General features: G+C 40.6%; 5 protein-coding genes, 1 long non-coding RNA gene and 1 other non-coding gene across 35 annotated transcripts; 4 read left to right on the top strand and 3 right to left on the bottom strand.

Moving 5' to 3' along the window:
- The first annotated feature begins 33010 nt into the window (after positions 1-33010).
- On the top strand, positions 33011-35075 carry UTP3 (UTP3 small subunit processome component). The gene has a single exon (XM_059669210.1). It carries the CDS (start codon positions 33229-33231, stop codon positions 34660-34662), a length of 1434 nt encoding a protein of 477 aa, XP_059525193.1. The 5' UTR covers positions 33011-33228; the 3' UTR covers positions 34663-35075.
- Positions 35076-43228: 8153 nt separating this feature from the next.
- Positions 43229-124182, top strand: RUFY3 (RUN and FYVE domain containing 3). 25 transcript variants are annotated; one of them, XR_009449135.1, is made up of 19 exons: positions 43229-43815; positions 79970-80023; positions 91534-91707; positions 92514-92631; positions 93705-93806; positions 95029-95152; positions 96472-96533; positions 97742-97807; positions 99558-99627; positions 102650-102742; positions 104276-104359; positions 108652-108819; positions 109300-109397; positions 113405-113581; positions 114535-114634; positions 117405-117469; positions 119814-119929; positions 120597-120665; positions 122797-122825. XR_009449135.1 is itself a non-coding variant. In XM_059669231.1 (19 exons), the coding sequence occupies exons 1-19, from the start codon at positions 43464-43466 to the stop codon at positions 122938-122940; spliced, it is 2139 nt and encodes a 712-aa protein (XP_059525214.1). In that variant the 5' UTR covers positions 43232-43463; the 3' UTR covers positions 122941-124182. The 25 variants fall into 25 exon arrangements, 16 of the variants coding, with proteins under 16 accessions (XP_059525241.1, XP_059525302.1, XP_059525214.1 ...); XM_059669231.1 differs by having other exon boundaries at positions 43232-43815; positions 113405-113572; positions 119814-119841; positions 122797-124182; XM_059669223.1 differs by having other exon boundaries at positions 43232-43815; positions 119814-119841; positions 122797-124182.
- Positions 124183-127086: 2904 nt separating this feature from the next.
- Positions 127087-145062, bottom strand: GRSF1 (G-rich RNA sequence binding factor 1). Of its 3 annotated transcripts, none has more exons than XM_059669412.1 (10): positions 144615-145062; positions 142066-142222; positions 140631-140786; positions 140102-140245; positions 139418-139553; positions 137217-137398; positions 135776-135897; positions 134490-134625; positions 134053-134118; positions 127087-132141 (listed from the first exon to the last, which is right to left on the bottom strand). In XM_059669412.1, the coding sequence occupies exons 1-9, from the start codon at positions 144966-144968 to the stop codon at positions 134069-134071; spliced, it is 1437 nt and encodes a 478-aa protein (XP_059525395.1). In that variant the 5' UTR covers positions 144969-145062; the 3' UTR covers positions 127087-132141; positions 134053-134068. The 3 variants fall into 3 exon arrangements, with proteins under 3 accessions (XP_059525395.1, XP_059525411.1, XP_059525401.1); XM_059669428.1 differs by lacking the exon at positions 144615-145062 and adding an exon at positions 144326-144465; XM_059669418.1 differs by lacking the exon at positions 134053-134118.
- Positions 145063-157075: 12013 nt separating this feature from the next.
- Positions 157076-179353, bottom strand: LOC132218252 (uncharacterized). Its single transcript, XR_009449123.1, has 3 exons — positions 178356-179353; positions 165470-165616; positions 157076-157672 (listed from the first exon to the last, which is right to left on the bottom strand). It is a non-coding gene; the product is annotated as an uncharacterized LOC132218252 (long non-coding RNA).
- Positions 179354-179494: 141 nt separating this feature from the next.
- On the top strand, positions 179495-235441 carry MOB1B (MOB kinase activator 1B). 2 transcript variants are annotated; one of them, XM_059669182.1, is made up of 6 exons: positions 179495-179774; positions 212994-213160; positions 216614-216707; positions 221050-221183; positions 225554-225717; positions 229640-235441. In XM_059669182.1, the coding sequence occupies exons 1-6, from the start codon at positions 179761-179763 to the stop codon at positions 229715-229717; spliced, it is 651 nt and encodes a 216-aa protein (XP_059525165.1). In that variant the 5' UTR covers positions 179495-179760; the 3' UTR covers positions 229718-235441. The 2 variants fall into 2 exon arrangements, with proteins under 2 accessions (XP_059525165.1, XP_059525175.1); XM_059669192.1 differs by lacking the exon at positions 229640-235441 and adding an exon at positions 226298-226333.
- A 6725-nt stretch (positions 235442-242166) lies between these two features.
- DCK (deoxycytidine kinase) lies at positions 242167-271650 on the top strand. 2 transcript variants are annotated; one of them, XM_059669171.1, is made up of 8 exons: positions 242167-242545; positions 245533-245710; positions 255400-255515; positions 261501-261694; positions 262852-262999; positions 264615-264730; positions 265410-265500; positions 269267-271650. In XM_059669171.1, exons 2-8 carry the CDS (start codon positions 245692-245694, stop codon positions 269291-269293), a joined length of 711 nt encoding a protein of 236 aa, XP_059525154.1. In that variant the 5' UTR covers positions 242167-242545; positions 245533-245691; the 3' UTR covers positions 269294-271650. The 2 variants fall into 2 exon arrangements, with proteins under 2 accessions (XP_059525154.1, XP_059525146.1); XM_059669163.1 differs by lacking the exon at positions 245533-245710.
- A 6473-nt stretch (positions 271651-278123) lies between these two features.
- LOC132224155 (U6 spliceosomal RNA) lies at positions 278124-278228 on the bottom strand. Its single transcript, XR_009450608.1, has one exon. It is a non-coding gene; the product is annotated as a U6 spliceosomal RNA (small nuclear RNA).
- Between the last annotated feature and the right edge of the window lie 915 nt (positions 278229-279143).

Below are 279143 nucleotides of genomic sequence, written 5' to 3'. Positions count from 1 at the left end.
ATTGCTATACTGTCAAACTTTACTTTCATTTCAATTTCCACTATCATAGCATTTAGAAACTATTTGGGGTTAAGAAAATATACTAGATTCACATGAACAATTATATCTAGTAGAAAAAGAAACATCTGAAAACACATTTTAGTAATGTGGTCAGGGTGTCAAAACAAATATTAACCACTTAAGAGCTCCTCATCTCTAACTGTAGTTTCTAAATAACTGATTTAGTCCATCACTCCAAAAAAGAGTAATTAGAAGTTAGCTTGATGTTTTTTACAAATTATTATTTCCTTAAAAATAAACTCAAAACTAGACTAGCTCCCCAAAACAATTGGATAAATTCGTGGGGATAAATTAAAGCTTCACAAAAGCTTTTTTTTTTTAAAGCAAAGATTACTTGATTCATAAATATACTATATTTTGTGTTTATATTCTTTCAGTTTTATAGTTTTACTAATGGCCCGGTGCAGGAAATCCATGCACAGAGGGAGGAGGGTTCCCTCAGCCCAGCCTGCACCCTCTCCAATCGGGTACCCCTTGAGGGATGTCTGACAGTTGACATCCCTCTTGCAATCTGGGACCACTGGCTCCTAACCACTCACCTCCCTGCCTGCCTGATCACCCCTAACTGCCTATGCCTGCCTGCCTGATTGCCCCTAATCCCTCTGCCTGACTGCCTGATTGCCCCTGCCTCTGCCTGCATGCCTGATTGCCCCTAACTGCTCTCCCCTGCCAGCCTGATTGCCCCTAAATGCCTCTGCCTGCCTGATCACTCCTAACTGCCCTGCCCTGCTGGCCTGATCTTGCCCCCCAACTGTCCTCACCTGCCAGCCTGATCACGCCCCCAACTGCCCTCCCCTGCAGGCCTGATCTCACCCCCAACTGCCCTCCCCTGCCAGCCTGATTGCCCCTGACTGCTTCTGCCTCAGCCCCTACTACCATGGCTTGGTCCGGAAGGAAGTCGGATGTCCAAAAGATGGCCAATCAACCCAGTTTAATTAGCATATTACCCTTTTATTAGTATAGATAGATTATATAGGATAGGATTGCTTAAATGGAGGGGGGTGCTTTTTCAGCAGGAGGAGATGCTCTTGGCAGACAAAAATACATAATCCCTACATCTGGATGATATCCAGCCATATGCACTATACTGCCAAACCAATTATTAAAAAATTGAACCGCTTTCTTACACCTTACACCAAACAGTTGTTGCCCTTAAAACCCCTCCTCAGCCCCCACCTTAGGTTCTGCCCTCACAGTTCACCCAGATTAGGTTCTGATTGGTCAGTTTCTATGCCAGTCAGCATCAAAAGCTCTGCTTCCTAGGCAGTCATTGGCTCCTCACAGTTCACCCAGATTTGGTTCTGACTGGTCGGTTTCTATCTTGTGAGGGTGTGAGGATCAACTTGCATCTTACCTCTTTATTACATAGGATCTTTCTACTATGTAAACTATGCATCTAAAAAGTCGTTTTACCCTTTGTAATACTTTAAGCAATAAAACAATTAAAAAATAAAATAAAAATAAAACGTTGTTTTAATAAAAATAAGGTGTGAGATCCAAGTGGCAAAAGTGCCACCAGAAGAGTTACCTAGACTTGCAATATAGTATCAGGACCAGTGTTTTGCCAAATGTGTTCCAGAGATCATTGTCCCTAGCATCACTTGTACTACTGGTAAAAATATGGATTTCCTAGCTACACCCAATCAGAATTTCTGGAGATGTAACCTTGAAGTATGTATCATTAGAAAGCCTTCCAGTTGATTCTTACTTTATGTACACTAATATTTGAAAATTGGTAGACTAAAAGCCTGGGAAAGGGAGAATAACGGGCATCATTAGCTATAGAAGAGCAAGAAGCTAATAAAGGCAATTCGTTAAACAAATTTATTTTTACAATTCTGTGATACAGGCAAATTGTTTCATCTTTTTAGCACTAACCAAATATACCTATATAATGGCTATTGTATAGTTACTAGAGGCCCAGTCCCTCAGCCCAGCCTCTGCCCTCTCACAGTCCAGGAGCCCTCAGGGAATGTCCTACTGATGGCTTAGACCCACTTCCCTAGGAGCGGGCCTAAGCCAAAGTCTGGCCTCCCTCTGTGGGAGGCAACCAGGCAGGCCGATCATGTGATGGCACCGCCCCCATCACTCTGCTGCTGCTGCCACTGGCCTCACTCTGTGGGAGGCAACCAGGCTGATCAGGGGAAGGCGCTGCCCCCATCACCCTGCCTCTACCTCCGCTGCCAGCCTCCCTCTGTAGGAGGCAACCAGGCGGCCAATCAGGGGACGGCATCGGCCGGCTGGCATGGCTCCGCACCCCCATCACGCTGCCGCTGGTTGCTGCCACCTCCCCCCCATCGCCAGCCCCTCCCTCTGCCCACTGACACATGCTTTGGCTGGCCTGGTGCCGCTTGCTCTGCAGCCCGTCCCCCCATCCCCACCAACTAGTCATTCTGCCATTTGGTTGATTTGCATATTGTAGTTTTATTATATAGGATATAAGTATATTATAACCAAATATATCTATATATTGGCTATATATGTATTGGAGATATATATTAGACCCCAGTCTAATTTTTAAACAAGTTCATCTCCAGATTTTGTTCTTCCCATAAAAAATGTAAAATCTGAATAGTAGAACCCTTTCTAAGCAAGGGAGCTAAGTAATTGGAAACTTGGCTACATGTTCTAAATGTTTCACCAAAATGGTTTATTTTTCTTTTTTCTTAAATATTTTTATTGATTTCAGAGAGGAAGGGAGAGGGAGAGAGAGAAACAGCAATGGTGAGAGAATCATTGATCGGCTGTCTCCTGCATGCCCCACACTGGGGATTGAGTCCACAACCCAGGCATGTGCCCTGACTGGGATTCGAACCGTGACCTCTGAGCCATGCTGCTGGGCATGGTTTATTTTTACATTCATACAAAAGATTCTTACAGTAAGACGTTCAGTGATAGACTTATCTGGAACAGATCTTAAGGTAATTTAGTCTCACCTTCTTTACTTCCACTCAAGTTTTATTTCAATTTCCTATGCAGCAGACAGTCTGAGTTCAGCACTTGTTTAAGAACTGCCTGAAATAGGTCAATGCTTCACTTCCTCAGACACAGCTTATTATATTTGGGATACTGAAATCATGACAGAGACTTTATTCCCTTGGGAAATAGAGAATACACTGTCCTTGTTTTCCTCCTCTTGTTGGTGATCCTCAGTCTCTTGCTGAATTTTCCTCCATCCTCAGCCTTCTCTTTTCTGTCAGCCTCTCCCTAATTAATTTTAGCTGACCCCATGGCTATGAATATAGGACATGCTGTGACTTTCAAATGGATAACTCTAGACTTCACCTTGCCTGTTGAGCTCCAAACTCCTATATCCAATTTTCCGTTTCATATCTCCACTTGGCTGCCTAATATGTAACCAGGCAGAACAGTACTCTTGATGACCAAGCCTCCCTCACACTACCTACCATTCCAATCTCTTTTTTTTTCAATCTTCCTCAGTCAGTGGCACCTATATCCACCTGGTTGCTCAAGCCAAAACCTATTCTTTGATACCCTTTTTTCCTCTCCCCCACATTCAATTTGCTATCATGTCCTGTTGATTTTATTTCCAAAATCTATCCCAAACATATCTGATTCTCCCCATTTTCACTGCCACCCTAGTCCATGTCCCATCCTCTTTTTCAAACTACTACAATAGCCTCAGCAATAAAAAGTGATCTCTCCTTTGCCCCAGCATTGGCAACTAGGACTCATAGCTGACTAACAATAAGGGCTAAATACCTCAAATTCTAGCTCAGTTTCCTCCAAGGCTTAACAAAAGGCAACAGAACTCAACTTAGTGCCACCGACCACCAAACCTCCTCTCCCTTCTCCAGTCTTTAGAGCAGGAGTGGGGACCCTTTTTTCTACTAAGGGCCATTTGGATATTTATGACATCATTCATGGGCCATACAGAATTAACTTAAACATTAGCCTGCTATATCTGGTCAAACATTTAATTAACTCACCCCTAATGCCTGGGCAGGGCCAGACCAAAGGATTTCATGGGCCTTATATGGCTCTTAGACCAGATGTTCCCCACCCCTGGTTTAGACAATTTAGGAGAAAAAAGGAGAATGCCATCATAGGAGCTATTGAATTTGTGGAAATTGTAGTGCTTGTGGTAAGAGAAGTCCACCTCTTTACTCTTGGGAGAGGGAAGGACAGGGTGCCCTTCTCTCCTCAAAGTCAAGTGAGGCAGAGATTCAGGAAAATAACTCAAAGAGATCAGGGACCCTGCAAAAATGGGAAATTGAAAAGCCATCCTATATAATAAAAGTCTAATATGCTAAGTGTCTGGTTGTCCATTCAACCAATCAAAGCGTAATATGCTAATGATATGCTAAGGTCACTCAACCTCTTGCTATGATGTGCATTGACCACCCGGGGGCAGACAGTCGACCGGTCAACCAGTCGCTATGATGTGCACTGACCACCTGGGGGCAGATACTTTGACCGGTAGGTTAGCTTGCTGTTGGAGTCTGTCTGATCAGGACTGAGCAAAACAGGCAAGACACTCCTTGGAGCCTTCCCACAGTCCCTCCCCAGCTGGCCAACCTCCTGCGTCCCAATCCCAATAGTGCACTGTGCGGTCCCTCGGCCTGGCCTGCACCCTCTTGCAATCCGGGACCCCTTGGGGAATGTCAGGGAGATGGTTTCGGCTCAATCCCACTCAATGCAGGAGCTGCCTCCTGGTGGTCAGTGCACTCCCACAGGGGGAACGTCGCTCAGCCAGAAGCCAGGCTCACGGCTGGCAAGTGCAGTGGCGGTGGCGGGAGCCTCTCCTACCTCAACAGCAGTCAGACATCCCCTGAGGGCTCCTGGACTGCCAGAGGGCATAAGGCCGAGCTGAGGGACCCCACCCCCCAGGCAAGTGCGCAAATTTCGTGCACTGGGCCTCTAGTATAGCATAATAGTTAAGGGAAGGGATTCTGAGTTTGATTTCTTGGGTTTATCTCCCAATCCACCACTTACTAGCTGTGTGACATTGAGCAAGCCTTGGACAAACTAACCTCCATGTTTCAATTCCCATATCTGTAAAATGGGGACAATAACAATACATATTTTATAGGATTGGTGTGAGACTTAACATGTATTACTGCATATAAAGAAGTTAGAGCAGATCTTGGCATATGGTAAATGCTATATAAGTACTAGTGATTATTAACCATTATAACTATCATTATCATCATCATTATGTTGGCCACTCCTTGTTGAGTTGCAGAAAATGCAAACACAACCTGAGTATATCAATTATAATGGAGTTTGAGGAAAGCATTCCTGGGAGAGCTTGACATTTTCCCTTGGGTTGCAGACATATAGGAACATAGAACTGATATGTGCTCATGCTATAGGACCCTTATAAGGTATATATGACAATATTCAACGAAGCTAGAGTAGTAAAAGCAGCATATTACTGGCATAAAAACAGACACATAGACCAATGGAGAGCCCAAAAATAAATCTATGCATATATGGTCAACTAGTATTTGATGAGGGCGAGAATACTCAATGGGGAAAAAATAGTCTGTTCAATAAAGAATGTTGAGAAAACTGGATATTCACATGCAAAAGAATAAAACTGGACCTCTATCCTACACCACTCACAAAAATTAATTTAAAATGGATTAAAGAGTTAAATGTACGATCTGAAACCATAAAACTCCTACGGAGGAGAGCACAGGGAAAAGCTCCTTGACAGGGATGATGGCAATGATTTGGCAAGCAACCCAAGTGTCCATCAAAGTGCTGCAATAAACATAAGGGTGCATATATTCTTTTGCATTAGTGTTTTGGGTTTCTTCATACACACTGAGTGGCCAGATTATTGTGACCACCTGACGTTTGTAGGCAAATTAGCAGTACACTGCATCGCATGGGATATGGAAGCCGAAGGCCTGTTCCAACACCTTTGCTGTCTGCAGTTACCAAGATAAAACGTCTCCAATTCACACAGGAACACAGGCTCGGACAGTCGAACATTGGAAAAAAGTCATGTGGTCCGATGAATCACGTTTCCAGTTGCATCATGCAGATGGCAGAATGAGAATTTGGCGGAAACAGCATGAAAGCATGCACCCCACATGCATGAGTACAACCCTTTAAGCTGGTGGGGGCAGTGTTATGGTTTGGGGCATGTTTTCCTTGCATGATTTGGGCCCTTTAATTCGTGTGGAACAACGTCTGAATAGCACAACATTCCTAAGTATCATTGCTGATCAAGTTCATCCTATCATGTTGATGGCGTATCCCAATGGAGATGGCTTCTTCCAACAAGACAATGCGCCATGCCACGGTGCTCGTATTGTGCAGGAGTGGTTTCAAGAACATGAGGGAGACTTTACCTTGCTTAGGTGCCCCCCACAATCACCAGATCTCAATCCAATTGAGCATTTGTGGGACAAAGTTAAAAGAGCCATTGTCATAAGTGTTTCCCTCCACGTCCTATGTGGTTCAGGGTTCGGGTCTGGAAGAGGAGCCGCACAACAAACGAAAAAGAAAAGACACAAGATAATTTGGGAATATTGGGGGACCAGGCGGGCGAGTCCAACACAAGAGGAAGGACTTCCACTGTGCTCAGGCCTCACCAAGCTTTTTATAGTGAGAGGTAAACAAGGTAGTGGTTTCCAAAGTTACACTGTTCTTGTGAGTTTCACTTGTTTACACCATGGTTATACTTCCTGCACTTCTTCAGCCCATTAGCTTCCCAGATAAGATCTAGGGAGTGTTATAAGGTCAAGCCTAATTATGCTAAGAGGACTGTGCCCTCTAAGCTAGGACTTGTTTGTGACTTTGCCAGCAGGTCAGTCCGAGGCTTAACCCTGTATCAGTTTCCCACAAGCCATCAGGCAGCTGGTTCCACAACCATCAAATCTCACAGAACTGGACAGTGCTATTCATCAGGCATGGTGTCAGATTCCTCGCATCACCTTTCAACATCTCGTGGAGTCAATGCCAAGAAGAATCACCGCAGTACTGAAGGCAAAAGGTGGCCCAATGAAGTACTGATGAGGTGGTCATAATAATCTGGCCATTCAGTGTATATACCCAGAAGTGGAAAAGCATAAGTAACAAAAGCAAAAATCAATAGCTGGGACTAAATTAAACTAAAAAGCTTCTGCATAGCAAAAAAAAAAAAAAAATCAGAAAATGAAAATGCTACTACCGAATGGGAGAAAAAGTTGCAAACCATATATCTGATAAAATCTATAATAATAAAAGCATAATATACAAATCAACCGAATGGCCAAACAGTGGAACGACCGTCTGGACAACCTTCCGGATGAAACTGGGGCTGCGAAGGCCTATCTTGCATGAATTTCGGCATCAGGACTCTAGTGATACACATAAAATATGAAGAAAATCATGCACCTAAGTAGAAAAAAGAAATCTGATTTAAAAACCCACAGAGGACTTGAATAGGCATTTCTCCAAAGAAGGCATATAAATGACCAACAAGTAAATGAAAAGGTTCTCAACACCACTAATCATCTGGGAAATGTAAATCAAAACCCAAATGAGAAATCATCTCACACCTGTTAGACTGGCTATTATAAAAAAGATGAGATAACAAAGGCTGATAAGAACATAGAGAAAGGGTAACCCACACATTGTTGGTGGAAATATAAATTAGTACAGCCATAATGGAAAACAGTATAAAAGTTCTTCAAAAAATTAAAAATAGACCTACCATTTGATCCAACAATCCCACTTCTGGGTATATACTTAAAGGGAATTAAATCAATATCTCAAAAAGATATCTGTACTCCCACATTCACTGCAGCATTGTTCACATTAGCCAAGACATGGAAACAACCAAAATGTCATGGACAGATGAATGGATAAAAAAAATGTATTTGTGTGTGTGTGTGTGTGTGTGAGAGGGGGGGGGGGAGCGGGGAGGACACACACATGGAATATTTTTCGTCCATAAAAGGGAAGGGAAGATTTCATTCTTTTTTATGGCCGAGTAATAGTCCATTGTATATATGTACCAACACTTTTTTATCCACTTGCCTAGTGATAGGCACTTGGGTTGCCTGCATATTTTGGCTATTGTAAATAGTGCTGCAATATACATAAGGCTGCATATATTCTTTTGAATTAGTGTTTTGGGTTTCTTCATATATATATATATATATATATATATATATATATATATATATATATACCCAGAAGTGCAATCTCTGGGTCATAAGGCAGATCCATTTTTAATTTTTTGAGGATCCTCCCACACTGTTTTCCATCATGGCTGCACTAATCTGCATTCCTAGAGGGTATTATGCCAAGTGAAGTAAGTCAGACAGAAAAACAAATACTGCATGATCTCACTTATATGTGAAATCTAAAGAAAAAATAAACAAACAAACAAAATTGAAACAGCCACACAGACACAGAGATCAGACTGCTGGTTGCCAAAGGGGAAGGGGATTGGAGAACTAGGTGAAAAGGTGATGGGATTAAGAAGTACAAATTGATAGTTACAAAATAGTCACAGGGACGTACAGTACAGCATAGGGAATATAGTCAATAACGTTATAATAAACGAGGGGCCCAGTGCACAAATTCATGCACCTTGAAAGGAACTGTGGGCCGCGAGGCTGCTGTGGGCACAGGAGCGGGTTCAGTCCATCCTCCGCACCCCCGCCTGGCCCCTCCCACTGCGGTCCCCCGTCCCATGTCTGCCAGCAGCCCCGCTCCCACCCGCTGAAGGCACAGAGCAATTGGGGCGGGTGCCAGTAGCAGGTGCAGCAGCTGCTACTCCAATCACCCCTCAGGATCAGGGGGAGGTGGAGCAGCCCTCAGGGGCAATCAGAGCTGGCAGCCGCCGCTCACACCCACTGATGGCACCAAGTGATCGGACCGGTGCCAGGCACTGGCAGCAGGTGCGAGTGGTGGCTCTGGCGCCGGCTGCGGGTGCAAGTGGGGCCAGCACTGGCAGTGGGTGCCAGCAGAGGCTCCAGCACCGGCAGCAGGTGCGAGAGGCGGCTGCCGGCCCCAATCTAGGGGGAAGTGGAGAAGCCCTGAGGGGTGATCAGGGCCAGCAGCCACCACTCGCACCCGCTGACAGTGCCAAGTGATCAGGACCAGCACCAGGCACCAGCAGTGTGTGCAAGCACCAGGTGGCACATGGGAGGAAAGAATTTTCAGTAACCACCAGAGGCTCACTCTGATGATAGTGACTGGCACACCGCCTTGGTCTGGTGTCCCCACTCACCTGCTCCACCATCCCACTGCAGCCCACGCCTGCCATGTTCCGCACATGCCCCTGGCAGTCAGCACCCGTCATAGCAACTGGTTATTCGGTTGTTCCGCCGTTCAGTCTATTTGCATACTAGCTTTTTATTATATAGGATATGTATAGTACCAGATGAGTACTGGAAATATCAGGGGGAACACTTTATAAAGTATATTATTATCTAACCACTATGCAATACACCTTAAACTAATATAAAATAATATTGAATATAAACAGTAATTTAAAATTAAACCAAATAAATGGATACAAAATAAATTTTAGAAAAATAAAGGAATCTTGTCATCTGTGACAATATGGATGAAGCTTGAAGTTGATTTTGCTAAGTGATATAATTCAGACAGAGAAAGACAAATACTGTATAATCTCACTTATATGTGGAATCTAAAAATTTGCACTCATCGACACAAAAAGTGGAATGGTGATTGCTGGTGGGGGTGGGAATAATGGGGAGATGTTGGTCAAAGATTACAAACTTCCAGTTATAAGATGAATAAGTCCCAGAGTTCTAAGGTACAGCATGGTGATTATGGTAAAAACTGTATTATATATAGCCGTTCCCCTTTATCAGCAGTTTCACTTTCTGTGGTTTCAGCTACTCATGGTCAGTGGTGGTCTGAAAATATTAAATGGAAAATTCTAGAAATAAACAATTCATAAGTTTTAAATTTTGCACTGTTCTGAGTAGCATGATGAAATCTCTCGCAGTCCTGCTCTATCCCACCTGGAATGTGAATCATGCCTTTATCCAGCATGTCCATGCTGTATACACTACTCCTCTGCTAGTCACAGTAGCAGTCTCGTTTATCAGATCTACTGTTATGGTATCACAGTGCTTGTGTTCAAGTCACCCTTATTTTACTTAATAATGGCCATAGAGTGAAAGAGTAGTGAGGCTGGCAATTCAAATATTCTAAAGGGAAACCAAAGAGCTTCCTTTAAGTTAAAAGCTATGTTTGTATAGGGAAAAAACATATTATAGCCCTACCCTGTTTGACTCAATGGATAGAACATTGGCCTGTGGGCTGAAGGGTCCCGGATTTGATGCTGATCAAGGGTGCATCAAGGGTGGCAGGCTCGATTCCCAGTAGGGGGCGTGCAGGAAGCAGCAGCCAACCAATGGTTCTCTCTCATCATTGATGTTTCTATCTTTCTTTCCCTCTCTCTTCCTTTCTGAAATCAATAAAAGTATATTTTAAAAATATATATATACATATATACACTATATACAAGGTTCAGTGCTAGTCAAGGTTCCAGGCATTCATGAGGGGTCTTGGAACACATCCCTATAGGTAAGGGAGGACTACTAATCTTGAAAGTTGCTATGAGAGTAGAGCTTTCATGTTCTCACTGAAACGGGGAAATTAACACATTAAGCGCCATGTCAGTCACCAGTGACTGACATTATACTTTCTGTTTGGACCTCCTCAGTCTCTGGCCGCCAGCATATCGGTGAACTTGGATATCGCGGACTATACAGAAAAAAAGACAGAACAGGCTTGGCACTTAATGTGTTCAACTGGAACACATGGTGTTTCCCTGGGCAGGATGCAAAGGTGGTTTCCAGGTTCTTGTCCAAGTAGATTCAAAGAACGAAGCCACAGACAAAAGGTGGTATGGAAATTTATTGGGAAACAAGCACAGACTCCCACGTGGGGAGTGGGAGAGAGACCCACCAAGTCCCTTTTTTCTAAGGTTTATAAAGGCTGCAGTTCTTTGTGTCCTGATATCCCCTCTGATTGGTCACTATGGTGGCTTCAGAGCTGAAACCCCAGGTAAGGTTCCCCTCTTCTTCTCCTTTCTGTTTTTCTATTCCCTCTGGCCTTTCTCTTCCCTCTCTGAATGAGTGGCTTCCTTTCCTTTATTCTGTAAATGTATACCTTCTGACAGCCCTCTTATTCTGTGAATGTATACCTTCTGCAGCTCCCAGCATTGCAGCCCTGTGGTTCTCCCCCATGTACCCTCTAATTCCTAAAACTTCTTAAACCTGCCTATTTTACCCCTAAAAACTCCTTTCATCACCATAACAACAAAATGGTAATTATGTAAGGTGAAGGATATGGTAATTAACCTTATTGTAGTAACCATTTCACAATATAAGTATATGTGTATCAAATTATCACATTGAACAACTTAAACAATATTATATGTCAATTAATTTTCAATAAAGCTGGAGAAAAATAAAGAAAAAGAACATATCCAGAGTTTTTCTGACTTGGAGGAGAATCAGAGGACATTCATAAGAAGTGTTAGCTTTACTTGTAACCAGAGGCCCAGTACATGAAATGTGTGTACAGGGCGGGGGTGGTGGGGGGGGGCCTTCAGCCCAGCCTGCACCCTCTCACAGTCTGGGACTCCTTGGCAGACATCCCTCTCACAATCTGAGACCCCCTCATTCCTTTCTGCCTGCCTGCTTGCTGCTCCTTACTGCTCTGCTCACTGCTCCTTAGCGCTGCTGCAGAGGTGGGAGAGGCTCCCGCCACCGCCACTGTGCTCACTAGAAGCCCAGTGCACAAAAATTTGTGCACTCGGGGGGGGGAGGGGGGGTCCCTCAGCCCAGCCTGTGCCCTCTAGCAGTCTAGGACCCCTCGGGAGATAACGACCTGCTGGCTTAGGCCTGCTCCCGGGTGGCAGAGGGCAGGCCCAATCCCTAGGTGCAGCCCCTGGTCGGCCTCAGAGCAGGGCCAATTGGGGAATTGGGGCGCCGCCCCCTGTCATGCACAGAGCAGGGCGGATTGGGAGGTTGCGATGCCACCCTCAGTCACGCTCTGGGTAGGGCTGATTGGGGGGTTGGGGCACTGTCCTCTGTCACACTCAAGGCAGGGTCCATGGGGAGGTTGCGGCGCCACCCCCTGTCACGCACAGAGCAGGGCCAATCAGGGGGTTGGGGCACTGCCCCCTGTCACGCACACAGCAGGGCCCATCAGGGGTTTGGGGAGCTCCCCCCTGTCACACACAGAGCAGGGCCTATCAGGGGGTTGAGAAGCTCCCCCCTGTCACTCACAGAGTAGGGCCGATAGGGGAGTTGGGGCACTGTCTCCTGTCACACACAGAGCAGGGCGGATCAGCGGGTTGGGGCGCTGCCCTCTATCACCCACAGAGCAGGGCCAATCAGAGGGTTGGGACGCCGCCACTGTCACACTCAGGGCAGGGCTGATGGGGTGGTTATGCCTCTACCCCGTCACACACAGAGCAGGGCCCGTGGGGGGGGCAGGGGGGGTTGGGGCACCGCCCTCTATCACCCACAGAGCAGGGCCGATTGGGGTTGGGGCGCTGCCACTCTCACACTCAGGGCAGGGCCGATGGGGAGGTTATGGCTCTACCCTGTCACACACAGAGCAGGGCCCGTGGGGGAGGGGGGGGTTTGGGGTGCCGCGCCCTGTCACACACAGAGCTGCAGGGCGATCAGGGGGTTTGGGCGCTGCCCCCTGTCATGCTGATCCCGGTGCCGGGAGGCATATTACCCTTTTACTATATAGGGTAGAGGCCTGGTGCACGGGTGGGGGCCGGCTGGTTTGCCCTGAAGGGTGTCCTGGATCAGGGTGGGGGTCCCCACTGGGGTGCCTGGCCAGTCTGGGTAAGGGGATGATGGCTCTTTGCAGCTGGTAACACACCCTTCAGGGTGGGGGTCCCCAGTGGGGTGCCTGGCCAGTCTGGGTGAGGGGCTGAGGGCTGTTTTCAGGCTGGGGGTGACTGAAGCTCCCAACCGCTCCTTTTTTCCTTTTTTTTTTTTATTCTGGGTCAGCTTTAGCTTGAGGCTTGGCTCCAGCTCTTAGGCCTCTGGCTGAAAGTAGGTTACTGGCCTTTGCTTACAATGTTGCGATCCCGCTGGCTGAAGTGCGGCGGTATTTGTTACAATGTTTGAAACTGCAGGCTCAGAGGCCTGCAGCGCAGGCGGGGAACGTTGGTTTCCTCCGTCACTGAGGCAAGCAAGCCCCATGTTAGTTTCAAGCTGCCTGGCTGCCGGCCGCCATCTTGGCTGACAGTTAATTTGCATATCTCGCTGATTAGCCAATGGGAAGGGTAGCGGTCGTACGCCAATTACCATGTTTCTCTTTTATTAGTGTAGACTAGTTGCCTGGTGCATGAAATTTGTGCATGGGGGGGGTGTCCCTCAGCCCGGCCTGCACCCTCTCTAATCTGGGACTGCTGGCTCCTAACTTCTCACCTGCCTGCCTGCCCGATCGCCCCTAACCACTCTGCCTGCCGGACTGCTCACCCCAACTGCCCCCCGGCCTGCCTTCTCGCCAACCCCCCCCTCCCCCCGCCAGCCTGATCACCCCCAACTGCCCTCCCCTGCCACCCTCATGGCCGCCAACTGCCCTCCCTGCTGGCCTCATGGCCCCCAACTGTCCTCCCCTGCCGGCTTCTATAGTGACAGAAACAGATCAGTCATGACAAGAAAGGTAGGGAGAGGGAGAGGAGGAGGGGAGGGAATGATTACAAGGGTATATGAGGAAATTTTGCGTGAGGATGGATATGTTTATTACCTGGATGGTGCTTATAAATTCACAATTGAGCATATAAGTCAAAATTTATCATATTGTTTGGCTCTAATTGTCTAGTTTATTGCATATCAGTTACATATCAATTAAGCTATTAAAAATTTCACATATTTAGACTTTAATAGTTGAGTATTATGTTGGCTTTTCCTTTAATGTCCTTTATCAACTTGAAGGACTTCTGTTCCTAGTTTGCTGAGAGTATTTTTTAATCAAAAATGGATATTGCATTTTTTTCAATTGCTTTTTCTCTATAAAATGACCATATGATCTTACATATAATAATATTACATGCAATGAACATTAATATTTCAAGAATAAAAGGATTTTAAGTATAATAATATTACCAAAACTGTTCTAACATAGTATGATCACAAAAGTTGTAGGAAATGCTGGCTTGGTGGTGATTTAGTTGGCTATATGGTGAATTACATTAATTTTAAATGTTAAACTAACCTTGCATTCCTGGAATAAACCCCACTTAATCATGATGTAATATCCTTTTTATAAATTGATGGATTCAATTTACTAAAATTTTTACTTAGAATATCTCCTTTTCAGTTAATAAAGGATACTGGTCTGCAATGTTCTTTCCTTGTAATATTTTTGCCTGGTTTTGTTATCAGGATAACGCTGGCCCAATAGAATGAGTTAAGAAGTATTTCCTCTGCTCCAATTTTCTGGAGGATTTTGTGTAAATTAGTATTTTTCTGTAAATGTTTGGCACATTTCACCAGTGAAGTCATACTAGTAGCCTGGAAACTCTCTCAAGGCAGCAAGCTGGGGCAATTGTAGAGGTCTTCTCATTTGTTTTCTGTCCCTCAGAGATCACTAGCCTTCACTGCCTAATGTCCAGTGTCTTAGAAATCTTTGTTTTATACATTTTGTCAGTTTTCTTTTTAGATGTTTCAAGGAAGGGGGGTAAATGTTGTCTGTTAATCCATCTAATTTTAATTTCAGTTCACCGCTGCAAACTCTTCCCTACATTCAGTCTTACCCCCATAAGCCACTGTCCATTCAACAGACAGCAATCTTTTTAAACAGAAAGTCAGATCATATTTGACTTAAAATCTGGCTTCTCATTGCACTTGGAATAAAATCAAATTCATTATCTTGCCTGACTTCCCACAACTCTCTCTTTCACTCTCCAGCTACCTCTGCTCCAGGCCTCTGTACTTTCTAGTCCCTCTGCATGAACACTTCCCATATCCCTGCATGGCTAGCCCCTCACCATCATTCAAGTCTCAAGTCAAATGTCACTGCCTCAGAGAGAATCATTCTCCCCAGTTGCTAATCATTCTAAGCAAACGCCAGTCACTGCAATATTGCCCTATTTTATTTTCTTCATAGTATTTATCATTGTTGGAAATTCTCATTTACTATTTGTCTCTTTGAGAATGGCATTGTCTTGTTGCTCACTTCTTTTTCCAAGAACCAAGCACAGAAATGCCTAAAATATATTGGTTGAATAAAAGATGGAGGACATTTTCACAAGGAGTTGAAAACTTCTCTAATTTTAAGTCCTCTAACAATATTAGTTTCTTTTTTTGGACAGGCTTCCTATTGTCTATGTGATTGTTTTAAAATATAGTATCCAGATGTATATAATAATCCAAGCCTTATCTGTCCAAGTACAAAACACAGCAGAACTGTAACGTTTTTTCAATAAATGCGGCTTAAAATGATATCTCTTTTGGGCTATATTACACTATTGGCTTTTATTAAGTCAACTAAAATCCCCTTTTGAAAAAATGTGTTTCTATAATGTAATAACTTCTCCACATTTATTATTTAAATAGTTGAGACTTAGATTTGAGATTTAGCATTGGTCTCTAAGTTTTATCTTGCTAAACTCAAATCAACATTACAACCAATTAGATTCTTTTTAACTCCCGATTCTGAAACCTAGCAATTAGTTATTTCTCCCAATTTCACAGCATCTGCAAACTTGATATCATGCCATTAGAATCCTCATTTCAGTCATTAAGAAAAATGTTTAATGTGGAAGTGCTGAAGGGAGACTTCTCAGGCATACATCTAAAGCCCCACCTCTAAGCTAACACCAATCCATTAACAAGCACATTTTGGGTATAGCAGTTCATTTCAGGTTAATTCATATACTATCATACTATCACACAGACTGTAATTCTCCATTTTGTCCATAACGATAGCATGAATAATTATAAGGAATCAATCTCTCCTTAGCCTCTATCTTTACCATCATACGATTTCCTCCATTAAAAGTCTTACATAATATAAAAGGCTCCTTGATATCCTGGCATCTTGCTACTAAACACTTAAAAGAGATGATATTTTTAAAGAACTTCTTAGCTTTAAATCAAGCTGAACTCTTGATTTTTCTTTTAATTGATTAAATTTTGCATTTAGTATAACAATTCACTGTCCCCACTTGTCCTTAAACTTTATATGAAAACTTTATATGAAAAACAGGATCATCAGGAACACAGCCTTTACATCTTCTCCATATACAACATATCTCTATCTTCTGTACCCTTGAGGCACTAAACAACTGAAAAATAACTTTTGAATTGAACTTTAAAAATAAACTGAGAGAAGGTACTGTTAGCACTGGAGGAAAGATCTCTGCCAAGAAAAGCTAACAGCAAAAATGACCTCCAAGAGAAGTGAAGCAAGATTAAGCATTCAAAAGTGGAAAATACTTTATGTGTATATATACACAATGTAATGAATATGTAATTTTATCAGTTTAATTTTAAATATTCTAAAAGTCCCAAAACATCCTGTAGTCACTCAAAGTTCCACAAATTCATTGTGCATAAAGTTACTCACAAAGATTAAAGAAGGAGTTTTCTGTGACAAAAGTGAACTAAAGGTTGATCTGACTGGCAGTTTATTCCTCCCCACAGAGATCCTGGCTATGTTGTTCTGTACTTCCTCAGACTCTGAAAGAGCACTCTCTCTCCTACTCCAGAAAAGCATACTTATCAAGAATCATTACCAACAAAAATGTAATAATGTTAAGAAGGATACAAATGCTTACAACTGTATTTGCCATGCTTTATTTCTTAAACCAAGGTGTAGTATATGGGTGTTTGTTATATTATCCTTTACAACTTGTATATTCATAATAAATTTTTAAAAATTGAGTTATTATCCAAAAAAGACCAATTATCACTCCAAACAATGAATGTCTATCTCTTCCCTTTCAGAATCTTAACTCTGGATCTATTTATTTGTTAAGAATTAAATAATGATCCACATTTTGAATATTATTATAGATTAAATGCTTAGTAGTAAATGTAGAATTAAGAATACTAAACTTTAGCCCTAACCGGTTTGGCTCAGTGGATAGAGCGTCAGCCTGCGGACTCAAGAGTCCCAGGTTCGATTCCGGTCAAGTGCATGTACCTTGGTTGTGGGCACATCCCCAGTGGGGAGTATACAGGAGGCAGCTAATTGATGTTTCTCTCTCATCGATGTTTCTAACTCTCTATCCCTCTCCCTTCCTCTCTGTAAAAAAAAAAATCAATAAAATATATTTTAAAAATATGTAAAAAAAAGAATACTAAACTTTATTTCCAAAATTAACTTCTAATCTTTAAAAGCATATGTAAATACACTTTACATAATAGTACTTTTTCTGCAAACTATTTTGTGTTCCTTTTTGTCATATACATTTTACACACCAATTTCCAAAAACTGATATAGAAGCACTGTTAACCTTTGAAGTAGTTACATAATATTCCATTACACTGATATATCATAGTCACCATAAAGTCTCTATTACTCCATTTGGGGTTACCCCATTTACTATTAAATCAAAAACTATCTTTCAATAAATGTATGTTGTACTACTATGCATCTGATATGCTGAACTCTTGGTGCTAAGATATAAATGACCATGACTAACCAGGCTCTGCTCTTCCAGAGATTATACTCTGGCAGGAAAGACAGATAGGAAAAACAAATAAAATAATGAGTTTGTGATAAGTATAATGAAGGAAACAGACAAAGTACTGTGAGAGAGCATCAGGGTTAGGGTTAACATAGTCTATTTTAGAAGACATACTCAGGAAAAGCCTTTCAGAAAAGGTAATATCTAGGTAGAAACAGGAGCAAATGAAAAGGAGCCTGTACTAGCATAGGGAATATAGTCAATAGTATTAGAATGACTATGTGTGGTGCCAGGTGGCATTGGAAATACCAGGGGAACACTTTACAAAGTATACTAGAGGCCCAGTGCACGAATTCATGCACAGGTGGGGTCCCTCATGGTGGCCTGTGGAGATCGGGCCCCAGCTTGCACCCCCAGACTCCCAGCCCCACAGCCGCACCTCGCACCCCGTCGTGGCCTGGTGCCACTCCCTCACCTGCTCCACCATCCCACCTGTGGGGCTATCGATCAGGGCCAGGCCCCCTGCCCGGCTCCCTCAGTGCCTGGGAGCCAGGCAGCGGCCCCACCCCCCGCCTCCACCACTGGTCGCCATCTGTGGGGTGATCGGGCCCCTGCTCGCACCCACCTTGTCCTGGCGCCACCCGCTCACCTGATCCACCATTCTGCCACGGTGCCACTTTCACTGGGGCCCATTGGGGCCAGCAGCACCTGCACTGCCGCCTGCTGCCAGCGCCATATTGCCAATGCCCGCCATGTTCCACACCACCCCCTGGTGGTCAGCGCACATCATAGTGGGCGGTTGAGCCACCACCCGAGGGGACAATTTGCACATTAGGCTTTTATTATATAGGATGATTATCTAACCACTATGCTGTACACCTGAAACTAATACAAAATAATATTGAATGTAATATCCTATCTAATAAAGAGAAACATGGTAATTGGCGTACGACCGCTACCCTTCCCATTGGCTAATCAGCGAGATATGCAAATTAACTGCCAGCCAAGATGGCGGCCGGCAACCAGGCAGCTTGAAACTAACATGAGGCTTGCTTGCTTCAGTGATGGAGGACTCCAAGCTTCCCCGCCTGCCACTGCAGGCCTCTGAGCTGGCAGTTTGAAACATAGTTACAAAAATAGAAGCTAACAAAACCCCAGAAACCAGCTTTCAACAAGCCGGGATCTCAGACCTGGAGTTGATACAGAGTTTCGATTGTAGAACCTAAACAAACCAGATACCTGCTTTCAGGAGCGGAGGCCTAAGAGCTGGAGCCTCAGAGCTAAAGCTGGCTCAGAATAAAAAAAAAGAAAAAGAAAAAGAAAAAGAAGAAAAAGAAAAAAAAGAAAAAAAGGAGCAGTTGGGAGCTTCAGTCCCAGCCTGAAAACAGCCCTCAGCCCCTCACCCAGACTGGCCAGGCACCCCAGTGGGGACCCCCACCCTGAAGGGTGTGTGACCAGCTGCAAACAGCCATCATCCTCTCATCCAGGCTGGCCAGGCACCCCAGTGGGGACCCCCACCCTGATCCGGGACACCCTTCAGGGAAAACCAGCCAGCCCCCACCCATGCACCAGGCCTCTATTCTATATAGTAAAAGGGTAATATGCCTCCCAGCACCGGGATCAGCGGAGCTGCGAGGTCTCCCGGCACCGGGATCAGCATGACAGGGGGCAACGCCCAAACCCCCTGATCGCCCTGTGGCTCTGTGTGTGACAGGGGGCAGGGCCACAACCTCCCTATCTGCCCTGCTCTGTTCCTGACAGGGGAAGGCTCCCCAACCCCCTGATCGGCCCTGCTCTGTGCCTGATAGGGGGGAGCTCCCCAACCTCCTGATCGCCCTGCGGCTCTGTGTGTGACAGGGTGCAGCGCCCCAACCCCCCCACCCTACGGGCCCTGCTCTGTGTGTGACAGGGTAGAGCCATAACCTCCCCATCGGCCCTGCCCTGAGTGTGAGAGTGGTGGCTCCCCAACCCCCTGATTGGCCCTGCTCTGTGGGTGATAGAGGGTGGCGCCCCAACCCCCCCCCCCACGGGCCCTGCTCTGTGTGTGAAGGGTTGGGCCATAACCTCCCCATCGGCCCTGCCCTGAGGGTGACAGTGGCGGTGCCCCAACCCCCTGATTGGCCCTGATCTGTGGGTGATAGAGGGCGGCACCCTAACCCCCTGATCTGCCCTGCTCTGTGAGTGACAGGGGGGAGCTCCCCAACCCCCTGATTGACCCTGCTCTGTGCGTGACAGGGGGGAGCTCCCCAACCCCCTGATTGGCCCTGCTCTGTGCATGACAGGGTGGAGCTCCCCAACCCTCTGATCGGCCCTGCTCTGTGCGTGACGGGGGGGGAGCTCCCCAACCCCCTGATTGACCCTGCTCTGTGCGTGACAGGGGGTGGCACCGCAACCTCCCCATCGACCCTGCCTTGAGTGTGACAGGGGGCGGTGCCCCAACCCCCCAATCGGCCCTACCCTGAGCGTGACTGAGGGTGGCATCGCAACCTCCCAATCCGCCCTGCTCTGTGCATGACAGGGGGCAGCGCCCCAATTCCCCAATTGGCCCTGCTCTGAGGCCGACTAGGGGCTGCACCTAGGGATTAGGCCTGCCCTCTGCCACCCGGGAGCAGACCTAAGCCAGCAGGTCATTATCTCCCGAGGGGTCCCAGACTGAGCGAGGGCACAGGACGGGTTGAGGGACACCCCCCCCTTCCCCCCTGAGTGCACAAATTTTTGTGCACCGGGCCTCTAGTATATATATATATATATATATATATATATATATATATATAGAGAGAGAGAGAGAGAGAGAGAGAGAGAGAGAGAGAGAGATTAAATAGAGGGAAAAGGAAAGGAGCCTGCACTAGTTACTATGCTCCCCTTAGAAATTACAGACTGAGTGACTTAAAACAACACAAATGTATTATTGCACAATTCTGTAAGTTAGAAACCTGGGTAGGATAAGCTAATTCCTCTTCTCCAACCACAATGTGGAAAACAAGGTGCCAACCAGCTTAGCTCTTATCCTGAGGCTCTGGGAGACAATCTACTTCCAAGCTCATTCAGGTTGTTGGCAGAATTCAGTCCATTGTGATTTTAGGGCCAAGATCCCCATTCCCTTGCCCACTACCAGATGGAAGTCATCCTGGGCTTCTAGATGCTGACAGCATTCCCTGACTCATAGCCCCCTTGATCTTCAACGCTAGAGCAGTAGACCAAGTCCGTCTCATGCTTCACACCTCTCTGACCTCTGCTTTTGCCTCATCTCTCCTGCTTCCAGCTAGAGAAAGTTCTCTGTGTGTAGGGGTTCATGTGGTTACATTGGGCCCCTTCAGATAACCAAGGATAATCTTCCCATTTTAAGGCCCATACCCTTGATCACAACTCCAAAGTCTCTTTTGCTATGTAACAGGTAATATATTGACAAGTTCCAGGAATGAGGGCCTGCACATATTTTGGAGGGATATTATTCTGCCTACTACAGAGTCAAACTTGTTTTCCAAGAAGAAAGGAGGCAGCAAGTAAAAGGCCCAAGATGGGAGAGAGCTTGGTCTGCACAGGACAGGTAGCAGGGAGGAAGGCCCTAGCTGCAGCAGAGTGAGGGGAGAGCTGTAGTAGATGATGCCATGCCCTTCTTTATAAAGTGTGAATTATACAAGATGAGCGTCTATTTCGAACTTTGGAATCAATCTTAGTCATTCTAAAGCTAAAGGTGGAGCACAGGCCTCCTAACTTCCAGTCATTTCACCTCCCACAACATCAAAAGCCCATTATCATGTCTTTCACTTCTATATGGAGACATTTCTTCTAACTGGCATTTTTAACCCTAAACTTTTGGTTCCTGAATGCAGAATTTCTTCAAATATGTGTCTGTATCCAATCAGTGCATGTAAAGTTTACATTAAGACATCAGGAGGCAACAGCTAAATTCACAAAAAAACTTACAACATGAGGAAGACACTGCATCCCCAGTTCTTTGAAAAATTAAAAAATTAAGACAAAAAACTGAATTCTCTTTTTTTCCAACAGCTTTCCACATAGGCTTTTAGGGTAGTGTTTTGTGGTTAATTGTTTATAAGGAGAACGGCACCTGTGTTGTGGTCTGTTTTTAAATAAACTTGCACCTGCAGGGACTTTTCATAGAACAGCTGTTTGGGATATTACATGTCAGCCATTTGAGCATTTTGCAGAGCCCTTTCCACTTACCACACTGCCTTCTGGGCAGGTCTTAATTTGCAGATGGGCTATTTCCAAACATTCATTTGAAAAACAACAGTTTAGATTTCATGATAATTTCTCTAGAGACACAATAGTAAACAAGGTTCCCGGGGAAACCTCTCAAACAGTATCTCTTCTGATTCACTAACCCCAGTGGTGTGGTCCCTCGCTGCTCTAAGGAAATTCTCGTCTATCTTCAGGGGAGGACGCTACTCTAGTCAAATATATCGGCTTTCCTTTTCCTGTATGTGATTAGCTAATTCCTGTTTCAGAAGCTTTTTTTACTTGTCATTATCCTCACCACAAATATTTTTTCCTTCCTGCCAATCCTTATCAAAAATCGTTAAAACTAATTCTATTAAGGTTTTCCTGCTTACTATAAAACTCTGTTCCCCACATTACTCTCTGTTTCATCGATGCTAATAAATTAATCAGATACATTTTTATATAATTTTACACCAGTTGGCATATTACTTTGTTTTTATTTCTTTTCCTCATATGTGAATAAAATTTTCTCTTATTCTAATGTTTCCTAGAGGCAAAGAGGGGTTCATAAAAAGCATTAGCAATTGGCACCAAAAAATAAAGGACATGGGGAAACACCAAAGGAGAACTATAAAGACTCAGGAAAATGGGAGATGAAATATAATTTTTCTTATTCTAACTCTTCTATTCCGATTTTTACATCATATGAAGTCTCATACTATCTGTTTTCCCTAATAACAAGGAAAAAGCATAAATCCATAGTGGGGAATACCCAGTCAAATATTTTTTAAATGTTTGATGCCTTCTTTCAAGAGAATCATAATAAGTATTTTGTATCTTCCTCAAATTCCAAATAGCTTGCTTTAGCCCAAAATATGTGCAATAATTATGTCCCAGCTAATTTTGCAACATTATAAACATATTGTATATTCTAATAATTAACAGTACCTAAAACATAGTACTTAACATATAAACACTGTAAAGATATGTCTTAAGAGATGCATCTACTCCATCTACCATCCTGAACAAAGGGCAAAAGCCCTGAAATCAGACTATCTGGGTTCAAATGGAACCTTAGTAAGCTCTTTAACCTCTCTTTCCCTAAATTTCATCTATAAAATGAGCATAGAACACACTTCATAGGATTGATGAGAATAAATGCAAAGCACTTAAAGCATAGCTATAACATATAATAAAAGGCTAATATGCAAATCGACTGAATGGCGGAACGACCGGTCGCTATGACGCACACTGACCGCCAGGGGGCAGATGCTCAATGCAGGAGCTGACCCCTTGTGGTAAGTGCACTCCCACAGGGGGAGTGAGGCTCAGCCAGAAGCCTGGCTCATGGCTGGCAAGCACAGCGGCAGTGGTGGGAGCCTTTCCCACCTCCGCAGCAGCACTAATGCTGTCCAACAGTCAGACATCCCCCAAGGGCTCCTGGGCTACGAGAGGGCACAGGCCGGGCTGAGGGACCATCCCCCAAGTGCACCAATTTCGTGCACCAGGCCTCTAGTAATATAAACACCCGATTATTTTATCTTTTTTTTTTTTTTTTTTGCGTTGAGAAAAAATGGCACCTTCTTTCAGACTAATGTAAATGCTAAGCTATTATGGTAGGCAGGAAAGTGGCCCATCAAAGATGTCCTTGTCTAATTCTCAGAAAGGGTGAACATGTTACTTTACATGGAAAGAAGAATGTAGATGGAATTAGGTTGCTAATGAGCTGACCTTCAAATGGGGAGATTATCCTGAATTATCCAGGTGGGTCCAATGTAATCCTAAGGGTCCTTATAAGAGAAAGAGGGAGCAAAAGAGTCAGTGAAAGAGTGAGAGAGAGCTTTGAAGATTCTGCACTCTGGCTTTGAAGTTGAAGGAAAAAGCCATAGCCATGGAATGCAAGCAGCATCGAGAAGCTAGAAAAGTCAAGGAAACAGAATCTCCCCACAGCCTCCAGAAAGAACACAGCCATGCTGACACTTTGATGGCCCATGTCATCAAAAAAAGTGCAAAAAAAGAAGGAAGTGTTAGCCCATGTCAGACTTCTTACCTACAGAACTGTCAGAATAATACCTTTGTTTTGTTATAAGCCACTACTAAGTTGGTGGTAATTTATTATTGCACCAATAGGAAATTAATGTAGCTATCTTTTGGCTCATAATTTCCTTGTATAAGTGGGGCAAGGAAATATTTTTATTTAAAAGAATTTGCGGGGGGAGGGAACCTGTGGGTGGACAGGGTGCCAGAGGAATGGGGCCTGGAACTCCAGGAGGATATGGAAGAGGGAGAGAAGTGTATAAAGGACCAAACAAAAAAACCCTGATTTTTAGATATCTTGGCTTTCATTCCAGTTTGTTTTAGTCTTTTCTTGTTTAGATATCAATCTTTTAAATTCTTGCATTTTAGTAAGAAGGCTACATTTTTATGGATGTCAGCAGTTTATTGACCTAATATTTGTAAATGGTCTGTTTGGGAAGGTAAAATTATATAATGCAGTGTTTTGAAATGCGAATATTTTTCCTTTTTAGTTCCCTTTTTAAAAAACTGTATCATGTCCCTCAAGTTATGGCAGTGCTCCTTGTGCCAGTGAATTTCCAAAGTGTACCATTATTTTTACTGTGAGCCATATAAATAGATAAAAAAGGAATTTTTCTTTAAGACACTGAAATAAAGTTTCCATCACAGCAAATATGGTTTTGTGGCCTGTAAGGCTGCTGGTCCCTTAATTCAAATGGCCATTCATTCATTTATTCTTTCTTTCAACAATTATCTATTGGCCTCTACTCTATGTCACAGGGATACAGGTGAATGAATAGGTATGACCTTTGATCAGATGGGTTTACAGTCTATTGGGAAATGCTAACATATATTTACATGATAACAAATGTGCCATAGGAGCACAGTCGTTGAGGGTAGGGGTATAGGCAGGGTCAAGGAAAACTTCCCAGAGGAACTAATGTCTATGATAAGACTGAAAGATGAGTAGAAGTCAGGCAAAAAAAGTGATAAATATGGTGTAGAAGAGAATATAACATTGACAACTTAGAATTGAGAGGAAACATGACTATTCAAGGAAATGAATGTTCAATATCACAATATGAGTCCAGAGACCATATATTTTATATGTTTTAACATATCTACTCTTAATTAAGCACCTACTATGGTCCTGTGTGCTGTGCAAAATTAAAATATTTTACATGAATGTAAATTTGCCATTATTATATGATATGGTTGTAGAGTAGTGATTTTATATGGACAACTATAAAATTATACTTATTTCAGTAAAAATTCTATATTTTACTTCCAAATCACTTCTAGGATTTTTGTGTCTTTAAATAAAAACAGACCTTAGTTGCAAAAATAATCTACAACTTACTGGTTTCAGAGTAAGTGGTTTCTAACAGAAATGTGAGCAGATGGCAACAATACTTCATCTCTTCCATTTTCTTTCTTACACCTAAAAATAATCCTTCTTTCTTTTTTTGCACCCAGAAATAGTTCAAGGAATTTCTGTGATTATATTAAATTATCTAATAAGTTAATAAATATTACCACCAAGAATACATTTTCCAGTGATTACTACTTCTCTGAGCATAAAAAAAAAAAAAGCTAGTTCTTCAATAACTTCAGTCATCAAAACCTAGTCTGTGACACTAGGATAAAAAGTAAATACATGAGTAACTATTAGCTTAAGTTCACAAAAGTCATATTAAATATTTCATCTTTTAAATTAAAAAATACTGTGCTGATGACTGGAGAAACACAAAAGACACTGCAGTTCATTGTTAAAGGCTACTATTTTGATATGCTGACACTGATCTAGATTCTAGGATTTTTAAAAATGACTCCTTGGGTCCAGACTAATGGGGTTCATACACTTAGTGGAAGGAAAGCAGTAAGTATAAATAAAGATAAGTATGAAGCACGGAATTGCAAAAGAGGAAGTTCTTCACTCTGAGGAGGTCAGGAAAGGCTTTAAGGTGATATTTAAAATTAGTCTTAACAGATGAATAAGAATTCTCTAAAAAGTATAAAGGAAACATGTGCAAAGGTAAAGAGGCAAGAAAGAGCACAGTCTGCATAAGATTCATGAGGAATCTTACAGGTATAATTATTTATATATTAACTATTGATTCAATGATAATTATAGCTTTGCTAGTGAAGGTCTTCTGAAACACAGTTCACATAAAACTTTTTTCTTTAGTCAGCCCTCATTCTCTAGAATAAAGGCTTTAGCTCTTAGTCTAATGTATTATATATATACAGAGTGGGACAAAAGTAGGTTTACAGTTGTTCCTATGGAAAATAATAAAAATAACTAGTAATGATTCAAGAATAAACTCTGTGCTTCATGCACTCACACCTATAAACCTACTTTTGCCCCACCTTGTAAATATAACATATGCATATGAAAAACCATATGCAATGCTATGCCCCACATGGTGGCAGTGAGAATGCAGTAAGATGTAACATTAATGATGTATGCAGGAGTCAGGTCATAAGGAATGTGAACTTGATCCTATAGATGTTGGAAAGCTTTTAAAGAACGTTAAGTTAGGGAGGTATATGGTCATTTTTTGTGTGCTTATTTATTTTAGTTGAACAGTTATTCTCAGTTCCTGATACTTTCTCATTATTGGTCCATAGAAAGTTTGTTTCCTATTCCTTCTAACCTCCAAGCCTCATTCCAGTCTTTGCCCCTCCATAAGCAACTGTCCTTTCTTATTTGAATATTTTTAATTTATTTTAGAGAGAGAGGGAGAGGGAGAAACAGAAGCATCAATTGGCTACCTCCTGTACTCCCCCAACTGGGGATTGAGCCCACAACCTGGGTATGTGCCCTGACCTAGAGAAGTCTTGGTACATGGGGCTACGCTCAACCAACTGAGCAACATGGGCCAGGGATGTCTTTTCATATTTAATGTACATTATTTTGTATATATATATATATAAGTATATATATATATATATGTATATATATATATATATATATATATATATATCTTAAAAATTGTGTAGTGTTGTACTGTGCAAGCATTTCTAATGTATGTGAATGGTATTATATTACAATCCAGTATCTAATTTTTTACTCTTTTCCTTAAGCATATTGTTTTTAAGAACCATTCATGTTGCTATATGGATATGTAATCTACTATTTCCAATTACTGTGTAGTTAAAATGGCCATATAATTTACCATCAAAATCATGCGAGTAAAGGGAGGTGCTATTAATAATTACACTGGAATAACAGGTTAAATAGGGCTGTACTAGGCAAACCAAGATACATAGTCACTCTATGCTCCTAAATTCCATGCTATTCATCCATGACGTTTTACTGATCTGCCCTTCCAAGGATGGGCACCCAGGTTATCTCCAACTCCCTGCTGCTAATAAGAGCTTTTCAAATAGCCTCATACGAGCCCCATATGGACCCGTGTGAGAATTTGTTTCTTAGCCAAAAATATTCTGTAATCTTTATAAACTTCTTATAAGTAATATTGAGAAGATGAGCACAGAAACAGAAAAGGAAATTGCAAAGTAATGTTTGAGGAATAAAAAGTGGTAGAGCACTTCAGTTAGAATAAAGGGGATAGTTGGGGAGTAATAAAAGACATGGCTGGCTTCCCTCATTTCTGGAGTTGGGGCTGAGACTCTGCCACATCTCTTATGCTCTGCATCCATGCCTCTTTTGGACATTAAAGGTTGATTGATGCAAAAAAAAAAAAAAAAAAAAAGACATGGCTGGCTTGAAAGTTTGCTTTGAGGCAAAACTGTGGGAGGGCCATGCATGTTATGAACTTTATCTTGATAGTAACTGGGAGTCATTGAAAGATTTGGAACAAGGGTGTTGGATGATGGAAATGGTATTCTAGAAAGATATATCTGATGATACTGAATCAAATGTAAAACAGAGACTAGAAATAAGAAGACATTGAGTAAATATTTGAAAGTCAGTATAATACAATAGTTAGCTAAGTACAGTACGGATTCTGAAGCCGGCTATCTGGATTCAAATTGAATTCTACCAGTTCCTAGAATTATGACCTCATTTAAGTTCCATATTCAGTTTCCTAGGTTAGAGATCATTATAGTACCTTCGCATAAAGTTGAATATGAAGAGCTTATAACAGTACTTAGCACATAATAACTGCTCTCATTATTAGCAATTATTATTATTGCTGCATTATTCCAGAAAGAAAATGAGACTTAGCTAATCTGGTGGTAGAATACTTTCAACAACCAAAACTCATGGGTGGAAGAAAGTATGTTAATATCACCTAGTGTGTTATTGTGTGAAAGGCAAAAGCATTTTCATTAAAAACCTGTCGGACTCTCATTATGTATAGCTTGCTAACTCCTGAGCCAGGCATCTACACTAATAAAAGAGAAAAATGGTAATTGGATTACGACGATACCCTTTTCATTGGCTAATCAGGGCTATATGCAAATTAACTGCCAACTAAGATTGGCAGTTAACTGCCAACAAGATGGCGGTTAATTTGCATATGTAGGCAGAATGCAGGGAGGCGAAAGGGAAAGCAGGAAGAAGCCCCCTGCCACTGACAGTGATCGGAAACCCAGGGGGGAGCTAAGAGCTGGGGAGCAGGGCAAAGGCGGCCCTGGGGCTGCCTTTGCCCTGCCCCCCAGCCATGATCAGAGAATCAGGTGCCTTTTCCGCCCTGGCCAGTGATAGCAGGAAGTAGGGGTGGAGCCAGCGATGGGAGCTGAGCACGGTCGAAGCTGGCAGTCCCAGGAGCTAGGGGTCCCTTGCCTGGGCCTAAAGCGGAGCCCATGATCGCGGGGCCGCTGCAGCTGTGGGTCCCCGCTGCCCGGGCCGGACGCCTCAGCCAGAGGCATCCTGCAGGGGCAGGGGCAGAGCCCGCGCGATCGCGGCGCCCCCCGCTGCCACTGCAGGTCCCTGCTGCCCGGGCCAGACGCCTAGGCCAGAGGCATCAGGCCTGGGCAAGGGGCCGATCCTGCGATTGGAGGGTGATGGGGGTCAACGCCTGAGGGCTCCCAGTATGTGAGAGGGGGCAGGCTGGGCTGAGGGAGACTCCCCCCCCACACACACACACCCAGTGCACGAATTTCGTGCACCGGGCCCCTAGTCATAATATAATAAAGATTTAGGTTGATGATAAATTATAGTTGCCACAAATATTAATGTCAAATGTTATTTAATAACTGTTCTTTTTCTTAGGGGGCCCAGTGGTTTTCTTTTTAATTGGCATAAGTATATGATAAAATAAAGCTATTAATATCTTTTCAGCAATAAAAATTTTTAAGAAAAAAAATTCCTCACCAAAGTGGAATCTATATATAAAAAAGCCTAAGCGACTGTTCGACAGCTTGACCGCTCAACCAGTTGACCAGTAGCTATGATGCACACTGACCACCAGGGGGCAGATGCTCAACACAGGAGCACTCCTACCCCCACCCCCAGTGGTCAGTGCGCTTCCATAGTGGGAGCACCACTCAGCTGACCAATGGGGCCAGACTGTTGCAACCTGAGCCTCTCCCACGGACACTCCCCCTGTTCGCCCCTCCCCCATCGGGACCAGAACTGGATGGGCACAAGCCCTACGGCTGCTTCTCAATCATGGGCACGCTGGTATCGCCTTGGATAGGTGCGCCCAGAGACCACAGTAGTGCGACAGCCAGCCTACTGAGCAGTGGCGGCAGCAGGCGCAGCCAGCCGGGATAAGTGGGAGGGGCCCGGCACCCAGCCTGGGCTCCAGCTCCTTCCCAGCCACCTGCCGCTTCTCACACTACTACATCCCTCGGGAGATACAGGACTGCCGGTTTGCGCTGGTTTCGGCTGATCCCCACAGGCCAGGCCAAGGGACCCCACCAGTGCACAAATCTGTGCACCAGGCCTCTAGTATAATTATAAGATTAAGCTATGAAAGACCACTGTGTGGGAGCCACTGGAATTAAAGAATTTACTTTAACTGTTCTTCATAAAAAAGATTTGAGAATGTTATACAAAACACACTCTGAATACCCATTGGTTTTTGCAACTCTATTCTAAAAAGGAAGTGGAATATGTAGTATAAACTAAATAATATTAGGGCAATGTGATCATTCCCATTAAAAATATCCAAAATAGCCCCGGCCAGATGGGTCAATTGGTTGGAGTGGTATCCTGTGCACCAAAAGGTTGTGGATTTGATTCCTGGTCAGGGCACATATGCAGGATTTGGGGCACATATGGGAGGCAACCAAACAATGTTTTTCACATCAATGTTTCTCTCTCTCCCACTTCCTCTCTCTCTCAAATCAATTTTTAAAAAAGATTAGATATAGATATAGATATACCCAAAATATTTTTCTAACTTCTTTATAATAATATATGCGCATTGGTCCAGAATTTTCAAATAATCTGCAAAAAAATAAACAGAAAAATTGGGATTTGTTTTATCTGCCTGGATAAAACTTATTGTTTAGGTATAATGAATATTCAGTACTGCATTTAAACCAAGGACATAATTACAGTTCCAGTTTAGATGAAACATTTTGTAAGGAATATTTCTAGAATGACAATCCAAAAGTTATCTCTCACAGCACAGTGTTTACAACACACACTGCCTTGCATTTTAGTAATCTGAATGCATTTCTTCTTTTCTACCTGATTATAAGCTACTTGAGGGAGGAGACTGTAACTAATTCAGCTTTGAATCTAGAGCATGTAGCATTCTGCTAGTTAGTAAACAGTTAATATCTGTTGAATGACAAAAATCTATTCTGCTCTTGCCATCAAAGCATAAGATTTTTAATTCACATCTTTTTTTCATAAAATTGTATTTTCTAAAATCTTGTAAAGGTTTTCAAATGCATGTTACTTCAAAATATCACTTTTCTAAAAATGTGTATTACTTTTAACCTAATAACATACTTTCTGCAAAAAAACTGTCACTACTAATTTTAGCAACATATCAAAAATTCAGCTTCCAACGATTTCCTTTGAAAGTATCAAAATACTAACTTTGAACCTAGCATATGTAATGTCTGAAAACTTAAAACCTGAATTATTCTAAGATTATTGGGTTGCCCTTTCAGACTTCTAGCCCTAGTAATACTTCTAAAGACAAGGTTGACTAATTCTGCCCTTATTACCACCCTTTTCCTCATATACTTTAATCTGTGCTCTTAGTTTTTTTCATCCGCCCAGCAAAATATACCCGCTGGGGAGGTCTGAAACTCATGCACAGTGAAGAGGCAAAGGACTGGCAACAGCTGAGCGTGGAAGCCTGGTGGGGAGCCCTGTCCCTGGCTTCTGTGCCAGGTTTGCTATTGTAATCTCCCTAAGTCTCTGTGCCGCGTGTATAAAATAAAAGTACACATTTGGAATTAATGATTCCTAAAATCCATTCCAGCTCAGGTTATCTCCCATTGGGATGTTTGCAGCCTTATGCTTTATTCATTCACTCCGTTTGATGTAGCACCTGAGACAGACAGCTAATCCAATACTGTAATTGCGCACTAGTTGATTTGGCCCAGTGGAGAGAGCATCGGTGGGCACACTGGAGGGTCCTGGGTTTGATTCCCGATTGCAGGCTGGACCCCTATGCCGGTTGGGGTGCACTCGGGAGGCAACCAATCGATGTGACATTGATGTTTCTGTGTGTCCCTCCCTCTCCCTTCCACTCTCTCTAAAAAGTCAATGAGAAAATATCCTCGGTTGAGGGTTAATAACAACAAAATACTGTAATTTCAATTTATTCATTAAACAAACCTTGATTGGACACTACTCTGTGCCAGACACTGCACGGGGCGCCTGCAATACAGTGTTTGTAGAGATCTACTGGGTGATGTAGCAGAACCGCGGAAAATGAAACTGAGGGAGTGAGCTCCAAGAGGTGATGCTTAAGCGGTCTCCTCAGCACAGCAGACATTTCCCAAGGTTGAGGGGTACTGAACCCTGTTTAAGGAGGGAGGGTGCATCTATAAAAAGAGCGACATAAAAGGCACGGTGGCCGAAACCGGTTTGGCTCAGTGGATAGAGCATTGGCCTGCGGACTGAAAGGTCCCAGGTTCGATTCCGGTCAAGGGCATGTACCTGGGTTGCGGGCACATCCCCAGTAGGAGGTATGCAGGAGGCAGCTGGTCGATGTTTCTCTCCCATCGATGTTTCTAACTCTCTATCCCTCTCCCTTCCTCTCTGTAAAAAATCAATAAAATATATTAAAAAAAAAAAAAGGCACGGTGAGTGCTCCCAGCAGCGGAAGGCTGGGGGACAGGACGAGTGCTCGCGGCACTCACTCCAGCTGTGATTTGGCATCTCTAGCCTGATTGATGTACGCCTCGGTGTACAGTCTGTCCCCCACGAGACCACAGGTCCCACGAGTGTGGGGACAGCGTGACTTTGCCCACCATTGTCCTCCCAGGGCCTAAGTGCTGAAGAAATAATAAATAAAGGGGACGCCACTGAGTCAAAATATCTCGTTTCCAAAGTACTGTATCCTGAAGAGGGGAAATCAGTGCCTTCTGCGGCCAACTCGAATTTCCCGCAAAGAGCCAAACCCTAGGGCGGGGCCCTGCCCTCCCGTCGTCGCCGCTCCGGGGCACAAATCCCCGCGGAGTCACCGAGCGGTGGAGGCGGCTAAAGTCCGCCGGAAGCCCGGCCTGCGCCCTCGCCGGGAACCCACGCCACGACCATCCAGTCCAGCGGCGCCGGCGGACCTCGGGCTACGGTGCCCGGAAATGTATTTGCACATTTCGGAGAGAAAAACAACCTGATTAACTCCAGACTAACACGCGAAGAAGATAAACAATTTCGGTAAGCCAGGGAACCCTGTACACCCGCACTCGGCTCCCGGTGGGAGACACCGGTACCTACAGGGCAGTACAGTTCACTATTCCCGGCGTGGAAGCCGAGCGCCCTCTACTGGTCCGGGCGCCCTCGCCTCGCGGTCCCGTCACTAAACCCGCCCCTCCGCCCCGCCCCGCTCCGCCCGGCCCCGCCCCGCCCCGCCCGGCCCCGCCCGGCCCCGCCCAAGCTCGCGAGAGTAAGAACAGAAGTCTCCTTAAGGAGCTTTACGGAACTAAAGTTCCTTACACATATTGTTCCTACACGGAAAGATTTTAACACCCGCATCTATTGGCATGAAAGAGCAGAACGGAAAGGGAGGTGCTCTTAAAGGTGACGGGACCGAGCGGAAGTCCTGGTTCACACGCCACAGGAGAGCATCCTGGGAACCGGAAGTCGGAAGGAGCTCCTACAGGCGACCTGGGCGCCGGCAAACTCGCGTGGTAGGAAAGCGCGTGGCAGTTTCCAGAGGAGTGTTGCCGGAGCGCCTGACTCGTGCGCGGAGGTCAGAGGTGGCGGTAGTTCGACCTTGGTGTACAACCTGAGACCGCGAGCTATGGTGGGGAGATCCCGGCGGCGCGGAGCGGCCAAGTGGGCAGCGGTGAGAGCCATGGCAGGTCGCGGCGCGGAGGACGAAAAGGAAGACGATTTAGAATTGCCACCCTCGCCAGGGGACTCCAGCTACTACCAAGATAAGGTAGATGATTTTCATGAGGCCCGGTCTCGAGCCGCCTTGGCTAAGGGTTGGAGCGAACTAGAGAGTGGGGACGAGGAGGAGGATGGCGAGGAGGAGGAGGAGGTACTAGCCCTCGATATTGCCGATGAGGACGATGAAGAGGGAGACAGCGCGGAGGATGAGGAGGATGACGATGATGATGGTGGGAGCTCAGTGCAGAGTGAAGCTGAGGCCTCTGCGGATCCCAGTTTGTCGTGGGGTCAGAGGAAAAAACTTTACTACGATACGGACTATGGTTCCAAGTCCCGACGCCGGCGGAGTCAGCAAGAAGTAGAGGAGGAGGAAAGAGAGGAGGAGGAGGAGGCACAGCTCATCCAGAGGCGCCTAGCCCAAGCCTTGCAAGAGGATGATTTTGGGGTGACCTGGGTGGAGGCCTTTGCAAAACCTCAGGTCCCTCAGGTAGATGAGTCTGAGACACGGGTCGTGAAGGATTTGGCCAAAGTTTCAGTGAAAGAGAAGCTGAAGATGCTGAAGAAGGAATCACCAGAGCTCTTGGAGCTGATAGAGGACCTGAAAGTTAAGTTGACGGAGGTGAAAGATGAGCTGGAGCCGTTGTTGCAGTTGGTGGAGCAAGGGATCATTCCACGTGGAAAAGGAAGCCAATACCTGAGGACCAAGTACAACCTCTATTTGAACTACTGCTCCAACATCAGTTTTTATTTGATCCTGAAAGCCAGGCGAGTCCCTGCACACGGACATCCTGTTATAGAAAGGCTTGTGACCTACCGGACTTTAATCAACAAGCTGTCAGTTGTGGATCAGAAGCTGTCCTCAGAGATTCGTCATCTGCTCACACTTAAGGATGGTGCTGGAAAGAAAGAACTAACTCCAAAAGCAAAGCCCGCCAAGGCCAAACCAAAATCTGTTTCAGAGACTGCTGCTGCCGCCGCCACCGCTGTTACAGATCTTTCTGATGATTCCAATTTTGATGAAGCTGCCCTGAAATACTATAAAGAAATGGAAGACAGGCAGAAGTTGAAGAGAAAGAAAGAAGAAAATAGTACCGAAGAACAGGATCTTGAAGATAAAAATGCAAAGAGAGCCATTACCTATCAGATTGCTAAAAACAGGGGACTTACACCAAGGAGAAAGAAGATTGATCGCAATCCCAGAGTGAAACACAGAGAGAAGTTCAGGAGAGCCAAAATTCGCAGAAGAGGCCAGGTTCGTGAAGTTCGCAGGGAAGAGCAACGTTATAGTGGCGAACTATCTGGAATTCGTGCAGGAGTTAAAAAGAGCATTAAGCTTAAGTAAAGTTTTGTTTTTGCAAGTTTTACATAAATAAATTTAATTTTAACTAGCAAAGTGATTGTTTTAATATGTAATTTCTAACCTTAACTTTAAAAAATTCTTGTCAACAGGGAAATTCATTTGGGTTATTGCTCAATTTATTTGTCCTTTAATTTATGTTAAGGTCATACAAGAACTGTGGGAGCTATATGCAGATGCTTGGGGAAAGAGATGGTTTTGAAAAAAAGTTCTTCAGTATCCTGTCAAGAATTATCTAGGAAAATTTCACAGCTAGTTATGGAGCAACAGTCAAACTATAATTTTTCACAATAAATTGAAGAGAATGCACCTTGGCAATCATTTGTAAAATAACCTATGAAATAGTTCTGACATTGTTTCATTTACCTAAATATAATTCTTGAGCAGGATACTTGTTAATAGGTTTATAATGTGAACGGTTTTGTACATTTTGTGTGGTAAAAACAGGAGTGAAGAGGAACTTTGGTTAAAAGTAGAAAGAGATATTCCTTAATTACATTCATTGTGATATTTTCTAATAGTCCTTAATGTGGTAAATAAGGTAAAAATTCCATTTCCCCTTCTGTGCTGCTGACTTGTAGTGGTTGCTGTTCGTATATCCATTTACTGAAAATCTGGTCTGATTACCACTAGGTAAGTGCCAACTTCAACTGGTAACAAAGTTACAGTTTTCTTTAGTTACTCTGGTGTTTACAGTAAGAGAGAGATTGAGATTGTGAACTTTTAGGATGATGCCAGGGAAGAAAAGGAGAGACTAGTAAAGAAAAGCACAAAAGATGCCTTAACTGTCGCTGTTTTCATTAAACACTGGGCTGCTAAAGATGCATAGTAGTTAATATTTACTAAATACTTGCCATGTACCAGATGTGTATCACCTCATTTAATCTTTGCAATAACTTTGTGAGGTAATACTGTTATATCAGAGATGAGGATCCTGAAATTCGTAAAGGTTAAGCTTCTAAAGGGCACAAGCTTGGGATTTGGGCCCAAGCCAGCTTATTTTGAGCCTTCATTCTCTTAACCTCTGGCTTACATCTGCTTCCTTAGAGTAGCACAGATATCAAATTAGCTTATCTTTTGTTTTATAAATAAAAGAGGTAGGTTGAAAGTAAAACTAACACTTACTGGGTGCTAAGGTGCACTTTGTACTTACTTCCCTTTTCCTCACAACTACTCTTGTGTGGCAAATTCTATTACCCATATTATAAAAGTGAGGAAACTGTGTCGAAGTAACTTTATCAAGGTCATATAGCTATTAAGTGGCAGAGCCCTATCCTGTTCTGACACCATATAAAAACTGCAGGGCTCTGGCTGGTTTGGCTTAGTGGATGGAGCATTGGCCTGTGGACTGAAGGGTTCTGGGTTCAATTCCTGCAGGGGTGCATGCCTGGGTTGCGGGCTCAATCCCCAGTGCGGGGTGTGCAGGAGGTGTCCAATTGATGGTTCTCTTTCATCATTGATGTTTCTATCTCTCCCTCTCCCTTCTCTGAAAACAAAACAAAAAAAAACCCTGCAGGTTTTGGAGTTAACTTACTAGGGTGGTTTTGAGTTAATTACTTGATCTCTGACTTATTTTCTTTATCTGTATAGTACAATTATTATATCTAACTTGATAAAGAGGTATAATAGTATTTAAGAGCTGTAAGATCATAGAAAATATATATTGGTTTCTGCCCCCGGATTTACCCTTGTAAATTCCTAAGTGATAAGAACATTCAAAAGCATCTTTTATTCTAATGAGGTGACTCTGGAGGGCTCCTGGGTGGTAGGGGACTGGTCACCAGAAACATCTAGCCATGATTAGAAGCTTGGAATTTTGATCCCCACTCTCCATTCTCCATAAAGGGGAGAGGAGCTGGAAATTGAGTTAATTTTTTATTATACCTATGTGAAAAAGTCTTAAAAGCCCTCACTGGGAGGGTGATGCACCCCAGTTCCACCTTGGACAGAAGCTCCTATGCTCAGGACCCTCCAGACCTCATCCTGTCTATCTCTTTATCTCACTGTTCATCTGTATCTCATATCCTTTTAATAAGTTGGTAGATGTAAATAAGTGATTCCATAAGTTCTGTGAGCAAACTAATTGAACCCTAGGAGGGAGTCCTGGAGACCTCTGATTTATAGCTGACTTGCCAGAAGCACAGGTGACAACCTGGCTGTCTTCAGGTAGGTAGATAGCTTCAGAATTAAGTTGTAAGACACCCAGCTACTGTCACAGAGAATTGTTTAGTGGGGGGAAACCTCAATACACCTGGTGTCAGAAAGTGTGAGTCTAGCAGAAGGGTGAGAGTAAAGGAGACACACACAGGTGAAAAACAGTTTTCCAATTTTAGGGCGGACTGTAGACTACCCAGGTTCCTAATCCAGCTCCATCACTTATTTCTTATAACTTGCTCAAGTTACCTGCTCTCTCTGTTCTTCAGTTTTGTTTTTTTTTCATCAAATTAGGGATGTTAGTAGTAGTACCTATTTTGTAGAGCTATTATGAGGATTAAGTCAATATATATAAAGCACTTAGAACAATGTCTGTTATATGGTAATCACCTACTAAGCATTGGCTCTTACTACAGGGCTGTGAAAATTCTAGCACAGAGGTGCTCAATGAATTATAGCTAATAGTATAATGGTTCCTATTCATTATAGGAATGTAGAGAATAAAATGTAGTCATATATAGAAATGCTTGAGAAATTAATATAAGTTTGGAAGAAAAGGGGAGTTTTGGGTGAACACATGAAGGGATATAGGAAACTCTTGAACAGGGCAAAAAAACAAGGAAATGAAGTAAAAGGTTGAAAGTATTTGATGTTCTATGTCAAATCCCTGACATGTATAAGTTGCAATGAGAGAAAAAAGTTTTAAAAGAAGAAAAACCTTCCATTTAGGAAAGTGGAAAAATTAAGCTTCGTTATATATTGCTCTGAATATATCAAGTATTCCTTTAGAGACCTCTCAACACTAATTTACTAATTAACATTAATAAATATTAACACATTCTGGAATAGCTAGGATGTTGATGGTGCTATCCTATTTTATAAACAAAAAAAAAGTGGCCTTGTCTGATGTGAATTAATAGCAAAAGATGTAACAAATTGCTGGATTTAATATTTACATCATCCAAATTTTGAATTTACTTAGACATTTAAAGAGCAGTGAGGGGGGTGGGTGGAGGTGGAAGCGGGCATAGAGGGGATAAATGGGTGATGGAAAATAAAATAAATTTAAAAAATAATAAAGAGCACTGATGGGTACTGTCCTAGCACATGAAAAATAAATTATTAACTACTCAATGTTACAATTTTTCATAGACACTCACTGAATTCTGGAGAGTCTCATGGATAAGAGTTCCAATAAAGTAGATTACTAGTATCAGGCATCAATACAAAGTAACAACCTATTTTATGTCAGCATATTAGGCTATGGATAGCTATTGAAAATATAAAATATTCAAAATTTAAGTAGAAGAAAATTCCAGATTTCTTAGCTTTAGGCTGGTCAGTTTCTCTAGGCCACACTTTCTTGCCTCTCTTCTTAACTGTAAGGAGTTAAGTGAGCATCTCTTTAATTTTTGTGTAGAAATAAATTTAATTGCTTATCAGACCCATATAACTTCCTTAATGGTCAAAGCTTTTGGTAAACTAGAATTTTTTGTGTGTGATCTTAAAGATAAAAGCTAGCTTAGATAACTTGATCATGTAGGATTCAACTACAGTTCCAAATCATTCAAACTGAATATTGCTTCAGGTAATAAAGTTTTTAAATGCTTTTAGTTATTGATTCTTTTATAAAATTTGTATTTTGAGATAGAAAAAATTTAAACACAGAAACTGTAGAAAATTTAACATCACATGTGCTTTAAATTTCACCTAGTGCAGTGGTCGGCAAACCGGCTCGCGAGCCACATGCGGCTCTTTGGCCCCTTGAGTGTGGCTCTTCCACAAAATACCACGTGCAGGCACGCACATACAGTGCAATTGAAACTTCATGGCCCATGCGCATGAGTCGGTATTTTGTGGACGAGCCACACTCAAGGGGCCAAAGAGCCACATGTGGCTCGCGAGCCGCAGTTTGCCGGCCACTGACCTAGTGTATTTTCTCATTTGAAACTTCTTTTTAATCTATTGATTTGAGAGAGAGCTAGACATTAATTTGTTGTTTCACTTATATATACATTCACTGGTTGATTCTTGTATGTGCCCTAGCTAAGGATCAAACCCGAAACCTTGGTGTATCCAGACAACGCTATAACCCAACTGAGGTACCCATCCAGGGCTTGGACATATATTTCTAATATCACATCACGCTTGAACATACACAAAAACAGAAGTATGCCCTGGCTGGTGTGCCTAAGCGGTCAGAGTGTCCCTTCATACACCAAAGGGTTGTGGGTTTGATTCCCAGTCAGAGGCTCATACCTGGGTTGCAGGTTGAATCCCTGGCCTGGTCTCTCTCACATTGATGTTTCTCTCCCCCTCCCCCTCTCCCTCCCCCTCCCTTCCCTTATCCCCTCCCCTTCCCTCTCCCTTCCTCTTGAAACCCTCCTGCATACCAGCTAGGAAAAAACACAGGCAAGAAAAGATGAAGATTTCAATTAGAGCAAAGAGAACAAATTGAGAGGCAGATTTGAGAGAAATGTAGAAAATTTGAAAAAGAGCACATGAAAATTGGAACAAACTGTAGATAAACTTATAGAAAGTCAGCAAAAGCAATCAACCAGTTTCAGCAACACTATTAAGATATTAAAACTAGCCCGGGCAGTGTGGCGCAGGAGGTCACAGTTCAATTCCTGGTCAGGGCTTGATCCCCAGTGTGGAGAGTGCAGGAGGCAGCTGATCAATGATTCTCATCATTGATGTTTCTATTTCTCCCTCTCCCTTCCTCTTGGAACTCAACAAAAAAATACATATTTAAAAAATGAAAAGGAATTAAAACTCTAAATAGACACCAAGTATGATAAGTTCCTATAGGGTAGGAATTCTACTCCACAGTATACACAAGGAACACAAACTTTGCTATTAGCAGATCATAAAAAAAATAATTATCAAACTGTTAATCAAAATAGTCTCTCAAGATGTTTTATTATTTTCTATAAAGTTAACACTTTCATTATAGACTTGCAAATAGAGTAGAAAAATGGAAAACTACATCCATATTTCTACCACCCAGAGAAAACTGCCAGTGTTTGACCTAGACTAAACACATTGCTTAGGATAAAGGTATTTATTGAGAGTGCATTGTTGTATTAAGAATAGTGTATTTCTTAAGAGTATTATAGATACAATAAACATGAAAAGAAGGTATATATTGACTATTTTTGAAATTAATACTGGAAATAACCAAATAGTAATCAAAATAGCAATAACGGTAATCAAAACCTAGTAATTCAAAAGCAAAGAAGGATGGACTCTTAAGAGAGTTTTTCACAGAGGCTTTATATTAACTAAATAGAAGCCCAATGCACAAGAAATTTGAGCAAGAGTAGGCCTTCCTTCGGCCGCCTGCAGGCACCCGAACCTGGGCTTCCCTCAGCCCCAGCTTTGTCCGGAAGGAGAGCCAGTCTAATTAGCATATTGTGCTTTTATTCTTATAGATTAGTACAAATAAATTCCTGCATTTATTAAAATGAGAAGTTTAATATCAAGTCTTAAATTGCCTTGTTTTCAAATAAGATTTTCCCTAAGTACCACACAATGAAAAATAAATGGCTCAAGAAAACCATTATTTTAGAATCATAATACATCTATGTACTAAACTGAAGAATATCAACTCTGCTCAAGTGTTATACTTTCTCTGATCACAGCTCTAAGAAGCTTATGCTAAATATACATCCATTACATTGATCTCTAAAATGTTTTGGAATATATTCTAAGTGTCCATCCTTAAGATCACCACAGGGTTTCAAAAAACCAAATGTGGACAAATAAAAATAAAATGCAGATAAGTTGAAAAACATCCCTTGCTTTATATGACAAGAAAATAGAGCTTGATTTTTACCATGGCTTGGATTTTGTCACTTTAAAACTACAGGAAGATGCTCTGTGCATTTTCAAGAGGGAGCAACATGTTCAGGCTTATTTTTATAATCTTGGCTTCCCTAAATGTGTGTGTAGCAGCTGAATCATCCCTTTATGTCACCAGAGGTTATGCAGGGCTGTGATTACATCATTGATCCAAAAGCTAAAAGCATAAGAAACTAGGAACTTGGAGTATCATCCACCTTTAAAGAAAGTGCTCATAAATAGCGTTCCCTATAAAATTTAGAGGACTCATATTTCAGCATTTTCTATATTCATTACACTGCCAATTAATGACAAGGTATAAATAGAACTGTTTTTAATAACTGCAAGATTTCACAGCATGTCAAAGTTCCTAATACCTATAGGTATCTTAGCTAACTAGAAAGGAGAAAGTTAGCAATTTAGACTAGATAGCATTTCGTTCTTTAAACTGATGACTCCCTTGGCTGCTTATTGGCCTTTCTCAAGAGTGGTTTGTGGGGCTCTGTTCTCTTTCCTTCCACCTACAATGGCATAACTGTATATTCTTGTCAAATTCTTTACTGAAACAACGCAGAACATATCTGAAGGAACCTGACAAGATTATAATGGTACTTCAAAATTTCTGCATGAAAAAAAACAAGGGAAAATATCCACTTAAAGATGGGTGTTAAAACCATATAATACAGGGCTAGGGGGCTGAGTGAAAAAAGTGAAGGAATTAAGAAGTATAAATTAGTAGTTGCAAAATAGGGGATGTAAAGTACAGCATAGAGAATATAGTTGGCACTATTGTAATAACTGTGTGGTGTCAGGTGGGCTCTAGACTTATGGGGAATCACCTTGCGAGTTATATAAACATCTAACCACTATGCTGTACACCTGAAACTAATACAATGAATATCAACTATAATTGGAAAAAAAATTTTTTTAAGTTTTTTTAAAGAGAAAATTGGTGCAGACAACACACTTTTAGAACAAATTGTGGATTTTGTGTCAGGTTGTAATAACTGAAACCTGCCTTTACCTGGGATCTTTTCATTTTTCTCTTCAGGTATTATACAATTTGCACTTCTTAAAAGGCAAATGTGGTTGGGTTTTTTTGTCTTTTTTTTAAAATATATTTTATTGATTTTTTACAGAGAGGAAGGGAGAGAGAGAGAGAGTTAGAAACATCGATCAGCTGCCTCCTGCACATCTCCCACTGGGGATATGCCCGCAACTCAGGTACATGCCCTTGACCGGAATCGAACCTGGGACCTTTCAGTCCGCAGGCCGACGCTCTATCCACTGAGCCAAACCGGTTTCGGCTTGTTTTGTTTTTTATCAATACTCTCACCATCACCACAACTAAAATGAAAAGGTCCAACAAACTTCCAAAATCTTAAAGATATAATGAAAAGGCTTTTCTCAATCGAGTTTTTCTTATTTATATGTTGTTTTGCCAAAATAAAACGTAGCTAATGTTTATTATTTTACCCTATGCCAGACCCTGTCTAAAAGCTTGTATTTCTTATTTAACCCCCACAATATACCTATAAGTAATCTGATCATTTTTACAGAAGAGGAATGTAGGCTCAGATGGCAGCTTACTCAGGAAGGCGGTAGCGCTAGGTCCTTCAGGTCAGGGACATGCCAGAAAGTGAAAAGTTATTAAGAAAATTTCTGACTGCTTGAAGTTTTAGCGTCTTGTAAACATTTCCATTTAAATAGTTCTTGCTTAAAAGATTTGGTGAAAGCCACATGGCAATCTCTTGTGGTGATTTCAAGAGTGGTTTTCAGAGAATAACAATAAAAAAGATGTGCTTTTCCTTTTAGAGAAGTGATTTCCTCTTCGGAGGTAAAAACAGACCCGAGTGAAAAGCAGGTGGGCACATGTTACACAACAGTGCCTTTAATTAAGAGTCAACATGGGTCCCACGGCAGCACTTCACAGCCCGAACACAAAGCCCTCCGCTGGGAACCCCCGGGGGACGCACGGGGAACCCAGCGTGAGAACCGGATCGGCGCCGGAAACTGTCTCCGGAGAAGGCTCACTCGCGGGGATGACCGGGTCGGTAATCACCGGTGCAGATGCTCAAAGGAAACGGCAGGGGAGTGACAACTGCCGACCTGGCGCGGCTCCTGTCCGACAAATGCTCAGCGGTTCGGCCTGAAATGCACTCGGCCCGGGAAAGCCGGGAGCCAGGGAGTTAACGCCACACCCAACCCCAGGTCTCCACGCCGCGCACCTGCCAGGGAACAAAAGGCTGGAGAAAGGCGGTCACCCCCTCCGCTTGCTCACCCGAAAAGCTCCCGATTCAACCCCGCGAGCCAACGTTTCAAGTTCTAGTGTGTGGAAGGCAATGACACAGTCTAACACCGGGGCCGGGGGGAGGGGGGTCCTTTAAAATTCGCTTAAATTGGCTTTCGCTTCTTCAGCCCACACCTCGGTCCCTCCGCGCCCGGAGGACGCGGGGCGGTGGCACCCAGCGCCTCTCGGTGCCTCGCCCCCTCCCGGGCCCCGGGCCGCGCCGGCCGGAGGCGGCGGACACCGCCCCCTGGGGGAGCCGGGAGGAGGCGGCGGCCGGGACGCAGGCCGCGCCGTCGGGCGGGGCGGTCCCTCCAGCTGGCTCGGGCCGGCGGGGCGGGCTTAGACCGAGCGGCGGAGCCCAGACGCCGGCCCGCGGCCCAGAGGGAAGGCGGCGGCGGCGGCGCGACGGGACGCGACGGGACGGGGCAGCGGCTCTCCCGTGACCCCGCCCCCTGCCCAGGCCGGGCGCGATCGGAGGCGGCGGCGCGGGAGAGCAGGCATGGCCGAGCCCTCACCGCCGCCCTCCGCCGGCGCGGAAAGTTCCAGCGCGGAGCCGGCAAGGGGCGAGGAGCCGGCGAGGGGCGGGGAGCGACCGGGCCGCGCTCCCACCGCGGGCGCGGACCCAGAGGGCGAGGCGGGGCCGCCGCCGGCCTCCCCCGGGGGGCAGTCGGAGCCCGGCTCGCCGGTGGCCGCCCCTTTCTTCCTGCTCTACCCGGGCGATGGGGGCACCGGCTTCGCAGCGCGCCCGCCGCCTCAGCAGCCGCGCGCCTGGAGGACCCCGCCGTCGCCGGGCTCCCCGCTGCCCTTCCTGCTGCTGAGCTACCCGAGCGGCGGCGGCGGCGGCAAGCACCGTGAGTGGCGGCGGGGGCCGGGGGAGGGGGGCGGGCGGCCGGGGGCGGGGGCTCTGGGGAAGCACCTGTCCCGGGGCGAGAGGCCGCCGTGCTCCGGGCGCCGACTGTTTACCTCCAAGTCTCCCCGGCCGCGGGCCCGGCCCGGCGCGGCCTCCCCCCTCTCCCGAGCCGGGCGCTCCTCCTCGCCCACGCTCACGTGCTCGCCGGTCCCAGACCCCGTCCCGGGCCGGAGCCTTCCCGGAGGAGGGGAGGAGGGGGCGGCGCCGGGGCGCCTCCTGCGGGGACCGCACTCCCCGCGCCGCCGCAGCCGAGTAGGTGTGGCTGCCGCGCCGCCGCCGCCCGGGGGCCTCCGCGGTGCCCGTACAGGTTTCACGAGCTTTCGCTCCGCACCGGTGAACGCCGCAGACGCGGCCCCCGTGTGGGAGTGGGAAAAGCAGCCCGGACGGCGCGCGAGGCGACGGGGAGGGGCTGGCGGCTTCGGGGGGCACCTCCCAGGTCTGCCTTTCGGCTGCCGGAGGCCTCCGCCCCGAAGAGCCGGGTCGCGGGAGCCCCTGGACCAGCCAGCCCCACGCGGTGCTCTTTGAGTGAACACATGTGTACCGCTGCTTGGGATGGGCGGGCCTGGGGTAGGGTATTGTGTGTGCAGGACTCTTGGAGGAGGGTTACATCTAATTTAAAAGAGATCTTACACGTGGAAATGTAGATACTGAAGACACGAGGCATGACATGTATATAAATGCGAAGTACTTTGCTGTATGAGCTCTGAAAGGAGAAAGAAACTTGCCTAGGGTAATGAGGGTCTCTCTCAGCTAGAAATTTTATTTTATTTTATTTTATTTTATTTTATTTTATTTTATTTTATTTTATTTTATTTTATTTTATTTTAGCACCAAGGCAAACCTTTTAATTGCTCTGCACTGCCAACAAATCCTGACTGCCTTCTCTGCCGCCTGAGCCATCAGCTGGGGAAAGGTCAACATTAGTTGACTATTTCCTGTGTGTATGCATTGATTATCTGATTATCGTAGTTAATTCTCACATCTCTGTGAGCCAAGTACCATGCCACTTTTTCAGAGGTGGAAGCTGAGGATCGGTATGAAGTGATTTGTCCTAAGAAACAGTAAGAGAAGGAATGAAGTTGACCCAGATTCCTTGCCTACCAGTCTCATGCTCTTTAAGCAAATACCACACATCCAAAACTGTGGTGGGAGATCCCTCTTAGGTTATGGCCCATTAGAAGTAGTCCATTGTCACCTTTATTATTTTCTTTATGACTTACTCCTTATTTCTTTATTTCTTACCTACAAAATCTTCAGATGGGAATATCTAATCAAGGAAGAAATGAGTCCTCTTATAAGCAGAGTTCGATAAGAGTATTCTCAACACCACTTTTCAGTTACTAAGGACTCTGCTTTCTACTTTGTTCTTTCAGCACAGCCTCTATTTTTCTCCTTAAATTTTTTTTATTTCTTGCCCTAACCAGTTTGGCTCAGTGGATAGAGCGTCGGCCTGCAGACTGAAGGGTCCCAGGTTCAATTCCGGTCAAGGGCATGTACCTTGTTTGCGGGCACATCCCCAGTAGGGGGTGTGCAGGAGGCAGCTGATTGATGTTTCTCTCTCATCGATGTTTCTAACTCTCTATCCCTCTCCCTTCCTCTCTTTAAAAAGTCAATAAAAATATATTTAAAAATAAATAAATAAAAAATAAAAAAAATTTATTTCTGTACTAGAGGCCCAGTGCATGAATTTGTGCACATTGAAAGGAAATTAATTAGAAGGTGGCTGGTGAGGCCAACACGCCCTGGAGCCAACCTCCTGTGGTCCCTCCCTGGCCAGGTGTGGCTCAGCACCAGGGCTCCAAGGGCCTTTGTGCAATGAGCGGGGTCCCTCCAGCAGGTGGGGTCCCTCTGCCTGGCCTGCAGGGATCAGGCAGAAACCAGCAGTCTGACATCCCCCGATGGGTCTCAGAGTGTGAGAGGGCACTCTGCAAAGTTGCTGTCTCTTGGCAACTCCTGTGTTGAGCGTCTGCCCCCTGGTGGTCGTTGCGCATCATAGCTACTGGTCGGCTAGTCGGTTAGGCTTTTATATATTTACTAGAGGCCCGGTGCACAAAAATTTGTGCACTCGGGGGGGGGGAGGGGGGTCCCTCAGCCTGGCCTGTGCCCTCTCGCAGTCTAGAACCCCTCGGGAGATAACAACCTGCTGGCTTAGGCCTGCTCCCGGGTGGCAGAGGGCAGGCCCAATCCCTAGGTGCAGCCCCTGGTCGGGCTCAGAACAGGGCTGATTGGGGAGTTGGGGCGCCGCCCCCTGTCACACTCAAGGCAGGGTCGATGGGGAGGTTGTGGAGCAACCCCCTGTCACACACAGAGCAGGGCCCATCAGGGGGGTTGGGGCTCTGTACCCTGTCACGCACAGAGCAGGGCCCATCAGGGGGTTGGGGTGCTGCCCTCTATCACCCACAGAGCAGGGCCGATCAGGGGGTTGGGGCGCCGCCACTCTCACACTCAGGGCAGGGCTGATGGGGAGGTTATGGCTCTACCCCGTCACACACAGAGCAGGGCCCGTGGGGGGGGGGGGGGAGCTCCCCCCTATCAGGCACAGAGCAGGGTGGATAGGGAGGTTGTGGCCCCGCCCCCTGTCACACACAGAGCCGCAGGGCGATCAGGGGGTTTGGGTGCTGCCCCCTGTCATGCTGATTCCAGTGCCGGGAGGCCTCACGGCTCCGCTGATCCCGGTGCTGGGAGGCATATTACCCTTTTACTATATAGGATTGAGGCCTGGTGCATGGGTGGGGCCGGCTGGTTTGCCCTAAAGGGTGTCCTGGATCAGGGTGGGGGTCCCCACTGGGGTGCCTGGCCAGCCTGGGTGAGGGGATGATGGCTGTTTGCAGCTGGTCACACATCCTTCAGGGTGGGGGTCCCCACTGGGGTGCCTGGCCAGTCTGGGTGAGGGGCTGAGGGCTGTTTTCAGGCTGGGGGTGACTGAACTCCCAAACGCTCCTTTTTTCCTTTTTTTCCTTTTTTTTTTTTTTAATTCTGGGCCAGCTTTAGCTTGAGGCTTGGCTCCAGCTCTTAGGCCTCTGGCTGAAAGTAGGTTTCTGGCCTTTGCTTACAATGTTGCCAATCTGCTGGCTGAAGTTGGGCGTATTTGTTACAGAGTTTCTTAAACTGCCCGCTCAGAGGCCTGCAGCCGCAGGCGGGGAATGTTGGGTTCCTCCGTCACTGAGGCAACCAAGCCTCATGTTAGTTTCAAGCTGCCTGGCTGCCGGCCGCCATCTTGGCTGACAGTTAATTTGCATATCTCGCTGATTAGCCAATGAAAAGGGTATCGGTCGTACGCCAATTACCATGTTTCTCTTTTATTAGATAGGATAGAATATATTTATAGATAGATAATTGTTTATTTTTAAAATATGTTTTTATTGATTTCAGAGAGGAAGGGAGAGAGATGTAGAAACATCAGTGATGAAAGAGAATCATTGGTCAGCTGCCTCGTATATGCCCCCCCGCTACAAGGAATCAAGCTCACAACCCTGGGCATGTGCCTGACCAGGAATCAAACCCTGATCTCCTGGTTCATGGGTCGAGGCTCAACCATTGAGCCACACCAGCTGGGCCTATCAGTTCTTTATAACTCTGTATAACGGTTGTGGTACAGCGTTTGAAGTGGAAGAATTTTTCAGCTGTTGGCCAGTATAACTAATGGATATTAATTTCAACTTCAGTTGATTTTATTTGATTCCTCCCTACAATAACAGTAAGTGTATGGCACAGTTTGTTAGCGTTAAAATTCTAATAGCTGTTCATGATCATTACTTCTGAAATAATTTATTGGTGTGTGTGTAAGTGCTCAGAAAAATTACTGGGAAAATGCCAGAGTCCCACTTACACTGTGTTTATTTATTTATTCTTTTTAATCCTCACCCGAAGATATGCTTTTTCATTGATTTTAGAGAGAGGAAGGGAGAGAGAAAGAAACATGAATTGGTTGCCTCCCTCGTGCGCCCTGACCTCGGGATCAAACCTGCATTCTGGGTATGTGACCTGATCAGAATCGAACCCACCACCTTTCAATGTACGGGACAACACTCCAACCAACTGAGCCACACCAGCCAGGGCCCACTTCCACTGTGTTTAAAGACCAGTCACTCACTAAGGACATTTCAAATTAGTAAAAGATAACTGTTGGGTATTTTATTCAAATATAAACTTGACTTAAAGTAGTTCTTGTTTTACACTGAGTCTTTATTTTTACCTTTTATTTTTATGTGTACTTTAGAACTCACGCATACTTGGAAAAAGGGATACTCTGTTTATTAATAAAAACACTTTCCTGTCGCTGCCCTGCAGAGTCAGTGCAATGTTGCTTTCTGTGATGTACCTGTATACCAGAAGACTAGCTCTCTTGACTGTCAATTTGAGCAACTAAGACCAAACAGTTTTTAAAAGACTTCTCATTTCCATTACCAGGACAATACCTTCACTCAACCTAAACATCCAATGAATATTTGCCTACTCAACACTCAGTTTTTAACTCTGGCTAATCTATTTGTCAAAGGTGTATAATATATAATAACTTTGAGAGACTATACAGGGTGGAGCAAAAGTAGGTTTACAGTTGTTCATATGGAAAACAATACAGTAATTAATAAATAATAATACAAGAATAAACTGTTTTGTGTACTCACAACTATAAACCTACTTTGCCCCACCCTATATTAAGGCATTCTCTTTATTTTAGAAATCCTGACTATACTCAGATATTTTAAAGTTAACCTTTACTTTTGAGTTCAAAAGCTTTGTGTTTTGCTTGTTTGTTTTTTAAGATTTTTCATTGATTATTAGAGAAGAAGGAAGAGGGAGAGAGAAACATTGACATAAGAGTGCAGCATGTGAGAGAACCCAACATGTATGGGATGCCTCCTGCACACCCCTTACTGGGAATTGAGCTGCAACCCAGGCATGAGCCCTGACCGGGAATGGAACCCGCAAACTTTTGGTGCGTGTGACAACACCTAACGAACTGAGTCACACCCAACTTTGTCTTAAAAGACACTAATGAAGATAGCAAAAGTGCGTGCAAAAGAGTAGCCTAAAGTTTTCAGGGTTTGGGATATGTACTGTGTCTGTAAAATCTTACAGTATATCCTATATAATAAAAGCCTAATATGCTAAGTGTCCAATCATCTGGTAGGCCGTTCACCAATCAAAGTGTAATATGCTAATGATATGCTAAGGCCACTCAACTGCTCGCTATGACATGCACTGACCACCAGGGGGCAGACGCTCAACACAGGAGCTGAGCCCTGGTGGTCAGTGCGTTCCCACAGGAAGAGCGCCACCCAGCCAGAAGCCCGGCTCACGCGCACAGTGGCAGTGGCAGGAGCCTCCCCCACCTCCCCGGCAGCACTACGGATGTGCGACTGACGGCTTAGGCCAGCCGTGGGCAAACTATGGCCCGCGGGCCGGATCCGGCCCGTTCGGCTGTGCTATCCGGCCCGCGGAGCCAAAAGAGCAGAGGGTTCTCTTGCTCTCCCCTCCTCTCCTTCACCAGCAGCAGTGTTAACATGTATTAGTTCACACAAACACTCCATCCATGCTTTTGTTCCTGCCCTCCGGTCCAGTTTAAGAACCCATTGTGGCCCTCGAGTCAAAAAGTTTGCCCACCCCTGGCTTAGGCCCAGACTGCGAGAGGGCCATGCTGAGGGACCACCCCCCGAGTGCACGAATTTTGTTCCCCGGGCCTCTAAAAATGTTCATAAAGTATTCAGCATGCTTATAAGCAGTATGAAAGAAGGCTTCTGATGTGCCTTGTTGGGTTATGTCCCTTTCTGAGTTCTTGAGGGCTGGTAATCTCAATTTTTGAACTTCTAGCTTAAAAGTCTCATCAAAGTTTCCACCATGCCATTTTTTGTTGATTTATAAAAATTGCAAGTAACAAACACATGGATCTATTCTCATTCTTAGATGTTTTATAATATACTAGAGGCCCAGAGTGCGATTGAAATCACGCGAGGAGGCACCCCGCTGGGAGGCCAGGACCCATGGGTGGGGGTGTGCTCCAAGCCGCGCAGCGACTGTTCGAGCACTCCCCGGCCGCCGTGTTATGTGCACTGGGGTGGGGGCAGGTGCTCCTGTGTGTTGTGTCTCCTCTCTGGACCGCCCCCAGCCCCAGCCTCCCCGCAGCCACTGGGGTGGAGGCGGCATGCATTCCCCTCCCGCCCATCTGCGCCCGGAGCTCCTCCTGAGTGGTCGTGACGCTCGGCTAATAGCATATTCCCTGTTTATATAGATAGACTAGAGGCCCAGTGCACAAAATTTTGTGCACTCGGGGAGGGGGCGTCCCTCAGCCTGGCCTGTGCCCTCTCCCAGTCTGGGACCCCTCGGGAGATAACGACCTGCTGGCTTAGGCCTGCTCCCGGGTGGCAGAGGGCAGGCCCAATCCCTAGGTGCAGCCCCTGGTCAGGCTCAGAGCAGGGCCGATTGGGGAGTTGGGGCGCCGCCCCATGTCACACTCAAGGCAGGGTCAGTAGGGAGGTTGCGGCGCCACCCCCTGTCACCCACAGAGCAGGGCCAATCGGGGTTGGGGCGCTGCCCCCTGTCACTCACAGAGCAGGGCCCATCAGGGGGTTGGGGCGCTGCCCCCTGTCATGCACAGAGAAGGGCCGATCAGGGGGTTGGGGCACCACCCCCTGTCACACACAGAGCAGGGCCGATCAGGGGGTTGGAGCGCTGCCCCCTGTCACGCACAGAGCAGGGCTCATCAGGGGTTGCAGCACCACCCCCTGTCACGCACAGAGCAGGGCCGATCAGGGGGTTGGGGCGCTGCCCCCTGTCACGCACAGAGCAAGGCCCCTCAGGGGGGTTGGGGCTCCGTACCCTATCACGCACAGAGCAGGGCCCATCAGGGGGTTGAGGAGCTCCCCCCTGTTACTCACAGAGTAGGGCCGATAGGGGAGTTGGGGCACCGCCCCCTGTCACCCACAGAGCAGGGCCGATCAGGGGGTTGGGGCACCGCCACTCTCACACTCAGGGCAGGGCCGATGGGGAGGTTATGGCTCTACCCTGTCACACACAGAGCAGGGCCCGTGGGGGGAGCGGGGGAGGTAGGGGCGCCGCACCCTGTCACACACAGAGCAGGGCCGATCAGGGGGTTGGGGCACCGCACCCTGTCACACACAGAGCCACAGGGCGATCAGGGGGTTGGGGAGCTCCCCCGTATCAGGCACAGAGCAGGGCTGACCAGGAGGTTGGGGCACCTTCCCCTGTCACGAACAGAGCAGGGCGGATAGGGAGGTTGTGGCCCCGCCCCCTGTCATACACAGAGCCGCAGGGCGATCAGGGGGTTTGGGCACTGCCCCCTGTCACACTGATCCCGGTGCCGGGAGGCCTCTCGGCTCCGCTGATCCCGGTGCTGGGAGGCATATTACCCTATTACTATATACGATAGAGGCCTGGTGCATGGGTGGGGCTGGCTGGTTTGCCCTGAAGGGTGTCCTGGATCAGGTGGGGGTCCCCACTGGGGTGCCTGGCCAGCCTGGGTGAGGGGATGATGGCTGTTTGCAGCTGGTCACACACCCTTCAGGGTGGGGGTCCCCACTGGGGTGCCTGGCCAGTCTGGGTGAGGGGCTGAGGGCTGAAGCTCCCAACTGCTCCTTTTTTTTTTTTTTTTTATTCTGGGCCATCTTTAGCTCTGAGGCTCCAGCTCTGAGGCCTCTGCTGCTGAAAGCAGGTATCTGGTTTGTTTGGGTTCTATAATCGAAACAATGTATAACTCCAGCTCTGAGATCCCGGCACCTGAAAGCAGTTTTCTGGGGGTTTGTTTAGCTTCTATATATTGTTACAATGTTTCAAACTGCAGGCTCAGAGGCCGGCAAGGCAGGCGGGGAACTTTGGTTTCCTCCGTCACTGAAGCAAGCAAGACTCATGTTAGTTTCAATCTGCCTGGCTGCTAGCCGCCATCTTGGCTGGCAGTTAATTTGCATATTACTCTGATTAGCCAATGGGAAGGGTACGGTCGTATGCTAATTACCATGTTTCTCTTTTATTAGAAAAGAGGATGAGTACATTGAGTGCAAAGTGAACTTCTTTTCTGTGGTCCCCAGTCCCCCTTCTCCACCACCTTTAAGTTTGGTGTTTTTCAGAACTTCTGCATACATTCACAAACATGTAGATGTTCATATTTAATTGGTGTTTTTCTCCTTATATATGACCTCCCACACTAATTTCTCATCAACTATATAAGAAGGAGCTATTTGCATGCCATGGTCCAATATTTTTAGTGCCTTTCTTTTTCATTCTAACTTTAGAAGTCATCTTGGGGATGGATGGGATGGGCAAGATTTAGCTTCTCCTTGGTGTTGGAGGGAAGAGGACTCCTACCATCTGCACCATTACCAGCCTGTATTGACAGTTACTCTTCTTCCAACTCTGAGAGTTGCAGCAAACATTTATGTTTAAGGCAATGCCATGCAAATTGCCCACGTCTCTGCCCTTGTGTTTTATCTCCCAATTACAGCAGTTTACAAAAAAATTGTCCCACTCAGAAAACAGCCTTCTTTGTATTTATGCTGTTTTGAGACGGGAAGAGGGCTTAGAGAAGAATAGAAAGAAGGGAAGAAAACCCTGGAAAGGACCGGCATTGTTACTGTAACTACCCACTTCAACATCCGTATACCTAATAGTGAGTGTCTTGCTTGAGCCCTGGAAAGTGCAGAGAGTGAGGCTCCTAGAAGCATTGGACTGTTTTTCACAGATGCTCTTTTAGAAGCTCTGATTTGGGGAAGGACCTTTCTTATATATAAACCCAGGATGAATATTTAAGGTGAGAAAATTACTTTTATGTTCACAGTTTCATACACAAACACATAAAATATAAAGATATGTACCTATTATGTATGTATGCGTATATATATATATATATATATATACATATATATATTCATATATATATGTTCATTGATTTGGGGTTATCCTCCATAGACATTTCTATTAGTGTGTGTGAATCTGTCTGTCTTTTTTTGTTTAGTAGCATTCTAGAAAACATTACACCTGGTCAAGAGTTGAATACACATTAATCAGTTCATCTGTTATATGCTTTTTAAATTTTGATAAGACAGGCATAGTTTATTCTTTTTGTAAATATCGAGGCAGCTTTCCAAAACTGGGAGATATGGGGGGGAAGGGTTGAAACATCAGAACACAAAAGTTTTGAACATTCACCTTCATGATAGTAGCTTTTATAACAGCTTCATTTGTGACTTTTTTTAAGACAACATTTTGATATAATTAATGTAGAGAAGTGCTGCATTTCCAATACTGTGTTTCACAAATCTGTTAGCCTTAATCTCTTTTCCAACTATGTTAAGAATGCAAAGAGTCAATTTGTGATCCATTAGCTGCTGTTTTGTCAAATGGCAGATATTATCAAGCACCCATTAAAAAAAGCCCCTGGCCAGTGTGGGTCAGTTGGTTGGACATCGTCCTGTGAACCAAAGGGTGACAAGTTTGATTCGAAGTCAAGGCACATACCCAGGTTGCAGGTTCAATCCCCAGTCAGGGCAAGTTCAGGAGGTGGCTGATTGATCTCTCTCTGTCTCTCATATCAATAAAAACATATCTTCCAGTGAGGATTAAAAATAAAAACATCCTTCAGAAATGTAACGTCTTCAGATAGTGTGTAATTGTTAATTAGTGACTATCAGAGAACTGGAAGTGAGCCTTTCAGAATATTGACATGCAGGTGGGTCACTTTCTACACACAGCTGAAGTGTAACAAGTGTCATCCTGAGCTGAGGTACAGGGAGCTGGGTTATGCCCACATTTCCTGCCTCATGACTAAACAGCCTGTCTGCTGCTAGCCTTCCTGACTTGGCTTTTATCACCACTGGTGCCTAAACTATCAAAATTTGTCTTCCAGCCAATTTCTCCCTCCTGCCTCCTTACTTTTGTTTTATCTACCCTTCAAGCTTGGCGTTATCAAAAAGTCCTATCACACTTCTGATTGACAAAGCAACAGTTTCAAAATGTCAGGTGTAATCTCTGAGTCTTTGACTTTGTTTTGGCTGCTACCCTCTTAGTAACTATACATTCATTTTTTTAAAATATATTTTTACTGATTTCAGAGAGGAAGGGAGAGGATTGGAGAGAGAAACATCAATGATGAGAGAGAACCATCAATCAGCCACCCATATGTTCATTATTTATAGACAAGAGTTTTCTTATTTCTGATCTTCACTTCATTCTGGATACTAAAGGATCCTAAAAGGCTCTTCATTAGATAACAAAAGTGTTACTATAGTTAGGCAACCCAAACAATTACGAATAAAGAATGTGACAAGTAAGATAATAATAGTACTTAATGGCTACCATTTATAGAATATTTTTATGCACTGGGCAGGGAGTTAAAAACTTTACATGTAACAATTTTTTTGTTATATTTATAAGAGGTAGTTCTTTAAATTCCCAATAAATAAAAGAGCCAATACATAAAAATACTTAGTTAACAATGAAAGCTGAGAAGAAAAAATGGGGAGGAGTCCATATAGACTTCATATAAGTAGATGGATGTAACATGTTTTTCATAAGAATATTTGATTCAGTGTCTCTAGAGGGACTTGTCTAAATTATTACAGAAATTCTGACAGAGTAACCTTGAATTTAAAAGATTATGTTCTGGAGATTCAGATTCTGTGGTTTTAAAGAAGGTCTTATCTCAAATTTTAGTGTACATCAGAGTCACCTGGAGGTCTTATGAACACAGATTTGTGGCCCTATCCCCAGAGGTGTGGTTTTTGTTTTGTATGGCAAATTTCTGACTCCAAAACTCATATTCTTAGTCACTGTGTGCTCCCTCACCAAGGCCTTAACTAAATGAATGCGGGTAGAGGGCAGTCAGCGTTGCTGGATAGGAGAGCAGAGGAAAGATGGCAAAAAAGGCAACTTTTTAGACTAAAAAACTAGTATTGGCCTCAAAACATACTCAACCGACTGTATTCTTTCTGTCTTGCATCTTTTCCCTTTTTGTTTGACTTTTAACAGAAAACTGTGTTAAAGAGGTCCAGTTTTATCTAGAAGGTAAGAGAACATATTTTTCTAGTGTAGGTTATAGGTAGTAAAGAGTCTAGGTCAGTGATGGCGAACCCATGACACGCATGTAAGAGGTGACACGCGAACTCATTTTTTTGGTTGATTTTTCTTTGTTAAATGGCACTTAAATATATAAAATAAATATCAAAAATATAAATCTTTGTTTTACTATGGTTGCAAATATCAAAAAAATTCTGTATGTGACACGGCACCAGAGTTAAGTGAGGGTTTTTCAAAATGCTGACACGCCGAGCTCAAAAGGTTCGCCATCACTGGTCTAGGTAGATGATGATGAGAATATAGCAGAATGAACTGGATAATTTTGCAGGACATCTTCACTGTTATATTTCTACCCAAACCTTATTAACATAGAAACTTCTTTCTGTAGTGCAAAGTGGCTCGTGTGAACTTTAAAATCCACTTTGGGAAGTCAGTAGTGCACCATAAGCATCAAAGAATCAGCTTGAAATTATGTAAAAAGAAATGCTTTTAGAGTTGCAAAGCAGTAGGTATTTGAGAGGGTCAGTATCCATATAGCTAGGCCCTGTACTATAACCTTGTTTGAATAATTATGAAAAGTTCATAGTCTTCCCAAAATGTATCAAGAGTTGAGGACTGCTGGGCAATGAGGTATTCTTCTTCACAGAGCCCATCTTAGTGATTATCTGGTTCTATATTTGTTTCATATCAATGAACATGACACACAGCATGTGTCAGAGAGAGTGGCGTGAAGGGTGGCTCAGAGGCGGAAAAGTTTGAAACCTCATAATCATAGGAAAGGAGAGATTGGCAGGCTGTGACAGCAAGAGGCATGCAGAAAGCAGGAGAAATTATTTCAGCATGCTGGCTTTCAGATATGGTTCTTCCTCTAGAATTTGTTTAGGGACTTCCCACAGACTTTCCTCTCCTTCCCTTGCCTTTTTATGAACTTAAGAAATCTGGTCACCTGATGTGAATGCTGGTAAAATTCTGACCCATCTCCTCTTCCTTCCTCAAAGCCCAGAGGAGGCCCCAGTGTACCCTTTGCTCAGATCTCCTTTTTACTTTCCTCTGTCCCAGTCCCATGAACATTCATCCTTACTGATTTTTATTTCATGTGATATTAGGGGTTTTGCACCCCCCCCCCAACTCTTGAAAATAGAAGCATTAATAATGATGATAATGCTGACATTTACTGACTACTTACTTTGTGCCAAGCACCAGGCTAAGCATTTTACTTACATTGCTTTGTTTAACTCTGAAGTTGTTAAGTTATTATCCCTATTTCATCAGTGAAGAAACAGGCCCAGAAACAAGTAAGTTGCCAAGGTTACTCAGCTTCTCAGTGGTGGATCTAGGACTCACTGTGGGCATTCTGACTCCAGAGTCCACAAGCTCTCTCAGCCTGCCTCCCCATAACTGGAATCGTGTCCTAAATTAGAGGCTCCTTTTCAGGCAGCAGCAACCCTCCAGTTCAGTGGTTCTCAACCTTGGCTGCACATTAGAATCACCTGGCAATCTTTTTAAAATCCTGATTTCTGGGCCTCATCCTCCGGAAATTCTGTTTCTTTGTTACTAATGTTGTGGCCTCACCCCATAACAAAGAAACAGAATTTCTGGAGGATGAGGCCTAGAAATCAGGATTTTAAAAAGATTTCCAGGTGATTCTAATGTGCAGCCAGGGTTGAGAACCACTGCTCTAGTTCCTTGTTCTGTTGAGTAAAGCCCTATTTGCTAAAAATGAATGAATGAATGAATGTGAAATTCACAAGTCACCAGTTTGATAGAGAAAATAATTACATATGTAAACAACACTGAATAGCCATCTGTGTGATAAGGACTTAGGAATTCCTAAAACACCTGTAATTGCCTTTTTCTACCCAAAAAGTCACCTTGTTCTTTTTTCATATTCCTAGTGGCTAGTATATAGTAGGTGCCCTATTCATGTTACATGAATGATTCTGTCAGGTACAAACGAATAAAGCCTGTGTTAGAATGACCTGGCATAAATATAGCTTACTTTTATAAAACTTGGTTTTCATGGTTGAAGTGAAACAGGAGGGTGGAAATACACCACTTCAAGAATATGAAGTACTTTAGAGTTACATACCAGTATCTATACCAACCAGTATCTATTGAGACTCTGGTATTTGGTAGGACTATTTTAAGCTAATGTGTAATGGTGTGCAAAACGGACAAAGTTCTCGTGGAGCCTAGGGTCTTTGTGCAGTTAGTTATTTAGTTTCATTTTATAGCTGAGTAAATTGAGACAAGAGGATAACTTTTCCAAGATTATCTACTAAGTTGTTGGTAGCTCGACATCTCTAAATCATTCCCTGCTGCCATTTAGCCATGAAATCAGGTTTAGTTATTAAGGTAGGAGTTATTTCTGGTGTTATTCTGGTTAAATGTTTTTAATTAAAGGTTTTTTAATGATTATTTAGAGAGATAGGTAGAGAGAGAGAAACATTGATGTGAGAACAACACATTGATCAGCTGCTTCTTACACACCCCCCACTGAGGATTGAGTCTGTAACCCAGGCATGTGTCCTGACTGGGAATTGAATCAGTAACCTTTTGGTGCACAGGATGAAGCCCACCCAACTGAGACACACCAGCCAGGGCTTATTCTGGTTAATTTTAACTAGTAACAAAATTATACGTTATAACACTTCTGGTGGTGTTTGTTTCTAACAAAATAGTTACTCAGCTTCTCATTTGTAATTATTTTAAAGTACTTATTACCATCCTTGGTTACTGAGCCCGCCAAATGTATAAACCTAAAATTGTAGAAATATTAGCAACATCAGAGGTAAGCATAATAGATTTTTGTCTGAAAGAGGGAGGGAGGGAGGATTAGAGCATGTGAATAAATCATGATCATTCCATTGAATAATCTTATAATTTAGCAAAACATATGGGCTTTCTACCAATGTCATTATCACAATAATTTATCAAGGAAACCCTTTTGTGCTAATAGCAACTAGTAAAGGCAGGGGGGAGGTAGGGAAGATGAGGTTTTTCTTCTTAAGTTTTAAAATCATGATCCAAGAAGCCTTGGGCAGCATAACTTGTGATATTTACAGATTGATTTAGTTCCAAAGGGCAACAAATTTTAAGAAGCACCATTATGTACAGAATAGGAACTAGGTAATAGGAGATAACTAACCATAAAAGAAACCCTCAAACCTGTTTGGAAGAATTGGCATACCTGCAAGAAATCTATTTCTGAAAACTATCTACATAATATTTAAAATGAAAAAAATCATAAATAACCCAAATGCTCACCAGCTTGGAAATGAATCAGAAAATTGTTTATACATACAATGGAATATTACCTTATAATACAGTAGCCAAAAGGATAAACTACAGCCACCACACTACAGCATGGATAAATCTTGGAAAACACAATGTTGAGTGAAAGGCTTAGAAGGTTGTAAAGAACGTGAAACCCTTTCTTAAAGTTAAAAAAAGACAACTGAAGCTAAATCTATTGTTGAGTCATCTATCTACACTAATAAAAGACAAAGATGCTAATTGACCGTACCTTCACTACACCCATCAACCAATCAGAAGAGTATGCAAATCAACCCAACAAAGATGGCCGTTAAATTTGCATACTGCAGGCGGGGCGGGACAGCGCAATCTGCCGCCCGCCCTGCCGCCATCCGGGCCTGCCATCTGTGACCCGGGGAGGCAGGGCAGGCACCGCGGAATCAGGCCTGCCATCTGCCACCCGGGGAGCGGGCCTAAGCCAGCAGGTGGTTATCTCCTGAGGGGTCCCAGACTGTGAGAGGGCACAGGTCGGGCTGAGGAACACCCCCCTCACCCTCGCAAGAACACAAAGTTTTGTGCATCGGGCCTCTAGTAAATTATATTTGTAGTAATATTTTAAAAATAAGATGATCTACACCATATTTAGAAATGATTGCACACAGCAGGAAAAGCCCATGCTGAGTTCTCAGGTTTTCAGAAAATGCCACTTATTAAAAACCTGAGCTAAATGTATAAGGGTGACTAAATGGAATATATGGTTTGTGAAGCATTAAGGTGTAAAGTGTGAAAGCTGATAGAAATGTCCTCTTTTTCAAATCTTAAATTTGTTGAAATTCATGTCTAGGAAATTTCATGAGGACCTTGCCTATGGTTTGTTTTTTGTTTTATTTTGTTTTTTGTTTGTTTGGTTGGTTTTTGCTTTGTTTCTTCTTATTTTTCCTATGTGAAAATGTAATCTTTGGGATGGAGTGCTGAAGTTGCAAAGCATAGAAGGTCACATGGACTTTGAGGCATCAACACAGAAACAGTTTGATATCCCAGATCTGCCCCTCACTAATTTTGTGATCTTGGGCCAGTCACTGGCTTACCTTGGGTTTCCTTGTATGTAAAAAGGGCTTATCAATATCTACTTTGCAGGATTCTTGTGAGGATTTTTTTACGGTATCTATAAAACCTCTTTCAGAAAGTAAAAATTCAGTAAATGATGGTTACCTTAAGCAATAATTTTTCCACATTGTATAACAGGGACATTGGGCATAACAAATCAGTCTTTATAATAGTAACTGAGTAAATATACTTTAAAAGGAATGTAACTTCCAAGTTTGAAATGTGAATCTTGTTTGCTTTGAATCAGTCATAATGTGGAAAAGATGAGCTATGTGAACAGTTAGAACATAGTATTAGTCAGATCATCATCTTGGGTTTGAACTTCACATAGGCCTATTAATTCTGTTTAGGGCCACAGGCTACCCCAGCCCTCCTCACAACTAGTTTACAAATATGTGCCTTTATTCACAAGTGGGATTAAATGAGAAAATAGTTCACTACATCTTGTAATTAGTATGTTTATGAGGAAAAATTAGAATTGAGAAAAAGATCAAGGTTTATATGTCTTACTGATGACTTAATATTACCTTTATATTCAAAGCTAATATGTGTACTTGTAAAGACTCACATGTAAAAACTGACCAATATTTAGAATTATTTTATTAGTCTCCTACAAATAGTGCTTGTTTTGTAGTAAATTCATTGCTTACGGACAATGAGTATCTGTTCGTGCTGAACAGGTATAGCTAGATAGTGGAAGTATAGGTTTTCCTGCCCATCCATAGTTCTTCTGAAACGGCTGCTAATACCTCCTCAGACTCATCAGTCTGGGAAACTCAAGGAAAACCAGTGTGGACAGGTTTTTCTCTTCTTGGCAAAATTTTAGTTGCTTTGGACTTCCCTCCGTGTGTCCTCTAGCTGACTCTCGAGAAGGACCTTTGGAAGGAAAGTTAACCAATTTTCTCTGATTATTAACCTGGATGTTCTATTCCTGGTATGTTGTAATCAACCTGAATCTCCTATTCAGGGGTTAGTAGATTGGTTGGTCGGTAAAAGGATTGTTTGTCGTGGTTTGTGATAGGCTAAATTGGGGTATGGGTGGAACACAGGGAACCCCAAAGCATTCAGATTTACTTATGTATTCACTGTTCTATATTTTAAGACTGTATCAGTGACCTAGAATCTTGATGTCATGTATACAAATAGCCAGACTTGTTTGGCATTGTGGTTCCAGGAACTATTCAGTATAAGACTTTACATGAGTGTTTACTATGTTTTGAAGTATTGCATGGCTTAAAGTGAAACTATATCTATACCCTTTCAGCTTTAATATGTAAATGTATATAGCTAGAAAGAAATCAAACTGTAACTAAATGTGAATGTGTTAAATGAAGGCTTGTGTTCAGTATTTGGATATGCAAATTCTGTCCCCTCGAAAAGTGGTCTTGTCTTATTACTGCATGCCCAGTGTCTGGATTGCTGCCTGGCAACCAAGAGTACTCTCAGTGAATATTGAATGAATGAATGAGTGAATGAATGAATGGATGCATAGCCCTGAGTCCAGATGTAGGATAATGTTGAAAGAGATTTAAATAGAAATGAATAAACCTGGAATATTTTATTTTCCTTAATAACTTAAGGATTTTCTTCCTAATTTTAAATATATATATACTTATATACATTTTTTACATTATACCAGTTTGCCTTCCTCTAACAATATAATGTTTGTTTACCTACAGAATCTGGTTCTTAGCATTTTTTCATCGAGCTTAATTTTATTCATAAAGCATTTATGAAATTTTAATAATGGTCTAGAAGAACTTTTTTTTTAGTTTTTAAAAATTATTAAATCAAGATATCCTTCTGATAAATCTCTAAAATGGAATAAATCATCTTGGGATATATTTCTTGAAGTTGTATGTTCCTCTTTACAATCAGATCCTTAAATAGAAAGAAGAAGAAAAAAAAACAAAACTTGTTTTCAATCATCCAGAACACTGTCAAAGAAAATCTTTATCATTCCTTATCTCCTTGTTATTTAAATAGCCCAGAAAGCAACGTATAAACGTCTCCTTGGTTAATACAGATATGCATGTGGGTCGGTGGGTGAGTTGGTTGGCTCGTTTAAGAGAATATGAAAATGTATCCTTAGGGTGTTTCCAGGATGGGAGAATTTTAAAAATATAATGTAGTTTTATCTTCTGATTAGAAACACAGTACATGCTTAGTACAGAAACTTGGTAAATACAGCAATATTAATAGGAGGTGAAATTGGCATTAATCAGGAAGGATTTTACTTTTTAAATTCAAGGGTTTTTTTTCTTGCATTTCTGTCAAATCTAAAATGTCAGGTTTTTGTGCTTTGGCGAAGGGAATTACAAATGCCTGAGAGTATAATATTTAAATTGAAAATCTGCTTTAGCTTTTCTTAAAACAGCACCTTTAGCAGAGTAAAGAATTTTAATATCTAGCCCTAACTGGTTTGACTCAGTGGATAGAGCATCAGCCTGCAGACTCAAGGATCCCGGGTTTGATTCTGGTCAAGGGCACGTGCCCGGGTTGCGGGCTCGATCTCCAGTGGGGAGCATGCAGGAGGCAGCCAATCAATAATTCTCTCTCATTATTGATGTTTCTATCTCTCTCTCTCCCTCTTCTTTCCTCTCTGAAATTAATAAAAATATATTAAAAATAAATAAAAACAGATTATAAAAAAAGGATTTTAATATCTAGGTATATAAGGATAAAAGAGACGTGGACTATGTGCTTGTTAAATTAATCTAACTGCCTCTTATGTTAATTATCCTCCTGTTATGCAGCCTTTATCCCAAAGTAAGGGGAATTGATGAGAATCTGTGCATTGTGTTATGTCTGATCACAGTTTGACTAGCACAGTCTGGAAGTGGGTTGTGCAGGATGAGAGCAAGCAGCCTAATTGCTCTCCCCGCATCAGCAGCATCTATAAAGCATCCTGGGAATTGCTCGCCCTGCGCTCAGAGCAGCTGGTCACATGAGCCTGGATTTTCAGTTCAGTTCATTAGTCAGCCATTTTGGTCAACACCCTGCTTACTGCGCACAACCAATCCTGTCAGAACTCAGCATCCCGGCTCATCTAAGCAGATCCTGGAAGTGATTCTGCAGTTCAGGATTTTGTTAAAGCTAAATTGAAAATTTTGTTCATTTTTTTTCCTTTTGTATTTTTTTTTTCTGCACAAAGGAGGAGGATTTTTCACTTACACATGCAGAGGCCAGTTTTTTAAAACCAGCTAAGGCGGCATCAGCTGTGCAGGATTTAAAGCCTATAGCCCAGCTGAAGAAGAAGGGGTAGGGGAGAGAAGATAAAAGGAGTGAAGCTGAGAGAAGACAGCATCATTTTATTTTGTTATGTGGTAGAAACTGTCTATGGGAAAAGATAGTGTAGAATTGTTTATCTTGAACAGTTGGTTCTTAAACCATAAGATATTTTTTCTTGTGTGTGTTCTTTTTTAACCTCCTGCACCCCTTGAGAGCTTTGTTCCAGAGCTTTGGATTTGGGGGGTTTGGGGCGAGGAGGTTTTATTTTTGTCGGGTGTGTGTGTGTGTGTGTGTGTGTGCGCGCGTGTGTGTGTGTTTGTGAGTGTGTTGTGGTCCCAGCTGAGTCATCATGTCTGCTTTGACGCCTCCAACTGATATGCCAACCCCCACCACTGACAAGATCACACAGGCTGCCATGGAGACCATCTACCTTTGCAAATTCCGAGTGTCTATGGATGGAGAATGGCTCTGCCTGCGAGAGCTGGATGACATCTCACTTACGCCTGACCCAGAGCCTACCCATGAAGGTATGGTCAGACCCTGTCCATAATATCTCACCAGCACCCTCATTGTTACAGCAGGCTGGGCGGGCCAGGGGCAGGTAGGAAGAAACCATACTCTGTTAACCACCTTCTCTACTTTACTGGGAAATAAATATTTTCCCTGCCCCCTCAGGTATCCTTTCAAAAGATGCTGGTGCTTGTTTAGAGTTCTTTGTCTTTAAGCCTCTAAAGAGAACATTTGAGGTCATTTGTCACATCTGACCCTAATCGATAATGAAAAATCTATTAACTTTGATTATATACTGAACTATTACAGAAATCGCAGTGACTCTTAATAGAATAAGTTAGGACAGCCTGATTATAATTGTACATGATACAGTTGAAACACTCAAAGAATATCATATCATCAGATATAATGTTAAACAGGCTATGATATCTAGAACAATATTTGGTCAAACATTATCGTTTTTTAAATAATATGGATTATTAGGTTAGATGAGAAAGCAGTTTTACATTCAGTGCTTATTTAATGAATATGGACTCTTAAAAAAAGCATAATGCCTGAAAAGGTTAACATGATTGATAAGGTAATTCCTACCTATGGAGTCCTTTGGCCATTGCTTTTTGCAGGTTATTTGTGGTCACTATGATGACCCATTTAAAATTTCCATTGTCACTACCTTTGAGACTTTTTTGTGTAGTCTTGACTTGTCACTTTCTATATTATGAGAGGTTTTTAGCTTCTACCCCTTAATTCTCTTAATACCATAAGGAAGAGAATTAATTTGAGTCATAGCTCCAAGTTATTTTGTTTGTTTTTAAGCAGTAATGGCCTCCTAGCTAGTGTTTATTCTGTGCCCTTAAAATAATAAAGAGAAACATGCTCACAAATGATAGAAATTCTTCATAAACCTTTTCCTGATGTTTAGGCATATCATCTTCAAGACAGAGGGTAGAGGGGAAGTGCACATAGCAGATTGCATTAGGGAAAAGTGATTCCCTGCCCTTGACCTGGCCTTGCAATCTTTCCATGACTCAGATTTCACCCATTGTGTCTGCTAAGAATTTTATTTTCTCAGTTAGACTTAGCCTTGAGCAAGTATTAGAGAGGGTTAACCTCACAGAACACAAAGCAGTCATTTGGGGTGTGTCTTTAAGGTCAGTATTTGAGTCATTTTTAAGACCCTCTGCATCTTGGAACAATTGGTTTGTCAGTTGGCTGCTTCCTTTAGCTCTAAGTTACAGAATGCACAAGGTAGAAGACATCAGCTGGAATTCCACACAATGACAGTACTATTTAAAACAGCCTTTGGGGATGAAAAATACATTTTTAGCAGGCTACCAAGAAATCTTTTACCAAATATCTCAATTGGCATATTTTGTTTTAAAAAATATTCCCATGCATTTTGAAGTTGTGCAATGTGAAATATTCCCTTAATTGTAAAATCCAGTGTATCACTGTCTCAGAAATAGTTCTGAACAATTTTAGTACTTTAAGTATGTATTTGTTTTTTGAGCAAGATTCCTATGACTGAGCAAAAGTGAGCTATTTGGTTTATGTTAGCATTTGTAAAGAAGAAATCTGTTACAGAAGAGAGCTGTAACCTAAACTATAAGTGGCACATCCTTTGATTAAGGAAACAGACAAATGAGAAGTTCCCAACCCCTTAGAATCAACAATAGAGGATGTGAAGGAAATAGAAAATGCTGACAATGAACTTTGGAATTTTGCCTTAAATTTGGCAAGAAAAGCAAGAATTTCAAATGGTTGAAAATAGAAATAATAAAAGAAAGCCCAGGTACAGGAAAGCATCTGTAGGCGTGGTGATCTAGGCTAGGGAACCAGGTGGTACTTTTATTTCCTTGTTCCACTGGCTAATTCTGGATGTATAAACAGTCATTTAGTCCCAAGAAATGTCTGCTTTAACATTAATACGAGTGACAATTGTTAGGTTCAATTCAGCTATCAGCATTTAAGTGGTGGTCACCAGGCCAGTGATAATGTCAATCTCACCTTGTTGACAAAATGGAGCACCTGGCGCCTGGACACACAGGAGTATTCATAGAATGCTTCAGTGATCCACAGAGGGAAAGACATCTGACCACGCAGGTCCTACAGTGGGGCCCCCTGACTCCCACAAGAGAAAGTGGGCAAAAAGCATAATGTACCCTCTTAAAATGATAATATAAGCGGTGTAGCCTCAGCAATAGAAGCTTTGTGGTTTCCAACTTCTATTCTCTGAAAACAGTTCCTGCTCTTCACTGCAGCCCACAGTGTAGGCCGGAACCTAGTTTCTGCCTAGCTTAACCCTTAAAAACATGGAATAAAAATATTCACTCCATTATTTTCATGCTATTAGTGGTCAAGGAGGATATCTCTGTCTATTTTTAAATACAGTTTTTTAAAAACCAGGAGCAAGTCTACAAATCTTTATTACGAGTACATTTTCCCTAAAGACAAAAGCCTAGGATTGTTTCCACAGGGGAGGAGAGGGTTCAGGAAAGGCTTCATCCAGGAAATGAGACTTGGGCTGGACCTTGAGTGATAACTAGGTGATCACCAACCAGTGCATTTCAAATAGTGCCCAGTGAGCTAGCTCAGCTAGGGAATAGCAAGTAGTTGGGAGTGGTTCCTCCCTGATAATAAATTAAGAGGATTAAATGAGAGAGTTAATGTTTTTACAATGTCAATCCTATATACATTAGTTTTTTGTGTAATAGTTGTTCATTGACCAGAGGTTTGAATTGCAGCATTTGAAGCCAGATTGCTAAATATATTGCCATTTTAATGTTTTTGTTTTTATATCTTAACATTCTGGAACAGTATTAAGGTGAACATCAGTAGTTTAAATTCATGTTTTAGCATTGTCCTTTCTCTGAGCTCTATAAACAAGAAAATAATTGGTTAAAAATAAAACTCAGTAAGAAATACTTGTTTTCCTATTAACCTTCTTTTAAAGATGGGAAATCTGATATTGATGTGATGCAGGATGATCAGTTTAATAAAGTAAAGCATACCATTTGGTTACAAAGACAACTATAAGCTTTGAAATTACTTTTTTGACTTAGAAAAGTTCCTTCTCAAATACAGATAATGAGAGAAGGACTATGAAGAAGTGATCTATTGGACAGACACATTGAGAACCTTAACTCATGACTTTGGCTTTAGGTTTACTATAGAGCACTGTACATGATGGCAGACTTCATATATGTTGTTATTTCATAACTCTGCAGTTTCTCCTTGGTAGTTGTATTTTGTTTTAATGTTCATTTAAGATAGCTGGCATTTATACTGTAATGTATAAAGAAAGAACTTATATGAAACATCTGTGAGTATAGTAATAAGACTGCACTACACACAAGGAATGTGTTTTGGTCTGTGAGTTGGTCAGAAATATGTGTTGGGCAACCCTTGATGAGTCCAGGTCTAGGGACTAAGAAAGACAGCCCTTGCCCTCTGAGTTCACCCTCAAAGTAAAGAGATGAAACAAAGATGTCAGAAGCTGCTATAAAAGAAGTATGAACTACCTAGTTGCCAAAGGACAACCCTGTTTCTTAGGAACCAGGATGTGGAATTCAAAGCTATACAGCACTTAGTGATCACATTTCCCAAAGGAGTATGTGTGCAAGTTTGGCATCAGGCTTTTTCCATTCAATAGGGAATACTCAACCAATAGGACATACTAGTAAGCAAGGAGAAATACCCTGAAGGTGAAATGGAAAGCGTTTGTTAACCACTGGCAAGTGTCTGGTGCTGAGGTAACTCCAATGACATTTACTAAGGTACTTTCACTCCTTGATGTCACTGCATGCTAGTATAACCCCTTCTGGCCTGGGAACTGCATGTGTTTCAATGAAAAAAAGTGCACATCCCAATAGGCATTTTGGTAGGTGAAGCCAGATGGCTGTTTACCAAGAAACTTCATAGTGTAACATGGGGTTCCATGAGCAGACTCTCCTTGTGGGTTCTTGTCTCAAGAAGTTTGAAGAATAAAATTCGAGGACTAAAAGGACTTGTTAGTAAAAGTGTGGGAATCAGTTGGAAGCAAATACAAATTCCCACATAGGGAGGGGTTCCCCAGGGATTAACCAACCAAGCCCCTTTGTCTAAAACAGTGGTTCTCAACCTTCTTAATGCCGCGACCCTTTAATACAATTCCTCATGTTGTGGTGACCCCCAATTTCATTGTTACAAATTGAACATAATTAAAGCATAGTGATTAATCACAAAAACAATATGTAATTATATGTGTGTTTTCCAATGGTCTTAGGCGACCCCTGTGAAAGGGTCGTTCGACCACCAAAGGGGTCGCGACCCACAGGTTGAGAACCGCTAGTCTAAGGTTTTTAAAGGCTGGGAGTTCTTTGTCAATGTAGCTTCCTTCTAATTGGACCCCTTCCCCATTTTATGACCCCGTGCTTTCCTAATTGGTGACTCTTTTGCAGGGTATCAGTTTCGAAGTCAAAGCCCATCCTGTGTTCCCCTTTTCCTCTTTCCCTTGTAACATTTCTCTATCCCCTGTGAAAGTATGTTTCCCTCTTCCCTTATCTTGTGACATTTCCCTATCCCCTGTGAATGTATGCCTTCCCCTTCCCCTTATCTTGTCACATTTCTCTATCCTCTGTATAAGTAAGATAAACATTTTGTCAGCACCAAGCCCTCACCTATGCATTCCTCTCCCATGGACCCCTCTTATTCCCTAACTGCCTGTCCTGTCTTTAAAATTCCTTTCAATAGCATGAATTCACCACAGTCTGGTGCAGGGTTTTTAATCCTGGAATCCATGATCCTAAAATTATATGTAAAATCTTACATTTGTGCATTTTGTTTCTGGGAGAAAAATCCTTAGTGTTTATTAGAACCCCCAAAGAAAAAAGTAATGCTTGAAAAACGTGCAATTTTTATCATAAGATTAGCCCTTCATTCCACATATTCATAATTTGTGCCCCACACTGTGCTAGGTCCTAAGGTACAGCATAGTGAGCAAGCTAGGTCCTCTGTGTGTGCCACTTATCGTTTATGTTGCAGCCCTCATATATTTTCTGTCCCCTATTTCTCCAGGAACTCAAACAGCACCATTACAGATGCTTACATGAACCAAACACCTCACTCTTGCTCCAAAAACAAATATATACTCAAAGTACTAAAATTGTTCAGAATTATTTTTGAGACAGTGATACACTGGATTTTATAATTAAGGGAATATTGCATGACTTTAGGATGTGAATACTTTTTAAAGTATGCAAATGGAGATATTTGCTAAGAGACTTCTTGGTAGGCTTCTAAAAATGTATTTTTTATCCCTTAAGGCTGTTTTAAACAGTACTGTCATTGTATAGAATTGATGTCTTCCAACTGATGTCTTCCAACACTTGTACACATTCTGAAACTTAGAGTCAAAGGAAGAGTCCAACTGACAAACCAGTTGTTCAAAGATGCAGAGGGTCTTAACTTATGAGTGAGGGGTGGGGTACTTCAAACAAGTACAGTTGTGATCCTTGCAGGGCAGTGCTATCAAACCAAAAATCTTAGGGAGTTCCCAGGGAGATTTCCAGTTGAAGTAATATTTGAGTTCTGATCTAAAAGATATGCAGGAGTTATCTGGGCACTAACTGGAGGAAGTGGAGTGGGGAAGTGGGGATACAGCACTTGCAGAGACACCTCAGTGTTACAACTGAAAGATTTTCAGTATATATTTTCTGCCTCTTTCCAGATTTCCTTTCCACTAAATTTTCACCTTTTTAACAGAAATATTAATAAAGCCACATTCTCTACTAGGCTCAAAATGTTAGGGGTAGTAGATTTTTTTTTTCTTCTGGGTATACACAATGTTAATTTTTTAACATTAAAATCTGAAGTGTTTTAACAATGAAGTAGAAAAATGAAACAACTAATACCCTTAATGAATATCAGTAACATACAATTTTGTGATTTGATTTCCTATTTTCACTTCAAAGAAAACAATAAGCATGTAATGGTCAAATTGACATTCGAGGGTATATAGTAAGTGGTAGAGCCAGGATTCAAACACAGGTAGCTTTGGATCAACCTGTGAGACAGCACTCCTGTGCCAGAATCCAGTGACCATAAGTCCCCAGTAGACTTGATGTACTGTATCTTGTTTAGAAAATAGCAGTTTAGTATAATATAATTTGTTGTTTACAATATGGGGGTTCTGCTAGTAGAGTGTATGTGTGTGTGTATGTGTGTGCATATATATATATATATCAGTAAAGCCTTTTTGGAAATAACTTCATCAGTGTGAATCAAGAACCTTAAAAAATTAATTCTCAGTGATTATACCAGACATTGATCCTAAGGAAGTAATCAGAGAGATAGGGGGAAAGTTTATGTATGTATATTTATCATAGCATTATGATGTATTGTAGCAAAATCTTAAAAGCAACTTAAATAGCCTAACAGGGAAATTGTTTAATAAGTTGTAGAACATCTATACAGTAATTACTAAATATGGTATTGAGAAAGAATATTTAATGGCACAGGATGTTGGTTAGAATATAATAAGTTTTAAAAGCTGTCTCCCAAGCCACATGTACACTGGGATCATAATTTGTTGTAAATGTAGTACATACACACAAGTGAAGGGAAATGTACCAAAAATGTAAAAAGTGATTATTTCTGGACAGGAACTACAGGTGATTTTTATTATATGTTTATACTTTTTATGTCTTACAAAGAGCATATATTAATATAATCAAGAAAATGTAACTTTTAAAAGAAAAAAGCTTATGGAAACGAGGTGTGCAATCATCCCTCCATCTGACTCACTAAGCACCTTCTGTGACAGAGTTTCACGCACCTGTGAACAGGAGCAGTCATTTAAAAGTGGAGCTACTGCTTTGGATTTGATTTCCAACATAATTTTTATATACTTTTAGCGGACAGTGGGTTTTTCTAGGTCCCGGGCCCGTGTTTACTTACTGCCATGCTTTGTTTTCAAAACTGTCCGAATGCTACATGCAGTGTCTACATTTAGATGCAGCTGGCGCAGCCTTTTATTTATTCCTTTCCTGAGAGTTCACAATCATTAGAAATTTTTTATTTTATTCTTTGCTTTAAATAATGACACATCTCCTTTTGTCCTCTGCCCTTGGGGAAATAACTGGAACATTTGTTGCCACCGGCCCAGTTAGCCTCAGATTTACATTGTCAGGTTCTCCGAGTTAAGATTACCAGTACACAAGGCAGCCTTTGTGAATTTCCCAAAGCAAGAAGGTTGTAGCTTTTAATCCCATCTAAGATGCCTACGGGGCAAAGTTCTTTGGACAAGGTTCATCCCTTCTTTTCACTGTGCTCTGGGAATAGCCTAGCGAGATACCCTTTCAAGGTAAGTTTTTACCCACCTGCCTCCAAGATTTTATAAAATCCTAAAATTGGGCATTTGATCTGTAGTTAATCTTTAAACCACAGGAGAGCTGCATGATGCCTCTGAACTGACCTCTGATAATGTGCTGTCCCTCATAGCAACTTTCTCCTTCCCATTTCAGGTCTGCTTTCTGTTTCTCTCCCACTCTATATACTTCTGCATTGGCGTCGCTTTAGTGCACTGTCATTCATCACAGTGACTTACTCTCTATTGGCGAGCCTTTTCTGGGCCTTCTTAGAATGGAGCTTTTACTTTAATCTTTAATTTGTGGCTTTTTTTTATGGAGTTCACTTTAACTCTTCTTGGGTTATCAGCTTGCAACACTAGAAGGTCATTTGTCCTAAGCTAACTACGGACATATTTATCATTTTCCAGAGGTAAATGCTAACCCAGTTTAGATAACTGCTACTCAGTGATGGAGCTCAGATTGGGATGGAAGTTGTCGGATTCCCAGGCAAGGGTGCCTGAGAGATCTAGCAGGAGAGAGCAAATGCTGTCATTTGAGGGCACCCACAGTATTCTCTGCTCTTCAGTTGTGGTTCTGAATAGTTTTGGGTTTATTGGTAGTGGCTCTTGTTTTAGGGAGAGTTGGAGAGTGTAATGGGCACAGATTTCCGTTGTGGTTCTTCCAACCCCTACCTATGCACTGTGACTGCTAGGAAGTTGCATTTGAGTGCAGGGGAGTAAATACTAAAATCTGTCCTCTTGGAATTTTTGGTGTTTGAACTTTTCCAGGGAACACATAGAGGATTTGATAAGCTAGAAGCAACAGTAAGGAGAAACAGTGAAGCAAACTTATTGCCAAATTGCCCCTAGTAATCATTTATTTTTCATCATAATTAAATATTCCCAAAATAAAATGTATATGTCAGTGTGTTGACAATAATTGGGTTCTTTTAGAAAATATGTTTAGTATTGTTATGTGTGTATTTTAATTGAAAACAACTTTATTTTTCTAGCTATAGGAAAAATTGTGTTACAGAATACAGAAAGTACAAAATAGTATATATAACTCATCTAAATTCTATCACCTATCTATAACCACAGTAAGATTTACTAACCAGATTCTGACTTTTTAATATATACACATGGAGTTCCCTTACAAGCTCATATAATTTTATGCATGTTAAGTCATACCATACCTGTATTGTGTGACCTGCCTTTTTTCCTCTGCAGTATCTTTTCACATCAGTAAAAGGAAATCTGTGTCATCTTGCTTAATTTCAGTTATTTGGATGTGACATGATGTCTTTGGCTCCTTATTACAGACATTTAGTGGTTTCTAAATTTGGCTACCATCGGCAGTTTGGGTTCATCCTTATATTTATAGTTTGAACACTTTACCAGTTTTCATTTTCAGAAGTAGAATTTCTGAGTCAAATAATAATGTATTTTAATGTTTTAAACAATTTCCAAGCTGCCATAAACATTTTTAAAAAATTTAATAGCATGGTATGAACTTTCACATAGGTGGCTACTTTGCAACTCATTTTTGTCTTTTACTGCTGTACTTGGTTGTGGTTTCTCACACCATGAAAATCCGAACTTTCCAAAGGAAACAGTTGTGGTTTCTAGGACAGTTGATTCAGCAACTGTAAACTGCATGATACTGTTACATCTGGGGTGTGTGGTTTTTTTCCTTTAAGCTAGTGACAATGTCAAAAGCAGAAGAGAATGAATTTTACTGTTAATATACAATGAGAAATTTCACACTTTTCTAAGATTGCTATAAATTGCTTCCTGGGATGAAAAGACTGCTGAAATTTCATTTTCCTTTCTCCTAGAGCAGTGGTCGGCAAACTGCGGCTCGCGAGCCACATGCGGCTCTTTGGCCCCTTGAGTGTGGCCACGAGGTTTCAATCGCACTGTATGTGCGCACCCGGACGTGGTATTTTGTGAAAGCCACACTCAAGGGGCCGCAGTTTGCCGACCACTGTCCTAGAGCATTAAAACCTAGGGTGTATATTTGAAACACTGCATTTCATCTGAGAATCCCGTAAGGCCTAGTCCTCTGGGCAGCAGCTTCCCCGTCGAGGTGTATCAGAGATGTTACCTCTGCCGCTGCAGCCATGCAGGCAAGAGGGCAAGGGTCTGCCGTTGGGAGGAGCCCCTCTCCTCACCCCCCCCCCCCCCCGTACTCCCCATCAGGCCCTGTCCTCCCAGGCCTCCCAGTGTCACCGCCTTGCTCGCCTGACTTAGGAATCTATTTTATCTTCTCTCCTCTCTGTAATATTACTCCTGTCTGACCCTGTGTAATAGTTACTTAGTTCTCCTAAGAACAGTGTCTGTGGACATTTCATCTTGGTAACTTCTGCACAAACTAACTACTAACTGCGCTACTAAAGTCCTTTGCTCACCATACGTACTCAGTAAATATGAAATGGCTCAAGTGTTGATAACTGCATTGAAAAGATCTACAGTTCTCTTGTGTCTTTCTCCTTTACTTTCACACAGAACACTTCATTTCTGACTCTAGTCACCAAATGTGTGTGTGTGGCAGGGGAAACAATTCTACAGCACCAGCTGGGTATCCTACAATTTAACTCAATTCTGACTCTACCCAGAGATAGCATCAGATCTCTCTGGTTAAGGGTTCAGTCCCATGAAACTGCCTCCCCATTTCAAATGCCAATCAAAAGTAGTAGGTCCCCAGGGTATTCACAACTTTTGTCCTACTTGGTTACAAGTCAGAGCTTCCCATGACATCTTCCCCCTTGAATTTGATTGTTTGCTAGAACAGCTCACAGGACTGAGGGAAACGTTAACATTTGCCAGTTTATTAAACGATAGGCTAAAGAATGCAGATGAACAGCCGGGTGAAGAGACACACAGGGTGAGGTCTAGGAAGATCTCAAGTGCCTGCTTCTGCCCCTGTGGAATTGGGATAGGTTTGGAACTCTGCACTGTTGAGATTTTATGGGAGCTTCCTCATGCAAGCATGATCAATTATACATTCATTTCCAGCTTCCCTTTCTAGCGAAGTGAGGGGCAGGGGTGAAAATTATAACCTAAATACAGCCCCATCCCAGGAAACATTTAGGAGCTCACCCAGATTTGAGTCATTCTAGCAAAAGGTGCTCCTTGTGCTCTTATCACGTAGAATTTACAAGCGTTTCAGGAGCCCTTTTGTCGGGGACTGGGGACGAAAACCAAATACATATTTCTTACTATAAGTCGTAAGTTCAGAATAACTTGCTGTTACTTTTTCCAGAACCATTTGTATTTCCTTGCTGATATTTTTGTTTTTACTGTGCTATGGGGAGAAGATAGACCTTGGACTATGTTACTGATTTATTAGAACAGGACCTCTAGGCATTTTTAAAAATTAGCTTGACAGTTCCTTTGTTAATCTTTATCATGTTACCAAGAGAATTACATTATTGTTAGTTTAACAGCACCTCAGCTGTTACATTTGTCATTTGGTCTACTTACATTGATTTATTTTTTCCCTGTGTTCAATACTTAGTTTAGTGTGTGTGTTTTTAATCCTATTCCCTCTGTTTTTTAAAAGTTATGGCAAATAAAGGAATCCAGTTTGTAGCCAAATCCGAATATCGGGCACACGTTGGTGTCTTGTAAACGGTAAACTTGACATTGAGTATCTGTGATGTGCTAAGTACTTTAAATTTGTTAGCTTTTATTTTCCCAAAGTCCTTGAAAGAGTTTTGTCATCTGTAGTTGGGACTTCCGGAAGACTCCCTCAAGAAACTGTAATAAACTTTTAAAAAGTAGCACTCTAAATAAAAGACACCTAGCTTCAAAGCAAGAATGTAACTTGGTTACATTTGTCTCTAAACTTAACTGTAACTGTCTTCTATAGTAATATTACTGTGGAAAGAATTTATCAAGAAAAGAGCGGTCTCACAACCATGTGTACATGAACGATGGAGAGGCGCCTGGAGCCCATTCAAGTGCTACCTCTCAAGAGGGAAGGTGCTTCAGCCAGTTCCCTCATCCACAGGAAAGAAGTGACGAGGCAGGGCCGGAGGCCTTGTTAGAGCAGTGGCCCCACCAACCAGGTTTGTCTCGGTGTAAAAGCCAGGGCCCCTTCTACCAGACCACACTGCCGTCATTGCGTCACCATGTACTTACTGTAAGAACAATATTTGGCAGTATAACCCAATTAAATATTTCCAGAGCTACATGAATTAGTCTGCTGATTTATTCACTCTTAGATCTGAAACAATGATAGTCAAGAAAATAGTAGAGTGAACCTCAAATAAGCTATGCTTCCTAATTCAGGGTCCTTATATAGATCCAGTATTGTCTCATATCTTTTTTTAATTTATCTTTATTGATGAAAGTATTAAAAATGTCCCCTTTTTTCCTTTATAACCCCCTCCATCCCATTTCTCCCCCACCCCCCAGAACTTCACTGCAATAAAAAATCTCTTTGTTCTTATGCATCTTAAAAATAAGATTATAGTCTGTTAGGTACAGCGTTTTTGACCATTTAATCCAGGTGTGTGGAGAGGAGTGGTGGTGCTAATGTTTCGTTGCCAGTCTCATGGCACACACACAGTGACTCCTTTTCTTGTGAGTAGGTGTGTTCAATGAGCACTGATGCACATTGGGCACAATTCTGATCAGTACAATTCTGAATTATGCATTATCTATAGCAAAATTTTAATCCAGTCCTTCTGTATCAGCTAGCAAACCTTTAGATTACTCCTCTCTGCAATTTGTGAATATGTATTGTAATGATACTAATTAAACTTAATATAGTTTTTTTAGACTAGGCAAAACATGTTCAAGGCAATAAAGTATCATCCCTAGAAAACTGGAATGTTCTGTGAAAGAGACGAGTTGTTGATGCTACCCATTCACCTTTTTGATTCATGATACTGTTGTTGTTATTGTTTTAATAATTTGAAGATACTCCAGAGGACAAATTTTTTTAAAAATTTTTTATAAATCCTTCAGCATGGTGTCCATTCTTTTTATTTTAATATATTTTATTGATTTTCTACAGAGAGAAAGGGAGAGGGATAGAGAGTCAGAAACATCGATGAGAGAGAAACATCGATTAGCTGCCTCCTGCACACCCCCCATTGGGGATGTGCCCAAACCAAGGTACATGCCCCTGACCGGAATCGAACCTGGGACCCTTCAGTCCCCAGGCTGACGCTCTATCCACTGAGCCAAACCGATCAAGGCAATGGTGTCCATTCTTTATTACAATGAAATCCTAAGCATGACAAGGTAAAGTGGAGAACAACGTCAAAAGGAGAAAACATACCTTTTACTAGTACCTTTTAGAGGAGGAGGGCTCTTTTAAATTGATTCCATTGCTCTGACACTTACAACTTTACATTTTGTTTTCAAAACGAAAACATCCAGTTGGAGCAGAAAAGTACTGTAGATGGGACATGCCAAGGGGAGAGTGGGGGAGACCCCTTGTACATACCACCCAGTCCTGTGCAGAAATTCACTTGCCTGATCTCTGCACAGATCTTGGAGGATTTTTTGTATTTTGCTTTAATAACATAGACTTTTATTTCTTTACTAGTGGCCTGGTGCACGGATTCGTGCACATTAAAAGGAAATCAGGAGTTCGTGCCCGTGTGCCCAGGGAGTTTCCACATCCCCGTGAGCCACTGGGAATTCACATGGGGAGTCTGTCCTCCTCCCCGCAGCTTCCTGAAAAAATATTTCCAAATATCCCTTCTGCAGCCAAGGTCCCGCCTTGCCAAGCTGGAGGTCCCTAGTGGATGCCTTGGGCCGTGCTGGACACTTTCCACTGCTCAGAGCCAGATAAGAGACACTCCAAGGTGAACAATACAAAATTGGGGATCTTGGTGGACGGGGGTGCTCTGTTGCCCACGCTCCCACCCTTCAGATCCATCTCTCCTTGACTTTTACCCCAGTTGTCAGTCACCACCTTTGTGGACACTGTTATATTGCTGCCCTCCTCTGTAGCTCCGGGGAAATTGTTAAAGGATGAGATTTGGTCTCAATGCCTAAGGCAGAGTTCCAGGAGCTGGTGGTGATATCAGGCTCGTCCTGGTTACTCTGAGTGTCCACGCTTCAACTGTTCTCTGGAGATTGTAACTGCAGACTTATGAGGTACAAGGGATGTAACAGTGTGCTAAGTGGCAGGCGGCTGGGGAGGAGCGGGCCGGGGCCAGGTGCCGCACTGCTCCCACTCATCCCGGCCCCGCTATGCCTGCCACTGCTTCCACTGCTTGGTAGCCTGCTGCGGAGGCGAGAGAGGCTCCCAAAGCCACAGCTGCACTTGCCAGCCTGCGCTCGCTCACCAGGCGTGAGCCCGGTTTCTGGCTGAGCGGTGCTTCTGCTGTGGAAGTACACTAATCACCAGAGGGTAGCTCCTGCCTTGAGCATCTGTCCCCTGGTGGTCAAGTGTGCATCATAGCAACTGGTCAACCAGTCGTTCCAGTTGTTCAGTTGTAAGAGTTGCTTAGGCTTTTATATAGATAGATTTGACAAATACAGTTTCTAGTTCAAGAAAATAAAGAATAAGATAAGAATATTCACCTTACTGACTTTCACAAGGTCACCTAACAAGTCTGTAAAGTAAACTGATGTGATAGTTGATAGAGTACATTCTTGTGAATTTATAACCTTACATATAAACTTAAATCTGTAGCATATTGTCCAAAGAATATACCTGAAAATCACAGATACAAATATATCTATATATATAATGTATTTTAACATTAACTTACTATAAATAATAGTAGCTAGCCGAAACCGGTTTCGCTCAGTGGATAGAGCGTCAGCCTGTAGACTGAAAGGTCCCAGGCTCGATTCCAGTCAAGGGCATGTACCTTGGTTGCGGGCACATCCCCAGTAGGGAGTGTGCAGGAGGCAGCTGATCGATGTTTCTCTCTCATCAATGTTTCTAACTCTCTATCTCTCTCCCTTCCTCTCTGTAGAAAATCAATAAAATATATTTTAAAAATAAATAAATAAAAATAATAGTAGCTAACATATTGTGCTTTCTCTGAATGAGACACTTTCTAAGTGCTTTACACATACCGAATCCACATTGCAGAATCCAAAAAAGTTCTGAAAACCAAAAGTGGTTTTCATAGATTTGCCGTAACTCATTTAGTACTAAAACATGACATGAATTTACTTGAAGCTATTTAGAATTTTTTATTTTTTATTTATTTATTAGTCCCACCCAAGGATATGTTTCTATTGATTATTGATTTTTACAGAAAGAAGAAGGGGGGGGGGAGAGAGAGAGAGAGAGAGACAGAGAGAGAGAGAGAGAGAGAGAAAGAGAGAAAGAGAGAGAGAGAAACAGCAATGTGAGAAACCTCAGTTGCTTCTGGTATGTGCCTGACCGGGGATCGAACTTGCAACCTAGGTATGTGCCATGACCCAGAATCAAGCTCACACTTTTTTTTTTATTATTATTATTTTTTATTTTATTGCTTGCAGTCTTACAAAGGGTATTACATATGTGTCCCTTTTTTCCCCCCGCCCTTGACAATCCCCTGGCCTCCCCTATCCCCCAGTGTCTTATGTCCATTGGTTATGCTTATATGTATGCATACAAGTCCTTTGGTTGATCTCTTACCCCCCTCCCTCCTGCCCCCTACCCCTCCCCGGCCTTCCCGCTGCAGTTTGACAATCTGTTTGAGGCTGCTCTGCCTCTGTATCTATTATTGTTCAAAAGTTTATAATGGTCTCTATTATCCATGAATGAAGCTCACACTTTTTTGGTGTATGGGGCAATGCTCCAGCCAACTGAGCCACCCAGCCAGGGTGAGGCTATTTATAGTTTTTATTGACTCTTTAATTTGAATATTCATTTATTACCTGCAGAAATATTAATGTGCTTGATTGTGAAGTGCTGCCCCAGACCTACTAGTTCTACATGTTTGTGGGTCTCAGGTATATCATTTTACCTTTTTAAATAGATTTCAAAATAGATTTAGGCAGAAAATATTCAGATAAAGGATTTGGACCCTATGTTTACTCTTATACTCCTCACACCAGTGTTGTAAGATAGGTATGGTCTTTTCTCTGTTATATAAGTGAGGAAACTGGCTGAGAAAAAAGAGAAGAAGTACCTGGGCCAAGGTCATACAGCCAGTAAGGGGTGGAGCTGGGATGTGAGCCCAGGCGGCTGGCTCCTACGTCTGTTCTCTGAACCGTCATGCTCTCCTACCTCTGTTTATAAAATGACTTAACTTGGGATGTTGATGAAAGTTTAGGAATCTAACCCTGGTCCTCTGTGCTGTACTCCTATGCTTGGTTTTCTAAGGCATTAATTTCTAGACTTTTGAATTGGAAGACAAAACAAGTATAGTAGGGTATAGACACTTGCATTCCTTTTATATTACTGCCCTCAGTGTCTGCCCTAACCAGTAGTTTATATATATCCAGTTTCCGAAAAGTCCTACTCTAATCACATCTCACATCACTTGATCCTCATCTGTTTCCCTGTTTTCTGAATTTAAATTTAAATTTTAACTTTTTATATATTGGTATCTTTTTTTGTACATCTTTGCAGAGTAATTGATTATATATTTGACACTGTACCCTTACAGCCCCCTTATTTAATAAACTAGTGAGAGAGTAGGACAAATGATATTCTTTTCCTAGGTGATGATTCCAAATTACTGCTTCAAACCAAATGCTGGCTTCTTACATTTTCAAGAAGGAAGGCTTATCATAGACAGTGTATTCTTTGCCCATTTTCTCATTTTTATTATGCTTCATCCTCTAAGAATTTCTCTTTACTTTCTGTGTATTTACACATGAAATTCACATGATTTAGTGAGTTTAAATATGAATATTGCAGTTGTGGTAATAATAGTTTCAGAGTTATTGAAGGATGAAGCTAAATCTATTTTTAAATTTTTCTATAGGTTCTCAAATTTTATTTCAGCATAGATAGTGATCTTATATTTGTAATCTTTATATTCTTTCCTGTCCTTTTGCCTCACATGGAATATTCCATGTATAAGAACATTGAATTTGTATAAGGGGAGAGAGTACTATACTTTTAAGCAAATAAACATCTGCCTTTATTGAATTATAAATGAGTTATTTAGTCTCAGTCTTAAAGCAGTATCCTTTTGTTTTGAGAAACGAGAACTGTGGGGGTGAAGGGCGTTGGGGAAGGCATTTAGATTTTTGTTGTTGTTTTTTTAAGAAGAGTCACTAGTTTGCAACATCATATTTGTCCTGCATGTAAAAAAATATTCCATATGTGTTTCAGCTTCATTGAAGTGATCAAAATAAATGTTGAATGAGTTCAACATTGTATATAATTAGAATGCAAAAAGCTTCATCTTAATTTTCCATGGGCAAAGAAAAATCTGCATTACTTTTTTATGGGCTATGAATCTGTTTCCTTTTATTAGGAATTTTGAAATTATTAATCTTAGCTTGGAAACATATTTAATAGAATTGATACCTGTGCTTAGTCCTCCAGGGGTGTATTCCCAGCCCTTTTCACTGTTAATCGCTGGTTTAAGTGGAAAGAGTTCTAGAAATCTGCCTTTCAGTTATCCTTTTTGAAACCTTGTTTTTGATACACTTTTCTTTCTTGGCTTGCATGACACTTTATCTTTCTTTTCCTTTCTTTTTGCCGTTTGCAAAGACTCTTGGGAGGATTTGACAGATTTGGTGGAGCAAATGCGTGATGATACAGAAGGTGCGTGCCACACCAACATCTTTCAGCTTTTTTTTCTTTCTTTTAAAAAAAATTTCTAACTACGGTTTGATTGTTTTTCATAAGAGGGGATATCATCTGTAGGTTTTATTTCCCATGGCAGTAACTGGAGCAGTAAGCATGTTTGCCAGATTTTTCATATCGATACTTCATACGGGATTAGAGTTTTCAGAGTCTTGCATTTAAAATCTTTATCCTTGTGGTTTCAACTAAAGTGGTATTAATCTATGTTTATACTGTTCCCTTTGAATATTTGTTGAATGACATGTTCAAAAGGGACTTTATTTCAAGATTACATCAAGTTTTTCTATGGTGTGTGTTTTTTTTCATTTATGTGTTGGGAAAATGTGAAACATTTTATCATTCATGAAAATACATATACATATTTATATGATGTATATATTTCTGTGAATCCCATAGTAGTCAAAACAAACATATCCCAGTAATCTCAGGTATTTGGCCTGGACGGCTGCTTTGATTTGTAGATTTCCGTGACATTGAGTACTTTCAGCTTGGTCATCATTCCTTGCTGGTGGAGTTACTTTGAAAAGTTGCACATATGTTGCAATGCATGAAGGTTCCCCAAACCAATCATTCTTCTGTAATTGGCACCTCATTTTAGGGAGCTCAGGTGATTTACACATTTTTCAATAGAAATGGAAAAATTGAAGTTTGGCTCCACTTCACTACGTCATTTTACATTCTCCCTTTGCCTGGGCAATTAAAGGTCGCCAGCTTCAGGGCACACACCCTCTGATCTGCCCAGACTGGCCTTTTCACTGAGTGAGCTGCCCTCAGCCTCCTCTCCTAACTTGCTCCTGTGACATCCTGCCCAGAGCATTCACTCCCGTTCTCCCTTCCCCCAGCCACCTGCACCACCCTTCAGTCCAGGTGAGAGCTCCAGGAGGGTCCCTGGCCGCTTTCGCCCACATTCATTTCTCCATTCACTCAGGTCCTACAGAACTTGGAGCTTAAGGCTCTTTCCTTATAATCTTGTATTTATCATCCTAAAGGATAAAATCCCTGAGAGCAGAGATTGTCTTAAACTTCTTGGTGTTCAAATCAGACCTGGGGTGGTACACCAGACAAAACTAAGAGTTTTCATTCTCCAGAGCTGCCCAGTAGTTTCTTCAGCACTTTACTTTGAATGAGTAAATTATCCTGAGTTTTATCTCATTTCCTATATTATCTTTTTATTATATTCTTGATTCTGCTTTTTAGTATAATTAGTTATATATAGTTCAGTGAAAAAGAAAAGAAATCAGTATTACTTGTTGACAATTCACAGACAAGAACAAAAAGAGGAGAGTATAGATTGATTCAGTGAGTAATTTTTACTATTATGTTAGCTGCTATTAATTATTATTTTCCAGGTACCACATGGGTTTAAGGTTTTTATTTCTTTAGTAGACTAGGTACTAAGCAAAATGCTATATAAAAGCCAACAAGTCTATGCCTTCTTAAGGAATCCTTCCCCTGGTAAAATCCTTCCCCTGGTAAAATTCTATTTACTCAACCCTGGTAAAATTCTATTTTTCTTAATACAAAGTACTACACTACTGCAAATATCAAGCCTACTATGAGAGTCAGCCTCCTTTTCCATTTTGTGTTGGCTGGAATTTTTGTAAATGATTATCATAGGTAAAATTTAGAAGGGAATTAAGATTAGCTGTAACATTAGAGCCCATAAAAAGTCCATAAGATGTGAACTGTGTCAATACTTTGATGATCTTAGTAGATTATCAGTCAAGTGGAATATGGTAATGTTGGCCAAGAACTGTTTATAGAAAAATCTTTCTGGAATGTAGTTTTGAAAAAAATGTTTTTTTCAGAATGGGTGGAGGGAAATGGCTTTACTTGTTAACTTTTGAGTCATGTCATCCTTGTCTTCTTTTATATCATTTTACATTTTTGTCTCATGTCAGTTATGTGAAATGCCAGAAATTTTACTGTCTTATATAACTTTGAGCTTTTTAAATGAGTACTTATAGCAAAAATAAGTATGTTATAACACGCATAGCAGCTCAGGGTCTGGGGAGAATCCTGGTTTCAAACCCTGGGAAAGTATGTGGGCCCAGATCTTTTCCAGAGACCTTCACTGCTGAGCTGTTTCACTTCTGTTTCTTACCTGTTCTATGGATGTGTCGTAACGATTGGCTTTTTAATAGATTAAATGTTAACACTGACTTCCAGACTCCTGAAAAAATGCTTTTAAAAATAACAAACTCTAGGAAGTTGCCGATTTGAACTTTGTTTTTCAATTTTGGCAAGATCAAAGGTTTTTCTGGGGAACTGATTTCTCACAGTGATGGTTGGTTTTACATTCAGTGTGTCTGTAGCTCATGTCTAGTAGAACATGAAGTGTCTTCTCAAGGTGATCAGTTATCTCACATCTCATCTCATTATTTGTAAATTCGTGTCTACATGTTTTGAAACTCACTAGAAAATTATGATTAAATGAATGAAAAATCGCATAATTTACATTTTTAGTTTTGCTATAAATATTGAATTCCTTTTTATACTTATTACAAGCCTTGTAAACAGATTCTGTGAATTTTCAGTTTCCCAGATTACTCTCCATCTCTCTGAGCATTGAAATGTTTGGGACATTACTTGAATTAGGGAAATAATACAGCCATGTGAAATGTCATCTGGTCAAGATTATATTCTGGTTCCTTGGACTACTTCCTTTTGGGTTAAGATTTGATGTCCATCATCTTGAAAAATGGAAGGAACATATCTAAGAGATTTTCTCAGCATCTAGCACTGTGTCATATAGTTATTCAATAAAGGCTTATTTTAAATTAACTAAAATTATCATATTTATGGAGGACCATAATACTTTTAACAGCTAACAATTTTTGTGCTTAGTGTGTCCCAAGCATTTCTAAATAGTTAACATATGTGAGCTTGTTTAATCTTCAAAAGCCTATTATCATTTTATAGATGAGAACAGTGAGGCCTACAGAGTAAGAAACTTTCCCTGTGGAATACTACTCAGTTATAAGAAAGAATGCTATTGGCATGCAACAACCTGAATGAATCTCTAAAGAACTATGCTGAGTGAGAAAAAAAAGCCAATTTAAAAAATCTACATACTATATGATTCCGTTTGTATAACATTCTTGAAATAAAACTTTAGAAATGGAGCCCTAACCGGTTTGGCTCAGTGGATTGAGCGTCAGCCTGCAGACTCAAGGGTCCCAGGTTCGATTCTGGCCAAGGGCATGTACCTTGGTTGCGGGCATATCCCCAGTAGGGAGAGTGCAGGAGGCAGCTGATCGATGTTTCTGTCTCATTGATGTTTCTAACTCTATCCCTCTCCCTTCCTCTCTGTAAATAAATAAATAAATAAATAAATAAATAAATAAATAAATAAATAATAATAAATAAATAAAAAACTTTAGAAATGGAGACTAGTGGTTGCCAAGGGTTAGGAGAAGGTGGGGGCTGGAGAGAAGTGGGTTTAGCTATGAAAGGATGATATGAGAGATCCTTATATTGATGGAACATTCTGTATCTTGACTGAAATTTAATGTCAGAATCCTAGTTATGATAATGTACTGTAGTTTTGCAAAGTGTTGCCTTTGGGGGAACTAGACTAAGGGTTTGTGGTATCTATGTATTACTTCTTTTTTAAAAAATATGTTTTTATTTATTTTTTTAAATATATTTTTATTGATTTCAGAGAGGAAGGAAGAGGGAGAGAGAAATCGAAACATCAATGATGAGAGGGAATCATTGATCGGCTGCCTCCTGCACGCCCCCTACTGGGTATCAAGCCCGCAACCCAGGCATGTGCCCTTAGCCGGGATCGAACCCAGGACCTTCAGTCCACAGGCCGATGCTCTATTCACTGAGCAAAACTGTCTAGAGCAGGGGTGGGCAAACTTTTTGACTCGAGGGCCACAATAGGTCTTAAACTGGACCGGAGGGCCGGAACAAAAGCATGCATGGAGTGTTTGTGTGAACTAATATAAATTCAAAGTAAACATCATTGCATAAAAGGGTACGGTCTTTTTTTTTTTAGTTTTATTCATTTCAAACGGGCCGTAGTTTGCCCACGGCTGGTCTAGAGCTATGTATTATTTCTTATAACTGTGTGTGAGTTTTCAATTATCTCAAAATAAAAAGCGTTAAAAAAAAAAAAAAGAGGAGAAAAGAAACGTTCACAGAATCACATAGCTTGGGAGGAGTTCAAGTTGTGTTCAGACTCCAGAGCTTAATGCTTTTAACCACTGCACCAAAGTTTTTAAAAAAGTTTTTGATTAAAGATCCACTATAAAAGTATATTTTCATCAAAAGTCAGTACACACATAATTTATTTGTATATCTCTAGAGCAAAAGGTCCATGAAACGGTATGTAACCTTACTATGTGGAACATGCTAAATCGATTTTATACTGCACTGAAGGGTGTGACCTTTAGTTCAAGACATTCCAGAATCCTTTCTGCCTCTCTGGTATGTATCCATTTCATCCCTAGCTACTAAGTTATATGTCATTCCTGAAATGCCTGGGTTCTGTTCCCAGCCTATAATTGCTGGCATCTTTTAAAGGCTGGGCCACTAACCTTGTGTCCATCTATTTCCCTTTAAACCATCTCCTGGTGAGAGCATCTTTTCTAATAATTAATGCTTTTATTCTTATGCTAGTGATTATCCAACCCTGAATTTTAATTTGTATTTATAATGATCTGGTGAAAATTATGCTGAGAATGCTTTCACATAAATATCCTTTCCTATATTCAAAACCAAGCTGATTTTACCCCTTATCTCCAAAACAGTTACTCAGTCTTTTCATTTCTACTTCCAGCCTCACAGGGCAAAAACCTTGGGTTATTAGGAGAGGCAGAAGTTTCTCTTGAGCCTGCAGCTAAAATTGCTTTAGCTCAAAACAATCAGCATAGCACAGAGGCACATCTTGGGCAACTCATTGTGGACCCTCACATATCAATACTATATTCTTTGTTATTGCTAAATAATATTCCATTGTACATATCATTTTATGTATCATTTTATGTATCCAATTGTTACCAGCAAGACTATGAGACCTCGGTTCTTACCTTCTTTAAGGAAAAAATTCAGTCAAGAGACAAAGTGCAGCAAAGCAAGCAAGAATTTATTGGCAGCAGCAAAAGCACATTCAGGACAGTAAAACAAGGAAGAGCATAGCATAAGAGAAGCAACTTAAGAGCATAGATGGGGCTGCTTTAGCTCATTGGGAAGCAGAGAAAAGGGGGCCTTGGAGACATGTTCAGGGGGTTAGCACCAGAGGAGCTGCCGCTGCCCATTGTTCCTCTGGTTGCAAGTCTCAGGGAGTCCATTAGAGTTTATATGATGGTGCCTGTTGGGCAAACCATGGAGATAGGCATGGCATGCTCCCCAGAGGGAGAGCCTGTGCTGGGACCTCCGTTCTATGAACTTTTAAGGGTGGAGATTTCAGGGGTAGTCCCTGGAGAAGATCTTAATAGAATATTCATCAGCTTTCCAGGTAGGTCTTTTCAGGGTCGTGGTCTCCACTGATTGGTCGGAGCCAGGGCAGGGGGTCATTAGCCACTGCAGCTGGTCCTCGAATCACCTGCCTGGTTTTGCTGCTTTTCTGGGCCTGGAGCTGAAATGCAACTGAGGTCTAGATTACCTCCTCGTTTAGGGAGGTAAGGTTGAGGGGTCCAAACTCTATGACTAGCGATATGCGAGGGGAGGAAAGGTTATCCTTTGGGCAAACTCCTTGTTTTCTCAGTGTTGTCCATTGGTGGGCACCTGGGGCTTTCCGCCCTGGTGATCTTCTGTACCTGGCCTATCGTCCTTGCTCTGCTCATGTGTAACTGCCTACCACACATTCATCAGTTGAGGGGCATTTGGGTTGTTTTCACTTTTTGGCTATTACGAATAGAGTTGCTATGAACATTCATGTATGAGTTTTTTATAAATGTACATTTTCATTTCTCTTGGGTATATACCCAAAAGTGAAACTGTTAGATCATATGATACCTATGGTTTAACCTTTTAAAATAGTCTGGCAGTTTTCCAAAACAGTTGCATCATTTTATATTCCTACCAACAGGGTTTCAATTTCTCCACATTCTCATCAACACTTGTTATTTTCTGCTTTGATTTTTTTAAAATCCATTGTGAAGTGGTATCTCATTGTGGTTTTGATTTACTTTTCCCTAATGAGCATCTTCACATGTACTTATCAACTGTTTGTATATCTTCTCTGGAGAAATGTCTGTTCAAATCCTTTGCCATTCTCTTCTGGTTTGCAGAACAGTGTGACTCACTGTCACTCTTAGCTATGACTTTGGGTTCACTTCTGTAATCACTATTAACTAAATGAGCCACATGACTATAAGAGTTATGACAATTTTTTCATGTGGAAATTAGCAGTTTTGAAGAGATATAATGAAGACCCACATATTCTTGAACTTGGATTTAAAAACCAAGTAATATAGTTCATTTTGTAGCTACAGTCATTTCTACAAGTTTTTTTTAGGTCCACCGCCCTGCTGTGTTCCTCACCCAAGTAATTCCCACCACCGTTCATCTAATCACCAGATCTAGAAATGTGAAAGTTACTCTCCATTCTTTCTCCTTCCCTCATATCCAAGGGGTCATCCTGTTGTAAAATCCTGACATTCTACCCCTGAGTCTTCACTCTTCTCCACACGGCACCTACTGCTCTGCCTGCTTCCATTTCTCATTGCTTCTCCCCAACTATTGCAGTAGACCCTCACTTGCTCCTCAGCTTTCAGTTCTTGTACCCTTCTAATTCATCTCCCACAGGACTACTAGAATGGCTTCTCTAAACTTCAAATCTATGGCATCACACCTCACATTAAAATCTTACTGACTTTAAGGTAAAATCAACATTCCTTAGACTAGGTTCTTAGCAGTCTCTCCCTTACCTTTTTCCCTTATCTCTCAACACTTACATGCATCATAAACCTTTGACATTTTTTGTTCATTTTTCTTAGTATGCCATGTTCTTTCATACTTCTATGCCTTTACCCAAGCTGTTCCTTCCATCCTACTCCCTTCACAACTCTACTCCTTTCCTTGCCTTGCCTGATTAATTTCTTTCTGTCCTTTAAGATTGAACTCAAAAGTCTCATCTTCTGTTAGCAAAATATATGGCACTTAGTGATTTCTATATATTAATTTTGTACTCTGCTACCACTGTGAATTATTATATTTTTGTAGAGATTTTAGTTTATTTTTGTCTGATTTTGTGGGTGTAAAATCAGATTGTGCAAGAAGAGTAATATTTGATCCATTCATAAAGTTTATATGTCTCCAATTTCCTTATCTTTAATTTCATTGATCTTCCACCCTCAGTACAATGTTAATAGCCATGTTAATGGATATTTCTTAATTTCCTTAAAATTCTATAGAGTGAATAAACATAAGTTTTTAAAAAAAATCCTCATCCTCTGATGATTTATATATATATATACCTCTCACTTAAATTTGAATGAAAAAATAGGGAACCAGGTCAGGTAGCTTTTTTCTATGCATATTCCTATAATGTCCTATTCATATTTTTGTTAGTGTTCTTATTGCTATATTTGCAGTGCTTCTCAAACTTTTCCACAGAAGTACATCAATGATAGAGGAAATTGTATTGGACCTACAGCCTGCCTGAAATGCTACCTTAATATCATGTCTACTGTCTTAGCCTTAAAAATATGTATAAAATTTACATTTGATTCCATACAATGGGTATTATATTTGGTTTAATATAAAAACATTTTAATTTACTTGTCCTGGAATAAAATTGATTTTGTCCAAGGTGATAATGTTTATCCCAAAATTTCAAGTGTTTTCTATAAGCTTTCCTGTTTTGTTCTCCAGTTTCTGTATTATCCAACATTAAATATAATTAATAATACCCAGTTTATATTCACTATTAATTGAAGAAAATGAATGAATGAATGAATAAAAGTTCAGTTTTGAGATTAATAGTCTTAAATGATAGTATTGTGAAAAATTAAAATTTTAATGACTATTTCATAGAAAAAGTATGACTAATGACATTGTGAAAGTCATACATTTTTTAAAAATCATTTTCTGGCCTATGGGATATAATGAAACTTTATTTAACTTCCTGTAGTTCTAAGCATAAAATATACATAAAAGATCACATAAGTATTCAGTTCATTGAATTTTCACACACTCAACAATTTCACATAGTTAACATCCATGTCAAAAAACAACTTTACCAGCTTCTCAGAATCCCCTTCATGCTCTCATCTTTTTAACAGCATATATTAGTTCCACAAAATCATGTTATACTTTGGTCAAGACAACAAATTAACTGAATCAAGAATTTCTTATTCTGTGACAAATCAAATTAATGATTTAGTATTCATAATTAGTAGCCAATATTATAAAATAAAAAATAATTGATTTTTAAGTACTAATTATTTTCAGTAGTTTAATTTAGTACTAACCAGAAAACATAATTAAAATTATTTGTAATGACCATTACTCTTATGTACTACGCAGCACAAAAATGTAGATAATACACATTAAATAATAATCAGTTTAATTTATGCTTTAAGCAATAATGAGCAGTGCATTCTTTTGAGTTCTTACGTATAATTGTCAAATTACCCTGATTTTTGTTTGACTTTTAAAATTTTTTTAGAGCAGTAGTTCTCAATTGGGAGGGAACTAACTTTGTCTCCCAGGCGACATTCTGCAATATCTGGAGATCTAAAGACACTCTTGGTTGTCATTGGAAGGTGCTACTGACATCCAGAGGGTACATGCCGGGTTGCTGCTAAACTTGATTCACACAACAACATTCCCACCCCCACCCTCACCCCCACAAAAAATATGTGGCCTAAAATTATTGCTGAGGTTAAGAGTAATATTTTCTAAAGAATGAGATTGTTTTTGTTTGATTCAGTTTAATTCAGGTAGGGTCTAGCACCATACTAATGGAGCCCAAGGTATTAGGAATTTAATTTCTCTAGGCACTAGTTCCATCTTTCTGCAGTTTATGTGCCCCAGACCCCAACCAGATGTCTTGAACATTTCTGCTATGATTACAAGAAGAATGAGATGAGGCAATGTAAAGGAGCTGATAGAAATCTATCACTCTTTCTGGGAAAAAAAGTCTTAAAGCAGTGTTTTGTACATACTCCCAATCCAGCTCTTCCCATGTTGACTGGTTCTCACTATGTTGGAATCAGAGTATATGCTTTGACTGGCAGCATTGTTTAACTTTGTTATTAGCTCCCTGACTGAATGGTCTACAGCTTGAGGCAAAGGAAATGGTTCCCTATGGCCAACTTCAACCCCATTTTCTTGCTGTCTGTTGGGAGGTATTAAATGGAGAATCCGGTAGCTGTCCACAACCATTCATGCATACCCACTCACCCCTGCTCTGTTTCTTTCACAACTAATTATGGGTCAGAAATGCTATCCTAAGTGCTGTAACAATGTTGAAAATTAACATCTAAAGAATTTGTTCTTCACAGCTGTTTTTCAGGGGATAGTGTTTTTTTAATACTTTTGTTTCCCCTGTGAGCTTACTCTATTCTTGACAATTTGACCTACCCTAACAAAGAGAGTCACATTTGAGGCATGGCAATATATACAAATTCTGACTTTCATAATAAAGTATTCTCTAAAAGTATTACTGCCCAGCCAGCATGACTCAGTGGTCAAGCGTCAACCTGTGAACCAGGCGGTCACGGTTAGATTCTGGTGAGGGCATATGCCTGGGTTGCAGGCTTGATCCCCAATAAGAGACATGCAGGAGGCAGCCAATCAATGATTGTCTCTCATCATTGATGTTTCTATCTCTTTCTCCCTCCCCCTGCCTCTCTGAAATCAATTAAAAAATGAAAGTATTACCATAGAAAACACTACAGTAAACCACAGTTTGTATAGTTGGAATTGTAAACCTACAGTAAGTCCTTAAACTTAATGGAGATTAGCTTAGAATTTGGCTATTTGATTCTGCTCATTTAACTGGAAAGCAGATATAATTGAAAACATTGTGTGAAGAAAAAAAATTGTGTAAAGAAAATTGCTTGGGACAGTTTAAATAATGTCTGTTTTGTGTTGTGGCTTGTTTGTATAGATTTATCAGGATTTATCAGTACTTTTTGTCTTCCTAAGAAGAGTTAAAATATTTTATAGGTCTTTAAGCCTTTTATAGAAATTTGGTATATTTGCTATTTGGGGATATGTATAGTGGAAAGAGTATTAACTTTCATATCAGATTCAGGTCCAAATTCTGCCACCTATGAACTTTGGCCTTGGACCACTTAACTGTTAAGGACCTGCTTTACCACCTGAAAAGAAGGGATACTACTTAAATGACAGTCATAAGAATTAAATAAGATAATCATGTAAAAGAATGGTCAGCAGGAGAGAAGGATAAATCTTGTTTGGAGTCATTGATTCATGGGCAAGTGGATAATAGTGGTCATGAGCACAGGGTTGGAGTTGGGGAAACGGGATCTACACTCTGGTTCTGTCACCTATTACTAACTGTCCACAGGTCAGCCCCTGTACTCCCTAGGCCTCATTTTCCTTCTTGAAAATTGGTGCTGTTGGTAACTGCTCTTGCCCTGTCCCTCTTATTCTCTACACAATTTGTGAAGTGCTTTAAAAAATAAAACCAATGAGAAAAAAGTAAAGTACTTAAAGTTTGTTCCAAATATACTATTTGCATTATTGTAAGCATGTTGTAAGGAAGAATTGAGACCAAAATTGTAAGAAGCAGCCCACAGTACCTGACACAGAATACACACCAGTGAATAAAGTCTGGATTGTTCTGGATTCTGTTGATAAAATATGGTACTTAGTCCCTTTCCTCACATAGTTTATCTGTCTGGTTGATGAGAGCCACACACTCTATTCTGAGTCTTTAAAAATTTGCAGATTGATTAAGTTCTAATACTGCATTGCACTAATAATGTTAATTATTTTTAGTTTATTTAATAATGGTTAGTTTAAATAATGATAATTAGTATTAATACTAATAATGCAAATAGTATATTTGGAACAAACTTTAAATACTTTACTTTTTTCTGATTGGTTTTTTTTTTTTAAGGACTTCACAAATTGTGTAGAAAATAAGGGGGACAGGGCAAGAGCGGAAGCAGACCATGAAAGTTGTGGAATAGCGTGCTGCGATGGGCGCCCAGGTGAGGGTGGTGGCAAAGGCAGTAGGGAAAATATGAAAAGACTGTATTCAAAGTTCAAAATTTGATAAAATAATTTTTACTCTTTCATCAAGGATATTCCTAAGGGAAACTGACTTTTTTTTAACAACAAGTATATGACAGAGAAGACTACAACAACTAATAGTATAATTTGTTGCCACTGCCTTAATTCTTGCCAAGACAATAACAGTTTTATCCACCATTTCTTTTGCACCATCAATGCAAAAATCAACACCGTGGAATTAAAGTGAATTTTAAAATGCACTATTTCCAGTAACCAGACATCATTTTCATCTCCTTTGCCTGCAGATCCGAATTATCTCATGGCTAATGAACGCATGAACCTGATGAACATGGCCAAGCTGAGTATTAAGGGTTTGATTGAATCAGCTCTGAACCTGGGAAGAACACTGGACTCTGACTACGCACCTCTCCAGCAGTTCTTCGTGGTGATGGAGCACTGCCTGAAACACGGCTTAAAAGGTAGGCATGGCCTCAGTGTGCCATGCAGTCAGCTGTTTCCTAACAATACACATTCAAGAAGAAAAGCATTCTTTGTGGAGTCAAAGAATAAGAGGCTTGAATTAATATTAATCCACTGGAATGCATTTTATATGGATGCAGGCATATGGTTGACTTCAAGGACTTACAGGGCTTAGAAAACACAGATCATTAAATGCTAGAGCTGGAAGGGCCCTTACAAGTATCTAGTCCAGCCTGGCAGTTGTGTTTGACAGGTTGCAGAAGGGCCTGGAATGGGATGTGACCTTCCCATAGTCCCACAGTGAGTGGGGCAGAGCATGTGCTAGAACTAGGTCTTCTGACTCTGCTTCCATGCTTCTCCCACTTAACCACAAGCTTTTTAACACAGGACCTGGTCCTGTTCACCTTGGCTTCTCATACCTCCCCAATATTTGATACCTGTTTCTGGAGTATATATTCTTCCCTATTGTACTGTTTTCTTCATCATATCGCACAGCTTTAAGTACTATTAAAGTATTAAATATAGTAATAATACTTTAAGTATTAAAATGTCTTGTTATATTATAGAGCTAGTCCACAAATTCTTCCTGAAAGAGGAGGGACTAAGTCTTGGAAAGTAGGGGATTTTGATTTTCATAAAATGTTACAGATTCTGAAAGCATGAATAATTTCAGAAATATCTGGTGATCTAGGATTTGTTCCCAAAAAAGAACATTGAATAGATGGGAAGTGTGTGTTTGTGTGTTGAGGGCATGTTTATGTTGTAAAGAATATTAAAATACTGCTATGATTTTATATCCTTATAGCTAAGAAAACTTTCCTTGGACAAAATAAATCCTTCTGGGGGCCTCTAGAACTGGTAGAAAAGCTTGTTCCGGAAGCTGCAGAGATAACAGCAAGTGTTAAAGATCTTCCTGGACTTAAGTAAGTGTAAGGTTGAATTCTGTTTGTCAGGGGAAACATTCTTACTAAATATCCCCTTGAAGAGTGGAACTAAGATAATGATGATCATGACAATTTATTTCATAACTATCTAAAATGCATACTGTTGCTATAAATAGGCACTGTTTTGAGAGAACTGGAAATGTAAAATATTAAGAGAAGTATGTCTGAGGGGTAATTGTTATTATTAATCTGAGAGAGATTGTCTCCATGTTCAAATACCAAACATGTTCTTATTTATTTATTTATTTATTTATTTATTTATTTATTTATTTATTTATTTAAAATATATTTTATTGATTTTTCGCAGAAAGGAAGGGAGAGGGATAGAGAGCCAGAAACATCAATGAGAGAGAAACATCGATCAGCTGCCTCCTGCACGCCCCCTACTGGGGATGTGCCCGCAACCAAGGTACATGCCCTTGACCGGAATCGAACCTGGGACTCTTCAGTCTGCAGGCCGATGCCCTATCCACTGAGCCAAACCGGTCAGGGCTATTTTTAATGCACTTGTTGAAATTAGTGAATTTCAAGAAATTAGATCAAGGGAGGTGGCATACTGGACTTGACTTTAGAAAAAGAATGTGTTTGATGGACTTTGAAAACCAAGATTAAAACAGTTGTCAAGTGAACTTCAGGAACTGACATCTGGAACCTACCTTAGAACTTGAAAAAGAGTATTAGATTGGTTTAATTATAATCAGATGGAGGTCTAAGTGGCCTGTGTCCACATTATTATTTGGGTACCGATATGATCCATACTAAATTTATGAGGCTCTACTGGTACTACTCTGATGGAACATTTTCAGTGGAGCCTCCCAGAGGTCTTGCCTTCAGATGGTGGTCTCACTCAGTAATTAATTCTTCACCAGAGCATTTGTCCCAAACACACCCTCTGGGTCCCTCTAACCCTCACATAGGATCTCATAGGAGAAGTTGTGAGAAGCACCTCAGTGTGCATGTTCTGCTGGGGGACCACTAGCAAGAGTAAGTGAATCTGTCCCACTGTGATCCCTATTTCTGCTACTTTTAGTTGTTTGGTTTCTGTATTATAGGACACCAGTAGGCAGAGGAAGAGCCTGGCTTCGATTGGCATTAATGCAAAAGAAACTTTCAGAATATATGAAAGCTTTGATCAATAAAAAGGAACTTCTCAGGTATGAACATCTTGTTGGATTTTGCTACATTCTTCATCATATAAGGTCAAATTATATAAAATTTATCATTTTTGTACATCAGAAACAAATGGTTCATAACAATTCCACATAGTTCAACTGATACCTTCTCCCACACCTCACACACACATACTCAGGAATAAGTGTTTTTACATACATGTATTGTCTGTCACTGTGGCATATATATGGCTTTGCAGGGCAGTCTAAAACTTAACACCTCCAGAAAACAGGAAGCGGTTTTGTTTTTTTAAAATATATTTTTATTGATTTCAGAGAGGAAGCGAGGGAGAGAGAGATAGAAACATCAATGATGAGAGAGAATTGTTTTTTTTAATATATATTTTATTGATATTTTTACAGAGAGGAAGGGAGAGGGATAGAGAGTTAGAAACATAGATGAAAGAGAAACATCGATCAGCTGCCTCCCTCACACCCACAACTGGGGATGTGCCTGCAATCAAGGTACATGCCCTTGACTGGAATCGTACCTGGGACCTTTAAGTCCGCAGGCCAACGCTCTATCCACTGAGCCACACCGGTTAGGGCGAGAGAGAATTATTGATCAGCTGCCTCCTATACATCCCCCACTGGGGATCAAGCCCACAACCCAGCCATATGCTCTTGACTGGAATCGAACCCAGGACCCTTCAGTCCGCAGGCCAACGCACACTCTATCCACTGAGCCAAACCAGCTAGGGCCAGGAAGGGCTTTTGACACCTTGGCATGCACCTAGGGTCAATAAGACAGGAAATTGACATGTAATATTAAATCCAAATACAACACACACAAAAACGTTTCTCTAGATGGATCATAGATAAAATGAGAAAAAGAACAATAAAATTTTTGGAAGAAGACATAAGAAGATAAAAAGTTCTACATATAAAGGGGGAAAAATGGATAAACCGGTCTACATTAAAATGAATTTCTGTTCACAAGTACAAATATCTGGGAAAAGCATGAATACTCATTTCAATGAAAATACCATTCTGATCACTTTTCTTTCAGCTGGACTATTTATTATCTAGAGTCTCCTCATGCATCTATCTTCTAAATAAAGTATCCAATCCATTTTTCACTCTTTTGCTATTACCATAAATGACTACATTCAACCATGAGGCAAGTGTTTCCCTCCTTGTCTCATGATTACATCATTGGTTCTTGAGGTTTTATTACAATAGAACATTCCATGAATCTCTCTTACAGCGAATTCTATGAACCAAATGCGCTCATGATGGAAGAAGAAGGAGCCATAATTGCTGGTCTTTTGGTGGGTCTGAATGTCATTGATGCCAATTTCTGTATGAAAGGAGAAGATTTGGACTCTCAGGTATGAAAAAGTACTCAGTTACCAAGTGTGTGTCACTCTGAGTTCCCTTATCTCAGAATTTGGACTGATCAGATTATACCAACCAAATTAAGGGAAATTCTTTAAGTCATATATATATATATATATATGATTTCCTTTCATTTTGATGTGCATCTAAAAAATTAGTTTTTTAGGTGTGTGTGTGTGTGTGTGAGAGAGAGAGAGAGAGAGAGAGAGAGAGAGAGAGAGAGAATGAAATTAGTTTTTTACCTTCCAACTTGGCTCATTTATGCATTCTAAATGTTTTTCAAATTCTTATTTTGACTGTGATCCCTGTTAAAAATATTTTGCGCAGGCTAAAATATACATATACAGGCTAAAGTATATACACAGGCTAAATACACAGGCTAAATACACAGGCTAAATACTAAAAGTAAGTTTAGCATGGTAGTTAAGAGTGAAGGCTCTGAACCCAAACTGTTTATGTTGGGATTCCAGCTTCATTTTCTAGCTGAATATATTTTGTAGTTACAAAGTTTCTTGGTGCTTCAGATTCCTTATCTGTGATATGGGGATAAGAAATGCAGTCTCTGTTTCATAGTGATATTGTGAGGAATAAAGGAGTGAGTACATGTAATGTACTTACAGGGCCTGGCACAAATTCATTACCCAACAAGTAAACCTGCTGCTTTCACTATGACTATCTCTCTCACCCCTTCTGTATGAAATACTACAATGAATTTCTGTTACATTTTACACTGAGAAAATAGAGAACAGGAAGTATGATATTTTGATGTGGATTTTAAAAAAGAAATAAGCTGAATGATAAAATAGCGATCTTGAAAAATGTAGACATACACCAATGAAAATGTGGAAGAATAGATACCAGAATGTCACAGTGATCATCTTCAGTTGGTTGGGACTGTGGGTGTCTTGTATTATTCCTTTTGCTTATCTGTATTTTCTAAAACTTCTAAAGGGGATACACATTATTATTGTAACTATAATTTTAAAAGTTATTTCTAAAAGTGAACATAATGGTTCTGTAGCAGAATACTTGACATAAACAAAAGAGAAACTTTAAACCTCAAATTCATATTAAGTATTCTGTTGACTTTCTTAGTCTTATCTGGGCTTCTAGTCCTATTGAATTAACCTGAGTCTTTACTTAGAGCCCTTATCAATTCTTGATTATAATAAAAGTAAACATTAAAATGTCATTTAAAATTTTTAGTAATTGTCATGATTATATAACTGTTTTGAGTATCTAGAATGAGATGTGTTATGCCTTGGAGAAAAAAATCTAATTTTATATTAAATTCTGAAAATTCTCTCTGTAGGTTGGAGTTATAGACTTTTCAATGTACCTCAAGGATGGGAACAGCAGTAAAGGTAGTGAAGGGTATGTACAAAGAAAATTAGGTTTCTTTCTTATTTAATGTTCTTTGATAATATTTAAAGTTTACAACAATACTACTTTTTATCAGACTTGCCGAAGAATTTCTAGTGGTTTAGCTTTAATAGCATCTTGCCAAAACTGTCTGTTGTGTCTGCTAAACCCTAAAAGGGGTTGTAATTAAAGTGATTTTCCTGCTATGTAGTTCAGGGGAAAACAGAATGAAAAATTTTATAAGATGAGCCCAATGCTCCATCTCTTCAGATAGTGTTTGAAAATATGGTCTTTCTTGATTAGAAGGATTACATTCTCGGTTTGCTTAAAATTTACAATATTAAATATGCATCGTGGGGTTATGTAAAATGTTAATATTAAGGGGGAGTATATGGGAACTGTGCTACTTTTACAACTCTTGTAAATCTATAATTATTTCACAATAAAAAGTTTTTTAAAAGATTTATATACTACTTAGAAATTGGAGATCAAAAGCACACCTTATGCCTTTTATAAATTTAGCAGTTGAAAGCATAATTATTTTGAAGTTTTCAACCTTGGACATTGAGCTAAGATTATATGGCTTGTTAAGTAGTTGTAGAGGTCTGTGGCCTTGATTTTACCTTCAGTTGAAAAGTCTAGCTGTTTAATTTTGCCTGTTATAGATTAGTTGGTTTGAAAAGTAAACCTCCCTTTTTCACACTTTATTTTTTCATGTGATAATAAACCCTTGATCTTTATGAAAACCTTTTTATACCATTCATTTTGAAATTCAAATGACATTTAAAGGCAAATATATATCCTTTGAGAACAACTATTACACCAGAGGAAGCTTAATTCAATTCCTACAACAAACGGAAAATTGTTATAAAACTAGTGAAGCTAAAAAAATCTGTCAGCTGGGAGAAGAAAATGTTTATTCTTTAAATACCTCTGACAGATTGTAATGTTATATCTATTACCTAAGTTATGATGTGTGTAAGCTATAATAAGGGCTTTATTAATATGGAGTTTTGCGTGTCTTTTTTAATTTTTTTAACCTTCAAGTCTTTCTTGTTGATGTCGAGGGGATTATATATCAGGTCTGTCTTCTGATTGAGTATCTATGCCACAATTTCCTTTCTATGTTTTATGAAAAGACTGGGGGAATGGGGATCTTGATATTTCTAATATTATTTATTTTATTTCTTTTTTCTCTCTCTTTCCCACTTTTCCTCCAGAGATGGCCAGATTACTGCAATTCTGGATCAGAAAAACTATGTAGAAGAACTCAACAGACATCTGAAGTAAAGAATGAATAAATATTATTACTTTACAGGGGTGTTTGTTACAAGGGAAGGGAAAGGTAAACTGGTGAGCAGTGAGGATAAATTGAGACAATACTGAACAAAAGTATGTAGAATTCCTGCTTGCCAGCCACTTAGCTAGACACTGGAGAAATGGCATTTAATTGTTTTGGTGACCTTTAGTGAAAGGCAGTAATAAGATTAGTATGTAATTATACTTCTAGTGATTAAATACATACATTGTTAAGATTCTTAAATATGTGATATACGGTAAGTCCTCATTTAATATCATTGATAGGTTCTGTGACTTTAAGCAAAACAATGTATAACAAAACCAATTTTACCATATGCTAATTGATATAAACAGGAGTTACGTTTCTACAGCATCAAAACAACGGTGAATGAAATTATGACTTGAGTACCTACCGTTTACAGTTGAAATTGGCCCTTTTGATCCAACCACATATTTCAGGACTAATCTTGAGTAAACTACTCATTGCCTTAGTATCTTTAGATTAATCATATCTCATTGGTCCCTTGTATTTCTCACATATATAAAATTGATAGTATTAATTTACCCTGTCTTCACCATCACTACCATTAATTTACCAAGTACTCACTAAGTATTTTTCAGAACTCTCCAGAACTTGAAACAGTCTTCTCTCCACTGAGGAGATAAGACAAAAATGTCTTTGTTTTCTCAAGTAGTACATTTATGTTCCAAAGCAGGGATGGGGAACATCTGGCTTGAGGGCTATATAAGGCCTGCGAGCCATATAAGGCCCGTGAAATCATTTGGTCTGGCCATGCCAAGGCATTAGGGGTGCGTTAATTACATGTTTGACCAAATATAGCAGACTAATTTTTAAGTTGGTAATTTTGGATGGCCCGTGAATGAAGTTATAAATATCTAAATGGCTCTTGGCAGAAAAAAGGTTTCCCATCCCTATTCTAAAAACTGTCAAATAATTAAGGAGAATTAATATATCTATTATCTTATTTATAGTTTTCCTTATGAAAGAATCATTTTAATTTAAATAAAGACCATAATATGATTATATCAATTTCAATTTATATTGTCTTGATTCCAGCTAGAAAACTCAATTTAAGTGCAAACTCAATGTAAGAGCTAATAATGATTACAGTGAACTATGGAGATGTTAGTTAAGCAAAGGTATTGTTATAATTGACAATGAAATACAAGCGTGACATTATTAATTTCCTCTTTTCATGCCTTAGTTTCTCTCTGTAATTGGGGATACCTAATGCATAGGGTTGTGGAAAGGAGTAAATGAAATGATGCAAGTAAAATCATTTGAAGAGTGTTTGGTGTGTGGTAAGCATTTAATTAATGCAGCCTATTATTATACAGGGTTTCCAGAAAATGTATACGCACTTTGAATAATTATTAATTCCTATGGGTTAAATCTAAAAAGAAAGAAACATTGAGCTATCAGCTAAAAGCGTGTATACATTTTTGGGGGTACCCTATACAGAAGTAAAACTTAAAGTCTACTGTATAGTGCATTTATTCTTTTATTTCGTTCAACCAGTCCTTATTAAAAACAAACTTTAGTGCCAATGATGAAGCTGCTAAGACATAGCCCCCCGTGTAAGTTATCTTGGAGCTTGCAAGTCTATAAAAAATCATGGGCATTACAATGAAAAGTATGATGGGTGTTTAAAAGGACATACAGGATATTGTTCTATTTCTCAAAAGTAACCATTATGTTTTTTCTTCTCTTGATAGTGCTACTGTAAACAACCTTCAGGCAAAAGTGGATGCACTAGAAAAATCGAACACTAAACTGACAGAGGAAGTAAGTGTTTTGGAAATTCTTTGATTGAGTTATAGAATTTAGTGATGTGCATTAGTGGCAAGTAATTTCCCTGGAGCCATGGAAATAAAGGACTTGACTTTTCAGATAATGTCTAATATAGGACATAACTCTTTGTTGTGGCTAAGAATGGCCAGCTGGCTTATGTCAGGGGTCTCAGTTGTACAGTTGGACTACTGGCCTAGAACCTAGACTGATCAAATATCTTGCTTTCTTTTGTTTTGTCTGAACTAGCCTAGAGTTCATGTTTAGCATATAGCATGATATTCACCATTTATTCATTCAGCAAACATTTTCGGTGCTAGAGGTAGACAAAGATTCATATGTGCCAAGCATTGATTTATATGTGCCAGATTGGCAGCTCTCCACCTTCACAGGCCTGATCTTCTGCATGGGTGGTGAGTAGATAACACAAAGAGCACTGGTCAGAAGACCAGTGACCCCTGCTTACATGACGTGCCGCATGTCATGTGCTGCTGCACAAGTGAGTCACTTGACTTCCAAAGGCACAGTTCCCTCGCTAGCAGATGAGAGTATTACACTTCCCCTTTCAGCCTCACAATTTCTCTAGAGATCAGATAAGAATACATATGTGAAAACTTTTAGTAAAGTCCCTAAAATAAAAAGAGAAAAATAAGTTCATGTTTCACTTCTGATTAATATATTTTTCCCTAACCTACCAAAGTCTAAGCTACATTTCCCCCCGACCCCCACCCCCCGAGTGGCATTAGATGTTTCTTTTTATTTTTTTTTAAATATATTTTATTGATTTTTTACAGAGAAGAAGGGAGAGGGATAGAAAGTCAGAAACATCGATGAGAGAGATCGTTCAGCTGCCTCCTGCACACCCCCCACTGGGGATGTGCCTGCAACCAATGTACATGCCCTTGACCGGAATCGAACCTGGGACCCTTGAGTCCGCAGGCCGACGCTCTATCCACTGAGCCAAACCGGTTTGGCAGATGTTTCTTTTTAAAACCTTAAATAAAATTTTCCAGGTGGCAAAGACTTTTTTACCTTCTCTGTTTCTAACTATTCTGCAGTGGGGTAAATATGATTTCAATAAAACCAAGTTAAAATAGTAACTAGGAAATGCTGTTAATCTTTTTTTTCCAGGACAAACAGTTTCATTGTTACAACTTGAAAACACCTTTCTTATTCAGGATGCAGTGTGCACGTGATGTTTTGTTGAGTTGTACACATGAAACCTGTATGATTTCATGAACCAGTGTTATCTCAATAAATTTAATTTTTAAAAATAACACGTCCTTATTACTCAGCTCTGTGGGCTTCATTTTTTAGTATAGATTCTTAAATTATATTAAAACTGTAATTTATGGATATGACCTTTAGAATTTGATCCCACCTGGCTTTCAAAATATGGCAAATTACTTAAGCCTCTATTCCTTGGTTAGCTTATCTGTAAAATGGGGATGATAAGAACATTAAGATTTTTGTGCAAATTAAATGATTTAATACATAAGGGCCTAGACCAGTGCCTGACACATCACAGGCACTTAGTATAAACATACTTGTTAATTTTATTCCCTCAGTCACAAGATTGTCCTCCTGATCTAGGTTTATTTTACTAAATATAGTAATTTATTTATTCATTGACTTAGTTGTTTTACCAATAAGATTTATTTTCTTAAAACTTTGAACGTTTACCATAGAGAGAGGTAAGCATTGTGTATATGCTTAATAAAGAGCAGAAAAAGCTAATGAGGCCTGCCTTTTCTCATATCCATCTATTTTGGATTTAAGAGGACGAGTGTTAAAAGTAAAAACACAGACTTTTCACCTCCTGAGTTCTGAGCCAACATAACAAAATGAGAAGAATTAAACAGGTAACGGTATATAAACATGCACTCTGTTGTTGTGCAGCTGATTTAGAAAGCCCATTTGGATCTGCAGTTGTCATCTCCTAATATTTTCTCTTGATGCTGAGACCTTGGCAGAAGCTGTCTGAGGGTGCACTTGGCTCTAGACCAGAGTTACTTCTTCATGCTCCATCAGGTCATGGAGAGACGGAGAAATGGGCTTCCAGACTTGCTTCTAGAAAGCATGCCTGAGCCTAGCTCCCCTGTCCTCACGCGTTAGCCCCACTGCCAGTGCAGAGATAATAAAAAGCGATCCAGGCCTGGCCAAGAGGAGTCTGCCCATTTCCGTTCCCAGCCTCATTTAGGCCCCTTCACTTTCTCTGTGGAGAATACAGGTCAGTAGGTACAGAGAAGTGTTCCCTCCTGCAGAATGAGGATAACAGTGTTTCCCCTTAGCTGCATTCTGCTCATCACATTACCTTATCTTTTTAGGTGCTGAAATGAAAACTCTCTTAAGTGCTTAATGGCACCTTCAAGAACTTAGGAGCTCATTTCTTTACTCTTGTAAAAAGTCTAATGGAGGATTCATAAGATGGATCCCAAGGCATGAGGTGACCTCTTAAATGCTTTAGAGAGAGAGATGCCGGAACCGGTTTGGCTCAGTGGATAGAGCGTCAGCCTGTGGACTGAAAGGTCCCAGGTTCGATTCCGGTCAAGGGCATGTACCTGGGTTGCGGGCACATCCCCAGTAGGAGATGTGCAGGAGGCAGCTGATCGATGTTTCTCTCTCATCGATGTTTCTAACTCTCTATCTCTCTCCCTTCCTCTCTGTAAAAAAATCAATAAAATATATTTTTAAAAAAAAGCTTTAGAGATGGGTGTTATAACTTAATATAAATTATCCATGAGGACACCCTTAAGGTAAATGATATTAACATTTTGGTACTGAAATAAAGTTTACACAAAGAGCAGCAAAAGGAGATATTTTAAATTTGAATCTAAGCTACTTTCAAAATATTTCTTCTAAGTTCCTTATAAGGACATTTTAATGGGGTTATAAATAGCTTTCTTTTCTTCTAAGAATAGCTAATCCTGAAAAATCATGGCCTAGCAGATCATGAATTCTCCTATCCTGGTTAATAAAAGAAAGATAAAAGATTATTTTTTTCTAATTTTATCAACAGCTTGCAGTTGCAAACAATAGGATTATTACCTTGCAAGAAGAAATGGAGCGAGTTAAAGAGGAAAGCTCCTACATACTGGAATCCAATCGGAAGGTAATCTCACTAGATGTATAAAATATTCCTGGAGAGAGTGTCAGTGTTGGTGGGGGAGCCTCTAGAGGAGTGTTTGGAAGCAACAAGCATTCACAATATCAAACTGTTTTTACTGCGGCTTCACGGAAAACTGGGGAACAGTGAAGGTTAGGGGAGGGTGGTGCTCCTTTTACAGCTGCTCCTTGGCTTCACCGCCGTCTACATCTGAAACAGTCTAATTCAGTTTCTTGTTTTTATGTACTAAAGATTTGTGCTGTGTTGCCGAAACCGGTTTGGCTCAGTGGATAGAGCGTCGGCCTGCGGACTGAAAGGTCCCAGGTTCGATTCCGGTCAAGGGCATGTACCTGGGTTGCGGGCATATCCCCAGTAGGAGATGTGCAGGAGGCAGCTGATTGATGTTTCTCTCTCATCGATGTTTCTAACTCTCTATCTCTCTCCCTTCCTCTCTGTAAAAAAATCAATAAAATATATTTTTAAAAAAATAAATAAATAAAGATTTGTGCTGTGTTTAAGTGTTAGATTTGCTATATTAAATGTACCATTATTTTTGACCATTTTACTGTTTTGTAAGAAGTGTTTATATGATACCACTGGGAAAGAGTTTCTTTGTTAATGAACCTTCTAAATAACTTAATTTTGTAAAGGATCAAAGTTTTTATATATGTCTAAACAGATACATTGCAAGCCTTTTATAGATTGTACAATTATAAGCCTTCTTAAGTAGAGGATGTAATGTAACAGGTTTAGCTCATTGATGACTGAAGATCAGAACTATCCACATTGGCAATTCTGCACTAAATTATAGTGGTGCTACTTTAGGGAACTGTTGAGGTTGATAGAGCTTCTAGCTCCTGTACCTAAATATTCCCAGATGGCTGTGGGTGTAATTTTCTGTCTTTCATGATTTGTTGGCATTTCTTCATACTGCTGGTAGTATTGTATCTCTAGAAAGGTCTTCCTGTTCCTTTGTATCCTCATGCTTCTAACCTACTGTGACCTAGGAACCCAAACATCCAGTTATTAAAATGGTTCCTAAAAAGTAACTAGGCTGAGTAAGGAACAAAGTCGTTTTCTAAGAGTAACTTTTGACTTTAATGCATGGACTTTGTGAAAACAACTGTGACCGCTCAGAAGAATTTTCTGATGAATTCCTTATTTTTAGCTGTGATCTCTCTGGATGGTTAGAGATACCAGATGTAAGATCTCTGGAAAAGGATTATATTCCCAATTGAACATTTGGCCCAATTCATAGTTGACAGTGAATACTATTTTGTTTTTAGAGGCTGATTTTTAAAACTTCTACTACTTGGTTTGGTAAACTATCAAAAGACTTGAAACAAAATAGAAAGAAATCCTCAATTCAGTTTAAGAATTTGTAAGTTACTAACCCTCTTCAGTTTCTTTGTTGTCTTCATTCATTGTTGTATCTGCTTAGGTTTGATCATTTTCTCTTAATAAATAGGAGTGCTGGTGTTAGCTAACTGTATAAATTCTTTATCCTTAAAAATGTACTGTTTTATTTATCATTTCAAGGCTCCTAAGCAAGACAGAACTTCAGAAGGGCAAGCACTAAGTGAAGCAAGAAAGCATTTAAAGGAGGAGACACAATTGCGACTGGTAAACTTCATTTACATTCTGAGAATTCAGAAGACGGCAAATGTAACAGCTTGCTTAGGGGTTTGTCTTAGACCGAGGCCAGGAACAGCAGTAGTGTACTAACACATTTTTATGCATCCTGTAAACTGTTTCTCACTCTTGTTAACCCATATTCCCTATGCTTTCTCAGTCAATTTTCTGAGTACACGTATTCTCAACTGCAAATAAGATTTTGCAATCTTTATTTACTTGATTTTATAGTTTGTATTGCAAAAACATTAGGTCTATAGTAACTACTTTATAAACTCTGCACTCCCTCCTCCCCACTTCAGTCATCACTCCTGTGAAGATTCTGGTATGTCCCCTTGGAGGGGGCAGCTTCTCGCCTCATCACTAAGAGCCATTAATGTAGAATTGTATTCTTTTATTTTTAGCTGTTACTTCTGAATTTATTCTTGTTCTTATACATAAATAGAAAGATGTGTCATCAGTGTTAGTCTTAAAATATTTTGAGACTCATATGTATTATGAAAAAAATACATATGAGAATGTATAATAAGGAGTAATATTCTTTTTTTAATTATTTTTTTATTGATTAAGATATTACATACGTGTCCTTATCCCCACGTTACCCCCTACCCCCCACCCCCCACTCATGCCCTCACCCCCCTGTTGTCCGTGTCCATTGGTTAGGCCTATATGCTTGCATATAAGTCCTTTGGTTGATCTTTCCCCCTTACCCCCACCCTCCCCTACCTTCCCTCCAAGGCCCAACAGTCCGATCAATGCCTCTCCGTCTCTGGATCAGTCCTTGTTCATCAGTTTATGTTGTTCATTATATTCCACAAATGAGTGAGATCATGTGGTATTTATCCTTCTCTGACTGGCTTATTTCACTTAGCATAATGCTCTCCAGTTCCATCCATGCTGTGGCAAATGGTAAGAGTTCCTTTTTCTTCTTCCTCTTCTTAAAGAATACCTTTCAGCATTTCATATAATGCTGGTTTGGTGGTGATGAACTCCTTTAGCTTTTTCTTATCTGTGAAGCTCTTTATCTGACCTTCAATTCTGAATGATAGCTTTGCTGGATAAAGTAATCTTGGTTGTAGGTTCTTGCTATTCATCACTTTGAATATTTCTTGCCACTCTCTTCTGGCCTGCATGGTTTCTGTTGAGAAATCAGCTGACAGTCGTATGGGTAGTCCCTTGTAGGTAACTGACTTTTTTTCTCTTGCTGCTTTTAAGATTCTCTCTTTGTCTTTTGCTCTTGGCATTTTAATTATGATGTGTCTTGGTGTGGTCCTCTTTGGATTCCTTTTGTTTGGGGTTCTCTGCACTTCCTGGACTTGTAAGTCTATATCTTGCCCTCTCTCTTCTACTGGCACCCCTATAATTCTGATGTTGGTACGCTTGAAGTTGTCCCAGAGGCTCCTTACACTATCTTCATATTTTTGTATTCTTTTTTCTTTTTGCTTTTTCAGTTGGGTATTTTTTGTTTCTTCGTATTTCAAATCTTTGACTTGATTCTTGGGATCCTCTTGTCTGCTGTTGGATCTCTGTATATTATTCTTTATTGCAGTCAGTGTATGCTTAATTTCTAGTTGGTCTTTTTTCATATCCTCCAGGGTCTCACTAAATTTATCGGCGGTTTCCAGAAAATTCTTGAAAAACCTTATAAACATGGTTTTGAACTCTATATCCAGTCGTTTGCTTTCCTCCATTTCTGTCATTTGTGACCTGTTTCTTTGTCTCCGCATTTTTTATGCTTCCCTGTGTTGGTAGAGTGGTTTTGTGTGCTAGGTGTCCTATGGGGCCCAGTGGCTCAGCCTCCCCAGTTACCTGAGGTGGACACTCTTGGTGCACCCCCTTGTGGGCTTTGTGCACAGTCTTGTTGTAGTTATGCCTTGATTATTGTAGGATCACTGGGAGGAATTGACCTCCAGGCCAATTGGCTTTGAGAATCAGCTGTGTCTGCAGTGGGAAGACTTCTGTGCTAGAGACACCCCTCCGGGGCAAGACTTGCTTCAATGGGGCTTTGGTGCTCACTGAGTCTGCCCCCTGATTATGTCCCTTTTGGATCTGAGAAGTTGTAATTGGATGGTCCCACTCTGACCACTTCATATACTGGTTCTTGGATCTAAGGAGGTGCTAATTTAGCCTCTGCCCGAGGTTACCCATCAGGAGCTCCTTTTTTGGAGTTTGGAGGTGCCCAGATGAAGCCCAGCTGTGAAGCAATGCAAGCTGCTGTGGGGCCTTGGGCCTTCTCTTGGAAGTTCTGGGTCTGTCTGGCCCAGCTGTAATTTGTTAGGTAATTTTCAGATTGCAAAGGGCCAGGGCATTCATATGCAAAAGCCTCTGCTACAGCCTGGGGGGGGCGGGGTCTCAAGGAATCAACAGGGCGGAGCAAGCAGCTATGGCTGATCCTCAGCCATGCCCTAAGGGGCTGTGCATCTCAGTGTCCCGGTAATTGCTGCAAGCACCTCTGAGGGAAAGCCGCCCTCAAGTTCCGAGTTCTGCCTGCTGCCAGACAGTCCAGTTTCTCCCCATATGAGTCCTGGGTCCCCAGAGACTTCCCGGAACCGGAGTTCAGAGCAGTCAGGAGCTAGTGACTCCCTCCCGATTCAAAAAGACAGCCGTGCCCTCAGGTGCCAGCCCCTTTCCGCGCACGCTCGAGCCTCCGTACATCTGCACTTTACTTCCGCAGCTCCTCTGAGTCTCAGTGTGCTTTTCTCTGTCCTTCTAGTTGTAGAATTTCCACTCAGCCAGCCTTCCTGTAATTCTGGATGATGTCCGTTTTGTCTTTTCGTTATATTTTTGAAGTTGCTGTGGGAGGCAGCAATTTCCGGTGTTTACCTATGCCGCCATCTTGGTTTTAAGGAATAATATTCTTGAACTGCATTTTATCCAAGTATTAGTGTACTAATACACCCCTGGTATTAGTATATTAATTCTTCCTGCAATTTAGATAGTATGACAAACAAAAGAATCCACCACCACCACCCCAGTAGTGTCTCTAACAATAGAAAAAAGGCTGAAAATAAGGAGTGAGCCTTATACACTAATAGTGTATAAAACAGAATTTCAGGTTTTCTGAGAAAATAATACTGTTTTGACATCCTTGAAATAATTATCATTTTCCTTCTATGTGTTTGTGAATTGGATCTCAAAATACTTTCTACAAGGATGCTCCTACAAATAATATATGGCAACTTTATAAGAAGCAGTCTAATCCAATTTCTGTCATGCTAACCATGTTAGAGGAGTGCCTCAGTTAAGCGGCATGTGATAAAAATTTTACACAAAATTTTACACATCCTTATGTCACAATAAGATAAATGTTTAAAAAAAAAAGGAAAGAAGCCGTAACTGGTTTGGCTCAGTGAATAGGGCATCAGCCTGTGGACTGAAGGGTCCCAGGTTCAATTCCCGTCAAGGGTATGTACCTTGGTTGCGGGCACATCCCCAATAAGAGGTGTGCAGGAGGCAGCTGATTGATGTTTCTCTCTCATTGATGTTTCTAACCCTCTATCCCTCTCCCTTCCTCTCTGTTAAAAAAATCAATAAAATATATTTAAGTAAATAAATAAATAAATGAATAAGGAAAGAAACCAAGCAAGTAGGCGAGGTCCTAGCTGTGCCTTGGGATAGCCTGAATGCAGAAGAACCTCAGGAGTTTACAGCTTTGATCATCCAAATAATGTTACAGTAATAATGGTTGGAACAAAAAGAGGCTCATGTTAAGTGAATCTAAAAATTAAGTTAGCCATATTGACTATTCACAGTAATTGAATGTTACCCTGGGAACCCACAGTATCTTTTTTATTTCTTGGGCTCTTGAATATGTCAACAATATCCAAATTGAAGAGAATTACAACTGCTTCATTTTGTACTGGCTACTATAACAGTATATAAATATGTATGTTCACTAGTTTATATATATTTATATAATAAGACATGACATCAGTTGTCTATCTTAATATCTGATGAAGTACCTCAGGTATGTGTGTATTTTTTATTTTTTATTATTTATTTATTTGTGTGTGTGTGTGTGTGTATGTGTGTGTGTGTGTTTTAGACATATTAAATAGCACTACCTTTGGCCTACTAAGCCCTTCAGATTTGTAAATTACTGAGTAAATGTTATTGTAATTATCCTAATTATTCCTGTCATTAATGTCTCTGCATTGAATGAGAGCTTATAGCTATTTTGTCAGAATATTCAGACCTGAGAGTTTGGTGTACCTTTTCCTGTGGAATTTTTTGGTTTGTGCATAGATGAGAGAGAGTAAGCACTTCCTTTTCCTTTGGGGCAGGATGTTGAGAAAGAACTGGAGATCCAGATCAGCATGAGGCAGGAGATGGAGCTGGCCATGAAGATGCTGGAGAAGGACGTCTGCGAGAAGCAGGATGCCCTGGTGTGTCTGCGGCAGCAGCTGGATGACCTCAGGGCTCTCAAACATGAACTTGCCTTTAAGCTGCAGGTGAAGGAAACAGGAGCCAACTCACTGCTCTCTAAAGTCCCAGGGCTTCCCTTTGCCCCTCTTGTTTAGAATCACACTTTAAATACCAGAAGAAAGAGCCGCATCTCATTTTGAGGCTAGCTGCTTGTAAACCACTTTAGGAATCTGACCATCGCCATGGCCACTTTTCAGATTGTGAGATAATTTCTATTCTGCAGTCTGACCTACCAACTGAGTTATATATTCCATTAGCTTTTATACTGGAATATGCTAAATTGATGAACCTTCTGGTGTTGATTTTTGTGAGAAAGATGCATAAAACACTACTAATTTTAAACGTTGCTTTTTGTTTCTTCTACACTTGGGAACTAACTAGTTCCCAAATATATGAGCATTTCTATTTCTCTATTTCCCCACACACCATTAGGTTCAAAAGGCATGTGGATTTTTTTCAGGATTTTATATTGAATATACATCACTCATAATTCTTTTCCATAACAGAGTTCAGACTTAGGAGTAAAACAGAAAAGTGAACTAAACAGTCGCTTGGAAGAGAAGACCAATCAGATGGCTGCTACCATTAAACAACTTGAACAAAGGTAAAGTTTCTTTAGAAACACTTTGGGCCTACAGTGCTGGAAGTGCAGAGAATGTACTATGCATTTGGCAAACAGAAAGTATGTTCAATTCTCCCAGCTTAACATCAGCATGCTCGCAGAGAGAAAGCTGATAAAAGTTTGTGTTGTCTAAGATGTTGCTGAAAACGTTTATAAAAAACATTAGTCTTTCATGACTGTTTTGAACAGCAGAACTCTAACCCTCTCACTTAATCCCATTTCAATGCCGTGTGTTAGGGGAGGGATACTTAACAAGGATGAAAGGGCTTTCAAATATGTTTGTGATTCTACTGTTTTATTGTTCATCACTAAAGTCATTAAATACTTTGGTGCCAGGTGATACAGGGGTACTGAGGGCCCTTCTAAAATATTTAACCCCTTTCTCTACTTTCTCCTGAACAGTCCTATAGCTTCCACTGTCACCTCATGCCCATGACTCTTAAATCTGTCGCCAGCTCTGTCCTTCAGTCTTGTATTCTCATTCTCTGACCAGCTATTTCCCTCCAGTATCCACCATTCATTAAGTACATCCTCTCCCTGTGCTACTCTTTTGTTTCACTTTTGATTTGAAAACGCCGTTTTCTTCCTAGTGCCAAGAGAAGTGGCTAAGACTTCAAGCTCAAATGAGCGACAACAGCCACGGTCATTCATTGTTGCCAGCCTGTGTTGCCACCTTTACCCCCACTGATCACCCTTGCACTTGAGCAAAACTAAACTACCAACTGGTCCCTGGACATGCTTCCTATTTTTCTCATCCATATCTTTTCTAATAGTTCCACCAATTAGAAATGCCCTTCCTCTCCCCACTTCCTTGTTCTTCAAATACATTTTTTTTACATTCAGGTTCAAAGGTGACTTTTTTAAAGCTTCCTCTAATACTTCTTCCCAGATAAAAATAATCTGCCAAGTCTGCCCTTGGAACTCCCATGGCCTTATATCCATACCTCCCCAGACTGCTTGTAACACTTCTCATTTCTGCCTTACCTCATACCCTTGATATATGTATTGTATCTTCTAGTGAGAGTGTGAACTCCTTAAGGTTAGTTAACTAGTTGTTTAAGTTCCCTCATTGGATCTGTCACAGTGCCTTGCATTTACAAGGCATTTATTTAGTAGATGCATGAATGAATGGATGAATGCATGATGTCTTTTATTCAGATGATTCTTGACCAGTAGGGTCCTGAATGGCACTGAATATTAATGTTAACTCAAAGTTATTTGCAAATTAATAAAAAAGCTTGAAACCTCTGGTTTGGCTGATTTTAAATAAAAAGATATTCATCTATCCAGGAAATTATCTAAGTTCTTACTCATAAGCAATTATGTGTTTATGATTCAACAAATCAATTTTAGTGTTCATAGATTATGTGTTTGAAGTATATAAAATTCGTTTTCAATGGTTTTTTGACTTGGTGTTTAAAGCAGACAATTAAAATAATGACATCTCTTCAAATATGCTGACTTATTATCTTGCTATTTTTCTCTTTCCTGTTTATTCATTTTCTCATTCCCCTTTCACTCCATTTTTATTTTTATTTTATTAATTTAGTGAAAAGGATTTGGTGAAACAGGCAAAGGCCTTAAATAGTGCAGCAAATAAATTGATCCCCAAACATCATTAGGCACTTTGCAGCATGTCACAACAGAATTGTAAAAGGAAGAAATCTGAAAGCTATTACATTTGGGCTCTGATTCATATAAAACATCACCAAAAATTGACTTTGAATTTATTGGACTTTTAAAAAAAACACACAATTTGATATATAGGCTGTGTTTTTTCTTCTTTACTTTCTCCCCAGAGTTAGAAAATTTAGTGTAAGTTCTCAATTAAATGCCAAATAAACTTCAAGAAATTACTTCTGAGTTGACCAATAAATAAATATTCCATTTAAAAAAGAAGCCCAGGGAATTGAAGCTTTGTACACATATTATTGATGCTTTGCAACCCAGTACCTGACAATATCAGATTCTAGATGCATTGTCTATATCAACGAGCCTGTTCTACCACTGCGATGTAATGAACTAGAGGTGACTATGGGCCTGGACTCTTCTAAAGTAGTTCTGTGTCTCTTAGGCCATGACCCCTTTTCACTTTTGTTATGTAGATTTAATCCCCAAGCCAGGATAAGTCTTAGTATTTTACTGCAGTTCTATTCTCTGTAACCAATATTGCTTGCAACTTTTTTGCCTTAGTGACTTCCTGGGGTGGGGAAAACAGCATCCTTACATTTCTATAAAGTACATAGAGATAAAATTAGTGATTAGGTAATTTATAATAACATAATAATGTGGAAGCTTGGAAAAACCCTCCTAATATTTGTCATCTTCTACCTCTGCCATTTTCTTGCAATTCCACTCCCTCTTTAGGTAGTTCAGAGAGAGCAATTTTAATAAAAATACTCCCCTCCTATGAAAAAATACACTACACATATTTTAAATCCTGCTTTTCCTTTTGGAGTAAAGACAACCAGGTATTGACACGAGTGGTGGTTTCCTGCCTGTTATTCCATGCTAGAAACATTTTCCTAAGAGTTTCTGTTATTTTTTGTTTAGATGAGGATTTGCCAAAGTTTCTAGGAAACTAACAATCTAATTATTAGGAAATCATTCCAGAGTGGGAAATAGATAAATGATAAAAACAATCTTTATTATTTAGTCTAAAAATAAAGATTCCCAATAGGTGTCCACAAACAATAAGAAGCAGGGCTTATTTCTCTAAGTGACCACAGATTTAACCCTTTCTGGATTCCACATTGTAAATAATCCAAATAATGTAATTTTTTAAAAAATGGCTTTTGAATTTTGGGGGACAGGCTAAATAAGCCTTTATCCCTTCAAAAAGTCATGGCAAATGTTTTGTTTTGTTTTTTTCATTCTATTATTGCAGCATTTCAGCTGCTTAGGTTGGGACAAAAATAATCCCTTTGCTTCCTGCTCCTGAAATTCATACCTTCCTGGAAAAAAAAAAAAAAACAGAATTAAGAGAGTAAGCTAGATTTCATTTATGCTTTTACAGGTCCTTGTAGACTTGAACCAAAGTCAAATCAAAGAGCACAGGAGCAACCCTCATGGAAGATCCTGTGCTCTTCAACTCACTTTATTTCTTATAATTTTGCACCTATTTTTATCTTCATCAAACTTTTGTGGTAAATTGCCTTTTCTATGAGCATTCAGGAGTGTTCAAACACCAAAATAAAACAATTTTAGAGACTACACATAGTATGCTTCCAAATTCTATTTTATAGGGCCCTGGATATTTCACCTCTTAGAACATGCTTCTTTATAGGTGCAAAGTTATAGAATATATGGAAGAAAACATTCATCAGAATCTCCCAGAGAATCTGGTCAGGAATTCTGTGCAGGCCCAGGGCTGAATTGCTTATCCAATTACACACCACTTGGCAGGAATAGAAAAGGAAAGAGATGGCCAAATTCTAACAAAGGCTTCTCCTTACATAATAACCCAAAGTCTGGGGAAGGGTTGATATATAATGTCCAATGGTTTAATACAATTTGTGGGTTAGGGGAAGGACCAGGAAAATGTTCCAGTTCCATATATAAGAAGGTAGTTGCCCATTTGCAAGTTCCAGTTGTGTGTATAAAATAAATAAAAAGTACCAAACCAATTAGGAAATAAAAACAACCAAAAAAAGTGGATTTAACTTTAATTACTGTGTGCTTAAGGTTGGCTTTGGATATGGATTTTCTAAACAGTGGTGTTTTGTTGTTCATCATCTAATGGCTGTAAACTGTAGTACTAGAATAAAAAAAAAATGGAAAATCACTTTTCTTCTGCCTGGTTCACCTTCATCTTGTTTTTCTTGAGAATTTGTTTCTTCTCCATCTTTTTCCCCCATATTTTCTTCCCCCATGTCCTACAGAATTTTTGTCTTCTCTCTGTCTCTCCATGCCTTCTTCCTTGGGTTGTTTTATGTTGTGCTGTGAACTTGGTCTTCCTCCCCACCGTGGCTTTTGTTTTTTATCACAAGTTCATGTGGCTCACATCCAGATTGCGCCAGGCCGAGCGAGGCCGCCAGTCTGCTGAACTGGACAACCGGCTCTTCAAGCAGGACTTCGGAGACAAGATCAACAGCCTGCAGCTGGAAGTGGAGGAGCTCACAAGGCAGCGGTGAAGAGAGGGCGCTGCAATCGACAGGGTGGTTGTGGTAATTCTAAGGCTGGACAGTGTGAGAAGGGGGTCTCATGACCCAGCTATCTCCGTTCTGTCTCTGCAGTGCCTTTCTCTGATATTAGGACTCAGAAAGCTTCACATACCTCAGCATCCCCAAAATCTTGTCAACATCCTTTGTGTTCAAAGAATAAGGAAGTTACAACCCCAGGTCCAAGATACACAAAAAAGAGTAAGAGAATTAATAGCCAACATAACACTAATTATAGCATTTTCTGAATTCTTACTGTGTGCCAAATACTTCACTGAGCACTTCACATGCATTCTCTCTTAACATCTCCCCATCAAACCTATTAAAGGTGATCTTATTACCTCCACTTTCAGATGAAATTAAAGCTTAGAGGGGTTAAATTTGTCCAGATTCACACAATTAAGCTAATAAGTGCGACATTCTAATTAAAAAAGCCTGTCTCTCACTGACTCCAAGCCCTCAACTCACTTTTCCATATTATCTCTCAGAGGCTCGTTTCTGTGCTAAAATCACTGACTTCAAACAAATAGAACATGGGTGTTGGGTAGAAATGCACATAGCTGCTAAGGACACGTGGTTGAAGGTATAGCTGGGACTCACTCCTAAACCTGTAGGAAGAGACAGTTCGTTCATATGAAATGGGACTTCAGTGTCAGTGCTTTCATACTGAATCTGCTGAAAATTTATAAATACTGTCTTTCAATTACAGTAAATCCTACTAATTGCCATTCAGTTGACCACCAACTCTTCATTAAGAGTTTATATTAAATATTGACATTCAGAGTGGTGAACCTCAGGCACTGGGAGATCCTAAACCTAGTTGTCCATATATAGGGCAACTTTTTATTAATCAAGTATTAAAATTTTATTATTAAGCTTTAAGAAAAGGGTTTGGGATTCTTTTTAGAATGATTTCAGAACTCCAAATGTTCATCCTTTTCCTCTCCAACCTATCCCAGGAACCAGCTTGAGTTAGAACTAAAACAGGAAAGAGAAAGAAGGTTAAAGAACAGCAGGAGCATCCCAGGAAAGAGTTCCCAGAAGCCAGAACCCAAAATGGTAATAATTCTTTCTCCCTTGTTTGTTTGTTTAATACTTAGAGACTACCTTGATGGGCTGGACAGTTTCCTCTCGTGGAACACGTGCTAATTGCTGTGGCTTTGAGCATGTAGCTAGCAGGCTAGAGCTGAGTGGACACATGAGAGCTTGATTCTGGATCTATCTCTGAGGCGCTCTCACTTGATTTCATTTGGTAAAGGGAATGAGTAACCATACTTTCCTGTGGCCCTGTCAACCTTTTTAATCTGTCAAGTAAGATTATTTTGGTATCTTAACAAAAATAAGTGTTTCTTGGACTTCTGCTAGCTAATCCTATATAATAAAAGGCAAATATGCAAATTGTCCCCAAGAGTGGGAGTTCAACTGACAGGGAGTTAGACATGCGCTGACCACCAGGGGGCAGTGCGGAACATGGCAGGCATTGGCAACACAGCGCTGGTAGCGGGCGGCAGTGGACTCACTGCCAGCCCCAGTGGGCCCTGACAAGAGTGAGACCGTGGCAGGATGGTGGGGCAGGTGAGCGGGCGGCATCAGGCCAAGGCAGGTGCAAAGGGAGGCCTCAGCCAGCAGCAGCTAGGGACCCTACCTGTGCACAAATTTTGTGCAGTGGGCCTCTAGTCTAATCTAATAAAAGAGAAACATGCAAATTGACCATAACTTTGCTATGCCCCAAGCCATGGCCCCCAGCCAATCAGAGCAACAATATGCAAATTAACTCAGCCAAGATGGCAGCCAGCAGCCACAGAGCTGGAGCAAGCAGGAGGCTTGGTTACCCCAGCAATGGAGGAAGCCAGGCTTCCCACCTGCCCTGGCCGGCTCTAAAGGCAACAAAGTTTCAATTATAGAAGATAAATAAATCCCAGATACCTGCTTCCAGCCAGCCTCCACTGGGAACTTGGGTAGCTGGGGACCGTGGCCAGCCTGCAAACAGCCCTCAGCCCCTCACCCAGGCTGGCCAGGCACCCCAGCAGGACCCCCACCCTGATCTGGGACACCCTTCAGGGCCAACCAGCCCCCATGCACCAGGCATATAATAAAAGGGTAATATGCAAATTGACCCTAACAGCAGAACGACTGGGAATGACTGGTCACTATGACACACACTGACCACCAGGGGGCAGACGCTCAATGCAGGAGCTGCCCCCTGGTGGTCAGTGCACTCCCACAGGGGGAGCTCTTCTCAGCCACAAGCCAGGCTGACGGCCTGCCAGTACAGCAGTGGTGATGGGAGCCTCTCCTGCCTCCTCAGCAGCGCTAAGGATGTCCGACTGCAGCTTAGGCCTGCTCCCCGCTGGCAAGTGGACATCCCCCGAGGGCTCCTGCCAGCTTAGGCCCAATCCCCCGGGGAACAGATAGACATCCCCCAAGGGGTCCCAGACTTCGAGAGGAAACAGGTTGGGCTGAGGGACCCTCCTGAGTGCACAAATTTTTGTGCACCAGGCCTCTAGTATTTTTAATAATATGGCATAGTAATCCCTCCCCACCCTGAGTTCTCCTTTAACAGAATTGTCTTAAATGTGGATTTGCTTCTGTAGACATTTTCAAAATCATGAGGATTTCAGTTTTAGCATACTCAAGGTACTCACTTCTTTAGAGAAAATTAGAAAAAGGTGGAACTAGGCTTGGGGAAGGGACAACAATGTAAAGTAGTTTAAAGACCAGAAGTAGAAGTTTCTACAGAACAGTCTCAGGGCAGAGACCTCCAGCTCCTGTGGTGGGGAGGGAGTTACAGTGGGATAAGATCGTCTCTAGGACCTGGAAAACAAGATCCAGCCTCTTCAAAAAATAAAATTAGAAAAGCATGAAATACCTTTTCTGTTAAAGACAGAGGGAACAAATTACCTTCTTTGCACATATATATATAACAAAGCAGGACAAATTTATAAGCTTATTTAAAATTTCTAGAGAGTGTGCTGCTAATTTCTGGAGAGTAGAAAAGAGTAAGTAGAAATTTATTACACAGTACTCATTAAAACTAATTTACAGTGTGCAAAGTACCACTGTGTAGCCTGCTGTCTTTATTATTTTAGTTTAGCAAACATCAAATATACTTATAAGGACTTACAGAGATTTACCAAAATCTTTGACTATCTTATCTGGTTTTGGGTTTCTTGATCATGAATTGCCCTGCAGTACGGCGTCCTACAGGGTAAACTGCATTGACTTCCCTTCCTTGATACTTGAGTGGTCTCAGAACATGCATTGTACTTTTGGAGACTGATGGGCCTCAGCTCAAGGCAGGCAGCAGAGAGTGTGTGCCACAGGAAGAATTTGTCTCTAAAACTGCAGGTAGTAAGTGGTCCTTCAAAGAAGAAAACTCCTTGACCTGTGCAGGCTGTAGAAATCATCATGGCATTGGGCCAGAGGGCCACACAGTCTGCTGGGTACAGCCATGCGTGGTGTGACCATTTTTCCAGAGCTCAGCCACCAGGGGGAATATATATGTGTGTGTCTACTTCTCTCCTTTTTCTTCTAGTAGCTGATACCTTGAGCCCACTATGCAAGTAAATAGTATACATTCTGAATTTTCATTTGAATATCAAGAATTAAAGAAAATATCTACTCTGAAAATCATTTGTTGCAAATTCTATCAGAATAATCAGTTAAGAAACTACTTGGAGCAAAGATGAGAAAAAACATATTGAAAGTTTAATTCCTTCTCTTTAAAAAGCTGCTTAGCTTTATACCCAAGCTAAGAAAAAATGACTGCAATATCATCATTATTTAGCATTCTGAATCCTTAATAAATTAGGCTGTTTTCTTTTGGCAGGATGGGAAGCACAAAATTCAAGAGGAAAATGCTAAACTAAAACAACCCCTGGAAGAAAGCCACAGGTGTTTGTTAATAAAGTATTAACTAAAATATAAAGTGATTTTGGGGTGGTGGGAAAGAGGGAGCTTTGGATATACATTGACAATGACAAGGCTGGACACTGACTTCTAATATGAATATTCTAGAAAGACATTTTGAAGGGGTTGTGAGTAAATAACAAACCAAATAAGTATTGTAACACAGTAAACCAAACCCATTTAGTCCATTTCAGAAACAAGAAGGGTGATCAAGCTGTCCTCTGACTTCCCTAAAGTTAATTCCCAAATTCAAATTATCTCTTAGAAGATTATCTCTAATCTCTGCTGGATTGGTATCCCAAGAAAATGAAGCACATGTCATAGCATTTCTTAGGTTCTTACATGTACATGAGTATGACTCACTTCTACCTGTGTGCTAAGAGAAAGGCAGATATGTTTCAAAGAAATCCTCTAATTGCCCTTACTTCTGTTCTCTTAAGGGTCTCAAACAGTTTAATTTTATTCCTTTTTCTTAATTCTTCATCTGATTTGTTCACTACAATGAAGAGCATAATGTCGTTTAAAGGAAATTGACTTTTAACAATAATTCTAGCAGGTAGACATATAACAAAATATTACATAATCCCACTGCATTAAAAAATGAAGGAGGTCCAACTATTTGACATCCTGGGAAAGGCAAAACTGTGGAGACAGTTGCCAGGGCCTAGGGCGTGTAGGTGGATGGATGAATAGGCGGAGCACAGAGGACTTTTTAGGACTGAAAATACTCAGTATGATGCTATGGTGATTATGCCTGTCATTATACGTTTGTCCAGATCCATAGAATGTAGAAAACTAAGAGTGAACCCTAAGGTCAGCTAAGGACTTTGAGTAATTATGATGTGTCAGTGTAGGTTAATTGATTATAACACCATGTACTACTCTGGTACAGTGTGTTGATATTGGGGAGAATGGATGGAATATATGAGAAATCTCTGGACTTGCTGCTCAGTTAGTTCTGCAGTGAACCTAAAGCTGCTCTAAAAGTTAAGGTCTGTTGTAACAACAACAAAAGGTTAGTAACAAGGAAATATACCTGAGAAGGGTTCTGAGAGAACTATACAGTGTGTATTTTTGGTATCTGCCCGTCCAGGCTTTGATGCCTTAAGAATGAGGTTTTGTGTCATCAGGAGCAAAAGCAGCTGCTGGACACGATAAATCGCCTAGTGCAACAGCAGGCTGATTATGCAGGTACTCAGCCTAAGTAGCCCTTCCTCACCACCAAGGCCAGAGTGATTCCAAAGCCTTTAACTTTAATCCCAAAGAGCCTGGTCTGACCAGGACCTACCTTCGACAACAGCCCGATAACAACACATCAGATCACACTGAGCCATGGAAGGGAATAGGCCATGAACTTAACCAGGACTAAAAAATTCCTTTGAGGGTCAGCTCCTTCCAGACTAAAGTCAGTTTGTTACAGTCAGGAGTGTCTTACGCACCAGGTTCTGATTTAGGCCGTGGGAATGTAAGACAATACTCCCTTATATCCGTAATGTATTTCACATTCGCTATCTCCTTACAAATGTAATTCTCCTTGCAGAAGTTTAATCAATTCCTACCTTACAGATGAGAAAGTTTAAGGAGTACAAACAGGCTGGGTGGCACACCCAAGTTGCCTCTGTTTGCCTTGTCTTCCCTTTTTAAGTACCTTGTCTCTGCACTGCGTAATAGCTGCTTCCAGGGCTGTCCTAAAACACACCCAGGCTTCCTAGGTTGTGGTCCAAGGAACAGCTGAAAACCGGGTCACACTGGGGGTCACACTGCCAATCAACCGAATGGAAGTGGAACCACTGTGGATCTTGGGACATTTTCTCTAGAGCCAAAGTGGACCTGGCTTTCCTTTTAAGTTCTATTTGAAGTTGGGAAAATCAGGATTAACTTAGGTTGGTCTCATGTGACAATCTCCTTCATAGCCCTGTCCCTGATTAGTAAAGTTCACATGTTAACATTATTAGGGAGAGGGGACTAATATATAACATAGTGAATAGATTTCTGTAATATTAGATAGAAAAAAGCTATTAAAACATGGTGTTGGCCATTTGGAGTTTTACATGTTTGGAAAAATAAATGTTTACTGGGTAGTAAAAAGGAAACATAAACTATAACTCCAAATCTATTTTTAAACAGGAACCACAATGTAGACCAAGGATCAAATTCTAGTAATAAATGTAACAACCAAAATTTCCTCTCCTTGAAGGTCAAGATTAGTGATTATATTGGTTCCAACAACATAAAAGAACCATGGTATTGCTTTTTGTGTGCGTTTGAAATGATACAAGGGAAAATATAATAAGTTGCTGTATTTACTGTTTCTAATTTTCCATTCTAGGCTGCAGTCTCCCCCAGTGGATGAACAGGTAACTGAGTCTCCTGTCCTGAGAAACATCTTGTAGAAACTGTGTGGTTGGCTGTGCCATGCCGGGCTGTAAACAGAGCAGCATGGAGGTAGATGAATGCGTACAGGCCTCTGTGTCCTCGCCTTTTAACAGTGTCCCAAACAGACATGCATTTGCCTGAAACTCACAGGGAGCAGCGCAGCTTTGAGCAATCTCCTAAGTAAACACTAGTCCTCACTTGTTTGAAATTCTGTCAGCTAAGAAATTGGTCCTAAGAGAGCTCATAGTACCTCCCTTTCCCTTAGATTTCCCAATATAAAATGGAGAGAAAAAATATTTCTCAATCACTTAGAAATACTGTAATTGTAAAATACTTTGCAAATAAGTAGTATATGCCAACCCAAAGATGATAAATGCTTCTGTGTCCAAGTCACTCTGTTATTTATTAGGATATAAAGCGAAGCTTACTGTTTTGCATTTTCTCATAGAGTAACTCAAGAAGGATGGGGCTTCCCCCCCCCCACTTTTTACATTATACTTATATACTTTTATTTTTATAAGTAAAATCATGTTAATTTATTATAAAAATTAAAGGAGCTCAAGGCTAAAGATAGTAGTATCAGAGTTGTGTTAAGGTGGTGGGACTCTATGTAATTTTCTAGTTTCCAGGTAGTCTGTACTGTGCTTATATTAATTTTGTAACTAACAATGCATATTCTGAAAGTATTACTATTTCTGGGGTTAAGGGAAACTAACTGGCTTACTGTGTGGTTTAGGATCAGCTGCTGCTCTCTGAAGAGCCACAGGTGTGTCAGCTATGCCAGGAAGGAGGCAGCCTAACAAAGGTAACAGTAGTGAGAGATGAGTAGGTTCTCACAGGGGTGTCCTTACACTACTAGCCCCTCCCAATAGCAGGGCCTTTGCTGTGGAAGTGCAGAGTGGGAGGAAAGCAAAGGGAACATGCATTTATTTATTTTTTTAATATATTTAATTGATTGTAGAGAGGAAGGGAGAAGGGAGAGAGAGAGAGAAACATCAGTGATGAGAGAGAATCATTGATTGGCTGCCTCCTGCATGCCCGCTAATGGGGATCGAGCCCAGAGCCCAGGCATGTGCCCTTGGCTGGAATCGAACCTAGGACCCTTCAGTACACAGGCCGATGCTCTATCCATTGAGCCAAACCAGCTAGGGCGGAACATGCATTTATTGTGTACCTTTTTTTTTTTTTCAGTCATGTTGGTAAATCCCCATTAAAACAAATATAAACAACTAAAATAATTTAACACAAATAAACATAAACTTATAAATATTCCTTGAGTGCCTGCTGTATGGAATATGATGTTCCATGTGCTGGAGAAAACGATGAGCAAAGGGTAGACCAAGTCCCTGTTCTTGTGAAGTTAATGTCCTTTATGCCATCATTTTAATAAATGAAGAACCTCAGGCTTAGAGAGGATAAATACATTTCCCAAAGTTACTCAGCTCATAAGTGCAGAGCCCAGAGGCAACGTGACTTTGATTCCAAAGTCTGCATTCCTCCCAGTAGTCCGTCCTGCTTAGAACAGATAAGGAAGGTTTTGGGTAGGGGGGTTCTTTGAATTATTTGGGGAAATAGCCTCTGAGAGGGAAATGAGCTCTCTCCAATACCACTTGCTTTCCCCTGAGATCTTCAAGGGTCTCTACCTGAGCACCTTCCCATTTGTTATGCTACCAGAGTAGGCAGAGGGAGAGAAATTCAGAAAAGAGTGTTTGCCATAGCTGTGCCTTGCTCACAGTAGGACCCTCAGCATCTAATACCATGCCCTGTTCATAGTAGAGTCTCAAGAAATGTCATGGACAAGGAGTGTGAGAAACAAGTGCTTGGAAGAGATAAGAAAACATGCCCAACCTCTAGAGTACAACCTGCCTGCCACCATTTGTGATTATGCTGAATTTTAACCAATTACAGAAATATAGAAGAAACTGCTCTTCTAATTCTGGCTTCTCTCTTCTAAGCTATGCAAAATAACTCAGTGTGTCAGGAAAATTCCTCCCAGGCTTTCAAATAGAAGTGATCCCCTACCTCCACTGCACCTTCTGAGAGATGAGTTGTTAGAAAGTAGCATTATTTGTAGGGGAAATTATTCGTCACAGCCTCTGTATGTGGACTCTTGGAGCTGTGTGCACCACCCTACCACAGCCTGACCAGTGGCATGGTCGTGGTGACCCACCTGCTGCTCTGTCGCTTGGCCTCTGAAGATGCAAAGTGCTTAATAAAGAGACTAATGTCCCTATAAACAGGATGAGGAAGTTGCACTGATATCCCAAAGGATTTGCTTGTAGAGCATCACAGGAAAGCATTGAGCACATCTGTATATTAGGAATTATACTTTCAGTTCATGCCCAGCACATGCTTTAATCTTGGGCTGCTACCCAATCCATAGCAAAGGTGGCCTTACTTGGAGAATGCATAGGTGTTTGCAAACTAATTTTAGAATTAGCCTACCTAACAGTGACTATAGCTAATGAAAGTATGTATCCTAAAGATAAAAAATGTGTGTATTCTGTCCTTTTTAATTCTCTTCATTTAAAATCTAAGAACTAGTGCAGTGATGGCGAACCTATGACACACGTGTCAGAGGTGACACGCGAACTCATTTTTTTGGTTGATTTTTCTTTGTTAAATAGCATTTAAATATATAAAATAAATATCAAAAATATAAATCTCTGTTTTACTATGGTTGCAAATATCAAAAAATTTCTATATGTGACACAGCACGAGAGTTAAGTTAGGGTTTTTCAAAATGCTGACGCATCGAGCTCAAAAGGTTCGCCATCACTGAACTAGACTGTAAGCTTCTCTGTAGGCAGAGATCATGCATAGCAAGCATTCAGGCAACGCTTGACTAGACGCTAGTGTTGATGGTATTTGGCCTTTTATATCCCATTCATCCTTGTCCCTTTTCTTCCCCACCTAACCTGCTCTTCTCCTTATAGAATGTATGTGAGAACTGCAGAGGAACCTTCTGTGATGCCTGTTCAACAAACGAACTGCCTCTTCCTTCAAGTATTAAGCCTGAGCGAGTTTGCAATCCCTGTCACGAGCAGCTGATGAAACAGTACTCCACCAGCCCAGCATAAGGCTGGAGGCCAAGACCTGGACCCACATGCCTCTACCTGTGTTAGACATCAGGATTCCCTAGAGGCCAGGCCTGAGAATCATCTTGAGTTGATAGAAATGGTTTAAATAAACCAGATCCAGGAAGAAAAGACAGTGGTTGGGGCGCTGGAACTTTTGCTCGTTTTCCCTAATGACTGTATAAATAAAGTTACTCAGTTGAACTTCTCTTCTAAATCTAAACAACCCCACTTTGAAGGGTTTATTTTACGGCATGTCTTTGAAAGAGCTATTCATTTTAGTAAATAGTGATAACACTGGTAGATATAGAAGGAGAGGGTCCTTAGCGGATAAGAATATAAAGAAAAATGATCATCTTCCTCTATTACATTTGCAGATTTGAGGAGGAAAGATAAATGTTATGTAGGATCAAAATGACAGATGTTACATATTTTCCCAGGTGCTGCTAAACATGAACATTATTTCCTCTTCAACCCCACTACCTACCTCTTTAAAGTATCTCTATCAAACTGTGAACACAAGCTCAGGGAAAAGAAATTAAAGAGTAATATAAATTCTGAATGTACTTAAAGCAATATTATATTATAGTTTCAGGACCAGAATCTTCTGGTCCTGGCCTGTAGGTATGTTCATTATCAGAACAAGGTGGAGGAACAGTTGCTGTTTTTCCACGTAATGACTTCAGAAGTAAATTCCTGCCCTGTTCAGTCTCCAACTACAAACAAGCCAGCTGCCTTCCCCAGGCTCCCCTCTCCAAGTCATAAAGCAAATTGTTAGTTTTTAAGATGGGGTTTAACTTTTTCAAATAGGAAACACTGAAAGCAAAATTAACTCAGGTGTTAAGTAAAACAATTACATCCATGGCAGAGAATAATGAGCTCAAAATATTCTTTCTTGACTAAGGGATCCTTTATTCTGAGCCAAGAATTAGAACTGGTAGACAGGTTTCTTGGAAAGTATGATACTCAAACATCTTTCAGTAACAAGCTTTGAGGGGGGAGGGGAGTGCGTTTAGCAAGGGAAGGAAAGAAATGGTATATGCTATATTCATTATGTTACATGTGCCTAGGTTGTAACTGGGTTAGAATTCTCAAGTGGAAACATCCCGGAACCGTTGTATTTTATAAATTCTGTCTCCTAAAAAGGGGTGCAGCTTGGGAAAGAGTTGTTATTTCAGAAGTCTGGTGTGTTATTTGAAGCTGAATTTTAAGAGTACTAAGGAAAAATAAAATCTAATAAATCTAGACTAGCTTATTGTCTTTTTTCCCCTTTAAATAATATTTGTTTTTTGTGATTCTTCATTCTCCTTATTTTTGGCTACCTACATATGCCAGCATTGTTTTAGGTGCCACGGATAATTTAGAGAATTATCCTATATTAGCAAGTTATTTTATCATTAGTTTCAATTAAATTGGAAACAGGCAGCTCTGTACATAGACTGTAAGATGTAATAAGTAATTAGACATGAGATGTTATTTTTTGGAAGCTCCAAAGATCTATTAGTGCAGCAGCCCACAAGAGCAAGGAGACCAAGTCATGAAAACCTTGACTTAATGTTAAGCCTATTGTCCTTAAAATTTGCTTTCCACCATTTCCAACAGCATCAACAAGAATTAACCAAAGAGGCAAACAACTTTTACACTGAAAACTATAAAACATTGCCAAAAGAAATTGATACCAATAAATGGAAAGACACCCCCCACCCACCCATGTTCATGAATCGGAAGACTTAATATCCTTTAAGATAGCAATACTACCCAAAGCCATATAGAGGCTGTAATGTAATCTCTACCAAAAATCCCAATATAGTAGGGATGGTGGGAATAGAAGCATCCATGCTAAAATTCATACAGACTCTTAAGGGGTACCCAAATAGCCAAAACGATCTTGAAAAAGAACAAAGTTGGAAGTCTCACATTTCCTGATTTGAAAACTTACTACAAAGCCACGGTGATCAAAACAGTGGTACTGTGATAAAGACAGAGACCAAAGGAATAGAATGGAGAGCCTAGAAATAAATTCACTTTATGAAAGGACTCCAGGTATGGCCTAGTGATTTCCAGGTAGCTCTAGGGGCCACCATCACAGCCTCATTTCAGCTCTGCTCAACAGAAAATGCCACCACTTTTTAAAGAACTATACTTCAAAAATAAGTGGCCATGCTTTTCTAGTAAAACATCTTTCAAATAATATATTCTCCCCCACCCCCAAATGTCATCCCAGGTCCCATCTTAACGGTTCTTAGGCATTTGTTTGCTTGGGGATTGTCAATTATTGAAGTCTTCCATTTTATTCTCAACATTCCTCAGGACAGTCGATTTTGTAAGCATGTCAGTCAATCTACCAAGTCAGAAGTCAAGTATCTGCCAAGCACAATTGCTATGCCTAGAATGACAAACTTTATTCAAAGACAGCCTGATGCCCTGGCTGCTATGGCTCGGTTGAACGTCTCCCCATGCACCAAAAGATTACTGGTTCAATTCCTGTCAGGCACACATGGGTTGGGGCACATGCCCAGGTCTCAAGCTCGATCCCCAAGCTTGATCTGTGTTCTGCTGTCACATCCATGTTTTCCTTTCTCCTCCTCCCTAAAAATCAATAGAAATATATATTCTTTGAAGACAACCTATTATCTTGAAATACAAAACTGGTTAAAAGAACCATTGACCAGTTGTAAGCATGGCTGAGGATGTCACATTCCTAAGTTAATTAAGTTTGGTAAACAGATCACTCAGACCTCCAGGAGGCAGGGAGATGGAAAACTATGAGTCTCCAGGCAGCAGTATTGCCTTACCATTGTGGGGTGCTGCTTTCAGCACAATAGTATCACTCATATTCATTTACCACAAATAATTTACTCATTAATTAGAGGTTAAAAATCAGCATAATATTATCACCTGTATTTCATTTGCCTTCTTAAGGGGGCAGTAAATGGGATTTCAGCCAAACTATCAGAATTATGAATGACTCAAGTTTCTCTTCTGCTTTTGGCCTTTATTCCCAAATGTCATTGCCAAATGGCAAAAAGAGAGGCGGTGAACCTCTTGCATTTCAATTAGAACCAGGTATGTTTTGGGACAAGTCTTTGAATATACTTGTACAGCATCACCTGTGGGATTCAAATTATTCTGGATCACTTGAAAAGCTTATCTTAAACGTACCTTGGTGATCCTTTTTCACTGAATCCTCCCATATTCTAGTCTGCCTTGACTACAGGACTTCATGCCTTATCACCAGGTGCTTTCAAAATCCTCTCACTGGGATGTCCTAATTCTGACACAAAACCTAGAAGCCATAAAAGGGGAGATTTAAGCCTTAGCTGGTTTGGCTCAGTGGATAGAGGGTTGGCCTATGGACTGAAGGGTCCCAGGTTCGATTCCAGTCAAGGGCACATGCCTGGGTTGCAGGCTTGATCCCCAGAGAGGGCGTGCAGGAGTCAGCTAATCAATGATTCTCATCATTGATGTTTCTCTCTCTCCCTCTCCCTTCCTCTCTGAAACCAATATATATCTATATATATGTATATATATGTATATATATGTGTATATATATATATATATTGGGAGATTTAAGAATTCCACCACATAAAAATATCCTGCCATAATAAACAATGACAAAGTGTGTGTGTGTGGGGGGGGGGGGTGTTAAAGTTAGTTCATAGCAAAAATAATGGGCTTCTGCTAACTAAAAGACCAAGAAATAGAAAAGTGTCAATAATCACAGAAAAGCAATGAGCAAAACTCAAGACTGTGGAAACGTCTACAAGTTAATCTTATCTTGTTCAAAAATAAAGGAAAAAGTAAATGGATGAGTAAACATATAGATTAAAATAGGAAACAAGCAATTTACGTTCACTAAAGAAATTTGAATGGCCCAAAAGCTTATGAAAAAAAAATGCTCATTGATTGTCAAGGAAGACAAATTGAAACCACAATGGGGTACCACTACACACAGAATGGTTGAAATTACAGGATGACACCATTAAATGTAGACCTAGTGGCTCTCATATTGTTTGTATGTACAATAGATGACCACTTTGGAAAGAGGTATGTCAATTTCTAGTAAAACTTAAAATATACCAACATTACAACTCAGGATATTCCAAGTACTTACTCAAAAGAAATTAAAACATAGGTCCACAAAAAGGCTTGCACAAGAGGTTCATAGCAATTTTATTATAGCCCAAATGGGAAACAGCCCATTGTCCACCAGCTGTTCATCTAACACATGAAAAGTTAAACTGTGGCATGTTCATACAATAGACTACTACTCGGCAATGAAAAGAAACCAAGCGGAAACATAGGGATGAATCTCAAAACACGCTGAAGAGGAATTTGCACACACATACTGTATGATTCCATTTATATGAAGCTCTAAAATGGCTAAACTAATCCATGGTGAAAATCCTAACAGGGAGAAGAGATGGGAGAGGTGCAGAAACTTCCTGATGTGATGATGTTCCGTAGCTTGCTGGGAATTTGGGTTACAAGTTGTGTATCAAATCTCATCTAATGGTACATTTAACATTTATTCACTTCACTGTAAATTTTACAAGTAAAAACTTAACAATATATATGCCCAAAAGCTTAAGAGTCAAATATAGATATTTACAACTTAGACACACATAAAGAAAATAGACCAATGGATGCACAGATGATAAAGTATGGCAAAATAGTACCTTTTCGAGGTGATAGGTATAGGCATGCTTATAGTTGCCTTTATTGTATGCTTGAAACTTCCTATTTAAAAATGTCACTTTATTGTTTGATTAAAATTTTGTATTTAAAAATGTCACAGGGGGGAAAAGAGGCAGAGTAACCAACTGCAATATGTAGACTATTTAGATCCTGACTCAAGGTTTTTTTAAAAAAGACATTTCAAATAGATATTTTTAGTGATAAAAAGAATTAGTATTTTTAGGAATGATGATATTTTTAAAGTCCTATTTAAAGAGATGCACACTGAAATACAAATGATAATATGGTTTGAATTTGCTTTAAAATTAATGAAGATTAATACATAGGGATTGTAAGAGAACAGAAAAGGAAATTCAAAAGCTCTAAACGTGAAATGCTACCTCATAGAATACTATTGCAAGTGTACGTACACACACACATGCTCAAGCTCTAAGAGTGGCAAAGAACAGTTGCTAATACACTGTGTCAGTGAGGCTATGGGGAAATGGGCACTTGCACTGCTAGTGCAAAGAAAAAATATACAGATATAAATTTAATTTGATATAAATTACAAGTGCACATATTCTGATCATTTATCCTACAGAGAGAAATTTATGTATATATAAAATGACAAATGTATACAAGGTAATTCATTTCAGCATTATAATAGCAGAAGATTGGAAACAATATATGTTCATTAGTAAGGGACAGGTTCAATTGCATACATCCATAGTGTACAATCACTTTTAAAAAATGAGGGAAGCCCTTACGGTAAGAGCTTCATCCCGTACATCAGGTGGCATGTTCGATTCTTGGTTGGGGCACATGCAGGAGGCAACTGATCAGTGTCTGTCTGTCTGTCTGTCTCTCTCTCTCTCCCTCCCTCATGCAGGAGGCAACTGATCAGCGCTTCTCTCTTTCTCTCTCCTTTCCTCTAAGATTAATAAAAAATAAAAATATTAAAATCAAAAAAGAGGAAAGATTTTTGTGTAATGACATCAAATGGTCTTTAGGATATACTAAATGAGAAAAGGGTTCAGAATAGTATGTATAGTATGCTAAGAAGAAATGAAAATGTTTGTTATATTTGCTTATCTATACAGTAAATATCACTGGAAGTTTACATCAGAAAGTGATGACAGGGCTACCTAAAGGAAAGTAAGTGGCTGAAGTACAGGATCAGAGGACGTACACCCCTCTATATCTCTAGAATATTATTTCCTTCAAAAAATAAAATATATACAAATTTAAAAAGTATCTTATTTTTCATATCATCAAGGTTTAAACACCAAATAAAACCTTCTTATATCCCCTTCCTAAAATGAAGAAAACCACCCAACTAAAAAACTAGGCAAAAGATCTTAACAGACACTTCACTAAAGATAATATGCAGATTCAAATCTGTTAAAAGATTCTCAACATCTTATGAAACTATGGAATCACAAATTAAAACAAGATACGACACCCTATTACAACAGCTCAAATTCAAAACATTGAGAACACCGAATGCTGACAAAGATGAGTTGCTACAGGAACCAGCACTCATTGCTGGTCGGGATGTAAAATGGAACAGCCAGCCGCCTTGGAAGCTAGTTTAGCATTTCTTATTAAAACTAAACAGTCTTACCATATGATCCAGCAACCCCACTCCTTGGCATTTACCCAAATGAGTTGAAATATTATGTACACACAAAAACCTACACGACTGTTCATAGCAGCTTTATTCCCTTCGTACAAACTTCAAAGAGTATCTTCTAATCTGCAGAATCCGGAGGGAAAAGTCCATTCCTACCACATTAGGGCTATTTTTTTTGAAAGGCAATGGAACTTAGGCCTGCCTCTACTGCTGAAATACCATTCTGCTCTATAATGTGTCCTACCAATTGAATATAAACCCTTCCACATGATTTAGGGAAACTGTGAAAACAAAAGAATGTTTTAAATTGTAAAATGAATAGGATGTAACCCAGAGAAAAATCTCCCAATGAGAATGGTTTAGGGCAGAGGATGCCAATAGGGATGTTGACTATACGCGGGGCCCTTGCCTCCAAATGTCATGTAGATGGAAGTGCTTTCCCCTGCTACTTCCTCCCCACACTGCAGATGTGTCCAGGCTTCAGACTTCCGCTCCATAGCTCACCCCGTCTCCCTCCCACCTGGCAGAAGCTGCCTTCACCCAGACACAGAGGGACAAATACTCTGGGTTCTGCTTCCTTCTCTGGCATCAGTGAGTATCTCAGATCAGATCACAATCTAGCAATTTCCTCCTTGGGATCTACACAAAAACCTACACTTTGATGAGGTTCCTTATCAGAGTCCTCCCTTACAGCTCCTTAAGAAGTAGCTAACTAAAGCAGTATATGGGTATCCCGGCCACAGCCAATCTGGCAATTTTGATAGCTTTCCCACAAAGGAGAATATAAAGACACAAATAGAAGAGAAAACCTCTGTCATTACTTATTTCAATAGCAATTGATGACAAACAATCCAGTTTTATCAAATTTGGGGAAAGAAGAAATATGTCTTTTGATTGGATAGAAATAAAAGATCACTTTTATTCTATCACGCTATTTTACACATGCTTTTTTACACCTGCCTTCTCAGCAAGTATTCATTTAGTAGCCTAAATTATGAGCAATAACTTGCTAAAGGGAGGCTAGGAAAAGTATATGAATTCATAAGACTTCCCAAGAATGGCCACCTTTTTAAAAAGAACTCAGCCACTAGTGTGGCAGGAAGACACACCCTTTCCAGCTTACCCACCACACAACACTTTAAGGCTTTTGCTCTTTCTTTTCCCAGGGATATGCAAATGAAATTCATTAGCTCCAAAATACAGTAATTGCAAATGAATTAGTTCCTCACCATCCCCAATTCCCAAAAACCCTACAGATTTTTTCCACAGCAAATTGGATGCCTACTGCTAAAGGGAGAGAAAAGATCACATTCTAGCAGGTCATACAGCTACAGACACCAGTTTGCACAGCTCAGTACACATGTATGAAAACATATTTCCATTTAAGTAGGAACGCTGAAGCTGTTAAACTGGGTCAGTCATGTTCTCACTGGATGACAAACACAACTGAAAGCCAATCATGTCTCCTTATAATAATATACCAGGACCTGATGTAATAAAAATATATTTGGTTTATCCACACACTCCAAAATAAATACTCTTAGGTAATCTGCCTGAACCAAGCTTTCATTTATTAACTATTTACAGTACAGTGATTTTGTATCTTAGCTGGTAATCAAAGATGGTTATGTACTGAGTGAGAGAAGACATAATCTCTCTTCCAAATATCACCTCTCAAAAATCTGGACTAATTCGATTTTAAGATCTAGAATTGCATCTCTTGGTAACTACATAGCAGTAGTGACCCTGAGAACAGGAACAAGGCAAAGAAAGTATACAGGACTTTGATTCTCCTACACAGGTGCACATAAAATTAGTTTATTAATGACTACATTTTCAAGCCAGCCATTTTGATCCAGTATTTAAATAACAAGCTATTTAATATGAAAGCAGAATGTACTGCCACAATGTGACAGAAGTACAGCTTTATCCATAAACCCTTCACACAATTGTACATTAAATGCTATTTTTATTTAAGCAAGGCACCCCTATTCTAAAATATGGGATGTGCTACCCCACTGAAAAAGCAAATGAAGGGACTTAGGTTTTTTCCTATCTAGAGCTGGTTTAAATTCAAGTGAAGCCATTAAGATCCTTACCAGTAGGGACTGTTTTGAGATGTCACTTCACAGTTTTGAGACTAACACCCCTAATGTTTACCCAAAACCAAAAAAGGGGGTCAGGGGATGGGGATGTGTTCAGACAACTTTTAAGTTGAGACTAGAATTCCCTCCTAAAGCACACAGGCACTATGTTAAATGCCAGTAGCACAAGCTTAGAAAGGCCAAACATTTCTAAAGATGTGACACTGCCAAATAGTTGTCCATTATACTAACCAGTGGTATTTATTTTTTTGTTTTGAATCTTTTTTTTTTTACATTCCTACCCCTTAAGTCATCAATACACCTAAAATTATAACTACTCTACCAAATCATAATGATTCAAAGGTCTGAAACCTTTCTTTGCTTTGGTGAGTATTTGGTTAAAATAAATCAGTATTTTATTCCATAGGAAGTTTTATATCAGAGCTCTCAAAAAAATCATTTTTTAAAATGGGAAGAAGATTTTAAATGACAGGGCTGAATAAAAATATGCAGTCTTTACATTGGATAACAATCTCTATGAAAACAAATTATTTAATCATAAAATAAAGACCAGATTTGTAAATCAGATCCTATCCTAGACAGTTTTAAACAAAATTTAAATTTGTGATTTATTTAATTCCAAACTGAATCTTTCCTTTTTCTTTCTAAACAGTCCACTATGGAATTTTTCTTAAGCAATTAACCCAAAACCCCCATATCCTTTCTCTAACAGTTGCTGCTAAAACACTGGAATTGTATATCCCATATCCAAGAAAGATGTGCAAATGAAATGCTTCTTGCTTCATCCTGGAAATAAAACAAAAAGTACAGCACATTTACTAAAAACGAAAAAGTGTTGAACATGTTCCCATATCATTTAAAATAACAAATTCAGTAATTTTTTTTTTCCTATTTCATGCAACTTATCTGAAAAATCAATTAAGTTGAGGTAAAGAAAATTAGTTAGGCATCAGTATTTATAGCCTGGTATGAAGATAGGAAGGCTTTTAAAGTGAAGCACAGAATATATTTTACACAGATTTTAGCTAATGTAAATATGTAATATCAGGAGATTGTGGTATTTTACATCCAAAAACAGCCCATGACAACTATTATAAAGAAATGTCCCAGGTGTTTTCAAGAACTCACTAAAATATCTACCACTACATGTAGAAAAATGATTACGACGAAATATATTAAAAGATTTGCCCTGGACAGTGTGAGTGTAGGTCAGTTGGTTGGAGCATCATCTTATACACCAAGAGGTGGCATGTTTGAGTCCCAGTCAGGCACATACCTAGGTTGTGGGTTCAATCCCGGGTCGGGGAACTTAAGGGAGGCAACCAATCAATGTTTCTCTCTCATATTGATGTTTCTTTCTCTCTCTCAAATCAATAAAAACATATCCTTGGGTGAGGATTAAAATATACTGTGTGTGTGTGTGTGTGTGTGTGTGTGTGTGTAGATATACTTTATAGGGGGAATAAAGAAAAATACCATATAACATTTAATCAAGAGAAAAGACATATTTAGATTTGTCACAGGTAAGTTAACCCTATGAAATCATAAGCTTCCTAGTACAACCATTTTCATAACACCACTTTAGGAAAAGAAACAGTGGTACACTAAGTGTACATATCACTGGTATACTCTGGTTTCAAATGTATCACTTTAAACATTTTAAAAATATCTTAGAACTGAGGAAATGTGTTCAAAATTTTTATAGAAAGAAAAACGAAAGAAAAAAAAAGAAAAACAAATGCAAGCACATTGCCAGTGTATTATGATTTATAGCTACTAAAGGTGAAAAATTATTTTTCGGCTCACAGAATCATGAATGTTGAGAAAAAATGCAAAAAGACTGTATATGGGGAAAATACTCAAAGCCACTATCTATATATATAAAAGCCTAAGCAATCATTTAATTGTTCAACCGGTCGCTATGATGTGCACTGACCACCAGGGGTCAAATGCTGAACACACAGGATCAGGCTCCCTCCTGTCTGGATCAGGCCTGCGGGGATCGGGCCAGAACTGGCTCTCCAACATCCCCCAAGGGGTCCCAGATTGCGAGAGGGTGCAGGCCAGGCCAAAGGAGCCCACCAGTGCACAAATCTGTGCACCAGGCCTCTAGTCTATATATATAAAAGCCTAAGCGACTGAACAACCGGTTGCTATGACACACACTGACCATCAGGGGGCAGATGCAGGAGCTGTCCCCCCTGGTGGTCAGTGGGCTCCCACAGCCAACCTCCCGTGGTCCCTCCCCCTGGCCAGTCAACCACCCACAGTCCCTCCCCCGGGACCAGCTGGCCCCAATGACCCTGATAGGGGCCTCCGGCCAACCTCTTGCGGTCCCTTCCCCACCCCTGCTGGCCAACCTCCCGCAGCCCCAATTGGCCCCTATCGCCGGCCAGGCTGAGGGACCCCACCCGTGCACAAATCGTGCACTGGGCCACTAGTACAATCATAATGAATTCTGTTTCCCAGTAGAATTCCACTCCTTATAGTGATGCTTAAATTATCATAATCAGTTTCATCTTTATTAACACGTCAAGTGCCATGTCAGTCACTGGTGACTGAAACGGAAAGGAAGACAAAACAGGCTTGGTGCTTAATGTGTTAAAGAGAACAGTTTCCACCATATTACAAATTAGTAAATTAATAATTAATTTATCAATTGAAAATAGTTTCCACAATTGGACCTCTTAAGTTTACCTTATTATCTGGAGTCTTATTTTCCCTTTGGACATGAATTCAGGAACAATTCAATATACCTATGCTCTGAGAATGACAAAAAAAGATTCATTTCAAAAAGTTGAAAATGCAGAAATAATATTATTTATGAGCCTTTTTTCTCATAATATGAGCCTTTTTTCTCATAGTTCAGACAGAAACTCAAACCCTTTGTCCATTGGCTTTCTTAAACTAAAATATAAAATAAAATTAAATCCTAACTAACTTTGGATAAGAATATGCAGGATCATTAGCAGATAAATGCTTTTCATTACAATATAATGTCTCATCCCTTTTCACATTTACTTTAGTGGTAATGACATAGTACAATTTTCACAAGGAAATATCCTAGGAAAATTCCAAAACAGAAAAAGGCAGTTGTAGGCCAAGACATGTATGAAAACCATGGCAGCACTTACGAACGTGGGACCGATCCTTGAGCATAGCTGCAACAGCATCCTCGTGGGAATCGAAGTGCACATCAGCTTCTCCAGTGGCCTTCCCACTGGAACTGTATTCCATGGTGATTCTAACAGGCTTCAGTGGAGCAAAAAACTAAACAACAAACAAATGAAGCCAAAAGGAACATAATGGTACTAGGTCCAATTTCTAGAAGTCTAGTAGTTCTGCACTTTCCTTTCAGACTTTGATTCATACACTTTAATTTTTTTTTTTTTTTTTTTTTTAGGAAATATCTTCTACCATCTCTTCTGGCTTTTCTGATCTTTTTAGAACTCTAAGTTCATTTCAAATATCTGGTCATAGACAACTTATACTATAAATACAATACTATGCAACAAATGGTTCTTGACGTGCTTTTTATACCAACAAAGACCACTTTTATTATTCTTCCCACAAACATCCTTCCACTTCTAAGAACTATCTGTCGTCTATCACATATACTTTATTTCTTAGTAATTCAATTTTACCATTTTTTCATCAGGCATGTACCTGATAACCATTCTTATCAACACTACATAACAGAGCTCCCACCCAGAATGGTTGTCATTCCAAACCAAAGCAACAAAATTTAATGCTTTAATGAGACTGCAACCTTCATTTAGGTGACAATTTGATACCTATTAGGCTTCTTGAAATAATAAAGACAACTCTAAGGCTCACAAACTGAAAACTCTAGATTTGAATCTATCTTAAGTTTATGTCCTCAAGTTCATGAAGTCAGTAAGTACTTTGTTGTTTTAGCTTTCCATTTCATACAGTACCTACCATGCAATAAAAATATTCTTAAAATTATTTTTCTCAAAAAGTTAGGGAATCATAATGCCACATGGCTACATGGTCTAACAAAAGCTCCAAGCACTTAGGAGCACTGAATTCTTGTCTAGGACCGAACTGCTCTGTGAAAAGTTCCTCTGGGTCTCAGCTCACTAAACTCAAAACTGAAGAGGTTGAACCAATTTAGAGAAAATCCACTTTCTTTGAATACTAAACCCACATCATACTATAGTGCATTTAAAAAATCCTCTTATCCACTATACTTGTCACCTTAAAATGCAAGAAAACCCATACTTCTCAGGTTAAGAGAATAAAACAAGCCTCCACAACCATGGAGAGGTAAATCGTACTGTCCAAAGATACCCCAGAAATACTGTATCTTCTTCTCTATCTTTCTGAAATTAATAGAAGCTCAATTTTAAAACTTTTATTCTAACCCACTGAGATTAGAAATCTTACTACCACATACGTTTATAATGTCTTGGGCATTGGCTTGGAAAGGCAATCCTCTCATATGAACAAAGTGTAGTGAAGATGTAGTTCCAAAATCACCAGGCTCCGGAAGCTTTTCTGACATCTCCTTAGGCAATTCTGAAAAGTGGAACAAAACACCGTCAAGAACATAAAAACTTCAAGAGTTATTAACAAATTACAATTAGGTATAACATTTATATCAAAATCCTTAATGCCTCTTGAACCAATAAGGAAGAAGGACTTGAATTTTAAAAGCCAAAATGATCTGAAATTTCTGCCATCTTACAAATAACACCTGAACACCCATAAGAATTTAGCGGCTAGGGAAACACTTTTTGGGACCCTTTTCACATGCCGAGAGCTCTACTCTTGCTGTAATAAACTTCGCTTCACTTAAAAATTTAGTGCCTCAACCCATTACCAGATTCCAAAAAAAAAATCCTATATAATAAAAGCCTAATATGCTAAGTGTCCAGTCGACAGTTCAAACCAATCAAAATGTAATATGCTAATGATATGCTAAGGCTGCTCAACTGCTCGCTGTGACATGCACTGACCACCAGGGGGCAGATGCTCCGACCAGTAAGTTAGCTTGCTGCTGGGGTCTGGCCGATTGGGACTGAGTGAGATGGGCTGGACATGCCCTGGAGCCCTCCTGCGGTCCCTCCCCGGCTGGCCAACCTCCCGTGTCCTTCCCAGGCCCCGAATGTGCACCGGTGGGATCCCTCGGCCTGGCCTGCACCCTCTCACAACCCAGGACACTTCAGGGGATGTTGGAGAGATGGTTTCGGCCCGATCCCGCAGGCCAGGCCAAGGGACCCCACTGGTGCATGAATTCATGCACCAGGCCACTGGTCTTTCTATAACAAGAGAGAGTAGGAAAAACGATTATTAATGAAAAAATCGAGGAAAGAGTAATTTTCTGAGTTATAAGCATTAAAAAAAAATAAATAAATATGGTAACAGGATAATTCCCAGGGCACCAGTTTAAAAAGGATTTAGCAAACTTCAAAGATTCCAAATGTTGCTTTGGGTTAGGAATAAAAAGAATAACTAAATACAGAGGCAAACAAAACTCCTTACTTCAGTCAACATTCCTGCTTTCTACCCATATCTTTTCCCACCTTAGTTTAAATACTGACATTTACTTTCTGGTTATATTTGTGCTGCCAGCTTATCTGATGTAGAATCTACAAAAGTTATTAAATTTTAAAAACTTATGAAATAAATTAAGCCTTTCTGCATATATTCAAAGTACATACTACACTCAAAGATATATTAAATCTTTAAGTCAATTCCTTTCTCCAAGAGTCTTAGAATTTCATACAAATGGTAATATATATATATATATATATATATACACACACACACACACACACAAATATCAAGACATACAAGATAGACCCAATGAGTCTTAACAAGAGGCAGATCCTTACCGATTTCCTTCTCACTTTCATAAGCTGTCATAGGTCGAATATCCTCATTTACTTCCTGTTCTTCAAAGACCACATCTGGCTCAGTTATATACTTAGCAGTAGGAGATGCCATTTTCTTTCCCTTATGAGAACCAACATGTGTTCGAACTTCATTCCTTCTGCTTGGAAATATCTCTATATATCTATGTCAAAGCAAAAGAGAACATTACAAATGGTGCAAAGTAATTTTACAATGAACTCATTTAAAATAAACATGCATATATAGTATTTCCAATAGCTTATGAAACACAAGTGTCCAAAGATAACAGGTGATAGCAAGAACAGATATTATTAGCCCATGTAAAAGTACTCTCAACAGAACAGATCACTGATTTAATCCTCCCCAAGGTAAGTTTTCTTCATATACATCTGAACAACATTTCTACCTTGTTTTGCTTCATGAGAACAACTATGCTATAGTTAATTGTGTGTATGCAAAGAATTGATCTGGTAAGAAGAGTTTTGTTTTCCACAGGTGGTTAACAATCTATTGAAGCTTTAAAATTCAATTCTGTGAAAATTAATCATATTCGTATAAGTGATTAAGTCACAGTATATGAGGAACTAACTTCCTCCAGAACTTCGTTGTGTGTTTATTTAATGAGAATTCGTGAACTAAATGTCAATTCTGATCTGCTTGGCAGTGAAAGCATCTATTAAATCTAAGCTTCTGGATCCAATTTTCTTTTTCTCAACATTGCTTTTCCAAATCAGGTTATTAAAAGCTTGAACTGTAAAAATCATTTTATATAAAGACCTATAAAGATTAGGTGGGCACCACTTCTTAATTTATTATAGAGTTCTACACTGCCTTAACATCCCCACATAAAACAACTTTAATGTTATTTTATGTTCCAAGATACATTATAATATGAAGAGTGCTGAAAGAAAAAGGAGAGGGTGTTGCTTTGTATCTACTTTTTTCACTTGAAACAAATTTAATAAAGACTTTTCAACCAATTCTATAAGTAATTCTGAAATACAATGGCTTTGGATTGGCTTGAGTACTCCTCCAAAATTAAAGTTAAAACACCAAAGAAGCCACAAATCATTCCGTGCATCCTAAGGCAGTGATTCTCAACCTTCTGGCCCTTTAAATACAGCTCTTCATGTTGTGACCCAACCATGAAATTATTTTCATTGCTACTTCATAACTGTAATGTTGCTACTGTTATGAATTGTAATGTAAATATCTGATATGCAGGATGGTCTTAGGCGACCCCTGTGAAAGGGTCATTCGACCACCAAAGGGGTCGCGACCCACAGCGTAAGAACCGCTGTGACCTAAGGTGATGTGATATACAGTCTACAGAATCATCTACAGAGTATCCACACCAAAATGTTAACTTGAACCAATTCAAGACTTTAGCTCTAGCTTCCAGTTTCCGGGGGTAATACAGGATACAAAGGAGCAAGTTAAATGACACCATGAGGACGCAATAAGGTAAAAATAGAACATGAGACACTGTACAGGACAACTGTCCCAATTTCTTCAAAAGCCAATGACATTTATAAAGGGAGAGGGAATAAAAAAATAAAGAAGGGGATTTGCTCTACTTTAAGAACAATCAAATAAAGTGTGGGTCATGTCTAGATTTTGGTGCCAAAAAATATCCAACTGTAACGACATATTAGGTATAATTAAGATAATGTGATTATGGATTCACATTAGATAAGTTGTTGGTAATTCTGTTAGATGTGATAATATTTGGGTCATGTAAGAAAAGTATTTTTTAATTGATTTTAGAAAGGGAGGGAGGGAGGGAGAGAGAGAGAGAGAGAGAGAGAGAGAGAGAGAGAGAGAGAGAGAGAGAGGCATCTTATCAGTTGCCTCTCACACATGCCCCGACCAGGGATGGAACCCATAACCAGGGTATGTGCCCTGACTGGGAATCAAACCTGAGACCTTCTGGTACACGGAAGGATACTCCAACCGAGCCACCCAGCCAAGGCAAAAAAATATATTTTATAGATGCATATTGAAATAACAGATACAGCAAATTACCACGTCAATGATTTGTTAATCTAAGTGCAAGGCATTTGAAAGCTCATCATACTACTCTACTTTTCTGTTTAGATCACCTGACACTCATATTACAGTTCATTCATCAAAATGACCCAATGTATGATACTCCTGCAGCTTTAGTATCTACCTTACTCACCGGTTACCGATTTCTTCCCTGTGTTTCAATAGGGCTTGGCTGGCCATTTCTGGTTCTTCAAACTGCACATAGGCTTCTCCTGTCTTTCTTCTCCCTCTATAGTCCATCACAAAAGTAATGTCTACTATATTCAGTCCTAGGACACCAAAAAAATTATCACAAATTAGTGCTGCTAACAGGAACTTTTTATACTTAAAATTAACTCATTCATTCACATACTAATTTTTTTTACTTTATTAGTGAAATCTGAGAGCTGTTTTGCCAGTCCAAAAGCTAGATACCTAATTGAAAGAAAATTATTATGCAGCCAAAAACTAGTAACACCTACACATCTATATTTCCAGAATGTTTAGGGTACAAGCAGTTCATGTAAAACACACTTCTCTTTCTCTCTATCTTTTTTTTGCCAAAATGTATTAGGAGAAATAGAGATTTAGACTAACATCACTACTAATGTAATGATGCATATTTTACAGCTAAGAATTCTAATTCATATAAATTGTTAGCCTTAATATGGACACTGCTATGAGAAACACTTATGTAATTCATAAATACTGGAAATCCAAATGAAGAGTTCTCCCCTAAAGAACCTAATATAACTGCATGCAGTTACTTAGGAAAAGGAGACAATGCGGGGAGAGGGAAGGGATAAGAGGCTCCAAATATGATAAAACTGAAAAGCACCTGCAAAGAAGTCTATAATGTCTTTCTCATTGCAACTATAAGGAAGTCCTCTCAAGCGAACCACTCCATCATTTACCACAGGGGAAGATTTAACCTGCAGGCTCTTCATTAAGGCATCCACATCTTCATTGTTTATCTCATATACTACAAAGCAAATGCACAAAAGACACATCAAATTTACATAACAAAGGAAAAGGCCTTTTTAAAAAAATATCAAGAATTTTAAAACTAGTATTTTTTAAATCTTTATGTACTTCTTCAGAGAAAATAACATGACGTTTATTGAATATTTATATGTGCCAGGCATCATTCATTTAAACATCACAATTTGTGAGATAAACTTGGTCAACATCTTCATTTTATAGATAAGAAACAGAGATGATCCCTGTGTTTCATGTTTGTACCCTAAAAAAGGGTATATTCATAATATCTAACTATTTCACTATTGCTAAGGAGCAAATGAAAGTGCCTTGGAAAATATAAAGTCTTATGTAATGATCCGGAAAAGTCACACGGTGACTTCACGTACCTTCCACATACCGCTGCCCCATGTACAAGCGGTGCTTTTCTAAGGCTTTCTGCACATCCTGCTCTGACTCCATTTCAATTAAGGCATCACCTCTTCGTTTCCCATCTCTATTTAAGAGGAAGTGTATTCCATTCTCACCATTGCGGATTCTGCAGTCTAAAAGTATGTGAATAAAAATCAATTAAAACCAGAAACCAATTATTCAAGCCACTAGAATGCAATCTTCCCACACCAAAACAAGAACCAAAATGCCTGACATATTCCTTACACAAGCCCCCATCTGAAGCTGTCCAAATGTCAATGAGGTGGTAATCTCTAAAAAGTTCCACATGAAAAAGATAAGCAAACTATACTGCATACGTAAGTTTATGATCTCCTGGTCATTAAATGGCAATTTAAACTAAGCTCAACAAAAAAATGTATTATGTCCTTCTCAATGCTTCTATGGTTACGTTTATGCATAAGTGTCTTCTTTTGTTATAATCACAACCAGAAAAACTCTAAAATATCTCCTATAAGGCCGAAACCGGTTTGGCTCAGTGGATAGAGCATCGGCCTGCGGACTAAAAGGTCCTAGGTTCGATTCCAGTCAAGGGCATGTACCTGGGTTGGGGGCACATCCCCAGTAGGAGATGTGCAGGAGGCAGCTGATCGATGTTTCTCTCTCATCGATGTTTCTAACTATCTCTCTCCCTTCCTCTCTGTAAAAAATCAATAAAATATATTTAAAAATAAAATAAAATAAAGTATCTCCTATAAGAATAATTTTGCTACCATAATTTAACTTTTCTTTTATTACTATGAAAAGATATCCCCTTACTGCATACTTCTTATAATGGGAGCAAGTGGAAGATGTAAATGACTTTACAAAATGCTTAACCACACAATGCTATACACATTAAGGTACTTGGTATATGTTACATTGTTTTTACAACATTTAAGGTAGCATCTTCTAAAACTCTCTTAAAAGGAAAATTAAAAATCAGTCAGATGTAGAAACAAAAAAACTAACCACCGATATGTAACCCTCCAAACACGTTATTAAGGAAACTATGCCATTTGATACTACGTGATCTTGTTTTTTAAATGTTTTGCATAAAAAGCTACTCTTAACCCATGTTCCCACTAACATATTTCCACTAACAGGTTTGGCTTTTTGATCTGTGCATATCAAAACTTCAGAGAAAACTGGCTTTATGTATTAAATTTTAGTCCTAGCATTTAATTTTTTGTTGTTTTAACATTAAATTTTTTGTTGCATTCAGTCTTTAAACCTGGTATATAAACCAAGAGTACACATGGTATCACTTGGTATGCACCAGTTGACACAATTCTCAACCATCAAATAAGATGTTTACAGCACAGTTTAACTTGGATTTTGTGGGACTCTTTTGCTCAGAAAAAATTACATATTTAAAACATACATAAAATATACCTGAAAAAAAGCTAAGCACATCTTCGACAGTGCACGACCATGGTAATCCTTGAGCTCGAATCAGATAAACATCATCCACTTCCTCTCCTAACTTGGATGGAGGCAATTCATACTCAGGGGGAGGTGGAAGGTCTTCCAGGTAGGTAGCTTTAGACTCCTTCCAAGAGAAATGAAGAAATGTTAAGATTTCTTTGACAACCTACTTAGAAAAATGTTCACTTCTACAAACTAGTGCTCTTGATGTTATTTTTAGAGGACAGTTACTATTTCAGAGGCAATAAGTAAGATTCACAAACCTAACTCATCCTGTTTTGGCTTAAATTAAATATCCTAAAAGTAGCAAGCAGATCTATATCCTAATGGCTTGGCAGGACACAAATTTTACTCAGGCCTTGTTTTTAAATTCTTCGGTGCCAAATTACACCTAATAATAGTGTTTTTGTTAAGGTAGAACGAGAGGGGTCCTTTCAATTTGACAAATACGTGAGTGCCTCCTACTTACTGTGAGCCATGTTATGCCCTCATCTAAAAAGTTTACCATTCGTCAAACCTCAGAGGGAAGGTAGGGATTATTGCAAAACAGCAATAATCCCATTTGACTAAACATTAGGATCCAATTATGGGCCAAGGAAGATGAGCTGGCAAAAGGAACTTGGCACCATTTAGTAGAAGGACCTGAGTGTGTCTCCTTAACCTGGTAGGCAAAGGGGGGGTGGAGAGGATTAATAAAAGACATTTAGAAGTGGATAAATCAACAAGACAGCAGGATGCTTGGAAAGATTAATCTGTCAACTGGTATGCCAGACCAACTGGAAAAGGAAAAGATCATAAAGGCAATAACAGTTGTGTGAGGTAACAGGAGCCTGAGAAATATGTAAAAACCGCTACTGCATTTTTACACAGGGGGCAGGGGGTGGAAGAGGGTATGGGAGGGATAGATGGTGATGGACAGAGACTTGACTTGGGGTGATGAACAGTTACAGAATTGTGTACCTGAAAGCCTGTGTAATTTTGTTAACCAGTGTCACCCCAATAAATTCAATTAAAAAACAAACAAACGAACTCTACTTTACAAAACTAAGCAAAAGTTGAAATTTAGTAAGATCCCAACAAGCACCATAACTGTAATAGGGAAGACAACTCAAGTTTTTAAGATTTGCACTTTGCTGGGCTGAGGAAAGAGGTTCCTTTGTACTCGGGCGGGTTCCACGAAGACGCGTGTCTAATTCTATGGAGTCGGGATAAGTGTAGCTTCAGCAGAGGTCAAGAACGCAGCTAGCACTACAATTAACGTGGGGAAACCACTCCAGCGGCTTGCACTCCACTGGGCTACGGGGAGATGCTTCACTCCTGCGTATGTGCCCATCATTTTCCCGAAGACTTACATACAATGTTAAGAAGTCAGTGACAAACGTTAGCGGCGTGTAACACTAGTCTAGAGAGAGGCTCAACAGATATCATTACAGATAACATAAGAGAGTAGCCCGCTCACAAGGGCTTATTACAGATAGTTTGTTTTTTAATAAAGGCAACATTCCCCAGTTTCCCAGAATTCCCTAAGATCACAAGCTTTTACAGAAAAGGGCAGCAGAAAGCACTGGGCCAGGATTCAAGTCCATTAGCTCAGCAGACAGCGGCCAAGCCGATAAGCCGCCCCGTCTCGCTGAGCTCGAGGAGAAGCACGAACTGATTTAAGACCAACATGACCCGCCGCCCCAGGAGCTGGATACTCCAAAAGTGTGGTGACATGTCCCAGATGCCACGTAACGAGCAGAAAGCAAGCTTCCTGCAAGGCACAAAATAGGTGCCATCTGAGTGCTCAAAGCGCACGCTGACTTTTAAAAAGAAAACGCGGTCGGCCCATCCATGCCTAGATCCCCACATCGCGGCCTCGGCCCTGGACGCCCCCCTCCCCCAGAGAGGCCTCCAAACGCCCCTGCCGGCGGCGACCCGGGTCCTGAAGGTCCTGCTGTCAGCGGAGGTGGAGGAGCAGAGGTGACCTTCATGGCCGGGGCAGCCCGCCTTTCCCGGGGACACTGCCGAGGGGGCTGGGGACGAGCTCCTTCCCCCCGAGCCCAGCCCACGCAGCCGTGGCCCACGCACGGGCCTTCCCAGCAGCGGCCGCGAGGCGCCCCGGGCCTAGCGCTCGGGCGGCGCGATGCCTCCCACCCTCCGCGGGGCCGGGCCCCCCAACTCACAACCAGCCGGCGGAGGGCGACGGGGGCGCGGGGTGGGGGCGTCGGCAGCCCCCCCAACCTACCATGGGCCGGCAGGAAGCAGGCCTCAACCTTCACCCCCAGCCACACTTACACTGCCCCACCGGCCGGAGGCTCCGGAGAACAAAACAGGGCGAAAACCCGGGGCCCGGGAGAGCGTCCCTTGTTCCGGGGCCCAATCGGAGGACGGGGCGGCCGGGGTGGGGGCGGGGGCGGCGAGTGCCGCGGGTCCCGGGCCGCGCGCGCGGAGGTCGCGGGGACGCGGGCGCGCGGCCGGGGAGGGGACGGGGACGGGGAAGGGTCCCGCGCGCGCCCCTCGCGGCGCCCACGCACCTGGCTGTAGCCCCGCGCCGGGCCGGCGGCCGCCGCCAGCGACTGCGGCAGCAGCGGGGCGCGCAGGGCCGGGTAGGAGGCGGCGGCCGCGGCGGCGGCGGAGGTGGCCGCGGGGGGAGGCCCCGCCAGCCTCCCGGCGGGCGCCGGCCCGGTCTGGAGGCCGCGCGTCTGGGAGGCGGCGGCCGCGGCGGCCCCGAGCAGCAGCAGCAGGCGGCGCCGGCCCGAGACGCCCGAAGGGAAGGAGCCGGCGGCCGAGTAGAAGGGCAGGCAGGCGGCGCCGGTGCGCCGGCAGCTGCTGCAGTTGCAGCCGCAGCCCCGGAGCAGCGCCCCGAGCACCCAGCGCGTCCCGGCCATGGACTCCGGAGGCGGCGCGGGGCCTGGAGGCGGCTGCGGCTGCAGCGCGAGCGGAGGGGAAGCGGAATCCAGGGCCGGGGAGGGGCGCGGGCACATGCGCCGCCGGCTCCGGGCAGCGGCGAGGCGGAGTGCAGCGCGCGGCCCCGCCCCGGCTCCGCCCTCGGGGCGGCGCTGCCTGCGGCCGGGGCGGGGTGGCGGCGGGGCCCGGACCCGCAGCCACGCGCTTGTCCACCCGGTGGAACTGGGTCCCGCGTGGGCCAGGCGAGGGCTCCCCTGTTCCAAGTCCAGACGTGAACGCGGGTCCAAGGACACCCGGTCGTGTCTCCTCCGAACGCGTGACGTGAAGGGCACAGGCTGTTTCTGGAAGGAATTGTGATGCTCTGCGTATAGAAAGTGTCGGGCACGTGCAGGAGGTTTAGGAGCCCCCACACTTGGGACACCTGCGGAGGCCAACTTCCGTTTGAAAGGAGATCGTTACCTATAGGCTGAGTATACGTGCATATAACAAAGGTAACGCCTCCCTGGTGAATTGGTGTATGCACAAATGAGCAGGCAGAAGCCGCAAAAGAATTGGTTGTGCAGTTTTCCTCCCGTGGCCAGGAGCCAGCTAAGATTAATAGGCAAAGGGGAGTTCTGAGAGTTAAAAAAAAAAAAAAAAAAAAAAAGCTAAAATTTTGAACTTTTTTTACTGTTGAAAATCTCAAAGAAAAGTACAATGAAGTTACCGAATTTCAGAAAATATCAACATTTTTAAGATCTTGTGTCATCTGTCCCCACCACCACTACCCAAACATTTTTTTCTTTGCTGGGTCATGTCAATCAATCACCCTTTCAGTATTCATCTTAAACTGATAAGGACTTAAAAAAAAACAACCCCAAACATGATATTCAGATTAATTTTTTGTTTTGTTTTAAATATATTTTATTGATTTTAGAGAGGAAAGGAGCAGGGGAGAGAGAAACATCAATGATGAGAGAGAATCATTGATTGGCTGCCTCCTGCACGCCGCACTGGGGATCCAGCCCCCAACCCAGGCATGTGCTCTTAGCCGGAATCAACCCGGGATCCCTCAGTCCACAGGCCAAAGCTCTATCCATTGAGTTAAACCAGCTAGGGCCAGATTAATTGTTTTGAAGTATTCAAGATTATTGTACTTAAGTAATGGCCTGCTTTTAGGGAAAGGAAAGCTGGGTATCCCCCCCCCTCCCGAAAAAACAACAACAAAACTTTTCCCACCAAAAACAAGCAAATAACAGGAAAAAAATCTGATTGCTTGGCTCTGTGGACTTCCTCATCTGCAAAATTTAGAAATCCTAGAAATTTTTTTTTTCTTAAATCTCCCTTTCAAGAAGGAAAATGGGTATCCCTAACAGATTATCACTATAAATCACGATTTAGGGATTCTGCCCATACTTACTCTTGCTTTCATTTTCTTTTTAAAAAATAAAATCTTTTGCCCTAATCAGTTTGGCTCAGTGGACAGAGCGTCGGCCTGCGGACTCAAGGGTCCTGGGTTCGATTCCGGTCAAGGGCCTGTACCTTGGTCGTGGGCACATCCCCAGTAGGGAGTGTGCAGGAGGCAGCTGATTGATGTTTCTCTCTCATCGATGTTTCTAACTCTCTATCCCTCTCCCTTCCTCTCTGCAAAAAATCAATAAAATATATTTTAAAAAATAAAAAATAAATAAATCTTTGTGACTTCAGAGAGGAAGGGAGAGGGAGAGAAAGAAACATCAATGATGACAGAGATTGGCTGCCTTCTGCATGATGGGGGATCCAGACCAGGAACCAGGCATATGCTCTGACCAGGAGGAATAGAACCATGACCTCCGGGTTCATAGGTTGACACTCAACCGCTGAGCCACACCAGCAGGGCAAGAGGGAAGATTTGAGAGAGGTTTTCTGTTGTTGTTTTTAATTTACTTTTAAAGAGAAAGGAAGAGATTGAACCTGCAACCCGGGTATGTGCTCTGACAGGAATCGAACCCACCACCTTTTGGTATATGGGAAGACACTAAACCAACTGAGCCACACCAGCAATGGGGAGAGATTTTTTTTTTTTTTTTTTTTTAATGAGCTAGAATCAACAGGATTTGAAGCCAGGTTAGTGAGGGGGGTGGTGTTTTCTGTTATTGTTACTTGGAGTTGGGAAGAGAGGATGGGGGTGACTTTTCATCCCTGGGAAAGTTTATATATATACAGAGTAGCATTGATAGGTGTCAGCCTACTCCTCTGACAAGAATTTCTGAGGTTGAGCTAGTCAAAATTGGTGAAAAGAAACACCAATTTGAGGGAGGATAAGGAGAAAAACAATCATCTCCCTTCACTAGGAAAGAATGTTCAAATGAAGCCCTCTTAGATCTAAAGAGCACATTATTGTGACCTGGGAGAGGAGCTGGATGGGGATGTTTGTTCTGATATCTAATAAATAAATTAAGGAACTCACTTTATTGTCTGTGCCCCCAATTCTTAGAGGTGAACATACTTTTCTTCTGATATGCAATGAGGCTAAGTTCATCTCAAAGGGTCCCATTCCACAGCCTTCTTTGCATTTGAAAGAAACCAAAAAAAATCATGAACATGGATGTCAATACGCCTAGGGTGGCAAAAGGAAAAGGAATTGAAGTCAAGCACCATAAAGAAATGCTGCCCATTTGTGTAACCTGCGATTAAGGTGCTATTCATCACCCAAGATTAAAGGAAGAAGTTTATTATGTTGAGTAGAGAGATACAAGAGAATACCAGTTACTTCCAAGGGAACACAAAGAGGCACGTTTTATCACCACTATCACTACTTCATTCTTTTATCTGACAGCAAAAACTGATCCACTAGAGCCCCACATTTGCAATGTTTCTTAGGTTAGCTTTATCAGTTGGCCTATATTCACTATTAACTAGTCCATGCTAGCCAATTGTTATGTCTCTCCCATAGGTTGCATTTGGAAAATCCTTCCATGAAGGAAAAAAATATACCTGTTTACAATCAATGTGTGACAGACTAACAAACCTAAATACTGCAGCATCCTCACTCGTTAAAATTAAAATAGGTCTCTGGGAAAGAGAGTAGCTGATTCGTTATTTAAATGAAATAGAACTCTAAATACATAGACTGAAACCTTGCAGATTACAATCAGAAGTCACACCTAAGTATTAAAGCTGAAAGTTGTCTTTTAAATTAATGTGTAATTGAGAATTTTATATTAGTTTCAGGTGACTCAACATTTATATACAGTACCTACCATGATAAAATCATCATGATAAAATCTAGTAACTGTCCCCATACAAAGTTAAAAAGTGGACAGCTTTGCCCTAGCCCGTTTGGTTCAATGGCTAGAACCTCAGCCTGCAGACTGAAAGGTCCCGAGTTCCATTCAGGTTAAGGGCACTTGCCCTAGTTGTGGGCTTGATCCCCATTGGGGGGGTGTGCAGGAGGCAGCCAATCAATGATTCTCTCGCATCATTGCCTTTCTATACCTTTCTCTCCTCTCTTCTCTGAAAGACTTCAGTTTAAAACAAAAAAGTGGACAGCTTTAATTTTTACTGGCAAGAAACAGTAATTTAAATAAAAATAAAAGGATTATTTTAAATTAATGCCTATTTTCCCCTCATGGCAAAAAAAAAAAAATGGAACAAGACTGGAAATGTGAACTATATTCCTGAAGGAATTCTCAGAATACAATGTCAACACAATTATTATAAGGAACTGATTTACTCCAGATAGATGAGGCAGTCACAAAATTGAACTCTGTGGGTGTTGACTCAGGATTACTGTGTAAAGCTCACATTGAGACTATATAGAAAGTGGAATGGTGGACTTTGGCATCCTCGGGCATATTTACAAAATAAGGTGGTAGTGCTTTCTGCTAGTCGAATACTGAGCTCTCCTCCCATCAACTAGCTTTTCCTCTGAGGGCCAAAGCTAGGGTGCAGCCAGAGACCAAGGCGCTGAGCATCACCTTACACACACAAGGTTCGAAAGACCAAGAAGTCTTTGTTAGTAAGCATCATTATTAACAATCATCTCTTTAAAATACATGAATATAGTTTTATGAAAAAGCCATGAAAGATTACATACACATATGCACATACATGTGCACAAACGCATAAAGTTTGCCTCCACCCACTGTCCTCTAACCATCCATTTCTCAGGGATTGATAGTTACCAGTTTCTTGTGTATCCTTTAAGACATAGTCTGTGTTTCATCATTTTTAAATTTGGTAACTCCCCTGTCCTTGGAATTTTGACAAGTTTTCCACCTGCTATCAAAGGATGTTCTCAAGCCAGCACGTTTACAAATTGAGAGCAAAAGGAAAGGGAAGCATAATAGACAAATGAGATCCTGTGTCACTAGAAACAAAGGATACTGGAAGGAAAAGGTAAGTTTGCTATATTTGGAAGAATAATTTTCTATTTAACAACATAGCTTAAATAGGAAAAACATAAGACTTCAGAGTCAGACACTGATAATTGGCTATGTCACTGTCTTTGCCACTTTGGTCATTACGTAATCTCTCTGAGCTTTATTTCCTAAGTTATAAAAACAGAGATAGTGTTAACTACCACATAGAGTTGTGAGGTATCTGGCATACAGAAAGAACCTTTTAAATGGTGACTATTATTATTTTCTTAAATATTGTTTAAAGGAAATGGTTATTGTTGTACTTTAATTCTGTTTCTTCCCTTCTCTCTGATTCCACCTCAGTATATAATTGACATGCAACCAACTCAATATTTATTTGTTAACAAGAGGCCCGTTGCACAAATTTGTGGACCAGTGGGGTCCCTCTGCCTGGGCTGTGGGGATCAGTGGACCTCTGCGACACCGCAGCCCAGCCTTACCCACCAGCCTGTTGGGCTCCAGTCCACTGTCCGTGTGGATCTCCCACAACACGAAGTAGTGCAGGAAGCAGCAGGCAGCCAGGGAGGAGCCAGAGCCTAGGCTGGGCATCCCGGCTCCGCTGTGCCTGCCACCACCGCCACTCGGGTGCGCAGCGGAGTATCTCCACAGGAGAGACTCGTACCTCCGCAGCTGCCCGTCTGTCAGCTGAGCGGAGCACACTGACCATCGGGGAAGCTCCTGTGTTGAGCATCTGCCCCCTGGCGGTCAGTGTGCATCATAGCTACCGGCCGGTCATCCGGTTGTCTGGTTGTCCAGTTGTTGGGTCACTTAGGCTTTTATATATATAGATAATGTATCTAAGGAGTTAAGCATCCTCCCCAGGAAAATAAATTTTTCTTAAAAATAAATTATATGATATTAGAAAATACCACACTGAAGGTTAAGTTCCAAGAGGTCTGTTCAAGCATATTCTATGTTGTAGGGCAGATAAATACCCTACTGGTCTGAAGGACATCAGAGGAATGAGAATCATCACTGTAAAAAGATCTTGGAAGCACCTATTTAGTCTGTTTTCCCCCACTATATTTAAAACTAGAGGCCCAGTGCACAAATTCATGCACGGGTGCAGTCCCTCTGGGTGGCCTGCAGGGATCGGGCCAAAACCTGCAGTCTAATGCTGCTTGCAGCTCCTACCTGCAGCTCCTGCTCATCCCGGACCCGCTGTGCGTGCTGTGGGCTCACACCCAATCAGTTCCAATCGGGAGAGGCTCACATTGCCACAGCAGCACTCGCCAACCATGAACCCTGCATCTGGCGCCTTCCCAAGGAAAGTGGCCGGCAGGATCAGGTTGAAACCAGCTCTCCGACATCCACCAAAAGGTCCCGAATTGCGAGAGGGCACAGGCCAGGGCGAGGGACCCCACTGGTGCATGATGGGGTCAGGGAGGGACTGCAGGAGGGTTCCAGGGCGTGTCCAGCCCATCTCATTCAGTCCTGATTGGCCAGACCCTAGCAGCAAGCTAACCTACCAGTTGAATCATCTGCCCCCTGGTGGTCAGTGCACGTCATAGCGATTGGTCGACTGTCTGCCCCCTGGTGGTCAGTGCATGTCATAGCGAGCGATTGAGCAACCTTAGCATATCATTAAAACATTACGCTTTGATTGATTGTCCGGTTGTTCTGCCGTTTGGTCTATTTGCATATTATCCTTTTATTATATAGGATAATGTACTGTGTCATAATAAAATCTTTACATCTATCTATATAATACATATATACAAGTGCAAATATATCACATACATATGTATACTGTATACCTCATACATGTACATATGGACCTACAGTTTTTTGCTCATAATCAGTATTTAATAAATGATTATTGAATTTAAATCAGTAGACTATTTGATATATTTGTGTGGGGGGATTTAGTGATATAATGCGTGTTTTAGAAATAACACTTTTATTTGGCCAAGAAGCAACAAAAATGAAAAAGCTAATGGTAAATTGGACACTGGATAAGACATTTTTTCAGTAAATATAGAAACCTGTATTTTCTAATAATCTTCATATATATTTTTAATTTGACTGCATTTGTAGGCTCCATTTATAACAAACATTTACTAGTGGCTGCTAAAAGTACTCATATGGCACCTAATTTATATTGAAGTCCCTTAAGCAAATACAATGTCATTTGTAGGGTGGCATGGGAAATGATTCACCTAGTATATAATTCCATTATGATCACTTGTACTTCATTTAAACAAATTAATTATTCTACCTACTACTGTAATCACAAATTAATCCTCAAAATTACAAGGGGAAAAAGATAAACAGTACTTTGTGGGACCTGCTTTCTAGGTTTTTTAATTCAAGAACATGGCATAGTTGGAGACTAAGCTATCACAAGAACTATCCCTTTTTAGAAAAACTCAAGAAAGTAATTGTATTTCCAACTCCACTCCCATTCCATACCACTTTTCACACCTTCGTGGATGTTTCTATGACCTTCGCTGTTTCCTTTCCGTTCAGAATTTGTGTGCTGCACTATATCGCAATAGGGTTCCCTCCTTCAGTGTGGCCTGGCCCTTTGAGGTATTCCCCCACAGTTTTGTTTGTTTGTTTTCACTCATTACAATTTCTGCTGGTAACAATTTTCTTGAAGGCTGACCATGAATCTGACCTCATGCTTTTAGTAAGATCATGGAGTCAGGACTCATCTATTCTGAGAGTCATTACTTTCAGAAATATTTACCAATGCATTCCTTATTCTAGACATTGAGAAATATATAAATGCAAGTAGTCCCCACTTCCAAGTCTCTCACAGGTTATTAAAGGACACGGATAAAAAAAAAATCAATTGCAACACATTGCAATTACTGATATGAGGAGGTACATCAGGATACTATTGGACTTCAAAGGAGGGACACTTTCACACTCTTAAGGATCAGAGATGATTTCAATAGACTTGACACCAAAGTTGGATCTGGAAGGAATAAATAAAGATTAGCAAAATGAAGGAGGGAATGCTGTCATAGTTAGAGGGGAGAGTTTTTAGAAAACCCCAGAGGCATAAGAGGATCTAGAAAATTCAAGAAGTTGCAAATGGTTTGCAGCAGGAATGCTGACATAATGGGAATTTTGAAAAGGCTAATAGAAGTCAGATCAATCAAAAGCCTTATTACATGCATTGTAAGAAACTTGAACTTTATTTGGAAAATAATTGGGTGACAATTGAAATAGGAAAGTGATATAAGCAGATTTACATTTAGAAATTGGACTTTGGCAATAGTTTGGAGAAGGAATTATAGGACTAGAGACCTGTTATCCAGAGATAGTAAAGGGGCTGATGCTATAATTCACAGGAGAAAACAGGAGTGCCTAGACCAGTGGTTCTCAACCTTCTGGCCCTTTAAATACAGTTCCTCATGTTGTGACCCAACCATAAAATTATTTTCGTTGCTACTTCATAACTGTAATGGTGCTGCTGCTATGAATCGTAATGTAAATATCTGATATGCAGGATGGTCTTAGGCGACCCCTGTGAAAGGGTCGTTCGGTCGCCAAAGGGGTCGCGACCCACAGGTTGAGAACCACTGGCCTAGACCATGAGAGCAATTTCAAGAACTATTTAGACTTCCTATGGAAATCTTACTATCATGAAAGTATCTTCTATAAGCCTTATGGAAATATCAACCCCCCCCCCCCAAAAAAAATATTTTGTGTGTGTGTGTGCTATGTCAATTGATCAGAGGTCTTCGGGATAGAAAAGAATTTAAAGGTTATTGAGAGATTCTAATCCAGTGATTAAATTCCTTTTATAACATCCCTGCCAGGTGGGGATTTAGCCCATGTTAAATGACTCCTTCGAGAACAATCCAGTCACTATTCCCTAAGAAAGATCTCAAACATTTCCTCTAACTTAAAAAAAGAAAAAAAAACAAACAGGAAGCTGTGTAGGGACTTGCAAGTCAAGATTCCAGGTGTTACCCAGATTTTCCATTGACTTCACTCCCACTCTCTTCCTGAAATTCATCTCTGTATAGTGATGCATAATTTATATGTAGGCCTGACTTTATGGGAAGGTACTGAAAAGAAGCTATTCCCTAAGTAATGTCATTTTGGGGGCCAAGAAGCAAAGTTCTCCTTCCTCAACAACCCCCACACCCAAGCTATCTTGGAGTCTCGGACACCACCATTAGCATTTCTGAAGAAATGGCACGTTGAACTAAATCACACTAGGGTGTTAATGATGTATCAGATAGATTTCATCCTGACTTTGGGGACCTGGGAAGTACAGAACCACGAGTAAAGGAAAGAGCACTAAAAGTGGAGAAAAGCAGCACTTAGGCAAGATGAGCCAGAGGTTCCCGGTGGTCCGCAGACAGAAATGCTTGGTTAATCACATAAGAGGGACCTGGAATTTGTTCAAAACACTGTGTCCAGGACTCCTCCTTGTATTATGTTTGTCTCAATAGATCTGGGGTAGATTCCCGGGGAATTCTGATATGCAGTTAAATTTCGGGACTGTTAGGTGTGAAGCTACATTGAAAAAAAAAGCGAAAACAACATGACCCCATTTCACAAGAACACACAGAGTCAATGTTCCTATTAAGCTCTTGTTCTAAATTCTCTAAGGTGAAGGTTATGGGGAGAGTCACCGGCACATTCGGTGTTTGCGAAATGTGTCACTGACTTTTTAAAAGTTGCTGAGACTTCTTCAACAGCAGGCTTTCAATGAGCAGAACTACTACTATGTTGATGAGTACAGAATGATACATGACACTTTGTTTTTAAAATTTCTTTTGGCTGTTGTAATATCTAGTGGTATGTCTCTTAGGATGAGAGTTTTATGAATTTGTAACATTCGGTCTTTGATCCTCATAATAGGTTTGTGAAGTAAGTGGCAAGTTTTGGCTCTGATTTTTCTTTAGAAAATGGATAAGGAGGTAAAAATGCTTTGTTATAGTCATTCAGTGACAAAAATGTCCCCACATTATAGTTGAAGCACTCAGATCAAAGATATAAAAACAGGCTCTGGCCACCTAGTTCAGTTGGTTAGAACATTGTCCTGAAAAAAAAAAAAAAAAAAAAGAACATTGTCCTGACACATAAGATTGTGGGTTTCATCCTCTGTCAGGGCACATATAAGAATCAACCAATGAATGCATAAGTGGAACAACAAATCCATGTTTTCCTCTCTCCCTTCCTGTCTCTCTAAAAGCAATCAATATAGCCCTGGCCGGTTTGGCTCAGTGGATAAAGCGTCGGCCTGTGGACTGAAAGGTCCCAAGTTCGATTCCGGTCAAGGGCATGTACCTTAGTTGCCGGCACATCCCCAGTGGGGAGTGTGCAGGAGGCAGCTGATCAATGTTTCTCTCTCATCGATGTTTCTAACCCTCTATCCCTCTCCCTTCCTCTCTGTAAAAAATCAATAAAATATATTTAAAAAATAAATAAATAAAAGCAATCAATATAATAATAAATTTTAAAAAAGATATAAAAACCCTAGTTAGCATTTCTTTAGTCCTGTACAGTTTACAAAACTGATTTGCATATTTGATTCTATGCTATAGGTAGGATAGATGCAAGGATACCAATTTTATAGATGAAAAGGCTCAAAGTTTGAGGAATTTTCCCAAGATTTATGAGTATTCTAAGTGGGGTGTGGGGTGTTTTTTTTTAAATCCAGCTATGAAACAGAACCTTTTACATTGTTTTCTGTTTTCTAAATAATTCTAGTAAACTCAGTATATTAATTCATAAATTTTAATAATTGTTACAAAGATTTGTTTGGTTACCCCTGGGCACATGTAGTAAAAATTGGATAATAATGAAAGCCACTCCCATTTCCACCACCTTAATTCCCAGTCCCATTGATCCTGGCTGTAGGCGAAAGAGCATCATCTATATTATTTTCTGAGAGAATATACAGCATCCTGAAAGCATTGCTTCAGCTGCACAAGGTATGGCATTGGCCACTGAGCTGGTGCCATAAATGAATCTTCAAACAGCCATTCCACCATTGTATCAGTCCACTGGCTTTAGGATGAGGACAGGGTAAGACTGGTGAATTCCATGAGCATGGTTCCATTGCCTTATTTCATTTCTATGCAAAGACTTCCTTCGGCAGAAGGGATGCTATGTGGATTACCAGGACAGAGGATAAGCCATTCTGTAAATCCATGGACGGTGAATTTGGCATAAATTTCATTTGCAGAGAAAGAAAATATATAAAGTGTCTATTTCAGTGAGAACAGAGTGCTGCCCCTCCCATAAAGGAAGTGGTTCAACAGTAATAAATGGCCGACAGGTAGGAGACAGATCGCCTTAGGGAATGACTGCACTGGAGGCTTGGTTTTGTTTTGCCCTAGCAACAAAATCACATCCAGAGCACCGATTACAATTGGAATCACTAAGTTTATAATAATCTGCTGTCATTCTCCAAGATCTGTCTTCTACAGGCCAAGTCAGGCAATTTGAACAGCGATGTGGTAGGAATCACCACCCCTGCATCTTTCAAGTCCTTGATGGTGACACAAATTGCTGCACTCTCTCCAGGAATGCAGTTTACTATATTCAGAGATAAAGGTGGTTTTCGTGGCTCCCAGTTGATCTTTTCTACCATAACAGTGAACCCCAGAAAATTATTATGAAACATATGATTGTCATTTCATTTCTGACAGATCCAAACTGGCCAATGATTCCATAGCATCACTCAAATTCTATTAGGTTAAGTGAGTCCGTCTTCTCAGTGTAAACTATACATTTATTTAGCTGCGATTCCTCCTCTCTGCATCTTAATTTAAATGTTTACTCTATTTTTGTACTTGTATTAAAATCAATTGTATGTTCGTTATTAAAATTATAATGTTATATCTTAATCCTTTACTCTGACTTCTCAGTGAGCCAAAGCAGTCCAACCCAGGCTTTTTCCTGTTGCTGCTTCTATGCCCTTCCTTGTTTCATTGTCCTAAGTTGATTTTTGCTCTCATCATGCACCCAATACCCTTCAGCTCAGTGCTGTGTAGCCCTTCCCTTTGAATATCCCCACCCCCACCTCTTTTCCTTTAAATAAATTCAGTTTTTCTTTATTCACCCTCTGAGATGGCTATTTAGCTGGCTCACGCACCACCAACTTTAGCCTTTCATTTCTTTTAGTGCTTCAATACTTGAAATACCTGTGGTGCCATTAAAATGATTTTTAAGGGTATAAAGCCATAGCTAGAGAAGCAGTTTACCATTATTTTATAACTAGAGACCAGTGCACAGTCGGGTTCCTAGCAGCTGCTGGCTGCCTGCTGGGTACTCCCTCCCTTTCCCCCTGCTGGCCCACCCCCTGGTCGAACTCCCTGAAGAGCTCCGATCAAGGGGACAATTTGCATACTACACTTTTATTATATAGGATAAGCTGAATATAGAGCCATACTTTCTAATGCCATCCTAAAAAATGGGCTAGTATATTGTGTTCCAAGATTTTCTTTTAAATTCATTTTAAAACCTAAAAGACACTGTAAAATAGGTAAATAAGGAGTTACCCTTTGTGGTCCATATGTCTGGGGGCAGGTTGGAGGCAGAATTCCCACCCAACAGGTTCCTCCCCCAACAGTTTCTGCTGATCCCTAGAGCAACGTTTCTGAAAATCTGTTCTATAGATCCCATCAATCAGAATCGAACCTACTGAATCAGCCAATGTTAAGAAGACACTAACTGCATGTGTCATATGATGGGGTATTGGAGCTAATGAATAATAGCAGTTTGCTGAAATTTTCCCCAATCCACTTCCATCATCTGCTGAGAAATTTTAGTTCACTTGAAATAGTGTTTGAACATCAACCAGACATACTTTGTTATCTGTGCTTATGTTTTAGGCAAAAAAAATCAACAATCCAGCCATTTATCACTAAAAGGATAAAGTAAATGCTTTATTTCATAGCATAGAAAAGTGAATTTAAAATTGAATATCAGCCCTGATGGTATAAAGAAATGGGTTAAGTTAATAATAGAGATAACTAAATTAAATATGCAAATGTAAGTGGAAGGAGTATAAAATAGTAGTAAAGTCTATCTTATTTTAATAAAATTCATCATTACAGTTTTTTAAATTATAAATCATCTTCTTGGTGATCATCTGTTTAAAAATCCCCCATGTTTCCCCACTGCTGATCAGATGAAGTTCAGATTGCCCAGGCTACAAAATTGATCTTGGTTTGGTTCTAAACAGATCTGAATAGCTTCCGTCCCTACTGATCTCTTCTTATGTTCCAGCTGCACAGAACTTTACACTGTTTCCTGAACAGACACTTCTTGATATATTTTTCTTCTTTTCATATTATAAAAGGAAAACACAATCCATCAGAAAAATGCTGAAAATAAAAAGAAAATCATGTCCATAGTCTCGACACAATTAACAAAGGGGTATTTTACTTTGAAAATAGATAAATGGCCTGGGGCAGGGGGCAGGTGTGGGCTAGAAGGGGTCAATGGGGAAGAAGGGGGAACATCTGTAATACTTTTAACAATAAAGATTTTTTTAAAACAAAGAAAATAGACAAATGGAGCCACAAGCCAAATAATGTAGGCAACCTCTAGAAGCTAGAAAATACAAGGAAATGGATTCTCCCCTAGAGACTCTAGAAGGATCTCAGCCCTGATAACACCTTGACTTTAATTCATGAGGCCCATTTTGGACTTCTGACTTTCAGACTGTAAAATAAGAAATGTGTTCCTGGAAGCCACCAAGTTGGTGGCAATTTTTATAGCAGCAATAGGAAACTAACATAATAACTTATGAAATTTAAGGCACAGCAGAAAAGCATAATATATGCCTAGTTTAAATTTTATTTCAGCACTAAAATCCAGTGATTATACTTGGCCTCATATTTTTTTGTGGGAGTATAATTGGGAAGTCTCAGATTGCTATAAAAATTTATAGGCAGTATTTTTGATAATCTTGGATTATATTATATGAGGCTGCACACCAAGAGACATGACCTCAATGAGGATAGGAATTGTATTTATTTTGTTCAGTATTGTATATCTATTACTTATAGAGAACTGGGAACATGGTATGTGCTCAGTAAAATATGCTTGGAATAAGTGAAATCAGATTCTTAAACATTCTTCTGAAAGAAAATACATGAATACCCCTGCACAGGTAATTACTGTGCTCTTTTGATTAGCACTCACCTTGGCTGACTGGGGGGCCTGTGGGCTGGAGGTAGCTCCTGTGCTGAGCATCTGCCCCCTGGTGGTCAGTTCATATCATAGCGACCGGTCATTCCACCATTCGGTCAATTTGCATATTAGCCTCTTATTATATAGGATTATTATATAGGACTAGAGTGCCAAATGCTAAAGCAAACAGTAGTTAGAATATTAATGCAAAAAGACCCCTTGGAAGGTCAATGGACTTTGATATTCAGCAGGGCTGAAAATCAGCATAATACTGCCCTGTTGTGGGCTCAATGGCTCAAGGCAATTTCCTAACCTGATAATCCTTATACTGTTTACCAAACTTTACTTTTGTTCTGCCTTTATGCATTGCTAAAGGGCAAATGTGTATTCAAGTAAATAAAAAGCAGACAGGTCAGAAGTCGGTGTGCCTCTTCAAGAAAGAGGTCTCCACCTGGCTCCCCATGCCTCCAAAATTCGTATTTCTTGTATTAATGCCAGTGGTCTTGTTCCAGCATCTAGAAGGGTTCAGGAATCTGGAGAAGTACTGTGTAAATTAATCAAGAGTCTAGAGACAGCCCTGGCCAGTTTTGCTCAGTGGATAGAGCGTCGGCCTGGGGACTGAAGGGTCCCAGATTCGATTCCGGCCAAGGACATGTGCCTTGGTTGTGGGCGCATCCCTGGTGGGGGGTGTGCAGGAGGCAGCTGATTGATGTTCCTCTCTCATCAATGTTTCTAACTATCTCTCTCCCTTCCTCTCTGTGAAAAATCAATAAAAATATATTACAAAAAAAAAAAAGAGTCCTGAGACAAAACATAATTTTGTAAGGCATTTGGGGGCCAGAGGAGCTTGGCTAAAAAACTAAGTTCTCCTTATCTCAGGACCCCTTGCTATTTATTAACACAAATTGTCCTAAGGCAAGGTAGATATACACATCAAAGGGTATACAGAATCCGGGAGGCAACCAAGATGGCAGCATAGGTAAACACCTGAACTTGCTGCTGCGCAAAACCACATTAAAAATACAACTAAAAGACAAAACGAATATCATCCAGAACCACAGAAAGGCCGGCTGAGTGGAAATTCTACAACTAGAAGGAAAGAGCAAAGTGCATTGAGTCCGGTAGGAGGTGCAGAGGTGTGGAAGTGTGGGGGTACAAAGGTGTATGCGAAAGGGGCTGGCAGCTGGTACGTTGTTGTCTTTTTCAACGGGGAGGGAGATACAAGCTTCCAACTCCTCTGAACTCCAGCTCCCGGCAAGAATTTGGGGATCCAGATTCATACTGAGAGAAACTATACTGTTTGGTTTGGGGCAGAGCCTGAGGGTGGCTTTATCGAAGAGGTGCTTGCAGCATTCATTGTTCCTGCCAAGGCTGCGGGGCACAGAGACCCAGGGACCTATCCAGGGGGAGGGCCATTGGGCAACCATTGCTGTTTGCACCGCCCTGTGATTTCCTGAGACCACACCCCACCCAATTTACAGCCCCACCCAAGCTGTTCACAGAGGCTTTTGCATACTAATGGCCTGGCCTTTCTCCACCGAAAAACCTGTCAAACTGTAGCTGGGTCAGAGAACCACAGAGCTCCCAAAAGAAGGCCTAAGGCTAGTCATAGCTGCACCTCATCTGGGCATCTCCAAACCCCAAACAAAGAGGAGGAATCTGCAGAACTCTTTGTAGCTCCTGCTGGGTGGCCTCAGGCAGTGGCTGACTTTGCACCTCCTTGGAGATCCAAGAGCCAGTCTACCCAGTAGTCAGAGTGAGACCATCCAGATTACAACTCTTCACATCCATAAGAGACACACTCAGGGGGCAGACTCAGTGAGCGCCAAAGCCCCACTGAAGCAAGTCCTGCCCCATAAGGGTGTCTCCAGCACAGAAGTTCTCCCATTATAGACACAACTGGTCCTCACAGACAATTGACCTGGAGGTCAATTCCTCCCAGCGATACCAACAGCAATCAAGGCTTAACTACAACAAGACTGTGCACATAGCCCACAAAGGGGTGCACCAAGAGTGTCCACATCAGATAATTAGGGAGGCTGATCCACTGGGCCCTATAGGACACCTAGCACACAAAGTCACTCTATCAACACAAGGAAGCAGCCAAAATGTGGAGACAAAGAAACAGGTCACAAATGAAAGAAATGGAGGAAAGCAAACTACTTGATATAGAGTTCAAAACCATGGTTATAAGGTTACTCAAGAATCTTCTAGAAACCTCTGAGAAATATAGTGAGACCCTCAAGGATATGAAAAAGGACCAATTAGAAATTAAGCATACACTGACTGAAATAAAGAATAATATACAGAGATCCAACAGCAGATTAGAGCATCCCAAGAATCAAGTCAAAGATTTGAAATACGAAGAAGCAAAAAACACCCAACTGAAAAAGCAAAAGGAAAAAAGAATACAAAAATATGAAGATAGTGTAAGGAGCCTCTGGGACAGCTTCAAGTTTACCAACATCCAAATTATGGGGGTGCCAGAAGAAGAGAGAGAGCAAGACATTGAAAACCTATTTGAAGAAATAATGACAGAAAACTTCCCCTACCTGGTGAAAGAAATAGACTTACAAGTCCAGGAAGTGCAGACAACCCTAAACAAAAGGAATCCAAAGAGGACCACACCAAGACACATCATAATTAAAATGCCAAGGGCAAAAGACAAAGAGAGAATCTTAAAAGCAGCAAGAGAAAAACAGTTAGTTACCTACAAGGGACTACCCATACGACTGTCAGCTGATTTCTCAACAGAAACTATGCAGGCCAGAGAGAGTGGCAAGAAATATTCAAAGTGATGAATAGCAAGAAGCCACAAGCAAGATTACTCTACCCAGCAAAGCTATCATTTAGAATTGAAGGTCAGATAAAGAGCTTCACAGATAAGAAAAAGCTAAAGGAGTTCATCACTGCCAAACCCGTATTATATGAAATGCTGAAGGGTATTCTTTAAGAAGAGGAAGAAGAAGAAAAAGGTAAAGATAAAAATTATGAACAACAAAGTGACAACAAATACATATCTATCAACAAGTGAATCTAAAAATCAAGTGAATAAAAAATCTGATGAACAGAATAAACTGGTGAATAGAATAGAATCAGGGGCATAGAAAGGGAATGGACTGACAATTCTCAGGGGGAAGGGAGTGTGGGGGGTGCGGGAAGAGACTGGACAAAAATCATACACCTATGGACGACGACAGTGGGGGGGACGTAAGGGCAGGTGGTGGGGTGGAGGGGAGCTATGGGGAGAAAAAGAGGAACAACTGTAATAACATGAACAATAAAGATTTATTTTTTAAAAAAGGGTATACATGCCGAAACCGGTTTGGCTCAGTGGATAGAGCGTCGGCCTGCGGACTGAAGGGTCCCAGGTTCGATTCCGGTCAAGGGCATGTACCTGGGTTGCGGGCACATCCCCAGTGGGAGATGTGCAGGAGGCAGCTGATCGATGTTTCTCTCTCATCGATGTTTCTCTCTCTCTCTCCCTTCTTCTCTGTAAAAAATTAATAAAATATATTTTTTTAAAAAAGGGTATACAGAATCCATTGTCAGATTGGTGAAATTGCCTATGGCTGTTCAGGGGTTTGGCCAGTAGGAGGTAATGACATGTAGATTGAGATGCCCTCAGCTGTCTAGCAGCAAGCAATCATTTAATGCATTCTTTTCAGGTTTGGGGAAATGCCCTCAGCCATTTCCAGATGATTCAGCCCTGCTGACATGCTGGAACTGGCTTCTGGCATTGTATAGCATTTTCATTTATGCATCGGCCCCTCCTTCAGATCCTGAACCCTGCAGCGAAGGTCGCAGCACTAGAGGCCCGATGCATGAAATTTGTGCAAGAGTAGGCCTTCCTGCCCTACCTGGTTTGGCTCTGTGGATAGAGCATCAGCCTGTGGACTGAAGGATCCCAGGTACAATTCCAGTAAGGGCACATGAAGATAGTGCAAGGATCACTTCCTTCATTGATCCGGATCAATCAGTGATTCTCCCTCATCATTGATGTGTCTATCTTTCTCTCCCTCTCTCTTCTTCTCTGAAATCAATTTTAAAAAAAAAAAAGAGTAGGCCTTCCTTCCCCTGGCTGCTGGCACCAGCTTCCCTCTGACACCTGGGACCGGGGCTTCCCTCGCAGCCCTGGCTTCATCCGGAAGGTTGTCTGGAAGGACATCTGGAGGGATGTCTGGTCTAATAAGCATATTATGCTTTTATTATTAAAGATTACCATTTATAAATCATGTAATCTTAGGAAAGTTACTTTCTCTGAAACTCAGTGCACTAGATTACCACTCATGGTTGTAACAAATTCAACTAAAGTATATTATGTAAAACCTATCTTTAAGCTGCCAAATATTAATTCTATTTTTACAGGAACAAATTATCCTATTCCCTTTTGTTAATCCCAAAGAGCTGTAGTGAAATGGTAAAAAAAGGTGATGGTGGTTATAATAATCCTATATAATAAATAGGTAATATGCAAATTAACCCTCACAGCCTCACAAGATGGCTGCATAAGACCAGGACAGTAGGGGAGTTAGTGAGGGATGACCAAATGACTGAAAAAGCAGGCTGTGTGGGGTGACAAGGCCAGCAGGGGGGGCAGTTGGGGGCGACCAGGCTGGTGCGGGGGGCAGTTAGGAATGATCAGGCCGGCAGGGAGGGGGCAGTTGGGGGTGACCAGGCAGTCAGGCAGGTGAGCGATTAGGAGGCAGTGGTCCAGGATTGTGAGAGGGATGTCTGATTGCCTGGGATAGGGCCTAAACAGGCAGTCAGACATCCCCCAAGGAGTCCCGGATTGGAGAGGGTGCAGTATGAGCTGAGGGGACCCCCCCCCCCGCCACCTCGTGCACTAATTTCATGCACCGGGCCTCTAGTTTTGAATAATTAAAAATGCATTTAACTAATTTTATTAATTTAGTCAACTAATATTTATAAAGGAGATCTGATCCTCCCTAGGACTTTGTAGTCTAATACAGAATAGGTCAAATACTTCAAATATAAATAGTATAATAGACCATGGAAGTAGGAAAAAAAATACTTTGAGGGGATGAATCAGATAAATTATAATGAATTAAGTGGATATTAAAAGCTCAGAGGCATTCCTCAAATGGGGAAGAAAGCATTCTAGACACAAATGGAGGGAGTAATAGTCATATCATGTCTGTGAAACTATGAAAACTACAAGCATGTACGGGGAATTAAATGAATCAGAGAGAAGCCTACAAAGAAGAAGGAGAAGGAAGAAGAGGAGGAGGAGAAGGAGGAGGAGGAGGGGGGAGGGGGAGAAAGAAGAAAGAAGAAGAAGAAAAGGTGGGCCCGGCTAGTGGGTCAGTTGGTTGGGCATCTTCCCATGCACGAGGAGGTCATGGTTTGATTCCCAGTCAGGGCACATGCCCAGGTTGCAGGCTTGAATTCCAGTAGGAGGCATGCAGGAGGCAGCCGATCCATGTTTCTCATCAATATTTCTCTCTCTCTCTACCTCTCCTTCCTCTGTCTGAAATTAAAAAAAAAAAACATTTAAAAAAAAAGAAAAAAAGTGGGACCCTGTGTGACTAAGTAGTTTGATCAGTACTTGGAGTCAGGGATTTTTGTTGCAAAAAACACACATTATTATATAGTTTGTGGGACTCACAAAATCAGCAGGAGGCTGATTTGGAAAACAGAAAAATATCAAGGAGCCCCTGCAGGTCTAAAAACACAAGCAGAACAGCTGTTTTTTCATTAGAACAGAGTAGTTGGGAGGCCACCTCCGCCCCTGTGGGATGCTTCTGCAGGGTCCCCATGAACAGATCGAAATGTCCATGGCTTTAGTGTAACTATCTCCAGAGTCAGTTCCCTGGGCAGGAGGATCCAATTTCTTCCCCCTTTAGTTTCCATAATAAGAGATGGGGCACTGGGTCCTACTAAAACCAAACAAAATAGCAGATCCTCCCAATATAGGAAAAGGGAGTTGGATAACAGAGAGGGAGAAAACAAAAAGCAAAAACACACCACGAAAGCCATCTTGGTAAGCAGCAGCAGTAGCAACAACACCACAACCAACATAAATAGGCAGTGACAGGCCAGATTCACACGCTCAACGGGAGATGGCTATAACATGATACAAACGGGGGCGCATCACTTCTGATCCCCAGGTTGCTATTTTTCATCCCTAATGACATTTTAGCTATCTTTCTTGCAAATATATATTTCTATGTATTTTATCGTTTTGGTTACTAGGTAGATGGTGTATTGCTTTTGATATATAAACTACTCTTACAAATTTTTTTATTGCTTATAATATTTTCCTCTGATTCTCTTTGGCTGATCAATTTGCCTGGTGTGGTAAGCAGAATAATGGCTCTCCACATCATGGAACCTGTGGCTATTGACAAAGACTCCCTTTGGCCAAACTTTAGGCTCCTCTGAGCCATCTTCTCAACTAGGCCTTGACCTAAGGGCTTCCATGTTTGTCTTTGCATTGCCCAGTTTCAGCAAGAATCCTGCTAAGTCAGTGCAACCAGAAACCCCACCCTTGATATCTAATTACTCTTAATATCTGATCAAATTCCTCAACCCCCACTACTCCCCAGGTGATATCTGATCACCCTGGCCTGCCTTTGGCAAGAATCCTGTCAAGTCAGTTTAGCCAGAAATCCCCTCTTACACTTGATGTTTCTTTCTTTCTTTTTTTTTTTTTTTTTCTGTTCATCAGATTATTTATTCACTTGATTTTTAGATTCACTTGTTGATAGATGTGTATTTGTTGTTCATAATTTGTATCTTTACCTTTTTCTTCTTCCTCTTCTTAAAGGATACCTTTCAGCATTTCATATAATACTGGTTTGGTCTTGATGTTTCTTTCCTTTTAGTAATTTTCCATCCACTGGCCCCCATCCTGCTCCTTGGCTAAATCCCCACTTGTTCATGTTGTATTCAGAACTGAGCCCATTTCTATACTGAGTTCTCTTTTCCTCTATTGTAATAGTATTGAATAAAATCTGATTTACCTCTTAAACACAGCTCTGGTTTTTCTTTGACACTATGTTGTCACTTTATCTGGCAAAAAGGATTTTGTAGATGTTAATAAATTAAGGATCTTGAGATGGAGAGGTTATCCTGGATTATCTGCGTGGGCCAATGTAATCACAAAGGTCCTTCGAAGATGGAAGAGAGAGGTAGAAGAGTCAGAGAATGAGAGGGGATGATAGAAGCAAAGATTGGAGAGATACAGGGCATGAGCCAAGGATTGCGAGCAACCACTAAGCTAGAAAAGGCCAGGAAATGAATTCTCTCCTACAGCCTCAAAAAGAAATGCAGTCCTGGGACACCTTGATTTTAGTCCAGTGAAACCCATTTTGGATTCTGACCTCCAGAACTCTAAGATAATAAATGTGTGTGCTTTAGTTTATTAAACTTGTGGTGATTTGTTATAGCAACAACAGAAAATTAGTAACCTAGCCTTTCCCTCTCCTCTTATTTTTTTAACAAATGATATACTGTATTATTTTTCTGTATCTTTGCTTTTTTCTCTAATATATCTGAAAGAACATTTAAAATCCTTTCACACAGATCTGCTTTAACAGCTGTAGAAAATTCTGTTCATGTACATTTTTCCCTATTAAAAAAATTGTGCTGTGGTTTTATTGAATTACAAGAGCTGTTTATAAAGTGAAGAAATAAACACTACATCTGTAATATGTTCTAAAATTTTTCTTCAATTTGTCAATTTTTACATTTTATTATTAATATTTTTCATTATTGGCAATGTTTTAAATTTATCAATTTTATCAATATCTGCTATGAATATCTGTGTGGATTTGGATTCTGGAGTTATGTCAAATTTGGAAGACTTTCTCCCTAATGAGATTATAAAAAATTCTTCAATGTTTTTTCCAGATTAGTTTTCATGTTTAGAACTTTGATCTATTTGGCATTTAATTTCCTATAAGAAATTAAGGTAGGGGTTCAAGATTTTTCAGATGGCTATCCGGCTGTTCCATCATCATTTTCTGAATAATCTATTTTTCTTGCATTAATTATATATATATATATTTGTCTATATCTATTCTTTCTGTTCTCTTCCATTGATCTAGCTTTCTTTTCAAGCTTTTAAACATTATAACTTTATAATGTTTTACTATCTAGTAATCTATTCTCCCCTCGCTTCATTTCAGCTTTTCTGAAAAGCCTCCTTTTTTGAAATTTCCATCCTCTGAGTATTTTTATTGGATAGAGAATTACATTAAGTTTATAGTTTAATTAGGGGGCACTGATGTTTTCATACAGTAGTGGTATCTTAACATTTGTTTAAATCAACTTCTTTATTCTTGCAAGAAGACATTGTTTAGTGTGAAATGGCATTCATTTAGGCTTTGAAAGACTAGGAGGATTCTCCCCACACTGGCCAGGTGCATGGGTAAAAGGTTTAGTCCAAAAATTGATGAGTTGTTGGCTCAGTCTATTGATGACTCTATCCAGGCAATCTGAATTATAAATGTGGAAATTATTTGCCAGTGGGGGCAGGACAGAAGGAAGTAGAAACATTTATAGTCAGGCCATATCTAGGCAGAGTAGAATGAAGTTTACTAATTCTGCTGCTGAGTACTCCAGAGTTGTCTTGAGTCTAGAATCACTCTCCAGGTTTCCTGGAGACTTATTTGGCTCTATTAAGGCACCTGTTTTGGGGGTCCTTTGACATTCACACCCCATTGTTAATCTATGAATGGTTGTACAATAGCTCCACTATGAACAATATACTTGAATACGTAGATTTATTACGTATAAAAAGAGAGCCTCCCAAGAAAAGATAGCTTATAATTACCTATCAGTTTACAAAGTGCTATCACAAATATTCCCATTTAATCTATCAACAATCCAGTAAACTAATGAACATCAGAAATGAGTTCTTCAGGCATCTAATAATTAAAACCGTTTAACTCACAAGGTTGAATAATCTGACGCTAAACTTTCATTAAAGGCATTGGATAACTTACAGAGACAAATTTCTTTCAATGTCCTCTGAACATGGTTGGGTGTGAATGTAAGTTCTAAACTGCTGTAGCCAATTCACCAGCAAGCAGAGGGTGAAGTTGGCACACACAGAAAGGCAGAGTCAAGGGAACTGTAGAAAAATCGAGCTGGAGCCAATGAATTAACACCAACCTGACACCTTCCCCATCTCTGAACTTCATTTCTGTGAGCCATTAAATTTCCTCATTGTTTCAACCTGTTAAGACTGTAGTTTTTTTTGCTGTCTGTTCCTGAAAACATACAAACTGATAGAGTATCAATTACATTTTTAAATGCATTCAAAAAGCAGGGAAGTATACCCTTGATTGGGGAATGAGGAGTCTGAGAAATCTGGCCAAAGGATTTCCAGCCTAGTCAGTTCATGGGTATGAGTGCAGAGGAGGGTATTGGATAGCTAACTGATTGGAAGAGAAGGCAGGAGGAGAAAAATATAGGTCAAAGTAAATTAAAGATAAATTACATGTACTTACAAGCTCAGCTCCTTCTGAGTTAGAATAGTTTTAGCTTTGATAGGAAACTTAGAGCATACTCATAAACATGCAAATAAAAATAGTAATTTCTGCCCTAGCAGGTTTGGCTCAATGGATAGAACATTGCTTGTGGACTGAAGCGTCCCAGGTTCGATGCCAGTCAAGGGCACATGTTCAGGTTGCGGGCTCGATCCCCAATAGGGAGCGCGCAGGAGGCAGCTAATCAATGATTCTCTCTCATCATTGATGTTTCCATCTTTCTCTCTCCCTTCCTCTCTAAAGTCATAAAAATGTTTTTTAAAACGTCCTTTCTGACTTTCAGAATTACATTTCAAATAGCGCTGTCTTAGAGCAGTGTTTCCCAAGCTTTAGTTTCTCCCCATAACACATTTAGATGTTTGTCATATCTAAGCATGGTTTTTACCTAATGTTTTCCTTTAAATCAATGATTCTCAACTAGGAGTGATTTTCCCCCAGGAGGACATTTGCCAATGTCTGGAGACATTTTCGTTTGTCATAACTGGGTGCTACTGGCATCTAGTGGAAAAAGGCAAGGATAATGGCAAGCATCATATAATAAAGTGCCAAATGTCAGCAGTGCCAAAGATGAGAAACCCTGATTTAAATCAGCTCATTTTCTTTTAAACTTCATAATAACTAACATCTACTGAGCAGCAATATATTTTAAATATTGTTCTAAGTGCTTGGCATGCAATATCCCACTGAATCCACTCATCAACATTAGCATTAAACCTGTTTTACAATTGAGGGAATTGAGGGTTAACTTACTCACGGTCATACAACTAGTAAGTAGCTGCATCTGGATAGTATGATCTTTAGTTTAACAAATAGGCTCTACTTTATATCACTATTATAATGAAAACCAGTATCACACGCCTTATGTAGTAGAACATTTAAAGTCAGTAAGAACAAAATAATATTAAACTCTAGCTAAATATTGTTGCCTGCTGAAGTCTCTGAGTCTGAAGCCTGATATAATCAGAAGAAATGAAAGTGAATTGAAAAGGAAATAATTTTCCTAATACGTAATTCAATATTATATAACTAGAGGCCTGGTGCATGGATTCATGCTTAGTGGGGGGCGGGGGGGGGGGGGAGAGGGGAAGGTTTCTCAGCCTGGCCTGCAGGGATCGGGCCTAAACCGGCAGTGGGACATCCCCAGAGGGACGTAGCAGTGTGCCAAGTCGCAGGTGGCCAGGGAGGAGCCCGAGCTGGGGCTGGGTGCCACACCCCTCATGCTCATCCCAGCCACCACCACTCGGCACCACTGCCGTGGAGTCAGGAGAGGCTCCCGCCACTGCAGCTGCACTTTCCAGCAGTGAGCCTAGCTTCTGGCTGAGCAGCACTCCCCCTGTGGGAATGCACAGTTCCTGTGTTGAGCGTCTGCCCCCCTGGTGGTCAGTGAGCATCATAGCAACTGGGCAACTGGTTGTTCCAGTCTTTCCAGTCGTTCAGTCATAATGGTTGTCTAGGCTTTTATATATATAGATGCTGTGCTTGTGTACCACTTAAAATCCCAACTGTTCCATAATACACAGTCCTGGGATGTGTCTGACTCTACATGAATTAGATAGATCTGGGTTCAAATTCAGGATCTACTGGTGTTACACTAGATGTGATTTAACATCCTCATCCATAGGACTGGGACAACCAGCATCCGCCTCATAGGGTTGTGGTGAGACTTGTATAAAGAGTTTTGCAAAATTACTGGCAGAAAATTACACAGCAGAAAATAAATATTTGTTCCCCTAATTTCCTAAAGATTCTGTGGTGTCTTTCCAGCTTTCATGATACAAGTGCTCTAAGAGCCATGGCAGGACAGGCAGCCACAGTTGGCTCCAGAGTATCACAGAGAACAAAGAGCTGCTTTCAGTCCTATCCAAAGAAACCACGGGGGCCTCCTGGGAGGAACTGGCTTTTTGAGCCATGCTGTGTAGCCACCTCCCTCTCCCTCACTCCCAGTGAGGTTTTTTTTTTATGATCCAGGGAAGGTTTATGGAAATTGCAAGCTAACAGCCCTGTGACAATGACACTGATAGATGCTGCAGGTCCTTGGAGGTTGCCAGAGGGAGGAAAAATGCAGGGGAGAAGGGAAAGCTTTCTTCCTAGGAACAGAGTTGTGGGTCTATCCTAACTTCTTTATACACACACAGATACCTGCTCCAATTTTACACCTGCCATTTGGCCATGCAGTTATTGAGTTCATGGCTAAAGGCTGTACTTGAAATATTCACAGAATCTCCTATAGGATTGAACTTGTGATTCTGTGGTTATTAGCTTAAGTGGAGTTCAAATGAGCATTGGAAGTATTGTCTGTCTGCTGGTCAGAAGACCTTTTATCTTTATAATGTGACTTCAGAATTTCTTTTCTACTTGATTCCTGATGCTTCTATTCTTTTAAAATATTCAATAGGCATGAGATGTCATGCCATAATTAGGGATAATTAAAATGTAAATAAAACTAGAGAATTAATACACTGTGTTAAACTCAGAATATCTTCTCCCTACTAGAATGTAAACATCTTGGGGTCAGTGACTTTGTCTGTTTTGAACCTTATCGTATATCCCCAGTGCTTACATAAATAACTAACATATAGTTAGGGCTTAAGAAATATTTGTTGAATGAATGAATGAGAGTTCATGTTAAGGTATCAATGGTTGTAAAAGTGAACATTTCCTTCCTCTATACATGTTTTTTCCCATGCCTCTAGGCTTTCACACATGCTTCATTATCTTCCTGCAATGCCTTCTTATTCCTCCATCCTCACTTCCTCACCTGGAGAAAGTCTAATAACCCTTTAAGACTCACTTTTGTGGTAAAATTCTCTTTCCCTTATTTTCTCCTCAAATTAAGTGACATTCCTTCACCAGCTGAGCTCCTGTAGCCTTTTCCATGTAATCTATTGTAAGAGGGATCATTTTGTACTGCAATTATTTATTTACTAGAGGCCCGGTGCACAAATTCATGCACGAGTGGGGTCCCTCAGCCTGGCCTGTGGGATCGGGCCGAAACCAGCTCTCCAACATCCCCCAAGGGATCCCGGATTGTGAGAGGGTGCAGGCCAGGCCGAGGGACCCCACCGGTGCACAATTGGGCCTGGGAGGGACTTGGGAGGTTGGCCAGCCGGGGAGGGACCATGGGAGGGCTCCAGGGCGTGTCAGACCCATCTCGCTCATTCCCGATCAGCCGGACCCCAGCAACAAGCTAACCTACTGGTTGGAGCATCTGCCCCCTGGTGGTCAGTGCAAGTGGTTGAGCTGCCTTAGCATAACATTAGCATATTACGCTTTGATTGGTTGAACGGGCGACCGGATGACTGGACACTTAGCATATTAGGCTTTTATTACATAGGATATGTCAGTCTCTGCCACTAAAAACAAACTCCTTGAGGGTTGCGATGTTGTGTATTTCTTTTGTATCCTCACTCTTAGCACAATAACTGGCTTATGGTAGATCTTTAATAAATGTTACTGATGGAGTCTGAGTCCTTTATCCTGCAGGGTTCTAGGAAGGTCTCAGATAGGTCCCTTATAAGGAGTGCATTACCAGATCACTCCCTTTAGGGGATAAATGGTGATGGATGGAGATGAATTGAGGTTGTGAATACACAATACAGTGTACAAATGATGTGGAATTGTGTACTTGAAACCTGTATAATTTTGTTAACCAGTGTCACCCAACAAATTCAATAAAAAGGGAAAAAAACAAAAGCAAAACAAGATCACTCCCTTTAAAAGCTCCATTTTGGATAGGAAATCTTCCTGCCCACAATGGCTTTATTTTACTACGTCCCTATATCCTGTACTCAAATGGAATGACCTGTGCGGAAACACAGAGTGCAACCTATAAATAAGGAATTTGGAACTACTTGGTCAAATTTCAAGGTAAGATTGATTACCTTGGTCTTCTCTGTAATGCTCCCTGGCTGCCCTGATGCCACTCAGACCTTAAGGACGGTGATATTTTGGGAGGATTTGGAATAATTCTCTGGAGGAAAAAAAAAAATGGTTAGACTATCTGGAACCAGATTCCAGTTGGTGCAAGACTGGGAATTATATTGTGCAAAGTTGTATCTCATGTCTCCAGCTATAAGAGGATTGTGGCCTGCTCAGGTTGCTATGGTTGTGACTATGACAACTATGGAAAACATGAGAGAGATGCCAAGAAGAGGGCGTGAGAGAATAAATGGCCAAGAGCAGGGACTGCCTAGCATCTCTGAGATCCAGTGGTCATTTAGGCAGGGATTCACGACCATCTGGGAAGATCTGCCTTCCACGTTTCATTATTTCCTTTGACGCAAACCCCGAACTGCTCAGACCCAACCCCTTTCATGTGTCCATTCTGCTTTAGGTTACTCCGAAGAAGGGAATGGGGGAGCAGCATAAGTACTTAGGGCACAACCCAAGGGCTGCAGCTCTGGAGAACCGGCTCTACTTAATTATGCCAACTGTGAATTTGTGTGGGTGAAAGTAACAGCTGCTGATTCTTAGGATATTTTTAAGGTGCAGCCAGTTGGGATTCTCTTTATGTCTATATATGGTCCTTCATGCTAAAGGACCTCCTGGAGAGGGTTGGGCTAAAAACAGACATCCTCATTTCTTGGTTCTTGACAGCACATCAGTAGCCTGTGGGAAACTTCAGCAAGGGTAAAAGTTAAGCTGCTCATCTGACATACATAGTGGTGACTCCCCCACATTGTTGCTAGGCTTTTTTGAGATTAATGGAGATTATTCATTTAGTCCCCATATACTCTCAAGCTGCTTTGTTACCACGTCTTTATGTACAACATGCACTCCAGGCAAACAAACTTTTAAGAGCACAGCAGATTGAAGCAGCAAGCAAGCCTAGCAGATTAAGCCCCCTGAGCCCCTGCGCTATATGAAGCAAAACAAAACACAGCTGGTGGAGTTAATTTTAGGCTTGCCGACCTTGGCAGTGTCCTATCATTTGAGAAAAGCAGCTTTGAATAGGTTCCAAAAGGACCCTGCCTCCTCCTCCTCCCCATGCAGCTGACTGAGAAAGTGGCTGCATGGTTTAAGTTTATTGGGAAAAACAAATAATTATGAACAATGGTAAACTTGATAGATCAAGAAAGTCATTTATTGAGCAAGCCCATGCAAGAAATATTTTATAGTTTTTGTCCTTTGGACTAGGAGCCTCAAGATTATACTGCAAGTAGCACTTTCTGACACATTCTAAAATACTGGCTTCTCACAAACAATGTCGTGGCACTTTTATAAATATAGCAGGAATTTAAATGTATACTATTCACTTCTAAATGCATAGGATCCAATTCTCTAACCGCCAAAAACGGTGGGGTTCCTGCAATATACACTCATGGACACTGGCACTGATACAGTTTCTAATTTTACTTTTATTTGCTTGATTGCCTATATTTCCCAATGACCTACAGGATTTTTGATGGCAGGACTCTATCCGCGTTTTCTGATCACAGAGGCTCGGAGTAGATAATACTTGTTGAATGAATAAATGAACACTTGCACCTCATTGTTCCCTCAAATCTAGCATTCTATTACACCATCCTCGCCTTCAAAAGAACGAACAGCTTGAAGGGGAAGGTATTGAGTTAGGTTTGGGGCCAATGGAAGAGTCCTTCCATTGTCGCATGTTAAATAAGACTGCTTTGTGTTTTGATGCTTTATGGCTTTTACTGATAAATGAATGCATTGAGAGACAAGCTTCATGAACCAATCTTTTGTATTTCCATTCTCTTCTATTGTGTCAAAACAATATGTCCTTGAGAAGAATTTAGAACCATACATAGGCTTGTCTTTAATGAAGTAAGATACAGAATTAAAATCTAAAGAGCATTGATAAGGGTTAGGTTGAATTGCTAGCTATGTTAAGTATGATTGTGTAGCATGCCGAAATTCATTCAGAATCTGCTCTTTCTAACTTAGGAGATTTTTAAAGTGCAGCCAGTTGGGATATATGGTCATCCTGGGAAAAGGAATTAGATTTTACTGAATTTAGATTGTATTGACTAGTTATGTGATCTTGAATAAATTACATATATAACCTTTCAGTACTAATTTCCTTATCTATAAAAGGGGAAAAGTAACACAATATCAACACAATAGCAACCTCATGAGGCAGTGTAAGAATGAAATAGAATATATGAAAAGCTTAGCAGAGTGACTGGTCTATCAGAAATATTCAATATTTGGTAGCTATAAAATAATCTTATGTAATAAACTAATTGGATGCAATGAGTACATCAATCTAGACATTATATAACTCAAACACTCCTGCATAACAGACTTCATTTTATGAGGTTACTAAGGATTTATTGTCCTGGTATACTTTTTTTTAGCATCTGTTGTTCAGGTATCTATTCCTTCAGAGTCAGATCATATTTTTGAATCAGAATTGAATAGCCATTCAAGAAATACCAGAGTCGCCCTAACCGGTTTGACTCAGTAGATAATCGAGCATCAGCCTGTGGAATCAAGGGTCCCAGGTTCCATTCCGGTCAAGGGCATGTACCTTGCTTCTGGGCACATCCCCAGTGGGGAGTGTGCAGGAGGCAGCTGATTGATGTTTCTAGCTCTCTATCGCTCTCCCTTCCTCTCTGTAAAAAAATCAATAAAATATATTCTTAAAAAAAAAAAAGAAATACCAGAGTTAGCCACAGAGTGTAAATTCAGTATTTATCTCTCTGGCATTGATAGCAATTGTTTTAGTTTTATAGGTACAAGAGCATCGTTATATAATTAGGCAGAAAAACCTGGTTATTGTGAAGAACTCTGTAGTCCAAAAAATCATCAGCAAATTTTCCATTCCCATCATTGATAACACTTCTGCTAGGCCTCTTCAAAAGGAAACCTGGTATTTGTTTGCTTTTCTTTTTATTATGGAAAATTTGAAAACTATGCAAAAGTAGACAGCACAGTATAATGATCCTCATGTACTTATGAACTCATGGCCAGTCTCTTTTCATCTGTATTCCTAGTCTCCCTTCTACATTATTCTGCAGCAAATTCCAGGCATATTATTTCATCTGCAAATAATTAACTTCATATTTTTAAAAAATAAAGGCTCTTTAACCACACCATCAGCACCATTAATACATAGAATCATCAGATATCTGGTGTTTAAATTTTTCAGTTGTCTATAAATGACATAAACATTTGTTATTGTTCTTTTTCAGATTGCTCGTTTGAACCAGAATGCAAGTAAGTGCACACATTATAATTTGTTGATATGCCTCTTATGTTTCTTTCAACTTCTAGATTTCTTCTTCAGCTCTATTTTTCGCCTTGCAATTCATTTGTTGAAGAAATTGGGTCCTGCATAGTTCCCCACAGTTTGAACTTTGCTTATTGCATCCATGTGGGGTCGTTTCACATGTTCTTTACCATATTCTTCTGTTCCCTGTATTTCCTGTAATTTGTAACTTGCATCTAGATGCTTGACCAAATTTAGGTTCTATTTTGTTGGCAAGATATCTTCACATAATATATTCTTCCATTAGGATGCACAAAAAGTATGCTTGTCTCTCTTGTTATACTAGCAGCCAATGGTGTTCAATACCCAGATCCATTAATCTATTAGGAGTTGCAAAAATGGTGATATTATAATAATAATGCAATCATTTCTATTCCATTTTTTAACTCTGTAAGAAGAAATTTTCCCTCATCTATGATTTGGAAACCTGGCTTTAACTGGTGTTATTTTATCTAGGAAGGAAACATATTAACAGATTGGAAGTGATTAATTTATCTGATAAAAAGGTATGATGAATCATTTTCTTTAAGGTTCTAGAAACCCTCACCTTGAGGGAAAAGGAGAATATAAGTACAACTGAGGGAGAGGTGGAAAATGGTGATCAGAAACCTGAGGTATCTGGGAAGAGAAGTAAAGAAAGAAGAAACACAGATGCATAAAGGTAACATTTTGCTCAGTCTATTCTTATTTGGGATAAAAATTCTGATTTGGAAGCCAAAATTATGGCTTCAAATACTTTTACTTACTGAGGACTTCTGCATTCCTACTCTAGTTCAAACCTCTCCTCAGGCTTTGCATGGTATCAAAACTCTACCTGACATCACTACTTTGATGTCTAAAAAAAGTCTTGCCCTAGCCTGTGGTCGGCAAACTGCGGCTTGTGAGCCACATGCGGCTCTTTGGCCCCTTGAGTGTGGCTCTTCCTAAGCCTTAGGAGTACCCTAATTAAGTTAATAACAATGTACCTACCTATATAGTTTAAGTTTAAAAAATTTGGCTCTCAAAAGAAATTTCATTCGTTGTACTGTTGATATTTGGCTCTGTTGACTAATGAGTTTGCCGGCTACTGCTAGCCGGTTTGGCTCAATGGATAAAGCTCGGCCTATGGACTGAAAGGTCCCAGGTTTGATTCTGGTTAAGGGCATATGCCCAGATTGCGGCTTGATCTTCAGTAGGGAGCCGCAGGAGACAGCCAGTCAATGATTCTCTTTCATCATTGATATTTCTATCTCTATTTCCCTCTCCCTTCCTCTCTGAAATCCATAAAAATATAAATTAAACAAAATAAAAATATTTTAAAAACTCTCAAAGTTAATATATCTAAAATGGAACTTTTTTACTGCTATTGATTTTACCTTGAGATTATTCTTTTTGTTGTTATTAATCCTCACTTGAGAACATGATTTTTAGAGAGAGTGGAAGGGAGGGAGGGAAGGGAGAGTGAGAGAGAGAGAGAAACATCCATTGGTGATTGATTGTCTTCCTTGGGGCCCCCTGACTAGAGCAGGGATTGAACCTGCAACCCAAGTAGGAGGCCTTGATGGGAATCTGACTGGAATCTAACTGAAGACCCTTAGGTACTCAGGCCAGCGCTCTCATTCTCCACAAAAAGGGAGAGGGAGCTTTCTAAAATGTTAATCAGGGATCATGAGCTGATAATTGTTAAAGCTGCATGATGGATTCATTAAAATAATTTCTTCCCCTTTGTATATGCTTGAAATTTTCCAAATTAAAATAAATGTTATTCGGACTATTTTATCTTATCCTCTTATTACTTTACTTCTCTGTTGACTTTTCAATGTTCTTAGAATAAAATTAAAATGTCTTGCCTAGACTAGTGAGCCCCTGCTTGTCTTCTGTTCATCAAAGTCCATTATTGCCTGATGCCTCTCTTCTTGCTCGCTCTGCCCAGGCCATAACCTGTCAGTTCTACAAACACTTTCAGCTCTTTCTTGTCTTATAGCATGTGCAATTGCTCTTCTCTTTAACTGAAAATGTTCATCCCCTAGCACTCTGCAAAGATGGCTCCTTCTCTTCCTTCAGGTCTCAGAAAAATGTCACCTCCTTAGAAAGGCCTTTCTAAATCACTCAATCTAAATTAGGTCCTATTCCTTCACCATTATGCTCAATCACATTATTCTGTTTATTTCATATCTTACCATACTTTGTAATTACCTTGTTTGTTTATATTTATACAAATATACTTGTTATGACAAGTAACTCAAATGAATATTTAAAAGTATTTGAGGGCACAGACCTCCTCCTATTCATTTTTAAATTTCAAATCTTTGAAAAATTGGCAGGTAGAATATAAATTTTAAGAATCTTGCTTCATAAACCAAGATTTATAAACAAAATAAGATTTTGATTTGGAGAATAATTTCTTGAAATTGAAATTTTAGGGAGTGGTATGAAATACATAGTGGGGCAAAAGCAGGTTTATAGTTGTATGTGAAAAGAGTCTATTCTTATATTATTATTATTTTCTAATGAAATAACTATAAACCTACATTTGCCACACTCTCTATGAATTGGTGAAGAAATTGGAATTAGAAATGTGTATTTAAAAATATACTCTCGCTTTGATTATAGATTTTTCAATGTTTTTGAAGTGTTAAATAATTTTAAGTGACAGCTATTATTTGATTTGAATGAATTATACTCCGTATTATTAACATGACAGCACTCTCATTTTTTAGGTCCAATATATTTAAGTTATATCAGCTATTAATTTTAGGCAACTCCCCTAATTGAAGAACTCATCGGGTATCTTTGCAGCTTCTTTCCTCTACCAATCATTGCCCTGATACAGTGTCATAAAATTCATCTAGATTGTGTTAAACCAAAAGCAAGGCTACATAAGCCACCTTACCAAATCAGAGCAGATAGGAACTGTCTGCCAAAAATCTGAAGGATGCCCCCAGCATGACAGACTCTTAGAACTAGACAGTATCGTTAGAGATCATGTAATAATCCAAGCCCCTCATTTTAAAAGGGGTGACACTGCTGTTCTAATAGGTTAACTGGCTCTTCCCAAACATAATTTCCTAATATGGTATCTCAGGTTTTATTTTCAGTAGAGTCTTAAGTTAGTAACATAGCAAGATCTGGAAATATATTTACATTATATTAAGATGAATCCTCCTTTTGCCATCTTTCCTGTATCTTTTGAGTCTTTACTAGTAAGTCTTCTCAAATTATTCTAGGGACCTCTGCTGTTCCTGAGATAGTGTCAAGATTTCAATTATTCTATTTTAAAATGTAGTTTGATTTAGCAAAAATACCAAGCTAATAGCGAATACACTCAATTGTACAAATTTCATATTGGCACCTCCGTCGAGTCTATTAGCCTGTGGGTTAATAGCTGCACATAAGTTTTGTTCAGATTCTTTGAAAACTTCCTTGTGGATTTGTTGAGTAGAGAAGACGACCACCGCTTATGTAAAGTAAATGGGTACCCACTGATAATGCTGTGGGAGGCTGGTCCTCAGTGGCGATGACGAGTAAGCATGCATGCGGCCCAAGTCTATTACAACCCCCGGGCATTCTGATGCACAAACCATTCTAGAATCTAGAAACGATTCAGTTCCTCTTATAGAGGGACCTGCACCTCACATAGTTAAAGGGGCCTCGGCAAGTCTTTACACTCTATTCAAGAATGCTCCACATGGTTCGCATATGTCACCACAGCAGGTTTCCCGTTTTCCCAGCTGCTGATGAAAGCCTCGCTTGCCTGTTGAGACAGTGATGGATCCTGACCAGGGTGTTAAAATACGCCCATGAATCAACAGGGAACCTTGAAACCCCAGTTAGATCCTTTCCTCTCTTCTGGCAGAACCACACGCAAACCATTCCACCCAGATGACATTTCCTCCCGATTTTATGTAGCAGTAGACAGGCTCCATAACCTTCCATCATCGTTTGCTGGCATTCACTGTGGGCAAAATTCTGATGGCGATTCCATCCCTCACAGCAGGCGCCCGACATCCCGGAGTTGAAGCCCCTGCCTTCCGGAAGGATGACACGCACCTGAGCGTCGCGGAACCCTCCGCCACCATCCACCACCCCGGCGGGCGGGCCTCGATCCTCCCGCGCCGCCCGAGCGTCCTCGCGGGGCGTGGCACAGGCGTCCGGAACCGAAGCGCCCAGGGCCGCCGTCCGTGGGCCGGAGTGGGCGCGCGTCGCTCTCGCGAGACTTCGCGGGGTGGGGGCAGCTGGGGGCCGGCGAGGAGGAGACGAGGGGTGGCACTGCGGCGGCGGCGGTGGCTGTTGTCAGGGGCAGGCGAGCGCCCTTTCCCCGCCTCCCTTTCCTTCCCCTCCCATTGAGCGCCTCTGGCCGAGCGCTCCCCACTTCCGCCCCCTCTGCGTGCCACTGGGACTCGCGTAGCCGAGCAAGTTGCGGCCGCGGTACCGCCGGCGCTGCCCCGCACCGCCTCTCCTCGCCTTCCTCTCCTTGCCTCTTCCTCCCGGGCCGCCGCCGCGCCCGAGGCCTCGCGACTACCGACCCGCAGCCCGCGCCGCGGCCGACATGAGCTTCTTGTTGTGAGTAGCTAGGCCCCGCGCGCCGGCTTTGTTCAGGCGACCTGGGCCGCCGCCCCCGCCCGCCTGGCCCGCGGCCCCCGCCCGCCTGGCCCCGCGCTGACCGGCTCGGGCGCTCCCCCCCCGCGGGGCTCCGGGAACCTGCCCCCGCGCTCGAGCGGCCCGGCCGCCGCCGCCGCCTCCCCGGCTCTCCCTGAGCACGGGGGGGACCCCCCCGAACCCCGAGCCCCGGCACACCCGGTGCCCGCGTTCGCATTTCTCCGTCACCCCGACCTCGCCCTCTGGGGTTTGTTTATTTGCACGCTCCGCGTGACCCACATCCGACGCGTGCCGTCGCCGGTTTCAGTCTCCTCCTGCCCATGGCTTTTTTTCTGGGTCCCAAGCACAGAGGATAGCGAGCCGCACGCCTCACCTCCCCACACCCCCACCCCCACCCCCCGTCACCCCGGGACCCTTTAAACTTCCCTCTTAGGTTTTTAGGAAGTTGGGGCGTCAAGTCCTGTGGATGTGAACACACTTAACGAGGCTGTTTACAGGTCAGGACGCCCTGGTGACAGCCTGATGGATGGAGTCTTGGGGTCTGGAGCAGCTCCTTGCTTCAAGTCACATGCTTTCCTGGAGAATATGGGCTTTATCTTTTCAGACAACCACCAGCTAGGGCTTGGGTGGTGTGCCCTAGGTTGATGAGGTCCCCTGGGGACTTGTTTTGCAAGTCATTTGTAAATGACAGCTTAGTTTAGTACTGGCTGTCTTTTCCCTCATCTTACTACAAGACTTGTTGGGGGGCGGGGGATGGGTAGGAAGATGGGATGGCCAGAGAGGGACAAGCCTCACGTCCCGGAAAACAGGACCTTGCACCCTGCAGAAGGCTTCCTTGTGATTCATCCATGTTTAATCTGTGGTTAGAAAGCTAATAAAAGCTGGGAGGTTGAAACCCACCCCATACACTCCTTCATTGTTGTGGAGAAAATATCATTTAATGAGGATTTTCTGTTCTGATGCTCTTTCCCCACCTTACATAATTTTTAGTCATCACCTTGGCACTTGAGTCCTGAGAACTTAACCCTTATTTTCACATGCTCATATCTAGAATGTTAATTCTTTTTAGAGTGTTTAAGCAAAATTGAGAGATCACAGAAGACAAACCTGCGGACATTCTAAATGCATAGGGGGCCTGGCTTTCTGTCATCTACCACATTTGAGGTTGTGAAGCCTTTTTTTAGTCTCATCCTAGAAGTTGAGTTTTTCAGATTCATGGTGATAGATGAGAGGACTGGGTGACTTCAGTCTTTGTTTTCTTTTCTTTTCTTTTTTAAAAATATATTTTTATAGATTTCTTACAGAGAGGAAAGGAGAGAGATAGATAGTTAGAAACATCCACCAGCTGCCTCCTGCACACCCCCTACTGGGGATGTGCCCGCAACCAAGGTACATGCCCTTGACTGGAATCGAACCTGGGACCCTTCAGTCCACAGGCCGATGCTCTATCCACTGAGCTAAACCAGCTAGGGCCAGTCTTTGTTTTCTATTTTAGTTTGAGTCAACATATCCAGGCATCTCAGCTTGAAACTTCTCATCTTGAGTTTGTTTGCATTGCTGATGTTTTATTTCTTCAAGAACATTACTAGATGATGTCTAGTAATGTAGACATCATCTCCATTACTATATCTTCAAAATAGTAAGGGAGATGATGTCCATGACTGCTGCTGATGAGCTTGTGTTTCTTTGAACTCAGCTTAATTGGTTGAAGCAGGGAAGAACTATATTTAGCAGAAATTTGGGGATGGACAAGGTTTTGGTGGTATTTTGTGAATACAAATATAATATTTTTTACATGGTTCAGTATTTATTAGCTATAGAAATTCAGTGGATAAGTTCATTTCTCCTGAAGCATATTAGCTACCATACAAAAATCTTGCCTATACACACACACACACACACACACACACACACACACACACACATTAGAGGGTTTGTACTGTTTGGGGTACAATTTTTCAGTCAGGTCGCATGTAACAGTTAATAGATTCTCAACATCTTTAGCCTGTGTGCTTAGCAATCCAAAAGAGTAATCCAACCTTTTTGGTTTTGGTTTTTGTCCACCATGACTTTTAAACTCTGAAGAAAAGACGTGGTAGATAAAAATTATTAGAACGTAAAGAACAAAGTTTTGGTTATTTCATCTGTTTATTTGGTATGGTTTTCTGAATATTATTTCTATACCATCAGGTGACCAAAGAAAATAAGAGTAGCAATTTAGGTGTTGAATAAGAAATATTTTCTTCCAGTTCTCGGAAGCTTCCTCATAAGGCGACTATATATGGATGGAACTCAGGAAATAAGGGCAATGCGAGATAGTGTTAGAAAGGCAATGACTCATAACTCATGAGGGCTTTTAGATAGAAGGAAAGAATTTTAGTTAAAAAAACATCATTTAGCGTGGCTGGTTTGGCTCAGTGGTTGAGCATCGACCTATGAACTAGAGGTTGTAGTTCAATTCCTGGTCAGGGCATATGCCCAGGTTGCGGGCTTGATCCCCAGTAGGAGGGTGTGCAGGAGACAGCCGAACAATGATTCTCTCTCATCATTGGTGTTTCTGTCTCTCCCTCTCTCTTCCTCTCTGAAATTAATAAAAATATATTTTAAAAAACATCATTCTTATGCCAGGCACTGATGTATAGGCATTGGGCATCATTTGTGGACAAAATGGATAAAATTCCTGCATTCGTGGAGCTCACATTAAGCAACTCTGTAGTGTAGTAGGAGGTCTTAAATGCCATGGAACAAAGTAGAACAGGGTGAAGAGGTTTTTTTGGATAGGAAGGTGAGGTAGATTAGGTAATCCCCAGAGGGTGTCCAGATAATCAGCAGCAGTTACGCCTTTGTGTAGCTTTTGTACAAATGCTCAGAATAAATTTGCACTGCATATGTAGATCTGACTGGGACAAAGCTGTGGTTGTGCTGCAAATTGGCCTCCATGCACCTTCAGATTGAGCTAAACTCCCAGATGGTGCCCAGGGGACCTTCACAGCAACCTAATTTAACTTTGTAGACTCAAATTTTTAAACACAGCTTCAGGACCTGCTGTGAGCTGTAGGCATTGTGCAAGAAGTGGGACTTCAGAGCTGGTAGACAGTTTATAAATAGTCCTCTATAATAGATGTAATACAGTCAGAATATGGAGCAGTTTGATTTGGGCTGAGGGAAGGTTTCATGAACCAAGTGATGGATATTTAATGGATGATATAACAAGTGTTCTCTAAAAGGGCAAGGGGAAACGGGAGATTTCAGTCAGAGGAAACATGGAGGCCTGAAATTGCCTGTGAATTCTCCATTTTCAGGTTTGTCCAAGAGGCTGTTGAATTTTGAAGCTAATTTTGGCCTAATTATTGTCCATTGTAGAATTGAAACACAGTCTCTTGACTTAAGAGTTTTTCCTCTTCTGACATTTTAAGCATATAAAATTCAGGGAAATTTAGGATCAGAGTGAGTTCTTAACAGTCATTCAAAAAGGGTGTTGACCCCTGAACGGTTTGGCTCGGTGGATATGGATAGAGCATCGGCCTGCGGACTGAAAGGTCCCAGGTTCAATTCCGGCCAAGGGCATGTACCTTGCTTGCAGGCACATCCCCAGTAGGAGGTGTGCAAGAGGCAGCTGATCGATGTTTCTCTCTCATTGATGTTTCTAACTCTCTCTCTTCCTCTGTAAAAAAATAAATAAAATATATTTTAAAAAAACACACACAACAAAAAAACGAAAAGGGTGTTGAGTGTTCTCTGTGTTTCTAGCATTTTTAAATTGCACGTATCTTCTAACTGATGGAATTCCACAGAAACAATTGACTTGGAACAGAGTTAAAACTAATACAGCTAACTTTAAAATGCAAGTCTGTAGGAAAGGTGGTTTAGGGATGAGAAGGAATATAAACCAGGCTTATTTCTGTATAAGAAGAAACAAAGAGATAGATTGAGAAAGGAAATATTTATTGAACATTATGCTACAGAGCTTCCATTTGTCTTTTCAAAAGAATAGCAATATAGTAAAGGAGATCCAGGATTTTGTTGTGTTTGTGTCTGTCTCTTGTTTTTCTGTCTACCTGTCTCCTTTCCTACCCTCCCTCCCCCAGCATCTTTGTTTTATGGCAAATGATTTTAGTGCTTCAGCATCTTTACCTGTGAAAAAAATGATTATAAAATAGCTAGCTAAGTACTATATGTCAGGAATAGCAGATGAAGAAACTGGCAAAGAGAGATTAAATAATTTGCACAAAATTATGTGGCTAGTCAGTGGTATAGCTGCCACTTGAATCCTGGCAAACTAGATCCGGAGATCTTGCATCATACTGCCTTATCTGTAATTGATAAAATTATATAAAAAGGTGATATTCAGATAGATCTTGTTTTTAGGAGAAATCTTACGTTACTAGGTATTAATATCTCAAATTGCTGGGATCACTTTATAAGGGTCACCAAGAATATAATGGTGGAAGAGAAAATAGAAACCTTTAAATTTAAATAATACTTTTAAATTATTTTTTTACTTCCATTTTTAATGTAAAAATGATAAACATGTTGGAGAAATTATGAAATACTGATAAGAAAATGAAGAAAATAAAATCACTCATAGTCACACCTTCAGGATAACTGTTATTTGTGTTTTATGTCAATAGTTATAATTCTGCAACATCATTTTGAATGGCTGTCAACTAAGTATTACCTTAATGGTTTTGTTATCTGACAGCCTGGTTTAATATGTTACGCTCTTTTGGTGGGAGGAGTGGAAGTAAGTATGGTCATCTTTTCAGAACTAAAGTTTGGAGAATTGCAGACAGTTGGCTGGTCTTAGTTTACTCACCCCATCTGATAAAGGATTTGCTTTTGTTTTACATTATTGAGTGCAAAACAATTGCTCTGTGATTACTTTCACCTTTATTGCCTTTTTTTTCTTGATGTGGTTGTAGAGTTTTTGTACCTTTGGAGTTTCTGATACATGAAAGAACATGTAGACCTTCTCTTCAATTGTATATTAGAATTGAAGCAGAATAGCTATGAATTATTGCATGAAAACGGTATCTGTTAATAATAAATCCTATAGAAAACTTTTTTTAACTCTCCTTCCCACATTTCTATATTTTTTCTGATATTCCTGTGTTTAGGACCATACCTCAGATGTTGGAGGATTAGAGATACTGAACGTAAAAGACCTCAGTAAATTGTAATTATGTGTGCAGCAATGAAGTCTAGTTCATTACCAATACTCAACAGTGTGGTGATTGCTAGTAGCTGTTACTATTTTTTATAAACATTCGTCATTTCTGATTACTTAAGTCATAGCCAATTTCTGTGGGTTTATTATCATATGTATCAGTGCTACTTTGATTTTCTGAGGATTTTGAAGGAAAAAAAAAAGACAAGCAGGAATTAGAAGATAAGCAAATATTATTTGGGTAATAGTTTAAGTACCTCATAGCCAAGTAGCCTTATTGTTACCATTATTTGTGATGAAAGATTGAATTTCTACTGCTATTATTGTTTTTATCTTTCTGCCTAAGTCCTTTTGTTGTTTTCAAATTGAAAATTGATGAGAATAGTTCAATAGTTATATTGGGTATTAGAAAGAATATTTTTTGTGTGTTTCTTTGTAGAAAGAGATAATGGTATAACTTAAGTACTTTCTTAGTATTTAGTAAATACTAAGAATAATTAAATAGAAGCAGGAGACATGAAGTCCTTAATAGCAACTTTTTTTTGGTTGTCTTGCTGCCCAGATCATGTTTCAGACAGAGCCCCAGCGTGACCTTCCCTCTCTAGAGAATTCTTCCTTTGCTAACACCCTGCAGCAAAGGAAGATTTAATTACTGAAATAGCTCATTGTTTAAAAACTCGCTGTGAATTTGATTTTTACTCCCAGATGCCCGATTTCAGTGTTCCTAATCTTACCCCACACTCTGCCAAAATATTCATCTGGCCTTCTTATTATCATTATTATTATTTTTAGTCTCACCCAAGGACACGTTTATTGATTTTAGAGAGAGAGGAGAGGGGAGAGACACAAACATCGATCGGTTGCCTTCCGTATGCACCCTGACTGGGGATTGAATTAGAAGCCTAGGTATGTGCCCTGTCCGGGAATCAAACCCTCAATTTTTTGGTGCACAGGACAATGCTCCAACCAACTGAGCCAATCTGCCAGTCTGGCTATCTTATTTTTAACTCTTAGGAATGGCACTTTTGAGTCAGTGAATAACAAACCAGTTTATCAAAACTGATGTTTAGAAACAAGTAAGTTGTGGTCTCTGCCTTCAAGAATCTTAAATTGGAGACTAGCATGTGACATGGATATGCTCCTCAATAATTGCTTTTAAATCATTAGTTTTAAGTCCACTGGCTAATGAAAATTCACTATTATTATTTTTTAAATACTTTTTTAATTGATTTCAGAGAGGGAGAGAAAGATAGAAACATCAATGATGAGAGAGAATCATTGATTGGCTGCCTCCTGCATGCCTCCTACTGGGGATGAAGCCTGCAACCTGGGCATGTGCCCTGACCGGAATTGAACCCAGGACTCTTTAGTCCGCAGGCTAGAATAATGCTAGAATATAATTTAAAAATTATTTGTCGAGGTTTCATCCACTGAGCCAAACCAGCTAGGGCGGTTCAACATTAGTGATGTCGCATTTTATACAAACTTCTTTCAGTGTAAGTGTAAAATAGTTGTATTTGGTATTTATAAAAGTTTAAGGTGTACCTAGTATATTCATGTATTGAAAACGGCAAGAGGTTTGCAAATGTTTGTCTCTGTGTTTTCGGCACGGGCCGCTTCTGTTGGATGGATTTTGGGGGCTGCACTGCTTGGTTTTGGCACTGCTGCCACTATCCACTCTAGCTCTGCATTTTTTAATAAGGTAAGGAAGTGGCTGGTATCCTTTGTCCCACAGGTAGAGATTAAAGTGGCCTGGAGTGGTGGGCAAATCCCAAGGTATAGGGAGTCTCCATATTATCATTCCAGCCTCATAGGTGTCCTCTTGCCTTGTCCTCCTCCACAGAGCTCAGCCATTTTATTTGCATCTTTCAACATGTATTTCTCCCACATCTGCCTGCCTTTGTGAATGCGGTTCCTTTTATTCTGGCTGGACTGCCTTTCTTTTCCCCACCCTCATTTCTTAAGTGTTGGAGCCAACTCTTTCCCTGATCTATACCCCCTTCCCAATTTGTTAGATACCATTTCAGTGTCCTCTGTAGTCCTTATTATAGCCCTCATAAAAAAATATTGTTCTGGTCAGTTTTCAGGCCTTTCTTCCTCATCAGAGTGCGTGACCTCTTTGAAGATGCACTAGTTTCAAAACTATTTTTAAGTTTCTTCCACCTAGTATAGCGCCTAGTGTATATTACACACAACTTTTAAAAAACCATATCAATGACATCTTCAAGTGTTTTCACAATGGTAGGTGGAGGTATGAGTGATTCTCTTCATTCTGCTCTAATTTCCCCCTTCCAAAGACTTCTGGGGAAATATGAATAGATGGTTCCTGTGCACAGAAAGGTTTGGGACACCTGTTTATTGGATTTCTATTTCACAATTTTGTAGAGACCTTGTTTTACCCTTCTTTCAAGGATTGACATATGCTTGGCACATGTAAATTGTGTTCCGGTAGCAGTGAATGAGAGTAACATTTCCCTCATCCCCACCACTGTTGCACTACTAAGAATAATAATCATGAGAGCTTCTTGGGCTTTTGTATTTATACCAAGTAAATCTTTTGGAAGATTCTCCCAAAGAATTTCTTTCTTTTGGCATAGAGTGCTTGCTTCCATTGCCATCAACCTTTTTTTCTCTTTTATTTTAAAAGAAAAAAAAATAGTATCTTTTATGTTAAAATTTAGAATGGAGCTCTAATAAATGAAATTTAAAAATTAACAGTCGTGTGAAAAGTAATGCTAGAATATAATTTAAAAATTCTTTGTCAATAAATGTGTTTACAGTTACAATACTAAGTTTTAAAATACTAATAACTTACTAGGAAAATATTACTTTCTCCAAGATGAGAACGGATTATAATCTGTAAAGGAGGACAAATTGAGATTTGTAACTCCAATCGAATTTCTTGTTTCTTAGTTATCTTTCTGATATTTTAATGCAGATATTAAACTGATAAATTAATGCAAATAATAAACATGTTTGGGAGGCATATGGCATACGTGGAGCTGTAAATATCCTATAGATTCCAGAGGTAGATTTAATTTTTACCTATTATTCTTACCAGATTTAGTGCTTTTCTCGTGAAGTCTGTTAGAGAGCTATACCAGGGGTTTTTCTTTCTGGATTATTTCAAGGTGGAGAATTTTTCCCAAAGAGTAAATAGTAGTATCCAACTGTTAGTGAATCTGAAGAATATGCCTTTATTATATCGTTATTGTTTTTGAGCATTTATAGGTTAAACTATTATAAGCATAAGTTATATGTTAGGACAACTTAGAACATTCTTTTTAAAAATTTTATTTTGTTAATCCTCACCTAAGGATATTTTTTCCCATTGATTTTTTAAAAAATTTTATTTTATTGTTTAAAGTATTACAAATAGTAGTACATATGTCTCCTTTTTTTCCCCATTGACCTTCCCCTGGCCTCCTTTACCCCTCCCCTCCCCCATTGATTTTTAGAGAGAGTGCAAGGGAGGAGGGGAGAGAGAGAAAGAGAGAAAAAAAATCTATGTGAGATAGACATCAATTGGTTGCTCCCTCATGGGTCCCCATTGGGGCAGTGGATGGAATCTGCAACCCAGGTATGTGCCCTTGACCGGGGATCAAACCTGAGACCCTTCTATACACGAACCAATGCTCAAAACATTCTTTATCATTTTATCAGTAAACTAGAAGCCCATCGCACGAAGATTTGCGCAATAGGCCTTCCTTCCCCTGGCTGCCAGCACCGGTTTTCCTCCGGCACCCGGGACCGAGGCCTTTGGTCTGGCTGCAGCAGAGAAGCCAAGCCTCGAGGCTAGGCTTCTTCCCTCTGGCCGCAGCAGAGAAGCCAAGCCTCTTCAGTCCTCAGTCTTCAGTCTTCACCCTGGCCAGAGCCACCTGTGTATGCAAATTAATTGCCATCTTTGTTGGGTTAATTTGCATAGTCACTCTGATTGGCTGGTGGGCGTAGCAGAGTGACACCAATTTGCATGTTTCTCTTCTATTTCTGTAGATACTCCATATAATTGTATGTGTGAGAAGTCCTCCTAGCCTTAAAGAATTTGTTCCTTTTTTTAAATGGCAGTTTGGATATTTACATTTCACTTAGTTAAAAGAAGAAACTGGGGAGAAAATGGGAGGATTTTTGCATTTAGTTATATGAATTTTTTCTTCTTTTTTCTCCTCTTTGATGCTTTTCACTCATTTGTGTTACTCTTTCTTAGTTTTAAATTTCAGGTATTGGGGCCACGGCATGTAACTCCTCCTTAAAATCTGGACTGTGAAAGTCTGGATGTTCTATCTTTACTCCTACCACGCCTACTTCCACAGTATCCTACTTGTACTATTTCCTGAACCTTTTGTGAGATCTGTGGTGTAAATTGGCTTGCTTTAGGATTATGTTTCCTTAGTTATGTAAATTAAGTTATTTATTTATCTACTTTCTAATTTTAAAAATTTTGTTATTGTCTCCTTTCATTCTCTTTGTCCTTATGGGGTTATGATTTTTTTAAAAATTCACTTTATTGTCACTTTGAGTAGGGAGTGAAAGCTAATGTGTATTTTCAGCTTACCATCTTCAACCATCACTCTTCAAAATAGTGCTCTTATAAGTACTAATCTATTTTATTGCCTTTCTGTAAGCATCCACAATTGTCTCTGAGTGAAAAAAAAAATTCTCACTTTGTTAAGCTGCTTTATGTTTTGAGTTGTCTTTGTTATTGTGATGTATTAGTTTGTAGTGAATCTAAAGGTCATTTTCAATGACTAGTTCAGTAACTTATTTTTTTTTTTTTAAATTAAATCTTTATTGTTCAGATTATTACATTTGTTCCTTTTTTTTCCCCCCCATAACTCCCCTCCTCCCAGTTCCCGCCCCACCCTCCGCCCTCACTCCCCACCCACTGTCCTCATCCATAGGTGCACGATTTTTGTCCAGTCTCTTCCCACATCTCCCACACCCCTTTCCCCCCAAGAATAGTCAGTCCATTCCCTTTCTATGTCCCTGATTCTATTATAATCAACAGTTCATTCTGTTCATCAGATTATTTATTCACTTGATTCTTAGATTCACTTGTTGATAGATGCATATTTGTTGTTCATAATTTGTATCTTTACCTTTTTCTTCCTCTTCCTCTTCTTAAAGGATACCTTTCAGCATTTCATATAATCCTGGTTTGGTGGTGATGAACTCCTTTAGCTTTTCCTTATCTGTGAAGCTCTCTATCTGACCTTCAATTCTGAATGATAGCTTTGCTGGATAAAGTAATCTTGGTTGTAGGTTCTTGGTATTCATCACTTTGAATATTTCTTGCCATTCCCTTCTGGCCTGCAAAGTTTCTGTTGAGAAATCAGCTGACAGTCGTATGGGTATTCCCTTGTAGGTAACTGAGTTTCTTTCTCTTGCTGTTTTTAAGATTCTCTCTTTATGTTTTGCTCTTGGCATTTTAATTATGATGTGTCTTGGTGTGGTCCTCTTTGGATTCCTTTTGTTTGGGGTTCTCCGCGCTTCTTGGACCTGTAAGTCCATTTCTTTCACCAGGTGGGGGAAGTTTTCTGTCATTATTTCTTCAAATAGGTTTTCAATATCTTGCTCACTCTCATCTTCTGGCACCCCTATAATTCTGATGTTGGTACGCTTGAAGCTGTCCCAGAGGCTCCTTACACTATCCTCGCATTTTTGGATTCTTTTTTCATTTTGCTTTTCCGGTTGGATGTTTTTTGCTTCCTCGCATTTCAAATCATTGACTTGATTCTTGCGCTCCTCTGGTCTGCTGTCGGGCGTCTGTATAATATTCGTTATTTCAGTCCGTGTGTGCTTAATTTCTAGTTGGTTCCCCAATATAAGATCGAGGGTCTTATTAGTTTTCGTGTAGATCTCATTAAGTTTATCGGCAGCTTCTAAACAGTTCTTGAGAGACCTTAAAAGTGTGGTTCTGAACTCTATTTCTTCCATTGACAATTTTGTCCTGTTTCTTTGTCTCCGCATTTTGTTATGCTTCCTTGGTGCACCCCCTAGTGGTCTTTGTTCGCAGTCTTATAGATAAATCTTGATTGTTGTAGCTAATTCCAGGGAGGGTTTGACCTCCAGGCCAAGTGGCTATGAGAATCAGCTGTGTCAGCAGTGAGAGAACTTCTGTCCTCTAGGGAGGTGCTAATCTAGCCTTTGCCTGAGGCTATCCGGCAAATGCCTCTGTGCAGGGCTTGGGCGGGGCGGGTAGCACAGGATCAACAGGGTGGGCCGGAGAGAGCAGTTATGGCGGCTCTCAGTCCTGTCCCCAGGGGCTCTGCCTCTCCGAGTCCCAGCACCCCCTGCAAAGCTGGGAGAGAAAGCTGCACTCTCTCTGACCGAAGCCAGACAGTCCCGCTTCTCCCGTTTGAGTCCGGGTCCCCAAAGACTCGCCCGGATCTGGAGCTCAGAGTCTGCGACTCCCTCCCGATTGAAAACAACAACCGCGCCCTCCGCCGCCAGCCCGCTCCGCGCACTCCGCACCTCAGAACTTGACTTCAGCACTGCGCCTCCTCTGAGTGTCCGTATGCGTTTCTCTTTCCTCCTAGTTGCAGGACCTCCACTCAGCCAGCGTTCCTGTGGTTCTGGGTGACGTCCCTTCCGTTTTTTGGTTTCACTTTTGAAGTAGTTGTTCAAAGCAGCAAACTCCGGCGTTAACCTATGCCGCCATCTTGGTTGTCTCCCCAGTAACTTATTTTTTACAAGAAAACAGGTTAATCCAAATTTGAGCTAGAAAAAACTATCTTTTATTTAATATTATTATTGGTCTTCAGTGATATTCCAGATTATTCATGTTATGCTTCTGAAGTATGCTTTAGCAAATCTTACTTAAATCTTTAATGTCTTTGACCTTAATTAGTCATTGGTAAAATTTATCTCTAAATCAGGAGTTATTTATATTTTATTTTCAAGTAAACAAACTAGCTGCATTTGAAATTAGATTTAAAGGAGAAAATGATTAACTTTTACATTCATGTTTCTAATATTTTTCTCCAGTTTCAGTAAATAAAAGAAATAAGGGCTGTTCCCATTTTTCAGGACATTTTATCAGATTTTATCAGTATCAACATGAGCTTCTTTATTTTCTTAAGTAAATTAATTTAATTCATCTAATTTCTTACAAATGCCATGGTTTTGAACTTTAAGGTAAATTATTCTACAAATATGATCAAACTCTTCTGTTGGAGTTATTATTTAATAGAAAAAGAATAAACCATAGACTGTAATCTATAGATTTTTTTTTTCATTGCGTAAAAGTCCTATACTTATTCATCCTGAATGTCTGTGTAGTTTTATACAGAAGAGTACATCTATAGGTTTAGAAAATAAATGTGGAGCTCAAAGATTTTAGAAATGAATGTTGTCGTGCTAGCCTGAGAGAAAGGAGTAGGGCAGGAGTTCTTTATCTGGGTTTATGAACAGGTTTTAGCACCTCCCTGAATTTCTGTATGCAAAATATGTTTCTTATTTCTCTAGAGAGAAGGTTTATACTGTCTTTCAGATTATCAGAGGCTCAAAATAGATTAACAACTAGAGGCAAAAAGGTTAGTAAAGAAAAAATTATATAAATGTTTAAGAACAACATGGGAAGTATTTCCATATTATGTAGCTCAGAGATAAATCTTAGTAGGCTCAAGTTCATTGCTTTATTTTTATTTTATTATGATTTACAAGCAGCGAATTGCTCAGATCTTAAGTATATTTTATTTAGTTTACACAAATGTATACACACTTGTATAACCCACACTCCTTTCAAGACTCAGAACTTTTTCATCACCCCAGAAGGCACTATAGCTTTTTACAGTAGAACCAAAGGCCATTCTTTGTGGGTCTTTGATATAAGTACACACTTCCACTTCACGTAGTTCTAGAAATTTCATTAGCTATGAGTAGCTCAGCTTTTATGGAAGAGGAACAAATAGTCTGTTATTGCCTACTGTTTGCACTTGCTGCCAATTTTTACTCAGACAACACAACTTTTGTAACTATGATGATCCTTTACTGTAGGAATGACACTTAGAACCTCAGCTTCAAGGCCATTAAAGAAATTAGCTCATGTCAATTATTATAGTTATTCCTGTTTCTCACTTACCCACAGTGATAAATCAACATCTGACATAAAATATGAGTAAAAGAGTTTAAACTTTCCTAAACATAGTAGTTCAAGGAATAACAACTTAAAGATCAACAGTTATCAGTTGCTGTATTACAGAGTAACTTCTGGAAAAATACCTCCGTGAATAAGACTTACAGTACCTGCTCCTAAATTGTGCACGGTAGTAGTGGGATCAGACAAGTTAACACAATTCGCATAGTTTGGTGAATACAGTAACAAAAGACTGAATAGAGCACTGCAGTACCTGGAAGAAGGCATGGTTAATTATTTAATGGATGGTCAAGAACAGTTTTTCTGAGATGGTACCTAAATAAGTTTATGTGCAGATATTGAGAGAATCAGTTATATCAGGCTATAACTTCTAATTTTTCATTTTAGTACCTTTAATGAGCCTTCAAGTGGGTAGAGACTAATCCAGATTTGGGGGCCTTCCTTGATAAAATAAATAAAAAACTATGATTACAAAATTAGGTAGCAAAATAATACTGAGATTGAGAAAACACAATTTGAAAATTTAATAAAGCATACAAAAACAATGACTGCCACAAAATATAGAAAAATAACATTTTTATTAGTTAACTGCCTGATATGATATTCCTTAATATTTATTTACATTTTTTGGATGCATACTTTTGACAACTTACTATGTTAGTACTAGTGGCCGGTGCATGGATTTGTGCACATTGAAAGGAAATTAATTAGAAAAAATATTTTAATATTGCTATTTGCCCTTTATAATAGAAGTGTCAAAAAAAAAAGTGTCAATCAAAGTCACTATCGACAATGACAGATCAAAACGCATGCCTGTGATTGGCGCCAGTGAGAGCTTTATATGTAAAGTACATGCGTGAGTCAACTTAGTCTTTTATATATATATACTAGAGGCCCGGTGCACAAAAATTTGTGCACTCGGTGGGGAGAGGGGGTCCCTCAGACCGGCCTGTGCCCTCTCGCAGTCTGGGACCTCTCGGGAGATAACGACCTGCTGGCTTAGGCCTGCTCCCGGGTGGCAGAGGGCAGGCCCAATGCCTAGGTGCAGCCCCTGGTCGGGCTCAGAGCAGGGCCGATTGGGGAGTTGGTGTGCCGCCCCATCATGCACAGAGCAGGGTGGATGGGGAGGTTGCAATGCCACCCTCAGTCACGCTCAGGGTAGGACCGATTGGGGGGTTGGGGCGCTGCCCCCTGTCACACTCAAGGCAGGGTCGATGGGGAGGTTGCGGCGCTACCCCCGTCACGCACAGAGCAGGGCCAATCAGGGCTGGGGCGCTGCCCCCTGTCATGCACAGAGCAGGGCCCATCAGGGGGGTTGGGGCTCAGTACCCTGTCACACACAGAGCAGGGTCGATCAGGGGGTTAGGGAGCTCCCCCTATCAGGCACAGAGCAGGGCTGATCAGGGGGTTGAAGTGCCTTCCCCTGTCACAAACAGAGCAGGGCTGATAGGGAGGTTGTGGCCCCGCCCCCTGTCACACACAGAGCCGCAGGGCAATCAGAGGGTTTGGGCGCTGCCCCCTGTCACGCTGATCCCAGTGCCAGGAGGCCTCGCGGCTATGCTGATCCCGGTGCTGGGAGGCATATTACCCTTTTACTATATAGGATAGAGGCCTGGTGCATGAGTGGGGGCCAGCTGGTTTGCCCTGAAGGGTGTCCTGGATCAGGGTGGGGGTCCCGCTTGGGTACCTGGCCAGCCTGGTTGAGGGGCTGAGGGCTGTTTTTAGCTGGTCACACCCCCTTCAGGGTGGGGGTCCCCACTGGGGTGCCTGGCCAGTCTGGGTGAGGGGCTGAGGGCTGTTTTTAGGCTGGCGGGTGACTGAAGCTCCCAACCTCTCCTTTTTTTCTTTTTCTTTTTTATTCTGGGCCAGCTTTAGCTCTGAGGCTTGGCTCCAGCTCTTAGGCCTCGGCTGCTGAAAGCAGGTATCTGGTTTGTTTGGGTTCTATAATCGAAACACTGTTTCAACTCCAGCTCTGAGATCCCAGCTGGCTGAAAGCAGGTTTCTGGGGTTTTGTTTAGCTTCTATATTTATAACAGTGTTTCAAACTGCAAGCTCAGAGGCTGGCAAGGCAGGCAGGGAACGTTGGATTCCTCCGTCACTGAAGCAAGCAAGCCTCATGTTCGCTTCAAGCTGCCTGGCTGCCGGCCGCCATCTTGGCTGGCAATTAATTTGCATTTCACCCTGATTAGCCAATGGGAAGGGTAGCGGAGGTACGGCTAATTACCATGTTTCTCTTTTATTAGATAGGATAGGATAAACTTGCTTAATTAGACCTGCTTTGTGATGTAGCTAAACTTTTTCCTGCCCGGTGAAGCACCCCAACTTCTCTTTCAGGTAATTGTCAGCAACACAGCAGTAAATATCAACACGAAGCAGATTATTATTGTAGATCACACAGGGAGCAAAGGGTAGAATATTTAACTGCAGCAGTGTTTGACTATATTCTGCGCAGTGAGAAAATCAAGTCATTTTCAAGGCATTAAAGTCTTACATCTTTTCAGTTGGGGCAAGTTTCTAAACTTTCTAAATCCCCATTTTCCTGCTAATGAAAACAAAATAGGATTCCACCAAGTCTGTCTACCTACTCTAGGACTTCTGTGAGGATCAAATGAGATGAGGCACAGGAAAGTGCTTCACAGACATTTGGTTAAAGTGTAAAACATTTGCACCTGGCTGTAAAGCAAGTCATGTTCCTGGGCTGAAGAAACTGCAAGGAGGCTAGCTGTTAGGGAGAGGAAGCCGGGCATTGCTACGTGATGTCATTATCTGGCACCCACAGCCATTGTTTCCGGGCTGCGCTGGGCTGTGGGCCGCATTTTACGTCATGAGGTCTCAGCAGTGTCAGCTGTGATTTGGTGGGCTGTCGCTCTGGGGTGGTGGCGGGGCCTGTGTCCCACTTGGGGGAAGCCAAGTGTTGCTTTGTTGGCGCTAGGTCTGCACTGCCATTTCTCTGTTAATGGCCAGTGTGCATCATGGCAGCTCCTGCATTGAGTATCTGCCCCCTGGTGGTCAGTGTGCATCATAGCGACCGGTCGGACAGGCAGAGGGACACTTAGCATATTAGCCTTTTATATATATGGATTTGTAAAGTTGGGTTACTGTTTTCTATAGAGAGAATAGAAAAATGATTTGCTTTTTCCTCTAATATGGCTTATCAAAATGTGTTTATTATTGATAGCTTAGAAAGGTTTCTGATTCACAACTCATTTTATTGGTAATGTCATGTAATATTTCAAGATGGGTTCCCGATTTGGGGAAATCTCTACTAAGTCTCTTCCATACTGTGCTAATAGCCTGTGGAGGTCATATCTGTATGACTCTGGTTGTGCACATTAGTGTAAATGATACCAGATAAGGCAGTGCTTGGGTGGTGGGAACACTCTTGAAAGTCATTCCTGTATCGAGACTAACAATGATCTAATCATGCATGAAAGTGATTATAAATTACATATACCTATAAAATGTAAAGTAAATATATCCCCTCCTTAACTTCCTTTTAGCCAGATACCCAAAATACCACATTAAGGAAGGAGGAAGTGTGATGGTGGGGGGTCAGAGACAGCAGTCTTAACTAATTGCAGTTAGCTTACTTGTGCAGTTTTCATGAAAACATGACCATGGGAACACATTGTTAGGACTTCTGCAAACACTGTGGAAGGGACCCTACCATTGAAGGATCCCTGAAGTTTAAAATATTAGCATTATAAGTCCAATTCTGCAGTCTCATACTATAATTTTTGTGCTTGGATAATTCCATTTGTTCAGTCGTACTACTAAACTGTTTGTTTAAAAATAAGATGTATACTACCATGCATTTATGTCCTATGCTCTTGTATCTGCTATAACTGGGCCTATTTTTATAAGCTGAGAATATAAATTTAGCAAATGTTGCCAGAATATTTGCTTTACCTACCAGTTTTGATCTGGAGTCCTTTATCAATTTAGCTCAACAAACATTGAAGATCTGCTCTGACCCAGGCCTTCTGTTAGGTTTAGGAGATGCAGTGATGACTTAGAAACAGCTCTTGTCTTTGAGAGACTCATGGTGCTTGTAAAATAGAGACACATGGTAGTGTCATATGTGAACACAGAGAAGGTGTCCTTAACCCAATTTAGGATATCAGGGAAGCTGTCTGAGGAAAATGATCCCTGAATTAATTCTTTAGGGATTACTAGACATCCAGTATAAAAAGAAAGTTCAGTCAAAAGTGTATGAGATAAAAAGGAATAGGCTGCATCTGATTTTAACTTTGTGGGTTTTTTTTCTAGTCAGGTTTGTTTTATTATAAGAATTTAACTTCAAAGCATTTAGAACACAAAACTGCTATGTCACTGATTTCATTGGATGCCTATGGTGTTACAGGTTCATATTTGCAGGCAGATATAGGAATCGTAGGCGAATCTTTGCCCTAGTGTTGGTATCTGTATCTGATGTAAAAATTGTTCCAATTACTGCCAAAGCTGCAGGCTTGACCTTTTATTGCACCCTTTATAATGGGCTGCGGTTTTGGATTAAAGGCCAGGGGAAAATTCTGCTCCTTTACTTTGAAAAAATAAAGTAATCCTATTATAACAAGGAAGTGCATATTAATTATTAAAAAAATAAAAGCTAGCCCAACCAGTGTTGCTCAGTGGTTAAGCATCAATCCATCCAGTCAGGGCACTAGCCTGTGTTGCAGGCTTGATCCCCAGTGGGGGGCAGGTAAGAGGCAGCCGATCAATGATTCTCTCTCATCATCGGTGTTCTATTTCTCTCCCTCTCCCTTCCTCTCTCTGAAATAATGGGGGGAAAAAACCATATTAAAAAACGAACACTTCTAAAAAAAGAAAATAAAAGCTACCTCTTCTGATTCTCTTCCCTCCCAGGGAAGAGTAGGAGCAGGCTTGCTTAGAATTACTGAGATGTCTCACCTTGAGTTTTTTTTTTTTAGTGAATGTTTAAGTAGGGCAGGATTGTAAAGGATCTAAAATTTAAAATGAAATGTTGGTGTCAGGGTTAGGAAATATCCCCAATTCATCTGTTACTTCTCTTGCTGCAGTTAGAATCTTTTAGATTTGTTGCACCAAATAAAGATGATGGGTCAATTCCTTCCTTTAATATTAAGAACAACTACTCCTTGCAATAAGAACAAGAGTTTTCTCCTCTTTCAATATCATTATTTAAGATAGTAAACACTTACTAGGTTTCTGTCCCAGGTTCTATATTAGGGTAGGTACTGCAGATCAAAGATGACTAAGACATGATCTATGTTCTTGAGTAACTCACAATCTAGTGAGAGAGAATAAGTAAAATGCAAACAAACATGAGGATATAATGTTTTAGATTGACTTTTTTTTTTGTAAATCCTCACCCAAGGATATTTTTCCCATTAATTTTTCGAGAGAGTGGAAGTGAGGGTGGGAGAGAGAGCAAGAGAAACATGGATGTGAGAGAGATACATCTATTGTTGCCTCTTGCACACACCCTGACTGGGGCCAGGGATGGAACCTACAACTGTGGTACGTGCCCTTGACCAGGAATTGATTCCTCAACCCTGCAGTCCTTGGGCCAATGTTCTAAACACTGAGCAAAATTGACCAAGGCTTAAGTTGACCTTTTATGGATTAATAGAAGTGTAGTAGGAGGATTGCTGTTGTCTCAGCGCATCCGCCCAAATTCATATGTTGAAATCCTAATGCTCAACTTGGTGCTATTAGGAGGTGAGGTCTTTGAGAAGTGATTGTGTCATGAAGGCTCCACCCTCATGATTGGGGTGAGTGTCCTTAAAAAACAGACCCCACAGAGTTTCATTAAAGTTTTGTGTTTGTTTGTTTAATTTGAGAGAGAGAGAGAAAAGGAGAGAGAAAGAGATTGATTTGTTCCACTTATTGATTCATTGGTTGATTTTTGTATGTGTCCTGACCAGAGATCAAACCCACAATCTTGGTATATCTGGGTGATGCTCTAACCAACTGAACTACCTGGCAGGGCAAGACCCTATAGGAGTTTCATATTTTCATAGCCCCTTCCATCATATGAAGATGTTGTGAGAAGAGGGCAATCGGTAACCTGGATGAGGAGGGCCTTCATTTAGTACCCAACAATGCTGGCAACCCTGATCTTAGATTTCTAGCCCCCAAACTGTCAGAAGTAAATTTTTGTTGTTTATAAGTCACCCAGTCTGTCTGTGGTACTTCTGTTAAAGCAGCCTGAATGAACTAAGGGATAAAGTGCGTATTGGTGCTTTAGTTATATATATATATATATATATATATATATATATATATATATATATATATATGCGCAAAAGTACATATACATATATTCATTCATTGAACATTTTAAAGCTATCATTTCATATAGTGCACATTTGCTGTGTGCTTTAAATTAGGTGCTATAAATTTATTCATTGAATTGTCATAATGGTCCTGCAAAACTGGTGATAGCTCCAATTTTTACATTGTAAGCTTAGAGAAGTTGTATGATTTGTCCAAGATTTCATAGCTAGTAAGATACAAAGACAGGATCTGAAACTGGATCTTTACTCTAAATCAGGGGTGGGCAAACTTTTTGACTCGAGAGCCACAATGGGTTATTAAACTGGACTGGAGGGCCGGAACAAAAGCATGGATGGAGTGTTTGTGTGAACTAATATAAAATCAAAGTAAACATCATTACATAAAAGGGTACGGTCTTTTCTTTTTTTAGTTTTATTCATTTCAAACGGGCCGGATCCGGCCCTCGGGCCGTAGTTTGCCCACGGCTGCTCTAAGTCCTGTGCCTTTTCTTCTGCATATGCCAGCTATCATATTAGGGAGTGGAGTTACTAAAATGAAGATGACAGACACAGCCATTAATTTTGAAGTGCTATCTAAAAGAGAAACACATAAATATACATATAAGGTGTTATAGGTGCTTTAAGTTACAGTGAGATATAAGAGAGGATGGAGAGTTTTTCATGGAAAGTTAAGAATTTTTATAAAACAAGTTATACTTAAGCTCTTTAGATGTTACTTGGTTGAAATATTGGTATGTTTGGAATTACTGCCAATTCAGTTGCTAGGTTCATACTTATTCTGAGCTTTGCATATTCAAGTTTTGGTTTGCTCCTTTTAACAGTCCAGCACGATGATAAGATTTTGAAAATGGAGTTACTGTCGTTGCGTGGAAATCACCCAGACCTTTGACTATGGGCACTTCCTAAACTCTCCTGTGGTTTCAGTACCTATTTACTGTCTGGAATAATGAATTTAGTGCACAACTCAAAAGCTCAGAGGGTGATTGGAGATGAGTGATTAAACTTTAGTGCCTTCATCTATAGCTGAGAAATGTCTTAGATAACTTCACAGATGTAGAAACTAATTGGCTTTTGTGTGTGAAGTGCTTTATTATTTTCTGGGGATTAGATTATAAAATTTTATGAGGCATTAAATAAATACAGAATTGGCCAACTCTCTACCTGTTCTTCTATGAGGTCACTGAGTTACACTTTATAAAATTGAAGTGTCATGAACATACTTTAAATTGAGAGTCAACCCAGTTAGCAGTTTGATGTACTAGAGCAGTTTTCCCTAATATGTGTTAAAGAGCAAGATATTAAAATGTGGAAGAAAAGTTTCCATGACTAAAGATATTTGGGGAACTCTGGGCTAAACCATAAACAGTTTTCTTTACTGTAGGACTTCTCATAGCTTGTGAAATACTCAAATAATATGCTAGTGTATCTTTTAGCACTGTGCTAACCAGTGAGGATACCAACATTATAAGTTTCCTTTAGTCTAATCTTTTCTCTGAGCCCGAGACTTGTATATACAACTGCCTACCTAACATATTTATTTGAATTTCTGATAGGTATCTCAAGTTAATATGTTAAAAAGTCATCTCCCCAAACCTATCTTAATTAAAGGGTCCACTTTCTACCTACTTGAGACTGAAAATTTATGAGTCATCCTTGATTCTGTCTTCTTCACCATTCTCCACAAATCATGAAACTCAATAGTGAGCCCTGTTGGTACTGCCTACAAATAAGTATTGGAATCTGCATTCATCCCCATGTATCCAAGCCATCATTCTATCTTCTTTGTAGTAGTTTCCTAACTGGCTTCTCGGTTGCCTCTTTTGCCATCCTCCCAGTCCATTCTCTGCATGGCAACTAGGATGATGTTTTTTTAAAAATCACTGAATTATGTTATTACTTTTGGGTTTTTAAAAAAGTCTTCAACAGCTTCCCAGTTATTCTTAAAATGCTAATCTAAATTCCATACTTTGGCCTCTAAAATCTTAGCTAATATGGTTCTACTAGTCTTTCTGATTTCTTCTTATGCCACTATTTCCATCGTTCATGATGCCCTAAGTTACAATTATCTTTTTACAACTATTTCTAAAAACTTGCTTTTGCACTGGTTTAGCCTATTAGCTTCCTCTACTCCAGTTCTTTCTTCTTGGCTTTCTGGCATTGGGGAAGCCTTCTCTCTTTTTAAAAGCAAACAATGTTTTTATTGATTTTAGAGAGAGGAAGCTAGAAGGAGAGAACGAGAGAAAAGGAAACACTGATAGGCTGCCTGATCGGCTGCCTCCTGCACACCCCTTACTGAGGATTGAGCTCGCTACACGGGCATGTGCCCTGACCAGGAATCGAACCAAGGACCTCTTGGCACATGGGATGATGCCCAATCAACTGAGCCACACTGGCCAGGGTGGGGAGGCCTTCTCTAATCACCTAATCTAACATAGTGCCTTGTCACATCACATTATTTGTCACATCATTCTGTTATTTTCATTGTAGCACTTACCTCTACTCAATAGCTTTTTGTTGGCTTTTATTATTTTATTTATTTATTTTGATTTTGAGAGTAAGTTTATTAAGGCTGGGGACGGCGAAACAAGGAAGTGCCTAGGATAGAAGAAGTCTAAGATAAGAGAGAGCATATGTGTGGCTGCTTTGGGTCTCTAGAAATGTCATGGGAAAGAAGTGAGCCAGGGTGGGGCTGCTGTCACCTCACTGGGAAGTAGGAGAAAAATGGGCCTTGCAAATAGGTTCAAGCGCTTAAGCGTGGGATGAGCTGCTGCTGCTTACTGCTGGCCTTGTTGGCAAGTCTCATGGGGACCCTTCAAGTTTGGTTGTTGGTTTACTTTTTTTTCTTTGCCTCCTCTACCTACATGACAGTAGAAATCTTATCCCTTGTTCAGTGCTGTGAATTGCCCAGGGCCTAGGACAGAACTATTTAGAATATAGAACAGTGATGGCAAACCTTTTGAGCTTGGCGTGTCAGCATTTTGAAAAACCCTAACTTAACTCTGGTGCCATGTCACATATAGAAATTTTTTGATATTTGCAACCATAGTAAAACAAAGACTTATATTTTTGATATTTATTTTATATATTTAAATGCCATTTAACAAAGAAAAATCAACCAAAAAAATGAGTTCATGTGTCAATTCTGACACGTGTGTCATAGGTTTGCCATCACTGATATAGAAGGTAGTCAGAATATGCTAGTTGGATGAAAGAATGCAAGAGTAAATACATGGATGAAAGAAGCTGACTTATTGTGGTAAGAAGGATTATTGAGAAGCTACTGATTTTTTTCATAGTAAAGATAAAAAAAATTTTTAAATTGAGCTACACCATAAAAATTCATATGCCATAAAATTTATCTTTTAAAGTGTAAAATTTAGTGGATTTTAGTATAGTCACAGAGTTGTACCACCATAATGACTGCAGGCCAGGCCTAGGGACCCCACCCATGCACGAATTCGTGCATCGGGCCTCTGGTATATAGATAATATTCCATTTTAAGGATGTCCACAGTTTGGTTATCTATTCACCTGTTGAAAGGCATGATTAAAGTTGATATAAACATTCACAGGTGGATTTTTTGTAGACATAGGTTTTCAAATCCATTAAATAAATACCTAGGAGTGGGTTTGCTGATTTGTATGGAATAATTGTTTTAGCTTTGTAACAAACTGCCGAACTGTCTTCCAGAATGGCTATACAATTTTTTATTTTTCATTCCTTTCAGCAATGAATGGTTCTGCACCCTCATCAGCATTTGATATTGTCAGTTTTATGAATTATAACTTTTAATAGTTGTGTAGGGGTATCTCATTGTTTTAATTTCAATTCCTTGATGACAGATGATGTTGAGATTCTTTTCATATGTTTATTTGCTATCTGTATGTCTTCTTTGATAGGGTTTGCTCATATCTTTTGCCCATTTCTTTTTAGAGTTATTTTCTTTCTGTTAAATTTGTAAGAACTTTTTGTGAATTTTGGATGCAAATTCTTTATCAGATATATGGTTTGCAAAGATTTTTCTCCCACTCTGTGGCTTACAATTCTTTCACAGATCAGAGTATTTAATTTTAATAAATTGTCTATAGAGGCATCCCCCTCCACCCCACACCCCAAAGTTCTGAGCCTTATCCTAATGTTAAATATCTGCTGTCACTTGCCTACTTCCCAGAAAAGGCCATCAGAGGAGGGTATTGAAATTCGCTGGCTCAGAGATTCTGAATCAAGTTCCCATATAATTCCTAAAGAGCCTCTCAGGCTCCTTCTCCCTGCTGTCATCCAGATTCTGAGTTTGGAGAATGGTGGAAGTCACTCTTACCTTTGTTGCCTTATCTTTTGGGCATATACTAGGCTAGGTTTATCAGACTTTCATTGTCACTGTGTCTCATCAACTTCTTAATCTTACCAGAGTTTCTCAATTTTTATCTGCTGATAGCTTGCTTTCTTGCTTTCCAAGAATGTTAGGGTTTATTTACTCTCTTAACATTAACAATAACAGAAAAAAAAATTGTGGAAAAAACAATAACAGCAATAGCACCACCATCCTATCTAATAATAGACAAACATGGTAATTGACCGTACCTTTGCTACGCCTCCCATTGGCTAATCAGCGCGATATGCAAATTAACCACCAACAAAGATGGCATCTAATTTGCATACTGCAGGCAGGGCGGGACACCGGGAGCCACCTTCCAGGCCCCCGTGTGACCCCAGGAGCCGCCGGAAAGCTGGGCGCAGGCAAGGTGTCCCCTTGGGACCCAGGAGCCGCCTTGCCTGCAGCCTTTGATCGTGATCGTGATCGTGACTGGAAAGCCGGCGCAGGCAAGGCGGCACCCCGGGACCCAGTAGCTGCCTTGCCTGCGGCCGGTGTTGGTGATCATGATCTGAAAGCCGGGCTGCAGGCAAGGCGGCCCCCTGGAACCCAGGAGCTCCTCTGCGAGGTCTGCAAGTGAAGCAGCGATCAAGCTATGAGGGGGAGGGTGGGGGGCGGAAGGAGCTACAGGAACAGCTCTGGCCGGAGACTGAAGACTCCCACTGGAGTGAGGAGCAAAGACTGAAGGCTCCAGCTGCAGCGAAGACTGTGTCCAGAGTGAAGATGGAAGGCAGTGGCCTGAGTGAAGGTCTGGGTCCTGGGTGCCAGAGGAAAACTGGTGCTGGCAGCCAGGGGAAAGAAAGCCTATTGCACAAATCTTAAAAATATTAAAAAATGAAAAATTAATAAAATATTCATTGAAATGTATCTGCATTACATGAAAAATCTAATTGCTTCTAGCATAATTTATTAAATTGTGCTAAAATTTACAAGGGTTCAATTAAAAAATATCTTAATTCTAAATGATATAATAGAAAATATATAATAGTGCAGTTATAAGCACTTATCTGAAAATAAAAATTTAAAGAAGTGAATTTAAAGAAGGGATTAGCCAAAGAAAATATATGCACAACCCATGGACACAGACAAGAGTATCGTGATGGCCAGAGAGAAGTGGGGGACAAGAGCTGGGTAGAGGGGGCATAAGGGGGGAAATAGGGACATTCTATCCTATACTAATAAAAGAAAAATGGTAATTGGCGTACAACCGATACCTTTTTCATTGGCTAATCAGCGAGATATGCAAATTAACTGTCAGCCAAGAAGGCGGCTGGCAGCCAGGCAGCTGAGAACAGGAGGCTTGGTTGCCCCAGCGATGGAGAAAGTCAAGGATCCCCGCAGCTGCGGGGCTCTGAGCTCCTGAAGCAACAACTCCAAAAGATACAATGTTTCAATTATAGAAGCTAAAAGATGGCGGTTAATTTGCATACTCAGGCTCCAAGCAGAGCGAAGCCAAACAGCCCTGAAGCAGCAGGGCAGAGAGGCCTCAGGGCCTGGGATCAGCGGAGCCAAGAGGCCTCCCAGCCCCAGTGATCAGCGGAGTCGAGAGGCCTCCCAGCCCCGGTGATCAGCGGAGTCGAGAGGCCTCCCGGCCCCGGTGATCAGCGGAGTCGAGAGGCCTCCCGGCCCCAGTGATCAGCGGATCCGAGAGGCCTCCCAGCCCCGGTGATCAGCGGATCCGAGAGGCCTCCCAGCCCCGGTGATCAGCGGATCCGAGAGGACTCCCGGCCCCAGTGATCAGCGGATCCGAGAGGCCTCCCAGCCCAGGTGATCAGCGGAGTCGAGAGGCCTCCCAGCCCTGGTGATCAGCGGAGTCGGAGGCCCCGCGATCAGCGGAGCCGAGAGGCTTCCCGGCCCCGGTGATCAGCGGAGCCGAGAGGCCTCCCGGCCCCGGTGATCAGCGGAGTCGGAGGCCCCACGATCAGCGGAACCGAGAGGCCCCCCGCCCCGGTGATCAGCGGAGCCGAGAGGCCTCCCGGCCCCGGTGATCAGCGGAGCCGAGAGGCCTCCCGGCCCCGGTGATCAGCGGAGCCGAGAGGCCTCCCGGCCCCGGTGATCAGCGGAGTCCAGAGGCCTCCCGGCCCGGTGATCAGCGGAGTCCAGAGGCCTCCCGGCCTGGTGATCAGCCGAGAGGCCTCCCAGCCCCGGTGATCAGCCGAGAGGCCTCCCAGCCCCGGTGATCAGCGGAGTCCATAGGCCTCCCAGCCCCAGTGATCAGCGGAGTCCAGCGGCCTCCCGGCCTGGTGATCAGCCGAGAGGCCTCCCAGCCCCGGTGATCAGCCGAGAGGCCTCCCAGCCCCGGTGATCAGCGGAGTCCAGAGGCCTCCCGGCCCCGTGATCAGCGGAGTCGGAGGCCCCGCGATCAGCGGAGCAGAGAGGCCTCCCGCCCCGGTGATCAGCGGAGCCGAGAGGCCTCCGGGCCAGGGATCAGGGGAGCCGAGAGGCGTCCTGGCCCTGGGATCAGCGGAGCAGCGAGGCTTCCCAGCACCGGGATCAGTGTGACAGGGTGCGGAGCCCCAACCCTCTGATCGGCCCTGCTCTGTGCATGACAGGAGTGGCGCTGCAACCTCCCTATGGACCCTGCCTTGAGTGTGACAGGGGGTGGTGCCCCAACCCCCCAATCGGCCCTACCCTGAGCATGACTGAGGGTGGCATGGCAACCTCCCAATCCGCCCTGCTCTGTGCGTGACAGGAGGTGGGGCCCCAACTCCCCAATGGGCCCTGCTCTGAGCCCGACCAGGGGTTACACCTAGGATTAGGCCTGCCCTCTGCCACCCGGGAGCAGGCCTAAACCAGCAGGTCCTTATCTCCTGATGGGTCCCAGACTGTGAGAGGGCACAGGCCAGGCTGAGGGACCTCCTCTCCCAACCCCGAGTGCACAAATTTTTGTGCACCGGGCCTCTAGTATAATAATAATAAAAGGCTAATATGCACATTGACTGAATGGCAGAATGACCGGTTGCTATGATGCGCACTGGCCACCAGGGGGTAGACGCTCAGTGCAGGGCCTGCCCCCTGGTGGTCAGTGCACTTCCATATGGGGAGTGCCACTCAGCCAGAAGTTGGCTCATGGCTGGCCAGCACAGTGGTGGTGGCAGGAGCCTCTCCCACCTCCATGGCAGCACTAAGTCCAACAGTTTAGACCCGATCCCTTGGGGGCCTAAGCCTTTAGTCGAACTTCCCCCAAGGGCTCCCTGGCTGCCAGAAGGATGTCTGACTGCAGGCTTAGGCCTGATCCCCCGGGGAGTGGGCCTAAGTCGACAGGTGGGCATCCCCCAAGGGGTCCTGGACTGAATGGGCACAGGCCAGGCTGAAGGGCCCCCCCCCCCACGAGTGCACAAATTTTTGTGTGCCAGGCCTCTAGTCTATACTAATAAAAGGGTAATGTGCTAATTAGACCGGGCATCTTCCAGACATCCTTCTGGACAAAGTCACGGTGGTGGGGGCCGAGGCAGAGGTGGTTAGGGATAGTCAGGCCGGCAGGGGAAAGCAGTGTAGGGGGCGATCAGGCCGGCAGGGGAGGGCAGTTAGGGGGCGATCAGGCTGGCAGGCAGAGGCAGTTAGGGGCAATAAGGCCAGCAGGCAGAGGTGGTTAGGGGCAATCTGGCAGGCAAGGGAGCAGTTAGGGGCATCAGGCCTGGTAGGCAGAGGTGGTTAGGGGCGATCAGGCAGGCAAGCGGTTAGGAGCCAGTGGTCCTGGATTGCGAGAGGGATGTCCGACTTGGACATCCCCCGAGGGGTCCCAGATTGGAGAGTGTGCAGGCCTGGCTGAGGGACACCCCCCCCCCCCGTACACTAATTTCATGCACTGGGCCTCTAGTTAATAATAATGATTTAAAGGGGATGTTAGGTAGAAATGTAAGTAGATATGTTTGTTCAGATTGCTAATTTTCTTTCCCTTTTTTTTTTAGATTGTTAATTTTCTTGAATCAAAATTATCTTTTTTTTTTTTAAATATGTTTTATTGATTTTTTTTACAGAGAGGAAGGGAGAGAGATAGAGAGTCAGAAACATCGATGAGAGAGAAACATCGATCAGCCGCCTCCTGCACACTCCCCACTGGGGATGTGCCCGCAACCCAGGTACATGCCCTTGACCGGAATCGAACCTGGGACCTTTCAGTCTGCAGGCCGACGCTCTATCCACTGAGCCAAACCGGTTTCGGTCAAAATTATCTTTTTAACAACCTTATGGTGATTACCAGAGGGAAAGGGGGGTGGGGGCAGTTAAAAGAGGGTAAAGGGGGAATAAATGGTGATAGAAGGAAACTTGACTTTGGGTAATGAACACACAATACAATATGCTGATGATATACTTATTATACTAGGTGGTAATTGGCGTACCCTTTTCATTGGCTAATCAGGGCTATATGCAAATTAACTGCCAACTATGATTGGCAGTTAACTGCCAACTAAGATTGGCAGTTAACTGCCAACAAGATGGCGGTTAATTTGCATATGTAGGCACAATGCAGGGAGGCGAAAGGGAAAGCAGGAAGAAGCCCCCTGCCACTGACAGTGATCGGAAACCCAGGGGGGAGCTAAGAGCTGGGGGGCAGGGCAAAGGCGGCCTTGGGGCTGCCTTTGCCCTGCCCCCCAGCCATGATCGGAGAATCAGGCGCCTTTTCCGCCCTGGCCAGTGATAGCAGGAAGTAGGGGTGGAGCCAGCGATGGGAGCTGGGCACGGTCGAGGCTGGCAGTCCCGGGAGCTAGGGGTCCCTTGCCTGGGCCTAAAGCGAAGCCCACGATTGCGGGGCCGCTGCAGCTGCGGGTCCCCGCTGCCCGGGCCGGATGCCTAGGCCAGAGGCGTCAGGCCTGGGCAAGGGGCCGATCCTGCGATTGGAGGGTGATGGGGATCAACGCCTGAGGGCTCCCAGTATGTGAGAGGGGGCAGGCTGGGCTGAGGGACACTACCCCCCACACACACCCAGTGCACGAATTTCGTGCACCGGGCCCCTAGTATATATATACAAGCGTAATATGCTAATTAGATCAGATGCCCTTCCGGACTACCTTCCCGACGAAACGGGCTGTGAGGGAAACCCGGGTCCTGGGTGCCTGCTGGTGGCCGGAGGGAAGCCCGGGTCCTGGATGCCTGCTGGCGGCCGGAGGAAAGCCCAAGTCCTGGGTGCCAGTGGGAAGCTGGTGCTGGCAACCGGGGGAAGGAATGCCTATTCTTGCACGAATTTCGTGCATTGGGCCTCTAGTTAAAAATAAAGGGTTAAAAGTAAGGGTAATGATGGATGTGAGTGTTGAGATGGTTAGAACCAGTTTATGGGCGTTAACCTAGGTGTCACTATGGGGCCTTATCTATTCATTAGTATCTCAAAGAGAAAATAAATGATGCTGTTGAAATTTATAAAAGTTAGATAAAACTGGCTAATTATAAGGGATATGTGCTCAGTTTTCCCTTAGGGCTCAGTTATTTACTTGTCAAACCACCCTGTCTTGCTGTAGAAATTGATTGGCCTTCAACTATGAATAAGAATACTGGGGAAAAGAAATCTGAATTCTGGATGTTTATTTGGAAAGAAAATACTTCAGGTTAATGTTATGAATTATCAATACAACATCCCTTATATGTAATATATCATTCACATTCCACTCAAAAAGCTCTAAATTCTCATGTAGTTATGCCACTGTTTTGGGAGCTGTCCAAGAGAAATTAGCATTGAATTGCTGTTCTCGAAGACCAAAAAAAGTATATAACTACTCTCATTATACATCATTAATGGAATTGTACAAGGGTACAATTTATTTGGGGCGGGGGGAAATGGGCCTTATGTAAAATTTAAAAATGTACATTCTGTGACCGGGAATCAAACCGTGACCTTGAGTTGTGGGCTCAATCCCCAGTGGGGGGGGCATGATGATTCTCATCATTGATGTTTATATCTCCCTCCCCCTCTCCCTTCATCTCTGAAATCAATAAAAATATATTTTTAAAAAATGTACATTCACTTTTACAACAGTTTTACTTCTAGGAATTTATCCTTTAAGTATGCTAATACACAAGGATATTTACTATAGCATCATTTATAGTAACAAATGACTAGAAACAACCTAAATGTTTATAAATAAGGGACTGATTAAAATATATATTTATACTAGAATCCTTACAAAGAATGAAGTATATCTACTTCTACCTTAATGTAAACAATCTCCTGCATATATTAAGTGAAAAACAAGATTTAATATTTTTAGTATACAATAATTGTGTAAAAACAGAAACGGGCACAAGCATTCTTATGCTTGTATAGGCATAAACTCTGGAAGGATACACAATCTTTCTTCTGAGATTCTTCTGATACACCGATTTCTTCTTAGATGGGTGAGTGGAAGGCCAACATACTTTCTGTTACAAAAAATGTTTTTTAGTATTTGTATCAAATATCTTAAAATACAATGTGATATATAAGCATTTGGCCTTACATTGTTGCTGTAATAGCTTATATTCTTTGGTGAGGTCTTTTGTGTACATGCTTTGGTATTTGTGCTTTTGAATTTGAGGGGTCTGTCAGTTGGCGTTTGGACCTAGGAATAAGGAAAGGAGCAGTATTGTATTTTTAGGGTAGAGTGGATACTGGTAGAAGTTTCAGGTAACAGTTGAAGAAAAAGCCGAATATCGTTTTAAAAAAGAATATTAAAAAATATAGAGTATTAAAATGGTTAGTATTAAAATGGTTTATTCTGCCTCAAAAAAGCAGAAGATCCAGAAAAGGAAAATTAAATGGGAACTTGAAAGCATTTTGGAATTATGAATGTGCATGGAAATGGGAAACAGAGAAGGGAGATGAAAGTCCCCAGGGAACTAAAACCATTTTATAAACATGATCTCATCTCTAAACTATACCCTTTTGTAAAAAGTTATTTTCCAGACTTACAAAAACAAAGAAATTGAAGCCTATGTAACATAAGAAGAAAATAGAAAAATGAGGAATAGATTGTTTTCTTGATTTCTAATCTAGCCCCACAATTACTCTGAGATCATTGAAACTTGATACAAATATAGCAACAAAAAACAAAGCAAACTTAAAAAAAAAATCTGTTTTGAACTTGATGTGTAAAAGCATTTGTTTCCAAAGTAAGGTTTTGTTTTTCTGCATCCAGTCTTAGGAGATGAAGGTGGGAATAGACATTGAAAGAAAGCTTTTGCACATTACACTACCATTTCTTTTTATTATGAGTCATTCTGGTTCAGGAAAAGGAAGGATAATGAAAAAATTAACATTTGCAAAGCCTTTTACAGTTTTAAAAGCTTTTTTCACATATTTTCTTATTTTACAGTTGTTCCATGATACAGGTTGTGGTGATGTTTTGTTATTTTTATTAGTCTTTCATTGTTAAAGAAAAAATACGCCCAAGGAAAGTTGGGTAATTTGCCTAAGATAACATAGCTGATAAGTGTCAAAGCTGACCTTCACAAAATCGAACTCAGATTTATTTTTTTCTTTCTACCCAAGCATAAGCTCTTATGAGGTAGATTTACTTAGCTTTGTGGAAACCAATTTTGGGTGGGACAGCAATCAAGAAAACATTTGGAAGCCTAAAACTTCAGAGCAGGGTGGTTCAATAAGTAGATGGTATTGGGGACAGATGAGGCTCTGACCCTCCTGAGTGCAGGTTCAGCTGATGTCCTTCTGTTCCTTTTCATATGAAGAGAGAAGGGGAGTATTGAGAAAGGATGATGACTGGATATAATACAATTTAATAAGAACTTGCCAGCATTAACCAAAGAATCCATCTCTTAAATATTCTTAAAATCATTTCTAAGACTAATTTCATTTGATCCATTTAAAAATACATATGAAATTTGAGCAAACCAATTATATTAATGTCTAGCTTCTTGTCTACATACCTAGAATTATGGATTAAGATTGCTGACGCCACATATATATATATATATATATATATATATATATATATATATATATATATATATATACTAGGGGCCCGGTGCACGAAATTTGTGCACTGGGTGTGTGTGTGTGTGGGGGGGGGGAGTGTCCCTCAGCCCAGCCTGCCCCCTCTCACATACTGGGAGCCCTCAGGTGTTGACCCCCATCACCCTCCAATCGCAGGATCGGCCCCTTGCCCAGGCCTGACGCCTCTGGCTGAGGCGTCCGGCCCGGGCAGCGGGGACCTGCAGCTGCAGCAGCCCCCGCGATCGTGGGCTTCACTTTAGGCCCAGGCAAGGGACACCTAGCTCCCGGCACTGCCAGCTTCGACCATGCCCAGCTCCCATCGCTGGCTCCACCCCTACTTCCTGCTATCACTGGCCAGGGCGGCAAAGGCGCCTGATTCTCTGATCATGGCTGGGGGGCAGGGCAAAGGCGGCCCCAGGGCCGCCTTTGCCCTGCCCCCCAGCTCTTAGCTCCCCCCTGGGTTTCTGATCATTGTCAGTGGCAGGGGGCTTCTTCCTGCTTTCCCTTTCGCCTCCCTGCATTGTGCCTACATATGCAAATTAACCGCCATCTTGTTGGCAGTTAACTGCCAATCTTAGTTGGCAGTTAATTTGCATATGGCCCTGATTAGCCAATGAAAAGGGTAGCTCGTACGCCAATTACCATTTTTCTCTTTTATTAGTGTTGATTAGTGTTGATAATTGGGTAGAAGAACATGTAGCTTTTCTTTCTTGCTCTAGGATTTTTGTGTTTTATTCATGTAAAATTGTATCTTGCCCTGGCTGGTTTGGCTCAGTGGATAGAGCGTTGGCCTGTGGACTGAAGGGCCCTGGGTTTGATTCCGGTCAAGGGCACATGCCTGGGTTGTGGGTTTGATCCCCAGTACAGGGCATGCAGGAAGCAGCTGATCAGTGATTCTCTCTCATCATTGATATTTTTGTCTCTCTCTCCCTCTCCCTTCTTTTCTGGGGGGAAAAAAAAAATTTTTTTAAAGAAAAAAAGAACCCTGATCTCTGGCTTCAGAGGCTACACTCAACCACTGTGCCATGTTAGCTGGGCTACAACCTGTAATCTTGAATCATTAGTTTATTGTGAAGAGTTGGATAGTTAAAACTAAAAATTCTTTTTCTCCTAGGAAGTTGCAGTAGGGAATATAGAGAAGGTTTGTAGGAGTTTTGGGTCTCAAACACATTGGTTACAGCAACTATATTGCCAGGATTTAATGTAGCCAATACAACTTAGGGCTCTTTATTTGTGGACATTTAGGATTACCTCTGTGTTATTTTATCCAGTAATATAGTGTAGTTGACTCTGTTGAAAGTCATTCCTTAAATATTGAAGTGCCTTTTTTTTCTTGTGTATTTGTAGTGGTAGCCGCTCCTCTAAAACATTTAAACCAAAGAAGAACATACCAGAGGGTTCTCATCAGTATGAGCTCTTAAAGCATGCAGAAGCCACACTTGGCAGTGGCAATCTCCGGATGGCTGTCATGCTTCCTGAGGGAGAAGATCTCAATGAGTGGGTTGCAGTGAACAGTAAGTAGCCTTTCTGTTTCGAAGAAGACTCTAAATTAGATTAGTAGCCTCATTATAGGTGAGTGTTGGGATGCTGTCTATTCTGGAACCTAGTTAGCAACCTAATATCACACTATAGTGATAGCTCAATCCACTTTAGCCTTTATGTTACCAGTATTTTATTCTCAACTTAGAGTTTTCTAAAATTCTTGTTTCTGTTATAATGACATACAAAGCATAGATTTACCATCTTTAGTGAAAAAAAATAATCACAGCAATTAATATTTATGAAACACTAATTATGTGTCTGGCACTCTGCTATCCTGTCTACATGGATTATTTTATTCATATTTGGAACCTCATGATGTAGGTACTATTATTATTCCAATTTAAGACATAAGGAAGCTGAGACAGAAAGATTAGTAATCTGCTTAGGTCATGCAGCTATTAAGTGGCAGACCCTGAGCTCTAATATACAGCTATAGAATTTTAGAGTCTGCACTTTAAGCACTCTGCTAAATTGCCTCTTTCAGTAGCATACTCAGTTATCTAAGTTAATGCTTTTTTTTAAAAAAAACAAGTCACTAGTGATTTGTGAAATTAATAAAATATATTTATGAGAGTCTTAGCACCAAGGAAGAAAAACATGTAAGTAAAAAGTAAATGTATTCTTGGAAATTAAGCCAGAGAAAGTTGGGGAATGAAAGTGGTACTTTTAATATTCAGGGTTTTTCAGCATTAGTGAAGAAACTATCAGATTTTAATAATTGGAGTAATTTATGTGAATCTAGCAAATAAAATGAAATTTAATTGAAAATATATACTATATGTCAAGGCTTTGATTAAGAAAAAACAAAACAATATTTTTCTTGTAATATGTGATATTATTATAATTTGAAATATATCATTGGATTTATAAATTGAGCAGCTACCCACTAATAACTTTTAGAAATCTAAAGGATTTTATTACTGAGGTGTCTAAAAATGTTACTGTGACAGCATTTGCATACAAGTAGTATTTATTATAATGTGGTTATCTTCCTGGACCCAGAGGGTTTAGTTACTAAAGAAGTAAAGTGATTTTTGCTTTACTGGTCATCTTACCTATAAGATGGTTCTGTGACACTTCAAAATAATATATAGAATAAATTTCCAATTGATTATGTGCATTCTTTTTTTGTACTTGTTTGTGCCTTTTTTGTATCATTTACTTGAGTATCATTTACTTGATAACTCGCTTATTTTAAAAATCTAAGGAAGGCAGCATAGAGCTTCTGTACTACATGAGATTCTTACTTGTAAGTATAAAAACAGATCATCAATTTCTGTCTGTATTCTCTATCTCAATTGCCAGAACAGAGTGTCTGTACTACTGAAATGTCTAGAACTTCAGGAACTTTTAAAATTTCACAGGCATTTTGCAATTATAGCTAGACAAAAATTACTTTAAACTGGAGCTTCAGAGTGTCCCCTTAGAACAGAAATTCTGCCTTGAAAATATAGCATTTGACTGAAGTATTGGGTTTTAAAATTTTCCTTAATTATAGTAATCTTCCCAAATGACTCTGGATGAAGAAAAGAGGATTTGAGACTAGATATTTCCACTCACTGGCAGTGGTTAAATAAACATTTTGGGTACATAAGAGAGTGAAGGGAATTTATTGATAAGATTGGTATATTAATGGCTTTTTGGCTTCAGTTCACCTGCCAGGTGAAGATAAATGGTCGAAGATGGGAAATCTTTACAAATTCAACAACTGGTCTCACAGCCAGAAACCAAAGCCTGCTTTTGAACATTCTGGTGCTAGAAAGAGTGGTAGCTTAAAGAAGACAGAAGGTTCAGGGTTCTGGAAAAAGCTGGATGGATGGCTTATAAATAATTTATGTGACACCAAATTCTGAGGTTATATATTAGTTTGTGGAAGGAAATGAATATTTATTAATGCCCACTTAATGTTGGCCATATATATTTTTAACTAGAGTCCCAGTGCATGAGGTGTCCCTCAGCCCAGCCTGCACCCTCTCCTATCTGGGACATCCCTCCCACAATCCAGGACTGCTGGCTCCCAACCGCTCGCCTGACTGCCTGCCTGATTGCCCCTAACAGTTTCTCCCTGCCAGCCTGGTCAACATCTAACTGCTTCCCTGCCAGCCTGATGGCCCCCAACTGCCCTCCCCTGCAGGCCTGTTCCCCCCCCAACTGCCCTCCCCTGCAGTCCTGGTTCCCCACAACTGCCCTCCCCTACAGGCCTGATTGCCCCCTACTGGCCTCCCTGCGGGCCTGGTCGCTCTCAATTGCCCTGCCCTGCAGGCCTGGTCCTCCCCCAAATGCCCTCCCTTGCTGGCCTGGTCGCCCCTAACTGCCCTCCCCTGCCAGCCATCTTGTGGCCACATGGGGGTGGCTATCTTGTGTGAGGGTGTGATGGTCAATTTGCATATTACTGCTTTATTATATAGGATGCTCCATAATAAACCCAATTTTAAAGGTAGGGAACTGAGGTTCAGGGAGATTAAGTAACTCAACTGGAGTTGGGATTCAGACTTATCTTATTTCAAAGCTAAAAGTTGCCCTCTGTTCTTGTGGAGGACAACTTAAGAATTATTAAGTTGCAGAGTCATTACTTAGTAAATCTTGGCTCTTTATGAGGTAAGAGGGAAGAGAAAAACTTGTACAATTAAATTTCGTGTAATGCTCATTAATTTTCTACTTTCATAAGCAATTATGACTCCTTTTGAAGTCAGTTTTTTTCTTTGCTATAGAAAGTCTGAAATTAAAAAAGCAAAGTGCTGGTCATGGGTAATTAATGGGTTGAAAAAGGGGATTTTAGGATTCTAAATAAAGAGGGAACAGGGGTTAGTTCAAAGTCACCATATGTAATATTTATCCTTGAATAGTGGATGCGGCAAAAGTAGGTTGAAACTAAAAAGTTAAACACTAATCTAAAGAAAGCTGATACAGTCATATTAATATCAGACAAAGTAGACTTTAAGGCAAAACAAACCACCCCAAAACAATAAAGAGGAAGAGTTTAAAATGATAAATGGTTCACTTCACAAAGAATATATGGTATTCTGAATTTATGTCTCTAATTATGTCTATAAAATAAAACTGCTGACTGAACAGAAGAAATAGACAAATCCACAGTCATAATGGGAGATTTAAACACTTTTATTAATGGATAGAATGAGGAGGGGGAAAAAATCAAGAGGGAATTAGAAAAATGTAAGCCATTTTTAATAGACTTGATTAATAGACTTGACCTGAGGGACACGTGGCCTAAGCACTTCAGATTACACATAGGTGCATTTAAAAAATTGAAATGATATAACACAGTTTTTGACCATAGTAGAATTTAGCTAAAAATCACTAATAAAAGCTAGGAAATCTGTATATGTTTAGAAAGAACACTGATAAATCTAGGTTCTGCTTAGTAAAATTAAATATTTTACTTATAATTGATATTTGCTTTGCAGCTGTGGATTTTTTCAATCAGATCAACATGCTTTATGGAACAATCACAGATTTCTGTACAGAGGAAAGTTGTCCAGTGATGTCAGCTGGCCCAAAGTAAGATGTGGTTCATGATCAGTTCTCATTTTTACTTTATTTTATAGTTCATAGATAAGAAGATAGTTAATTTCTGTACTTAGCATCCCCTTCGCTGGCTTACCAATGAGTAATATAGTAAGTTCAGATTCCTTAGCCAGAACTTTATTACCCTTCCTGTATTGTCCTCCATCCTGTCTTTCTTCTGTTAACTTACACATCTCCTCTGGTCTATCCAGACAAGATTACAGAAAATGCCTTGCTTGCTATTCCCTCTATTAGTTATACTCTGAAAACTTGTTCTTTCCGTTCTTTTCTTAGATATTTTGCTTCTCATGTCCCTCTTATCTTCTGCTCACATTTCCAAAAATCTTACCCATCTTCAAGGCCTACATCAGGTACTTCCTTCTCCATGAAACCTTCTGATTTCTTCATACTAAATGTGATCTTTCTATTTAACTTTTTTGTCATTACAATTTTATTTCTTTGTTACATTATGATTATATAGTGGCCCAGTGCATGGATTCATGCACATTAAAAGAAAATTAATTAGAAGAAATATTTTAATATCACTATTCGCCTTTCTCTATAACAGAAGTGTCAGAGTTGAAAGAAAATTAGTAAAATCTATATGAAAATAATATATAAATTGATTAATAAATAATAACAACATGCTATTATAACAACAAATGATATAAAAACATGATATAAAACAACAAAAACATGATATAAAAACATTGATAAAAACAAGGACTGGTAAATTGATTAAACATCTTCTAATATTTCCCTGTATATCACATTAAGAGTAAAAACACTTTCAGAGTGCTTGACTAATTTTCCTTGTGATGAAGTATTTACAACTTTAACGTCACACGCTCTTCGAACTCAAGAGAAAGCAACATGTAACTGACTATGTCTGAAAACGGGTTCAGGTAGGAATATTCCTACTCTCTACAGTTTGTCCTTGTGATTTATTAATAGTCATTGCAAATGCTGGCATCATGGGAAACTATCTTCAAATTAATATAAATGGGAGGCCAGATGGGGAAAAACCAATTCTTGGAATCATAACAATCTGCTCCTTCCACAGATCCTGTTAATACTTCAGCTTTGATTATGTTAGGTTGCAATCTTTTGATAATAAATCTGGTACCATTACAAAGACCCCATTTACTATTAAGATCTCTTAGTAGCATGATGATTGCACCTACTTTCAATTTTAATTTATGACATGGCATTCCTGAAGGAGTAATACTATTAAAATTCAATGGGAGCTTTATATGTATCGCGTATGTGCGAGTCAGCGTTTATTTTTAAATTGCCAGTGTGTGTCATATGTACCTGTCGGTTGGTTGGTCAGCAGTCAGATAGATGTACGGTCAGTCACTTAGTCTTTTATATGTATAGATTATTTATACATGTCTTATTTAACCTGTCAGATTGGTTCTTCTTTTAAATCTCTTTTGATCAAGAATAGTCAGTGCCTGCCATCTAGTTACCACTCAATAAATGTTGCTTTGATAACTTTTTGAAACTGGATTTTATTATGACTATAGCTGACAATAACAATGCCAGCTACCATTTATTCAGTAATACCTAAATGTAAGGCCTTTATACAGCAAACCAATAAAGTAAGAAAACTATTGTTATCCTCATTTTACAGGAAAATAAATTGAGTCTGAGAAAAGTTAAGTAACATGTGCAAGGGTCCTGTTATCCAAAAACAGAACCAGGTCTCTGTCATCCAGAACTCTTTGACTCTAGTGTGACTGTACTCTTAATTGCTACATTGTGTTATTCTATATATATAAAAGCCTAAGCAACCGTTACAACTGAATCACCAGAACGACTGGTCGACCAGTCGCTATGATGCACACTGACCACCAGGGGGCAGATGCTCAATGTAGGAGCTGCACCCTGGTGGTCAGTGCACTCCCACATCCAACCTCCTGCGGCCAGCCAGCCTCCTGTGGTCCCTCCCACCGGCTGGCTGGTCCCGAGAGGCCCCAATCGGGACTGGGCAAGACATCCTGATCGGCCCTGATCACCAGCCAAGCAGAAGGACCCCACCCATGCACGAATTCGTGCACCGGGCCCCTAGTTTTCTAATAAGAATATGAATTGATATTTGTAAACTATATATAGAGAGGTTTTATTTTTAGTGCTGACTTTTTATAAAATATGTTCTCTCCCCCCAATTATAAACAAAGCATAAATATCAAAACAAAATAAGCTGTCCAAACTTACTAGTGTATAGAAATATTATTAGTAGTAGTAACCTTAGATTGCTAATCACTTGTGCTAATGTTTTCATTGCTCAGAATATTTTTGCTAATTTTTAAATTACAGTGTCAGATCACTAGCTACCCAAGAGATTCAATTTTATTACTGTATAGTAATAATTTATTTATTGACCAAATTCATATATTGAACAAAGTATTACCTAGAGTGGTCTGCTTTCTTCCTCAAATTAAGTCTAAATGAGTTTAGATGTTTCTCAGAAGCTAGTCCTTTAAAAAAAATTGACAATTTTGTCATGGTCAAACATGTTCAAAATAATATGCTTTGAATATTTCCTGTGGTAATTTTTTTGAAAAATAACTTATTTTCAAACTATTTCAGACTTTGAAACTTCAAATAATTTCAAATGTATAGAAAAGTTTCTAGAACATCACAAAGAACTCCCATATCTCTTTTATCCAGATTCCTCAATTATTAACTTGCATGCTTCATCACTCCTCTCTATGTGTATAGTCATTAACATTAATTTTTTTCTGAATCTTTTGACTAAAGTATAGACATTACGCTAATCCCTTTATGCCTATATATTCAATTGTGTATTTTCTAAAAGCAGGAATACTCTTCTATACAACCAGCATATAAATTCTCTAAACCACTTCTTCCAGTTCATAGACACCATTCACATTTCACCAGCTATCTCAATAATATCTCAGTTTTTCATTTCTGCTCCAGGATCCTGTCTATGAATATGTATTGCATTTATTTGACGTATCTCTTTAGGTGCCTTCAATCTGGAATAGTTCCTCAGTCTTTCCCTGTACTAGTCTTTGTGCATAAAAGAGTGAACATAGCAGGCCTGACTGTAATCTCTTAAAAGGCCTAATTATCCTAATTACCTTATCATGTTAGTGTCTGCAAGGTTTTTTCACCTCAAATTAGTCATTTTCTTACCCTTTGTAATTGACTAGCATTTTATTGGGAGGTTTTCTGATATTACACCAATATCCCATTCCTGTGAATTAGGGAGAATTACTGCCACTTAGATTACAGCTCTGATCATTTTCCCACAGAAATCTTATCTACATAGCTGGTATAGGAACAATGTACCTAATTATGTAAAAGTAAGAGGTGCCCTACCTGGTTTCGCTCAGTGGATAGAGCATTGGCTTGTGGACTAAAAGATCCTGGATTCAATTCTGGTCAAGGGCATATGCCCGGGTTGCCGCTCAATCCCCAGTAGGGGGCAAGCAGGAGGCAGCTGACCAGTGATTCTCATCATTGATATTTCTATGGCTCTCTCCCTTCCTCTCTGAAATCAATATATTAAAAAAAAAAAAAAAAGAGCCAAAGGATCTCTATAAAGATACTACAGAAATGAAAAATGATCTCCCTCTTTCCCTTCCTCCCTCCCTCCCTCCCTCCCTCCCTCCCTCCCTTCCTTCTTCCGTCCTCCCTCTTTTCCTTCTTCTATCCTTAACCCTAAGTTAAAAACCCCAAGTTGTAAAGAATTGTACTGCATAAGGAGAAATATTTTTGAAGAAAATAGCCATAAAAACGTTAAGGATGATCATCATAGAAGTGGGAAGGAAGTAAGCTAGGTTTTCTATGACAATGTATGATTCTAAAATTTAAATTCTATATATATGAAAGAAAGTTGTATAATCAAATTAAAACATGGGAGGAAAGCATTGAAACACAAAAAAATGAGTTTACGGAAATCTGCTTAGTTTGTGTCATAATAAATGCAAAAGAGTACAGTAACCATTTGAAATCATTAAATTGAAATGCCAAATGTGGCCCTGGTTAGGTGTTGTCCCTATATTCCAAGGTTGCAGGTTCGATCCCTGGTCAGGGCACATAAAAGAATCAACCAGTGAGAGCATAAATAAGTGGAACTACAAATCGATATTTCTCTCTCTTCCCCTTCTCTCTCTAAAATCAGTAATAAATAAATAAATGAATAAATGAAAGCTAAATGCAAAAATCTTTATTTGGAGGAACATATTGTTTAAAACATGTCCTGTATTCATTCATAATGCACATACATGCATCATATAAAAATATACAAACTGTGTATGGGTATATACTAATATTCTGTGTGCTTTTTATCTTTCTAATACAGATATGAGTATCATTGGGCAGATGGAACAAACATAAAGAAGCCCATTAAGTGCTCTGCACCAAAATATATTGATTACTTGATGACTTGGGTTCAGGACCAGTTGGATGATGAGACATTATTTCCTTCAAAAATAGGTATAATTGTTTTGTATAATTGGAATTGATCATGATTTATCTAATTTTATGTTTCTAGAATTTATTTTCTCTCTATTCCAGGAACCATACTAGATTACAATATTTATCAAAATATTTCTAATCTTACACATTTAAAAACATCCTATCTTTTCATACCAGTTTATCATTATCATTAAGATAAACCTTATATTTTAATCAATGAGAAATCAGTGTACCTCAAACAGTAAGAAAATCTGGCCCATGTTATGGAAAAAAAAAAGACTGGTTTTTGGGTTGGCAGCCAATATCTGCAACAGTCATATCCATTTTTTGTTTAGGGAAGGAGCTTGTATGGCTTATATAAAGTTTTACATTATATTTGTGGCAAAGAGGGAGTTTTAATTTATGACCAATGGTGTGAATTTTACAGACTGAAATCAAACTAGGTGAGAAGAAAACACGATTTGAAGGATTGGCTGGTTAGTAACTAACTTTTGCTTTTTCATATTAAAAAAAAATGATTTGAGAGAGAGAGAAGGGAGAAGAGAGAGAGAAACATTGATTTGGTGTTCCACTTATTTATGCATTTATTGGTTGTTTCTTATATATACCCTTGTATGAGTTTGCAGAGATCTGCTTAGATTGGGTGATAATAATTACAAGAGTCCAGTAACCAGGTTTGGAGTTTGAATTTGAAACCTTTGCTTATTGGGACGACGTTCTAAGCAACTGAGCACTCCGCCAGTGCCTTTCATATTTGTTCTTAAGAGTCAGTCTTTCAAGTGGAAATTTTTCACATTTAGACAGTTCACAAGATTTTACCGTTTCAAACTTCTTACAACTGTGTTTTCTTAAAAAACTAAGAATTTTTTCTTCTAGCAATAAATAACTTTTTGTCTATATTTTATGCTCTTAATTTTTGGAGAATTGGTATGGTGGAGGAGAGACAGTAATATAAATAGTTGTTATTACAGATTGTTTTAAACACATTTATTGAATGATTTTACTGCTTTGTAGCATTTGTAATTAAAGGTCTATTTTTCAAGGTGTTTTATTTGTATATCATAATGGTTTTGGATAAGTGCCTTCAACTTATCTTTTATCTGCTATATGTATAGGGTGGGACAAAAGTAGATATATAGTTGTGAGTATGTGAAACACAGAGTTTATTCTTGTATTATTACTTATTAACTAGTGGCCCAGTGTACGAAATTTGTGCACAGAGGGGTGGGGGTTCTCTCAGCCCAGCCTGCACCCTCTCCAATTGGGGACCCCTTGGGGGATGTCCGACTGCCGGTTTAGGCCCGATAACTGGCAGTCAGACATCCCTCTTGCAATCTGGGACTGCTCGCTCCTAACTGCTCACCTGCATGCCTGATTGCCCCTAACCTCTCTGCCTGCCTGCCTGATCGCCCCTAACTGTCCTCCCCTGCCGGCCAGTTTGGTTCTGATTGGTCGGTTTCTATGCCAGTCAACATCAAAAGCTCTGCCCCCTATGCAGCCTTTGGCTCCTCACAGTTCACCCAGATTTGGTTCTGATTGGTCGGTTTCTATGCCAGTCAGTGTCTCCAGGACTGATCAGAGAGATGGGGCTGATCAATAGCCCCCCTGTGGAGGCCCGGAGAGAAACAGAGGTGGGGCTGCTGGCAAAGCCTGGAGAGAAAGAGAGAGGCAAGGGCTGATCAACAGCTGCCATGGAGGCTGCGGATCAGACCCTGCCTCTCTCTGTGGGCCTCTCTCTGGGCCTGATCCGCAGCCCCCTCGGGAGTCAGTGCTGGGTCGCCATGGCAACCTAGCACTGACTGCAGGACTGACTTACAGTGTTTGACCTCCAGTCGGTCGTTATGGGCCCTGTGTTTTTATATATTAGGATTACTGTATTATTTTCCATATGAAGAACTGTAAACCTACTTTTGCCCCTCCCTGCATTTTTAACGTTTATTTTTTACTGAATTTTAAGACTTTTTTGAAAATTTTAAGAATGTTTCATATATGATGCCCCTTTATCCATTTGTGCTTCAATGTGTATTTCCTTAGAAAATCACAGCATAATTATCAAAGTCAGGAAATAAACACTGATACAATTGTTGTGTAATTTACAGATGTTATTTAGATTTTCCAAATTTTCCCAATAATCTTTACAATGAAAGAAAATTTTTAACAATTTTTCATGTGGTTGTCATGTTTCATTAGCCCTCTTTAATGTAGAGTATGTATACATCAGTCTTTTGTGGACTTTCATAACTGATCATTTTGAAGTGTGTAAGCATGCTATTTAGCATCCCTTTATTTTGGTTTGTGCCCCCCCCGCTGGCCTGGTTGCCCCACACATCCTGCTGTTCAGTTGTTTGGTCGTCCCTCACTAACCCCCCTGTCGGCCTGGTCGCCCCATGCAGCCTGCTGCTCAGTTGTTTGGTCATCCCCCGGCTGCTGGCCTTGTTGTCCCATTCAGCCTGTTTGGTCATCCGTTCGGTCATGATGGCCCCTGGCTCTTTATATGTATACTAGGGGCCTGGTGCACGAAATTCGTGCACTGGGTGTGTGTGGGGGGGGGAGTGTCCCTCAGCCAAGCCTGCCCCCTCTTACATACTGGGAGCCCTCAGGCATTGACCCCCATCACCCTCCAATCGCAGGATCGGCCCCTTGCCCAGGCCTGACGCCTCTGACAGAGGCGTCAGGCCTGGGCAGGGGACCCTCATTTCCCCCCATCACTGGCTCTGCCTCTTGCCCAGGCCTGATGCCTCAGCCAGAGGTGTAGACCCCCATCACCCTCTGATCGCCTGATCGACCCCTTACCCAGGCCTGACGCCTCCGCCAGAGGTGTCAGGCTTGGACAGGGGACTCCCATCTCCCCCCGATCACTGGCTCTGGCCCCCGCCCAGGCCTGAGGCCTCTGGCCCAGGAATCATGCCTGGGCAGGGGACCCCCATCTCCCTCTGATTGCTTGCTCCACCCCCCGCCCAAGCCTGACGCCTCTGACCCAGGCTTCAGGCCTGGGCAAGGGGACCTTCATATCCCCCCAATCCCCGGCTCAGCCCCCAGCCCAGGCCTGATGCCTCGGCCAGAGGAGTTGGCCCTCATCACCCTCCGATCACCAATCACCGGATCGGCCCCTTGACCAGGCCTGAGGCCTCCGGCAGAGGTGTCAGGCCTGGGCAGGGGACCCCCAGCTCCCCGTGGTTGCAGGCTCCGCCCCTCCTCAGGCCTAACGCCTCTGGCTGAGGCGTCCGGCCCGGGCAGCGGGGACCCACAGCTGCAGCGGCTCCGCGATTGTGGGCTTCGCTTTAGGCCCAGGCAAGGGACCCCTAGCTCCCGGGACTGCCAGCTTCGACCATGCCCAGCTCCCATCGCTCGCTCCACCCCTACTTCTTGCTATCACTGACCAGGGCGGCAAAGGCGCCTGATTCTCTGATCATGGCTGGGGGGCAGGGCAAAGGCGGCCCCAGGGCCGCCTTTGCCCTGCCCCCCAGCTCTTAGCTCCCCCCTGGGTTTCTGATCACTGTCAGTGGCAGGGGGCTTCTTCCTGCTTTCCCTTTCGCCTCCCTGCATTGTGCCTACATATGCAAATTAACCGCCATCTTGTTGGCAGTTAACTGCCAATCTTAGTTGGCAGTTAACTGCCAATCATAGTTGGCAGTTAATTTGCATATAGCCCTGATTAGCCAATGAAAAGGGTATCGTCGTACGCCAATTACCATTTTTCTCTTTTATTAGTGTAGATAGAAGATATATAGGATGAGTTGTAGGTAAAATGATGACATTGAACCCAGTAGTACCAGTGTTTGGCTTGTGTTTTGCCAGTCTAGATTATTTAGCAAGAGTAACAAAGTATATGGAATTTTGTATTATTCTAGTTTTGATTTGTTTAATGCTGCAAAAGTGCTTTAATTCATTGCAAGGAACCTAATTGAGCAGAGATTGCAGTTGTTTTTCAGGATAAATGTAGACCTAGAGTAGTAATGAAATAATTCCCATAGAAAAAATTTTAAAAATATATTGCAAGCATTTTAAACAAAAATGAACATGATTAATTTATTATTTGTGTCTAGCATATATTTGTATAACGAAATGATGTTACAAAATCTGAGGATCTCAGTGTGAGTTTTAGCTCCATTACCATCTTAGGCATTCATTTGTTTCATTTTAGTAAAGTGTTGGAGGCCTAAAGGGCTATACTGAAAATTAGTTCTTGTTCCATAGAAGCTTTGAAATTTATTTTCATTCATGATATGTTAAAGACTTCTGAAAAGTACATTAGATGTATTAAGTAGTAATTCATAAATCCTTCTTCTTTTAAGCCTTGTTTTGGCAATTTATGTTGCCATTTGTTAACAAACTCATATTGCCTTGTTCCTGTCCCTTGTTAATAGATGGGGTTGTTTATTTATTAGGTGTCCCATTCCCGAAGAACTTCATGTCTGTGGCAAAAACTATACTCAAACGCCTCTTCAGGGTTTATGCTCACATTTATCATCAGCATTTTGACCCTGTGATCCAGCTTCAGGAGGAAGCGCATCTGAATACATCTTTCAAGCACTTTATCTTTTTTGTCCAGGTAAGTTGGATTAGGAGACCTTTTTTGTTTAGTAAATTAGTTATCTACAGAGTTCTTAGGTGAATATTGCATTCATACTGTAAGGATAAAAATTTGCCCTATTTCTCTAGTCTTCCTCTTCTATACTTGCCATGATGATAAGAACTGGCCTTTTGTTTCTGAATTCCATTTATCTCTACGCAGCCACATGCAAGTCATGCAAGTCTAAATAAAATGGCTCTGAGAATTCTTCCTTGGATTTGCTTCAGTTAATGGCCTAATCTGGAGGGGCCATGTAAGGAACCTGGCTAATTTGGCAGATCTATTGATGAACTTGATCTCTTGAACTTTTTAGCATTCCTCCTACTCCTCTTAACCCTCAAATCCAGTCTACTTTGGAACTTTTTTAGCATCCTCTGTCCTATAAATGAGCTTTGAATATCACACCTTTTTTCCTTTTTTATTTTTAAGTATTCTGAATAATTTTTAAGTTAGGTACTGTCCATTATGTCCAAAGGGAGAAATCTGTGTTACTATTCCAAAGAGGTCCATTAGTCTTTGATCTGACTCCTTTGTTGACCCCTTTTCCTTCTCTTTTTAGTTCTCAGAGAACTGGCCTTAGAGATGAGATTAAGAGGAGTGAAGATAGTCTCACCCTGCTATCACAGTTGGAGAACTAACAGCCAGGAGTGAAAAATAGATGGAAAAGATAAGCTGACCAGCCTTTCTTTGGTGGAAATTGAGAGGGGTTTATGGTAGGCAGGAGAAGTCTAAGGCTTGGATCGGTATTGTTTTTGTGTATCTTTGGGTATATAGACTTAAAATGCCTTCCCTGTGATCCATCTCCACTAAAGAAAAATATGTCTGTTTTCCCCTCTATACACACTCTTCACACTGAAGGCACACATTTTGTGTCTCAGTTTTACCAAAACACATCTTAGGAGACAGTAACATACCTGAACGGTTGCTCTGAGCAATTACCTGGTATTCCATCTACAGATACCCAAAGAAACAAAGAACATGTTATCCTAAAGTTTGCATCTGTGCTTTGGTTTAGAAAGACATGATTGCCAAAGTTCAGGTTTTAGTGGTTTAGGCAAGGATATTCCTCTACCAGAAGAGTTAGTTTTTACCTTACTGTATGATCTCAAAGTATACCATATCTCCCAACTCTTAGCAAATAGTAGGGGATAGATTCATGGCATTTACTATATCTGAATCTGTTTACATCTTAGGACGCTGTGACCTGCTTAAAGGTGGGTCCATTATACACTATCAGCCCTTGAAGGAGTAAGCCCCTGGCTTCACAATTTAGAAAATCCTACTCTGGCCCTTCTCCAGTTGTACTTCTCCCCACAGAGCAAGGAATCCACAGGGCAAGCAACATACCTACCCAGATTCCTTCTGGTGTGCACTTCTACCTCAGAATTTCCTGTCCAGATAGTCCCAAGTGTATTTCCAAGGTTTGCATAGATCATTTCCTTGGGTCTGTTCTTTTGAGGAAAGGTCTTATCCCTGATTCGTATATCTCTAGACCAGTGGTTCTCAACCTTCCTAATGCCGTGACCCTTTAATACAGTTCCTCATGTTGTAGTGACCACCAGCCATAAAATTATTTTCGTTGCTACTTCATAACTGTAATTTTGCTACTGTTATGAATCGTAATGTAAATATCTGGTATGCTATATGTGTTTTCCGATGGTCATGACCCACAGGTTGAGAATCGCTGCTCTAGACCTAAGGGATAGCCAGTTGACAGCTTTTGATGAGGGTGTGTGGCATTGCTTGTATAAGCAGACAGGGTGTCCACACTCATGCATGTGAAGCCCTTTGAAGAGCAGGATGGAGCTCGTGGTTGGGAGATCAGCAAGTTTTGCTGAGGGTCAGGGGCTGGCTCTACTTTCCAGTGCAGAATTCTGAGGAGTCTTGAGAATTCTAAATTTGAATCTGCTCTCCTGGTCACTATGAAGGTATATTTTGTCAAGGTGGAAGAACAGAACATGTTTTATTTAACAGTATATTAGCTTAATGTAAAATTTATTTAGTCATGCAATATATATATCTACCTATTTGTGTTCTTGGTTCAGACCCCACAGATCTTACTAGTAGTGATAGGCTTGCAGTTAAATGCCTCCTAATGCTTTCCCCCTGTATATACTGCAGTGCTTGGCACGTGATGGATGTTAATAAATAAATGAAATTAGGAGTGCAGAATGCCCCACCATGGCAGAAGATCAGAAGTATAGACAGCTTCTATTTAATATAGTTCAGGGGAAATGTATTCAGAGTTTTATTTCAGAATGACACATCTTATGATAGCTTATGGATATGTTAGTTTATAACATAAACTATTTTAGTCTGAAACTTGCCGGAGATGCTAGATATTTTGGTCCCTACTTGGTTGACTACACTGAGTGGCCAGATTATTATGACCACCTGACGTTTATAGGCAAATTAGCTATAATTTCGCGCTGAAGTTGCTAGAGGGCCAGACCATTATAAATAGGGAAGCAGGTTGTTTACCACTACAGTAGATTTGACTTTTTTTCTGAAGATATGGGTAAACAACGCGATTTAACAGCCTTTGAACGTGAGTGGCCAGATTATTATGACCACCTGACGTTTGTAGGCAAATTAGCTGTACACTGCATCGCATGGGATATGGAAGCCGAAGGCCTGTTCCAACACATTTGCTGTCTGCAGTTACCAAGATAAAACGTCTCCAATTCGCACAGCAACACAAGGATTGGACAGTCGAGCACTGGAAAAAAGTCATGTGGTCTGATGAATCACGTTTCCAGTTGCATCATGCAGATGGCAGAGTGAGAATTTGGCGGAAACAGCATGAAAGCGTGCACCCCACATGCATGAGTACAACCTTTCAAGCTGGTAGGGGCAGTGTTATGGTTTGGGGCATGTTTTCCTGGCATGATTTGGGCCCTTTAATTCGCGTGGAACAACATCTGAATAGCACAACATACCTAAGTATCGTTGCTGATCAAGTTCATCCTATCATGTTGATGGCGTATCCAATGGAGATGGCTTCTTCCAACAAGACAGTGTGCCATGCCACGATGCTCGCATTGTGCAGGAGTGGTTTCAAGAACATGAGGGACACTTTACCTTGCTTAGGTGCCCCCCACAATCACCAGATCTCAATCCAATTGAGCATTTGTGGGACAAAGTTAAAAGAGCTATCAGGCAGCTGGTTCCACAACCATCAAATCTCACAGAGCTGGACAGTGCTATTCATCAGGCATGGTGTCAGATTCCTCACATCATCTTTCAACATCTCGTGGAGTCAATGCCAAGAAGAATCATCGCAGTATTGAAGGCAAAAGGTGGCCCAACGAAGTACTGATGGGGTGGTCATAATAATCTGGCCACTCATAATAATATCTATCCCATTTTCAAAGGCTGTTAAATCGCATTGTTTACCCATATCTTAGGAAAAAAATCACTTCTACTATTGAGGTAAACAAACTGCTTCCCTGTTTATAATGGTCTGGCCCTCCAGCAACTTTAGCGCGAAATTATAGCTAATTTGCCTATAAACGTCAGGTGGTCATAATAACCTGGCCACTCGGTGTATATCTAAATGGTGCCTGGATTATACCTTTTAACAAAGAGCAGCAATTCCCAGTTATTGAGTGTTTACTTTGTGCCAAGGATTACTTGAAGTGGTAAACTTACAGTATCACATTTAGTCTCCACAATAATTTTATGAAGTAGGATTTATCTTATAATTATTACATATGTAAAACAATATCAGAAGTGGTTAAGTGATTTGTCTAAGACAGTGAGGGAATAGAAATTTAAAAAAAGAGATTTGACTTTTATTTACTTTAAAAGCTAATTTTCAATAAGTGTTAATGGAAAGCTGCTTTGGAGTGAAATGTAAATAATAAGTCTTTGCTATTTTTTCTGCCTTTATCGTGCATAGGAATTTAACCTGGTTGACAGAAGAGAACTTGCACCACTCCAAGAACTGATTGAGAAACTCACCTCAAAGGACAGATAAGGGATGCGAACTGTGCAAATTGTTCCCATGAAGTTCTGTGGAGTGTATTTGGATTTCGTTGTATTTTATTTTTGTCTCGGTTGTTTTTGTCTTAGGTTTGGGGGCCTTATTTGTGTTCTTTCTTCTTCTGAATAAATGAAACCATATTCTATTGCTATAGAAAGCCAACAACCACTCTCTATACATTTGGTAGGCGTAAATTTTGTCTTAGTGGCATTTTTTTTTAACTTGGTTTTGGTTACTTGTGGAATTTTTTATAATGTTGTAGGTTGAAAGAGAATGCTTATTGATTGGGCTGCTCATGGATGGGATTCTACGTTGTGTAAATTGTGGCTGATTTTTTTAAGTCCCCAAAAGACTTATATTTTAAGTGCCTTGGCAGGCTCACTTCTGAGGTGCAAAGCACATAGAACCAAACAGGGCTTGAAACAATAGGATTATTACCCAGAGCACTTACTTATGCATGTTTTAAAATATCTATAACAAAAGCCATAGTTTACCTGAAGTGATGATCTCTAGCTTTTACTACATCGAAGAAACACAATTTGTAAAGGTGTGCATGTAGAGCATAAAAAATTAGTATTTCTTAATTATTTTTCATATTGATGGTAATTCTGTTCAACAGATGCTTAAAGTTCCACAAGCAGGTCTTTTTCCATCTCTTTACTGTGATATTGAAACTTGAGGATGTTGAAATGCAATATCTGTTGCATTTTGGCTTCTTTCTACATGTTAACTGCACTGTAGGTGTGAATATTCAGGTTTATGTACAGGTTTGCCATCTTCAGAGGTGATGCTGAACTGTGAGGTTTCTTAGCAATTGCCAAATGAGCCATAAGTCTGCAGAATCTCCTCCTACTTTGAAGAAGCTTTGATAGGAGTGTGTGTTCTGTTATAGGGGATTAGCTTGTGTAGGGAGTTAAAGATGGAATTAACTGTGGAGAGTCAAGTTCAAGAAAGTCCTGTCTTAAAACCCTTGAATAGAATGGCATGAAGATTTTAATCAGTTTCGTGTAAGCATAGTCTTAGAGACTTATTTTTAGGAATCAACTTCCATAGAGAAGTTAAAAATAAGTTATTAATTTTAGGTATAGATATTAAATAAGGAATAAAGGACTATTTGGGAACATTGACCACTTTCCAGCACTTCCATTCAGTGAATGGAGCTGGTGTTTGCCTGTCATTTTAAATGATACAGTACATTCTTTGCTTATTATAGGCTCTATTTGAAGCATTCTGACAGCTGATTTTCCACTGTGAAAGGAAATGTTTTTCTTTGCAGTGATATTAAACAATGAAAGTGCTAATTCAGAGATTATTAACTTTTACATTTTAGTTTCCTTGACTTTTTAGTGAATTATTCCCATAAGTTTTGAAAATTGATTTTTAAAATAAATATTAACATTTTCACTTTACTTTTATTCTTGAGATATATTCTTTTTAGACTTTGTTTTAATTTTCTCATTTCCGGTAAAGCTATCCCTTCAGTTTGAAATATATACTCTTTTTTTTTTTTTTTTTAGTTAGAAATATATACCCTTTTCCTTGTAGAATAGAAATCTTGCTCTGAAATTGTATAGACTAAAAATACTAAGAATCTAAAATGAAATCAGTTAGGTTGTGCTCTTAACAAGTAGAGCCGTGATACAGTTTAATTACATTGTAATTACGATCACTAGGAACTGCCTTTTTCTCCATTTCATTTATAGCCATCATTCTCAAGTACCAACCATAGAAATAACAGGAGAGCCTGGCAGAGATATATTGGACATTCATTGGTAATACTTAGTTAAAAATTACAGTGAGAACTAGCTGATGTCCTTAAAACAACTCTTTTAATATCCAGATCTTTTAGCAGCCACTATGGGTAGATTCAGAAGTAAAATTCGGCATCAACTGATTTTGAGTTCTATCTATTTGGGAAAATGAAGCACATAATTACTCAAGTAGTCTTCCATACTGCATTTGTCTTCATATCAACCTAGTAACAAAGAGGTTGCAATAGCCAAATGTAGAGAGTATAGTAAAAAATTGTTCTTGTTCTTTTAAGCCTTATGCAGTAATATACTGTTAAAATGGAAAAATGTTTCCCATCAATGAATGTTTAGTAGTAGGACCTGCTTTCCCATTGTGTGTATATAAGAGTTTGTCGTCACTGTGCCAGAATCTCAGGTGCCTGCCTCTGAGTATTCCTGTAAACAGAGTTATTGGAAAGTATGGAATTATGTATGTGTGTATATGGTAACAAAGTAGTGAGGTTCTCCCAGAGGCCTGGCATTGTACATGGTGTTACATGGCTATGAGTAGGAAAAAATTCACCAGAGCATGTGAGAAATAACTAATTTAATAAAAAATTGCTTTGATTCGGTTAGTTCCATGAACCCTTTATAAAATAAGGATCACATCTTGGCTTTGCAGCAGAACTTGTTTATAAATGTCTATTGAATTCTTTCCAGATCTCTTTCTTAAATTTATAAATAACCAAGATAAAGTTTTCCCCCCTTTTCTTTATATGGAAGTATAAAACAGAAGTTGGTTTTCCCATCTGCTAATAAAAGCATAAAATATAAAATAGTAAGTTAACATAGTATTGTTTTCACAATGCTTCGGTTAAATATTGATATGCAGCAAGTTTTAGGAAATACTTTAAATGATGGCATGATGGTGGTGGAGAGAATAACAGAAAGTGTGAAAATCCTTTAGTTAGCAGTAGATGGTGCTACTGGCTTTCATTTGCTGACTTGATTATTCTGTTTCCCATAAAAACCCATTGTATTAAACTGCACTGAAACAGTAAACATTTTGTTAGTTAGCTGGTAGAAGCTTTGGAAGTCAGTTTACCTTAACTTGAGAGATTTTAGATTGCTATTGCTTTTTACCTTCATTATCTGTAAATTCTAACTGATCAGCATAAAATGTATTTGGTAGGAGATGACATGTTTAGTGGATAACATATCACAGACTGAGTTACTGCCTTTTTTATCAGCAGAGATAAAGCACTACAATCGCTTTTATTTAGAAAATACAGATGATGTGGATATTTATATTTTACATGTAATCACCAGACTCCATTTTATGTATTAGCATTTTCCTTGCTTATGGGAAAATAGCAAAATGACAGATTTATTTTATACCTTTGTCTACCCCTCTCTAAGAGAGGTTTTGATAACCACTGAAATGGTAAAATATGTGAGATGCAATTGCTAAGTTGTAGGACTTTCTTTTAAAATAAACGTTATTCCTTAAACATCCAAATGAGAGTAGATCTTCAGGGTGGTTCCTTTGGGAGCACTACTTATTCCAGCTATGCTGCAAAGGTAGTTTTTGGAATGCTTTCAAAGAAGCCTTGAGAATCAGTGTATAACTATGCAAGATAATCTATTTCATCATTTTAGTTGCACCAAAACCTCTTTTTGGCAACTTAATTATGACTATCTCATTCACCAAACCAACTCTGCTTTGCTGTTTTCTTGGAACTAAACCGTGAAGGAAGTTCAATAGAATGTACCATAGGTTCTGAAATTTGCAGAAGAGTGTGTTTTGAGCATAGGTAGCATCATATAATAAAGGAATTGTTTCCTGATGTCACTACTTTGAAGTACACAGTATCATTTGGATGTATAGGTTTTATTTTTTTAATTTAGTTTAATTGTCTTATAGTTAAGTATAATAATAAAAAAATCAAAGTCTTTATCTTGTTTTCTATTTTTTTCCTTTCCCTGATAACTCTTGAATTCAATCTTGACTACTGTAAAATAGTTTTGATTTAAGGGATAGTAAGAAAAACATGGATCCAATATTTAAGATAGAAGTAGCCTAAGGGAAACAGTAGCCTTTACCTCCATCCCTTTTTTAAAAAACCATTTTCACTCAGATGAACAATTTGAATTTAAAGACTAGAGATCATTTTACTAAGAAATTGGAATAAGTTTTATATATTAACTAGGCTGACTTTTAAGCCTACATATTACAGATAAAATATTTAAAATTACATAACCATTTCATATGTCATTTATAAATTTAAAATTATGAATGTCTTTTTAAAAGATATGGGGCCAGAAGTCTATTTCTAATTTGAAAATGAGTCTGCATACCAAGAGAAAATGTTACTTATTTAGAAACTTATCTGGGATATTAAAGAGTATGTCAATTCTTAGAAATGCTATTCTACATCTACTTTTTAAGGATCATTCCTAAAGTAATTTCAATATTAGACTTTTGTCATAATGTTAAGAAGATTCACCATAGGAATTACTGTTGTTCAGCTGCCAGTTTAATGGTATATGAGATAAATGTTTAGAGAGAAAACTCTCAAGATTGAATGAAAAAGTTTAATTTTAAGATATAATAACAATTCTGACTGCAGACAGTTTGAATATTTAGGGTTTTCCTAATGAGCTAATCATATGGAAGAATTCATTTTGAAGGTATAAAACTGTGCTCCATGTCTGCTACTTGTAGCTAAATTGATACAGAATTGTGACAAAAGATAGTACAGATTGAGTATTCTCACTTTTGCTATTGTGAATTTCTTTTTCTACATATAATACTACACATAGATAACTTTGGATTACAGTTCTCCAAGACAGATAGTGGAATCACTGGCCTTTTCCAGCTCACATCCCCTTCTCCTTGGAGGTAAATTACTTCCTTTACTGCCATTGACTTTCCATATCTCCTATCCCCCCAAAACGCACCACTTGGAAAACAAACAGTGGATTGTGCAAGTCCTCATTGTTAGTGCTTCTGAGGTACTTGCTGTCAACATGTAGGCTTCAGCTGAAGTGTTGAAAAATGCACTTACATAGGCATTCTTTTTTTGGCTGACAGCTTTCTTTAAATGTCACTGAAGCTGAGATCATTAGTGATAAAATTAAATATTTTTGTTAATATTTAATTTCTCACATACTATTTTTATGTGTGGGTGTTTCTTACTGGTTTGCACATCTTTTCCTTTTTACTTTGTTTCTGAAATACTTAATATTATGTAGGTTTTAAAATAGATTACATTTTCATTTTAAGAATACTTTTCTCCTTAAATTGTTCTGCTGAGATAACTATTTTTAGGGGAAATAGTTTTTTAAAGCAACTAAATTGTATTTGTTATTTTTGTACATGCATAACTAGGGTGCTAAGGGTACTAATGTGGGAGGACACTTTTGTTCTAGTTGAACTTTTCTTATACATTATTACTTAAAATTATCTAGAAACAGTGTCATGAAATCTAGGTTGAGAGAGAATACAGTGTACATGAGATAGTTAAAGTCTGAATAGAAATTATTTATGGGGACAAAAGCAGAATAATACTGTCAGTGCCATCTAATGGAAACATAGGGTCAGCATTCACATTGTACAAATATTTCAGAGGATGTGTAAAGACAGGGATTCAGCTCTACTGGAGACAGACAGTTTCTCTATTAAAGAAGCTGGGAGGGGAAAATGATCTAAAATATGAAATGTAACATCGACGCTATGTTGTAAACTGTGCCAAGATTACTCAAATTGTAGTTATTGGTCAAAGTTTAACTGCTTTGTCATTTTTATTTTAAAAGGATACTGAATGTCAGAAAATCTGTAATATGTTTTAGTTGAGAGATGTAAATAATGTATTTACAGATTTGTATGTGATGGGATGGGAAGAAATATTTAAATGCTAGGTTTTTTTAAAGGAAGATACTGAATGTTTATTACAAAAATAAATAAATAGTTATGTTTGGCCATGAATCCTGAGTTTGTGTTAATGTTTATTTTTGCTATCGATATGCTTACACTGAACACATTCCTACAGAAGTATTGAAGGTATTTGGAGTATGTTAACATTTAAAATTTGTTAGGCGTTATTTTTTATAATGTTTACAACAACCCTGGAAATTAGTATCTTAGTCTTACAAATTAGGAAACTAAAGCTCAGAAATTTTATAAGTCACTAACTAGGGTGTTAAAACCCAAATATTCATTGACCTTGAAACCAACACTTTTGTTTGCTTTTTAAAAAAAGTAGTCCCCTCTTATCTTGGGTTACCCATGGTCAACTGCAGTCTGAAAATATTAAATGGAAAATTTCAGAAAGAAATGATTCACAAGTTTTAAATTGCAACCATTTTGAGTAGAATGATGAAATCTTGTGCCATCCTGCTTCATCCTACCTGGTCTTGCCCAGGATGTGAATCATCCTTGTCCAGCATATCCATTCTGTATGTGTTTCCAGCCCATGAGTTGCTTATTAGCTTTGTCAGTTATCAAATCAACTGTGGAGGTATGTGGTGCTTGTGTTCAAGTAATCCTTGCTTTGCTTAATAATGGCCCCAAAGCGCAAGAGTAGTGATGCAGTTCTGGAATGTCAAAGAGAAGCCGTAAAGTGTATGTATGAATAGGAAAAATCATGGTATATATAAGGTTAGATATAATTTGAGGTTTCAGGCATCGACTGAGGGCTTTGCAACATATCCCCTGTGGATAAGGTGGGACTACTGAACTCTTACCATGAGAACAGTTAGCAAAATATTTATTTTTTACCTTCCCATCAAGCTAAGATTTCATCAAATTTTGTCTTTATTATAGACCATTAAAGAATTAACACTATGCCCTGACCTGTGTGGCTCAGTTGGAGCATCATCCAGTATACTGGAAGATTGCAGGTTCGATCCCTGGTTGGGTGTCTCTCTCCTTCTCTAAAATCTATGTGTGTTTTTTTTTTTTTAAAAAAATGAACAGTATTAGAGAACCTTCATTTTATCCTGATTTCTAAGTTCCGAAAGGAAATGTGTATTTTAGAGTATTTTCCGAGTATCATTATTTTAGAGGTATTTAGAGGCATTGTGTTTGGACTGTCAGGTTGAAAATATTTTGATGGTAATAGCCACAGATGCCCAATGTCACTAATTGGTATTTGAACAAAAGCCTGGAAGTAGAAATGTTAGTCCACGCTGATGTGGACTGTCTCCAGGTTTTTTTGTTTTGTTTTTTTCTCCAGGTTTTAATAAAAACATCTTGTTATTCTGCACATACAGTTTGTACAAAACTTCTGTGTATAAAGAAATACTTATAAAAATTAACTACACTTTGATAGGTTCATTTGTCTCTCTTGTAAATTTAAATATTTAATTGTTAAATAATATTGTCTGGAATAATGCATTTTGGTAGCACAAATGTTCTAAATAATTATTCCTTTAAGGCTTAACCATGTTTAATGTTTTACACTTTCTTGTTTTAAACTGCATAATGAATACAGTGTCACATTTTTTTTGATTACCTAAAGATTAACTTTACAAGCATGTTGCAAAATATAGCTTCCTTTCCTGAGGAGCTGTATAGAGCTGATGGCTGGCTCCTACACCCTGCTGGTGTGTTATTTTGACATCGCACTTAAGATGTGCTGGAAGCACCCTGACTCTCCACCTTTACTTTTATGATGGCTTCTACATCCTTCTGTTTTCTAGTCAGTAAAGAGGGAAGGTTGCAGGAGAAGTTTATAACCAAGCTCATTAAGTTGATAGACATTATTTTACAAAAGTTGGGTTGGTATACACAAATGTGTAACCACTACTTACCAATGTTCAGGGCCCATTATTTTTTTTTCACCTTTATTTTCATTTTTTGAGTTCGTTTAGATCGGGTGGGCAACCTTTTTGTGAGTGCGTGCCAAAACCAGCAAAATCTCTGACTCAAAATTCTTCTGCGTGCCAACCCTAATTTTTTGAGAACATGTTACACCTACTTGATATCTCTTAAGGTGTATGTATGTGAAGAACCTTGAAGAAATAATAAAATTCATTCGAGCGACAAAAACACAGTATATGTTGATGAAAAATACATTTATTTTTTAATGTATACATGTACACTGATAGTCCGACAGAAAACTTTATGACTCCGTTTGATATTATCAGTGGGACTCTTGCTGCTGCCTCACTGATGACAGTGATTTTACATCAGGTTTATATTTCGTGACCTTCAGAGAGATGCACGAGCTACTACTTTCATCCGTCAGGCTACTCCTATTATGAGACTTAACAAAATTCATCACTGAGAACAAAGATTCACAAGCGTATGTGGATGAAACCAAAACACTGGTCGGATCTAGGAAGGCAGGGAGAGTTAAGGCAGAGGTATAGAAATTGTTCTTCCCCTCTCTCATCAATCCATGTCTATGGTCTTTAAGATAACTTGTTATGTAAAATTATTTATTTATCTAAGATGCACCTACACTGAATTTATCTGAAAAATAAAAGTCAATATTAAGAAAAATATTGTAAATGGAAGATTATAAGTGAGGATTTCACGTGCCAGCAAAAGTTACTGGTGTGCCATGTTTGGCACGTGTGCCAAGGGTTGCCCACCCCTGGTTTAGAGTTTTCTTTGTTAAACTTGTATGTCATCAGTCAAGACCCTATCTCATTCACCAACATTTCCACAGGAAAAGGAATTCCCAAATTGAAGGACTAGTAAAATTTCTGGCAAGAAAGTGTTAAGGTAGTAGCATGCTCATGACTGGCTGGATGCTCCAATCTCCTGTCTTTTTAAAAAATATATTTATTTTTATTGATTTCAGAGAGGAAGGGAGAGGGAGAGAGAGAGAAACATCAATGATGAGAGAGAATCGTTGATTGGCTGTCTCCTATTGGGGATTGAGCCCAGAACCTGGGCATGTGCCCTTGACTGGAATCGAACCCTGGACCCTTCAGTCCGCAGGCTGACGCTCTATCCACCCAGCCAAACCAGCTAGGGCCAATCCTGTGTCTTATCTGCAATTCTAAAATCTGAAAAGCTCCGAAAACAAGAGTATTTTATTGATTCAGTGCAAACTCAACCTATCTTAGTGTCACTGCCAAATATTAGTGTATTTAATACTTATGCCAGAGGGTTAGGGCAGGTGACATAATGTGTATAGTATATGACTATTTCTTTTCTAAAGTCCAAAAGTTTGTGAATTCTGAAACAGATCTGGCTACATTGCTTTCAGATAAGGGGTTGTGGACAAAAAATCAGGAAGACACTTTTAAAAGTGTGCTCTGGTCTCTTCCGTGTTACCCACAAATTATGTAGGAAAATGGAAAATTATGCTGAACTTGGTGCCAAGAGAGCTAGGTTCTCTGTTTCCCCCATTCACTTTGTATTTTCAAGGTACACTCTTAAGCTTGAAGGAGCTCAAATTCTCACAGCCAGAAGCTGGCAAAGTTGGATTTGAAAGCAGTCTTTAATTTTTCCGTGCTTAAACGGTTACACTTCTTTTGTGTGTGTATGTGTGTTTTATGTGTGTGGAAACCACACTTGGGGATTCTTACTCCTCAACCCCAAACATCTTTAACGGATCTATGTGGACTTCAGTTCCACTTTCCTCCTGTTTGAAGGTCTCAGAGATTCACCCTGCCTTACTCCTTTCTCAGTAGCTGCCAGTACCCTTATCATTTCATGATTTTTTTCCCAAGCTTAGGTGTGGAATAAAACACCTAGTAGCTTTCCTAGCTTCTTTGCCATCCTTGATGACAAGCATCCAGGCCTTTTTCATTTCAAGGATCCTGCTGCTAATCACTATGGGATAAACAAAAGTAATGCATATAAAATAATAGCATCTACACCAGCAGTTCTCAACCTGGGGGTCGAACGAACCTTTCACAGGGGTCACCTAAATATATCCTGCATATCAGATATTTACATTATGATTCATAACAGTAGCAAAATTATAGTTATGAAGTAGCAACGAAAATTTTATGGTTGGGGGTCACCACAACATGAGGAACTGTATTAAAGGGTCTCGGCATTAGGAAGGTTGAGAACCACTGATCTACACTAATAAAACAGAAAGATGCCAATTAATCATCACTGTCACTCAGCCACTCTGCCACACCCACAAGCCACACCCACCAGCCAATCAGGAGCGAGTATGCAAATTAACCCAACTAAGTTAGCGGAGGCCACAGAGCTGGAGTGAGCAGGAGGCTTGGGTTGCCCCTGACGATGGAGGAAGCCAAGCTTCCCGCCTGCCCTGGCCGGCTGTGGGCTCCGCTCAAGGCTACAAAGTTTCAATTATAGAAGATAAATAAATCCCAGATACCTGCTTCCAGCTGGTCAAAAAAAGAAAAAAAGGAGAGGCTGGGAGCTTGAGCGTGGCCAGCCTGCAAACAGCCATCAGCCCCTCACCCAGGCTGGACAGGCACCCCAACAGGGACACCCTCCCACCCTGAAGGGGCTGTGGCCAGTCTGAAAACAGCCCTCAGCCCCTCACCCAGGCTGGCCACACCCCCATGGGGTGAGGGGTCCCCGCTGGCGGGCTTGGCCAGCCTGCAAACAGCCATCAGCCCCTCACTCAGGCTGGCCAGGCACCCAAGCGGGACCCCCACCCTGATCCGGGACACTCTTCAGGGCAAACCAACTGGCCTCCACCCATGCACCAGGCCTCTATCCTATATAATAAAAGGGTAATATGCAAACTGACCCTAACAGCAGAACAACTGGGAATGACTGGTCACTATGACACACATTGACCACCAGGGGGCAGACGCCTAATGCAGGAGCTTCCTCCTCATGGTCAGTGCGCTCCTACAAGGGGAGCTCTGCTCAGCCACAAGCCAGGCTGATGGCTGCCAGCACAGCAGTGGTGGTGGGAGCCTCTCCCGCTTCCTCAGGAGCGCTAAGGATATCCAACTGCAGCTTAGGCCTGCTCCGCGCTGGCAAGTGGACATCCCCGGAGGGCTCCTGGGCTGCCAGAGGGATGTCTGACTGCCAGCTTAGGCCCATTCCCCCGGGGAGTGGGCCTAAGCCAGCAGGTGGACATCCCCCGAGGGGTCCCATACTGTGAGAGAGCACAGGCTGGGCTGAGGGACTCCCCCCCTCCCCACGAGTGCACAAATTTTTGTGCACCGGGCCTCTAGTCTATATATTTAAAAGCCCGGTGACCGGAAAGGCAGAACAACCAAAACGACCGGGGACCGGGGGCTATGACATGCTCTGTGGCAGCCAACCAGCCTGATCCAAGCCCCAATTGCACCCCCCAATCCCCCCTGCCGACCTGGCCCCCAGTCAGCCCCCAACACCCAGATCAGGGGCAGGGCCAGCCACCAACCACCTGTGACCCTTCCCCCCCGAGGGCCTGGCTGGGTGGGCCCCCATCAGGGTGGGCTGGCCAGAACCCTCCCATGCACAAATTTGTGCACTGGGCCTCTAGTAACAAAATAATATAGGGAAATTACAAAGAATAATTTTTGCTGTTTTTATTCTAGAGTTCCCCGTGAGATCACATTTTGATTTCTGCCCTTTATTTCTGAGAATGATTCACTGTTTACCCACCTTCTGAACTCCACCTTTAGATGCATTTTAAATGTGATGATAGTTGCAAAGTAAAAAAGAATAACAGGGCCATTGGTTTCTGTAGGTAATTTGAACTCAATAACTTCTAGACAGTAGTGTCTAGTTTACTACTTTTTTTTTTAGTTTTTGTTTTTTTTACCATAATCAAAAAATGAGTTCCTCTGAGCATTTTTTACTCTGTATTTGCCTCCAGCTAGCTGAGTGTTCTAGCAGAGTACTACAATTGCACATAAGCACTCTGTGTTGAATTAAAAAATTCAACGTTTATTTGTTAACTATGTGCCACGTATAAGGGCATGCAAAGTTAAATAAGTTCTAGTCATGTTGAACGGAAACAGACCCAATGTGTTAACTTCTACATAGCATTGTAGAGGTGAAAAATGTTTTCCTTATTCCCTTCTTGGTTCTTTAGCTGGTCTAATAAGTAAATTGACATAAGACAGATTAATAGGAGAAAAACTAATTTTATTTCGTTTGTACAGCAGCCCCATAAAAATATGAAACTCAAAGTGGGCAAAGTTGGGAGCTTTTTAATCTTTTAGACAAATAAACAATAAATTTGTGAAGACTTGACAAGGCAAATGATTTGGGGTTGGGTTAGTGCATTGGTGAAGAAGTTACAAAGTTTGTTAATACAGCCTGCTCTGCTCTAAATTTCCAACCCAGTTCCACTTGCTGACTTTGAACAACAGCCTCTCAGTGCCTGTTTTCTCACTGATAAATGGGGCTAATTGTGGGATCTTCAGCACTGGACTGCTAGTTAATTCATGAAAAGAGCTGTAAACTGCCTGGCTGGGTTGCCCAGCAGAACTTAGCCTGATGCTTGTCCTCCAGGCTGAGAACACAGGCCAGTGTCTGAATTTTCTATTACACATTGCTTCAGCTCCACAAGTTCAAAGGTTCAAGTCCAACCAATTCTGTTGGGACACTTTATCTCCACCAGCCCCACTGCAGAGGCGAGGTCCCCGAGCCCAGCCCAGGTGACGACAGCAGGCAACACCCTCCGCCCTTGGGCGCCCTGCAACTTCCGCGCTCCCAGGTCTTTGCCAGTGGTTCCCTCCCCTCCGGAAGCACTCACTCCCCGCTCCCCCGCGGCATCCCCGGAAGCGGCGCGCCTGCGTCAGCGCGCGCGCGGCCCCGCCCTGTGCTCTCGCGGGATTCTGCTTGCAGGTTGCGCCCAGCGGCCTCGGCCTGGGTGGGCGGGCGGGCGAACGCGGAGGGGTCCGAGCCTACCTTCGGAGCTGCGGCGGGGAGAGGCGTGGCCTCCCCTCTGGGCGGGCGGCCGCCTCCGCGCGCCAAAATCAAATCGGAGACCCGCCGGCGGGAGAGCCTGTGACGATCCGGAGTCCAGCCTGCAGGGCGGCGGAGGCGCGAGCACCTGTGTCCACTTCCCAGCCACCTGCCTGACGCGCTCGGCCGCCCCCTATCGAGGCATGGCCACCCCACCCAAGAGGAGCTGCCCCTCTCCCGCGACCAGCTCGGAGGGAACCCGCATCAAGAAAATTTCCATCGAAGGGAACATCGGTAAGGAACCCCGCGCAATGTTGGGTCCATAGAAGGGAGGGTCACGGCGGCGGCGAAGCGCGCGTTTGCGGCATCTCTGCTGCTCCTCAGTGAGGACCTTGCTCCCAGGCTGGCTGTGGGGCTGCGGTTTGGAACTGCCCCTCCCTGCCCTCCTGCTCTCTGCCCTCCCAGTCCCCTCCCTGCCCCGGCGGCGGCGGCGGCGGCGGCCTCCCGGGCATCTGGCAGCGCTTTGGGCCGGTTTCATCCTCTCTGTTGGGACCCCACAAAGGGAAAGTTTTTTTTTTGGTGGGGGGGGGGGGGGGGTTGTCAGTTCTTTCGGTGCAATTGACATACGTTAAATGACCCCTTTGAGGTGTAGCCTTCCGTGAGGCCTGGCAAACATAATGTCATTCTGCTACCACCAGGATCAGGATTGAGAGCATCTCCATCACCCTGTGCCCTTTGGCAAGCACAGATCTCAGTCCTTGCAGGTTTTGCCTTTTCCAGACTGTGATAGAGCGGGAATCATAGTGTGTGTAGCCTTGTGTGTTACACTTTAAATTAGCAGAATGATTTTATACTGATGCATGTTGCTTGTCTCCATAGTTCTTTTCTGTTGCCTACTACTATTCCATTGCATGGTTATACCACAGTTTAACTCTTCCCTAGTTGTGGACATGTTTCCAATTTTCAGCGATTATGAATAAAATTGCCATAAACATTGGCGTACAAGGAAAGAGGTTTTTAATTATCTAACAGCATGGCTTTCCTCACTAAGGACCCTACATCCAAGTAAACTTTGGGCTATGATTCCAAGACCATTATGTTTCTGTTCTTTTTTTTTTTTTTAATTAAATCTTTATTGTTCAGATTATTACATTTGTTCCCTTTTTTCCCCCCCCATAACTCCCCTCCTCCCAGTTCCCGCCCCACCCTCCGCCCTCACTCCCCACCCACTGTCCTCATCCATAGGTGCACGATTTTTGTCCAGTCTCTTCCCACATCTCCCACACCCCTTTCCCCCCCAAGAATAGTCAGTCCATTCCCTTTCTATGTCCCTGATTCTATTATAATCAACAGTTCATTCTTTTCATCAGATTATTTATTCACTTGATTCTTAGATTCACTTGTTGATAGATGCATATTTGTTGTTCATAATTTGTATCTTTACCTTTTTCTTCCTCTTCCTCTTCTTAAAGGATACCTTTCAGCATTTCATATAATCCTGGTTTGGTGGTGATGAACTCCTTTAGCTTTTCCTTATCTGTGAAGCTCTTTATCTGACCTTCAATTCTGAATGATAGCTTTGCTGGATAAAGTAATCTTGGTTGTAGGTTCTTGGTATTCATCACTTTGAATATTTCTTGCCACTCCCTTCTGGCCTGTAAAGTTTCTGTTGAGAAATCAGCTGACAGTCGTATGGGTATTCCCTTGTAGGTAACTGAGTTTCTTTCTCTTGCTGTTTTTAAGATTCTCTCTTTATCTTTTGCTCTTGGCATTTTAATGATGATGTGTCTTGGTGTGGTCCTCTTTGGATTCCTTTTGTTTGGGGTTCTCCGCGCTTCTTGGACCTGTAAGTCCATTTCTTTCACCAGGTGGGGGAAGTTTTCTGTCATTATTTCTTCAAATAGGTTTTCAATATCTTGCTCTCTCTCATCTTCTGGCACCCCTATAATTCTGATGTTGGTACGCTTGAAGCTGTCCCAGAGGCTCCTTACACTATCCTCGCATTTTTGGATTCTTTTTTCATTTTGCTTTTCCGGTTGGATGTTTTTTGCTTCCTCGCATTTCAAATCATTGACTTGATTCTTGCGCTCCTCTGGTCTGCTGTCGGGCGTCTGTATAATATTCGTTATTTCAGTCCGTGTGTGCTTAATTTCTAGTTGGTTCCCCAATATAAGATCGAGGGTCTTATTAGTTTTCGTGTAGATCTCATTAAGTTTATCGACAGCTTCTAAACAGTTCTTGAGAGACCTTAAAAGTGTGGTTCTGAACTCTATTTCTTCCATTGACAATTTTGTCCTATTTCTTTGTCTCCGCATTTTGTTATGCTTCCTTGGTGCACCCCCTAGTGGTCTTTGTTCGAAGTCTTATAGATAAATCTTGATTGTTGTAGCAAATTCCAGGGAGGGTTTGACCTCCAGGCCAAGTGGCTATGAGAATCAGCTGTGTCAGCAGTGAGAGAACTTCTGTCCTCTAGGGAGGTGCTAATCTAGCCTTTGCCTGAGGCTATCCGGCAAATGCCTCTGTGCAGGGCGTGGGCAGGGCGGGTCGCACAGGATCAACAGGGTGGGCCAGAGAGAGCAGTCATGGCGGCTCTCAGTCCTGTCCCCAGGGGCTCTGCCTCTCTGAGTCCCAGCACCCGCAGCAAAGCTCAGAGAGAAAGCCGCACTCGCTCTGACCGAAGCCAGACAGTCCCGCCTCTCCCGTTTGAGTCTGGGTCCCTAAAGACTCGCCCGGATCTGGAGCTCAGAGTCTGCGACTCCCTCCCGACCGAAAACGCCAACCGCGCCCTCCGCCGCCAGCCCGCTCCGCACACTCCGCACCTCAGAATTTGACTTCAGCACTGCGCCTCCTCTGAGTGTCCGTATGCGTTTCTCTTTCCTCCTAGCCGTAGGACTTCCACTCAGCCAGCGTTCCTGTGGTTCTGGGTGATGTCCGTTCCGTGTTTTAGTTTCACTTTTGAAGTAGTTGTTCAAAGCAGCAAACTCCGGCGCTAACCCATGCCGCCATCTTGGTTCTCCTCATATCAATTCTATGTTTCTGTTCTTTACCCAAATGGGGACAGAACACACCATTCATGCATTTTGTAAGATGCATCTGAACTTCTGGTTTTTATATATTTCCTACCACAGGAAACCTATGCCTGACATTTCCTGTTTTGAGATGATTTATTTTTTGTCTCCAAGTTATGTACTAGTCATTCATGCATACAGTGAATGGTTTTAAATTCTTACCCTATTCAAAGCACTTGAATTTTGTTTTTTGTTTCTTTAATTTTTATAAAGCAGTCGGACTTTTAAAAAGCAAGGCAAGCAGATGCTTTAGCAGCATTCCAAGGAATAGAAAAAAAGCTGGACATACCCTCAAACAGGACATTTGTTTCATTGCTCTCGTATTAAGGCACCAGTAGAAAAGATCCATATACAGTTGGACCCTTGAACAACATGCATTTGAACTGTGCAGGTGAAGTTATACATGGATTTCCCCTCCAATAAATATGGTACTGTTTCTGTGGTTGGGAGTCCGTGGATGCTGAGGGCAGGCTATATGCATTGATTTACGCCATTTTTTCCCCCCTTAAAATTAGTGTTTTTGTTTTATTTGGGCAGATACCCAGAAGTGAAATTGTTTGGTCATATGATCACTCTATTCTTAATTTTTTGAAGAGCCTCCAAGTTTCCCATAGTGGTTCTACCAATATTCAACCCCATCAACAGTGCATGAGAATTCCGTTTTCTCCATAATCTCTCCAAAACTTGTAATTTGTTGTCTTTTGATAGTAGCTAATCTTACAGGTGTGAGGTAATTTCTCACCATGGTTTTAATTTGTACTTTCCTGATGATTAGTGATGCTGAGCATTTGTCATATGCTTGTTGGCCATCTGCACGTCTTTGGAAAATTTTTTACTCTGTCCACTTTTAAATTGGATTGTTAGATTTTTTTTATTTTGAGTTGTACAGTTCTTTATATATTTTTTAATTAACTCCTTATCATATATGTCATTTGCAAATATCTTCTCCCACTCTGTAGGTTGCCTTTTCATTTTGTTTATTTTTTTCCCATGCAGAAGCTTTTTAGTTTGATGTAGTCCCACTTTCTTTTGTTGCCTTTGCTTTTGGTGTCAAATCTATAAAATCATTGCCAAGACTGATGTCAGAAAGGTTATGGCCTATATTTTCTTCTGAGAGTTTTTTGGTTTCAGTCTTACATTCAAGTCTTCAACCCATTTTAAATTTATTTTTGTGTATGGTGTAAGATAGTCATCCAATATCATTCTTTGGCACATGGCTCTCCAGTTTTTCCAGCACCACTTATTAAAGAGACTGTCCTTTCCTATTGTTTATTCTTGGCTCCTCTGTTGTAAGTTAATTGACCATATGTGGATGAGTTTATTTCTGGGCTCTCAACTCTGTTCCATGGATCTATGTGTTTATTTTTGTGCCAGTATCATAATGTTATAATTGCTATAGCTTTGTAATATGGTGTGAATTTATGCCATTTTATATAGGGGATTTGAGCATTCGCAGGTTATGGTGACCCTGAGGTCCTGGAACTAAAATCTGAATATTTGCTAACACTGAACCTGCATTTCTGTAAGACAACATTTTGCTATTTAGATGGGCTTTATTCCTCACCACTTAGTCTTTCCTGACACTGAAGCTTTGCCTGTTACTCTTATTGCTTTTGCACTGTTGCTCATGTCCCCTCCAATTTGTCAGACACAAATAAGCTATAAATGTACAAGTTGTTAATCTGTGTTGTAGAAAATAATTTGTGATTCTTCTCTTATTCCTAGAATTTGAGACTTAACTGTTCATTTTATTTTATATTATATTCATACTAGAGGCCCTGTGCACAAAAATTAGTGCACTGGGGGGGAGGGGGGAGATCTGTCAGCCCAGCCTGTGCCCTCTTGCAGTCTGGGACACCTCGGGGGATGACCACCTGCTGGCTGAGGCCTGCTCCCCAGGGGATTGGGCCTAAGCTGGCAATCAGACATTCCTCTGGCAGCCCGGCAGCCATCAAGGGATGTCCATTTGCCAGCGGGGAGCAGACCTAAGCTGCAGTCGGACATCCTTAGCACTGCTGAGGAGGCAGGAGAGGCTCCCACCACCACCGCTGTACTGGCAGCCATCAGCCTGGCTTCTGGCTGAGCAGAGCTCCCCTTGTGGGAGTGCACTGACCACCAGGGGGCAGCTCCTGGATTGAGCGTCTGCCCCCTGGTGGTCAGTGTGTGTCATAGTGACGAGTCATTCCCAGTCTTTCTGCTGTTAGGGTCAGTTTGCATATTACCCTTTTACTATATAGGCTAGAGGCCTGGTGCATGGGTAGGGGTCCCACTTGGGTACCTGGCCAGCCTGGATGAGGGGCTGATGGCTGTTTTCAGGCTGCCCGCACCCCCTTCAGGGTGGGGGTCCCCACTGGGGTGCCTGGCCAGCCTGGATGAGGGGCTGAGGGCTGTTTTCAGACTGCCCGCACCCCCTTCAGGGTGGGGGTCCGACTGGGGTGCCTGGCCAGCCTGGATGAGGGGCTGAGGGCTGTTTTCAGGCGGGCCCAGCCTGCAACTGAAGCTGCCAGTCTCTCCTTTTTTTCTTTTTTCTTTTTTTATTCTGGGATTTATTTACCTTCTGTAATTGAAACTTTGTTGCAGCTGCAGCTCCAGCTCCAGCTCCGATTGCCGGCTGTCTGAAAGCAGGTCTCTGGGGTTTGTTTCGCTTCTATAATTGAAACATAGTTGCATTTCGGAGCTGTTGCTTTCAGGCTCAGAGCCGGGTGCAGCAGGTTGGTAACCTTGGCTGCCTTCGTCGCCGGGGCAACCAAGCCTCATGTTCGCTTCAGCTGCATGGCTGCCGGCCGCCTTCTTGGTTGGAAGTTAATTTGCATATCACCCTGATTAGCCAATGGGAAGCGTAGCGGAGGTATGGTTAATTACCATGTTTGTCTATTATTAGGTAGGACTAGAGGCCTGGTGCATGAGATTCGTACACTGGGGTGGGGAGGGGTGCCCTCAGCCCAGCCTGTGCCCTCTGGCAGTCCGGGACCCGTCGGGGGGTATCCACCTGCAGGCTTAGGCCCGATCCCTAGGGGAATCGGGCCTAAGCTGGCAGGCAGACATCCATCTTGCAATCTGGGGCTCTCGCATCTGGGACCACTTGCTCCTCACTGAATGTCTGGTGATCATTTTATGTTTCACTTATTGTCCTTTTAAAGGCTGTACAGTCCCTATGCTTACCCTCTCCACACAAAATCCATGGTTACCAGTGTTTTTCCCATTATTAAATCCAATAGTCATTTAATTTATCCTTAAAATTTTTTCTCCTCAGCTGTTCTGTCTGTTACCTTATCGACCCTCCTCTTTTCCCCCCTCTATGTGTGATTTATTTATTTATTTGTATTGATTTCAGAGAGGAAGGGAGAGGGAGAGAGAAAGATAGAAACATCAATGACGAGAGAGAATCATTGATTGGCTGCTTCCTCCATGCACCCTACTGGGGATTGATCCAGCAACCCAGGCATGTGCCCTAGACTGGAATCGAATCCGGGACCCTTCAGTCCACAGGCCGATGCTCTATCCACTGAGCCCAAACCAGCTAGGGCCCTGCGTGTGATCTTTTAAAGTTCTTCCAGTTTGTTCTTTTTTTCTATTGTCCTTTTAATGTCCTAGATTTGAATGTAGTTTTATAAGTCAAAGGTAAGTTCTTTTTGCCCTCTTTGGACCCAGTTTATAAGGAAGAGGAGGCTTTACTTATAAGCATACTAAAATTGCTTTTTATTTTTATCTGTGTGGGGGGGAAGGGGGCGTAGAGGGAGAGAGAGGGGGAGAAACACATTATGTTGACTGGAGATGTCTAATATAACCACATTTGGTGACTTAAGATAGAAAGGGTGTGATGGTCATTAGGAGTACTGTTGCACCCTATTAAATTTTATGTCAATACTTTTCCTACTATTAAATTGAATGTATTCCTGGGTAATTTATAAATATAACGTGTTCTGATTATACCTGAATATCTCCCCCACCCAAATATCTTCCCCACCCCAATTTCTAAGAAACTAGTGAATGATCAGATAACTTTTATTTTATTTTAAGGATTGGATAGAGTACACACTGCACAGAACCATGAAAATAAAGTAGAGAAAACATGGCTATTGCTTGTAGGAAGTACTTTGCAAAAAAGGTTTTATAAACTTACTAGTGGTCATTGTGCACATTGAAAGGAAATTAATTAGAAGAAATATTTTAATATTGCCATTCACCCTTTCTCTATAATAGAAATGTCAACCAAATTCACGATTCACAATGATAGATTGAAACACATGCCTGTGATTGGCGCCAGCAAGAGCTTTATATGTACCGCACATGCGCAAGTCAACTTCGCCTTTTATATGTATAGAATAAACTTTCTTAATTAGACCTGCTTTCTGATGTAGCCCAGTGAAGCACCCCAACTTCTCTTTCAGGTAATTACCAGCAACACAGCAGTAAATATCAACACAAAGCAGATTATTATTGTAGATCACACTGGGAGAACAAATGGTAAAATATTTAACTGCAGCAGTGTTGGACTATATTCTGCGCAGTGAGAAAACCTGAAGTCATTCTCAAGGGTCACCATTTCTTACTTCTTTTCAGGCAGGTCAAGTTTCTAAGTTTTCGAAATTTCTGTTTTCTGGCTAATGAAAAGAAAATAGGATTCCTCTGAGTCCCCCATCTACCTGTGCAGGACTTCTGTGAGGATCAAATGAGATGAGGCATGGGAAAGTGCCTCACAGACATTTGGTTACAGTGTGAAATGTCTGCATCTGGCTTTGAAGCAAGTCATGTTCCTGGGCTGAAGAAACCGCAAGGAGGCTAGTTGCTAGGGAGAGGAAGCCCAGTGAAGCTACATGACGTCATTACCTAAAGGGACACTTAGCATATTTGCCTTTTATATATATAGATGATACTGTAGTGCCATATGATAGCTACTGTCCTATAATAATATGCTACTTTCCATTCTAAAACTATAGGCATTTGATGCATCTTTACATTGATTTTATAGTTCATTTGGTTGTTTTTAAATTAGTTTTAGGTAGGAAAGTCCTGAGTTGTTTAGCAGAGAATGAAGCCAGTTTGAAAAGGAAAATTTTGAAAATGTGACAGCCTAGAAAGACTGTCACTATAGTGATAGTTTGCTTGCTTATCACAGCAGTTTCCATGAGGAGGGTATTATTATTATCTACATTGTATTATGGGAAGCAGGCTCAGAGAGGCTGGTAGTTTTCCAAAATCACATACCTAATTAAGTGGAGGAAAAACCTTAACTACTTCCCACAAAGTTATTGCTCACTGCTTGGTTAAGGAAAATGAATCTAGAACTAGGATTTTTTATGCCATAACATCTTGCCTAAAATCTCACCAGGTTTTTAAATTTTCTTTTCCATGGTTTTGGTAAACTAAAAATTAATGTGTTTAATAAGAATGGACAGGGACCCTTTTAGTTTTTATTTAAAAAAAAATCTAGAGCTGGGGGAGAGCTTAAAGGGGGATAAATGGTGATAGTAGGAGATTTAACTTGGAGTGGTGAACACAATACAATATACAGATGATATATTACAGAATTGTATACCTGAAGCCTATATAATTTTATTAACCAATCTAACCCAATAAATTCAATAATTTTTAAAAAATCTAAAAAGTAAGTTTAGGAAATTAAATGTTTTTTAATGTATTTACTATTATAGTCATGTGCTGCTTCACAGTGGGGATACATTATGAGAAATGTGTCGTTAGTTGAGTTAGTCTTGGTGAGAATATCATACAGTGCACTTACACAAACACAGATAGTATAGCCTACTACACAACTGGCTGTATGGTATAGCCTAGTGCTCCTAGCCTACAAGCCTGTACAGCATGTTACTGTACAAAACAACATGAGATTAAATCAAGCACAAGAGAAAATGGTGCAATCAAAAGACTTAACCATGAGATGCATGAGGCTTTTGCCAGTGTAACATAGCATATTGTTTTATGGTTTGTATTTATTCATTTATTTATGTATTTATGTATTTATGTATTTATTTATTTATTTATTTATTTATTTATTTATTTATTTATGTATTTAATCAGTCAATCCTCACCTGAGGACATGCTTAGAAAAGGAAGAGAGCAAGCGAGAGAGAGAGAGAGAGAGAGAGAGAGAGAGAGAGAGAGAGAGAGACATCGATCAGCTGCTCTCTATATGTGCCCTGACCAGGAGTTGAACTGGTAACCCTTCAGTGCATAGGATGACACTCAACCAACTGAGCCACTCCAGTGGACTGTTTTTTGTTTTTTTTAATAATCCAGAAGAGTAAACTCTAAAATAACTAAAAGTTATGTATAGTAAATATATAAACCAGTAACATAGTAATTTGTTATCACTATCAAGTATTATGTACTTTACATAATTGTATATGCTATATTTTTATGAGTGGCAGTGCAGATTTGTTTACACTGGCATGACCACAAATATATATATATATATATATATATATATATATATATATATATATATATATATATATATATTTAAAGGGCTAATATACTAAGTGTCCGTCTTCGTAATGATGTAATGTAGCAATGCCCATCTTCCTCTTCCTGGCAACTAGCCTCCTTGCAGTTTCTTCAGCCCAGGAGCATGACTTGCTTCAAAGCCAGGTGCAAACATTTTTTTTTTTTTAATTAAATATATTTTATTGATTTTTTACAGAGAGGAAGGGAGAGAGATAGAGAGCTAGAAACATCGATGAGAGAGAAACATCGATCAGCTGCCTCCTGCACATCTCCTACTGGGGATGTGCCCGCAACCCAGGTACGTGCCCTTGACCGGAATCGAACCTGGGACCTTTCAGTCCACAGGCCGACGCTGTATCCACTGAGCCAAACCGGTTTTGGCGAGGTGCAAACATTTTATACTGTAACCAAATGTCTGAAGTATTTCCCTGTGCCTCATCTCATTTGATCCTCACAGAAGTTCTGGAGCAGGTAAATGGGGGACTCAGAGGAATCCTATTTTCTTTTCATTAGCCGGAAAACGGAGATTTCGAAAGCTTAGAAACTTGACCTGCCTGAAAAGAAGAAATGGTGACCCTTGAGAATGACTTCAGGTTTTCTCACTGCGCAGAATATAGTCCAACACTGCTGCAGTTAAATATTTTACCATTTGTTCTCCCAGTGTGATCTACAATAATAATCTGCTTTGTGTTGATATTTACTGCTGTGTTGCTGGTAATTACCTGAAAGAGAAGTTGGGGTGCTTCACTGGGCTACATCAGAAAGCAGGTCTAATTAAGAAAGTTTATTCTAGGAGAAACTAAGATGGCGGCATAGATAAACACCGGGAAATTGCTGCTTCCCACAACAATTGATAAATGCATCAAAAACACAAGCCGTACTCATCCAGAACTACAGGAGAGCTGGCTGAGTGTAAATTCTACAACTAGAAGGAAAGAAAAGCACACTGAGAGCCAGAGGAGCTGCCGAGGTGGAGTGCAGAGGTACGGGGGCTCCCGCGCTCGGAAAGGGTCTGGCACCTGAGGACGCGGCTGTCATTTTGAAACCGGAGGGAGACACAAGCTCCCCACGGCTCTGAAATCCGGTTCTGGGAAGTCTCTGGGGACCCAGCACTCATACGGGGAGAAACTGGTCTGTCTGGCAGCGGGCGATCTTGAGGGCGGCTTTCCCTCAGAGGTGCTTGCAGCCATTGCTGGGACACTGGGACTCGCGACTCCTTAGGGCGGGGCTGAGGCTCCGCCATAGCTGCTTCCTCCGCCCTTTGATTCCTTGAGACCCCGCCCCGCCCAGGCTGCAGCAGAGGCTTTTGCATATGAATGCCCCGGCCATTTGCAACCTGTAATTACCTAACTGCAGCCGGGCCAGATAGACCCAGAGCTTCCAAGAGAAGGCCCAAGGCCCCACAGCAGCTTGCATTGCTACACAGCTGAGCATCATCAGGGCACTTCCAAACTCCAAAAAAAGGAAGGGGAATCTGCAGTTCTCTTCATAGTTCCTGCTGTGTAACCTCAGGCAGAGGCTAAATTAGCACATCCTTAGATCCAAGAGCCACTGTACCCAGTGGTCAGAGGGGGACCATCCAGATCACAACTCCTCAGATCCATAAGGGACACACTCAGGGTGCAGTCTCAGTGAGCACCAAAGCCCCACTGAAGCAAGTCTTGCCCCAGAAGGGTGTCTTCAGCACAGAAGTTCTCCCACCATAGACACAGCTGATTCTCACTGCCAATTGCCCTGGAGGTCAATTCCTCCCAGTGAGCCTACAAGAACCAAGGCATAGCTACAACAGGACTGTGCACAAAGCCCATAAGGGGGTGCACCAAGAGTGTCCACCTCAGGTAACTGGGGAGGCTGAGCCACTGGGCCCTACAGGACACCTGGCGCGCAGGACCACTCTATCAACACAGGGAAGCAGCCAAAATGCGGAGACAAAGAAACAGGTCACAAATGGCAGAAACGGAGGAAAGCAAATGACTGGATATAGAGTTCAAGGCCACGTTTATAAGGTTTTTCAAGAATTTTATGGAAACCGCGGATAAATTTAATGAGTCCCTCAATAAGTATAGTGAGACCATGGAGGACATGAAAAAGGACCAACTAGAAATTAAGCATACACTGACTGCAATAAAGAATAATTTACAGAGATCCAACAGCAGACAAGAGGATCCCAAGAATCAAGTGAAAGATTTGAAATACAAAGAAACAAAAAATACCCAACTGAAAAAGAAAAAAGAAAAGAGATTCCAAAAATATGAAGATAGTGTAAGGAGCCTCTGGGACAACTTCAAGCGTACCAACATCAGAATTATAGGGGTACCAGAAGAAGAGAGAGGGCAAGATATTGAAAACCTATTTGAAGAAATAATGACAGAAAACTTCCCCCACCTGGTGAAAGAAATAGACTTACAAGTCCAGGAAGCGCAGAGAACCCCAAACAAAAGGAATCCAAAGAGGACCACACCAAGACACATCATAATTAAAATGCCAAGGGCAAAAGACAAAGAGAGAATCTTACAAGCAGCAAGAGAAAGAAAGCCAGTTACCTACAAGGGAATACCCATACGACTGTCAGCTGATTTCTCAACAGAAACCATGCAGGCCAGAAGAGAGTGGCAAGAAATATTCAAAGTGATGAATAGCAGGAACCTGCAACCAAGATTACTTTATCCAGCAAAGCTATCATTCAGAATAGAAGGTCAGATAAAGAGCTTCACGGATAAGAAAAAGCTAAAGGAGTTCATCACCACCAAACCAGCATTATATGAAATGCTGAAAGGTATTCTTTAAGAAGAGGAAGAAGAAAAAGGAACTCTTACCATTTGCCACAGCATGGATGGAACTGGAGAGCGGATAAATACCACATGATCTCACTCATTTGTGGAATATAATGAACAACATAAACTGATGAACAAGGACTGATCCAGAGACGGAGAGGCATTGATTGGACTGTCGGGCTTTGGAGGGAGGGTAGGGGAGGGTGGTGGAAAGGGGGAAAGATCAACCAAAGGACTTACATGTAGGCATATAGGCCTAACCAATGGACACGGACAACGGCGGGGGGGGGGGGGGTGAGGGCACGAGCGGGGGGGGAGGGGGTAGAGGGTAACGTGGGGACAAGGACACATATGTAATATCTTAATCAATAAAAATATATTAAAAAAAAAAGTTTATTCTATACATATAAAAGGCGAAGTTGACTTGCGCATATGCGGTACATATAAAGCTCTTGCTGGCGCCAATCGCAGGCATGTGTTTCAATCTATCATTGTGAATCGTGAATTTGGTTGACATTTCTATTATAGAGAAAGGGTGAATGGCGATATTAAAATATTTCTTGTAATTAATTTCCTTTGTGCACAAATTCGTGCACTGGGCCATTAGTATGTGAATAATGCCTTGTGCTAAAACGTTAGACATCTATGTGTCTCTAGGTGATAGGAATTTTTCAGCATCATTATAGTCTTGAGGGAACCACCAAAATACATGTAGTTCAACATTGAGTGAAATGTTGTTATGCTGTGCATGATTATACCTTTTGAAAAGCTGAAGACTATTTTTGCTTTTTTTCCTCTGATAAGTTATTTTGCTCGGTTTTACTTTTCCTCTTCACAATAGCTGCAGGGAAGTCTACATTTGTGAATATCCTTAAACAAGTCTGCCAGGATTGTGAAGTGGTTCCTGAACCTATTGCCAGATGGTGCAATGTTCAAAGTACTCAAGATGAATTTCAGGTATGAAAATAAAATTTAATTAAGTAAAATAAAAACCGTTTGGCTTAGAGAAGCAATAGTATTTAATCTCTTGGGTGTTTGCTTGTTTTTCCTTTTTCAAATAAAACTTTGAAATCTAGCTTTAAGTCTTTATGTTCATTTGGGTAATAGTACAAGGATGTTCATCTATGTAAACATTGGACAACATGCATCTAAGATTTATGTACTTGATTATATCTAAGTAAAATTTTTAAAGTTTTCAAAAATTAATTTAAATGTTTTAAAAAATCTAATTGCAAGTTAAATTCCTTGAGTTGCTTTGTACTTTTTGTTTAAAAAAACATAAGCAAACAAGAAAAACAAAACTACCCAGTAACTGAATTTTATTAGTTTATTTTTTAAGCCTTTTGTCTTAGAATGAACTGTTTAGGCTCCCATTTCTGTGTACTGTCATTTTTGCCAGACTTTCATCCTGGACATAAGTTTCAATTTCTCAGCATTATTCATTCTATGTTGTGAATGAGAAAAAGGGAATAACAGTTATATTTATTTAAAAAAATACATTTATTTTTATTGACTTCAGAGAGAAAGGGAGAGGGAGAGAGAATCATTAATGGGCTGCCTCCTGAAAGCCCCCCACTGGGATTGAGCCCACAATCTGGCCATGTGCCCTGACCAGGAATTGAACCCTGGGATGATGCTCAACCACTGAGCCATGATGGCTGGGCAAATCTCATTTTTTTATAGCACAATTTTTTATTGTATGTGTATGAAGGAGAGATATCTAATTGCTAATATTTTTATTTTTGGAGAAATGAGGATTAAAACTGAAAGCTGCATAGCTGTATAGCAGAAACCTTCACAATGGGAATGTGTGCTTAAAGCTTTGTTAGAGCTGATGTGGACAGAAGATTGAAAAAAAGTCTATGTTTTAGAGTTTAGCTGTTGGTATAAGGAATCTGGAAATAACGGGGACCCTTCAGTCCACAGGCCGACGCTCTATCCACTGAGCCAAACCGGTTAGGGCACAAGGAGAAATTATTATTAAAATAATCTGTTGCCTGACCAAGCATGGCTTAGTGGTTGAGCATCTACCTGTGAACCAGGAGGTCACTGTTCAATTCCTAGTCAGGGCACATGCCTGGGTTTTGGGCTAGATCCCCAGTAGGGGTATGCAGGAGACAACCAATCAATGATTCTCTCTCATCATTGATATTTCTATCTTCCTCTCCCTTCCTCTCTAAAATCAATCAATCAATCTATCTATTATCTATCTATCTATCTATCTATCTATCTATCTATCTATCTATCTATCTATCTATCTATCTAAAATAATCTGTGAACTTTGAGGATGTTTAATTTTGAATAACTAAAGGTATTTTCTCACACACCTATTTGCCAGGTGTAGTTAACTTTAGGTCTAGAACCCATTCAGTACACCCAAATCCTTAGAATACTCAGGACTAAGGCTTGAAGGGACTTCATTTCTATATGGATCAATTTTCTTTTCTGCTGGGGAAACGCATGGTTAGCCTTTAGCAGAATTTTAAAATGAGTAAATTTGTACACTTCTTTCATTCAACATTTTTTTATTAACATATGATATAACTAAAGAAAAGTATATAAAACCTATGTACAGTTTGAAGAATAATTTTAAGGCTGCTATCTTTGTAACCATCATCCAGGTCAAGAAAGAGAACATTACTATCATTGTAGACGTTCTTCTCAAGTTACAATAGTTCATTCCCTAGATGAACAACTCCACTGGGATAATCACTCATAAAATAATTTTTGGTAATAATTTTCCTGATTTCTAAAAATAATTTGACCATAAATGAACATGTTTCTAAGAAATACAACTTAATTTTGTCTGATTTTGAATATTATAAACCAAATCAACCGTTTACATTCTTTTTCCTCTTGTATCTTTTGCTTGATAAGTTGGTGAAAACTGTCCATGTTGTTGCATGCAGCTATAGCTTGTTCATTTTCATTGCCATATAGTATTAAATTGTATTCATATGTCACTATTTGTCCATTCTATACCTGCGACCAAATTTTGAGTGGTTTCTAGCTTAGTTGCTGTAAAAACAGCTCTGCTGTGAACATGAATCCCGGGGCACAAATGCAAGATTTTCTCTAGGAATAAAATAAAATTATTGGACAGTGGGGTGTACGTAAGATGCTTGTTTTCCAAAGTGTTTTTATTAGTTTACAGTTCCCATAGTGTACTCAAGCTATTACTACTCCATGTCTTTGCCAGTATTTAGTATTGTTTAGCTTCCTAATTTTTGGCATTCTGCTAAATGTTTAATATATTTTGTTTTTAATTTGTATTTTCCTGATTACTAATGAGATTATGCTCCTTTATTTAATTAATTTGTCATTTTTTTTTAAAATTTCTTTTGTGAAGTCCCTGTTCAGATCCTTTTGCTCATTTTCTTTTTAAATGTTCTATCTTCTTCCACCCTGCATCTTTCTTCCTAAAGTATGTCTCAGGGCCTCTTTCACTAAAGTGCCCCACTCAAGTTTGCTTACCTTTAGAAATGAGACTTGTGTTCTAAAAATGCCTCTTTACTCCCATTTCTGGGGTCAACTGTCAGTGCAGTTATAATCAGGTGTTAGGTACAAAGCCAAATTAAAACAATGTCAAAAATAGAGATGGGATTCTTTCATTGGGGCAGTGTTAGACTAGATTGGATTAGGTGACCTCCAGTTAAGGTCCATTTTAGTTTTAATGTCATAAGCTTCTAACTCATGAAATATATATGACTATTTTGTTGACACATTAAATGTCTCTGCCTCTCAGTATACCTCACATTAATCAGTTTCTGTATAACAGAAACTGACATATAAAAACCAATATGCCAAAATTTTAAAGGCTTTTTAATTTTTATTTATTAATTTTTTAAAAAATAGACATTTATTATCAAGTGAAAAATACAGGCTGTTAAAGGCTTTTTTTAAAAAAAAAAAATTTTTATTTCCGAGAGTAAGGGGAGGGGGAGAGAGAGAGAGAGAGAGAGAGAGAGAGAGAGAGAGAGAAAGAAAGAAAGAAAGAAAGAAAGAAAGAAAGAAAGAAAGAAAGAGAGAAACATCAATGATGAGAGAGAATTGCCTGCCATTGATTGATTGCCTGCCTGATCTACTGGGGATCGATCGAGCCTCCAACCGGGACATGTGCCCTTGACTGGAATCAAACCCGGGACCCTTTAGTCGCTTTATTCACTGAGCCAAACCAGCTAGGGCCAAAATGCCAAAATTTTAATTTGCAGAGAGAAATGTAATTACCAAATTCATTGAATTAAGTCAATCCAGTCTCAAAGTAGGCCCATAATTCTCAACTATTAGAAGGAACTCTTAAAAATCTCAATGATTTGCTGTGCTTTTAAAAATAAGCAGTTCCTAATGGATGCCTCCGGGTTAAAAATGACTGTCCTGCCCTGGCTGGGTGGCTCAAGTTGGTTGTGGGTTCGATTTCTGGTTAGGGCACATACCTAGGTTGCTGGTTCAGTCCCCAGTCAGGGTGCGTATGAGAGGCAACTGATCAATGTTTCTCACATAAGTGTCTCTCTCGCTCTCAAAAAAACAAACAAACACACCAATAATAAAAAATGACTGCCCTAAAAATGACTGTTAGTGTTGGGAGTGTATTGAACTCTGGTTGATATTAGAGAGGAAATGTTGCAAACATTGCATTCATATGCATGGGAAGACAGTTTATACTAGGAAGGTTGTCTGTTTAGAATCAGAGTCAGGGAATTAGTTATATTATCTTAATGACTGATGTCATCATACTGTGACACATTGGTGCATCTGTCATCATTTTGAAAATCCTTTGGCTTCATGGACCTGATACTTGTGTTTATGGACTGGGGAATTTCTTCACATGTACTAGAGTCAAATTTCCAAACTGACCGTTCTTTAAAACTACTGTGGAGATGCTGCTATTATTATTAGTATTATTATTATTAGCATATACTTTTATCAGACTACTGCAATCCAGTCATATGTTACAATTTGATTACCTCCATTGGATTTTGGTGCTCATTCTCTGAGGATAGTTTTCTTTGGGTGTGTATTGAGAGTTACTATGTTGTTAGTCCTTTGTACTTCTAGGTGGAGTTTCAGACAGTGTGTGGGATGTTAAGGGATACCTCAACTTGATCCAGGTTTTTGTTAGGGAATAAGAAAGGAGTCAAGAGTGTGACAGGAGTTAAAGCACAATAAATTTATTAAAGTGATAGCCTGAACTAGAGAAGTGAGAGCAGGTGACCTCATACTGAATACCTCAGTTGGGTCTGGGTGGAAGGTTTTTATTAAACGTGGGCAAGGGGTGTGTGGAATAGGAATAGGATGGTCCTCTGCTTGTGACACTGGTGGGTGACTGCTGTTGCCATTCATCCTTGTCTCTTCTCAGGGAACAGGTGGTCAGTGAAAGTTGTGTGTGTGATGTTCCAGCCAAGTTGAAGGAGGGTTAGAGCTTGCGGCCTTTGTTCCCTATTCTAACTTTCCTGCCTCATGAGGATAGTATTTTGGGGTACAAGATTGTGGAGTGTGAGGGTGGTGGACGAGTGTATTCCCTGTATCTGTACACTTTTAAAAAATCCTCACCCATGGATATTTTTCACTCATTTAAAAAGAGGAGGGGGAGAGAGAGAAATATCAATGTGAGAGAGAAACATTGATCAGTTGCTTCCTGTATGTGCCCTGACTGGGGATGAAACGGCAACCTAGGTATTTGAAGAAATGAGGAAATGTGTCTTATAAAATCTGGTGTCAGTATTGAAATAAATATAACATGACCTGGATTTTCTGTTTCATTGGATTCTTTTTCACTGCAGGTAAATGCAAATGTTTTTTGATCTACTCATAGACCTTCTTTGAAGGAGTATCTGACATCCAGGAAAGGTGAAGGAAGTTTTGTTAAGAAAAAATGCATGTTAATTACTTAAAAGTTTATGAAATTATTTTAGACCTGCCAAACTTTACTAAGTAACAGTACATGATGAAAATATTCTTTGAAAACACAAATTTAACTACCTTTTCTTTTGAAGAGGAATGCTTGCAATAGTTAAAAGTACAGGAAAAGGGACATGCAAATTAGTTGTCATTAGTAATCGCTGAGAAAAGGAAGAAAGCACATTACTTTTGTGGCCAAAATGGAGGTCACAAAAATTATGCATTAAGGTTCTTAGGGTATTTACTTATACTTTTGACACAATCTAATAAACTTATTTTCTGATTAAAAGGGACTGTAAAGGAAGGGACTTTAAAGAGGCAACCGTGTTGACCACCTGACATCCAAGGAGAAAATAGAATAACTGAAAACAGACAGGAACTAAAAAGGAATACCAATTTTGACTCATTTACTACTATTATAAGATGAAATAACAACTTGAAAAATGTATGCCTGATATTTTTATGTGTAGACTGGAAGGTTGTGCTTGATTGCTAACTTCTCTTGTGTATCCAACAGTCAGTATTCATGAAGTTGTGAATCTCAACAGGGAATGGTGGGGCTTATAAACTAGAAAGCATGTGTCCTACCTAATGAAGCACATGTGACTTTGCTCTAACTGATTTTTACCAAGAGGAAATACAGTCACAGTATTACTTTGTTTTCCTATTTTTAAAAAGAAGATAAACATCCAGCTATATTATATGAAATTATTTAGCTTTTAGATATTGACAACTAATTTAAATGTCTTAAGAGTTCCATTTGGGCCAAACAAATAATTTCTGACATAGGCTGTTTGTGACCTCTTGTGAAAAACATCTAAGGAATTGGTGGTTAAGCTAGCTTTTCAAATTCTTCCAGGCTTCAGGTAACCTAAAAATACAGTGGGAAAGAGAAGAAAGAAGAGGACTTACTCATTTTGGTTTTGCTAATCATGATGCATTTATTTATCCAACTTCTCTTTATGAGCTTTTTAAAAAAATTAAAATAGGCCTATTGATCATTAACTTTGCTTTTTGTTTTTTTTTTTTCCAAATTTGAAACAGGAACTGACCACATCTCAGAAAAGTGGTGGGAATGTTCTTCAGATGATGTATGAGAAACCTGAGCGATGGTCTTTTACCTTCCAGGCATATGCCTGCCTCAGTCGCATACGAGCTCAGCTTGCCTCTCTCAACGGCAAGATCAAAGATGCGGAGAAACCTGTATTATTTTTTGAACGATCTGTGTATAGTGACAGGTATATATAAATTACTTGTACTTATTAGGTTGAATCCTTGGCTTAGAACTGGAATTCTTTTTTTTTTCTTTATCTTTGGATTCAAAGTAATAAGAGAGGTTGAGTTGGGGATTTGAGATGCAGAATGACATTTAATACTTTTAGCAGTTTCAAACTAATGGCATTAGGGAAGTTATAGTATTTGCTAGAGGCCCGATGCACAAAATTAGTGCAGGAGTAGGCCTTCCTGCCCCTGGCTGCCAGCACCAGCTTCCCTTTGGTACCCAGGACCTGGGCTTCCCTCACAGCCCTGGCTTCGTCTGGAAGGACATCCAGTCTAATTTGCATATTATACTTATTATTATAGATAATTTCTAGATTCCATGGAAACTATAGGGAATATGTGGCCATCTCATTCAAATTTGTAGAGAAATTTTTTTCCTCCAACCCTCTTAAAATTCTCATCTGCTCTGGTTAAATCTGAACTATATTCTAGACTCACCTGGAGCAAGAAGGTAAAAAATCTTTAGGGGGCCTTGGAATTACCCTGGGTATGCAAGGATTCTTTTAATCTCTAGAGTTAGCTCAGAATAGGGGTTCTCAAACTTTTGTTCTCAGGACCTCTTTCCATTCTTAATAATTATTGAGAAGTTCAAAGATCTTTGTGTCTTATTCATATTTCTGTCATTAGAAATTAAGATTGAGAAATGGAAAAATTTAAAGTTAGCTATAAAAACTCATTATATATAAACATAAATAACATACTAGTGAAAATTACATTTTTCAAAGCAAAAAAATAGACGAGCATTTTACATTTCTGTGAATCTCTTTAATGCCTAATTTAATGGAAGACAGCTGGGTTCTCATTTATGGTTCTGTATTTACTCTGTTGAATATATTTTTTTGGTTGAAGTATAAAGTTATCTGGCCTCTCACACAAAACCCCTGGAAAGGTCTTGGGGTGTATCAGGGGTCCTCACACCACATTTCTGAGAATCACTGGGCAATACATAATTTTCTGTATTTGGAGATACTTTATTGGTTTTTTTTTTTCTGTTATCCAAGGCATTATCTGCCACAGGTTTTAGGAGAAGTTTCCATGTCCATTTGGTAGATCCATCTTCTCTTTTCTATTTCTCTGTATTTTTTGGAAAGGATTTATGTAAACTCTCTTTCAGGTATATTTTTGCATCTAATTTGTATGAATCTGAATGTATGAATGAAACAGAGTGGACAATTTATCAGGACTGGCATGACTGGATGAATAACCAATTTGGCCAAAGCCTTGAACTGGATGGAATCATTTATCTTCGAGCTAGTCCAGAGGTGAGACTTAATAAACATTTGCTTGTTCCTTTGAAAATTTAAAGTAATATTTAGAAAATTTTCAGTGTTATGCAGTGAAGGCAGAATAATAAACTTCACTCTCAACCCTCTAGATTCCTACCTCCAAATTAAAAACTGAGAACTGTGTAGATAGAAGCATTCTATTTTCTCAGCAAACTAGAAACCCAGATTTGGCAGGTTGCTCTTTTAGGTTCTTGTTTGTTCTACCTCAGTTCTATTCTTCATTATTTCTTAACTTTTGCAGAGTCTCTTATCACAGCTAGATTAAGAAACTTGCTTAAGCAACTTCTAGAATATGGGCTTCATGAGGTGAGACTTTGGATATTTTAATTACTGTTGAATTTTCACTGTCTAGAATAAGGCTTGGATACACAGTAAATATTTGCTGAATGAATGGCAAAATGGATAGAGGATATCTGTCGTGGTTTTGGTTTGGAATGGTGGGTAGTAGTAGTTGAGAAGAGACTTAGTGGACCCTTGCCATTTTTAGTTAAGGGAGTTTATTTGAAATTGTGCCTTTCATCATAGGTTGTAACATAGCTATTGTTTACATATGAAATTATGTAATGAATGCAGGAAGACCAAGTGGGATGCATTTCATAAAACTAACCTAAATGAGAGCTTACATTGATTAAATTTCTGGTTTTGGTGCTTGCATTCCCATTTTTCTTTGATTTTTATTTCTACTTATTCCTTGAGTCACAAAGTAGGTTCTGATGAATTAAATGTTACGACTCCTAGCCTGAAAGAATACTGTGTTATACTGAAGCTCAATTTTCAAAGGAACTATGTTTTTGATTCTAAGTGATGATTTTGTTCTTCTAATATCAAGTAAACCAGAATTTAATAATAATTTTGAAATTTACTTTTATTTCTGAAAATAATTTTTTAATTATGAAAATAAATGCAAATATAGAAGAAGGAATAATGATAATTTCATTGTTAGAAACAGATAATATCTTAAAGTCTAATATAAATCTATTATTTCATTAATATTGTTTATGATATCCTTTGATTAGAGGATCATTTAATTATTTGAAAAGAGAATTTATAATAGAATTAGCAGCACAGTTTTATTCTGAATTTTTTTGCTTTTATCAAACTTATTTTAGACAATACATTTCAAATGTGGGTGCCAAAGGTTTATAGACTTATTTTTGAAAGTGCTATTTGGTTTAGAGTCACCAAATCATTGAAAAGTATAGGGAGGGAAAAAGGAACTATTGTTTGTTCTTAGAAGGAATAGAGATTTTCGTTAGCATGACTGAAAAGACACTAAAGAAGAAAAATTTAATGGCATCAGACAAGAATAATTGTCCCCCTCCCACCCTCTCTTCTTTTTTATTTTTTAATATATTTTTGTTGATTTCAGAGAAGAAGAAAGAGGGAGAGAGAGATTGAAACATCAGTGATGAGAATCATTGATCAGCTACCTCCTGCATGCTCCCTACCCCCTACTGGGGATCAAGCCTGCAACCCAGGCATGTGCCCTTGACCGGAATCGAACTTGGGACCCGTCAGTCCCCAGGCCGATGCTCTATCCACTGAGCCAAACCAGCCAGGGTTACCCTCTCTTCTTATTGCTTGCTTTTAGAAATGCTTGAGTAGAATATATTTACGGGGAAGAAATGAAGAACAAGGCATTCCTCTTGAATATTTAGAGAAGCTTCACTACAAGCATGATAGCTGGCTCCTGCACAGAACACTGAAGTAAGACTTCCTTATTCTTATTTACTACTCATTTTTTATACTTCTGTCAAATATTAATTAAAAATGTACAATATGTCCAATTTTTTATTTTCAAATTAGGTGTGGATTTTGATTCTTTTTATTTCAATGAGATCCATTTCCTTAAAGTTTTTATAGCTAATTTCCCCCAGTGGTATTGACAGCATAATATAAGGAATTTCACATTAAGTGATAAAGTAGGAAATATATCTGTGTATATTATTTAGGTACTCTCTTTCAGAGACTATTTTAAGATAAGTCATTTCACATTTGTTCCTTAGATCAAGACTTGGGAGGTAGTATAGCATAATTTTTAAGAGTATGTACCTTGGACAATCTCTGAGTTTCAGAGTGGTCTCCTTGAACTTTAGTTTTATCATCTTTAAAATGCAGACATTCCTCCTATTATCCAGTATGTTTTCGGTTTTTGAGGACTATTACATATCACAATGCCTAGCTTTATATATTATACCTGAGATTTTTAGATATGTGTACGTAAATCTAGGTGAGAAAGAAGGAGCTGTCCGATGAAGTACTTGCAGAATAACTTTAATAGAAAAATGACTGACATTTTTATTTTTCTGTGTTATAATAATGAGTTTTTAGTTTTTCTCTTATTTATTGCTTTCTCTAACTGTTTTGTTCATCACTCTTTAAATAGAACCAACTTTGATTATCTACAAGAAGTGCCTATCTTAATATTGGATGTTAATGAAGACTTTAAAGACAAACACGACAGTCTGGTTGAAAAGGTAGATTTATACAAAGAGTATAAACTAGTATTTGCTTGGTCTTGTCTAAAAAGGTATTCTAATTTGTGAGAAAACAATTTTCTAACAGAAATGACTACATAAAGTTACATTAAGGGGCAATTAAAAGCTTTAGAGGGATTTAGACTATTTAGATTGTAATCCTAACTTGAAATTCTAGCTTTGTGGCCTTACCTAAAATAAGGAGCTTTTTAATCCTTTAGTTCCTTTATCTGAGATACAGGAATATTCACAAAAGTTCTTGTAGCTTCTCTGCTTTTTCCTCTTTCCCTATACCACCAATCTTTAGCCATTTTAATAATAAACTATTTGTTTATTTTTTCAACTAAATTCAATATGAAGAATACTTGAAATTGTAAGATACAGATCTTATCCATTTTTATGTTAGCTGAAGTCTCGAGATGAAAGGAGTTTTAGTTTTGAAATTTGTTTGGACTGGGGATCGAGCCCACAACCCTGGCATGGGCCCTGACCTAGAATTGAACCGTGACCTCTCCTGGTTCATAGGTCGCTGCTCAACCACTGAGCCATGCTGGCCAGGCTATTTGGGATCTTGTCAATGATGAATTGTCATTGTCTAATCATTGAGTCATTGTCTTAATCAGAGTTAATCTATGCCCCAGATGTTTGGTATATTCTATTTAAGTGAGTGGTGCCTTTATTGATAAAGGTACTGGGAGAGAACTTATTAATGAATGCTTGAGAGAGAATAGTCATGAGAATTATATAACAAATATTTATGTATTTGTGTTAATTAAATTAGTGATCTAAGGTCTAAAGAAACCACACTTTTGTGTTCGTTTAGTTTTGAGATAAATTTGACATTTCTTTTCTCCTGTCACAAAATGTTTGCTATTTCCTAATAGGTACTTGACATTCATTAAGGGATATATCTCAAGAATTTTTAAAACCTCAACATATTAGGTAACTACTATCGCAGATACTTGCTTTTTCCATCATATAAATTAAAGCATATCTGGAAAATTCAAGTGACTTCTTTCTTATTATAAATGATATTTAAAAATATAGGATGGAATTCACTTAAATGATAACTATTAAAATAAATTAAATCAGCATTGAAGCACTAACAGCCAACCATCATTTTAACGGAAATGAATCTGTAAAACCATTTTTTAAAATTTTATTGTAACATTTCTGTGAAGATTGACTAGAAATCATTTTGTATTATTTATTTTTTGTCTTCATTAATAATGTTAGCAGTTGGTTTTCTTTTTGAAATATTTTTACATGGCAATAATTGTTTTCTATTCAGGAGAATTACTGTGTAGTCTAGAACGTGAAGAGAATAGACTCTTGTTACTGTGCTGTTGGTTAGTTGGCTAGATTCAGTCACTGCTTATATTACCTTTACTCATACTTTAACATTAGAGTATATACAAGATTCAAATTTGTGCTTCAGAGAAATTATAGAAAATTAACTGGGGGAGGGGGAAATATTGCAAGAAAAGAAAAATTACAGATATGTTACATGTCTGAACCTTCAGAATTGTTTAAACCATTGCAGTTATTAATGTTATCAATACTAAAGCTGCACATGTCAGTGGTCTGAGGTATTATAAAGAGATAAAATTATGATTATAAAATTAAAGATTATAAAACTAGAGATTATGGCTGTTATAGAACTATATCAATCTTAGGCCAAATTGAATAATTCCTTTAATTACATTTTATGTCATTCAGCTTTTACTACTAAAGTATTTATTAATACACTAGAGCAGTGATGGCGAACCTATGACACGCATGTCAGAGGTGACACGCGAACTCATTTTTTTGGTTGACTTTTCTTTGTTAAATGGCATTTAAATATATAAAATAAATATCAAAAATATAAGTGTTTTACTATGGTTGCAAATATCAAAAAATTTCTTTATGTGACACGGCACCAGAGTTAAGTTAGGGTTTTTCAAAATGCTGACACGCTGAGCTCAAAAGGTTCGCCATCACTGCACTAGAGGCTCAGTGCACAAAATTTGTGCACTTGGGGGGTGGTCCCTCAGCCTGGCCTGTGTCCTCTCGCAGTTCGGGAGCCCTGGGGGGATGTCCGACTGACGACTTAGTGGGCCTAAGCCGTCAGTCGGACATCCTTAGCACTGCCACGGAGGTGGGAGAGGCTCCCACCACTGCCGCTGTGCTCGCCAGCCGTGAACCCGGCTTCTGGCTGAGTGGCGCTCCCCCCGTGGGAGCACACTGACCACTATGGGGAAGCTCCTGCGTTGAGTGTCTGCTCTCTGGTGGTCAGTGCGCATCATAGTGATCGGTCATTCCACCATTTGGTCATTTGCATATTAGCCTTTTATTATGTAGGATAGTAGACGAGGCCTCCTAGAACCATAAGAAATGCAAAAAATTCACTGTTAACTCATTCTCGAATTGCTCCCACTTAAAATCAAATTGCCCCCCTGTGGGGCATGTGCTGCACCTTGGGAACCACTGGGCTTGACACTTTTCCTCTCTGAGCTTCATTTCTGAGTATATACGCATATACCATGGGAATTGTAATCTCTTCTCCGCCTACCTCACTGGGTTGTCATTAGGAGGTTCTGAGCTAATAAACCTAGAAATGTTTCATCAAGTAAGTGATGTCTAAACGGGAAGGGATTGTTATTTCTAAGCTCGCGGGTACCCTCGCAGGTAGCAGGTGCTGATTAGGGGAGGAGGGCATGATTGTTTCCTGGGACTGTAGCTATGGAAGCTTTGCAGAGGGTTCCGCAGGTCTCGGAGGAGTGGGCTTTAGCCAGCAGCCCTGTAGCAGTGGTTGTCCCTGGAGGCGCTGGTGGGGGGCAGGGCTTTAGGGGGGCGCTAGAGGGGTGGTGAGGCCCAAGGGGGAGTAGCTGTCAAACCTTCCTGCTTGATGCCATTCTTTAAATTGTACGTGGCTGTTTTGCAGCTGTACCTGCTCAGGGTGGGGCTCCAGTCTCCTGGAGCGGGTTGGGAGCCAGGCCAGGGTGGAGCCAGGCGGGCTAGGAGGGCGGGTTTAGGCGGCCCCCAGTGAGGTTCAGAGTGCTTCTGCTGTGGAGAGGGCGCTGCTGCTGTGGGGGCGGGAGGGCGGGAAGGGTCTGACCCTGTGGGGGCCCCTCAGGCCTGCCTCCACCGGGTCTGGAGTTGTAGGGAGGTGTGCCCGGCCCCAGCGGAGGGGGCCCTGCAGTGGCAGGCCGTGGGCCCCGGGTGCCTCGGGGGGCACTGACAGGTGGTCACCGGCGTGCTATTGTGGGTGCCCCTGGCGAGGGTGGCGGGGGAAGAGATCTGGAGTCGGAGGTGTGGGCTGCAGCTACCCCCGAGGCTGGGTCTTCTCTCCATCCGGTCAGCTTCCCCGTCACCCTGGGGGTGCAGGGGCTGAGGTAGAGTGTCCTTCCCCCCCCCGGGGTGCAGGGGGATTGGAAGAGCTCCCCGTGGCCGCTTCCTCTTCTGTCTTTGCAGTCCGGGCTCCTGTCAGGCACTCTCCTCAGACTCCTAGGAACTTGGCTCCGGCCACCTGCCCCCTGCTGCACGCATAGCCTCCTGCTGGTCTGTCAATATGCAAATTGGTTGTTACTGGGACACACTGCAACGGACAATTAGCATGTTCCCTCTTTATATGTATAGATCTTTTAAAGTAAATGCTACGGCTTTGTGATAGAGTTATTTATACAGGTGGGTCCTCAATTGTTATATACTTTTAAATGAAGATGAATATTATTTATCTCAAATTAGTCAAATAATTATATTAATATGTTTTTCCTCCTCTCAGGTCAAAGAATTTTTGAGCACTTTGTGATCTTGCTGAAGACTTCAGGGAGAAAAATGATTCCAGACACTTCAGCTTTGTGTATCTTTGTAGCTTTGTATTTATACAAGTCTCTTTAGAAAACCCAAGTGTTTAACCATTTTTGTTCCAAGAAAAAATGATTTTTTATGAGTCCTATATGAAAGTTTATGACCAGCTTCTTCCCTCCCTCCTTCCCTCCCTCCCTCTCTCCCTTCCTTCCTTCTTCCTTCCTTCCTTCCTTTATATAAAAACCAGACATTTAATTATCTCTCATGGCAAGAAGTCTGGAGGTAGATGGTTCCAGAATCACTATAGTGGCTAAAGGTCCTATATCACTAAGGACCCACGCTTCTCTGTCTTTCCCCTGTTATCCTCCTCAGCAGGTTGGCTTTTTTCCTGGTGCTTCTCATCTCATTGTTGACTAGTTTCTTAACTGGATTTCTTAACTGGAAACTTTGTTTCATAGAAAATGGTAATGTGTCTGGTGTAAATTAGCACAAAAAGTTGAAAAGTGGAATTTAAGGAAAAAGAATTGTTTTATTTTAAGTACTTTGATCCATTGCCTTCCCTTCTATCTCAATTTATGTGGAAGATAAGATCAGATGTAATATTTAATCCATTGATATTTATTAGTGTGTCTATAATATATTCATAGAGGAGCAAGTTAGACTATGATCCCAGTTTGTAATGGCATACATCTGTACTATGGGTGAGACTTCATCTTTTTGCATGGGGTTTTGGATGATTAAAGAGGAAATGTTTCTTAAAATATAACTCATAAGCGCCCTACCTGGTTTGGCTCAGTGGATAGAGCGGCCTGCAGACTGAAGGATCCCAGGTTTGATTCAGGTCAAGGGCACATGCCCAGGTTACAGGCTTGATCCCAAATAGGGGGCAAGTAGGAGGCAGCCGATCAATGATTTTCTCTCATCATTGATGTTTTAATCTCTCTCTCCCTATCCCTTTCCCTCTCCCTCTGCCTCTGCCTCTCTGAAATAAATAAAAATATATTTTAAAAATAATAATAACTTATAAGTGAAGGCCCGGTGAGGTGGCTAAGTTGATTGGATGATATCCTATGCCAGTTCAATTCCTGGTTCGGGCACATGCCTGGTTTGAGGGTTCAGTCCCCAGTTGGGGCATGTGCAGAAGGAAACCAATTGATGTTTCTCTCCTTTCCTCTCTCTAAGCATGTCTTCGGGTAAGGATTTAAAAAAAAAAAAATTAAAAACAATTACTGAAGGTTATTACATGAGTAAATGATTTTCAGACCATTCTTTTACAATGGAATATTACTATTATAGTTAAAAGATTGGTTTAAACTATGATTATCTTTAAATAATTTGAGGTGGGAGTATAGATTTCTCTACGTTTCTTCTCTTTTTTCAAAAAAAATTTTTTTAAATTGATTTTAGGGAGAGAGGAAGGGAGAAGGAGAGAGAGAAACATGGATATGTGAGAGAGAAACATCAATCGCTGCCTCCTGCATGACCCCTACTGGGGATCAAGCTAGCAACCTGGGCATGTGCCCTGACCAGGAATTGAACTAGAGACCTTTCCATACATGGGACGATGCTCAACTAACTGAGCCACACCAGCCAGAGCTCTTCTCATTTTATAAGTAAAACATTAGTGGAACATAGTGAGAGATACATTTTTCCATTTTATTTTTTATTGACTGCACTGGGAATGAGCAGTCTTTTATTACTTTTATATAGTTTGTAAGAAGTCAAAAGAAAGCCCTGACCAGTTTGGCTCAGTGGATAGAGCGTTGGCCTGCGGACTGAAGGGTCCTGGATTCGATTCCAGTCAAGGGCATGTACCTTGGTTGCGGGCACATCCCCAGTAGGGGGTGTGTAGGAGGCAGCTGATCGATGTTTCTCTCTCATCGATGTTTCTAACTCTCTATCTCTCTCCCTTCTTCTCTGTAAAAAAATCAAATATATTAAAAAATAAAAAGAAGTCAAAAGAAAAACTGAAGACAAGGTTGATAATCTTAGGAGTGTCATCTACTTAGTCCCCCCTATTATTTCCTGCCTCATCCTGGTTTTGCTCCTGTCAGAATTAAGTAGGCAGCCTGCTATTGTAAACACACTTTCTGCTTTGAGAACATTATGATTATTCTTCACTTCATGGTTGGCTTTGCTTCTCTGTCCCCCCTCTCCCTTTTTAAAGGAAATTACTGAAAATAAATGATCTTGCTTTGCTTTATATGTTACATATCTTGTAAGCATTATCATTTTTTGACTATATATTGGAAAATATATTAATGAAGAAAAAGGATGAAATAAGTGTAATTTAAAAAAATCTGCTTGGATTCATTTTTATTCTGTATATAATTAAAGATTTTTTTAAGTTTGGTTAAATGTGAGGTGTTTTTTCTATGTATTTACCCTTTCTACTTGACATTTTAGAAAAATTTTGTTTTTGAAGTGAGGGGAAGAGTCACTTTTTATTTTGAAATTATCATTTTCCTTTTTAAAATGTCTTCTTTTGTTTTTTTGAGATAATTTAGTGGGTTAAACATTCTAGATGTCCTGATCTTTGAAAGGGAAACTGCATTTTAAATCTGTAATCACACCTGGCCTGTGTGACTCAGTGGTTGAGCATTGACCTATGAATCAGGAATTCACGGTTTGATTCCCAGTCAGGGCACATCCCCAGGTTGTGAGCTTGATCTCCAGTAGTGGGTGTGCAGGAGGCAGCCGATAGAAGATTCTCTCTCATTGAGGTTTCTATCCCTCTCTTCCTCTCCCTTCTCTGAAATCAATTAAAAAAACAAACATTAAAAAAATCTATAATCACCATGAGTATTTAAACTATTTCATGATATATGTGTGTTTTTTTATTTGATATACAGGTTTGTTTACTAAATTAAACATTTGCTTAATAAATAAGTGTGAATTTCATGACCTGTAATGGAGCTACACTCATTGAATTAAAATTTATTTTACTTTGGGAATATAGCCTAAGAAAGCCAAAAACACCAATCAGAGAGAATGTATATACCCCTAATGTTCATAGCAGTACAATTTACAACAGCTAAGGTCTAGAAACAGCCCAAGTGCACAGCAGAAGATGAGTGGATAAAAAAAGCTGTGGTACATTTATGCCATGGAATACTATGTAGCAATAAAAAAAGAATGTCTTGCCCTTTGAGGTAGCATGGAGAGACCTGGAGAGTATCATGCTTAGTGAAATAGGTAAGAGAAAGATAAGTATCACATGATCTCACTCATATTTGGAATCTAAGTAACAAAATAAACCAATGAATGGAGTGGATCCAGAGACATGGAAGTATGGAACAGAGTGCAGAATCTAGAGGGAAGATGGGGAGGATGGGTGGGTGGGATGTAATCAACCAAAAACCTTGTATGCATATATGCATAACCCATGGACACAGACAATAGGGTGCTGAAGGCCTGGGGCGGGGGGTGCAGGGGCAGGCTGGAGGGGGTCAGTGGTGGAAAATGGGGACATGTAATACTTTATAAAGATTAAAAAAATAAAATTTATTCTACTTTGAAGAAAAACATGACTATAAAAAGGTAATAATGGCTTATATAAATTACATTGATTCTATTTTAAACAAAGAGTTCAGAGATTTTCAGTAACCTTTAAAAATGTTTAATGACTTTAAATCTGTAGAATTGAAAAGAAGCTAAATTTATTTGTCATGACAAAAGCTGTACCATTGGATAGGCACAAGAGTATTGAGCTTAGTGGTCTGCATTCTCTTGTTTTTTCTCCTATCAGATCATCTTCCATCAGAGTATATGTACTACGTTTTATAGTTTACTCTTCTAAGAAAATTGTATAAAACTTATTCCCTCATTCAGAATTTCTCATCGTCTATGCCTAAAACTGTATACTGAGCTTATAGAAATAAGGTTTGTCATTTTTTTTAGAACAAGGAGTATCAAAGTGTTTTTTACACAGAGATGTAAATCTTATTACCACCAAAAAAAGCTAGATTAGTCGCTTAAGGTATTTACAAATCTTGATAAATAATAGCCTTCCACATTTGACAGATCTTATCTTTCCTCAAAAATCTTTTTAAATTTCAAAGCAGTTTTGATTCACAAAATGTTATGAAAGTATTGGAGTTCCATCACTGATTTCCCCCCAATGATAACATTTTACTTAACCATAGTAAAATTAGTCTTAGTATCAAGACTAAGAAATTAACTTTTGTATACCATTACATAAACTGCAGGCCTTATGTGGATTTTACCAGTCTCATCTCTTTAAAAACTTCATTGACTTTATTTAGACTTATTGACAATATATTTTATGTTCCATCTATATTGTTTATTGCAGTTTTAAGTTGATGGCAAAATCAAGTGGGAATTACAATTTCTATATAGTCCCTGCTCCTGAACTTGTACAGCATCCCCTACTATCAACATCCCCACCAGGTGGTACATTTGTTACATTCACTGAACCTACATTGATACATTATTATCACTCTAAGTCCATAATGTACATTAGAGTTTATTCAGTGTTGTACATTCTATGAGTTTTGACAAATGAATAATGACATATGTTCATCATACAAAATAGTTTCATTGCCCGAAAAATCTTCAGTGTTTTGTTCATTCCCCTACTCCCAATCTCAGGCAACCACTGACCTTTAATTGTCTCCATAGTTGTCTTTTCCAGAGTGTTAGACATTTAGATCGTTTAATATGTAAACTCTTCAGATTGGCCTTTTTTCACATAGGAATTTGCATTTGGCTTCCTCCCTTTCTTTGCATGGTTGACAGCTTATTTCTTTTTAGTGCTGAATAACAACAGCCCATTGTCAGAATGTGCCCAGTTTATCTACTCAGCCACTGACTGACAAGTGAGTTGCTTCCCAATTTTGGCAATTATGAATAAACCTGCTTTATATACATTTGTGTGCAAGTTTTTCTATGAACATAAGTTTTCAATTCATTTGGGTACGTAAATACCAAATAGTGCAATTGCTGGATTATATGTTGAGTATGTTTAGGTTTCTTAGAAACTGTCTTCCAAAAGTAGTTGTACCATTTTGCCTTCCTACCAGCAATAAGTGAGTTCCTGCTCTTCCACTTTTGGTGGTGTCAGTGGTTTGGATTTACTCCATTCTTAATAGGTATGTGGTTGTGCCTCATTTTAATTTGCAATTCCCTAATGACATATAATAACCATCATTTTATATGCTTATTGCCATCTGTATATCTTTGGTGAGTTGCCTGAAGGTCTGTTGTCATTTTTAAATTGGATTCATTTTCTTATTATTGAGTTTTAAAAGTTCTTTGAATATTTTAGACAATAGCCCTTTTTCAAATGGGTCTTTTGAAAATATTTTCTTCCAGTCTGTGGGTTGTCTTGTTCATTTGACATTGTGTTTTATAGAGCAGAAGTTTTTAATTTTAATAAAGCCCAGCTTATCAATTTCTTTTATAGATTGTACCTTGTGTTGTATCTAAGAAGTCATACCCAAGGTCATCTAGGTTTTCTCCTAAGTTATCTTCTAGGAGTTTGATAATTATGTGTTTTATCTTTAGGCCTGTGATTTTTTATAAAGGTGTCTGTCATTTTATAAAGGGTGTAATGTCTTTCTAGATTCATTGTTTTGCATGTGGATGTCCAGTTGTTCCAGCACTACTTATTGAAAAGACGATCATTGCTTCATTGTATTGCCTTTGCTCCTTTGTTGAATATCAGTTGACTGTGTGGGTCTATTTCTAGGCTCTGTTCTCTTCGGTTGATCTATTTGTCCATTCTTTTGTCAATACCATACTGTCTGGATTACTGTCTTGAAGTTGGGTCATTTTGTGTTTCCTAGAGGCATGAGCTACCTGGTTTCGTAATACAATTGGGGCCTTTTGAGGCTATCCTAATAAGGTTGTTTTTTTGTTTTTTTTTTAGAATATATGTGTAAAATGAAATTGTTTTTTTCTCATCTTCAGTTAGATGAATATTAAAAAATGGAGGCAACTTTGATATAATTCATTTTTTCTCTTATTCTGTGTAGTGCTTTGGAATGTTGTCATTAAGTATAAAATGTATTAGTACTGAGGTCAGTAATGCCATATATATATATAGCATTGCTCCATATACAGACATATAAATACAGACTTGCTCCATAAAAACTGTCAGTTAATAATTTTTGCCATAACATTAAAAAAATATTTTTATTGATTTCAGAGAGGAAGGGAGAGGGAGAGAGACAGAAACATCAATGATGAGAGAGACACATCAATTGGTTGCTTCTTGCATGCACCCCAATCAGGGGCCAAGCCTGCAACTGAGATATGTGTTCCTGACTGGAATTGAATCCAGGACCCTTCAGTTTGCAGGCCAAGGCTCTATCCACTGAACCAAACCGGCTAGGGCTTTGCCATAACAATTTTTAAAAAGTTATATCATTTTTCAGACAATCATTTTTTCTTCTTGAATCTAAAGACTTCTTGCTCCAAAGTACACTAAACAAGTATGCAATAAAAAATTACTTTCTTAGACAAAAACATAGTCGTTTACTTGACCCTTTCTATGCAGTGTCATACACTTGAATTGTGCATCAGATTATTTTGCTTTCATAATTTTGTCAACTGAGAGGAATGAAGAGGTTGCATCTTCTGGGATTTCAGTGTTATGTACAGATGCCATTTCAATGTGTTTTGAAGTTCCCTAAAGGTGTTATAACTTAATTTTAAGTGCAGTTTGAATGCAAGATAGCCATTACTACCCCAAAAGGCTGGAAAATTGGTGGTGGTGTGGGGGGGAAATGGTATAGAAAGCAGAATTTACCTTCCAAAGAATGATTCCTTTATTCCTCTCCTCCATCAAACCACCCCCCTCTATCAAGTTTTCCTCCTTGGCGAGTACAGTAAACCTTTACAATATATTTTATGGACAATATTGTTTATTGCCTGTAAACTTGTTCTTAGTCAATTGATCCTGTTTTGGAGATCTTGGGATATAACATATGTACCCTATTAAAATTAATGGAAAAGGTTTTCTTTTAAAGCATTTTACTTAGTGACAGTGCTTTCAGGGATAAATTACAAACATTAATGAGGAACAGGTATGTACTTACTCCCTTTCCCCCACCTTTTTTTTGATATTGTGGTTGTCACTCTATAATTGTATGTTTAATGAATTGTAATTAATAAGATATTGATGTTCTCAGATTTTTTTTTTTATCAATGAGGATTTGGATTTGGTTCAGGGATTTCACATAAAAATTAACACCCAGTTTTGTCAGACTTAATCAATAAATATTGAAGTATTTTAAGAGTTAAGACTATTATCCACCTGAAAATAATACAAAATAATATTGGATATAAACTGTAATTGAAGAAAAAAACTATCCTCAAAGAAGTTTATTAGCAATGTGGCTATACTTTGAATTAATTTAATCTTAGTTCTATGCCTAGAATAAAATAGGTGCTATACCAATCAATGTCCATTGCACTAGAATAAAAGGTGATAATTGGAAGTCAAACTAGGTAACAGTGCTTTAGTTTAAGGTTACATTTTTATGATGAGCTTAAAAATGTTTTAGTTATAGAATTATAAATACCATAACTGGGATAAAAGTTTCAGATACAAGATATAAAATTCACATAACCATATTTTAGCCTTCAAAGTCTATGGTAGAAAAAAACTTACCAACATTTTATAGATGTGAGAGGCTAAGGGATTTTTTTCAAGTTCCCAAAAAATTAATAAAAATGAAACAAGTACCCAAATATTTTGACTCTAGCATGGGGGCCCCTTTTATTTTAGTGAATAGATGACTATTTTTACCTCTGCTTTTTCTTTACATCTGAGGTCATTTTTCTCTTCCTTCTAGGCAGTATTTAATGTCCATTTAAAAAAGCAATTTGAAAATAAAAGTTCTATAATGAAAGTTATTTAAGCCCATGATTTTTTCATAGTTAAATTAGTAGTTCTAGCCCTTTGCCACATGAGGTCATTATATACTTGATTCTTTTCTCTGCTCTGGCTATAATCCAAGCATCATTATTTTGATGGTGAAATGGTTGGAAAAGAATCTGATGAGAGGTTTTTCACATTGCCAGAGCAAAAGCATTAATTGATTAATCAATTATTGACATTTCATGTGTGCAGATGTGGCAAGGGTAGGGGGACAGATAAAATGAGCTGTTAGGTTAAATATAGGCCATCAAAAAGGCAGTGTTTTTAGAGTTATTTTACTACTAGAGGCCCGGTGCATGAAATTTGCATGGGCAGGGGGGAGGAGGCCTTCAGCCCAGCCTGCACCCTCTCCAATCTGGGACCCCTTGGGGGATGTCTGACCGGCAGTCAGACATCCCTCTCACAATCCTGGACTGCTGACTCCTAATCACTCACCTGCCTGCCTGGTCGTCCCCAACTGCCCCCCCCCTGCTGGCCTGGTTGCCCCAAACTGCCCCCTGCCAGCCTAATTGCCCCCAACTGACCCCCTGCCAGCCTGGTCTCCCCCAACTGCAACCCCCGCCGGCCTGGTCACCCCCAACTGTCCCTCTGCCAGCCTGGTCAACCCGAACTTCCCCCCTCTGCTGGCCTGGTCACCCCCAAACCACCCCCCCCCCACTGGCCTGGTCGCCCCACGCAGCCTCCTGTTCAGTTGTTTGGTCGTCCCTCACTAACCCCCTGCCAGCCTAGTCGTAGGCAGCCATCTTGTGAGGGTGTGAGGGTTAATTTGCATATTACCTCTTTATTATATATAGGATAAGAAAGTCTACTACATAACTCCCAGCTGCTTCGCTAGCTATTAGATTAATTCCAATTTTGTTTTAAGGGATAAGACTTGGTTAGATAATTATGCTTAACAGGTTGCCAGGAAAATTTTTTTTTTTTTTTTAAAGTGGAATGCTTCATGAATTTGCATATCATCCTTGCTCAGGAGCCATGCTAATCTCTGTGTCATTCCGATTTTTCGTATATATGCTGCTGAAGGAAGCACAAAATTTGATTTTATAATGTTCACTCAGTAGACTTTAAGGGCTGTCTTGTAAGACTTTGGCATTTACTTAGCAATTATGTATACAAAGGAGCTTCCAGTTATTTTTACTATTCTGTGGAACTATGTGGAGCTCTGACAGATGATTATTTGTTCAAGAAGAAAGGTTTACTTAACAAAAACATGTGACTCAGTAACAGAGGTAGGTGGAACTTGAACCATCTTCTGAAACATTCCACCTTTAAATATTATTTGGCATCACTTTAAAATGGTGGGGACGCTGGTGCTTTGGCGATGTTGAATATACCTAAATGTGTATGTGTTATCCCTTGTTTAAACGAATAAGATTTAGTCAAAGGTAGAGCAGCCCCTCAAGCTGCCATTCTTGTCCCTGCTGTCAGTAGAGCAGGATCACTTTATGTTAAAGAGTAAATTAGAAAAATTGGCTCATGTTGTAAAAACAATTTATGTTACAGTTGGCACAGCAACACCATTTTGATACGTTATACAGTGCTTAGGATACTAGCTGTCAACTCACTGGCTTGGGAACAGAAGAGTCAATATGGACATCAGTTATTGTTTTGGGATGGCTGGCATGAACCGGCTGCTGGATTAGTAATTGAAATAAACCTGTTAAATATGGTAACTGACTTTTAGCAGACTGACTTTAAACAGACAATTAAGGTTTATCCTTTTCAGAATAGTTACCTTGAGAGACTACACATTTATTCCAAAGATTTTGCAATTATTTAAAAAAACTCTGGCATCTGAGTTTAGAATCTGAGTCTATATTTTAAAAATGTGATTCAGGTTCTTTTCATGTGTGTGACTGGTATAGTGTTTTTTGAATGACCATAAATCAATTGGTGACAAGTCTGGTCAACAAAATGGATAGTAAAACTTGAAAAAAACTGCTTT

This window comes from Myotis daubentonii, chromosome 1 (genome assembly GCF_963259705.1).
Source record: "Myotis daubentonii chromosome 1, mMyoDau2.1, whole genome shotgun sequence".
Lineage (NCBI taxonomy): Eukaryota > Metazoa > Chordata > Mammalia > Chiroptera > Vespertilionidae > Myotis > Myotis daubentonii.
The sequence above is the reverse complement of the archived record's forward strand: the minus strand, read 5'-3'. Positions and strand labels throughout refer to the sequence as shown.

Coding starts and splice junctions, on each gene's coding strand:
- RUFY3 (XM_059669223.1), top strand. CDS start 43,464: ATGGCCGAGCCCTCACCGCCGCCCTCCGCCGGCGCGGAAAGTTCCAGC. Junction 113,582..114,534: donor CAATCGACAGGGTGGTTGTG/GTAATTCTAAGG, acceptor AACCTATCCCAG/GAACCAGCTTGAGTTAGAAC. Junction 117,470..119,813: donor CCCCTGGAAGAAAGCCACAG/GTGTTTGTTAAT, acceptor TTTCCATTCTAG/GCTGCAGTCTCCCCCAGTGG.
- UTP3 (XM_059669210.1), top strand. CDS start 33,229: ATGGTGGGGAGATCCCGGCGGCGCGGAGCGGCCAAGTGGGCAGCGGTG.
- GRSF1 (XM_059669412.1), bottom strand. CDS start 144,968: ATGGCCGGGACGCGCTGGGTGCTCGGGGCGCTGCTCCGGGGCTGCGGC. Junction 140,246..140,630: donor GGGGCAGCGGTATGTGGAAG/GTACGTGAAGTC, acceptor TTTGCTTTGTAG/TATATGAGATAAACAATGAA. Junction 137,399..139,417: donor AGGGAAGAAATCGGTAACCG/GTGAGTAAGGTA, acceptor GCTTTGACATAG/ATATATAGAGATATTTCCAA.
- DCK (XM_059669163.1), top strand. CDS start 242,455: ATGGCCACCCCACCCAAGAGGAGCTGCCCCTCTCCCGCGACCAGCTCG. Junction 242,546..255,399: donor TTCCATCGAAGGGAACATCG/GTAAGGAACCCC, acceptor TCTTCACAATAG/CTGCAGGGAAGTCTACATTT. Junction 263,000..264,614: donor ATCTTCGAGCTAGTCCAGAG/GTGAGACTTAAT, acceptor GCTTGCTTTTAG/AAATGCTTGAGTAGAATATA.
- MOB1B (XM_059669182.1), top strand. Junction 216,708..221,049: donor GTGATGTCAGCTGGCCCAAA/GTAAGATGTGGT, acceptor TTTCTAATACAG/ATATGAGTATCATTGGGCAG. Junction 221,184..225,553: donor ATTATTTCCTTCAAAAATAG/GTATAATTGTTT, acceptor TTTATTTATTAG/GTGTCCCATTCCCGAAGAAC.